The following is a 276,119-nucleotide window of genomic DNA, read 5'->3' as shown; positions in this document are numbered from 1 at the left end:
TCCCATCAGGTGGGTAGAGGACAGTTAGTGAAGGATAATTGCATCTCCCATGTGGTCAAGAGCTGCATCTGTTATCTGGAGAGACACTCAACATGACAGGTAAATCTGTCAAGCGTGCAGGATGTGGAAATTAAAGGAGGACAGCTCCAATCCCAGCCTGACATCATTATTTCGTTTTGATTGGCTTGTTTACTGTTTTCCATTTAGAATAAGCTAAAGCTGAATAAGATGAGGATACTTCAAACTGGTATATTACAGTCCACATGACCAGAGTACATGTACCCTTAACCTGAAGTGAAATTAGTGATTCGATGGTAAGATCATTTATGAGTCACCAGGTAGGTGCAGCAGAACAGGATGCACTGCCTCACCCCTATTTTGACACCTCTACCATGACAACATGGTCAATACATCCTCCCATTCCACACCTTTAACCTCTTAAGATGAGAAACAGAGGATGTGTGTGCATGAGAGAGGAAAAGAGCTGTCATGGTCAGTTAAAAAGTTCTGGCTTGGTGTAAAACAAGTTGGACTGCAACTCCCAATTTTTTTTATTTTTTTCATTTTTTCATTATCCACTGATCTACTTCAGTGTTTCCCATTAATTACCTAGACTGTGGCGGGCTGCCACAGTTCCATGATGCACCGAAAATATTTTTACACTTCTCTTAATAATATTAAAGATATCTAATGTTGTGTTTTGCACCGTTGCTTCAGCGATGTTGAAGCTCGTGGTGCTTGCGATTGCGATTGTTGTCGAGTTTGTGAGTTGTTTATGTGATGTGATAAATGGTAGTTTTAGCTATTAGCAGCTGCTACTACCTATAGGCATGCTAAGCTAACCATCAAGCTCCAAGTTATACAATACGGTCATATTTCACCGGTAAGGAGAGGAGTTACTGAAAGATAGAGCAACAAGTTTATCTCAGTGCTGGCATTACAAGTGCATTTCATTTAATCTGGGAAACAGTTCAATATTGTTTGTTTTCAAGCGTCGGTTTGCAACGCAGGACAACAGCATGACCGATTCTAAATGTTGGAAGTCTTGTCTTAACGCTATCCAAGAGCAAAACTACTTGTATTGGAAACAAATGGCTCGTTTCTGTTTCTGTGCACCGATACTGAGTGCAGCAAAGTCAGCTGGATTGGATTTTGGTGCAGCCTCTTCTGCCACCGCCCGGTGTGGTTGGTTGTTTAGCCACTCACACTGACCACTGACCGGGTATCTGGAGTGACTGACTTCACTGCCTCTGAGCTGATAGCATGTTTAGTGACACCCTGGAAGTCTCACTAAATGAAATTAAACAGCCCTTTTTTTTCATTTTAACCCAACTGATACCTCTGAGCACAGTGGCACAAAACATTAAACCTGCACTAACTGACGTTTTGTCCTGTGAAACAAGCACAGACAAGTAATGAACACAACGCAATGTCAGAAAATACTTGGGGTTGGTTATATTTAATGTGATGTCTTCAAATGTCACATTTTGTCTGAATCCAAATATATTAAGTTTACTGTCATGTATGACACAAAAAAAGTTTAAAATCATCCAGCAAGTTTTGTCATTTTTCCTTAAAATATGATTATTTGTTATCAAAATAGTTACTGATTAATTGTCTAATTGATTAATCCCTGACCACATTTTCAGCAGATGTCTAATCATTAAAATTGTTAGCAATTATTTTTCTTTCAATCGAGTAATAAATTAATCAACTAATCATTTCATCTCTAAAAACAGGTACATAAAACCTTCACTCCCACTACTGCAGCTACACTGACTTAATTAAGTGCATCTGCACAACAATCATTTAGATACAAGAGGGGAGCAAAATTTTAGAAATGAATAAAGTCAAATAAAAAAGTTAGATTATATTGTACAGGTGTATGAAATTAAAAGGTACAGAAACTGAGTGTACTGTATAAGTTATACTGTAAGTATAGTTGCATTAACTCACTCAAACTCAAAAATGTAACCAGAACAGAATTACAATCTCTTTTTCATTTTCTAAATGACTGTGATACAAACTAAAACTGGTATCGCCTGTTATGCTAATTGCTGCTAACTACTAATTTTAGCCTTGTCTGCATTTCTTAATAACCTATCCTGTACTGCATTGCCACAATATGTTGGACTTAGCGTATTGGGAATATAAAATACCAATATAAGGGCCCGTAATTTTATTAATTTTTCAAAGTCGTTTAACATTCTGGACCCGATGCAGTTACATACAAAGTTAGGAGGCGCAAATTGACGCAACCACACAAGTTGAAAATATTTCAACTTAAACGAAAAATGTGTGCGTATCCCTGGGCTTTATGAATCTGCTTTTTAAATGTACAAAGAGAGGAAAAGGGAGAGAGACTGCAGGGACATAACAGAAAGAACTGGAGAGTTTCTGGTGCGTTCTGAGCTCAGTCAGAGGTTGCTAGCTAGCAGTCAAATATATGCAAATGAGCAATGAGTCATAGTGTTTCTATGTCTCCCACAGCTTACTTGTCAGTTATTGTTCTGTGATACGACATTGGATCATCTGTTCTTGTTTGCTAGCAGTAAATGTTTACGTTTTTCATTAACTGGCTGCAGTTGTGTGATTGCTTTAAGTGAAGGTAGAATTTTTCTTGTCAACATAGATTCAACAACTGCTCCGCATATGAGGACACAGGACTAGAACATTTGGTTTATGACAGTGTCACAGCTGGTAACTTTGAGGAGTTTTGTCTGGCATGACAGGTTAAACACCGCCTGGCTCCAATAATAAAGGGTTGCTCAGCTATTATTGTAAAGACAGCTTTCATTATGTGCCCTCAGCCGAGACAATTAGCATATCAAACACAAACAAAGAAGTAGACTTTTCCAGCCTCACCTAAATGATCCATAGCGCAGAGCCGATGGTGCTGGTGTAGAGTAAGCAAGGAGGTTACTGCGGAGACTGTTTGTAGGCCTTGTCATTAAGTCGGTCATGGCGAGCCATAATGAGCTATGATGGGGCTACGTGTGGAACAGCATGCAGGTTCAGATACCTATCAGGACCGCTGTTGGGTGGCCGCATTCATGGCTTTGATCTAAAGTGGGGACGGCTTGATGATGGATGAGTCACTGAGTCAGTGTGTGTTTGTGTGCATGCTTGAATCAATGTCATGTTTATGTACTTGGCGCTGTGTATGTGAGTGTGTTTGCTATGGGATTGCCTGCACGTGGTGTGTATGAGCATTTTTGTGTGTTTGTATGGTTGTGGATGCAGATTAAGTGCTCTTCAGAGTGTTTTCTCTTCATGTCTAGAAGTAAATGGCTGCTTAGATAGCACTTTTATCCAAAGTGCTTTACAATGTTTCTGATGCTCACTCATCTGTTCACACACACACACACACACACTCACAAACCGATGGTAGCAAGCTACTGTGCCACGCAGGGTGATGGCTCAACTACCGAGAACAATTTAGGATTCAGTATCTTGCACAAGGACACTTCGACATATGGACAGGAGGAGCCGGGGATCAAATCACTGACCTTCTGATTAGTGGATGACCCGCTCTACCTCCAAATAAAAGACACCAACACCTCCTCTGCCTTTGACAAAACAGTTTTTTTTTAATAATGACAACTTGTTGGGCCTACTCTTTATACCTAAAATCTTCACTTCAGCTCAGAATTGGCTCCTGTGTGCTTGACGCCTCTCACATTTGTTGTCCCTGAATAGTGCATTCACCACAACTCTTTCATCAATTATTGAAATATCACTATTACTCAAGAATTCCAATTTAAACCTAGAAAAGCATTCATAGAATAACTGCTGATCCCATGCAAGTTTTTGTATAACATACATACACATGCATACTGTACATTCTACATTAATAATTTGTGTAGGTGATTTGAAATGATGATTCATTAATGTGTTAGTATCTCTTATCTCCTATATTGGACAAATCAAGCTCTGCTGTTGACAGCCGTCAGCTGGTAAACTTGACCAAACAATTACAATTTAATGGTCCGTAAAGCATTCACTGCTGTATAATACAGTATATATAGACATCAACACACTGCCCATCTTTCTATGAATATCACATCTGTGGTTATGTCAAATAAACACTGACTCTTACAGTCATGGATAGACTGACCACGGATCCCTCTAGGGATGAACTTTAAGAGGTCCACAACATCCAGTAAGTGTTGGCAGATGCTATAATGTGACCAGCAGACAGCCATGTCATAGCCACAGGCCACATCTGTCAGGCTGGTGGATGGTCTGTGTTATTACAAAACCTTAGGGCCCCATAATTCAGGGAGAAAAAGGAAACCTTTACTTATTGTGCTAATGTCAAAGCGCATATGGTTTATTATGTATCCAACATGTTTTTAATATCAGTAAACAAACTGTCAACCCTTGTATTTCTGCTTTCCAATGCAATATATCAGAAGTAAATATCATGAAATCAAGTAAGCACTTGTGATGCCCTGTGGCCTTGAAGTGTGGTAATTATCACATATTTGGTCCCTGTTATGGTCTGTCCCCCAACCGAGGAAAGAGAAGTCATCATTTCTTGCAAAGTGCCATCTATTAACCAGTAATGAAAATGCAAACCTGTGCTCTACAAGCGGAACATCACTGTGATGATTTAGGCAGAGCAGGCGAAATAACAATGCAATGTGGCAGCCTGGAAATTTACTGCACTGAATGTTCTCAGTGGCATGGTTATCTGGGTCTTTTGAGGCAAATTTGGGTTACATTTACTTGTTGGACTGATTATTAGTGGATTGACCCACTTAGAAAGATCGATTTTAACTCTGAAACTGCGCGTGTGTGCGCGTCTTGTCCGTCCATTTACTGCCAATAAAATAGTCTTACCAAGTCCTCGACAGCCATGACGCGTGTAATTTGGAGCATTAGGCTGTAGTCAGTGATGTTGTCTCTCTTTGTCATGAAAAATGCTATTTCAGGCCATTTTTCCTCTAAACTGGTGTTCAACCTCCCACTTAAGGAGCATTTTTAGACAAGTGTAGAATTCCTTTGGGATTGAGAGGAAAAACACTTTTGACGTGATTTAAAAAATTTGTAACTGAACACAAAATGTCTTTTGTATAGTTTTATTTTGTTCAGCATCACTCAAAATGTCCAAATTAAGCTCACAATAAATTTCTAAAGTAGTTTATATTCTGTTTATTCAGTGTTAGCTTATGTAAAGCATCTTTGAGGACCTTGAAAAGCACTCTATAAATAAAATGTATTATTTTTACTATTATTAGAGTTTGGATCCTGAGTCTGTGCTGCAGAAAATGCATCGTTGAACACATCTATGTGTAGTTGTTACACACACATTGACAAAAATCACTAGCATTCCAGTGTCAAAATGTATTTCAATTCAATCAATCCACTCAATTATGTGATTTAAGGATGGAAAAACTGGTTTCTATGTTCTTAGTCAACTACTACATTTTGCCATCCCGCATTAATTATTTGGGCGTTGTCTGCAGTCAATAACAAGATGTACTGTTTTCTCCTTACAAGGTTCATTTAAAATCAGACTGGTGGTGTAACAGTGACATCCTTTAAAAAAAAGAATCACATGACGGAAACCTGTTGCTGCACAGTTTCTTGTGGGTTAAATTTTCAGTGGTAGAAGAAGAACTCAAATCCATTCTTTATTAAAAATACCAATGCAACAATTGAAAAACTACTTTATACCAAGTGAAAGTCCTGTATTTAAAAATTTATTTCACCAAAAGTAAACAATATTAGTAGTACACTAGTGGTATACTCAAGTAAAAAAGATATTTTAAGTGAAAAATATCAGGCTCTTTAACTAATAAGTGTTGGTCTTAAACAGCTGTTGGCTGCTACTGAAAATTGAGTTAATGAGACTGCACCATGCAGTAAAACCAAACTGAAAAGCTAAAAACTGGAAATACTCAAGTCAAGTACTAGTGCCTGTGTCGTGTTTGTGTAAAATACTTGAGTAAAGGTATTTAGTCAGTCTCCCACCTGGACACTATCATGCATGTTGTGCTTCTGGTGTCACTGAAAGCTGATGGAAGATATAAGCATGACATTGTTGAATAGTCTACTGTATTATGTGTCTCTATATTTTATGTTTCATTTGTCACACACAATTTACATTTTTATCAAAACAATGAGGAAAACCTATTACGTAACACCCACAGGAGATTTGTTTGTGTATGAATGTTTGCTCTTGCACATCAATCTGTGCAGACAAATGGGCCATTTAAAGTCCAATTGAAATTAAACTGCCTCGTTTGTCTACTGCAGTGCACATATCTCCTCTGTAAATCATTTATTTTTTCTGTGTTCTCCTTTGTGGAAAAACCTGAGAACAATCAAAAACCAAAAAGGCAGAAATTTATTATTATTTAAATTATTTGGTTTCACGATGGCGCTCCCTAGTTTTATATGAATTCAATTTAAAAAAAAAAAAAACAGTTCCATCATCTGCTTACATAGCTGGAGTTCTTATTTAGATACAGCAAATCAAATCTTTGCATAAAGCGAAAATGTGGCGTTCGATCATAGACAGAGCGGCCGGTCACACTGAGCCTGATTGCATCCTGCTACACAACAAAAGACCCACATTAGCTTTCCCGCTTAAGTCTCCTTCTTATCTAACGTACAAATACAAATACACATCCTGTCCTGCACCTTAGCTTATTGAATGAGCCAAACAAACATGTGCACCACTAACAACAGTCAGCAGGCTAGCTTACTACCTGCTCAGCTGTAGCACATTAAACAGCATGTAAACCTGAAAATGTCACTTTGGATTCATTAGATGCTGGTATGGTCGTTGCTCTTCAAAATCCCTGTTAGCTGTTATCCCTGTTTGTTTACTATATGGCTAATGTCAATCAAACAAGCCTTCAACATGTCCCATCCAACCAGCTGAGACAAAAAGGAGCATTTCTGATACTTCCCCAAAGACCTTTTCTCTTTATTCTAATAATACAAAATCATTTTTGACAGCAAAGAGAGATGATTAAATGTAATTTCAGATGGATTTTAATCATAGGATTTTAACACATCATAGCAGAAAAAAGCACAGATGCAATTAATAGCATTAATATTAACTGCATTCCAATTATAATAGGTTCAATGGTTTCGGGGCCCTGCTATTGAGCATACTAGCTCACTGGAATGGCATACTTACTGTTGTGTCACTGAGCCAATATTAATGTTATTAGTTCCACCTGTGTTTTCTTAAACATGCTATGACAAGTCAAAATGCCTACAGTGAAAAGGGTCTGTTTGTTTTTATTAAATATATTTTGTCAAGTGAAGACATTATGGCCTGTCGTCACTTCCTCACATGAGCTGTTTGAGGGTTTCGGCTTGGTTGAAGTAGATTTAAGTTAAAGTAGGGTAAAGGTTGGGGTTAAGCATGCGGTTGTACTGGTTAAAGGCTATAAGGGCAAGGGAATACATTCCTCACCAGTACAGATGTTTGTGTGTGTCATAGCTGGTTTTGACATACTGTATAGAGCACATAGTGAACTACGCTGCATCTCCTTGAGGGAAAACATGGCCCACCAGCACAGTGAACACTTGATCCCAGAGGGTCGGCACAGAGCAGCGATGGGAAACATCAGTAACTATGATCTAATGTACATCTCAGTTTTTCAAGAATAAACCCACCTAAACCCCACAATACCATCATTTTATTTTGAAAATAGCATTTTTCCACTTTTCTGTGCCAATTGGCTGCAGGTGTACTGTCCAGTAACAAGCACTGTTTCCATCAACGCTATTACTGTAACCATAGCAAAACCATTGCCATAGCAATCACCATAGCATAATATAACATAAATGTGATGATTTACTTTGCAGTATCCTGATGAAAAAGTGTGCTTGCTTGTTCTTTACCTCTACCTTTGTCATTATTGTCTTTTAACAGCACCCCATCATCCTTTATCACTTACATATTAGTGGTGGTGGTGGTATTAACCTGCTGTCAGTTAACTAGAATACTAAGTATATTATCACCTTTTTGTAGAAAAATAACGCAATATTGTTTTATGTAACATATTTGTGTTTGTAATACTTGTTTGCCTTGATTTATTATATCACAAATAATTATTTGCTTAGGGAAAAGTGAAGCTTACATAAAATATTTATAGTTTTTTTTAATTGGGAGAAGGTGGCAAACAGGAATAGATTCATTTGAGAAGCTATAATGTGTCTTAAAAGTCCTAAAATATTACTTCTGAGTACAGAAACAACCTCCGTAATCCAAGTCACATCTTCATTTACAAGAAAACAAGAATACATATGTTAGAGCAATGGGATTTTGAGTTCAAAACACTTATTGTGCAAAACCAAACTGTGCTGAGAAAAGCAATGATGCCAGACCAGAGTTGAAATGTTTGTGTATTCTTCTTTCTCTTTTAGGTAATTGAAAACAGCAACCCATGTATTTGTGCTGGTAGGCAGCTCCAAATCAGTCCAAAAATATTAATACACTGTTTTCTCGTGTAGCCATCTCTCTTCTTGTATTTCTCTCTTTCTTTAAAAAAACTTTTAACGAAATCCGATCAGTTGTCCAAAAAAAGCCCAGCACCATAAAACAACAAAAAGAAGAGAAATCGAAAACTGTCCAGGTTTTTGAGGTACACTGTGGTGGTTTTTTACAATCTCCCCCTAGAGCAGCGAGACCTGAGACTCGGATGAAATAAACTCTTCCTCAGTCACGACCCTCGAGGTAAAAGCCACAGTCATTCCTCATCTTCCCCTCACCTCAGTCTGTCTCCTGAACTGGTTACAGAACCTCTAAAATGAATCACTGTTGATAAATCAACTCCCAGTTGACGTCAGAAAACTGTCTCAATTCTGCTGCAGATATTCTGATGTGTTAGGTGATGACCTTATATGTGATTGATGATATAAATGCAGAGGAACAGTGTAATATTTGGTGGTGATGCAATAGTTTTGTCTGTATGTGTATATGTACTGTTTCTCTCTTGAGATTGTGACTTTCAGTGTACATAATTGCAGTATTAGATGGTATATCCATTATGTTATCCTATACTCTTTTTCTCTGAGCTTAAAAAATATCTATTTACTAATTCCGGATGGATTCATTTTAAACCAAAAGGACCTCCTTAACTTCCAACTCATACCTCGGACTTGTATAAACAACATATTCATTACCTCTGTATGTGTGAAACCAGGTGTCAGTCGTTGGTTTGGCCTTGTATAACACAGTAGCACCACCTTGTGTCTGATATAAGTCAGACACAAGTAAATTCATGAGAACTGATACAGTATTTCTAGGAACTGAAAGGAACATTTGGCTAATTTTCAATCTCATGTCAACAGTAGGTACTGTACTTGACATAGTTTGTCATGATCACATGTATGCACTGTCATTCATCTGTTTACTCTATTCATTGCCATTCATTGTGGATGTATGTGATGTGCTATTGTGTGCAGCTTTGTGCTTTGTATTATGTGTCCTGTGTGTTTTTTTTGCTTTGTACTGTTTGTTATTATGATGTTATATGTTTTAATTGTGACCTGCTGAAGGGACTGCAGATGAAAATGAACCATAAGCTAACTCTGGTACAGTACATCAAATGGTAAACATTTATGTTTATTTCATTTAGGTTTAACCCTGTACATGGTCCCACTAAATAAATAAATAAAAGATTCTATGCACAACTAATGAGACAGTCACAGACCAAGCAGTAAATTTTCTGAGTTCAATTTTATTCTTTCTTTGTTATTTATCTGGAAAAATAAATAAAGGTATCACTTCCAATTCCCCCTGCCTTTTTTTACTCTGCAGGGCCAATGTGCTATTTTCCCTTTTTAAAACCTATTTGACCAGGTTGTGTCACCCTCACTATGAGTGTGACCCAAAATGACACTCATAATGATATATAATCATTTTCAGAATCTTAATCTGCCAAATAGATGCATTGGAGTAAAAAGTACACAATTTATCTCCAAATGCAGTATAGTAGAAGTATAAAATAGCATTGACTAAATAACTAACACTGCATGTAACTTGGTGCAGGGTAGAGGTGCCCCTTTTACATTTTCACCCTTGCCCCATGCAGAGTCTCTGTGTCTGTGTTTGCATTATCAGAGGGGACTAACATGCTATATTTACAATACTTAGAGAAATCTATATTTTATATGTTTGGCATTCATTTGACAAATAACAATTATTTATCCATCTATGTAGACAATTATCAGTAAGTATAGTATAGTATCAGTATAACAATTAAAAAAACATGTTTACATTATGCAAAAAGGACTAAATTTAATCCAGGTCCCTACAATTCCCTCATCTCACATCTTTCACTGAGCTCAAGTAATGGTCAGTGTCAATACCCTGAAAGTTATTAATGTCCCCCTTTTCATCCCTTTCACACTCTGACCAATAAAAAACAACATATAATAATAATGATAATAATAACAACAACAACAACAACAATAATAATAATAATAATAATAATAATAATAATAATAATAATAATAATAATAATAATAACAAACACAACACTTTGAGTTTTGCGATGCATTTCAGTGACAAATGTCTGCACTTACATGTAAGGTCATTTTAAATTGCTTTAGCTGCTTCACCTCTTGTTTTACACATAGAAGTCACTTTACTAGTCACAGTTTGCACTCCTCAGTCTGCGAAAACAGTTTGATAACGTCCTCTGTGGCTGGAAGAACTTTTATCAACTGAGAAAATAACTCGAGACGATGTCATGGTGATGTCATCAGGCTTGAGCTTGGAGACCACAAAGAGCCTGTTTTACAAACTATGGATGTGGAGATTGAGTTGTATTTTGAGAAGTGTAGGATCCAGAGTATTCAGAGCTTGATCCATACTAAGGGACAAACATTTAGGACATTTTGGCCATTGGTGCTTTAATTTTGACCATTCTTTTTTTTTTTTTAATCTGATTGTTGTAAATCTTCCAACTTTATGTGGCTTTATGCAACACAAAATCACTGGAAACCTTATTTAACTTTCAAGTTTTACCAGATTTGTTTTACTCATCTAAATGTAACCATTGGCTAAGACAACACAGGTTTTTATTTAGTTTGTGATATTCCTCTATAATCAAGCTCATGCTGCAGAAATATGATGTTCACAACATATAATTTGCATTAGACGCATTCACTCTGAGAGAAACACATACCGTTACGACCCCTACGTTTTCCTGCGGGAGGATCTGTGCTTTGCCATCAATTTACAGTGCTTAAAACAAATGTTCTACCAATTCTGTGTCTTATGTAAGTGTGCCTGATAGACGTTGCAACACAGCAACTGCACAAGAAGTATTGATTTTACCCTAGTGAGTCCATGGATTGTTTATTTTGTTATGACAAAGGTCAAATGTTTCACTATCGCTGCTATTGCACCTACAGCAAAAAAAAACAACATCCCCTAACCGACTATTGATCTGTGAAGACCAGAGATTTAAGGAGGCTAAATGGTTTTGGGGACAAAGTTTAAGAATGTGCTGAAGTGTTATCTGTCTCAGGTCATACCCTCTGCTTAAATCTGACTCATTTTATCATTGCAGCCTCCTAAAGACAGTCTGAAGAATTTTATGATATGATAATGATGCTTTAAACAACTCACTTGCAGAACAGTTGATATACTACAAACACTGGTTCATATTCAGTGATATCATTTTTCTAAGAGTTACTCTTGCAATATCTGTACATGGCTACTGAAGCATGATTAAGGTGTGGTTAAAGTTAGCTTGTGGTCACTTTCAGCAAAAGTTACATAGGTGTAACCAAACTCAGTTATTTGAAAGTGAAATTAAAGTTCAGCATCCCCAAAACGTCCGTTCTAATTATTCATTGCTATGCAAAACTGCACATACAGGCAACAAGATATGAAAAGTAGGTTAAAGTTCACACAGGAAGTAGTTTTGCAAATGGATCATTTTGACTTTTTCTTCACTTAAAAATGGGGTATTTTGATAGTTGGATTGAAACAGTCTTTCTGAAAACCATCTGATGTGATGCTGAGTCTAGAGTATTATGTAAAAATATCTACTGTGTAAAATGCTACTGTAATCTTCATTAAGTCTTTGAAAACAGTACTAAGAAGTTGCAATCTTGCAATTGTATAATTAATGCAAATTCAACCAATCTCCACAGTATTTACAGGGGCTTGAAATTTTGCAAAATTCCCACTATTTCTCCACGAGTTGAGATATTATGTGCAATCAAGTCAGATTCACTGAGGTTCTGCTGAAGGCATTACAGCACAAAGTAAGCCTTTCCAAAAAAGACTTGCTCTATCAACAAAAAGAACTCCTCATTAACAGTTAGCAAGGCTCTTCAGCCTCTCCTCTCATCATCAAAACATACACCATGCCAACTGACTGGAAAAAACGGAAAAACAGGAAGTGACAGGGTTTATGGGAAATGTGGTCTTATCATGGTTCCTCAAGTTCAGAAAATAATTTTAAAAAGATGGGAATTAAAATATATCCAGCTGTGCAGTATGCTTATTATCATAGTGAAGTGATTACTCTTTCTTCATTAGGTAGTAGTTGAAAAGAAATCACATTTTTTTCCCTCAACTTGCAATTACCGCAAAAATAAATAAATTTTTGAGAAAAATCAATGCAAAATCAAGCATTTTTGATTGCGACAATCAGAAACAAACAGCAAAATCCCTTTGGGACTAAAATAAAGGCTGATTTATAGCTGTGGGTTAAAGGATAAGGCTTCTGATTTTCTATATTTTTCTTGCAGTGCCAAACTAACATTGAGCAGATCCTACTTACAAGTATTGTGTGTGTATCAAAAGCCTGATATACTTTATTCCTCTGTGCCGTGGACCTCTGTGTTGTCCAAAAACTATTAAAAACACATCATGAGCCACAACGCTGCACTGGGTGACATGTTCCTTCACCCCGAAAAGAGTAGTTATTTTGTCAGTTTGTTTAGAAACAGCTCCAAAGACTAACAGTGATCATGTTTTTAGTCTCCAGAGAGTAGTTCTGTGTAAGGCAGACGCCACTGCGCGTGTATTTCCATTTACACTACTTCACTAGCTTGTTATTCTACAAATCACAACCTCTTGACTTTGTGCTACGTTGTAAATTTCTCAAAGAACTTAAGTATAGAGTCAAGAGGTTGTGATATGTAGCTCAACAAGCTAGCAAAGCTCTGTAAACAGAACCATATTTCACAGTCAGCGGCGTCTGTCTTACAAGAAACTTCTCTCCTGAGACTGAAAATGTGGGTATTAGTCTTTGGAGCCGTTTCTAAACAAACTACAGCAGCCGTTGCCTTCGAGGCAAAGGAGCATATCACCCAGTGGCAACAGTGTGGCTCATTGACGTGTTTTAAAAAGTTTTTGGACAACAACGGAGGTCTACGGCACAGAGGAATATGATATATCGGGCTTTGGATACATACACAATACTTGGATCTGTTCATTGTTGGTTTGGCTCTGCACATGAGATTTGTGTGCAATGAGAAATTATAGAAAATGTAGCTTTTAAGTCTATGTATCTAGCTGAAAGCTCAAAATTAGAACTCCATGTCATGTCTACAACGACTACAGAAATGCACCAATCAGCAGATAGTCTGAGGTCACTACAGCACTATAACATTTCATGATTTACTGTGATATAATCAAGGTATATTTGCTGTCAAAGCATTTAATGGTAACAATGGCTGATAGTCACATGGTAACTGATTGCAGAATGAGCAGTCTGTTTGAATTGACTCAATCACTGAGTTTGATCATTTTGTATCATTCTTCAACTTTTAGATAATGACTACTGTATTATAATATACTGGTTCCCTGAACAAGGATTAAACCTTTGTCTTGGATTAAACTAAATTCAGCACCAGGAGTGGATCAAGTGAGTTCCAGCTCACTGACTGTCCCTATTGATCTGGGAGAAAAGTATGACTGCAGGGCTGATTATCTCTTGACTGATAAGCTCCATTGTGCAAGTCTGCACAGTAGCTGATTGGTTGGCAGACAGATCAACAGATGCAAAATTCCTAGATAAGACGGTGTGTTTTGGGAGTGGGTGGAGGTCAATGGTTATATTTACCTGAGGTGACAGGAAGGGGGGGGGGGGGGTGATTTTGTGACTCTGTGTATGTGGCGGTGGGTGGGCTGTAAGGGTGGGCTTACAGTAAACAGTAGCAGGATATAAAAGGTCATCCTATTCCTCTCTGTGCATCTCTCATACCAATCTGTGTGTGTGTGTGAGAAGGAGTGTGTGTGTGTTTGAGAGAGACAGACGGAGAGTCATCGCAGGCCTTTACCATGAAGTGCTGCGTGCTGTTGTCGATGCTGTTGGCGTTGGGGTGTGTGCATGTCTACGGTGCACCGGTGGAGCAGGATGGCATGGAGCAGGGGTCGTGTACGGATGCCCAAGCATTGGGTGCAGCAGGCCAGGCTATGACCAAGATCAACCAGGACAGGCATGAGGGCTACATCTTCGCCCTGCACCGCCTGTCCGACGTCCACACAACAAAACACGTGAGTCACACCACCTCACTCGGTCTTCTTGATGTTTTATGTGTCTTTTCTTCTTGGGTAGAGCATTAAGGTGGCTAAGGTAGCTGTGTATATGGCATGACAGTGTCAGTTACAGACTAATGACTCTTTTACATTTGTGCTACAGTTAAACTACACTTTGGCATTTATTTTTAATCCGTCATTGCCATTTGTGGCCTCTTTTGGCCACAAGTATACATAGGTATACCTCAACTCAGTTATTTGAAAGTGAAATTTAAGGTCAGAATACCCAAAATGTCAAATCTAATTATTCACAGCATATTAATGCAACGCGATAAGAAAAGTAGGTCAAAGTGCGAACATAAAGTAGCTCTGCTAATAGACATTAAAGGGTCATTTTCAGCCTTTTTTCACTTACAAATGGGAAAAAATGAAAAAATGTCTGATGTGATGCTCTGTGTCTGTAGAACCACTGTGTTCATGTATTTCTAAAATTCTGGTGATAAATAAAATGTTATCAAAACCCAAACAAGGCCCAAACAATGAAAATACAATGGTCATGATTAAATAACCTGGAATTTTAAGATCTTGATGGGACTATAGAGACTCTCTGTTGAAACCAACACTAGTTCCTATTTAGTGATGCAATGCACCAGTTTAACTGTGGTGAATTTCTAGGGTTTGTTTGATATTACAGCAAAAAGTTTACACAGTAAAAAGGTTTTTTCCAGCTTTAGGAAGGACTGTGTAACCGTGTAACGTAAAGCAACACAAGAATAACTCATTGGAGATGATTAATAGAAAGCGACTAAAGGTGGTCTTTCGGGGGGGGGGGATTATAAATACGGATTTAACATCCTATAGTCTGCTCACCTCTTGTTCTCTTGTCCACGATAAAAAAGATAATAAGGATTAATTAATATGTGAATTTGGTTTCAGGATAAAATTTAATTCCAACTTAATTATGAGTGTAATCACTAATCTAATAACGTGAAAGATCAGGAGATACGAAGGATTATTGGAAGGGCAACCGTTGTCATGGTAACATTGGCACCTCGCAGTGCTTTCTATCTGAAAACATCATGATCAGTGATTGCTACAGTCTTTTTCTCCCTATTAAATGATTAGTTGCTCAATAAATACATAACGTGTGAACATATCTGTATGTGTGTGATGTGTGTTACAGGGAGAGACTGGCGTGGTTTTCTACCTGACCATGGATGTTGTGGAGACAAACTGTAGCGTTCTCAGCAAGAAGGCCTGGAAGGAGTGTGAGGCTCGTCCTGACTCCGACACACCGGTTAGAACAGCACATACGCGTACACTCGTGCATACACATACACTATACCCTTAAACATGCTTGTACAATTTTTTTTGTTTGTTTGTATGCAGAGCACTAAAATATTGCATTCGCCTATTCATTGTATTTGTCTTTGCAGGTATATGGACAGTGCAAAGCTGCCATCTACATGAATAGGGTGCACAGAGTGGTGCGTCTCTACAAGTACAGCTGTGCTGTCAGACCAGGTAAAAAAAAACAAACATTGTGACTTATTTGAGTCTTATCTTGAAATGACACATTTCAAAACTTGCTAAAAATCCAGTTGGTATTTTGTGCAGTGTGGAACAATGTTTACGATATGTCCACGTTCAAAAACTCTTTTCTCTCTGCTCAGTTCCTGCAGCCAGAGTGTCTGAGATTTGTCCTGACTGTCCGTCTCATATCGCCTTGGACAACGCAGAGGTTCAGAAGACCGTGTCTAGCTCCCTGGAGAAGTTCAACAAGGAAAGCGGGCTGGCCAATTACTTTGCTGTGCTTAATGTCACCCGTGCTACTTCAGGGGTAAGCTCTACACCCACACCGAGATATCATGTGACATACTGTATCCTCTCTTAAATCTTATATATTTTATATATTCTGTACACACTGCCAGTGCAGAGAATATGGCAGCTGATACAGAATTCTTTTTTTTCCTAAAATCCAATTAAAATATTCTAAACCCTTTGGGAGTTAATACATTCTGGATAAATACAATAATATAATAAGCATTATTTCTCTCCCACGGACACAAAAGAAGAAACAGGCCCCCACTTTCCCAGGAATAACCATTACACATAAAATCCAACATGACTGAATTAAAGAGATAATTTGCCCTAAAACCTTTTGAGTATCAAAAAAAATAATTAGTTTCTGTACTCAGTATGGATTCATGTCAGTTATGGATTCCACATATGACAAATTTCACCATAAACACATCAAACCATCCAGAAAAACTCCTTTGCACATCTGACCTATGCTTTTCAATCTTCCACAAAGCATCTCCATCTCTAGCTCAATTATTAGCCAATCTTTGAAAAAGAACATATGCCATATTGTTATGCCTAGTCCTTTTGTTAACAGTTTTCTTTCTCTTTGTGTGTATCCAGTGGGGAGTAGCGGCGTATTACCACGTAGAGTACACCATCCAGGAGACGACCTGCACCAAGAGCACAGAAGCAGCTGCAGCTGATAAGTGTCCCGTCATGGAGTGCGAGTTCGCTGTAAGTCTTGATGGAAAAGTATTTTATTCAACATCTTATATTGATCAAATAGATTGTTTATTTTTAATTTCCAGGATGTTTTTAGATCTTAAGATAAAGTAATCCTTAATATATCTCAGTAATTCGCTCCATCACATTTATTACTTCTCAAGGCTGTATCCTTTTCATTATGTAGTCATGTCTAACTATGTTTGGCTTTTACTCTTACAGAACCTTTCAAGAAAAACAATACAATTACTATTTAGCTCGCAGCTCTGATCCAGTATGTTTTGGATTGATGTCAGTGAGCAAGTTTATTATAGCAAGCTATTACTCTAAAATAAAGTTAATTTAACTTTTAAACTCCACCACAGGCCATAACCATTCCTCCCCTCTCTCGTCTCTTACTTGTTTTTTTCTTGTGCTTCCCTCCTCAGCACAAGGGCTTCTGTAAGGCCTCCAGCTACGAGTCTCCAGCCGGTGATAGTCAGATCAGTGTAGACTGTGAGCTCTATGAGCCTGAGGTAAGACTCACCAAGCCATGAAAAAAACACTAAATAACCTTTCATTTCATATTTCTGAATGTCCTTCAGTATTAAAGAGACAATGAAAAAACACAAAGATTTCTTTCTTTAAAGATACTATAATTAAATTATAGCAATAATTAAATGTTATTTTTCCAGAGATGTAGACCTAAGAATTGGTAACAAAAACAAGACTTGACTCCATCACTGAAGATTTGACTTTTGACTTGGATAAAGATATATTCTAAAATGAAAGTCTCACGTTTTGATCTTGTAAAATGCTGATTTGATTTGACTCATACTTTTCTTTAAGGATTTTACATTAAAGAATAATTCTTTATTATAACTTGGATCTTTTTGTAGTTTTGAACGTCATTTATATCAATTATGACGACAAATTATTGCCAATATATCTCAGAACATGACAGCATTGCTAAAGTGACTTCCAACAGGGTAAGAAACTTTAAGATGGGGGTTTGTTTGAGACTTGTAGGGTCATCTGACTGTGTTTCTTGCACGTTGGACTTCTTTTTAGTCCATAACCATACCAAACTAAAATTACAGAAATAAGGTTCCAGTTGTAAATAAACCAGATTTGTCCTGTAAGACTTGACTTGGACCCAAAAGATTTTTAAAAAAGCTCCACATTCTTCTTATGCAGTTAATAATATGTCATAAATGTATGTTATAATAATAACCGTGAACTATAGTAGAAGTTACACACTGCTTAGCAGTCACTGATTTTATCTTTGTGTTCTTCAGGCTGGTGAGAGAGAGAAGAAACTTCACCTTCTGGGTGAAGGGACTGACCACAGCCACAGCGACACAGAGTCACACACCCACGACCACGATGGCGCACACGCCGCCGACGCAACACACACACACGACCATGTCCACGATCACACCAAGAGCCACTCTCATCACGATCAAACCCACAAGCACGCTGAGGGCAGCGACCACCACCACTCTCACGACCACGATGCAGGCAGCCCCCACAAGCACGCTCATGACCACTCCCACGACCACGGGCACGGCCACGACCACGTGCACGCTCACCACGCCAAGGCACACGACCACAGCGGCGACTTTCCCAACCATCACCACGACTACAAGCACGCAGATGGCGTGCACACCCACGAGCACGACCACGAGCTAGCTCTGGACCACGACCACAAGCACGCTCACTTGCACGAGCATGAGCACCACCACCATCACCATGAGCACGAGCATGAGACCTCAGTCCACGACCACCCAGAGGGCACTGTGAGGGTGCTGCCCGCCTTGGGCCAGCCCACTACCCTGCCTTCCTTCCCTGACACACCCGCAGGTGGCCAGGGGGTAGCAGTCACCCTGCCCCTCAAGCCCGACCCCCAGATCCCCGGAGAGCACGAACCCACCGTTCTGCCCTTCCCCAGCTCAGTCTCGGCCGAGTGCCCCCCCAAGGCCGCAGCGGAGGGCAGCACCCTGGTGGACAAACTCTTCGCTGAGGACCCCGAGTTCAAATCAGCTGCGTAAGATGGCCCCTGAACATGGAACTGAACTCCAAACTAAAGTGTAACGAAGACAGGAAAACTCCATTTAACATTTCACATTTTCACACTCACATAACATCTGATCCAAACACATTAGTAGTGACGTACCTCAACCTGCTTCCCGTCCAACAAAGTACATAAAAACACTCTTACACGAACATCAGTAGGAATTGGTAATATATCAGAAAATAATAAAACCACTAACCTCCTTCCTACAATCATCAGAGACAACAATAAAAAACATGACAATATGGTCATATAAATTTCAACAGTAAAGATTTTAACATTGTTTAATTCTGTACAATCAAGCCAGGCAAACATGAAAGGTTTCTATGTTTATGTGTCATCTGTGCTTGGTTGTAAAAAAAAATTAATAAATGATACCACAAATACCCATCATGTGTCTTTTTCTATTGACCAAGACGAAGGCGATCATTTTTGTGTTACAACCCTATCAAACATTCTCAGTTGACTCAAGACACTTGTTTAGAGTCACCCTAGTGGACCACCAGTCTCGGGCACATGTCACTGTAACTGCAGCATCCCGGAGGTTGAATCCAAATTTGGGGCGTTTGTCAGACGTCATCTCTCTCTCTGTCTCTCGTTGTTTCCCGTCACTACTGTCTGTTGTGAAATAAACTCAAAACGTCATGAAATTAATCTTTTAAAAAGGACACTTGGTTACGTGACATGCAGCAGATAGATTTTCCAAACAACGCATCATCTTCAGACGAGCGGCTGTGCTATTAATTTGGCGACAGTGTCTGCGGTGCACCAAAATAACACAAATCAAAATATCATTTCCAGCATGTAGACTAGGTGATAACAGTCTTATTATTATTACATATACATATATACACACATGCAGTATATATATATATATATATAAAGAGAGAGAGAGAGTATAATTTCTGTGGTTTAACAGGCTTTTCCTGACAAGATGCATCTATGTGTGAACCTACAGTGCACATTGGACAATATTTTCTCTGATTTAATGATATTTGATGAAGATCTAAAATGATCATTCTGATCATCAAGTGGTTGGTTTTTGCACTGTTGCAGGTCTTGGTCTGCTCTGAAGTTACACTCTGAGCTGACGTCTTTGTGTTGTGACAAATACTCCAGACAAGTCATAAATACTATATATTGTTTGAAAATACAGAATTTCTGTCAAGTACAGCTAAGAGACAAGAGGGATATAAAGCTGATACAAAACCGGCAAATATGATGAACTAGAAAAAGCACTTAGATTTGTTTTTTGTTATTTGAATAATAGAAAAGTTTCTGGATCCAAACTGGAAACCAAATCTGCATCAAAGTACACTAAATGAGACATGAAGCTTTTTAAGAATATCCCGATCCTGGAAAATATAAGCCTTTTGTATGAGGATGAACTCTGCATGTGCATGTGTCAGCTTGTTCCTATTGCACAATGTGTTTGAGAATAATGTCAATAGGACAAAGCCTACAAGAGTTTAGCAACCATCACAGGAAAACATTATGGAATAACGGGGTCACTGTATTATGAAATGGGATTGCAAGAGCATGGCTTATATATAACATTGATGTGTGTTGGATGAGGCATTGCAATCTAAATTATAAATGTCATATTGACATTTTGTGCCCTCCAGTAGTTGGATAAAGACACCAAACTGTTTGGTAATGTTTAGGTAACCTTCATGAGTAAATGAAACCAACATTGAATGATTGTTGGCGGCAGGAACTCGGGAGCATCTACCCATAACCCATGAGGTTTAGTCTGAGAGAAGACAATAATTATTTGCATGACTGAGAGAGGCCACTTAGGTAAAATGTAAACAGATGCTGTCTTAATTAAAAGACTTTTCTAACGAAGGCAGCATCGTTCAGGAGTGAACAAAAATAATCTAAATTTCACACATCAGACACAACAACAGTAGCGCTGTTTCATCAGCACTGTTTAAAGTACACTCGCCCACTCATGTCTAAGGTTAGCTTTCTGCATTTGTCATTCAAAATCAGACTGTCCAATAAAGGTAGGAAGCTAACTGCATTAGTGCTAAAAAAAAAAAAAAAAGAAAGTTATGTGTGTTGCTTTGAAACATGTGTCTGGAAGATACTGAACATATGGACAGGCAGCAGAGAATTGGAGCAGCTGGTGTTTTTCTCTGTGTTTTGATCTTTTTTTTTCCTATTTTGACTCATTGAAATTCATTTGTATCTGCTGTGAATCCAATCTGACTACAACTCATCCTCTGCTAAGAAGCAAGCTACAAACTTTTCAGTTTACTTGATCCTCAAAACAGGTTTACACTGAGATATTCCTTTCAACAGGGCTCTGCAATTTGTTGCAACATTCTCAAAATGATGATCTTCTCACATTCAACAAATTAAATCATATCTTTGCTGAATGAGCTTGTCTTTGATTGGTTAATATCCCCTGTACCACAGTGCACTATGACCCTGCAGTCAGTCTGAGCCAGCCATTGGCCTGCAGAGCAGCAGATAGCAGCTGTTTGTTCATCCTTTGGGAGAGAGGGGAAAGTCCAGCATCAGCCTCACATGTGTCTGTCTAGAAAAACCGGGCTTGCCGGTCTTGCAGCAAGAAATATACAGACCAGGGTGTCATTTTTTAGTCATTTGTTTGGGTTTTTATTGTGACCTCTGTGTGTGTGTGTGTGTGTGTGTTTGTGTTTGATGATGAGTGTGTACCTGCTGATCCTGTGTCTGGCTGTGCTGCAGCAGGGGGGCAGAGCCAGGCCAGACCCTCCAGGCTGCAATAGCCCTGAGGCGGTGAGGGTGGCAGAAGAGGCCCTGGAGCAGATCAACCGGGACCGGACACACGGATACATCCTGAGCCTCAACAGATTGTATGACCTCTCACACGCTTCTGAAAAGGTGAGGGCGAACCCACACACACACACACACACACACACACACGCACATGCACATACAAAAAAAACATGGATTCTTGCCATTTTTAAAGATAAGGAAACAAGCCTTGTTTAAAAAAAATAACAATGATAAGAAAACTAGAACGAGAATTTGTTATTTTAATGTGAAGAAACACTGAATGTGTGTGTGTGTGTGTGTGTGTGTGTGTGTGTGTGTGTGTGTGTGTGTGTGTGTGTGTAGGAGAAAGGTGGGTTGCTCTATAAACTGACCATTGATGTCATGGAGACCAAATGCCACATCACCAGCAGGAAACCATGGAAACAATGTGAAGTCAGGGATATCGGTGATGTTCCAGTAAGTACCACATGCTGGTGTATCTTCACTTTTTTTTTTGCTTCAGTGAACTCAACTCAAAGCCAATGTATATAACTTAAATGCATTTTGAATATGGCTTTAGGTAGATACCAAAAATATGATTTATTTAGATTTTTTTAGATATTAAATCATCTTCTCAAGTCAAAATTTCAGCCGAGGGTACCCCTGTGATTTGTTTGTTTGTTGACCTGGTTAACAGTGTGGTTATACGTGCATGTGTCTATACCTATACCTGTGTGTTTGTGTCCTTCAGGTGTATGGAGAGTGTGAGGTATCTGTCTACGCTGACACTGAAATCAGACTTCAAAGCTATTCCTGCGCACTCCGTGAAGGTAGAAAGATGGGTCATTTAAACGTCATTTGTGTATTTCCCATTTATTTGATGTCACAAAAACACATTTAGACAGTCTGTCTGTCTGATAGGAAGTGTTGCAAGTCCATTTGGATCGCACTTTACTGCTTTGATTCTGTAAATGTTAGTGAGGTGTGAAATTAAAAATCCAAACATTGAATTTCTCTACACAGCAGGTGCTCTGTCCTAAAATGCCTCCCTGAAGCAAATCAAAATGTCATCCCTGAGTGATTTTACAGAAAATGTGACTGAAAAAATAGATTATTATGTTTTATTTTATTGAATTTGATCTAAGGAAGGAAAAGACATCTGGATGGAGTCAGTTGTCAGAGAGGAGACGGGGATACTGGGGGAGATCTGAGGGTTCATGCTGCTATCTGAGTTCATTCTTAAACAAAGAAGGTGTCTTAATTAGCTGGATGATGTTCCATTAACCTTTGACCCCACTGATCTTTGTGTTTAGTTCCCGCCACCGCAGTGGTGGATGTGTGTCCGGACTGTCCCACAGCTGATAACCTGAATGAGCCCGTCGTCAAGGAGACAGCAAACCTCTCCCTGCAGAGGTTCAATGAAGAGAGCCGCCTGGCCAACTACTTCACCCTGGAGAACATTACTAAAGCAAGTTCACAGGTAGATAAATGGATGAATAAAGCAATTAAACAATGACATGGATAACCACCTGAGCAGCGGTGACAGAGCAAAGATTTTGCTTCTCGAAACCAAGGAAATTCATTTTTCCACATATATGAAAAGTCTCCAGTTGCAGCCTGTAGCACTGTCCCATTTCAGTGGCCTTTTCTTTTGAAGTCCACATCTCAAGACCAAATTAAATGTTAAAGAGGACATATCATGCACATTTCCAGGTCTACATTTTTATTCTGGGGCTCCACTGGAATATTTTTGTATGATTTACAGTTCAAAACTCCTTATTTATCTTTTACTGACTCTTTATGCAGCCCCTCAGTTTAGCCTCTTTCTGAAACTCCTCCCCAAGGAGCCCACTCTTTTTCTGATTGTCCAGCTTCCAGAAGCTCTGGAGGCCACATAAACAAACAAAAGTAGTCGGATTTTGGATTGCATGAACAATCTGACATCAGTTTAATGGGGTAGTGGAGCTAACTTTGCAAAGTGAGCGTTCAGTGCACGCTGAAGCCCAGGCTTTTGACTTGAAGGCGACATTTTATACATACATTCACCTCAAGTTTGAGCATATTCAACATAGACATACAACATATAACAGTATACAAATGACAGAAAATCACAAAAAGCATGATATGTCCCCTTTAAATAAAAAGCTGTATACAGCTTCCTGAATTTGGAGGGCACAACCAGTCTGAATCTTTGGTTGGTTGTTATCAGGTTCAGCCTACTAGCCTTGAGTCCTACTGGTTACACCTTTAATAGCCATGTTCTCAAAGGACTGGCCCCTTAAGGGACACATCTTGTGTCTTTCAATTTTGACAAGCAAGAGGAACTGTGTCTTTTAACTTTTAAAAGCTAGAGTGATGAGTTTTAGCTGAGTGAGTCAGGTGAGAGGTTATGATTTGTCCCTCAGTCGTTCCATTTACACTGCTTCTCTGGCTTGTTGTTCTACATATCACAACCTCTTGACTTTGTGCTACATTGCAAATTTCTCAAAGAACTTCAGTACAAAATCGAGAGGCTGTGATATGAAGCACAACAAGCTAGTAGCGTCTGCCTATGTAAATAGATGTTTGTTGGGCAAGGAATCCAGAGTTATTGCAATCCAAATGTCATTTTATCATTTTTGTTGAACACACAAAACTATTTGGTAATGTTTAGGTAACCTTCATGATTAAAAGAAACCAACACTGAATGATTGTGGGCAACATGAACTGGGACCATCTACCCCAACACACAAGGTTTTGTGGAATTTGCCACTGAGAGAAGACAATAATTATTTAAATGACTGCAAAAGGCCACTTAAGTAAAATGTAAACAGAGGTTGTCTTCATCAAATGACTAAGACTATCTCACCCAAACTTTACTTGATCCTCAAAACATAGATATGAGATATTCCTTTAAACAGGGCTCTGGAATTTGTTGCAACATAATCAAAATTATGATATTCTCAAATTTTAAATCATATGTACTTTGCTAAATGAGCTTGTCTTTGATTGGTTAATATCCCCCTGTACCCCAGTGCACTATGACCCTGCAGTGAGTGAGTCAGGTAAGAGATTATGATTTGTCCCTTAATTGCATCTATGAATTGGCTATTTAACCAAATTATTTTATAATTCTTAACTTCAGTAGATTGTTCGCGGCTGTGTCGAACTCTTATAGCATTTGCGTGCCTGTGTATGTGTTTCAGTATGTGCGTGTGTGTGTCTCTTTGTGCTCTGTCAGTGGGTCGCAGGTCCGTCCTACTTTGTGGAGTTCACCATCGTGGAGACTGTTTGTTCAAAGAAAACAGATGCCAGTGAACTGCACAACTGCTCACCTATGGACTGTCAGTTTGCTGTAAGTATAACGCACATACATGATTTACAGTATGATACTTAGAATAAGACCTACAATAGCGACAAGTTCTTCAAGCGGGGCATCCTACGGTCTAAGACTGAGCAAGTGGGTAACAGAATGATTGAGTTGTAGGCAACACATAAACTAATTTCCAGCGGGATTGTCTAAATTTTTCAGGAACTTGAAACAAAATCATATCAAATTTGACACATTGTCGATTGAAGAAACTCTACAGCTCTAAACAAGAAGCCACCAAGCGTTAAATGCAGATCCAACTATTCTCGATTTCTCATCTCTCAGCATCGAGGCTTCTGTTTGGGCTCACACGAGGCTCATGAGGAGCAGTTTGAAATCAGACTCCCTGTCGGAAAGAAGGACAGCTCATTTCGGAAGCCCGTGGAGGTGAAGTGTGAGATCTACGAGCCTCAGGTACAGTGCTGCACCACACCACAGGAGTTAATATAATCTGAAATTAAATGGATGGAAACATCAAATTAGTCCTTCTAATCCATCTGTTATTCTATTCATTGTATCACGGAGAAACTGAGGCTTTTAGTGATGAACACAGAGAGAAATATCACCTAATTCTGCAGCTTTACAGAGCTTCTTTGTCTCTTTACGCTGATTGTTTTGGTTTTATGGTTCAGTCTCACTGCTCTCATCGATGTCTTCCTTTTAAATAGAAGCTGGAATAGTTTGTCAAACTGTCTTTTTCTGTTTTCTCTTCCTCTGTAGGCTGCTGCTGCAGAGGAACAGGCCCATGCAAAGGCAGACAGCGGGCACACCGGGCATCAGCACCACAACCACACACACCTGCACCCACATGAACATGTGCACTCAACCACACCCAGCTCAGACCACACTGTATCCAAGCCCAGGGTCTCCTTAGGGACTGTGGTGGATCAGCCTGCATCTCCCAGATCTGCCCCAGCAGCCGGCTCCTGCCCCGGCCCTCGCAGACACAATCTGGGTTTAGACAGACTCAAGCTCTGATTGGCCAGACCAAATCAGCTGATCTTTGTTTAGGTGCTCGAAAACATCTTTCCTGCATGTTCAAATAAGTTATGAAAGACATGAAATTGTAATTTAGAAGTAAAATGTGTGATGACCATAATAATCCTTGTAAATAATCAGATTAAAGTTATTGTTTGAAAGCTTTTACAGTACACGGATGTTGTTTCATTTCCTTCAAGAGAATGAATTAAGAGGGAATTATTTTGCAGATTGAATCTTTCATTATTATTATCAACTACACATTAATAGAACAATAAAAGCTAACTTACACTATGTATTTTTGAGCAGTACATCAATAGTAACACCACTGGTTTATGTTTTAGTGATTCTTAAAGGAAAATGAATGAACATGTATAGTTCAGGCTATATTCTGTTGTTCACCAGCTGTTGTTCACCAACATTTGTCAGGAAATAATGCTTCAGTGTTTCATAACTGCTTTATTTTAGATCAAAGTTTCTCATGTTTTATCGATTTATTATGAAAGATTTGGAACAGTTTCAGCAAAATCATTTGTGAGCCATAATACCAATTGCTGTAAAGTATTATTATATTATAACAGAGGTAATATGTGTAGAGTTTACAGAAAATGTTTACCTTTATTATACCTTTTGGCAATAACAATATAGTTGTTGTTTTTTTTCTACATTTCATTTCATTTCACAGCCAAAAATCACCTTAAATCTGAAAACAAATTTAACAATTTTTTTTGCAATAATTTGACATTTTGAAACTTAATGTTTGGTCTGCTGCAGCACTTGCACCCTCTAATGGCCAGCTGAAGGTTTTGGTGTAATGGGTCCTTCACCAGATAACTGACAAAATGTCATATAATTTAGTTTCAATCTTAGTCATCTGAAATTAAGTTAGTGAAACTTGAGCAGGACCTTTTTCAAATTGTTACACTCTCACTTACAATGTTATGGCCCCATCCAACAAAGGACAGACAGATGAGAAAACTCAGACAAAAACATATTTTTATAATTTGATTCACATGTTACTGATTAAACATATCAAAAAGAGTAATGCATTATTTTTTTTTACATAAATCATTCATGTGGTATTTTCCCCAAGTGTTGATAATATTTATCCTGTAACCTTTAAAAGACTGGTTTCTATTTTGGTGCCAGCGCACGTGAGTGTGTGACGCAGCTGCGGTTGTTAATGCAGATCAGGTGACACACACACACACAGTGATATTCTGGTACTGGCTTCGGTATGAAACTAGCTTTAATAACATCATGTTATGTCATAATATCAATTATATCTTTTATAACTGCAACATTAAATTCACTCTTGTCTCCCTTTTAGCACCCGGTGCACCTTCGTTACTGCTGGAAGAAAATAACAACAATAAAAGCTGGTTAACGATAAATTAGATGTTGAGTCGAACATTATAAACACCATAATTTAATCTTTAGTCAAAGCATAAAAAACCTTTCTCCCTCTGAAATCACACCTTCAGCCTTGCTGAATATGTCGGAAAACATTCTTCCTGAAAACGAACAGAAAGCAAGATGTAATTAGGCCTGTTTAAGTCTTCTTTTGATATATAGTTGAATACGGCGAGCGATTAATCAGGTCTGATATCATTAATATGGGCTATTTTTTATAGTTAACATGCTATTGGAATAGAATGACTATATTTCATAAAAGGCCATTATATGACACTGACAAATTCCGTCTCATTCACTAACTGATGTAGGTACTGGATCAAGTCCCCAAGCATACTGATCAGTCCTGAGGACAGCTCGCCGTGATCGTATAGTGGTTAGTACTCTGCGTTGTGGCCGCAGCAACCCCGGTTCGAATCCGGGTCACGGCAGACTTTTGAGGATCACTGCGTCTCCTGCACAATGCAGTTATAGTTAAGTATTTGACGTTGTCACAGCGTGCAAAGACCTTAAAACCACGTGTTTAGACAGCAAACGTAGCGAGTGTTCCGTCTGTGGGCCTTTTCTAAAGCAGATCCTCCCCACTTACACTTAGTCACGGAGGGCACTTCTCACAGCTGAATGAAGTTCCCTTCATTAAGATAGAGGGTATAAATACAGCGGCAGGCTTTGGGACGAACCTCAATCTCCGGCGAAAACTTTTCGTCACCATGATTTCCAGTCAGCATCTGTCAGCAGCTGTATATAAATATTTAAAAACTTATATAGTATATAATTAGTTACAGTCAGTGGTCGGGAGCGACAAGGGTTGCCATCATCCGCCAGCTATTGCAAGATGAGAGAAGAAGATCTTCCAGTGGGTATAGACCCCATCAGGACACTCCTTGCATAGTGATCCTTTTGTACAAGTGAGACATTTTTCAGTCGTGCCATTGAAAAGATCTATTTTTAAAGACCACTTGTTCTGCTGCAATTCAAAAAGCTTTTCCCTCTGGCGTCACTATTCACATCAAATATCCCGGGTTATATTGTCATTTGCTAAATCTCACATGTAAATAACAATACAAAGGCACAGTAATACTTCAAGTATTACGAGCCTGTTGTGCATTAATAGAATATATCTGTGGTAATTAGGTCAGGTGAAGATGTTGAGGCTCTGTGGGGTTTGGGGGTCATTGGAGCTGGAATGAGAAGTTCCTGAGGGACCTGGGAGTATGGTGGGGCTTGACATACATGAGGCAATGAGTACAGTAGGAGTTACAGACGGCTTACACCCCATTGCCTCATGCATGTCAAGATAAAATGGCCATATGGAGGGGGTTTCCTCCCCCTGGTCTGTTCCAGACCCAGTAGAAGGTCTTCTTAGTTCCTTGTGCAAACAATGGCATGTTAGAAATGTCACTGCAGCATTTAAGACAAGACATTTACTCTGTGACAACAAATTTACCTTGTATTTCTTTTTAGGTTCTCCCATTTTTTTGCGGCTTATTTAGGTGACAGAACATCCTCAACGTCCAATTCCTTGACAATGAACCTGTTAATCAATATGTCAGAGAGGATAGTGAAGAAAATGTTTAGGTCAGAAACATCATCTCTAATACACAGCACTAATAATAGCCTAACAGTGTGGGCAGTGAGGTGACAGACTCATTACATTCACTCCACAGTAGGCCGAAGCCCACAGAGAAAAATAAATACTAATATTATAAAACTGAAATTACTCCCAAGCGTCTTTGTTTGCATTTCTTTTCTTTATAACCATCTTCTCATTTTGCATTCTTATGTTTATAAGCTGCTTGGTTTTAACAACAGTCTCTGTTAATATACAAGACTTTACAATCAAATGAACACGTCTACCGTTTTCTACAAATACAATATAACCTTTAAGTTTTTAACATCTGCGTGGAAATATTAAATGTCTATGTTAGTTTGAGCAGTTTATGAGTAAATATTTGTACAGGTTGTTGCACGGTGCTCAGTGAGTCAGGAGGCTAATAAACATGACTGTAGTGACGCGCGTAAAACGGAGGAGAATAGACTTGAAGCGTAAGTGAACGCTTCAGGTCGCAGAGACGCGGCTGAGACGCGAGCCTGCGTGCAGACAGCTGCAGCCTATCTGTTGCGTGTGACACGCTTGCTGTCTAGACACGGGGTTAGGCTTTGAAGAAGATGATTCACTTGAGGCTTTGAAGATACTGGTGCTAACAGATAATCACAACACAGCATTAGAGCTGCTTGCCACAAATTGACTTAATAGCCTGCAGCAGCAGCAGCATCCAAGTGAATTATTTTGGGCAACTTTATACTTTTGCTCCAATAGAGAAATAATGTATACATTATATTGCACCACATTCAATGCATCTAGATACGTTAAACAATAAGCACATGAAATCTGAGGCAGACTACTTAACAATATACCTTATAGGCCTGTAGATGTTTTTAAATTTGGCAGCACATTCACATTAATGCACATGAAAGGGACTACTTCTTTGTACTCAGAAATGCAGAACTGACATAGCTGTATTACTTTTGAGTGAATGATTTCAATTCTCCACTTCCAATACTTCCATCACTAAAGAATGAATGTGGTGACTAAAAGCAAGAAAGACCACATGTGAAGTACATCACAATCACAAAGGAATCTGCAGACAAGGTCGTGTGTACAATGTTACAGAAATTTTTAACTCATCAATGCAGAAACTCCAGGAGATATGGATGCATCTTATGCAAAAAAAAAGATTTATTAACAAACACAAACCTGATCGATCAAGGAGACAACAGTTACATATCAAAGTGCCGGTGTTGGCACAGTGAAATGCCACATCAAATCTGAAGGAAAAGAGTTGAACCACTCTCAGACGACCTTGTCCCTAGTCACAACATCGCTATAAAAATGTTTATTTTATAGCACTGTCTCTATGGCAACAATCAAAAAAGCCAGGTTCTCTCGGCAGGGAAGAAGGCAGACAGTTGTCTGTTCCTCACTCTCTGCTGGAGCATTTCATACATGGCACGTATTTAAAAACTGGAGCATTTTCATATATGACACATATATGAAAATTCCTCCACATGTAATACCAGTTGAAAACATTTCTGTTAGTCATGACGTCTACAGCTCTCAAAGGAAAAATAAATAGATCATTGTAATTATAATATAAGAGTTTTATATAAGTGATCTCCAGTTTTCCACTTGCTGCGTCACACCCCCTGGTGAATACACAACAAAAGAAAATAACAGCGATGCATTTCAGATTTTCTGACCCAACAAAATAGTGAGCTGGAGTTATTGTGTGTGTGTGTGTGAAGACATATCTCATCTCATCGTACCTGCATTATATCAGACTGAAAATTCATCACACCTCTTGCCCTTGACAGGTTTACTGCAGCATGTTAGGCTGTTAGGGGAGTCGAGAGGCCCACAACAGAGGAGCATTGCTGTGATTTGTGGTGACAATTTCACAGGCAAGTTATGAACGAAGCATCCAAGTGTGCTCGGTAGACTGTGAGAGAATGTGAAACAGTTCAGGAGAAGAACAAACCTATTGGACTTCAGTATGGTAAACCGGCTGAATACGAATTAATTTAGTCATTTATAAAAGAGTCTCCTGGCTGACAAGCAACAAAGCAACTCATTTGTACTGTTACACAACACAGAGGGATTTCAAGGAAAAGAAAATATAGTAGCTAAGTCTATACTGTATGTAATTAATTTAAGACAGATGTCTCTAATGTGCAAGTAAATGTTTTATTGTCTTTGACGCAATTATATGTATATTTAAAAGCTGTAACATTCACTCTGTAAAAATAAATAACCTAGAGGTCAAGAAAAAGAATAAAACATATGCAATTGTGAATTTCCTAATATTATTAAATTTGAGCTCTGTGTGTTTTAACCGATTCAAATAACATTCAAATGTAATCAACATTATGCAATTATTATATCACAGTCAAGAAAACTGCGTCTTCACTCACTTGTCTCTTTTTAAAAAGTTATTCATACAAAATATGAAACTGATAGAGAAACATATTTTACATTGTTGTGGCCAAATCACATAATTCATTTGCACTTCATAAAGTGTCCACATGGTGTCACCCTTACTTTTGTTTTCACTTTACATCCTCTACAACTAAAGCTCCCTCTGAACAGCATGTTGAAATAATGATGTTTGTTTTCTCCTTGTCATGAAATGTATTGCCTGTTCATTTGTGACGATTTATATGTTCTACCAATGTTTCTTGGCTTTGCTGTTGATGAAGCGGTGCCAGAAACACATATAACACGTGACTTCTTATGTGAGAAAATGTAAAAACTTAAACCCTTTATGTACGGAGGCTGATTCACAACTCAGCTGTATTAATGTGCAACAGAAAGTAATGAGATTCACATTTATTCTAAGGGGAGCCTGATGAACCCTGTGTTGAAATATGTTTTTCGCACAGTTGCACATGTGAATAAATACATAGAAATGTATGAAAAAGACACAAGCCTCTCAATGTGCGACAGCGTGTTTTTGTTTTTTGCCATTGTATGAGTCCTGCTGCTGTCAGGACCTGAGAAGGTACTTTTGTGAATGCATGAAGCAATTTTACTTTTTAAAGAAACTTGTACTTTCTTCTTAAGTACAATAAGTTTGAAAGGAATTAGTGTCTGAGTGTAAAACATAAGTTGGGCTTTATACATTGTGTTTAGTTTCTGATATGTTTTTAATATCATTAGTAGTCAATGTCAGTGGTTCTCAACTGGGAGACCAGGATGTCAGGACCTAACAAGGGGTCCTGATACTCTTGTCACACAGAATAATGCATATTTTTAAAGTCATAAATCACTCTTCAATTGGACTGTACATAACCTGTGATGGGGGGTCACATGTAGAAAATTTTATTTTAAGGTGTCCCATGCCAAAGTGGTTGGGAACCTCTGGGTTATTTAAATTTTATTTCATAGACTGCACTGGTATTCTCAGAGATTGTCACACTTTTCAACAAAACCCTATACTTAACCTAAGAATACTTGGAAAGAAGCGATACTAAAATACAAATTTCACTTTATCATGTTTTCAGACAAGTTCTTTATGACTTTCCATTAGCTTTTGAGGGCTGTTTGGTTTCTTGAAATGACTGTAGACTGCTCCATAAGTTGGTAATGTCTGACTTGCAATGTGAACTGTTCCACCTTGTAACTTTTGAACTGTTCAGCAGGTTGATCCATGTTGTTGGCGTAGTAGTTTTCAGTGATCCAGTTCATTTTCTGATTGATCATAAACCTAACCATTTAAACTGTGCTATAGTCCAAGTCACATGAGTCAGTTGTACCCTTGGTTCTTTTTTATGCTTTTTTTTTACTTAGACGTCATTAGCAAAGCATTAAAAATAGTTGAAGTGATGCAACAACTGAGTTATCACTGAGCCCTGTGAAGTCATTTTAAGACTAATTAAACCAAAAAACACTAAAAAGGGATCCTCTCTTCCTAACATCCAGGCCGTCTTTCTAAATGCTCGGCATTACTTTTGAAAGTATTGAACTGAATCCTTTTCTCAGCTTTCCATTTCAACAAACAAAATGAAGAGTCATTTAACTGTTTAACTGTTCCTTAATTAACGAAGAGTTGAACAAGTCTCGTATGTGCACAGATAATGGATTTTGTTGGCTTTACAAGTCTTTGTAATTGTATCAGAAGCAGATTGTATGTGTGCTAATTCCCAGTTGCGTTCATATTCTGTGTTGTTACACGGCCTCAAGCAACATTAGAAATGTGTTGTTGTCATCGTTTGTCCCGCTGCTTCCTTTCTTATCTGTCTTCTCTGAAATTCTCTGAGGACAGCCAGATACTACCCTCGTAGTGTGCCCCACATTCTTTGAAAATTGCCATTATTAATTCAGCTTAAGAGGATCTCAATATGTGTAAGGCTCTGCATGTGAGTGTGTGCATTGATGTGTGCATATGTGTGCACAGGCACAGTTATTTTTGTGTGTGCTAATTGTTGCTTGAGGCTGAGATAGATGCCAAGGCGAGGGCATCCAAGGTTCAGGGCTTTTTGCTGACACACTGACTGAAATTAGCAATAAAAGAGATTTTAAAACATGAGGCCAACGTATCTGGATTTATCAACTCAGGTCAGCTTTTCTGAAAAGCTCATGAATAAATACTAGCATTTAGCTGGATAAGTGTGGATAAGTGTGACAATAGTCTCTGCTGAGCACAACTCTGCCTGGACTCATGTGAACCAACATGGACCACTGTGGACTCAAAGACACTCTTGGTCCTACTGGAAAAAAACAAAATAAATATGATATCTAGGTAATAACCTCAGTAGAGCCACCCTGATACACAAAAGCTCATATGCTCTCAGCCACCTCAAACAAATTGAAAATGTTTCCTGTGTTCCTTTTTTCCACCATAATTTAAAGGGCACAACCAATATTTTGTATTCACATTCAGTGTTTCTCATTAAAAGCCATTGTGTGTGTCCTTGAGGCCTCATAAATGCGCTGAATACATTTCCTTCCTCATTAAAGCATTTTCAAAACTGAATTTTTTAGTACTTTAAAACCTGCATTGTTTACTTCAGTTAATGGTCTTCTTCTTTCTTGTCCTCCCTTTTCTGTCACCTCAACACTGTAAAAAAAAAAATGGTAAAAAGTCTGGCAGCAAAAGTTGCCAAACACTTACTGTCAAATAACAGTAAAAATCCTTTAGTTATTCTACAGAGATTTATTTTAAAAATACGGATATTTACTTTGGACATTGTCTACATTTTTACAGTCCAACCATTGTAAAATAGGCCAGTCCCCCCTCGAGCCTTCATTATAAAATATTGCTAGAATGTTAAACAAATGTATAAATCTGCACAAAAAATGAAAAACATTGAAGAAATACCTTTAAATTATTAATACCTTTAAAATGACGACGACGATGACGACAAGAAGAAGAAGAAGACGACGACCAGAAGAAGAAGATGACAACAACGACATCAAGAAGAAGAAGAAGAAGAAGAAGAAGACGACAAGAAGAAGACAAAGAAGATGACGACAAGAAGAAGAAATAGAAGAGAAAGAAGAAATAGAAGAAGAAGAAATAGAAGAAGAAGAAACAGAAGAAGTAGAAGAAGAAATAGAAGAAGAAATAGAAGAAGAAATAGAAGAAGAAATGGAAGAAGAAACAGAAGAAGAAGAAAGAAAAGAAGAAAGAAAAAGAAGAAATAGAAGAAATAGAAGAAGAAATAGAAGTCTTGTCGTCATCTTCTTCTTGTCATCTTCTTCTTCTTCTTCTTCTTTTCGTCGTCTTCTTCTTCTTGTCGTCATTGTCTTCTTCTTCTCGTCATCATCGTATTGTTCTTTTTCTTCTTCTCATCATCATCGTCGTCTTCTTCTTCTTCTCGTCGTCATCCTCTTCTCGTCGTCGTCATCTTCTTCTCCTTGTTGTCATCGTCGCTGTCTTCTTCTTCTTCTTCTTGTCATTGACGTCTTCTTCTTCTTCTTCTTCTTCTCGTCGTCGTCTTCTTCTTGTTGTCTTCTTCTTCTTCTTCTTGTCGTCGTCAACGTTGTCAACGTCTTCTTTTTCTTCTTCTTGTCGTCACCATCTTCTTCTTCTTCTTCTTGTCGTCTTCTTCTTCCTCTTGTCGTCTTCTTCTTCTTCTTGTGGTCGTCTTCTTCTTCTTCTTGTCATTGTTGTCTTCTTCTTCTTGTCGTCTTCTTCTTCTTCTAAGCGTTTAGTGTGTTCGTAATGGAAAAGTGACAAAATTGACTTTTGATTGATTTTCGTGTGTGCTATTGATTGCTAATATTCTCCCACAATGCAATGCACAAAACAAATTGAGAGAGCTACAGTTCTCACAGCTGGACAAAATGAAAAGTAATAGTGGATGGTGGTGAGACAGCTCCAGAAGCATCTAAGAAAACAAACAATAACAATTCAATTTTTGAAATAAATACCGTAAAACAATGTTGACATTGTTTTCTTGTATGAAAGCAGTAAACTATAAAGATTAGAAGATACTGTACTATATGCTGTATATAGAATAAACTGCTTCAACCAAGGTCTTTTCTCAATCAATGCACCATATATACAATTACCTCAAATGTCATGCACAGTAGATTGCACAGTCCCAGGCTAAATCAGTCCACTGCATTGTAAAAATGCTCAATTTTCAAGCGCATCAATGTAATTAATTGCACAGTCTGTGTCATTTCATTTCCTTTAAAGTGCAACTGCATGTTTTATCCTATAACACCAGAGGGTCAAAGTGCACAGTGGAACTCAAACATCTAAGTGAAGAAAAAAATATTTAAATTGGATGGGGACTTAATTATAACTTAATCGTGTCTCAAAATCATACAGTCGAGTGTACAAAAGTGTATTTCAGTATATTTGTAATTGCACTAATTATATTAAATCAATAGGTTAAGTACATTGCTAGTATGTTCTGCACGCTTGGTAAATATTGATAAATATTAAATGAGAATTTAATTTAAGTATATGGTAACTTTTAAAACTACCTTTAAAAGTGCGACACTGCTTACACAAGTCTTGATGTGAAATGAAATGAGAAATGAAAAATATCTCTTCATTTCTATATTAGAATGAACAGAAATGAAATATTTCCATGGTAACAAACAGCTCAGTGCTTTTGCATTTCTTTACAGAATTTGAAGTCTCTCTCTTGGGAGGGCGTAGCCTATCCCAGCATGCACTGGGAAATAGGAAGTGCACACGCAAGGCAGGTTACCAACATTGAGATTAACACAGTTCACTTCAAACAGTTTGAGTTTTACCATATCCTGACCTGAGGGCAGACTTGTCTAATACATATGACACACTGTGTCTTATGTAGGATTAGTGGTATTGTGTGGAGATAAAGGCTTCCCTTGACTCCATGGGATGCTAGCAGACTCAGGTGGCCCAAATTGTAAAAAGGCCTCTACAGATAGAGGCTACATTATTACAGCCATTCTTTTCTTTGTGGCTGTGGAGCCTTACTAGTTGCTCTTTGGCTTACAAGTAGAACCCTGCTGTTTTCATGCACTGATCTCCAAAATTTATTCCATCTTGAGAGCATATGCTCTAAAAGCCAGAGCCCTAATAAACAGATCAACATGTATTTGAAGACCTGGCAAGGATTAGGTTGCTGTTTATCCTTTTTAAAGAGCCTTAAGAGCACATGGAGTCTCTAAGAGGGGAACTGGTTGTATTCGACAATAATTCCTCATGCACAGACAGCAGCTGTTCTTGTCTGCCATCTAGCTGTTTTTCTGTCACGAGGGCAAGGTGGCCACGACCTCAGGGAGTTTTAAGGCAAAAAGAAGAATAATATAGCAGTTTTTATGGCGATATCCTTCAAAATACTGCATATAGAGTAAAAACAGGATATAATATGCGTGCTGCGTGGGCCTCAATGTCAACATGTGCTTGCAAACTCGAGGCTTAGTCATTTAAAACTTTGTGCTCATCTCACCGAGTCTGTTCCAAAAGGAAATACATTTTCATGATGTTTATGTTTTTAAAAGGACTGTATACAAGCAAGGCTGCTAATCAAGAGGGCTGAACGGGATGAGACAAAATTTGGTCGCCAGATGCCAGACTTGAACTGACAACATCCAGAGTAAATTATATCCAACATTCATCCTGCGAAGCCCTCAGGACACCATTAGCAGCAGTACTTTATATATTTCAAAAGAGGTGGTGAGAATGTGAATTACTGCTGCCCCACTTCCCCTTCACTCCCCGCCTGGGACCACCTTGAGGGGAGATCTGCATCTTTACTCCCAGGGTGACACAGATGGTCTGTGCATTATACAACATGACAACTGTATTAAACATGAACACGGCTCTGCTGCGTCTACTGACCATGCATCACCAGTGTTTGTGGAAGGATGCTTTAATTCCAGCTGCTTGAGCAAAGCTAGCAACATAAACTGTATGTTTTAACCAGAATGTGTTTGGGATTATGCTGGGTTTTTTTAAATTTTACACTAAAGCCACTTTTGTTGCATTGTTCAGCATTTTAAATGTTGCTCAGACTCCCAACTGCTGTATTTATAAATCAGTATTTTCATTTTAGTCCAGTTTTGATGTTACTGGACTTGCAGACATTTCTCTATGAATCTGCATGCTTGTTTTAATCTATTGGGTTTTTTTGTTATTTTGCTTTACATTAACTGAGGAATAGAAGTCATTGATTTTTATATAAAAGACACTAAAACATTCAACATAAAAGCCACTCTTACAGCCAAAGTGAAGCCTTATAGGTAGTTTATGTTTCACAGTTTGCCCTTGCATTAATTATTATTCATAGGGCCAGTCCACTAATGTTGCAAAAATGGAAAAGGGTAGTAAATTAAGAGATTTAAGTGACTCTGCTTCATCTTAAGAAATGAGCCAATAGGTCTGTTTTAAAAATACTTTTAAAAAGGTGAGATTCTGTACTCCGCCTGGTTTTGTCCATTACATGTTATGAGCTCTAAGTCTTTCCTAGACATTTTGAACAAGACTTTTATTGAAGTCAGTGGGTTCTTTTTATATGCCACAGAAAGAGGAAATGAAAGATATAAATGTTCTAATATTTTTGTCTTTTTTTTAATATCACTATGAAAGTTCCCTTACTTAAAAGTTTTGCACTGAGGAGGGCAGTCCAGGTAAAAGTGCTTGCAGATATGGCCACTAGTTGGTAGCCTTTCCCTTTTTATTTTATTCACAGGCAGAGGATTTTGATATGCATCACCTGTGACGCTATATTAAGATTTCTTACTCTTAGTGGAGCAGATCAGATTAAAGTTCGATTTTTGGGGTGCAAATGACCATTTAATGGCCAGTTTCTTTTAGTAATTTTCTCACAAGTGATGAATAAACCACTTAAATAGAGATTAATTTTGCATTAGCCAACAGGTAATTTCCTTTTCAAAGTTTGCATATTGTGCTAAAATACTGCCAGTTAATAAATCACCTTTGTCTGAGGAAAGCCAAAGTTTACAGAATAGCCATGTGATTATACAGTAGCCACTCCTTTGTTTACATGAGTGACATTCAGGTTGTGCTTGTGTGTGTGTGTGTGTGTGTGTGTGTGTGTTGCGTGTGGAAGGAGAGGGTAGGAGGGGGCAGGTACCAGACTTTGAGTCCCTCCTCCAGAGAACCACGGTGCGCCTCTGTTCCAATGGAAACAGGTGGGATCCCCGGACTCCTCCAATCACACCCTCCCTCCATGCGGGGGTTGGGGAGGTGGGTGGAGAGGAGGGAGGGGGGGGGGGGGGGGGGGGGGGTGCGGACGGTGGGTGGGTGGGTGGTTTGGTGGAGAGAGGGGGGGGGGCGGAGGAGTCCAGCACAGGAGGCAGGACCCAACCAACTTCCACACTCGCCACAGGAAACACATCTGTCCCTGCATGCCGCTGTTTGCGCTGGCTTGAATGTGTTTTTTTTTTAAAGCTGTTACGGTAAATATTAACAGGGCAGCAGTTCACCGGAGCGCTGGTGAGGAAGTTTGCCGCCACTTGGCCGCTGTTGAGGCCGGTTGCAAATGCTGGGACGTTTGGCTGCGATGGAGAACATGCACTGACCGGATTTGGAATTGTTGTTTTTTTTTTTTTTGCTCGGATTACTCGCTATAAACCGACACGGTTTATCTTCCGTTGATATTCTTTTGGTTTTCTCGGCTCGTGTGGAGTAATAAACACTTGAGGGGGGGGAGAAAATAAAAAATGCCTGCAAAAACCAAGTACAACCTCGTTGATGATGGGCATGATTTGAGGATCCCGTTGCATAACGAAGAAGCATTCCAGCATGGGATCAACTTCGAGGCAAAGGTAAATTCAGAGGAAAAAGTGTAGGAAGCTAACGTTAGTCGTTAATGTCTAATTCAAACTATGTTTCCTAACGTTAGTGTTTTTTTTTGCAGTTGTCTTCGTCAGTTGTGCGGCCATAATATTTGGGTCGTTCACGTTTAGTCAACTTGTATCTTAATAACTTACTGCGCTACTCTGTAAATGTTTCCACACTAACTGACAAACATGTTAAGCGTCTATTTACAAAGTTTAACTGAGAGATGTGGCTAGCTAGTAAAGTAAGTTGAAGCTAGTTGAGTGGTTGAAGTTGAGCAGAGTTAATAATTTGCCTCTACTGGACACTTTGGAAAGTAAGAATGGAGAAAAAACTTGAGCTTAAATATTGTTTCATTAATGTCTTCTACCTGTCATATTTTACCTTGTTGACAACAGTACATCGGCAGTCTGGATGTGGCGCGGCCGAGCAGCCGAGTGGAGATCGTGGCTGCGATGAGGAGAATACGTGTAAGTGGAAGACTCACAAAACTCCGTTCAAAATCTGACACTTTCTCACAGTTTACACTGACTTCGCTGTTAAACAGATGTGGTAGAATACAATATGAAGTGTCATAGGGTTAATTATAGTCCAGTGTTATATTCGGCATAGGTATGATTGAATAAACAACAACCGATATGAAGAAAACAGCTTTTTACGGTTGATCTCTGTCCACCGCGGTGCTTGCGGGAAGACGCAGGAAATATGAGCCGAATTGATCCTGTGGATTGATACGTTATCGAGCCGGTTGCGGTTTCTGTTTATGATGCACAGTTGAGGAGATTGCGTAAGTGTAAAAGTAGCCTTTTGCCCACTAACCCTGATAGAACAACTGCTACTGCTATAAAAGGGAAATATAAATATATAAGTGTATGCTAAATGCACGCAACTGATGATTTGGATAATGGGTGCATTACTGAGTGAAAAAAAAAAAAATTTCTGCTCGAGCCACAGCAAATGGCATGGCAAATCAACAAAATGAACCATAGAATAGTGTGAAACTGTTGATTTGACGCTCAGACCTACAGTGATATCATTTGAGATATATGAATATTGGTTATGAAAGCACCTTGCAGTTTAAAATGTGCAGACTCTCGACCCCCGGCTTGCCTGGCGGGTGATTTGCTGTCCCATGTGCTTCACCACTGTTCTGAAGTTTCCTTTGAAGCAATGCACTGGAGTGTGATATCCCCCCACCACCACCACCACCACCGCACCCCCCCCCCCCCCCCCCCTTCCCGCTTTCTGCTGTGTAAACCTGAGATTTACAGCTTTTTCAGCTCCAGAAAGTAGAGTGTGTCTGCCAGCTTGGCAGCAGTTGGCTCAGCAACCTAATATAGGTTGTGCCAGAGGTGTAGAGGTATTTGAGGATTATGTTGATGAACTGGTAGGTATGCTGCGATTTATTGATGACACCTTCAAAACCACACGCACACACACAGTTGCTCAGGCAACACCAGCACACCTTTATGTTCTTTTTTATCACCTAATGAATTTAAAGGACTTTGAGTGCAAAATGTAATCTTAAGGATCAACAACAGACTAAAATGAGGGCTATAAGGAGCTGTCAGTTCATTTTTTTTCCCCCACACATTCGCCAGTGGCTGGCAGAGAAATGTCCGTAATCCTCATCTCGTTCAGCAGGACACCCACACTCAAGATACATGCATGTACGCACAGCCAAGCAAAAAGGTGCAAAATGTTCTGGTTGCCCTTTTCAGAGAAGTGACCCACCACTATAAAGTGGACCTCCCAGTGTGCTGCCATGGCAGCTGTTGTTGTTGGCAGAAAAACAGGCTTTGGTTTGGCTCCTCTAGTGTGAAAATGGTTTGACACTGGCTTGACAACACAATGGAGGGAAACCACAGGTATCTAAGTTGGAAGGGAGGTCACACTGGAAAGCATGGGAGTACTAGAGAAGCACTGACGGCATTTGTTTTACTTGTGTAGCGTTTACGCAAAGCAACCTAAACTAAATGTTGACATTTAATATTTAAAAGGCCTTTTTTTTTTGTGCGAGGACAACTTCTGTCCGCACTTGCATACCCAGGTTGTGTTGGTAGAGACTTCTGCACACATTTAAACACCAGAACAATCCAAAAATGGCTGAATATCTTGATTACACTAGTTTTAATATGGGTTGGACACAATAAAATAAGCTCTCTCTTGGGTATTATGAGTTCAACTACTTTTTCCTAGACGCTCCTTAACCCCTGTTTCCACTGGAGGTGGGTGTCTAACACTATGTCCTTGATTTCTACAGCAAATTCAAAAAGAGCTTTTGGTTAGAGGATTCATTATTTTACTCTCCTGGACTGCTGGAGGCTTTTATACTATGAAGCAGCCATAGAAAGTGCTGGGGAAGTGTTTGCTGACGAAGCATGGCAAAGGCACAGATTAGAGCCTTCTATCCATTGAATGAACAGGAACATTCGTAGGTGTGCATCAAAACAATGAAAGACAGTGACTCCATCATTACACACAGGAAAACATGATTGTTTTCCCAAAATATACGATGAGTTGTTTTAAGTTGCCATATGGAAAAGAGATTTGCAGCATTCTGGAAACCCTTTATGCACTCTGGCGCACATGTCCTGCGGATACAAATGGTGGATGAAAACCATTTAATTCCGAATTTACATAGATGTTCAGTCACTTAGTCTAGCATTCTTGTCTTTTGGCTTTTAAAAATCTTCTTTGCTTTAAAAAGACTCAATCCTGACACTGCTATTGGCTGCCTCAAGCACAGTCTGTGCTTACCATTTTCATAGTACTTCAGGGACAATGAAGCAAGGGCAGACTCGTCTAGCTCTTATTTTGTGCTTTCATGTAGCGAACTTTTGATGGCTCTCGGAGTCTCTGAAAGAAAGTTTTGTAAAACGAGGCTCCCCATAGTGCTCGGTCTTCTCCGAGATTTTTATCAGCCTCTCTTTCTGCAGAGTCAGACGGAGCTATGCCGGTCGCCAGGCAACCAGTTGATGTATGGTGTCATTGTTCATTGTGTGCATGAGTCACCTGTAAGCCGGTAACTGATAACGAACTAATGACACGGCGAAGCAGGAAATAGCCACCTGCAGCGGAGCAATACGTGTAGCGCTGCAGGAGCTGGTGGAGATTTGTTGCAATGTATGAACACACACACACACACACACACACACTCACACTCATGCAGTACATACAGTACAACACACACCTTGTGTTGTGCATGATTGAATGACTAATTACTGCTCCCAGAAGAGAATAGGGAAACAGTTTATCACAGGTGGAAAATCAATTTAAGTTTTACTTGGTGAAACAGCAAAACTATTGCTCAAAAAACTTATGTGTGGGAACTTTTCCTTTTGTTCATGTTCTTTTTGATTAGTCTGTCTTTTACTTTTTTGATTATGCTAATAATCAATTAATTGTTTAGTCTATCACATCTTTAGAAGAATTGTAGAGAAAACTAGAGATGTGTGGGATTTGTTTTTGATAGATGACTTAAAAAGTGATTTGATTTCCTGAATATTTGATTAGTTTTGGGTTGACAAAGTAGATTGATGGGCAACTCATTTCAGCTCTAGCTCTGTTCTCCGTGTTTTTCCCGATGAAAGATTTGAAGATAAATTATGTAGACCATCTAGTGTGGCTTGAAGGAGCTTTAGAGAAGGAAAACCAACCACCATGAAGCCACTTTTCTCCCTGTCAACTGGAGTCAACATTGAAATTGACCTCTGTGCATATAAATTTAATTTACTGTGATTGTCATCTGGCAAAGTCCGGTAGCAGGCTTATCTGGTTAAAAGGAGAAGAGACCTTTACGGTAAATTAGAGGGATAAATTTCTCATTAATCTGTCTTTGCTGGGTTAACTGACTGTAGGAAGATTGAGCGGCATGGGATGAGAAGATTAGATGTCTCTGATGAGACTGAAGGAGCATAACGGCGGCGGTGCGTCGCCGGAGTTGTAAAAAGCGAGAAACGGATATGCTTCATCCGTCCGTCTACCTTACAGGCTGAACAGCTTGGATCAGGACATTTTTGTGTCCACTGGGTAGCTAACAAGCATCTGCTTAACACCAATTAACTGGTGGTAAAAAAAAAAAAAAAAACCACAGTGGAAGTTCATTAGTCTGTGCATCAGCATAAGTGTCCCATGATTGTCATAGTGTTGTGTTGTACGGTGTAGTTTGATACAAAGTGCAGGAACAGACAGGAGGCGGTCTGATCAGGCAGTATATCAGCTGTTTAATGATGCATCACCAGAGAGTAATAACAGGAACAGGAGTAATTGAAGTGGCAGGTTGAGAGCCATGATCTGTACAGCTCTGACCAGCATCGTGTCTTGTGGTGCTCCCGTTATTGCCGTGTGACCCTGACATCTAGTTTATAATTATGGCTCTGGTGATGTATTCTTCTCTACCCCCCAGCAGGACTTAATCTCAGCTATACAACACATATAGCTGAGGAACACGTGGACTTTTCACACTTGTGAAAGACGGTTGAGCATCAGTGTTTCCTCCCAGGTTGATTGCTTTGGGGCGGCGGGACGGGCTTCAGGAGGAGGGCATGGTGCCAACACATTTAATTACAATATTACAGAACATTTGGACCTGGTCAAACAAACAGTCAGAGGAGTCATATTTTACAAGTCTTCATATATTTTATTTTATTTTCTCAGTGATCCACTCAGAACAATTTTTTTTACAAACAAAGTCATGCTAGCTTCTAGCATCCTCACCACTGTTGCCAGATTCAGGTTATGTTTGAATTTTAGGTGTTTGGGGTCATCTGTCCATCTTTTGGGTGGATTACAGTAATAAATCACTCTTGTTGGCTTTTTACTTGCAAAGCTTTTGCACTTAACAGTAACGTTACAAGTGTAGTTGTTGTCAACTCAAGTAACATTATCTTCACTTCACCTGTCTCTCCACTGCCGAAGTGCAGGTGACCTACACTCCATACTGTGCCTGAACGCATCCTGTGTAGACATCGTCTTATACAGGTTCTCACACAAACTTTCTTTTTGCAAGAAGTTTGTTAAATTTCAAATGATTGAATGTCAGTCTTGGAGGGGTCTGCCCCTCCAACAGGACCTCCTGACCCTCCTGAAAGAAACAAAATATGTTCATTTATGTTATTTACCTACATTAGGCCTATGTGCACACGTTACTTTAAGTGCAATAAAAGCTTTGAGAGTAAAAAGCCAACAAGAGTAATTTATTAATGTAATCTACGCAAAAGATGGACAGACAACAATCCCAAACGTCTCAAATTCAGGCCAAAATAGCGAGTATTAGTCTTCCATGAATGTAGCAGTGCAGTGTGTGTACAGTTTAAGTTACTTGTCAGTGAATAAATGCTACAACTCCTCAAGACCCAAAGCCAAGTTCCCGTGTCTCGCTCTTGCCATCTGCTCATTAAAGTGAAGGGGTTTAGCCCTGACTTTAAAAAAGAAAGTAAAAAAAGAAAATGGACTTGCTATTCTCATTTTAGTGACAATCTCAGCTGCTCCTTAACAGAGAACGAAGAAATGTCTGGCTGCTGAGTCTCTGCTGAGCTCAGGCCACCCCCCCCCCCCCCCCCCCCCCTCCCTCCTGCACTGTCAGTGAACAGTGACTAATTCATCCATCTTTCCAAAGCCTGCAGGGATCAATATAGTATCACATTAACATGAACAAGCTTCAGTCATTGTGGTGAGGCACTACCATTACCTGTGGCAGCTTAGCTAGATGACTCAGTGAAGTAATTATATGGTTGTTAGTGCCTGTGACTTAGACTTTGCATATTATGATCTACTGTGTACTCAGGAAAACAAACACATACAGTATTTACACTCATACTGTAGCAGTGGCTGTAATTCTCTGTAACTCTCAGCGTGTATCGAATCATTTTCTTGTGTTATTCGTCTGAAAATTTCAAATGGAATCATCATTTATGAGTAACTTGTGGGTTATGAGCATTAACACATAAAAAGAAGTGGTGATGATGGTGATTGTTACATAAAGTGAAAAATGAATCTGTTGTGTTGTTTATTCTGACCATTTTTCTCGCATATTTCCTTTTATAATTAGTGGCAGTCACAGTTAACACGTCTCAGTTTGATTGACGTTAACAAGATATAGAAGCTCGGCCTCTGTCCAATTAATCCACCCGGATTAATAAATGTGCTTCTCTGCAGAAATATCTGGCATTAAGAAAGAAAAGACTCCCAGGCACTGTTATTTATTACTTCTCTGAGCTGATTCTGAATGCGGTGCTTCTTTTTCTTAACCTCATGTTTATAAATGCACTTCATCAGCACACAGCTCTGTCATACTCGCCAGCCTCTCTATAATTATTCACCACAGCTCGACATTGAAAATAGAGAGAAATCTGTGTTATGGGTATGTTTTAAATAACGGAAATCAATATTAGTGGTGTAATATCGGTGGGATATTTACAAAATTAGATGACATACGGAAAGTTTAGCGGTATAATTCACTCTTAAACGTTTCTTTTTACAGCAGATAAAGTGTCTTTGCAGATGTGGAGTTTACTGTGAAATATACCCGTAGCCACAGCTCATATGGCCAGAAAACCAAACGGGAACTCAGTCAATACTAGTATATTAAGAGCTTGGCAAACTTGGCTGCCATTCTCTATTCATGCCTCTGTTAAGTCCTCGCTCACCACAGCAACAGCGGAGGAACAGGTCTATATCTGTTGAACGCAATCTTGAGTAACAGATGAGACTGAATCGCCCTCCGAGGACTCCACGTCACACCCGACACCGTCAAGTCAGGTCAGAACAAAAGGCACCCATGAGTCAGGTTGTATCTGTACCTGTCATTAGCCTCGTATACTCCTCCTGGTTTACCTTATCACATTATAAACCGTGAGTTAAGAGGAGTTTATAACACGCTAGACTGTTTGCTGATTAGGATGTTTCTATTGCTCGCTTGACATTTGTTTTTTTACCCTCAACTAATGTAGCTCCCTCTAATTTATTTTTAAGTGCATGGTATATTTTGAATGAAGGTGCCCTACAGACAGTAGCAGAGAGGTTATTCATTCTCTGTATTAAATCGTGTTCATTGACCCCAGCCAGAGGTGGTACTGTGTGTCATTTGTCATAGGCTGATAAAAGTTGCTTTTAATAAGAGGGTGTCGCTTTTATTTCGAACTGACATTGATCAGCATCATTCAGGTGAATATTCTCATCAACTAGATATTATACTGATGAAAGATGCATAAGGTTTGTCAACAGAACATGTTGTTTGCTCTCTAACACACTGAATGCTTGACAGACCCCTGATACTAGCTTCCTGTTACTCCCTGAAACTTGATATACTGTTATATTGAAATGTAATTAATGGTTTTGATGTTAGCGGAGGAGTGAGGTTTATTTCAAGCCTCAACTATAATATTCTATAGGAAACCTGACATGGCCTAATACACATTTTTTTATTATATCAAACAAGCTAATAAAAAATAGAAGTTCATAAGAGACTTAGCCGAAGCCTCCACAAGCGAGAAAATCTGTGAGAGAGCTTGACGTGCGATCTGTGTGTACTGTGACAGAAACCGTAAGCAAACGCTGTTGATGCACAGACAGTGGAAAAATGTGAAGGGAGGGTCACCTTGTCATGCAGTATGTTTTTGAGGGAGCCACTTAAAGAGTTTGAAAGAAAATAAAATGGAAATTAATCCTGTCTGTTAAAAAATGCAAGAATTTTTAAGAGATATATAAAAAAAGGGCTATTAGAGTTCAGTTTGGTCACAAAATTAAGTTTGTAGTCTAGTTCTTTGGTTCTTAACTTTTAACAACATGGTGAACAGCAGGCCCATATTAAACTATTTCTCTAGTAAACAGGGTTTTTATTTGTAGTTCTGTCCTTTTGATGGCAGGAGACGTTGCTCCATCTTTCAGAAATTTCACTTGTAGACAAATTCCAAACAGGAATATCAATCTTGCAATGCAGTTCAAAGGAGAACTTAGAGAGCAGGAGCACCTGGTAGTCTACAAAGGTTATGACCACATTTTTCAGACGTGGATGATCACCGGGGCCCTATTTAAAATACTGCAGTCTCAGGCACATCGGCTCATGAAGGGGCCTGCTGGTCTGGCACCTGGGCATAATATGGAAATGTTTTTCAGTCAAATAAAACCATCTTGAAGCTTGAATTTGAGAAATGGCGATAGAGGCGTTTGTCTTGGGGAAGAGTATTTTGTTTGTCCTCCTCACTGCTTTTTAAGCAGGTAAAGACTTGCCAAAGGCTATGATTATGATATGACTACACTTATTTATGAATATCTTTTGAAGAGCATTTTAAAGAATCTTTTTGTGGTCTTCAGGCGCTTTCTTCTTCTTCTTCTCTGTGCTCGCAGATATTGTTCAGAGGCCTTTTCCCAACTTAAGGTCACAGTTGAAAGGTCAAAAAGTGGGCAAATAATGACCCATGCACGCTTCATTACCCTCCCTTCCTTTACTGCTGCTACTCCTCAACTCTTGATTTTCTGCACTGAAGGTGATTGGATTGGTGGATCGATTTAGCATGATAGATAATGTTAATGTGTTATTCAGCAGGCACTTGCTCAATGTCACGTTTCACTTTCTCCTGTACTGGCTGGCTGACGGTGAAGAGCTTAGGAGGCAAGCTGTAAATCCTATATAAGCCAAGTGTATTTAAAAAAAAAAAGTGGCTAATGCTTAACTTGCTTTATTGTTCACTAGATAGTAAATAGGTTACTGTTGATGACACAGATGGAAATAGGGTGAGTCAAACTGGGAAATATCAAACCGTGAGAGTTCATGTCTATTAATAAGCTATATATATACAACCGCTGCCTATTACAGGATGCATAATGCAAGTGGCTTGTAGCTAAAGGCACAAATATGCAAGGCTTAATTAAGAACATTAAGTAACTCAATTATAAACAGAATAATGATTTATTTAACTCGATGCTGCAGAGGCAACCTAACATGCCAGCGGATCTGAACGGCAGCGAGAAGTAACTTCACCGTGACATTAGTGAAGTCAGAATCCACTTCCTCCTGATGTTTATGATGCATTTTTTTTTATCGAGTATTCGGTGTTTGTCAAGTACTAAATAAATCTTGCATCCATTAGAAAATCAGATTGCTATAAGGGGAGAATAGAAACAGTCACATTATTGTTATGAGCTGTTTTTAGGACTTTTTAACTACTGCAACCAGATTATTTGATCATTTAGGTCTTTTACCAAAATGATCAAATAATCCTTTGTCTTGGTCTTTATAATATATATTGTGTTTCTCATATTCGTGCTGCAAATCACTGAGAAGTGAGTTGTGGAAATCTGCAATCATTTTAGTAGTTTTTTTAAGCAAAAATGCCCAAAAATTTGCTGATATCAACTTCTCAAATGTGACGATTTAATGTTTTTCTTTATCATATGTGATAGTGAACTGAATATCTTTTGGGTTTTGGACCATTGGTCAAACAACCTGTGATTCAGGGAAATTGTAACAATACTTTTTCACTATTTTATGACATTATATAGAACAAACGATTAATGGACTGATCAAGAAAACAATCTTCAGATGAATCGACAGTGAAGATAATCATTGGTTGCAGCAACAGGACAATGTGCAATAGGTTAGACTCAGTAGCCCAGATGTCCTTCTTACCAGTCACGTTGTCCAGCATATATTATCCTTCTAGCAAATACTCCCAGAGTGTCTGAAAGTCATCCCATTCAGATGCTCTAATCATCTCAACGGGCTCCTTTTTAACATGAAGGAGCATCTGTTCTACTCTGAGCTCCTTCTCCATGCCCGTGCCCTCAAGTGTACCCAGAGTTCATTGCATGATAGGTGAGGACTGGAAAGTAGAGCGACTGATAAATTTGAGAGGTTCACCTTGAGGCTTCGGTCTTTCTCAAACATTAGAACAACAAGTATTCCCAGTATTGACTGCTGTTTTCAGGACTGTAGATAAACCACTAATAAATTTCCCTCCGGACCCCTCCCTCCACCTATCTCTACCAGCTTTACCTTTTTGACTTCTATGCAAATCCTCTTCTTTGCCTCTTTCTCTCTTCTCTCCAATCTAATCTTTTCTCACCCTTTCGCTCACCTTCTCATTTTTCTTCTTGGTATCGTTCGATGCCACCGCCCCCCCCTTTCTCCCCCCGTCCACCCCTCCCCCTCCCCCCCCCCCCCCGTCCTGTCCTTTTCCCTCTAACAATCTGTTAAAACCGTCACATTGTCCTGCCCTTCATCAGAAGCCGAGTGAAACTTTGGCTGATTCACGGGTTCTTTTCTCAGAAATGGGGGCTTTTGTCAGCTCCTGCTGTAACTAATGGAGACACCGACTTAATTTGATTCCTCCCTCCTTATAATTAACGTCTGCCATGCTACAGAAATATATCTCATCCCACAGAATTTTTATTAACATTTTAATCCCGGGAACATTAAATAACCCGAAGATAAATATCCCAGAACCAGGTCCTCCCATTTGCTCCCGGTTGAAGAAGGAAAGATTGTGATGCTGATGTTGTTGTTGTAGCGAAAAAAAACACTTTATAAATTAAGAAAGGATGTAGTTTCTATTTTCTTTTCATTTATTTCAAGCTTGTGAGGATATGCCACAGATAAATGACAGTAAATCTCAAACATTTCTAGGAGGTTTCACCATTTACAACAGCGTTTAGAAGAGAAAATCTTGTATTACTGTGTGAAAGATATCCAGTTTATTTGCAGCTGGTTTAATTGGGGAATTAATCCTGATTCAGTGACTTTTAGTGTTTGTGCACGATGAAGATATGTGCCTGTTTGAGAGGAACGAGCACACACACACACACACCACCCTCCTCAGCATCCAAGCTGGCAATGACAAACTAGGCAAACGGCCTCAAACTGAGTTGTCAGCAGTATTAACTGCACTCCAATTACATCTGCACCTCCTTTGATCCCTCCATCTCTTAATTTTTTGCTTGTATTTCTCAAATAGTCCAAAAATGTTGCGTTTCAAGACCCAAAACTTTACTTCCTTCCTCATCTTCTTCTTTTCTGACAAGATAATGTAATGTAACAGCACACAGATGCTGCAGGATTCCCTCCCAGCGTTTCATTTAGAAACCCTACCACACACATCGCCCCACGCACTACTTGACTCTCTACCCCCCTCCTGTTAAAGTCAGCGATAGGTTGGGAAACGCTGTCTGGTTTGTGCCCCGAGCCAGCTGGAGAGACGGCAGTGAGTCGGAGGGGGTTGGATGTTGGAGTGCTGAGCGGGTTGCAACTTTGACATGGATGCCCTGCAGCATCAATATGGAACGGCGCTGTGAAAAAGAAGATGCTGTGCCCCGGCAAAGTAAAGAACTTTCAGAAGTAGAGGAAAGGTCAGTTGTAGAGGGAGATCTGTGTTGTCCATCAGCTGTCAAAAGATGATTTGGCTGTGGTGAAAAGTTTCACTTGATAAAAAAAAGTTTCAATCCGTGCATTTTCACACCAACCCTGTCTCCTAGAAATGAGGTTCATATACGACTAAACTGCTTTCCCAATCATGTTGCGTTGGCAAACGTCATCGCTGCCTGGATGTTGATATGTTCACAGGCAAAGTTTTGTGACACATTAATATATCGCACTGAAGGGAGGAGAGAGGAGGTCGGGGTGGATTGTGGGCGAACAAGACACATGACTGACACCACAGACCTAGGTTTGTATTCTGAGTCCTGTAAGTGTTTAGTTTAAGGCAACTAAAGGACTTTGGTTAAAGTTGGTGTAAGATTGTGGTTTTGGTTGAATTTGAATAAACATGTTCAAGTCACTGCAGACTTTTTTCTGTATTAAACCAAGACTATGATCTTTCCCTAACCATGACTGAAGTACTGCCAACGCCTAAACCATAAACTGTATATAAAGATGGACGTAGCGAGATGTGACGTCACCTGTTGGTTTACGTTGGAGCCGGTTTGAAGCCCAGAGTTGCTGCTTACAGTCGGCGCCATCTTTTCCGTTTGGAGCCAGGACCTTCCAATATCAACATTTTTGCAACTTGCCAAAATATGTTAATGAACATTTTCTTATTATGTTGAGGGAAAACATAATTCAGCCAGCATTACGTTTCTAGCAAAACGTATTTGCTGTGCATTGCATTGCTGTGGCAGAGTAGTAATTTCTAGGAGACAGGGTTGCAAGCTGCTCAGGAGAAATATTTTTAAAACAGTTGGTGCACTTTACGACGATGAAGATAACGCCGTGATGCGGGTTCATTCCTGACCGCAGCCAGTAAATAACATGTGATGACATCTTCCCAAGACTTGCCTGAGCCTGCCTTAAACAGCTGCCAAACATGCCATATGTATGACTTCTTATTGGGGCGTTGTAGAGTCCCATAGGGATCGTAATACTGTTGCAGACTGTTGTCACCCAGAAGAAATCTGAAGGAAATATTGAATACTTCACATTTAAAGATTTTAGCACAATATTTCAGCAGCTTCATCCTTCAAAAAGTGAGAGCTCTTTTTCTACCAGAGGCTGCTCTTTACACAGGGTGTCATTTTCATTGTGTAACAAGTGCTTTGCATTTGTGTGTAACTCACTGCAAGCTTTGTTGTTGAATGGTTCAGTTGTTGAAGTGAACTATTCAGCCTGACAGCCAAATGTTACCGCTTTCTCCACTGATCAGTGGAAAGCATTTGATTAACGAGGGAACCAGAAAACTGAAATAAAGTGATGATGTTCCTGTCCGCTGTCAGACATTTTTTTCACTCTGAGCCGTTTCCTGTATATTATCTAGAGTGAAAGTACGCTGCAGGCCCAGTAGTATCAGCAGCAAGTGTCGTGCAAGGTTGCTTGATTAATCCATGAGACGCCTTACAGAAAATGACCTGAAGACATCTTTAATAATGGAAAGTTTTGGTCATTCATCAATCAAAAATCCCAAATTTTGCTGGCTCCAGCTTGCCAAATGTTGCAAGTTGCTACTTTTCTCTACATGTCATGGTAAAGTGAATATCTTTGCACAAGTTGACATGTTCGAAATGCTTGTTTTTCTCCAACCAACAGTCCAAAACCCATTGTTATCGATAATGAAAATAATCTTTGTGTTGTCAGTAACCGTGGTGGTCTGAAGAATCGGTGTGAATCGATACCTGTGTGTGTGTGTGTTGGGCAGGCGTGAGGAGTCTGAGGCGTCCCCGCTGCGGTGCGGAGGTGCAGGCATTTGGCGTCTGGTGTTTAAATGTCGTAACTCCTGCTGTGAATGTCTGGATGAGTGTGTGTTTGTCTTGTGTGTGTGTGTGTCTGTTTGGAGGCGTCAGTCTTCTACTCCTCACTCGCTCTTCTTCGTCTGTCTTTAATGTCACGTTTGAGTCGTGGCTCAGTTTTAAGATTTCGGGTGAACAAGCAGTCAGACGGAGATTACGAGGAGGTTTCGGCACCTCCGGCAACCGTTCTACAGGATTACAAACTTCTCACAGACAGACCACACACATAACTGCTCTAACAAACCGGCCTTCCAGCTCTCAGTGCCCCCCCCCTACGTCCCTCCCAGGCCGGCTCCCCTCTGCTTTCATTGGCCTGTTTATTATCTGCACAGCATCCGCTTTACAGTTGAGAGTGCACTATTTAAGAACGCCTTCAGGAACAGGTGAAGAAACAAGACATCTCAGACGTCCAGAGATGCACTGCTACAAAGTTTTCCCGCCGGCTGCTTCCTCTTCTCCCCACCGTCCTCTTATCTGTTGTTTTTTACCTCCTGTAAGAGATTTATCTTCCCTTTTTCCTCCATCTCTGACTCACTTCCTCTGATTCACATCTTTTTTTGCTTCCCTTCTCCTCCTCCACTACCTTTCATACCTCCTCTTCTCACTCTAATCCCTCTCTGCCCTCCTCCTCCTCCTCCTCCTTCTCTTTCTCTTCTTCACCATCCCCCCTTTACTCCTCCCCTTCTCATTCATCCGGCATCGCCCCTTGTTTCTCTCTCTCTTCTTTTATTCTCCGCACCCTCCTTCATATCTTCATCCTGCCCCTTCTCTTTCTCCTCATTATGCTCCTCCGCCAGCTCCTCCGCTCCTCTCCTCCCTCCACCCCCAACGCGGTTTCGATCATTGTTGGGAGAGCTCGCCTTCCTCGCATACTGCCTGCATACTTAGCATGGTTTTCATAGCTCAGCTCTTAGCAGGAGTGGCTGTTCCCCTCTGTACACACAGGGCCTGTGTTTATTCCCATGTCGACTTCAGGTGCACTAATCAGTTAGCTAGTAGACGTTTAATAATTTAATTAAATTATAGTCATTAATTATGGATATTTTCTAGTGGATAGTAAGCAGTACTGATGAAATAATTATTTTGTTATAGATTCATTCAGCAATTATGGAAGGAAAACCTCATATTTAAGCAGCTGGACCGATTATTTTTTGCATTTTTGCTTGAGTTAAGCAAAGTTAATTGATCTGGTTGCTGCTTTTTTGTGCTGTTGTTAAGAGAAAATCAGTCTTCATCAGTATATCTCAGATTTTAAAAGTATGAAGTCCCACCTTAAAGTGATCATTCTCTTACTACCACTCATTCACATGTAAATGAAAACACCTATGATGTTAATGTCCACACAAGTTAGCAAGTTAGCAGGCCGACAACTTAAAAATACCTAAAAAAAAGGACCTTAAAACTACTACAAACAACTCAAAATAGCCAAATAACTGCATTTTGAGGTCAATAAATGAGTATGTACTGTACCGCATTATCTATTTCCAAAAGTTGAAGCTTGCAGAGAGCACATGAAGGCAACAGTCTCCTCCGTTAACTTGCTGAAGGCTGAGCTGAGTAGAGAAAGGAGGACATACTGTAATTAGATAAATATTAGACTTCTCTACCCACTGAGCTTGGCCTCAGAACACTTGGATTATACTGGATGATGTGTTTGGACTGGAGTCATCTCATTGTCAGGCTTTTTGTTCTGTTTAGAACTGGTTTCCAGTTATGTTTGTTGTTTTGGAGCTGCTCTCACTAATATACTGTAGATCAGTGAGTGAGTTTTTTAAATTTGTTTCTTTTAAGTCGAGGCCTGATTGTTGCTTTGTTAGTATAAAACTGTGGTTGAAAAATGTCTCAGAAACATACAAAAAAAGCATAGTTTTCACATATAAAACTATGCAGATTCATAAACCTGTTCATATACCTGTTCATCCTCACAGACGTGTCTAAATGAAAGCACACACTCAGTGATAATGTTATGCAGTGATCCGCAGCTCCCAGGCTGACCTTGGAGCTGCCCTCATCTGTCAGCTCCGGGCCTCGGGCCTTATCTCGCCACCGCAACCATCCCTCCTCCTATCTCCTGTCTGCGGCTGCGTCTCAGTCCAGAAGCCGGGGCCCTCCCGTCCTTATCTGCTTCCCTCTGCTGTATCTTAACGCTCCCCGCAGCCTATCCAAACACCAAACCTCGGTCGCGTTTCGGATCTCCCCCTCCGTCCTTCGCTAAATCTCAGCGCTCTGACTAACCTCAAGTCAAATCCAGGTCTGCCAAAGAATGACCCCCCCCCCCCCCCCCCCCCCACTTCCATTAATCCTTTTTAAAATGTAACAGATGGTTATGAGCCAGACGTCTCTTTGCCACGGGAGGTTTAGGAAATAAATGGTGTTTGACAGCAAAGTTAATAGCGTTTGAAACTGTCATCGGTCGTATATCCGCGGCATAATAATGATATTAAACGCTACGCCGCAGTCCTGTATTCTTTTCTCGTTCCGTCGCTGTGAAAGTTTCCTCCGGCTGTAACCATCGCCACACAGGCTGTCGTTTTTTTGTTTTTTTTTAATGCACAAAAAAAAAATTGGACTAGCCGAGAGGAGTATGAGAGCACATCTGCCCCAGCGTTGCTTCAAATGATTCTCCTTTTTAGATGCAGTGCAAATGAAAGAGAGTCAAGGAAACGGGATGATAGAGAGATTGTTAGCTCTCCAGAGTTTGTGTGCGACTGTGTGTGTTTGTGTGTGTGTGTGTTTGTGTGTGTGTGTGTGTGTTTGTGTGTGTGTGTTTGTGTGTGTGTGTGTGTTTGTGTGTGAAGGTGGGATGAAATGATGTTGCCCTCCAATATGGTTTTAATGAAACCTTTTCCCCTCCACAGACACTTTCATTAAAGCTGCAGGCTGCTGCTGTCAGCGCTGCTTTACACACAGCCACCATGTGGATGAACTCCCCCCAGAAACCCCCCCGGACCCCCAAACATTCTTCATTCCATTATTATTCTTTCTGTCTTACTTCCTCTCTGCTCTCTCTAAAACTCTATTGCTTGTTTTTTTTTCTTTCTTTGGACTTTCTTTGTCTCCCTCGTGCTTCCTCCCTCTAACAGCTGTTTAATTGTCAGAACAGTAGATCAGGAACAACACAAGCAGAAAAAAAGCCACTTTTTTTTTTAATTTAACATGTTGAGATGATTAAATGATGTCATCCAATGCGTGATAGTGCAAAACAGTTATTTATTATTAAAAAATTGTAGTCAAATTGAATTTTTAAATGTATATACCAGCACTGAGAGGCGATTGTGCAGTTAAAATCTGTTTTTCATCAGGGAGAAGCCTCTAAAATACCATTAAAACCACATAACACTGTGACAAAACTATCTATGCATATCCTCCCATATGTGTGCAATTAATCAGTTCTGTAATAAATAACGCATTTAAACAACTGTATCCTGTCTATTTAGTACTCAAACGATTCGAATTATTAGTCGACAACAGTTTTGATAATTGATTTCCATTTATGGGTCATTTATAAGCCGTTAATCAAATGCCAAAATGTGAAACATTTGCACAAATTTGAGGATTTATGACTTTTCTCCATTTTATATCATTGGAAGTTAAATGTCTTTAATCTTTTAAAACAAGCAATTTGTAAACCTCCCTTTAGTTTGCTTGAGTCTGTCTTTTTTGTAATATCCTCTGATATCTTCTCAGCTAAACTATTAATCAATCAATTAGTCAAAAAAAAGAAAAGAAAAAAGTCAGATTAACCGATAATAAATATAATCATTTCTCGCAGCCTTATCTCCATGGTAACGGTGTCCCACAGTGATTGAACGGTTAATTGTCCGTCTTGGTATCGGCCTCAAATATTGTCCCACTGGTTTATCTCTGTAACGGTGAGTCTGGCTGTTTGCTCTTAACTGTGGTTTTTCATCCCGGCTGACATGCCTGTCATTATTTTCTAATGTACACCGTGTCAGAGGTGGGAGGCGGGAAAAGATGATGTATATCTCGCTGATTGTCTCGCGTCGCTTAATTGATTCTAGTTCAGTCTGGGGGGGTTAAAGTAGCACGGAGGCTATCCATCACTGTCATCGTCATCCATCACTCCCAACGGTACGGGCTCAAAGTTAAGAGGCGAGGAACGTTTATTCGATGTCCCGCCTCTTACATCTTGCTTTTTTCTCTCTCCTCAGCTCCTGAAAGAGTCTACAGAAGTCTCATATACATTTGAGTTGAACATGCAAATCTTACTTTCTTGCTTTCTTGTTTTATGATACTAAGTGGCTACTAATGGATACTAAGTCCATAACGGTTACATGTATCCAAAGAATGATGTCATAAATTTGTGCAGCTTGGTTTAAAGGAGTGATGCTTAGGAGAGGACGAACAGGGAAGATGCAGGATGGAGGATTATAACATGCAAAGAAGTTCTCAACGGTCTCCAAACATTTTGTCAGTTACAAAATTGGTCTCGAGTTGAATTCTAACGGGCAGACACCCTGACTCTGCCTGTTTTTTCTCTCTCGGCTGTATGTCGCAATTAGAACGTGATGAACTAACATCGCTGAGTTTATTCAGCTGATTCTCGGTATTTGTGTCGAGCCCGGTTGCCCACATTTGTTCACTGAAAAATGTCTGCACACCAGAGACACCTGCAGATTCCTCCGCTCTCCTCTGTCAAACATTCCCCCTCTCTCTCCATGTCTTCCTGTGTTGGTGAAGAGTTTGGAAGATCCTGAAAGTCCAATTAAAACTTTCTCCTCACCTTGGCTCGGGTCAGTCTGCTTTCTGTTCATCCAGCCTGGCTGCTGGGTTTTTCCTCTTTCCACCCAAAAATACATTTGGTTCTTATGCTGCGAAATTATTTCATCATTTTTTGAGGTCATGTTTTTTTCTCTGCTGTTTAATCTGGTTTCTTGGTTAATTACTCATAAGTAGCTTCATCATTAATAGGTTGTGCGACACAGAAAGAACATAGGGTATGTGCCGAGCAGCAGCCGGGGACTCATAATAGCCCTACGCTATTATGTGTATATATTACAAAAACATTGACATCTCTCAGGGCACAGGTCCAAATGGAATACATGTATTCAGCAGCATCTTCATTCTCTGTTGTATAGAAATGAGCCGCAGAGAGGGACAGAGTGATGTCAGTGACTGGAGCCTCAGTTATAATGCATGAATCCTACCTGTCACTGCATACTGGTAGCGTTACATTAATGAAATGTTTGCTGTACTTCCACTATGCTACGTTGTATTATGTTAACATTGTGATTTCTGTCAAAGAAAATGATGAGAAGATGATCTGATTAAAACTGCTCGAGTCGGGCTGCTGAATGAGTTCCTCACACTTTTTTCACATCTTTGAAAACAAAACTAATTAACGCAAAAAGTGTGGTGACGAAACTTCTCTGGTGGGCTGCTGAATACATTCAACGCTGCGACAGAAACTTCCCACATGCACCACATGTGTAACTAAAAGAGAGGATGATAAGATTATGTGCTGGTGCATTCGCTGCATATCTTGTGTATTCATGAGGGAAACGGGTTTTCCGTAAACATTAATCACTCCTTAATCGTTTTTTAGATGGAGAATTGATGTTACTACCCTGCGTCATGCATGAACATGTGTATGTTGACAAAGGAATACTTTACTAACACTAGCTGAGCATGAATTAGCATGAATTAGCTTCATTAGTGGCTTAATTATTATTATAATTTATGTGAAAATGTTTCCTGTTTCTGCTGATAAGGAGTGGCGAGGAAATATCTTTAGTTCTCTGTGACAGGAAACTGAATATTTTTGGGTTGTGGACTGTTGGTCGGGACAAAATAAGACCTTGGGCTTTGGGAAACAGTGACCCACATGTTTCACCACTTTATGACATTTTATAGTCCAAATAACTAATTGATTAATCAAGAAAACAACCGATAATGAAAATAATTGTTGCAGTCGTACCTACAATATACCTATACGGTGTGTGCGACCTTCACTTAACTTAGGGTTTCTTCAATATTTTCCTGGTACAGTTGCCCTTATGAACAGCTGTAGGCCACCGATCCCCCTGCACCCCTCACAGAAGAGACGATCAGTTTCATCAGTGTGACTTTTGATGGCAGCACAGTTTGCTGAATATTGTTTCGCTCTAAATGAGTCAATTTGGCTCTTTGACATTTCTGCCGGTGCAGTCTTTCCCGGCCAGCTGCCAGCTTTCATCATCTCACCTTAACGCTCCAAACGAAAGCAAAGTTCTGTTTATGAGCTCAAAGAAATGATGTTTTGGTATGATAATAAAGTTATAGGTCAGGATCCTTGGAGAGGAAACACAGAGCTCATGAATCCTTTTATTGCAATGATTTAATTGGAACCTCCAGCAAAAAAAACCCCAAAACAACAACAACAACAACAAAAAATCAGTTATTGGGAAGCATTGACCTTTTCAAAATAAGAGCCATAAAAGTGATACAGTCCAATTCTGTAATTAATTCTGTAAGCGATTATTCAGGATTGTAATGGGTCATCACCTTCCTCTTGTCCTTTCCCTGATTTTTATTTGTTTTTCTGTCTCCACTTTCATACTTGAATATCCTTTTCTGCTCACTGCAGAGCGCTCATTCTTACACGAGTTCAGGAGGTCAGATTCACTTTCTCTTAACAAGCTCCTCTCCGGCTTCGCGTTGATATTCACGAGTCATCCAGATCGATAATAACAAACCTCCTCACAGTGCCTCATTTGCAGCAGATTTTTAAATATTTCATTTGGAAATACTGCTTTTCATCTCTATCCAGCTCTCCCGGTGTTCCTAAATCACTGCAAACAAAAACATTAGTAATAACTCACCGGGTATCGTTAAGCACAAAACAAACAAAATACAATCAATGCAGGAAATTGTCTCCAAAGTACTTCAAATTAAAACGTTGGAGACGTATGAGCTACTGGAGCTGACGCTGAGAAGAGAAAAGAAGTGAAAGCAAACAGAAACTTTTATGATTGACTTTAAGACTCTTCAACCTGCAGTAAGTTGAGAAAAGGTGTAAACACAAATCCAGCAGCCCCCCCCGCCCCACCCCCTTTACATCCCACAGGTATTTTCGAAAGACGAACTCAGTCTGTATGGAAATAATTCTCTGGGTCTGCTGTCCCAACTCAGACTTGTCACACAAATAGCCTTTGCAAAGCAATATGATGAAATTTCATCAGGGTTTTTCTCTTCTCTCTGTCGTAAAAAAAAACAGAATAACTTCGGGGGCCAGCTTCAGACCCCGACTGCACTCGGTTAACCTCAGTAAAGTTTCCAAAACTGAGTCTAATGAATCAAGTTGGAGCTGTGGATTTGGAGTCATCAGAGGCCAGCTGCTGTGTTGATAAGGCAGCATCAGAGAGCAGATATCGGAGTACACAAGGAACACGCGCGATCAATCATTTAACAGATGTATTGCTGCTGTGTTGCTGTGTCTGATTCGCTTTCAGTGATCAAGGCCGCTTGTTTCAGTGATGTGGGGTTGTGTTTTTTTTTTTTTTTTATCTCATTAGCTCGGCTGTGCAAAATTAGAGCCGTTTAGAGGGCAGATCATGGTTTCACGCCCGCCGCTGAGGAAGAGAAAATCAAAGAAGGAGAAAATGTGAGAAGAGGGAGAAAGGAGGAAAAAAAAACTTATAAAACAGGAACAATTGAACAAATGAGGACAAACCAAAGAACATTTTCTGCTGCTTCTGAGGATTCGACTAGAAGGCCGGTCTTTGAAGATATTCATACTCGTGGGAGAACAAACGGAGTCTTGGAGAGGAATGATACTGAAGCAGTTACCATCATATTGCCATATGTCAGACTTTCAGTTTGTTTTCGCTTAAAAAAAACGTCTATTTTGATTGGTTTAAATAGATAATTACCTTGATTTTATGTTCCAGCTTTGAGTATACAGCGTCCTCACATAGTGTAAATTGTATTTCTTTGCATTATTGTTTGTAACACCTTCTCTGAAACATCATGACATTCATAAACAGGGCAGGAACTGGACTAAACTATAAAAAAATTGATTAATTCATTAGTTTAGTTCATAAAATGCCAGAAAATAGAAAAAAAAAATCCTAGAGCTCATGCTGTTATCTTGAAATGTGGTGGGTTTTTTTCTCTCCTAATATCCAAAACTCAAAAGGAAATTCAATTAAAAGTAATATTAAACAAAAGCAAAGTAGCAAATCCTCGGCTTTTGAGAATGTTTCAGTATTTCTGCTCAATCAATGACTTGAATGATTAATCGAAGCTGGATGTGCACGACGTCTCTCAGGTAGTGTTTATACACTGGAATGTGAAGCAGAGCATCACCAGAAAAGAAAAAAACAACATAATTTAATCAGCCCTCCTCTGGTAGATGAAGGCCACACTTTCAACCCTTTGCACCTTTTTTAAAGCTTAAAAGCATTTTGTGCCCACGCTAATGGAGAACGAAACCACGGAGAGGTTAACAAGGTTCATGTTTACTGCGGTAAGTGATTGTTACTTTACTCTCTTAAGAACCCAACATTAGTGTCTCTCTCATTCGGCGGTGAACTAAACTACAACACGCATTGTTTGTGTTTAGTTTTGTGTCGCGCGTTGTGTCGTATTTACCCCGAGACAAGTCCCATATTAACAGATGAGAGAACAAAAACACGCTGAAAGTAAGAAAGCCAGAATAACAACATGTCAGAATATTACCATAAATCAACAGAGATCAATAGACCTATGTTCGGTTTCTGCGGCATGAATAAAACAAGACGTTTGAAAATTTTGCGCTCGCACGGGGACGTTGAGTATATACCAGCACATGGCAGGACATACTGTACACATAACAAGATCCCGTGGGAATGTGTGTGTGTGTGATTGTTGAGGTGGGTGGGGGGGAGGGGGGGGTCTGTTGTGGGTACAGGTAGACTTGTTTGTATAAAGCTCAGGATGTGTGTAATATCAACATTTCCAATCACCCTCCCTTCTCTGTGAAATTCTGGGATAGCTTTAATATAGTTGGCCAGTAGCTTACTGTGTGTGTGTGTGTGTGTGTGTGTGTGTGTACTGGAAGAATATGTTGGTTCCAGGAAGGAGATTTCATGGAGGGGGGAAATGGGAGAACAATACCTCTTTCCTGACTTTAGCCCGGTCTGGTCAGTTGGTGCTGTGAGTTGCTTCACTGCACTGCAAAAAATGACACGCTGAGCAGAGGGGAATAGTTGTGTTCAGGCTGAAAGCTGCACACACTGAAAAATAAGTTTTTATTGCAACAAGCAAAAAATTTAAAGCTCCAAGAGGCTTTAATGTCCATTACATCATCAAAATATGAAAGTGTTAGATGGAACGAATTTTCATTTTCATAATCTGACAATTATTTTCTTAATTAATCAATTTATAATGTAGTCAATGAAATGTTATGTCAAAAACAATTTCTTAAAGCCCAAGGTGATGTCTTACTGTTGTTTGTTTTGTCCGTCCAACATTACAAAACCCAAATATATTCATCTGTCTATCAAATAAGACAAAGAAATGCAGCAAATCACAGTTGAGAAGCTGTATAAAAGGTAATATGAAGGGGGATTTTGCTTGAAAAAAGACAAACTATGAATGGATTATCGATATTGTTGTTGATTAACTTTCTGCTGACTGACTGATGGTTTTGGCTCTAATGGACAGTACACAGACAGTTTTGCTGGGTCTGAAATTGTGATGTTTTTCTTTACTCTGGCACAGGAGAAAAGGTCACGTAGTCATTAAAACTGAGAGGGTTTATCCCCTTATGGAACCTCTTGTGTGAAAATTGAAAAGTTTGACCTGAAGATAGCGCTTGAAGAAAGGTCATGGAGTATCCAAACAGGAAAGGGTTCATGTTTTGGGTAGAATTAATGCACTTCGTGGAGAATCTGCTTATTTCAGAGATGGACAAACCACCAAACACCAAAACATGCTTTTGTCCAAACAAAGCAAATTCTCCTCACACTTAAACACATCAGGAAAGGTATTTGAGGTTCAGTGTCTCACTCAAAGACACTTGGACATGTGGACAGGAGGAGCTGTGAATCAAACCACCAACCCCGTCTTCAGAAACCCCATCACAGACTTAGAAAAGAACAAAACATTATGTGTCAAAGAAATATGTTTTCCAGTCAGGGTCACAAAAATGAGCATTTCTAGAAGTCAAAAGATTTGGACTTGAGTTTTTATTTAGAGTAACAAGGTGTAAAGCTTGTTATTTTTTGCAGCGCTTCAAGCCCGGTTGCTCTAAATTAAGGAACACGACACAACAACTGATGGACCTTGAAGGAAGAAAGAAAGGAAGCGATGGAGGAAGTCGATGAAGAGCTGAGAGACCAAACATAGTTTAGATACTGAGAGAGATAAGCAGCACAGCCAACGCTGTAGTCTCTCTGAACAATTAGGTAACATTACTTTCTTGAGTGTGTTTTGAAGGTTAAAATTTTTTATTACTTCTGTACTTCACACCTCCTCAGGGACGATTTCTGTACTTTTAAATCCTCTGAAACGCTTCACGGTGCTGCAGAGCTGTCGTTGAAATGAGCTGCTGGAATGCTGTCAGTGGTCGCGGTCTTGATCCTCGGTGCTCCTCGGAGCCGGTCTAATTTGCCATCTCACCAGAGACTCAAGATAATTAGTCCCAATGAGGGATTACCTTCCGGCCACTGCCCATTTCAGATCAGCCAGACAAAATGGCCGCCCCGTGTGACCCTACATGCCGTAGATCTGTGAGTGAACTCTTGACTGGCAGGCAGGGAAGCTGGTTGGTTGACTCTGGCTGACTGCGTTCGATTTGAATCAACTGAAGTGTAGACTTGTTGACTGACTTGCTCGGGATCACAATCACTGAGCTGAAAGTGTTTCTCAAAAATGGACAAAGCTGTTGTGTAAATCATGTAGAGCTGCAGTCAATCGACAGGAAATTAATCAACAACTATTTGGATGACCAATTACTCGTTTTGAATAATTTTTCTCTGATTCCAGCTCCTCAAATGTGAATATTTTCTGGTTTATTTAGTCTTGTATGATAGTGAACCAAATATATTTGGGTTATGGACAAAACAAGACATTTGAGGACATCACCTTGGGCTTTGGGAAACTAATTGTTCACCATTTCATGGACCAAACAACTAATCAATTAATTGAGACAATTATCATCTGATTAACAGATAATGAAAATAGTTGCAGCCCTACTTATTGGTTAAATGTCACAGGCAGTGCGGAGAGCTGAATGTCGGTTTGCTGGCAGACTTGCAGGGCTGAGAGGAACAGAAAGTGCTGACTGACTGATATCTCAGATGTGTTTGGTTCTTTTTATTTAATCCAAACAGATGCAAATAAGAGCCGCGAGTCTGATTGTGCTTTGATACACTAATGTACATTTCCAAAGCGGAAATTAGCAGCTAATGAGATATCGTCCAGAAAACAGCTGCGGCAGAGAACTGCTGGCACTGCAGAGTTATTGACATATTTACATTGTTTAGCATACATTTATCATAAAAAATTTAATCAAGTAAGGAGAACGATGGCTTCCGGGTTTCATGCTGACAGCACTTTCTCCTCAGGTACTTTATTAACGACATCAGCATTAAGTGTGTGACATGAAAAATGGACTCATTTGGAAATTTCTCATCAAACCTTTAACATTTTTAATCAGAATATTTAGTAAAAATAAACAATAATAATTGAGTATGATAAATAACTTGATGATGAGTAAGAATATGAATTGTTGAACTTAACCATTGTCACAGTCTGATTGTCCTGAGTTTGAGTCTTGGCTGTTTTCCTGTCTGATTGGAGTCTTCTTGTTTCCTCTATGCTCATGTTGGTTTCCTGCAGATGCACCGGTTTCCTTCCACAGTCCAAAGACATGGAAGTGAAGTGAAGACAAAACAATAGAATATGTTTGGATTCTCTATTTAGGAGCAGCTGAGATTGACACTTAAATGAGAATAGCTGGTCCACCTTAAAGGTCAGTCCACCTTAAGTGAGCCTGGTCAGGTTAACACATTGTTGCTAACTTTGTGGCTAACAGCAGATGGGGAAACAACAGATGAGACTTTTCTTTGTCTTGAGAAGCTGCAGCATTTATTAACTGACACACTGTAGCCTGTACTGTACATTTACTGCCAGGTTGACAACTTACTGCTAATCTTTTCAGTCACTTTTCTGCCGCTCACTCTCTCACACGCGCTCAACCACACACTCGTTATGCACGCACATTACACACTGCCCTAAAGGAGCTACGCTACTCTTATAACAGTACCTTTCACATAGATGGCCTTTGAAAAATGAGGACAGGGAGGATTCTGGGGTTTGATGCACTAGTCGACACGTTGGGTATGATCGTGCTCGCACAGTGCGAGTGAAAATCATTAGTAGCTCATTAATATTAATGACTGAGCAGTGCTCATTATTCCACAATGAATATAGGGGAAACACTGTTGAATGTTTGTGTTGTATGTACACAGCAGACAACATCTATTTTGGCAAGTTTTCACAGGCAAAATGGCAGCTTGGCAAACCAAAAAAAGCCTAATTTGCTTTTAACTGGTGCAGTATCCATATACTGGCTAGCTAGACATGAAAAGTTGAAATGTTTGTGAACTTCCCAGTTGTGCACACCAGTGTACAAAATTGTATTTTTGTGATGGAACTGTAAAATCCATCAAATTAATAATACATTTAGAAAGCCAGATGTCTCAATCTCATCCCATCTCCCTCGTCTGATGTTAGCTTTGTCACGGATTTCTCTGTTCTTCCCAATTCTGCAGGAGACAGTTTGAGCAATTTATCAAACACTTGTTGAACAAGCAGAACATAAACTTACTGATATGTGACTTCTTTGATCACTCTGCCTGCATTCAACCCTTTTAATCCACAGTCTGTATGTTTTACACTTCCATACAGAGCTTATTATGGTAATAGCAAATTGTTAGAACAAGCTAGAAACAAACACTAATTGTATGAGCCCAATTAGCTATATATCTTAAAATTACTTGAATTCTTGTAGATTTCGAGGTGGAGACCAACCAGCTCCTCCGCTCTGCCAGCGCTACCTGTCAGAGGAGAGGATGAATTATGTCACAGGGCTTTTAGCCAGTTTATTGTAAAAGGATTGCACCCTTTCTATAGAGTGGAGTCCAAAGGCTTTAGGTGAACATTATCCAATTAAACAGTAGACTATCGACTCATGGTTTTTATAGCCTGTGCTTGTCAATAAGAAATAAGGGTCTAGTGTTAATTAGTCAACATGTTAAAAAGAATAAGGTTATTACAAGTTTACAATAAAAGGTTAACAAGTTACATGGTGAAGGCTCTGGTGTTATATTACAAAAATAAACCTGTCAGTATAAAGATATAGCCTTCATTGGCCTCTTCACATTTGTAAAACTGATGTTATCGGATATCGTACGCAGACAGAACAGATTATTATCAGTTGTTGTTATTGGTCCTGAAATTTTATATCTGTGCATTTCTACCTTTAACATCTTACAGTTGGTGTTTATAGTTGCATTAGTCACATTTAATTGCCAGACTTGCACCTCCCCGTCTCAGTTAATTTGGCTGAAGTATATTCATTAAGAGCTCCTACGGCTTTTACAGTTTTGAAGTTTTGATAGAACATCCTCAGAGCTTAACATTGTAACCTGTTACTAAAATATTCATAAGCCCCCATTATTAGAGAGCTTTGAAGTGCGCCGGCACCTGTGGCAGAATTTTCAGTGAAGAAAGAGGCTGCTGTTTGAAGCTTTCTGCATATCCTGCTGCTCCTGTGTGAGACCTAACAATGGCATTTATACTCCCCGAATGTTCCTTGAAAAACCTTTGAGGCGGGAGGGGGGACTGATATCCCTGGCTGATGTCACGGCGCTCTTGAGGGACACTTTTCGATTATGTAACCTGATCCAAAAGATCATGAATAAAGAAGGTTGAAAATTACGTTTGTAGCTTCAATTTAGAGCACAATTGCAGCTTTCTAAATAATAAATGTGGACTTTATGTCAGCATGCTTAACCAACATGACCAACCTGCTTTTTTGTCCACATCTACATCTCTAACTAGCAAAATCTACAACATAATCCCCTCCCTCCTCCTGCTTAACAGGAAAAGGGTCTGAGTCAATTTTTTTTGGAACAATGGTGTGATTGTGACACACCCTCTAAACCATAGAAAACATTACTAGTTCATTTTAGTCCTTCAGTGGACATCGTATCCTTTTGTTCATACATGGTTGGCTAATAGTGGCTCTCTAGCTGAACAGTAGTGAATTATAATATCAGCTTAATGTATGGGAGGACCGTGCTCACAGTTAAGGCCTTTCTACTGCATGCTATACTTCTTCTTTATCCATGCTATGAAACATTGATCGTGTGCTAATAAGGGGGGATGGGATGCAGTCCATTGGCTTCCCCTCCACTGCCCCCCCAATGATGATAAATCGCTCCATGCAGTGAGCAGCGATAGTTTATTCGCATAATTATTCACCCCCGCTCACCTGCATCCTTCCCCTCGTTAATGACAACCAAAGACTTAAAATATAAATTGGGGTCAACTTGAGTTTTCATCCAGCGTTATGCAGGGCAGCCGGTCAAATGTCGGCTAACGTAGTTGGAGTGGGTGTTGGTTTGGTTTTTAGTTTCTTTTGAGACAGTGGCTCCTCAACCTTTCAGTGCTGCTGATAAACAACGTGAAATAGATTCAAGATTTTCATTGCAGAGGGTTGCTGTGATTGATGAAGTCTAGTGTGACACGAGAGGAGCAACACATGCGGAGCTGCAGGTTCAAGGTGCTCACTGCATTAATTATGAGGGGGGATGGTGTGAGTTCATGCTACACACACATCATATATATATATATATATATATATATATATATATATATATATATATATATATATTTTGACATCGAACTATCTTTGGTTCATTTTTTCTCTTTTTATTTTCCTATTTAAGCAAAATGGCAAGTAGGAAAAAAAAATCAAATTTCAATAAAGTCTTAATGAGAATAGGCAATTATATGGCTGCAAAAAAAAAAAAAAAAATCTGCAGCCACCATCAATGTGTATAATCACTGTCTTTTGATTAGGACTTTGGCAAATTACAATGCTGTTAATGTAGCTGTAGATTTGCTCGAATGGGGCTAATGTTCTGGTCCAGTGTTGTACTGATTTGAACGACCCTGTAATTAAGGTTCCTGCTGATGAGCTGGATAATTTTCACAGTTAACATGCTAAGCACGCGCTTCAAATGTTTCACATCGGCAAGACTTTTTTTTTTCATATAGAATATAATACAATAATACTCAATTCTGAATATGAATCACACAACAGAATAGGTCTATTTCCAATGACTCCAAAAATGACCTATATGAGTGTTTTCAATGGGGACGAGATGAACCCACAGGACGTGATGTTTTATGGTGTGATAACACTGTGGTTGAGGTCTGGTTAGACACAAAAACCACCAGATTAGGGTCAGGGAAAGATCATAGTTTGGACACCTGAGCTGCGATGAAACACTCGTGAAATACAGTCCTTTCAGGGAAAAACACATCTGAGCCGTGGAGGTGAACAGTGGTCTCCTGCAGCAAAAGCCACTTTTTGCCTGTTTGCCATCTTGCTAACTATCTAGCCACCCCCCCCACCCGCCCCCTCCTAATAAGGAAGTCACCTTATATTCATCTGAACAGCATCACTTCCCCGGGTCATAATTACAACGGCCGCTAGATGGCATAAACATAACTATAAGTCGTTTTTGTCAGGCTGAATTTTAGACCTATATTGTTGTTCTTCTTGTGAGGACAAGATGGAATCACAAATTTCTAACACGTTATAATTATTCTCACAAGGTGTAAAACCAGTGTTGAATAATGTTGTTTAGATAATAACCATATCATACATGTGTGAGGTAGCCTCACTGGTGGGATTCTCATGCAAGGTGCACACACTCCCAAGGTCTCCATCAGAATGTTCAAAATAATTATTAACTCTTGTAATAAGTGGGTTATGAAGTGAATATCAGCACAGGAAAGCAAACAGCAAACCAAAGAGAAGACAAATAGTTACAGCTGTTAATGCCTCTGAACTGTCGGTGGGATTGCAAACGAGCAGCTCTGATACTCACTCAAGTTTGATTTGGCTGAACATTTCTGTGCATGAATAGATGAGTCATTTTTGCCTCAGTACATCTAAACATCATTAGTGGTGTTTTTTTTAATTAATTACCACATTTCCATTAAACCCTGTTGGCTGGGATGCTTTTTTTCATCTTTCAGTTCCTCAGCTGTCATTGCTGAAAACTTTGAAATCTCCAACTCCGTTTAGTTCAATTAACAGCAGAAAAGCATTTTGAATCAGTTAATTTGATTCTTTTTATTCACCTTTAGAAATGGGCTCTGCCCCAGTGGAAACATTTTAGTAATACTCCACCACCTCACATACCAATGAGCTATGAGAATAAAACCCAAATGTAATTAAAACCGTACAATACTGCATATCACTAAGTTTAAATATGCAACTAGTCATACAGCCTTAATTACATGTGTAGGCTTTACACTGGTGCAGGGTTTCCATCTCTGTTTAGCTTCTTCAGGTTAGGCTAACCCGTCGTTGCTAACTTCGGAGCTAACTCCCTTCACTTTTCCAGCAGTTGGGGAAACAACAGACGTGACTTTTCTTGGTCTTGACAAGCTGCAGCATTCATTAACTGACACACTGTAGTCTATACTGTACATTTAACGTCAGATTGACAACTTACTGCTAATCTTTTCCATCACTTTCTGCCGCTCGCTCTCTCACGTAACCTCTCACTCGCTTACGCACTGCCCTACTCCTTAAAAGGAGCTACGCTACTTAGAGTTTCCTAGTCAACGACACACATGTTGACTCACGTTTTGAAACAGCGCTGCTTTCTGAATGAATGGATATTTGGTGTTATTTTTGTCATTTAAAAAACATATTTTTTGGCCTGGCAGGGGTTCTTGTTGGCCAGAACACCGTGTAACACCAGTAACACCTTTACAAACAGCAACACATTTTGCTCAGCACCAAATTCCCCCACCACCACCCACCAGGCCTACCAACTTTTCTGGCAGAAACCCAGTAGTGGGTAGAAAGTAGCAATATTTTTTTGAAGCTTAGGTGTCTTTTTAAATTAAATGTCAAAACTGAACAAGTCACAGAGCCATGTTCCCACTGTGTCTGGGATTAGCGTAGAGAGCTGTATTTTCACAGAAATAATTTGTCAGTGTTGTGTCCCTCTGTCCTGACCAACAAGGGAGGTAATATTGATTATGACCTCGAGCCAGGAAAGGAAGTTGGTGTGTTTTTGTTCTTTTGTCACCGGCCTGGCAAGTCCAGCAGTCACATTCAGATCCACAATTAAATTCTCCCGGCTGAGGAGCTACTTCTGGCCAGTGAATTCCTGCAAAAAAAACAAACCTTTTATTCCTTTAATGAATGTTTCTGCATGCCTGAAAGCCATATTCAGTTTTAAAATTAAAATTGGATAAAAAACATGCACTACAGTGTTATTATTATTACAAGCTTGGTAAACTTTCATTCTCTACCTTCCTCAAAACATGCTCAAAAAATACTAATGAGATTAGAGTTTTTTGTTTTCTTTGGGTTTTTGATGTACCTCTCTCAAATCAAATATTACTGATTTGATTTGTTATGTCTGGCAGCGCCTGTCCTTACCCATTTCAACTCCAAGTTATCTCCACATGAGACTAAATGAAATCCAGTCGGAGAAATGAAACGTGTGCCGCCTGGGTTGTCTGCTTCCCCAGGCAAGTGTCATGTCGAGCTGATAAACCGCAAGGATACTAACAGCCTCTTGAACACCTGAGCGCTTTATTAGGATGGATTTGTCAAGTCAAACCAGTTGAGTGTCTTGTAAAAGCTTTGTACGATGGAATTACTTGGCAGCTACATCCCTCCATCTCAGTCCAGTCTAACTCTAAACTGTGTCCTGTTGTCTCTCTTTTTGTTTCATTTTCTCTTTCAGCTCTTCTTTTCATGCATCATTTTAGAAATCAAGCTAATACATGTGTAGTTATAAGACAGGAGAAATGAGAAATTTTCACACATCATTTGCAACCTTCCTCCCCCTTCCCTGATTACTTGATACAGCTTCTGATCATGCTAATTAAAGTAGATATCACCATCGATGCTGAAAGAATTAAGAGGTTTTTTTTTTTTAAATGAAATCTGTTTCATCTCTTGGGTTTATCACACCACGGGTAATAGATTGAAGATAAATGTATTTGCATTGCTAATTATTTTAGAGCAAAATGTTAAGTGTCCCCACAGGCTCAGGCCAACTGTGAGAATGAAAGTTTTAGTCGAGCGTCGAGCCTGTGATCGTGAGAGTGGTAATGATTAGATGCCTACAGGTTTGAGAAACGGCAGGTTCCTGGTTCAGATCTTTGGGAAATACGAACCTCTGCGGGAACGGGAAAGAGGCAACACTCAGTTTATGGAAAGAGTCATGACAGCTCCCTTCAATGAAACTTAAATACCCTAATCGCTCTAATTGCTGTGTGGCCAACGGTAGAAGACTGTTGTTATATGACGCCAGATCTTATCTGAGTGTGTTTTGCTGCAAAGAGGCCATCCAAACTTAGCAAAGCAATCCTGAGTAAGACACTTTTTATCTGTTCAGATTGAAGGTGTAATTTGCGTAATGTAATTGAAACCTCGTACGACTTGAAAAACAAGTTCTTCATTTGGGTGTGTGTTCAGCTGTGCTCATTACAAACAGTAGACGTGTAGCTAGATGCGCTGTGCGGATGGTGACCTGATGTTGGGCAACGAGCCAACAGTGTAGTACTAGAAGGAAAACAAAGTTCCTGTGGCTTCATCTTTCCTCAGTTCAAGTTACTTTTAGAGACTTATTTTCATTTCTCCTTTTCATTCATGAAAGATATCTCGATAATACAATAATACAACACAATCACTCTACGTTGTCTACATGTAATTGTGTAATCTGCCTAATCTTTACAGTTCTTTGGATTTGGTGGGAATGCAGTCATGAATGGGCGAAAAAGGACTTTTAGTTCCTTGTAGAGCTGCAACAATTAGTTGATTAATCGATTGGTTGATTGACAGAAAATCAATCAGCAACTATGTTGACATTTTCAGCTTCTCAAATGTGATGCTTTTCTTTGTCAAACATGATGGTAATCTGATTTTATTTGGGTTTTGGAATGTTATTCGAACAAAATGACATTTCACAGACAAAATGATGAATCAATGAACGGAGAAAATAATCGGCAGATTAATTGATAATGAAATTAATTGTTAGTTGCAGCCTCAGTTCCTCGTTTAGTTCCTCTGGTGCCATGGTTCCTGGCATTTGCCTTCAAGCTGTGTACCTAATTCGTAACTCTATAACAGATTTTGTTTCCTGTCAGAACCTAATATGGCAGATGGCACCTTTCACCACAGGATAGGAATTAATGCCCCAAAGCCAGCTTGAAAACCACTCCGACTCTTATTAACACCTGTTTATTACTAACAAGTCTCTCCGTCACATCGCTCAGAGCTCATTTGTTTTTGAACTATACTTTGAACTGTTACCTAATGACAAACTTGTCCACAGCTAATGTAATTTCCCGCCCCCCGTCTCACTGCCAAAATTTCAAGTCAGCCTGAGTCCATCCATCAGGACAGGACTCATCAGGGTGAGCCAGGCAGTCATATCAGAAATAATGTGCTCTTCATAATGGGATGGCCATAATGTTCCTCACAAGTTGGGGTATTAACTGAGTTCATACATCACCCACACTGCAGGGCTTGTTTGACAGGGAAGCACCTCTGGGATGATCGGGAGGTACTCTGCATACTATAGGTAGCTAATGATCAGCATAACTGCAGTGAACTAATGGGAAAAGTAAGGTGAGTGAGTAGGGTTTTCCTCATGGGTGTTAATTAGAGGTCAGGTTGTTTCAAAGTTTTTCTCATAGATACTTAAAATGTATAGTATGCTGTTTATACATGAGGGGAAAGACCCGGAGAATTAAGAGAGAGATGGTAATAGGAAGGAGGTTTAGTTTTGAGTAAATGAGGTTAAATATCGAGGGGAAAGAGAAAGTGAGGGATATGAGTGGTCAGTATCAAACAGGGATAAAGGAAACAGACCCACTGCCCCGAGTAGTGTTCCTTGCTGGGTCGGAAAAGCCCCTGAAACAACATTTGAGGAGCTTCATTCCAAAAACAAGATATCCAATATCTCAAGTAAGCACTGTGTACTTTTTCCACATCGCCAAGCTAGAAAAAACAAGATACTTCGTAGCATAAAGGAAGATGATGCCTGAGTCTGTAGTACACAGCCAGCTGAAATGATAGCTGGGAAATAAAGAGCTTGGTGTCTTCAGTGATTGGGTGATTTCAGGCAGATAATACATCTCAAAGTGTTCGGACTTTCCACTGAGGAGTTCTTACTGTGAAGATTTGGCAAACTTGGGCTGAACATCTTAAAGCTCCATTCGGACAGGATTACAGGGGGGAAGGTGTGGAATAAAATATTCATTGCACCCAAAAACATTTTAGACTTTCTTCATTTTCATACAAAAGTCAAATTTCACGCTGAGCTGATAAAATCCAGTTAGAGGGAAAAGCAGCTCTTCCTAAGGACAAAACTCAGAGATGCATTTTAAGATACAAGAACCTTGTTCCGGATCGGATTTCAATTACAGGAGGACCAGCGAGTTTGCTGAAAAATAGTAGGTAATTGCAGCTTTAATTATTCCTGGGGTGGGCATGAAAAATGGCCTACGTACGCTCTCCAGATTGAATTAAAATCACTGACTAGCGGTACCCCAGGTCACGCCACCTCCCCTAGAGAAATACCTCTAGTCTGAAAGGAGCTTTAGATGTTTGGCTGCACCATTTTAAACTTTATCCCCTTTTATTCTGCTAACATGCATGTTAAGCAGCTGTAATGTCGATCATGTTCACCACCAGCATGAAAACATTTGCTATTTAGCATAGCATGGCTAAAAACTAATAGCTAGATTGACATGTTCATGCCTCCCAAGAGTAAGAAACTTGTTGATTTTTGTGACCATAAAACCTTCTAGTGCCACCATAAATTTCCCCCGACTCATTACTCATTTAGACAAACATTGGGGGGCACACATTCATGCTCCCAAGATCCAGAAACCTGTTGATTTTGGAGACGACCCATGACCTTTCCTGCATTATAACTATTATGCCAACCTTTCAAATATCTCATAAAGGAGTAACATCATGCTAGAATTTGCATGGTGTAAATAAATTGCTGTACTGTGCTGTAAAAGTTAGTTAAACTTCTGACCTTGTTAAGAAGGGTGTGATCAGGCATGGTCTTCTGTACTTGATAACACACCCGGCTTTGTAGTTTTCCACTTTAGTGCACTGTAAATTGCTCTGGTAGCAGGTAATGGAAAGAATATGTGGTCACCACTTGTTAGCAGTACAAGCACGATTATGAACCTGGGTACTGTAACTTTTTTGTATTGAAAGTTTTTTTTTTCTTTAGTTTAGAAAGTTTTTCTCTTGCTCTTTTTGTTATATACTGTCACTTTTTATATTTCGAAAGTTGTTCTTACTTTTGGAGATGGTTGAGTGTTGTCAGTTTATTGTTGTAAAGCCAGCTTTGGTTAGCTCTGAGCAGGTTGTTTTTTAGCTGTCTGATACCTGCAGAGAACTCTGCAGCAGCACTAGGCTATATTGTCTCTGCTGCTGAGTTCTTCATCCTTCTGTTCTTACCCAACAGTACCACTAATACACAGTAACACCTCGTGGATTTTGGCTGACCTCACACCAGCAGTGGCACACAGATATACACTAAGAGAGAAGGCTGAGTAGAAGACAAAAAAGAAGAAAGAAAATAAGGAAACAAGGGACACAATCTTCTGAAAGATTCATCAAAGAGTCTTCAGTTTAGCAGTGAACCAATAAAAGTAGGCCTGTGTGTCTTGTACTTCAGTCAGTCTTCAACAGTTTTAGCCACATAGTTCTCTATAAAATTACACTAAAATGTAAAACACTATAGTGTTTCCCCTATGTTGACTGCTTTGGGGTGGCGGTGGGGGGCACGAGGGTCCACCTTAAAGGTCAGTCTACCTTAAGTGAGCCTGGTCAGGTTAGGCTAACCCATTGTCGCTAAGTTAGGGGCTAACCCCCTTCACTTTTCCAGCAGTTGGGGAAACAACAGACGAGACTTTTATTGGTCTTGACACACTGTTGACTGTTCTGTACATTTACTGCCAGATTGACAACTTACTGCTAACCTTTTCTTCTGCTCTGCTCGCATTCACCGTCACTTTTCTGCTGCTCGCTCAACCACACATTCGCTACGCACACACATTACGCACTAACCTAAAGGAGCTATGCTACTGTTATAACAGTGCCTTTCACGTAGGTGTCCTTTGAAGAATGAGGTGGAAATCATTAGCAGCCTCATTTATATCAACGATCGTGTGAAATGGCCACTTAGTGTGATGTGGCGCTCATCATTTTGCAGCGTCGGTGCATTGTTGCAGAATGGATATACAAGGGAAAGGGACTAGGGAAAGGGAAATATTGCAGTAGCAATTTCCACCAAGGTAAACAGGCGTAAATAGATACGCAACCATTGGAATAGAGTCTATTTACAGTATGTGTAGGATCTAATTCGGGCACAGTCACGTCTGTTTTGTATAAGCTCTATATAGACCAGCATGCCAAGAATTTCCTCATGTAATCCCAGTCTTCTACTAGGTGTCACATGTGATAAATCGTTGGCTCCAAGGAGAGATTTGAGTGACTCTTCTGGTCTGAATTGTTTCCTCGCCACAATTAGTGTGCATACATTCAGTGTTGCCCCTAGGAGATTTTTCAGTAGCTTTCTAAGACCTTTTCTTATAAAGGGAATATCAATCACAATGAGAGGTGCTTGCCTTAATGAAGGAGAAAAGGAAAACACATGCACCTTGGGCCCGTATAGTCTTAACATCTCCAATCTTAGCCTCGAGATTGGAAACACAGGAGTTGGTGTACATTGTTCCTAAAAGCCAAACTATTAACTTGGCTCTGGCTGCCAATAACCCTGGGATACAGTGAGGCGTGAAGCTGGAGGTGGTGAGGGAAAACTTCTGTAGGTCATCTGGGGCAAACACACACAGGCAGGTGCTCACGCCTAGAAGGGGGGGAGAAAAAAAAGTATATCTGTCAGTGATGGTAGTCAGGAGGAGAGGAAAAACTCCTGGGAGTAAACAAGACACACTCACATGCAGAGACACACACACGTTCTCACCTTTCCAGTGACCACGTTTCCATTTTTTTCAATTACTGAGCCTCACATCTGCTGATCATTTTTCAGTCAAGCATGAACCTCAGCCAGCTTGTTCTCGCTCAGCATCAACACCATTCTTCACATTATGCAAATTAGGGTAGGACCAGAAGATTGGGAGAGGTCTCGCAATCTCAGCAACGACAATGGTGGCAATGATGATAATGAGGGTGATGACAGTAAAAGTCCAGTATGGTTGTGGTGGTGGTGTGTTACCATAGTTACCATGCAAAGTCGCTGAAGGGTAACAGCCGGAGCTGTAGGAGAATAGGAAAGATGTAATTGAAGAGAGGGAATGGAGAGAAAGAGGCTGAGGTGAAGATGGAGACAGATGATGAGAAGTATGCACACAAAATAATGGTAACACCCACTAAGTAAAGTGTTTTGGGCTGCAGTTACAGTTCATAGAAAAAAATACTTAATATCCTGCATACACAGAATCCCTGCTGCATGCATTAAATGATGAAATCGTGATCACGTGGAGACATTTATTGAAAAGATGCTATGCTATCTTAAAAGCTTTCAATTTTTAACAAGCACTCTTGTGAAATGATTAAAAACGATCTTCGACTATGATTATACACAACGTCACTTAGAGTCGTAGCTGTTAATTGCAACAATCTGTATATGCAGTCCATCTGTTTCTGAAGCATCTATAAACAGGTGCCCTGACCCAAAATAGCACTGCTCGGATAATTGAAGGGACTGCATTGGTGTGGGTGTGTTGTTACAGGTACCGGCGAGAAGATGAAATCCAATCCAGGAAGGTAGTCTGCACTGAGTTTGTTTGACACCAAAACACTGCAGTGGTTTCTAATACTGTGAGACAACTCTAGGAAGTTTTAATGGCAGTAATCATTTAGTGCTGTCTTGACAGTTGTAAGGTAAATATAAGAGGTGTGCCTGAATACAAATACGTAATTTGGCAAAGCACAAATAGTGGGTTTTTACAATTATTTGTTTCATACAAATATTTTAAAAATTATTTGTTTTGGGAAGAAATTAAACCATGTGGAATACCAGTGTGCAGGTTAGTTGCATGGCTATCTCAGTCTCTCTCCTCTGCTCCCGTTACACCTATCAGCAGGTATTGATGAGGGGAGTCACATCCACCTGCTACATGACGCACATTTCCTAATTTGGACATCACTCCCGGAGTTTGGGGTGTTCCCCAGAGATAAAGCTCAGCTACTGACGCGCGCTTCATGAACACTTATTGTAACACTTTAATTTTCTAATATTAAAAGTGTGATTAAAAAAAAACAACAGGATTTTAAGCCTCTTTCCACTTTTATTCGAATACAGATATAAATACAAATACTGGGCCCTTTGCACATCCCTAGTAAATATGATTATTTTGTTCACATATTAAATAAATCAAACCAAAGCCTCGCTCTACCTTCAATGTGGCTTCATTAAAACAAATGAAAGCTATTTTTTTGACACAGAATAAGGCCTTAGACATAAATCATACTGGTTGGTTGTCTAGAATTACCAGATTAAGCTTGTCAGACACAAGGATAAAGTCACTCATGTGTGCCAAGTTCATGCTTCTAGTCTACCGGGTCAAAGTGATTCTTGTCCTGAAACACACTCATTAAGACATATTAACAGTCCTGTCATGTGGTGACCCACCAGAAGTAGGCTCCTGCCCCTAACATGAAGGGCCCAAATATGAAGATTCAGGAGCATTGGTGTAGATTATAAATAACAGTATTATTTGGCTAGTAATGAACATCTAGGTATCTATGTGTGAGGGTGTGAAGCAGCATTACTTTCAGTCTTCTCAAGAGTTGGGCTTAAACTGGTTTTATGTTACTTTATAGTTCAATATAATGATGATGAACTTAATGCTTCTATTCCATTACATTCAGCTGACAAGCTGGGAAGTGTCCAGCTTTTTACATAAATGCACTTATCTAACAACCTCTTTATGAGATGAACATGAAAAAAGAACATTCCCTTTTAAAGTCCATTAAAGGAAGCATTTTACTTAAACTTAAAGCGAGACATTACAAGAATATGATACCATAGCAGGATCATCTAACTGAATCAGTTTTTTTTTTTTTTAACCGAGTCAGGGTTTTTTGGGGCATTTTTTCCTTAATTTGATAGTGGGCAGTGAAGAGGCAGACAGGAAACAAGGGGAGAGAGAGATTGGTATGACATGCAACAAGAGTCCCTGGCTGGAATCGAACCAGGAATGGACCAATCAGTGTTTATATGACATTTATACTTAAGTAAATGTATATATCAAATACATACACCTTTTACACTGGGGTATTTCAGCTGTTTAACTAGAAAGTGACTGTATCTTTGACAAACTGAGTGTAGCTACCAACTCGCTCTGACTAACTTCAAGTGGTGCTGGAGGTAAAAAAAAAAATTGACTTCAGTGTTCAGTTGGTAGTTGTGTAGCTGAGAGGCGAGAATCGTCCTGTGAGCCCTGCAAAGGGAAATCCAGCAAACGCTGTCACTTTTGATACCATTATTTCGGGAGAAGCTCGGAGGCTTTGAAAGGCACTCCAATTACAGTAACTTCACCTCGCAAAGCCAAAGCCTGTATCACTAGAGTAAGCCTGCCAGCCTGCCCTGTTTTTATAGTCTGAAGAGTTTCGAGAGAGCTGTCTAAGCATGGTTCTACCTGCATGTGTGCATGCATGAATGAAAACGTTGTGTGTCAACAGTACGAGTGAGGCCCCTTTCTGACTTTGGCTGTGTGTCAGAGTGCTTTCTGACAGGGAGGGAGTACTTCTGGGGGGGGGGGGGGGGTCTGAGAGCTGCCGACTCATATCAGCATGCAGAAAGGATGGATGGAAGAGGAGGGAGGTAGCATGGCTTAACCTCTTCCACTCCTCCCCTCCCACCATAGATCCATTTTTATCTTTTTTTTAGTCGTGATAGCAGGTCAACAGTATATGTAGCATTGAAGTGGTATACATCATCTGAAAGCTGGGAACCTGAAGATTATTTTGAGATGTAGCTCATAAATCTGTAACAAACATTGTGTTTTGGTTAGGCGCTTATTCATATTTTGAAAGTTTAGAGTGTATAGGGGTGTAGAACATGATGAAAGTATATGAAGGCCATTCCTGTGCTCCATTATGTCTCATAAGTTGTTGCAGCAAGTTTTGTGTTGATACCATCTGTTACACAGATTTGGTGCAAAATTTAACCATTTTTGACTACTCAAGAATTGATAAAAATGGTCAAAAATCCCTCCAAAATACCACACAAAGACACCAAGACCTTGACAAACACCAGAAAAAATGAAAGCTGTCGGTATCAAAAACTTTTGACATTTGGAGATTTCTGTAAGAATTGCATTTTTCGATGATTGGATGTTGAGCACTTCTGTTCTGGAAATTGCTCAGAAACCTCCTTATTGTCAATATACATAGGAAAGCCAAACATCCCCTGAATGCCATCGGTCTCTAGTTTGTGGTTGTAAAGTTTCATGAGGCTGTGATTAACCTCGAGGTCACAATAGGTCATTTTATACAGTGAGGTCAAGTTTAAAATAAACCCAACGTTGGAGAGCTCTTTAGCCCCTTTCCCGACAAGCTATCATGATTGTTGATGATGATGGTTGATACCGATGGATGCCCAAGGTCTTCTAGTTTCATATGATACCAGAATCATCACTCTAGCTTTAAAACCTGCTACAGCCTCTAAAAGAGAGTAATGTCAGCCGAGGACGCCGGCGTCCTTGGGGAGTTTGAGAGGTTAAAAGAGGACTAGACACAGGCACGCAAAAATGATGAAGAAAGATGTTGATACTGTGACTGTAATAGAAGTGACTTACTCTCTCTCGCTGTTTTGCTGGATCTTAGAATACCTCTGCTACTTCGGATGGCTGGTTGAATCCTTTGCATATGTAGCTATAGTGACATCAGTGCTTTAACTGGTCAATTAATCGATAGGTTTAATGATGAGGTGAGGATTTGTAGCTGCTATGAATCTGATGTTATGAGATAAATACTTTGGGGATTTTTAACTGTTGATCAGGCAAAACAAACAGTTGGATGGTATATTGGGTTTGGAAACTTGTGATGGGCATTTGTCCATGTGCCTTAATATGCAAAAGAGGAGGAGGCATATATTATGCTCAAACCAGTGCACAGTGGAGAAGTGACTCATGCTGCAGAGAAGAATTTTTAAGTTTTGGTAGACGTTTTGATACTACTGTTAAAACTGCTCACTACTAAAATTATTGACACCACTGAACAAGCAGCTGCAGCATCAGTAAGTCATGTGTTGGTGTATTGAGCCCCTAACCCTAGCAGCGTTCTGACTTCCTCTCTGGCGGCGTTCTGCTGCTCCTCTTTGCCGAGGCGCCCAGGTTTTCTCAGTTCTCCGCACTTCACTCCCTGATGATGAAACAAATATCAGGAGCAAAGCAAACTGCCAGTCAGCCAGCCTGCCGGCCTCGGCCTCAGCTTCCCTCGGCTGATTTTTCTGTGATCTGCTGAGTAAACAGTCACCGTGGCTACAGCTGACATTATAAGACTGTGGCAGCATCTGCACTTGAGTCCACATGGACAGAACACAGGAGGAGCTGGTATGAAGGTGCCTCCTCCTTTTCTTTTTAAACATTTATCTATAAAAAGTCCCTCCCCCTTGGCATGTGCACAAATAGGAGGGTTCATTCGCAATTTCCTCTCTTCAAGCTGACAAATGTGACCATTTGGCCTCTACTCACATGGTGTTGTTGTTTAGCTCTTCTGTTGCAGGTCTGACACGTTGCAATACAAACCAAGCTTGAGGTGTGGAAAAATGGGTGGTGCAAAAGTTTGTTTAATTTGATGCAAACAGAGGTTCTGTTTGCAGGGCAATCAACCATTTGATTGGACAAACACAATCGCTGGATGGATTCAAACCTGCAGACTTGCATTCACGAGCCAGTGGCTCGGCTTTAAAGCAGCATCAATGTCTAACTGTTGTTTGTTGGCATCACCAGATGTGAGGGAATTTATTTGAATCCCTCTGATGAAATGGGAGATGTGGAGAGATGTGCTTAAACCCTGGAACCCTCTGGAATAGCTGAGAAAATTTGATTACTTCATTCTCTGCGGAGCAGTTGAATAGCAATGTTGCAGCATTAAAGGAATTTTTAATTTGCACAAAGGCGCTTTGACATTACTCCCTTAATCATTGCCTTTTTTTTATCAGGAGAAGCATCAATGTGGGGAATTTACAATGCCCTTTGCTAATGGAAAAGCCTGTATGGAATGTTTGATGTTTGCTTGTGAGGAAAATGATAATCAGAATGGGTTATTGGGAATATTCTCAAGAAAGCATGACTGAATGAAATCTGAATCAGGTCTTTAAGTTTGAGAATGTGTTTTTTTTTTTTTTTTTTTCCTACAGATGTGATATCATCTTCTCATTGTCTGCACTGGGTTTAACCTTCATTTTCCTATATTGTATGAATCCTGCAGAGAAGCTTATCTAGCTGGATTCTGCTCTATTGGAGGGCATCACAGAGGATCACTATCTCTAATGCAATATTCTCCATTCCATATCTAATATTACCTGTCTGTGAAGAAGAAGAAGAAGAAGAAAGGCGGACCAGAAGAGAGACAGCTGCCTTCTTTCTGTTAGCCTGCTCGAATCTTTCTGATTTTCCCGTCTCAGTCTCCCGCCGCATCAAAATCAAAGCGTTCTTTACGTTGTAGACACAAAAAGAACCACTCTGAAGTTTGTTTTCACTGCTTTTTTTTTCTGTTTCTCTTTCTGCCAATTACCAACCCCAAATCCTCTGATTAAGCCAGCAGAAATTCTCCTTACTTTCCTATCAGCATCACAACTCAAACCTATTTTAGGAATATGACTGCAGAGTGTTGGACTTTTCACATTCAATCTTGTGCTTACCAGTTCGCCCTACCTCTTTTTGCTCTCTTTCCAGCAATCTTGTAATTTTTTTTTTTTTAGACAAAGGATTTCCCTCTTCCCCCATATCTGTTTGAATTCACCACCAAAGTGATGTAAGAGAAATCCAATTTTGGCCATCAACCAATGGAGTGGAAGAACAAAGAGTGGCATTTGCATGGAGTGCAGGGGAAATAGTGTGTTGTGTTGTAGATGAGACCGAGAATTCCCCTGATTGCTTTGCTGATCTGGATGTCGAATAGGTGGAGTAGTTGAATGCAAATGAAACGCTCACAGAAATTGCTCTGAAAAAAAGAGAAATTGGATAAATAAACCAATAAAAAATAAGAAAAGAGAAGATAATTGAATGGCAAAGAATAATGAGCTTGATATTACATAAGTGAAAAAAGGTTCTCAGTATTTTTACAGACCTTTCCAAAGCTTTCAGTACATTAATAGCTGCTTCTCAGTATGAAATTGGCATGGAAGCAAATTGGTGTGTAACTACAGGTCAGGTTTGAAAGCATTTTGAATGCAGAGATGTTCCAGCCCTCTTAATCGTAGGCTGAACACTGGCAAAAATTTCCGTAGTTGATGAAAAGTAGATATTAACAGACATTAATCGCATTCATTGGTCATTCAGAATCTGCTGAATAACCCTAAAGCTTCTCTGATAGTGGAAATACTTGTTGCAGTCGTAAGTCAGTCGTATCTCAGTTCTGACTGAAACCAGAAAAACAAGGCTGTTTATCCATCATGATGGGCATATAGATTGCTATTCAGCAGACCACAAGAAAGGTGTGGGCTGCAGTTGATTCACAAGATAACTGATTGTACTGGAATGCACCACTCGAGACTTCAGATGCTTTACCACAAAGTAGGAAAAATAAATACAAAAAAACATTTTTTGGGAGGCGGCAAATCTGATTTATATATAACTGTATACAAAGTGGTTGAAACTAGCTCCACTTCCAGCAGCTACAACAGTAACATGCTGCTCTAACACTGATGCTTCACTATTAATAATGTAATGATGTCATATATAACAGTATATCAGTCAGAGGGACCAAACCACTAGTTTTACTGCAGTACTGATACAGTTTTCTCCCTCCAAACTGGTTCTTACGATGTAAATCTCTGGGGTAAAGACTGAAAACTGCAAATCTTCTGCTCTGTGAGACCTCAGCTCTCCATCATAGTTAATAAAACATATAATGCCATGCAAATACGATGACTGCACAGAACATTTTCATATTCAATACTGAAACAAAGTGGACCTTTAGTGATGCAGTGGTGCTATCAAAGGGTAAAATATAAATCAAAACCTACGCCATCGATATCCCATGTCAGACTACTGTTAACCCTTTGGGTCAAGCCTAAATCTGGATTAAGGAATGGAGTACAGTAAGATTCAGGGTTATAGCTAGATGTATTGGTCCAAAGATAATCAATTCACAATTATATAAAATTGAGAAGAGAAGGAACCAAATAATGAGAATTTTGGCTTGAAAAATGACTTAAACAATCAAAGTAGTTGCTGATTAATTATCTTTATATCTACTTAATGAATAATCAGCTGTTTTTTTTATCCACTCCAAACTCAGCCATACTAAATACTGTGTCAGGCAGATCTTTGCTGGGGTAAAAAAATGTCTCTCACACAGAACACGTGTTTTGTGTTTACAGTGTGTTGGAGATACAGAAAAAACTGGTTAGTTGGGTTTGCTATCAACAGATCATACAAGGAAAAAAAATGTCAGTACTACCAACACTGACCTACAAACGCTTCAGAGTTACTGTAGAGTAGTGCTGAAACACAGCCAATCAACTAATTAAACAATGCCAACAACAAGTCAAAATCCCAAAGAATGTAAATGAATATTTTCAGTTTTGGACTTAGTCAGACTAAACAAGCACTAAAAATGTCAGAGCTTTGAGAAATAATGATTGATAGTTGATCATGAACATAATTACAGCCCTTATTTAGAATTTGATTGAATTTCAGTTTTAATGTTAGAACTGAGGAACGCATTCTTCTGCTTCTCTACCAAAGGGCCTCCTCTCCTCTGGTTTTTGCCTGCTGGGAAACAAGTGGTGCAGCTGATAAGATTGTCGAACATGAAGCCTCCGGCCATAGCTCACCACAGCTCCAGTAATCACGCAGGTCCTCCTTAACTGCTGTGTTAGATGAAGGCGAGTACAGGCTGTTGGTGCTTCTTATAACAGCAATACCAAGAGATAAGATAGCACAGCAGAACAGAGGAAATCTTCTGCCACTACTGTCTAGAATATCCATAGCGATGCTGAAGAGTTGGTACAGCACATACACTGTGTATGTGTGTGTTTTGTGTTGTGTGTGTGTGTGACAGATAACACAGATCCCATGGCTCTCCGTGAGGTTCCTCCCTTGTCAGGGTGTTTTCAGGCTTTGTTAGGGGTTTCGGGCGGAATAATCTCAATGGAAGAGGAACAACTGCTGGGAAAAAGTGTATCCCGGAGCATCCTTCCTTCTCATGTGTTTGTCTTTTCTGTGAGCAGTGGCATGTCTGTGGAAATCCCAACCTCTTGTTCTTCTTCTAGTTGTGTATATGTGTGTGTGTACTTGTATATAGATGCCTGCAAGCATTCATGAGTATGGGTTTTTTTTTTTTTTTTTTTGCTTACTGCGGGGGTGTGTGTCTCTGTCTGATAAGTGGCAGCAGTGGCAGTCCAAGACAATAAAAAGACAATTTCCTTGACTCTGCAGGGAGCAGGAACGCTGCGGTCATCAGTCTGATGCCCACATTACTGTACGCCTTTTTAACAGGAGCTTTTATTGACGGAGGCGAAGTACTGACTCTGGTATTCGGTTAAGAAATAGCTTTTTTTTCCCCTGCAAGAAAAGTATTTGTGTGCACAGAGAGACATTTTTTCAAGAGAATAAAGTTAGTAAGTAGAGGGGTGTTCTGCAATTTTGGACATACAGCCACTTATTTAAGGCTCTCATCCAAAGTGCTTTACTTTAACCTGATTGAGCCTGGTTTTTAAAAAAAAAAAGCTCCAGTGGGAGAGAGGAACTCTGAACCCTGAAAGCACCGGTGCCTTGGTCTACCCAGTATCCAACAGCACTCCCGGTGAATCATAGCAGATCATACCGCATAGCTTTACGACACGGTAGCGGTGAGGAACAATGATAATCAGTTACATAACAGGCATTTTCACATTTTCAGACTAGCAGACTGGAGGTAAATAATAGCCAGTGTCACATCCAAACAAGTCTAATGGCCGATAATGAGCAACTAGTCATTGCCAGGACAAAACAATTGATGGTTCTGCTCTATTTTCTCTTCCTGTCTTGTTTCCTCAGTAAGTTTGGCGTAACAAGGATTGTGATACAAGCCCAAATACAACAAAAACACATAATTTCTGTTTCTGTCGCACACATGCATCAGGAGGGAAGAGCACTCACATTATTCATTTTTCTGAATATACTCATGTTTGCATCTGTCAGTTGTAAAATATAAGTTTTGTAAACTCATTTCAAAGCCTATATACTAGTGTTGACCTACTGTTATTGATATATTATCGTTAGATATTGGTATACAGTACAGTTTTTATGCATTCTGCCATTCATAGCCACTGCACCAGTCCTCATTGTGTTCTTCTGCTGCTGGGGGTCTGACCATCAAACCACAAGTATAACCCTTGATACTGAATTTCTCTAGTTTCAAAATCTCAAAAACAACAGGCCAGTTTCCTTCAGTGGGGTGCTGGGAAAGATATTTTTCATAGCAGATGTTATGACTTGTCATAGCAGGAAAAACACAGGTGTAAGTGATACATTAACTATGTCTCTGTTCCATTTACGTGACCAGTAAGTCGAGCCAGTGAGCTAGCACGCACAATACGAGAGCCATAAAACCTGCACACGTAAATGGCATGCAGCCATTATTCATGTTATAAATTACACATGTGCCTTTTTCTGGCTATGACATATTAAAACATCTTGAATAGCAGCGGTTTGCGCTCTTGAAACCGAGCTTTTCAAAAGATCGTAGCCAAAAACAACAGCCCAATCTCATAAAAAGATCTTTTTTATCAAATGGGAATTTTAAAATATCTCCCTTGAATAAGGTCTGTTGGTTAGTTGTATTGCTGCAATGCAAGATAGGAGACTAATGTAACCTAGATTCTACTTCCCCCCCCCCAAAAAATTACGCTTAAATAAGCCTGATTGGAACATCCTGACACATAATAGCAGCGGCAGTAAAGGCTCTGAGGTTGGGAAATATGAATCTTTCATAGCGCAGGTATTCAACATTCTAATGCAGAACCTACTGGTGGAAGTGTCATTCTTTATGGGTTAATTTCAGCAGCGGTGACTTGGAGACATGTGAGGAGACGGCTGCTATAATGAATGAAGCCAGGCACAGTCAAAATCCTGTGGAGACCTACTTCAAAATCTAAGTGAACTTAAATTGCAGCAGTAATTTGGCCTGTTCCAACAGGATAATTATGACCTGAACCGTGCATCAACACTGGAATGACTTCAAAAGGTTGAAATCCCTCAAGAACGTGTAAGTGTGTGACTGACTTGAATCATTCGTTGCGTAACGACTTGAAGATATCACCTCATAGACACTCGCAGTTTTGAGTAAATCCTCAAGTAGGAATGTTTGAAAATACCAAAATCCGGACGTGCCGAACTGATGCAGACATCTCAAAACTGGAACTTGGAGCTGTAAACACTCAAGAGACTAAATTATTATCATTACTTATTAAAACACATACTTCCTCTTCATTTCCACTCATTTAAAACATTCATTTGAATTCAGGGTGCAGTTCCTGACAGTGCAGAAAAGGTGTTCCACTAACTTAAGCCATGGTATCTTTTTTAAGAGGTGATGAAGAGTTCAGATTAAATAATTGTGTGTTGAAATTCCTTCTCTGGTTTCTTTATTTACCCCAAGACCTAATGGACTGTTCTTCTTCAGGCTTCCCTTGTTGGCAAGAGCCGCTGTCGATATTTCCCCAACTAAAAACTACCTTTGTAATACTACCCTAATAGTACTTTTTGTCAGCAAAAGGGGAAGCTGACTCTTCCTCAAAAGCAATGGCATCCTGCTAATCCAATGCTAATTGCTCTTGTAAAACACAAGCTTACCGCTATTAATAATGTTGTACTGGTGATACATGACACATTTTATATGATCTACTTTGAGTGATTTAATAAATGCACTGCACTTTGCAGTCCCCTCTAGAAGCAATATTTCACCCTGAGGTGCGTTTGATGTGTACAAATAGGATGTCCGCCTTTAGTGCCCGTCAGGTACATTGTGGGCGACTTCATTAAACTGGCAATTAAAGCTGTGAGAGCTGATAATCCTTTGCAGCGTCTTCAGAAGGGCTTTATCATGACAGTCAGCCAGTTACTGCTCGGCCCACGCTGTAATTTAATTCCAGTCAAGACCAGGTTGTCAAGAGCAGAGATTCCTCCCAGTAATTGGTCGTCTCACGTTGTTACTTTTCCATTTGTGTGTCTGTACATGTGTGTTTCTTACTGAGGCGAGGAGAGTTGCTGTGCGGAGCTTTAGTAACACAACAAAGATTTTTCGAGTGTTTTGTGTGTGCTTTGGGCATTGTTCTCTTGTGTTCTGGAGTGAAAATGGTTCAACGCTTTGGCTGGCTTTTTGTTGAGGTTTCCAGTCCGATGTGTGTTGCGGTGCTGTGATATGGAGGAATGCTAGTAGCAGGGGATGTGCGGCCTGACATCGTGGCTCCACAATAGTGTCAATACAGGATGCCATGACTTTCTGAATCAACAACCCCAAGTCCCAATGGAGTTGGCCAACTTCTAAAACATTTGTTTTCCTGGACACCGTCCTCACCAGTAACCCGAAACATCGGTTGTTGGCTCACAACACAATCTATGAACAATGTCTGATGTTTATGCTTCCCTGACAAGCACACTCTTGTGGTTGGAGACTACTGGTGGTATCCCGGAACCAGTTTCTCCTAACCATAACCACAATGTTTTCCTAAATTTAACAAAGTACACACCAAAGATTAAAGGTGCTAACTTAAATCAAACATGGTTCTTTAGATCCACAAATAACTTTTTAGAAGTTCTTTAAAAGCCCTCAAAGGTGCCTCAAACAAAAAATGGTTCTAAAAGGATGAAAGGTCTTCAGTCAGTAATAGTTATTTTTAGAACCACAAAGCATTTTGGAGAACTATTTAAGTTAACTATTTAACCATTATTTTTCAGTCTATAGTTTGTTTAACCATGACGACAATCTTTGCCTACCTATAACCAAATAGTATTAGTAGTACTATAGTACTATACTATAGTATTAATTTAACTAAAGCTGCAACTAACAAATATGTTTATTATTGATTAATCTGCCGATTTTATCACTTTGTCTATAAAATGTCTGAAAATAGTGAAAACGCCCATTATAATTTCCCAGAGTCAGCCCAGAATCCAAAGATATTCAGTTTACTGTCATGTGTGACAAAGAAAAGCATAAAATCATCACATTTAAGAAGCGTAAAACAGCACATTTATTGGCATATTCGCTTAAAAAATAACTACAACGATTATTTGAGTATCAAAAGAGTTGCAGACTATTTTCTGCAGCTCTACTATGTACTCTGTGTTTACTTTGTTTCGCCTATACACAAAACAGTGGTACTAGAGTTGTACAGAATACTTTAGAGGTTAAACCTTTTGGCAGAAATGCAACAAATAATAAAAGAGAGTGCAGAAGTGTCTTTAAGACCTGTCTCAGTCTGCATCCTTTTGTCTTTGCTCTTTCCATCTCCTTATACTCTCATTGTGCTCGCCTCCTTTTTTTTTTTTTTTTTTTTTACTTAGTCTGCCTATATGATTTATTCAGACTGCAGACAGCGCCTTGAGTCCATCAGAGTTTGAGTAATAAAGGGGCCCAATGCTGGAATAAAAGACTTTTATTAGCTGCACGGTGAAAGGATCAAACCTCCCTGCCATACTGCAGACTTTAATAATAATAAAAAAAAAAACCCGAACGTCTACAGAGAAGAGCAGCCACCCCACATTAACGTAACTGTAGCCTGTCAGTCGGGCTGGGACCACCGATGTGAACACTCACACACACACGTACACATTAAGAATGTCATTGATGTGTCAAGAAAGAGTCTGGGGTATGACTGACTGGCAGCCTTAGACATGGTAATGAGTGTCTCTTTGGACCAGTTCACTTCTTCAGGAACGGTTGGTGTAGATAAAGAGACAGTTTAAATCACCACTGTCTACATAATCGCAGCCTATATTCATACATTTGGCTCAGTGATCATTGGGAGTTGACTGTATTGCCAATGGTTTAACCGAACATGACGATTCATGTTATTAAATCCCATTTAAAACAGTATATATATAAAACAATATATATATATATATATATATATATATATATATATATATATATATATATGCATGGGTTTTGTTATTTGGAATTGCAAACTGCCTCTTCAGCAGAAATAAAGTGAATGAATTGAAAGCTTTTCTTGGCTTTCACTTTATTCCTAACTTTTTAAAGTTGTTGTTGGGAGTGTATTATCATGTGTGGTCCCAAACTGACTCTTTGCTGTCAAGGCCTTGTTTTTGTTGGGACTAATCCATTTCACAGGTACAAAGGAGATAAAGAAACACTGTTGATTTCAAATGTGACATATTTACAGACAGAAATAGCACAGTTAATGAAAGAAATGCATATAGAAGCTGTTTTCCATCCCTCTTGATATCATGCTGCGTATGATTCAAATGAGTAGAGGGAGGGGGGAAAAAAAAAGATTTTCTACATAACCTACTTTATGGCCCTTCAGGGTTTTCATCCTGCTGTGCTTTCTCAACAGGTTGTGTTGATACAAATGTGGGTATTCATGTGCCACCTCGTCCTCCCGATTTAAATTTGTATGGCACTGACATAAAAATAATGTTACCTTATTTTGCGGCTTCAGTTTTTGCTATCGACAGGTAATTTTTCTCCATAATTGAAAGTTCTCTAAGCCCTGCTCCTCTTAGTTACTGTCACCTGTCAAAGTTTCCATTCTTGCACAGCTTGATAAAGCAAATTCTTAGTAATTTTTGAAACAAGGAGTCCTTGATTTCACAGAGAGGTAGACCAAAGCAGGCATCTCATTTATAGCTGGCGGCTGAAATGACAACTGTAACCAGCAGATTTTAGCAGCTGTAGCTAACTAGCTAATAAATGAGAGTTGAGAGTTGTCAAATGTGTAAAGGGTTCTTAAATACGAATTTGATGGCTATCTACATGATATCATGCTAGACTGAGGCTAAATGTTCCTCACCTCATAAATAAAGGAGCAGTATTGTTCTTGTATTAAAGGGTAGAGCTAGTTAGTTCTATTATTATTGTGCGGTATGAGTAGAAAAAATGTACAATCAGACAATCTTTTCATTCTGATATAATCCCTGTTTGGATACTTAGCCGACTATAGAAAAACATACTTGGACATGAGGTTTGATTTTTATTTTACTGTCTGTATTTTCACTTTTATGACAGAAAAGACTTTGAGAACGATGACTAACCAATGAATCTGGCCAACATAAAGCAATTTCATGTAACATTTGCTGGAGTTGCTGGAGTGTAAACTTCTCAAAATCCAATAAAGAGCGGTGCAGAGCCTCTAACATTACCCTAAAATCTGATAGAGCAACTATATGAGGTGGGTGAATACCATACAGTGGCTGTTTCAGACCTGAACAGGGCTTTTTCATATGTAACCTGTAACCCCACAAAATAATGTAACACTGGCTTGTGATACGCTGGAAATAACATTACGTCAAAAACACGTTACGACTGTAGGAAGTAAGCTAGTTAGCTGGAGATGCTTACGTTTGAGCAGATAAACACACAACTCAATCCATGCTCACTCTTTAGCTGTAGTGTTAATAGTTTTGGAAACACGATTATAAAAAGACACCATCGTCCTACTATAGTCTCATGCACAGCGCTTTAATGTGGAGAAATCCAAAGCTGGACGGGTTAGTTACAATTGCTAAGCTATGATTGGACAATTGCTGTTCACGGTAGCGGTTTGGCAAATGGTCAGTTATACTATAATCAGGCAGTAATAAAGGTAATCTTTACCTCACACTTTTTAAATGTTACATGTAGTTTACTAATCGCTACTGTTTCAGGTTTGAATGTGGCTACTTGTACTCCAATTGGCCTTGATCATAGTTGATTTTTAGCCCAATTCTATAAATAATTCCATTAAATTAAATATAGTTGTGCCATCACACCATTACATAGAGATGAGTAGAATAAAATGATGCTCTCGTTTGGACGTAATCACTGGTTCTACTTTCATTTGGCATGAATGAAAGAAAGCTGTAATCTCTCTAACCAATGAGGGCCATTAGCCACTCCAGCTTTTATACAGCAGGGCCCTGAAAATGAAAGTGGGCTGGAAGTGATTTGTCGATACACACCAACTGCCTCTAAATTGAGTTTGTCTCTCTATCCTTTAGGGGAAGAGAGAGATTTTCCCCTCTGACATGGTTCAATAAAAGCAAAGAAAAGCGTCTGTAACTCATCTCCTGCTCTCACGATGAAGGTGGAGGCTGAAATGAGCTTGTATGACCTTAGCACCTTGCTTCATCTATAGTTTTGGTTGTAAAAAAAACTGTTCTCTGAAATCAGTCGTCTTATCAGAAGTTATATTTTCAGTTTCCCACAAACAAGTAGAAGAAAGACTGGTTGAAGAGCTTTTTAATAAGTCCGATCGTCATCTGGTGCCTCAGCAAGGAGGTCAGACAGGTATTGATTGGGTTGACAGGGATCTCTCATTCTCAAGTGAGACACACAGAGAGATCTCCCCGGTTCTTCAGATGTCATGATAAGCATCCGGTGCCTTTTTGAAGCTTATCTGTCTCTATGTACGGATCCCTATAACACGGGCACAGACGTATGACCTCAGAGAGAACAGGCGGAAAGAAAGAAAAGACATCAGTCAGGTGAGAGGCAGAAGACTTCGAAACTAGGAGCCGAGACGGGGAGACAGTGACGGAGTGAGTGAGGAGAGAGTCTTTAACTATGCATTAATGCTGTGACAATTGAGCAAAGTAAATGTCTCTTGTTTCCTACAGGACACAACAGGAAACTGTGCCAACTGTCTTTAAAAATCTCATCTATCAAGCCCGAAGAACTTACTTGTAGAAGGTTTTTTTTTTTCACACTGGATTCACAAATGTCTTAGTAAATGGATGCAGTCATTCAGGTTGTTCTGTTGGTCCACCACATTGTTCCAGACTCAAATAAGTCAATATCTGCTGGGTGGATTGTCATAATATTTTATACACACTTTCTTGCTTCCCAGAGTATGAATCCTACTGACTTTGATTCTGACTTTTCCTCCAGTGGGCTAATGGAAAAACCCTCTAAGTTCCAGAGAAACCAGGTTACGTGGGTTATCGGGAACCTGTTATACATGTAGCAACCATATTTCTTCCCTACCCCTGACCTTATTTTTCGAATCACGGCTGTCTTATTTTAACTGCATTAGTGATAGAAGACGCTGCTTTATGACTTTTTTTTAGCGTCTATCTGTGACTGACAGCACAGTGACAGGAGAGGACGGACAGACACACCAGAGCTTTTCCTCACACTGCGAAAGTGTCTGAATTTGACAAGAAGTCAAATGTTCAGCAGTGGAAACTGATTTATTTATACTCCTCCAGGCTACTTTATGTTAGTTTCTGTTTAAGTCGAACTTTGGATGGAATTACTTTAAATACGAGGACACATCGCTCCGTGTGATGATCCACTCTTTTCCATTCTCAGTGTCAAGTTTCCTCCATCATACTTGTGTGATGGGGTCATACTGGACCACGATTGGCTTCCAAACACATTGTGATGTCGCAAAATCCTGCTCATATGTACAAGCGTTCAACTCGGATTGAATTGAAGGTGAGCACAGAGAAACTTCAGCAGAAAAACAGTCCTTCTAGTGTCAAACTCTTCACATAAGTGACTCTGCACAGTGAAGCTCCAACATTCAAGTGCAGTAACAATGAGTATAAATTATTTTTGAATAGAAGGAGAGTTATTCTTCTATTTTTTTTGCAGCTCTTTGTATGGAGTGACATGCTGAAAAGAGAACTGTTGTACATCAGTTTAATGTAGAAGTTTTCTTGTTAGAAGTTTTATCTACAGACCAGTATGAACTTTTGTGTGGGTGTATGTGTTTGCGCCTAATGTCACAACATATATCAACATTAATTCAATTGCAAACTTTGGCTTTGATTTAAAGGCGCCGCTGCATCGCTGAGATTGATGGAACAGGACGGTCCTTGTAGCGTCTTTAACACAAATGGTTTTGGAAAATGAAATGCCTTTTCATAAACAACATCGCTTGAGATTGAGCGATGTACCGGTCTGTGTAGAAACGGGGAGGGAAGGAGGGGTGGCGGCGGGTGATGTTGAAAGAAAATATAAGGGAGGGAGGGGTGGGGGGGGGGGGAACCGAGAGGAGCAAGAGAGTGTAAATGATAGAAAGAATATGTTAAAGTGAGAGAGAGTGTCTCACAAGGGGTTAGGTGCTCTATCAATATAACCATGGGGAATAAAAAATGACAGTGAGGTAAGAGAGGGGGAAATGAACAGATCCACCGGAACGGCCGGCAGTAAAAGAATAAGATTAAGATGGATAGTTAAAAAGGCGGGAAAAAAAAAAAATTAGGGGGTTGATACAGTATATAGGTGAGAGAAAGTGATGAAGACTTTGTGTTTGACAAGAGAAAGAGATGTAGTGATGTTCGGAGTAAAGAAAGATCAGTGTCTCTGGGGAGCTGACATGGGAACTGTAGTCTAATCAACTGCAGAAGCTCTTCACAGATGAGTGGATGTACAACACTGGCACATTTCTTTAGTCACAGTAAAAACCCCTTGTAATTCCACTTGACCTGTTTTTTTTTTTTTGTTTCGAAGTGGAACCGTGTAAAGTGTCTCGTGAATGTCAAGAATCTCTGATCTGCAGACATGCATCGGCCAGTTTCAGAATCTCTGCGGTTCGAAGAAATTACAGCGTGTTTGTCGATGATAAAAACATACTGGTAGGGTCGCTGCTTCAATCTGACATTTGAACTATAATTTGAACGTCTGTCAGTCTGTTATCGTCCAAAATGATCCGTTCATGTTCAGTATTCTCAGTCTATAATTATAACGGCTTATTTGAATGTTTGTGGTTTGTAAAAGTGAAACTAGCTCACAGTAATGTGAACCTGAAGACAAATGTCAATTCTACAAACGATCATGATATATGGGGCTGTGTTCAAAACAAACTGATTGAATTACATGTTGTTTTTTTTTTCTTCATTTAAGCATGATTTCTTTTTTTTTTTTTTTAAAGTGCCCAATTATACTCGGCAGGTCTTCTGTTTGCTCTGTCATAAATTCAATCTAATTTGAGCTTAATTACTGTGTTTAGTGGGAATACAGGATGAAAAAGATGATGATAATATCAGCCTGTTACCTGGTCTGAACCTGACAGGAGCCAGCGTTATTCACGGCTCAGGGCTGGATCCAGGCTCATTTTTCTGATAAACAGATCATGCACGTTCTCAGTATGTATGTTGCTTTTTACAGTTAATATCTTTGTTTAACTTTGAAAATTGGTGCATACTGTGACAGCACAGGGGACTTGTTGGAAACACCCAGAATAAAACAGAGGACACAGACAAGAAAGAAATCAGACTGTGTCTTTTATAAAAGTTGTATCGAAGCAGGGGGGCAAAAATGAACTAAAGAAGAGTCTGTTTCTCTCTGCAGGAGCGCTTTAGTTTCTTCCTACCGTGAAGAACAGAGAGAGTCTTTTATATTGTAGCTGTGGAAGTCTGGTTCTTCCACTAACAGCTATGATTGTTGGTTTTTCTCCTCCTCCATCAGGATGTCCCTCTGGCTGTCCCCTGGGGGAAGTGTTGAAGGCTGCGTTCAGAGCGAATTTAGCCCGACTGGCCTCATTTATTTGCAGCAAAAAAAGCTGAACCCTTACTCAACCTTTTCCACAACCTGACAAGACACAAAGTTTAGCCAAGTACACATTCCTGGTTTACCTACTGTTTACCTTACCTGAACATAACTTTCAATTTAATCTGCACTCATAATATTGTTACATTCCGCTGAAAAAGGTGATTTTTAATAATTGATAGCATTACTGAGAGCTGAAGTTAGTGTTCAAGAACTCCAGCTCTCATGATTGTTATATTTGATGAGTGCCGATGAAATATTTCCTGTGAAACTGTCCTGCAACTTCTCACTATTGGTCAACTTAAATGCCAGCGTCCATATTTTAGTCATATAAGCCTGTGACGGCTGATATGTGGGCCTGGCACAGAATAGTAGGGATTAGTATCATGTTGTAGGAATACAGAAAGACCAGTGAAAAAATGAAGGCAGCTGAATACTGGAGGTACTGTACGTCAGGAAGCCATATGGGATATAAGTTAGTCACAGTTCATGTACATCTAATGTTGTAAATGGACACACATGACTATCAGCAGACCGTGGACGTTAACATTATTATTCTACTGGATGGAGAGTTAGCTTAGCATGCAATTTGAATTGTAGTGAAAGGAGAGAAAGAACACAGTCTAGCAGTGCACCTGCAGTAAAATGTAATGCAGGAGTGAGAGCAGTAAACTTCATGTGCTCTTTGAAGGTTATTGGAGTTCATCAAGCACCTAACGACAACAGGAAAGTTTGCACATTTAAGAAACCTTGACTTTCAACGATCTGAGCTGTTAATTAAACTTCATATTCTCACTATATCATTGCTTCTCCTTCCCCCCGTCTCTCTCCCTCTCTTCGTCTCCCTTTTTCTCGCCCTTTCTTCTCCCTCTATTATTCTTTACAGCCCTCTTTATCCTCTGCGCCTCTCTAGAGTAGACATGTCATTGAGATGGATCTGTACTCATGATTGGTCGGGGGGGAGAAACCTCGCTGCTCAAAAGGCAGCGGTTCGGAACAAATTGACATGAGGCTTAGTGGAGCTTCTTGGCCCGAGTGTTTTTGTGAGTGTGTGTGTGTGTGAGTGTGTGTGTGTGTGTGTGTGTGTGTGTGTGTGTGTGTGTGTGTGTGCACCCAGACAGGGGGGAAGGCCTGGCTGACTTAGCAGGACTGGACACCACGTCAGCAGAAACGGTGTCCCCCCCCCCTTGTATAAAATATGGACGAGATATAGACAACAAAAACACCATCATCATCATCTCTGAAAGGCTTTTGTCAATAAGCTAAATAAACAGCTTGTCTAACAGCAGACCAGGTAGCTCAGCAAACACACTCTCTCAGCTGCCGTATTGAGATTATTGAACAGTCACGTTGACCTCAGTGCTGTACTGACTGTATGTGTGTGTGTGTGTGTGTGTGTTTGCATGTGGCTGCATGTTTATTTAAAACTTTTATTTTGCCCCTCGCACACTCAGCTCCCCTCAATGAATCGCGGTCATCAACAGAAACGCAGGCTTTCATTGTGCTCTCCGGGCTCCCGATTGATATTACTGTGAGTGAAAATATCACCGCTTGCCGAGGGACGCTATTGTGTCGGCGCGTTGGTGTCTTTGTTGCCAAAATGATGGATTATAGCGGTTTAGAAGGAGGTAAGGACCTGTAGGAAATAACGACCTGTTTATCAGGAAATAGTTGACTGCAAATGTTAGACTGACTTATTTGCATGATGGATGAGCCTATTCTTTGACTTAAGTATTCATTTCATGTCAGTTTGTTTACATGTACGCTTATAACCCGTTCGCTGCAGGGCATACTGAAGTGGTCCATCTCTGAACCGCTGCACGTAAGGAAATCCTGTTTACTGTAGCACATAGCAGCGACACACAGGGAGCACACCCCTGTTCACACGAGACCAGGTTTACCTCAGACAGCTTGTGATTTGGTAGTGAAGTGGTACATTGTGTTCCTAACTGTATGTTTATCAAATGTGGAAATTGCACCATAGGGCTGCCACTCACAGCTCGTTATTTTCAATTAATGGATCAATATCTCTCTCATATTCTTTCTTCTTCTTTTTCAGCCTCATATGAGAAATATTATTCATGTCTCCGCCCAGTTACTGCAGTTACAGTACAGTTAAAGCAGCTGCCCCACACTACAATATTATTACAGTTTACATGAGTCCCATATGTTACCTGTAAGACTCGATAAAAAAGTATGCGTCTTAGTAGTTGTTCAGTTATAAAAACCAAGCGCAGCACGGAGCAGCTTCCCTGCCCGGCTGCTGATAGCGCCGTCAGCCGAAGAGTCGATCGCACTGGACGGTAGAGGAGGAGAACGTAGAGACTCAACGCATGTGTTTTAACAGTAGTTTAGCTGACTTTTCTGCATTTAACACGGGAGCTGAGCACGTCAGAGCCGGAGCAAGGAGCAGTCTGTCCACCGTTTCCATCACACTTATGTATTAAGGCCATTTAGAGACAAGAATCTGTAAAAGTTTACAGCCTGTAATGATGCTACCATGTGTTACTCTGTGTATAATAATGTGGCTAAAAAGTTGTCAGGTGTCCAGCTCAGTGTGATCACTGTAGACCCCCTCGGACCATCCCCCAGGAAACTAGTAACTCCTGGAGAACAATGGCTGCTCGAGTGGGTGTAGCTAAAAATAATCAAGATTGTTTTGGACAAGACAGTTTCAGAGTTGTTCTGTAAACATGTGGTGATAGACATTAGGTCATAGTTACTTTTTTTAGATGAAAACAACAGACCTGATGTGCAAAACCCTTCAATGTGAATCAGCATCTCAAGAATTTCTTTTGTGTTGAGAATTATTGAGGCTGCAGTTGAAACGAGCAGTTTAATAGCGTTTCATGTGTGCGTTCACGAGGCTGATCTAGTGGAGACATTTGGGATTATCCTCAATGACCTAAACTATGTTGTGAGCTGTCATCTGTTCTCATTAAAACACCCTCGACTGGTGCGGGGGGGGGGTGGGTTGCTGCATTCAGGGGGGAAAAAGTCAGACTGAATAAATTGCCAGCGGTGTAAAAGGAATACTTGTGCGGTTCCTCAAGTGCAGCGGGTTTCTCTGGTACAAGTGTTTTAATTACATGCATTCATATTCTCATATTATACAGATAGATGCGGCGGTGATATTATAAATCATATCGCCGCTGCCGTATCTCGGAAGACGAAAGCACCAGGGAGTGTGAGAGCTGAGCGGCGGTTGATGTGGATCCAATGATGGGGCCGTATCAGACAGGAATAGACAGGCTTATTAGAGATAAGTGCTCTCTGTCATATTATGCTGTATATACTTAGCAAGTCAAATCCTGCATAAAATCTGTTAAATTGCTGCTGTAATCATCTCTACGGAGGTCAATCATGCAATCCATCAGGCGTTCCGACGTTTAGCCTAAATATTGCATGTGTGGCACAGTCAACATCACAACAGATTACAACACATCCATAAAACCAACCATAAAACTCTGACGCATAAGCGTTGAGAATTACGACCGCTTAGCGCTTCAGCTTTCTCTGTGTATGTATGAAAATATGTTTTAAAGGATAAGGCTGCAGATTTTCTATATTCTTCTTCTTGTCAACAATTTCAAGTGCAGCCAAACCAACATGAACTCATCCTACCTACAGTTATTGTGTGCCAAAGCCGGATGTATCTTATCTCAAAAACTATTAAAGAACACGTCAACGAGCCTGCAGTGTCACATGTTCCTCTTACGTCTTCTGGCATCTGCTTCACAAGGAGCTTCTTCTTCTTCTCTTCAGGGACGAAGGAACATGTCACCCAGTGCAGCTGTGGGGCTCATTGATGTGTTTTTAATCGTTTTTTTGTACAACAACCAAGGTCAACAGCACAGAGGAATAAGATGTATCAGACTTTGGATACTTGATACATTGTCGGTTTGGCTCTCCACATGAGATTTGTTGAAAATAAGAAAAATATAGAAAATCGCCAGCTTTATCCTGTAAGAGCTGGAGTGTGTATATGTGTGAATTGTCCTTTTGTTGAGGGTATCAACAGGTTGTTGAGTACAGTGATTAGTCAGAGAAAGACGGCTACATTTTCTTCTCTGGAGATTGTGTTGCTGAAGGAGTTTTCATGGCAAACAAACATGATATTCTTTACATTCAGAGTTTCTCATCAGGTTTCCTTTCATGTCATCCATTCAGCTTGTCATTGTGATCATTTTAGCCTATTTCTTGTTGAAAGGAAGGGTTATTTTATTTTGTTATGCCTTACCCATCAGTAGCAAGTTATCGTTTTGTCTCTCCAAGGTCGTTTTGAGTCCACACTGAAGCCAGTAAGGGTTGTTAGCAGAACTTCAGGACGACTGAAAAATGTTTCTGACAATCTACTTTCAACAACATGTACAGCTGCATGGATCTCATCCACGCTTCTCATTATGTTTGTTGATTTTTGGGGTTTTGTTTTCTTTTCTTTTGCTATTTTTCATGGATGTAGCTATATAGCTAGCTACTAAGATAATGATCCTATTCTTAATGCTAGCTAAAAAGCTCTGATTGGTTTATTGTTTCTCCAACTGGGAGAAATAACCATCAGTGGGCTTTTTCTAAATCTCTCAACAAATCAGAAATATGGCTGGTGTGTCCTTAAGGTTCAATACATTTCCTACTTCCATTTTCATGAATGCTCTGTCTCAATGTTTGCAATGGAATTTGTATTATGGTCACAAAAAGGGAAGACAATGAAAGCACACACAGACATCTGCAGATGAACTATATTATGGAAAGGTAACACACACACCAAGGGTTGTAGTGAGGTGCTGATCCAAAATCTCAAATCTGATCTGAGATATACACACACTTTCTCTGTCAGTCAATGAACAATCACATCACAGTCAGTTTAGTTTTTACCCCGATGTTAAGCAGCTGATCGGGTTCCTGGCTGGCTTTGTTAAGTTGCTTTTTGCACAGAGCGATGCTGACAAGGCCCTGAGTTCTACTGCAGCCAACTCATCCACATACTGTCAACACAAGCAGAAGTATGTATGTACCTGATGACACACAGCTGAATATTTCAAATGCTCTAGTTTTTTTATTTCACTCTGAGGGCTGACATGAGTCAAGGCCACATCAAACAGTTATTGTAGATGTTTTATACCGAAAATGTGAATCATTGCAGGTTGTGAATACATGCTGATGAAATTACCTTTATTTTCATTGCTGTGTGGGTGCAGTACAATGAAACAAATCCCAATGTGTTTTCATGTTCTTACCGTAACGGGCAAAATTTGTGCTCGCTGTAATTGTGGAGAGGCCAAAAAATCCCACACACAGTCGATGTCTTTTATTCATATCATTTGGGTCAACGTTACTTTTGTTTCCTGGTTTTTTTGGGGGGAGTTTTTGATCTAATGTCCACCAGACCTTATAGAGTTGTGAAGTGATAAGAGCTCTTTCAGGCGCCTGTTGTTCCAGAGGTAAAAATCTCATTCATTTTTCCCACAGATGTCATTTGACTCACAGTTTGAGCGTTACCGCTGCTCGGATCAGCATGACAGTCTTCAGGTTACATCATCAGTACAAAAGATGAACAGCTGTGTTAGAAAATATACAAGATACAAGACTGTGTACATAAAAAGTTCAGGGTAGAAGTTGGCTACGACTCCCAGGGTGCATTTTAGCAAGAAACAGCCAATCTCAGAGCTTAAAATCTGGTCATTTGTACTGCTAACGGCAGGCGGAAGCTAAAGATTACAGTGTTGAGAAAACTTGACTTTACAATCTGCAGAATGAATCAGTTTACTTTTAATTTCTGGGCCATTTTTAAGTGAATTCAGTAACTACGGCGACGTGTTTTTGTTTACAACTTCAACGATGAAGTGTTTTGAATTCACTACTGCTCTGATTCAAGCCCATGGCCTCTTTTCCATAGCAACGGCGGCTGAGGCTCATGGGTATTATAGTATTCTCAGCCGTCCACCGTGTCAAAATCACAGACGAACCGTGATTTCTCAGAAATGAAGATGAAATAATTGAAACTGGCGCGGTCTGTCAGTATAAACCTTTAGGATCATTACATTATTCGGGAGAGTCCTGGGTTTTCATTTCAGGTTTCTCCCGTTGGGTTTGTATTCTTGATGTCCCCTTTACATAAACAAAGAATATGTTCTGTATGTAAATGTATTCCTGTTCTTCCTCTCATCTCATTACTCGCTCTGAATCTCAACAACTGAAGCATTTGAGAATTTTTCAGAGCTGTTTTAAACATAAGGCGAATGTTTCTCCACTGCTTTCTTTCTTTTCTACAAGTTAGAAGCAGCTAAATTAGAGAAAATTGAGTCAATATCAAGTAAGTCCAGCGCGACATTATAGAGAAGAGAACAAAGGGCAGTCTATTGACAGAGAGGGTTGACTGACAGCTACAATTGCAGGAATATTGATTGACAGGAGTTGCCAGAAAGCAGGTGGGAAACATGACATAAGGTTCAACAAAGTATCCAACTTCTGATTTGATTTAGAGGTGAATTCAATCACCGCAAGTAATAAACACAATCAGACGTTGCCTTTATACCGACAGTGTATGACATTGCAGATTTTTAAAGTGATGCAGGAAACCCCGAGCGACAGCAGAAGGTCACTTTTGAAAGTTTGAAGGACTTCATTAAAACTGCGGGTCAACTAAATGTTTTTCTGTTTAGTGTTTGGTGGAGTTCAGCCATCATCTGAGAGTTCAGTCTGTCTACACAGAGTTCTGTCTCACTGCTGTTTTCTCGCCGTCTTCGGTTTCGATTTCTCACTTCCTCGCACTGAGCTGATTTCCCACGAGTATCAATACCTGAGACGTGAATTCAATTTGAGCAAACAGGATGAATCTTTCAACGTTTTAGTACAGGAGGCGTCGGAACACACAGGCTTACAACACGGTTGCTTTTCTACATAACATCTCCAGCACGGCATCAATGAGCATCCAGGTTCAAAAAGCACAATAATGTATCACCCAGCGAGAAACTCCCAATTAGCCAACTGGGTGCAGAGCGCTGATAGACAGAAATAGACAGACAGTACTTTGAGCAAATATTTCTCCAGGCTACCGTGACTGGTGGTTCCACACAATTCAATTACATCTCACACTCAAAGGATATTATTAACATGCAGGGTATGGCGTTCAGAGCCAGGTAGGCACGTGTGTTTGCATATGTCCCTCCTTGCACATGAATACAAACACAGGATTGCTACATTAATATAAAAACCAGGCAAAAGACACATTTTATGCCTGCTCTGAATTTCATATGCCAACACTTTGCAGTGTGTTTCTATACAGTATTTACTGTGGTTGCCCGCAGCAGTGCTGTTGTTTGACAGCGCTCGCAGGCAGTGGAGTCTATGGAAGCTGTCTCAGCCTGATCTATGGTGTTTAAATTGACTGTGACAGAGGTCTGGAGACCATGCTAGTATGCTCATACACCAGGGCTGTTTGTCATTTTCTGTAACAAATCTGTTCATCATTAGTGTGAAACGTTGGATTGGAGCAGATGGGAATGCCTGCTCCGTATATACAGTTCAGTTTCTAAATGTTTCTGAACATGTACTTGAATGGTGAACCTGGACTGCAGTCACACCTGGACCTGAGTTCACTGTCACAGTTGTCTACAGTTGACCACAAAGTAGTTTCACTCAAGCTCTCAGTCAGGGTTAAGTGCCTCATTCAACAGAATTTAATGGTCATTCAGTTTCTCCTGCAAGCTTTGAATGATCTTTCATCAGTCCGTCTACAGCTGAATACTGAAACTCACTACTTTCTGAAAAGTGACTCAATTGTATCTTAGTACTGATTATCGAAAACAGAAAGTATGAAAGCTGGCCTATAATTCTTGGCATTAGTTATACTACAACATCTTGTATGATGGTCATAGCGTTAAATGCTATGGGAAGAGTTGTGTCATGCATACAGCTGTGTCCATCTTGTATCTTGCACTGTCTGTATTATATTTAGGTAAAGTTCTTATATGGCTGTTTGCATTAAGAGAATGTTAAATATTGATGCATCTGAGAAGTTTAGTCTATTTTGTCAACATAGAAATATTTTGTAATACTGCTCTTTTATTGGCACCAGCACTGAAGTTTTAAATTTACTAAGTTGGGCTGCAACTAACAATTATTTTCATTATCAACTACTACTGTATATAAAGCAGAAAATATTCACATTTGAGAAGCTGGTGTTAGAGATTTTTTCTTTAAAATATGAGTCAAAATGATTAATTGATTATCAAAATAGTTGTCGATTAATTTTCTGTCAATTGGCTTATCGATTAATAGGGTAATTGTGTAATCATCTTATCGTTGCAGCTCTAATACCCCGCCCTAACACCGTGTCTACACAGAACATGTAGCTAGAGCAGCAGCAGCAGCATCCATCTGTGTGTTTATATTGGAGGTGTTCAGGTACAGTGTTGAGCGTAGGTCACACGTGCGCTTCGAAGGTGCTGAGAGAGAATAGACTTGAAGCCTAAAAATACGCTTCAGGTTTCATGACACATGAGCTGTTATGCGGGCTGTGTTGATGAACATAGAGGCGTACTACTCCGTCAGACGTGCGTGAGACACACAACTGTGGCTGAAACAGTTACAGTATTTTTTCAAAGCATCGGTGGTGGACATGGCTCAACAGTTTGGCAGCAAATTTATAAAAACTGCAAATTTTCAGACGGCTCTGTATGCGATGCGTCACATATTTGAGAACTACTGTGATGTAACAGCACACAGACACATAGAAACCCTTTTCAAAATTCATTCAGAAGTCATTTTTCTCCTTTGGTGGTCTGGAAGGTCATCCGTCCTTTGACATTTTCAATCTCAGGCTAGAGCAGTTCTGAATTTCTGACACAATCAAACCTAATGTTCTGATTTCTGCAGCTTCTCACGGGAACAAAAAATCAAAGATCACATTGTCTCTGGTTCATCTGTTAGTTTAAGAAATCCCCCTTGAATGTCATGGCTTTAAACCCAAGTTATCATGGATGTAGAAGACACGTCTGTTGCCTTGTAACTGTGTTTCTTCATATTCTGATCCTGCCCTTTGGTGCAGAATGCTATTTTCTGCCTCCAGACATGACTCATCAGACTGACTTCAAGCTCTGACAAATATTTTTGAGAGGATGTAACAATGTCTCTGTCTACCTTTTATCCCTCAAAATATTAATACATCTCTGTTTGTCTTCTCTCTGCAGTATGAGTTCAAGGTGAAAAACATCAAAAAGAAAAAGGTCAACATCGTGGTATCTGTAGACGGCGTGAAAGTCACCCTGAGGAAAAAGAAAAAAGTGAGTGACCTTTCCTTTGAACTGTTCTTCTCCCTCGCTGCATTTAATGTGTTGTGGTATTGTCATTTCTACCCAAAAACATTTGGTATACGACATAGTTTATGTTATATTCTTATCAAACAACCAAACACTCTTGCTTACAAGAGGAAAAAGAATTATTTCCTGTATCCTGTATGCATCAGGGGGGTCATGATCGATCCTTGTCTTAATTAGACTGCAGACAGGTGAAAATGGAGAGCCTTTAGTGGGATGGAAAAGAGTGAGGGGAGATGTAGAAATAAAAAAAGAGAGACATGTTGAAGAGCAAGGAGAAGAGGGGAACAGACAGAGGGTGTTAAAAAGATGAGAAGAGAGCAGAGAAGACATGAAGAAATAGATGGTGGTGGAGGGGGGAGGGAGAGGGGGAGAGGGGGGTGATGTGCTGAGTCTGGAGACAGGTGGATGTGTGTTTCCAGGTGTGGTGAGGCTGACAGGCTCTAATCCGCAGAGACAGAGCGGAGTCGACCGAGAATCACAGAGAATCTGAAAAGGAGGAAAACCCAGTGGATGGAAAGTTCACTTCATGGTCCTGTCCGTTCTCTTTTACTGGCATTTAATTCCTCATCTCAATTCATTAATCCAAGCTGCTCAGCTGGACAGAGCCCTCTAAAACGTATTTAATATTCAGTATGAAAGTAGAGACCTTCATCTCCTGTTTAAACTACATGGGTGTTGCTATATTCAGACGGAGTATATGTGCCAGACCTGAGGCTCTTATTATTATTATTGGACGTTGGAAGGGAGATATGGTTGCTCACAAATCTGACTGACTGACACCTGATGGCTGTGAAAAGGTCACAACGGCCAGATTTTCTCAGCTGGTTTGCCATCTGCTCAGAAATCAAATTTCCCCGGTTGCTCAGGGCGATAAGGTATGAATGGACGTCCTATGACTTGTTGATCTTGTGTGGGATTAGGATGCAGACTTTAATCCCTTTTGAATTTACTGTACAAAGCTACGACCACAGCAAGGAAATTTGATCAAATTCTAATGAAAATGTCAGATTTACTTCATACTTGAAATATATTTTTATCAAAATCTAATTATAGTGATCCGCTTTAAATGATAACATGTATTGAAAGGTTTGTGCTCATCAAACAGTGAGTACAATCACGACTATCAGCTAATTTGCATGAACTCAAAACTAAAGCGATTATTTTCATTATCAAATAATCAGTCCATTATTTTCTCGATTAGTAGATTTGTCGTTTGGTCTATAAAATGTCAGAAAATGATGAACAGTGTTGATACCTCTTTCCCAAAAGCCCAAAGATACATCCTCAAATGTTTTGTTTCGTCCCAACCAACAATCAACCAGAGTTTACCATCATAGAGGCAAAAAAAAAGCTGAAAATATTCATATTTCAGACACTAAAACAGGGGAATTGGCGCATTTTTTCTTAAAAAAATTACTCAAACTGATGAATTGGTTATTATAATAGTTGGCAATTAATTTTCTGTTGATTGACTAATAAATGAATCAACTAATCATTGCAGCTCTGTTGAACGGATGCCACAAAAGCAGATGTCTTGACCTTGACTTGACTAGATGTACACAGTACATCACAGATAAACATTAGCATCTCATTAAAATGATGGGGCTTAATTGAGTTGTCTAAATGGTCCTCTATGGAGCGGTCTATTCATTACACCAATATAAATACTCAATTTTCTAAGTGCGTGTGGACCTGAAAGCCTGTCTGCATATCGGTGAGGATAGTGTAACATTTGGATATTATGTGGAATATTATTGTAATGATCACATACCATTATAGTGATTTTATTTGGGTAGAAACATTTTGTAAATAACATCCAGACTATAAATCTCTTTGCTAAATCTCAAACAAATGAAACTCTTTTAGGGTTAGTTGCTCCTCAGGGACGCTTGACTCACCACAGTTATTCAACCAACGCTTGCAAAGATTTCATGAATTTTATAAGCTGTTTAATTAAAGATGTTGTCAAAGAGAAACCTGTTTCTTATCAGAATGGGTTGATATTAACATGCTGATAACTGATATTAATTAAAAGATAAGTATCGATTGAATATTTCAAATTATATAGTCACCCGTTGTGAATCCAAGTCAACTCTACTTGTAGAACCAGCAGCTACTCAGGAAAGGTTTTTCCGCTGGTCCATTTCGAATTGGAGACAAAATTTTGAAGCTGTGACGTCCTCTGCTTTGCATGTCTGGAAAGAGAGAAGATATGATGGAAGCGATTTGAATGAATGTCTCATATGTCTCGTGCTAGCCGATGGAGTAAATATTAAAACCATCATCTAAGGCTCAATGTCCAATTAATTGATAGACTGGAACAAGAGGCCGGTCGATAGAAAGATGTTTTTTTGGATAGCTGAAATGTCAAGTGTGATGGTCAGCAATCTATTTACATCTCTGAGAATGGAAGAGGCATTGAAAGACCCAGAGATAGGAGTGATTGAATGATCGCGTCAACAAAGCTCAGTGGAGATAGAAATCAATAGGAATAATTCCTTTGTGCCCACGTGTTGACATTTTGATTGTGACATTAAAGTGGAAGGCAAATGTAATCAAATGGGCAGACGGGTGAAAGGAAAAAGGAAAAATTTAAATAAATGTCCTGAAGACGGGGAGGTTATAATAAAATTTATAACAAAAGACAGAATTTGATGCAGTACTTTCATAATTATGATACAGAAATCTATGTAGAAACCTAGCGGGCATGATAGAAGAAAGAGTAGAAATTCATCCTGGTACAGTTTGTATTTGGCTCATTGAGATTTCATTATTTATTTAACTGTTTTTTACGACTGGCTCTATGTATTAAAACACTTTTGGTGTGAACTAACAGTTTTGTTTTGGTTTGTTTCCACAGAAGAAGGAGTGGACATGGGATGAAAGCAAAATGATGGTGATGCAGGATCCCATTTACAGGTAAGCTGGCCACAAAGTTCTCTGTTTATATATATATATATATATATATATATATATATATATATATATATATATATATATGTATATGTATATGTATATATATATATATATATATATATATATATATATATATATATATATATATATATATATATATATATATATATATATATATATATATATATATATATATATATATATATATATTTATATATATATATATATACATATATATATGTTTTGTTTGTTTGTATGTTCTTACATAACATGTTTCAGCTCAACTTGAAATGCTAATTTCCTATTGTTTCCTATTGTATCGTTTTTAAATCCTATTGTATTGACTTCAGTCCTCATGGCTCATTGGGCCTTTTCCAAATTAATTTTAATCCAAGCATGATTAAATACACTGCGGTGACTCAGGAAATGAGAATCTTTTTATCTCTGTCACGCAACTGTTGACATTTTGGAGAGAGAAGGATATTGTAGCTCATTGATAATAACTTTTATTGACTCCAGAATAGAGCAGCACAAAGATTTCAGAAAGATAGATGAGTTATTAGGATGTGTTGATACATAAATGTTGTATATAGAGGAGTAGAGGACCACTGATAACATGGGATATATAAATGTGACAGTGAAATGTAGGGAGGCAGAGATGGAACTGGCATTCAGTTCATTTCATTACTGCCTTTTGAGAAAAGGAAACAGTTATTTAGCAGAAGCAACAAAATGGACATTTGGGGGAAAAGGGATGTTAATAATGCATGTAATGAATAAGTGAAGCAGTGACAATGAAAACAAATCCAGAAATGTGAAATTGATGAAGTAAATATCACAATATTGACACCCAATTTTCAGTTTTATTACATTCTGCATCTATTTTGCTATATCATCACTTGCAGTGTTTACTGTTGAACTAAACATTCACCGTTTATGTTCATCATTTGATATCTTATTATTATTCTTTGAACCTGAGAACTAGTTAACCACTTATCTCCAACAATAAACCACTACTGTTTTCACACAATGTGTCATTTTTTCTGCAGTTGTAGTTTACTTTTGTTCATAACAATACAGGATCGCAGTGTGGTGTTTTATCCACATCTTACAACAGCCTGAGTAGTTTCATGGTGGCAGCTTGAATTGAAGCACCTCATTTACTCCAGATGGTTTTTGAATTCTGTGGTCGGGAAGGTAGATAGGTATGTGTAGGGGATCTCTGAAAGCTCTGTGATTTGTTTGGGGGGGGGGTAGATTCATTTTCATACACAATCTGTCGTCACCACACAGAAATCAGTCCTTTGAATAGTTTAGGAACTGCCTCTGTCATGGCAATTTTAGATCAAGACTTTGGTTTAGGGCAAGGTTTCTCAATCTTTGGTTTGAGGCCTTAAGCAGGTTTGCAGGATATTAGAAGATTCATGTTATTAATATTCATAAAACTGGGATTAAGAACACAAAAGCCTTAGCTTGGTTTGAAACCTTTGAAACTCTCCCTAAATCTACCATTTTGTCGATGGTAGATTTAGGGTAGATGGTAGGTCAGTTAAATTGTAATATACAGTCAATTAGTTACCTTCAGTCATTTTGATTTTCCATCTCTTTGCTAAGCTAATCACGTCCTGCTCTGTAATGTTCCTTAATGCACAGACATGTTTGATAACATGTTGAACTATTCCTTTAAATTGTGTCCTAGAGAGGTGAGTTTATTAAGCAGTACAGCAATACAGCCTGTCTATATGAATAACATTTGCTTGCTAGCTACATTAGCTAATACGTTAGCTAACTTGTATTAGCAATCCTTCTATTGTCTGAACCCACAACTAATATTTAGTTAAAAGCATTTTTTCCTAGGAGAAAACACTAGTTATAAGAAAACAATTGAGTCACAAAGAGGCAGGACTGTAATCAATCAAAATCAAACTTTATTTGTATTGCACCTTTCATACAGGTTAGTGCAATTCTAAGTGTTTTACAGATGACTGACAAGCTAATAATAGCGATAATAAGACAGAACAAATGTAAATAGTTCAAACAATCTAAGACTAATGCACGCAAGAAAAAGAAAGATAAAAATGTAATAAAACCAATTTTGATAGATTTAAAATAAAATACAATGAGATTTTAGTTGTTAGTACATGAGCCAACTTAGCTAAGCTAGCTTGCAAAAGTTAGCCAGCACGTACCCATCTGCCTGCTAAAAGAATAACACAGTACAGGACAGAGGAAGTTTTCAATAAATATCTTCCTGTGTTTCTGTAGTGAGGCTTTCATTATCTTATTTTGCATTGTGAAACTTTTTGATTCTGTCACATCTATTATTTTTATATCTAGATACTGTGTTGCATGTTTGCAATATTGAATGTCATTCCCTGTGATCTTGTTGAGCAAATGTTGCTGTAGGCTGGCTAAAAAAGCTAACAAGATAGCAATGTCAGACTGAATAATGGAATGCTAACAAAATTACCATTCAGTGTAAATATTCAGCTGCAAAAGGTTGATAAACTGTGGTTTAGGAGTGACAGGGCTTGGGGTAGTTTCAGGAAAAACAGAATGAATTAAATCAATAGAGAGTCCTCGTAAGAATAGAATTACAAGGCGAGGCGAGTTTATTTGTATAGCACATTTCAACAACAAGGCGATTCAAAGTGCATACATGCATAAAAGATATCAAGATGAAATGTAACAGAAACACAGTAGATTATAAAAAGACACATTTAAATACAATTAAAAACAGTTGAATAGAAAAAACAAATAAGCTAAACTGGGATAAGAGATAAAACAGGAGAACAAAAAGTACACTGCAGCTACTGTGTAGTGCAAGATATGAATCAAAAACCAAGGATTCATGTATGTGTTAGTGAGAGTGAGAGTGACATGTCTACACTCTGCTCCATCTCATAGGACTGCAACCATTCATTCAGTCCATTTGCTGCAGGGGTATAATCCTCTGATTTGTACTCTTACCATGCAACACACACACACACACACACACAATGTGGTGAGGTAGTTCATGTGAATTTGGTGGCTCAGACGGATTTGTTGAGAAGTGAGAGGAATAGTTTGAGATGCCTGCAGCATTAATCTCCTTCTCAGACATACACACTCTCATACATGCATTCACACACAAGTTTGGTCCAACCAGTGAGGGGTGTTTTGACTAAAATAGTACAGAAACTTCATATTCTATAGAGGAATAGAAAGCAAACTAAAGACTGATTTCACCACAGACTCATAGAGTTCATATTCTTAAATGGTTCATATTTTATTCTCTCTCTCTCTTTCTTTCTCTCTCTGTCTCTCTCTCTCTTTACCCTTCACACACATGTAGACACACACACACATTCCCAGGCGGGCACAGCTCAGAAGTGCATCCAGGAGCCCGGTTGGGGGGTTTGGGTTTTTGGAAATGATTCTGTCAAAAAGATGGATTTTGCCCCGGCTGTTTGTGTAAGCATCTTTGAGCTCAGAAATGCAGAAAGATTTTCTTTCATTGGAGATGCCCTAGCTTGTCTCGCACATCTGAGCCTTTAATATTGCAGTCACAAAGTTTCCCCGCAGGAAGCTGAGTAGCACGGGTGGGGGGGGGGGGGGCGGAAAGCAAAGTACGATGGGTAAGCATCATCGATCAGTTGCTGTCATCTGCTGAACTGAGTCTGACAGATACTGACGACGTCTCATCTTTTATGTTCAACTTAGTTACTGGATGATGGTCCAAACAGTAGCCTCAGTCGTGAAAAGTATGCTGTTTTCTGTGTAAAATGGCACTAGTGCTCTTTTTACCTGAGGGTTTAAATGTCATGCTGTGTTGTGTTATGACCTCACTAGAGGCTAGGGTTGGGTGTCATTTAGATTTGAACAATTCTGGTTCTTATCAATTCCTGGTTACAAATCTTTGTATATAATTTGAGCAACAAAATGAAGAAAATGTTGAAAATATTCATTCATATTCTGTAATTTCTCCCCTACCATATCGCTACAAAGTACCCACATATTTCCTTCAAGGATCAGGCAACATTTAGAGAAGTAGCAGACTATCCTCCATCTTATTAACTTTCAGTCCACAAAGCCTGCCCCCAAGCGCACCGAGGGAACAGCCTTTACCATGTAGAAAAGTTGCTCGTCGACTGTGAATCACTTTACATATTTTCTGTCAACAATGTTTTGGTGAAGGCCAGCCTGCCAAACTTAGTAGGCCTCTTGAACCAGAAATACCAGTGAGAAGAAAAAGAGACTTTCACCCAGCAGCTAAAACATTTTTGGCAGTTTAGTTTGAGAGCTAGTTAGCTCAGTAGCTAATTTGTATTTTTATACAAAATGTACTGTTGCACTGAAGTGATATTTGGTACTTTGAAAAGCAATCACTTATGTAATGCTTGTTGTTTTGTTGAGAGGTTTTGTGCAGAAGATTACATGTGATGGTTACATGTGGTTCCTTAGCAGAGTAACAACACTGTAATACAAGATGGACAACCTTCACAACCTTTCTGTTTAAACATGCATTCTCCATGATTAGCTGAAGCTAACGTACGTATCTCTCTCTGTTGTGGTTCAGCAAGGAAACACATTAAAAATACCCACTTTTTCAATACTCGACTCGAAAAATCTGGACTTATACTTTTACAAATACCTTGTTTTCATACATCTGTGAATCGATTCCAATGCAGGACGTGTTCTTAATACCCAACCCTTCCTGAAGCAGGTGTTAATGTCGTGAACAGCTGTGTGAAACTCTGAGTCACCAGATGAGAGTAGCAGTCTGTCTCTTGACCTTGTTCCGTCATCAGTCTGGTGGCTTTGACTGATAAAATTAAATTCATATTTTGCCACATTCTCCTCATATGAATGCATGTTATGTTTCTGTTCTTCCGACTTCGAAACAATTCGGACAGTACCGTGATATCTTTGTCCTTGGATTACTTCAAAGTTATGTTAAGTTTTTTTTTTTTGCCATCAATATGCAAGCAGTGCAGTTTTTTTTATCTCTCAGCTTGAGCGTGGTGTATCAGAATTTTATTTGAAAAGCAACCCCATGCAGAGTGCTGTCAAGTTGTAGAGGAGAAGGGAGATTAGTCTGTAAATGTGAGAAAGATTTAGCATTTGCACGAGCCTCGTGTCATCCACATGTAAATCAGAAGGCTTCCCTCGATCAGTTGAAATCCCCATGTGAGTAAACATGGTGCGTATATAACCTCTTGGTTTTAGATTTGAATGAATGTGCTTTATAAGCTAATTTGATACATATTCACATCCATTTTTTTTTCAAATGCAGAGAGAAAAATGCACATCAAAGACCCCTCGACTGTTATAAACGCTCCTATGTGGGGGTTTTTCACATTCACGGTGACTGGACGCCGTGTGTCTAAATCATTTGGGAGGATTTAGCTGAGCACTTTGCATTTCTTCTGTGGATTCCTTTTCATCTTCCACTGCTTTCTAGCTGGAGCTGCTGGCTCTGTGCCACTGAGGCTGTCCAGCACCATGTATGCAACATCAGCGCTGGCAGTAGTGGCCTGGCAGTGATCGCACTCAATCACATTTAAACACATTTACTTGTAAACACGTCTAAGGATACTTGTGATGACCTTACACTGACTACATTAATTTCCCAAATCTTAAATGCAATTCTTCCCCTTTTACAACCTGCAGAATGCCTCCACTGAGCATCTAAAACTCAAAAAGATGCACAAACATATACTGTATGGTCAAAAGTTATTTTCATAAACTTGCACACATGGAGACACACACAACTTCGCACTCATACATATTTATTCAGACAATCACAAGCATGCACACAGACTTGAATGATTTATGCACCATCCTATCAAGCAAGCCGCAGGGACACAGACAAGCTACATATGCTAGAAGCCGGTTAACAAGTTCTTGACAGCACAGTGCAGTCCCATGATGCACTAGAGCAGTAAAAATGAACACTGTCACCTATGTAGGTCTTTCACCACTCCTCCCATATGAAAACCACCACTACTACTAATAATAATGATCAAAATCAAGATAAAAAATCGAAAACTAACAATTACAAAAGACACTGAATTTAAAATAAATAATAAAGCTAGGTGGTCACTCCAAAGTTGAATTCAGTTTTGTTTATTTCGTCTGCACAAAACCTTTCTGCATGGACAAAACATTCAGCTTCTTTGCTCACGCTGTTTGATTACTGATCCCAACATCCCAACACAAAACCCTCAGTTGGTTTTTGTCTATTGATCGCTTCAGTTCAGATTTAATCAAACAAGATCCTCAAATGTTGACAAAAAGAGAAGAGAGGCTGTGTAACTTTGTGAATTCTACTTTGAACGTAAAAGAAGAAGAAAAAGGAATACGGACCCACGCATCCATCTGTTCTGCAGAAAAGATTAATTTTATTTCTATCACAATGGAGTATAATATTAAAACAAGCTAACCATAATTTACAGTGAATCTTTGACAGCAGCCATATGGGAAATCTGATCCCAGAACTCTTCAAACTGCAAGACGGCCGACCAAAATTTATCTGGTCATCCAGCAGTCAAATTAATCAGGCGTTACAACTCCCCTCAAACTGACTGGAAATTTGGCCTGATTCTAAAATTAGTTGGGGATGACCAATTTAGGGTTAAAATTGAGCTTAATCCATACAGTGTCTGTGCAGTTTATGATAAACCATCCAATGAATTAACAGAACGAAAAAGGCAACTTAAGTAAAATCAGCGCAATCTGTCAGATAAAAGTATATTTCAAGAAGAAATTTAAAAGATACTGATGACTCTTTAACACTCTCAACTGGCCTTGAAGTTGCAAACTTGTGTGTTCCTCCTCCAAAAGTGACAAAAGGCTGTTGCCTCCATATTGGTGAGACTCTCTTTTTGGACTAGCAGGCTTCACTATTCATCCTGCATACAATCTGAATTGAGTGTCTTTGTTACCGTGCTGGTCTATTGTCCTCTCTTCACCCACACGGTGCTTCAGCTCACATGAGTGTTTGATTCACAGCTGCTTTCAGCGGTCAGTGACATCCAGCTATTGTATAATCAAATGGACTACTCATATTATGACATTTGTGAAGTGTAGATTATGGTGTTGAAATGGGTCCTGTGATGATTTGTCAGTTTTTCGCACATCTCAAACTGAAAGATTGTGTTCTCCAGGTCTGAAAAGTGTTGTCGAATCTGTGTTATGTCAATACTTAAATAGTTCTGCTGTGTTAGATTATAAGATCATAACTCTCTTGCTCCGTTCCACCAATGAGAATGTCACTTTTGTCAACTTTATGTAGCATAGCAATGAGAAGGACGTAACGCTCTTTGAGCTCTTGCACTCTTGTTGTCTTCAGTGACGCTCAATGCTGCTCTTTCCCTTTAATCATGTGTCCTTCTGATCATGGCTTTGTCTGAATGAACAGGTAATTTAGGTCATTTGTAGACATATAATGGTAAAAAAAGACATGATCTAGCCAGCGGTACATAATTACAGCATCCTGCTACAACAAATGCGGGTGTCCTCAAACAGCTGTAATTTTGAATATTAGTCATAATTTCAAAGGATCATTTTTTTGACCACCATGTTCAGAACTATTTTAAGCTCTAAATTAGGCTTGACAAGTCTCAACTAATGTAGCAGTCGGTCTCAAATTACAGAAATTATTCAGAAGATGATTTGAGACTGGAGGCTGAGCATCTGAGTTTTATTTTTCAGCATCCAGTTTGGTCCGAGATACTTTTTAGTGTAATTTTTGTCTAAAAATGGATGAAGGATAAAAGAGTGTGCAAGAGATAAACAGAAAACAGTAAACTTAAAAGAATCGAGAATTGGACTCTATGCTGATTAGATTCATAAAGCATGTAGATGTGAACGTATGCACATGTAAAGAGTTTTATACAGTATGAGTCACCTGTCTCTGGGAGTCTGTGACTGCTGTTAGTAATCAGCCATAATGTCTAAAACTCAGCAGGTCTCCTACTTTTTATAATTGAACTGCCACAAATTAAACATATTTAGTTGTCATTGCAGTTGTTTCCCACAGAATCAGATTCTATTTGTGGTGCTAGCTGACCGATATTATTACCTATTATGGAAAATCATCACAGAGATATTGTGCAAGAATATGCTGGGGTTTGATTATTATATGGAATTTTGCAATCTATAGCATTGTGTGGGCAATAGGTTTTGCTGTAGTAAAAGAGCAAGAAAGTAATGACAGATGTATGTATTTCAACAAAGGCAAATAAGAAAAAAAAAATAGAAATGTTAAGGTTTAGAACATCCTTCGTGGCCGTTCCAATATAGATTTTTGAGTTTACAAGGTGCACCTGAACGCACCATGCACCAGTCCCTATCGGCGCCTGCACGCTTTACCGTACAAAGCAATGAAGACACGCAATCGATTTTTAAGTTGAGATAGCGTGACCGCGCCTCTCCAAAGTATAGATAGTGTGACTGTAGTCTTCTCTGCGGGGAAAAGCCATCAACAATCCTTCCTCTCCCACGCATGATTGTGTTTTGATTCAGTGTGTGCACGGAGAGGAGGGGCTATTCACAGACGATGTGAGAGAGAGCGAGATAGAGATAGATAGATAGATAGAGTGAGAGAGGAGCAAGGAGGGCTGAGAGAATCAATGCTCATTGCACAGCTCTACCATGAAATAAGATTTTACCCATTTTAAATAGTAAAAGGAAAATCAATACGTTGCGGTCAGTGTTGATATTGTGGCGAGCCGCCACGAGTAAATCAATGTATGGGAAACACTGCATTGGAAATGTCCTGGAAAATTATCTTTTGAAAAAGCCTGACTCACACTCTGTGAGCGTCATGCCGCCCTAGACGATGGAGTAAAGCAAACCTGAAGTGTTCTCTTTGTATATTTTCCATCAGACCGAGCAAAATGATCTCTGAACAATTAAAGACCAAATCTACCATAGAGAAGGTCATCAGGGATGAGATTCAATTAAACATCACAGGAAATGTCTACTTGACTCCTCGGCTGCACACGCACCATCTGTTTCTTATTATTCAGCCATACATCTACAGAAACTGCAAGTCATGAGATACTTGGAAGTGGACGTTTAAATCAAGCTTTGACATCTATTTGTTTTTTTCTTTCATTACGCACAATGATATAACGCGCAGTAGTTTGCGCATCCAGGTGAAACATACTATAAAACCTCGTTCATTTTTTAAACGACTTAAGCAGTGAAATGTTTTATTATTTGGATATAAATAGAAGTAGTTACTGAACTGGTGAGGCGGCGTTTGAGGACATCTGAGCCAGCAGGAGTCATTGAAAAAGGCCCGACGCGGGAATAACCACAGAGAGAGGACGACTGTTGTGCTAAATGAGGTACACATTCAATTAACTGAGCCACAATGTCATCCAAGTACAATGCTCTCCGACGGAACATGAACATTTTCCTGAAACTCTCATGCCCTTGCTGAACGGGACTTTGCTGTATCGCCGAGGGAAGAAAGCGAGTGGGATTTTACTTTAGTCAGGCGGCAGAACAGTAATTATAGTAGAGCCGACTTCTTTGTTGTCATACAGAAACAACCCCGTCTCATAAAAATGATTATAATATTGTCGCTGTAAACACTGGTTACTATACGTACATTACAACAACAGCAGAGGACATCATCCATGATAGGTGGAAAGTTTCAACTGTGGAGGAGAAGTGATGAGGCTTTACTTTTAGTCACTGTTGATGTTGTTAATTTACACTCTAGAGGTGTGTGTCTCTCTGCTCTGACTTCTAACACACATACAAAGTGTGTGTGTGTGTGTGTGTGTGTTTTACATTCCACCTGCCAGAGAGCTGCCGCCTCAGGGCAAAACCGGCAGACCAACTCAGTCAGGAGTGTATCAGAATCCCCTGGATCAAGCACATATACCCACCCACACACATCAAACTGGCAGACTCAACGTCTTTTTTTATTTTTTTATATTTTTATTTTATGTTCACAGACTTGTAGGCAAACACAATCTGCAAAAAAATGCATATATACACACTCAACCAGTTTGACAAATCGCACACTAAAGCTTTTATCTTTTTTTCTGAAGCACACACACACAAGTATATGACTTCAGGCCACCAACCAATTCAGAGCTGGAGCTGCAGGGCTGGGAGTAAAGACCTTGCAGGGGTAAAACAACACTACAGCCATGTCCAGGATGCTAAATAACCTAATACTACATAATTTATAATCCTCACTGACTGGTTCATTTGGAAACTCACTTATTCCTTAAAGTAAGTACAAGAAAGCCGGAGCTGCCAAGACAATTTTTTTTATTCCTGGACTCAAATGTTACTTCGTTGAGAATTGATCTTCCTTATTATTCAGCCTCGTCTCAAGCTGTTGAACTTGTTTATATAAAATGATAATACGGTGTTGAAAAGAAAAAAGATCTTAGAAAAGAGTTATTTCATCCACAAAGAAGGATGGGCTACAAAGCAGCTGTATCAGTGTGTATTTTTGCTTTGAAGAGAGCAGAAGGGGGGGTTTAAAGTAGCTCAGGTGATGAATCTGGGCAGCTTGGTTTTTATTCCAAGAAAAAGTCTACATGTGGACACCAAATGTGCAAAACTACTTTTGTCTGATCTCTTTGCTTTGTAGTAAACACACTCCAGATCCTACTTAACACCCGTTTGCCAAATTCATAGGTAATAAACTTAGGAATGTCCTTCCTTAAAGCTGGCGTGTGGGACTTTTGTTTCTCCCTTTTGGCAGTGAGAGTAATTATAAAAACACTGTCAACACATGCGTACGTCATAGCCTCCACCGTAGCCTGCTCTGTTGCCACTGTTGCAGCTGTAAAACAGTGGATAAATTGTTTTGAGTGTCACTCAACTCCTGTGAAATGACTTGTTTCACTATTAGAATTTGATCCATTCAGTCCGATAACATTTGGAAAGTCTAGAAGAGATGCACGATTGAATTATTTTATCTCCGTTCAAGTTAGCAGAGAGCTAACCGGGTATTAGCTAGCTCAGCCGGCGGATGTCTCTGGTGTGCACGCTCTGCCTGTAGAGCATGTGTAGTATGAATTCATCCAGCCAGCACGGGAATGTCAAACCAGACACCAGATTAAAAACTCAGGTATACTGTGAAATATAGACAGGCGGTGATAGGCTTAATCAGCATTGTGTGAACTTGTTTGGCAAGAGCTTGAATGTAACAGACGTTCATTTCTATGTAAAACTCTGCTGCAGGTTTAAGGTTATAAATGGACCGATTAATAATTTTAAACACATCCTAAGAGTTTTCTTTATGCCAGTCATCATAAGAGATGAGGATGAACATTTCTTAATGGACAAATATTACTAGAAATGTCCACAATCTCCCAGTGTTGCCAGGTTTATCAGCATAGAAGGCTACGTCCCCATCAGACCAAGCACTTTTTAGCAGCCTGTGGCGGCTTTTTGTAATTGTTTTCAATGAAGATTTTTTCCCGCTGCTTTGGCATCGCTGAGCACCTCACATTTTTCCGCTTGGGAACCGTATCTGCAAGAGTCTTGCAGGATTTCTTCTTGGGTGTATATCCGAGAGAAATTGGAAAGGAATGAGAGTTTGCATGTCGGCCGATATTAAGTTATTGCACATGTATCGTATAGGTGTATTTGTTGGCTAATAACAGAATTATAGAAAAGCAATATGGTGATAATTCAGAAACATAAATTGTCACTTAAATGCACTGATAAGTTTATTTTTTAGGTGAAAAAATGCTCATTATCTTAGTCATAACTCTTTTAATAAAACAAATTCAATGGATCCATATTGAACACATCAGATTTTTTTTTTTTTAACCCTCGAATATCAATCACTGTATCGGCCTCAGAAATCCAGCATCAGTCAAGTGTGTATATATATATCTGTCTGGGGTTATAACTCCTCCGGCCTTCATGTGTGGTAATTGCTGTCATCCTCTGAGAAGCAGCCCGCCCTCACTGACCTCCACCTAACTGCTTGTGTTAGCAGCGCTTGGCTCTGCGCCTTCGTTCCCACTTTAAAGCCCTCTAGTGAGAAGTTCACACCCAACCAATTAAAGTCAATCAGTTTGTGTGTTCTAGAAACACCCTCATTATGTCATCTGGAAAAACAAGCTTTGATATGGAACGTATACACGCATATTCTCCACGTTTATACTTTGATATTTCATTGTACTTATGCCATGCTGATTACAATGCACACTCATCCTACACACACAAAGACAAACGCATACACACCCACGCTTGATCCCATAAAGTTTTTCACAACCTCATTCAGTCCTGCACAATCTCTGTCTCAGCAGCATCCTCTTCCTCCGCGCTCTGAGCTAATGGACTGTCCAGTCACATTTGATAGTGTGCTCACTTCCCTGAAGGGGGAAAAACTCATTGGAGAAAAAAAAAAAAAAGAAATGGAAACAATTTCTCCTGTGCAGAAGCTCAAAATATAGCTGATAGCATTTAAAGGGTCAGTTCACTCAAATTACAAAAGAAGTGATCATGGCATTTTGTTTTTATGTGACCAGGCTCTGAGATATCAGTGCACTTGTGCCATAAGTTCACTATAAAGGTGACAGAAATTTTGTTTGTCCCCTCCAAAACAGTAATAATAATCTATAGATAAACATATTAGTATATCCTTACTTTATTATTCTTACCATGAAAAATACAAACATCATTACAGTGGCAGGCTGTATATTTTACACCTAGGCCTCCAGTGATCTTCTCCCGCTATTAACCCGCCTTTGAATAACTTCACCATGACACCTGACACCCAGGCTATAGTCATTGGACGTAACCACCCCCATATTCACAGTGACATTAACCTTTATCAAGTGGAATAAAGTTATTTAACACGACACTCAACACCTATGAGAGTACAAATACACTAACTGCAGAGACACGAATACATGACTGAAACTATCAAGGATGTGCAACTATTACACATTATGACAAGATGCTGCGTCACAAATAGACACTGCATAGCCCAAATCAATGTCACTACCAAAGAAACGAGAACAAAAGCTCACAACAACCAGTCACATTTATGACCACCAAGCATGCAAAAATGCCGAAAAACACAAATAACAGCCAAGCTGCTGGGCCTAAACGCACATACCACCACGCACACTCAGAGGCACAGCCATGCCACCATATCTAAAGTACTACATCTAAAAATCTGAACGTCACTAAAGAAAGAAATAAATCAGATAAAGCTACGCTACATGCTAGCTAGTTTTACTTCAGTTAAGCTGGGCTCAGACTGCAGAAGTGTTGGCTGCAGGATGCTGACTTAGACTCCGGCGTGTCAAAGAATACGCCCAACATGGCGAACTCGAACTCTGATTGGTTAAAGAATATGACAACAACATCATCCCCATTTGCTTCAACAGCAGAGGGATTCACCCGCACACAGCACAGGGGAAAATCTGATTGGATAAAAGCTCTAAATTTATATGAGCTGCACAATGAGGGAGAGAGTAGCAATGAAATAATGTCTCTAGGCCAGCAAAATGGCGAAGGGTAAATGTAGCTCACTGTATTATAAATAGGAAGTGAATTCGACTATTGGTGAAACCAAACAACCTTCTGTAAAAGAAAAAGTCACTAATGTGCTTGATAGACATACAGGAGTCATAGAGATTTGTTATAACAACAGTAAAATACCCCGCCTTTCATGATCTAGTATTTAGTTCCCACTGAAAGCAGGATTTCATTAGTTAATGAAGTCTTTGTAATCTGGCTCCTCCGACTGGAGTCATGAAACCAGCTGTAGGCTCTTAATAGTTACTGTGATGTTCAGGAAAAATAGTTTTGCACAGCCACTCGAGTCTCTTCCCACACTCAGATCAGAGGGAGCCTGTGGTTCTTTGCATTATTACAGTGCCGGGCGCCGTACAAACACTGAGAAAAACAACATGAGCCAGACATAATCATTGATAGTCCCAACATATAACCGTGTCCCCCACAGCTCTGCCAGCCTCTCTTTCCTCCCGGAGTGATTCATAAATGAGAAGTTAAAAAAAGAAGCCCCCCCCCCCCCTCAAATCAAACATGGGTAATGCACCAGATTATGGCTCCGTAGCCATTTTGACATCATGCATTATTCCTCTAACTCCTGATACATTTTTTTTTTAAAGTTTGTTAAACAAACTAGTGAAACATCTACACAGTGAGGCCAACTTTATCATTCCTGTCATGAGCAAACAAATGTCACCTGCTTAAACGACTGGAAACCCGTCGCTTTAATTTCCATAATAATGAAGGTCTTTGGATGTCTGATATCTACGATCTTGTAATTCAAGGTACACGACACCTCCTCAATCCAATCTGTGTCCTAAATCCTACCGACGAAGCTAAACAGAAGCTGCATACAGATGTCGTTGTTGTGCTGTCCGGTGCGTTTTTATGTGCTCTACGTTATAGTTTCAGAACTTTTATAAGTTATGTTTAGTCAGGCGGCTGTTTTGACATCCTGGTGTCTACATTTTTTTCTCTATCGCTACACATGCCTTAGTTTTAGAAGTGCAAAAAAGACACAAATCAATCCACCTGCTCGCCAGTTTAACTGGCAATCACCAAGACATGTAACTGTAACACTAAATTAGTGGTTTGGCAAAGAAGAACGAGGCAGCAGGAGTGCAGGATGTTAGTTCTACGGGGCCATTATTGTGTCTAAAATTACCTTTAACTGTAAATATTTGGCTGTGCAGCTCAGTGAAAACGACACCAACTGGAGAAAATTGCCGCACAGCTGCCGTGTTTATTGGATTTACTTTCCTCTCTGTTCCAAATAAATATCTAGAGAGAAGTGTCGCAGGTTTTCCCATCATTTCTTACTATCTTATTGTACACCTAATAGGCGGATTTCAATTTTAACTTCCTGTTGTTTTTCATGGTTTAAAGCTCATGCAAAGAAGCAATCTGAGTATATTTTGGATTCATGTAGAATATTGATCAGCTCAGTCCTCAGCTGGATTTAAAGGACTCAACGGGTATAGCAGTGTGTTATTACCATTACTGACTCTTAAAGAGATTGTATTTGCTGAGAACATAAGTGCTTCAGTTTGTGTGCCTAAATTTATTTATTTCTTCCACGCAGCTCCGACATCCTTCTGCTGTAGGTGCGGCTATAAACCTTCTCTCAATTGAATGTAAATGAAGATGAAGACGCTTGTTGTTTTCCTTCTTTTTGCCCACTCATTGCTTTCCACAGCCTCTCGGCGTTGTGTCTGTTTGTGTCTGTGTGTGTGTGTGTGTGTGTGTGTGTGTGTGTGTGTACCTGTCGGTGTATTGTATGTTAGGTGTGTAACCGTGACCTTGGTTTGTCGGTCTGTATTAGAAGACATTCTCCTGGGTGGGTGGATATGATGTACATGCTCACACACATATATGCGTGCAAACACACACACACATGGACACTGATCAGTATACAAAACAGGAAATGGTGATTTGTCTTTGGGGAAGTAAGGGATTGCTCTGTTGCTGAGTCAATTCTGCCTCTTTACACAGTTTTTCTGCACCTTTAGACAGAGCTGTACTTGATGTATACTTGAGACTTATTGTTGTTATTTCTTAGCAATTTGTCATTGAAAAATACCTGAGATTTTAAAAATGGTGGGTCAGTTTGAGCAGTTTTTTTCGCAGATTTTATGTTCCCAGGTGCCAGAAGTTGTTCCAGTGCCTGCTGCAAGATTTCTTGCACTTAATTATTGATTTCTTTTGTCCAATATAACCTGTCTTTATTGTACCTTTCAGTATTGCCGTACAGCGTTGGGATATTCTTTTGTTGACCTGTTGTACCAAAGCTTTGTGTCCACATAATACACCCAAAACATTTTAACATTATGAAACATACTGCTGTAGGTTGTAGTGAGACCAATTACTGCAGTCTGTTAGTCATACTGTGTGTGTGTGTGTGTGTGTGTGTGTGTGTGTGTGTGTGTATTTTCACATATTTGTACCGTATGCTTACTCAAGGCGTGTGTGCTACCTCAGCTTGAGGCGCCGAAGGCCGGACTAAAGTTGTAAAGGAATCACCCTCCCTCTCTGCTGAATGTTTAGTCTTATCATAACCAGTCATGACAACTTTAAAAGCCAAACACACACACAAACACACACACACACACAGACACACACACACACACACACACACATTCATATTTACACTTGCATGGACTCAGTGGGATACATGGTAAAACGTAATTGAGATCTGACTTGACATATTTAAAATGTTACTCCCTGCGGTTCATTCATATTAAATGAGAGAATGCGGATTCACTGCATTAAAGCCGTCATGCATATTCATCGATGAGTGTTGACCGAGTGTTAACTAAAACTGAAGCTGTATTTTTTTCTGTTTTTATCAGTGAATCCAATGAGGGTAAAAATATGTATGAAGCTGGTGATTTTCTATATTTTTCTTATTGTCAACAAACCAGCATTGAACTCATCTTACTTCCAAGTGTTGTTCAGGGTTTTCCATGAGTGCATACCTTGTCCAGCTCAGCTTAATTTGATGCAAGGCACCTTACAACAGTAGGGTAAGAAGCAACTTGATATGGAAAAAAAACAGTAAGAAAGTAGTCGGCTGGAAATGTTTTCATGTCCAGCCGACAGCCGGCGCTTATGGAAAAACTCTGGTTGTGTATCCAAAGTCTGATATATCTTATTCCTCTGTGCTATAAACCTCCATTGTTGTCCAAAAACCACTAAAAACATGTCAGTGAGCCACACGGCTGCAGTGCGCGACATGTTCCTCCATCCCAAAGGTAATGGTTGTTCCTGCTTTCTTCTTATTTCATGTAAAGCACTTTGAATTACCCTTTGAATGAAATGTGCTGTATAAATAAAGTTGTCTTACCTCACCTCGCCTTGTACAGCAGACGCTGCTGCCCATGTGTGGATACATAGTTCAGTTTACTACGCTTCCCTCGCTCGCTGTGCTACATAACACATCTTGACTTTGTACTGATATTTTTTTTGAGAGATTTATAATGTAGCACAAAGTCTTTGGAACCGTTTCTAAAAAAAACTAGTGAACTAACAAACCTTTGCCTCAGGGATGAAGGAACATGTTACCCAGTGCAGCGATGTGGCTCATTGATTGTGTCATCATTGTGTTTTTAATAGTGTTTTATAACAATGGAGGTCGACAGCACAGAGGAATAAGACATATCAGACTTTGGATGCGCACGCAATATTTGTAAGTAGGATGAATTCATGTTGGTTTGACTCTGCACGTGAGATTTGTTGACAATAAGAAAAATTAAGAACATCAGCAACCTTTAAAATCTAAATGAAAATAAATAAATCTGCACATCTCAAAGTGTGGAATATATTAGAATTATTTGTATGTAAAGTAATATGAGGCCTGCCGTGACTGAATTAGTTTAACCCACAGCAGATACACTTACATTTATAATGACATTGATGAAGAATCTGTATTTAATGTGGATTGGTCCCATCATGGTCGATACCCAATCCACTTCACAAGGTCAGTATTGGCTTAAGTGTATTGGTAAATATGTATAAGAGCCTTCTATTATGTTTGTGCACATTTACTAGAAACAGATTGCTCTGCTGGTTTATTGTGACCACAGATGCTCTGTATTTATAGTGTTTTTTATTGGTCTACCCCCCCCCGCCCTCCCGTCACAAAGGGTAGTTTTTGGGTGCACAAGCATGAAGGAAGGGAGTAGAACAGAGCAGCAGTGAGGAGCTTGAAATAGGAAAATAGCATTTGGAGTGTTGAATATAAAGGCTGTTAATATATCACTTAAAATTGATATAAAAAGTTAATTATAACCACTTTCTGCTCATGTATCAACACAGTTAGTGCATACGACACACTAATTTGACATATTTCGGTGCTCCTGTTCTTATATATTTTTTTAAAACAAAGATCAGGCCCTCCCCCAGTTGTTCCTGCTGGCATCCTCAGTGCAACGCATGATAGATAATAACATTGATTTAAAAGAGAGTGGGAGAGAGAGAAGTGGAAAGCACCATCGAACGGAGAGGGAGGGATGTTTGGGTGGAGGAGGTGTGGAGAAAAGGAGATGGAGGAGTGTTTGAGCCGAAGTGTGATTAGTTTTGGCGTAAGGTGTGGTGAAGAAGGGAGGATAAGGAGACAAAGTTAATGAGAAAACCTCCAAGTGCAGCTATATAACTACACTATGAGTTTTTAGCTTTCAGATGTTGAATTCTAATAAAAGCTGACAAATACTTTCTGAACAGAGTCTGGCAGTATTTCTCACTTTTGAAGACATTTGTTGTGTCTCATCCTTGACTGACTGAAGTGAGTTGTCATCTAAATATAGAGGAAGGAGTCTCTGTCTGTCTGTCTGTATGTATGTATGTCTCTATGCTCTTCGCTTTTCTCAACAACCGATCTACTTCACACTTGGCAGGTGTATTGCTGAGGACCTGAGGAAGTGCAGTGTCAAGTGAGAGCTCTTGGTACTCATTATAACTGTAGTACTGGTACGGTACTGGTTCAGCAGCCCAGGAAACTCTGACTGATTTCATATGTTGTAAATCATCTCACGTGATGCTACTCAGCCAATGAAATCTCTGAGACGAGATGAGAGACTGTCAGTTGGAGAAATAAGCGAATCACAGAAAAGAAAACAGCTTTTAATCAAGAATGTTCATGTTCATTCCTCCCACAGGCAGTTAAAAACCAGTATGTCTCATATCTTCAGAGACTGTAGTGATTGTGAAGCACAGCTATAAGCCCGATATGATCGATCCACTTTATTTTTAAACGCAGCTCTTATTTTACTTGAAATGAGAAAAGAACATTTATTTACTATTAGAGTACTTTATATATTCATATCATCCGTGTATAATAGAATGTTAGTTACAGTATTGATTTTTTTGTTGAAGCAGCAACACCGGAGGTCGAGCAGTCGGCTCGTTAACAGACACGTGTTGAACAGGCGCTGCAGTAGTTAGTAGTAGCAAAAGGCTGACGGATGTCTCAGGTGTACGAGAGAGTGGCTGCTCGTCTCGGTAATTAATTATAAACGTTAGATAAATTCCAATTTGTACACTCAAACACCAATTAGATGTAGGATCTAGAGATGGGAATTGAAGAGATTTTATTGATACCAATGCCATGTCTGATTCTTTATTGACTCCTGATCAAGCTTTCTGCTGTTTATACGTGATCTTAGTCAGACTGTATGAAGTATAAAAAGTGAGAATTGGGACATTCAAGCAGCAGTGTCAACAGATCTTAATGTCTTTTCATTTCTCTCTCTGTCTCTGATCTCGTGTGTGAGCTTTCTGTCTCTCATTCTTAACTTGGTTCTTTTTTCTTTCTTGTTCTCTGGACACTCAGAAAAGAAACAAAAACAGTTTGCTGGTTCACCTGTGCTGTGTCAATGAAAGCTGTCATCACACACACACACATTTGATCCAATCATTCTCCTTGTAAGATGCCATCAATGCATAAAGTCACATTCTTGTTTCCATGTTGCAGATTGTATTTATGTGTGTAAATGTACGAGCTGTGTTTTTCTCTCCCTCGGTGTTTTTGTTTTCCCTCGATGGTCATGTTTGTGGTTTTGTTAAAATAGTGCAATAAATGGCTTTGGCCTCTACAGAGATGACCAGAGTAAACAACATTTTTAACAAGTGAATAGTAAAAAAAAAACAAAGTAAAAAAATAAGCACAGAGTGAAAAACAGTAGGAATATGGTTGAAGCTAAACAAACAAAGCCGTGGAACGACAGTCCCCTAAGAATTTTAACTTAACAGCAGGGTGACGAACATTTGTTTTGAATTACGATGAATCTAAAACTGTCCAGTGTCGTGAACACCAGGACAGGCGGCCACATGGGTAGCCTTCGAAGCTGTAGTCTATGTAGCGTGGGCTGTTTTCTGTTGCCAGTAGAGATATTAGAGAGCAAAAAACAAAAACAAAACATGCAGCGAGTTTAAAAAAGGCTCAGTTATCTTCAGTTGCAAACATCTACCAAAATAATTTCTACTGCAATCACAGCTCTTTACAGTGAATGAAACGATGTTCATGGAATAATCACTTATTCGCTCATGAAACAAGGCGGACTTCCCGCCATCGCTCGTATCATAAAGTCAATGAAAGACTGTAAACACAGTGACTGTGGGAAATGTAATTAAAGCACAATACAGCACAATCACGTATGATTGTGTCATGAGATCAACAGGTGAAATGTGATGCTGAACTATAAATCAAAACCCAGCAGGTAGTTTAAGTTTTAAGGGTTTGCTACTGGTAATATTGCTTTGAGCCAACATGGGAAATAAATATGAAGTAAGAGCTTTAAGTTCTAATATATTTTTGTTGCTCATATTTTATTCTCTCAGTTTTAAAACCATTAAGGCTCATTTTGTAACTGCCACATGCTTGTTCTGCAACAGTTTTGTCTCAGCATCCTGCAGCTTCAGTGAGAGTTTTATTCAGTTTGTCTCAGCTGAACTCACTTTATTGCCAAGGCATGAGAGATATTGACTTAGTGGCCTCATTTCTCTCATACAAGACCCCAAAAATATGTTCATATACGTGCACAAGCTGGGGCTGCTCGTCTTTTTCAGTAAATCATGCATCATAGAATAAAAATGAGACAGAATTACAAAGTTCTCACCTCGACTTTAACAAGTGCAGAAGGAAATTACCTGTCTGGCTGAATGAGTGTTTTGTTGTGTTACTTTCAGAATTGCAGAGTTCATGCTGTAAAACTTCAGGGGTTTTCTTTATGCGGTCATGTGGAGTTTGAGCTTACACGACAGCTTTTCTGATAATGAAGCTCTTTATCTTTCTCACCCTGCGTTTTATAGTCATATTTAATCAGCGTAATGCCTGGTCAGTGTGCTGTGTGACTAAGTCTGGTTTATCAGGGCGTTGTCAAATCTACGATGTTCTGGGAAAGATTTTAGGTGGCGGATATCGGAAATACATGCCTAGGTTTTAAAAAATAAAATAAAAAAAAACATCTGAAAAATGAACAGGCCTTGTTATTATGAAGCAGAGCAGCGTTCCTCCTACTCAACTGTTAAGTGTTTGTTACTCTATCTAAATAAAATAATATAATTGACATGTCAAAAGGCTGTTCATAACTTACTTTAGTGTTTTTGTGTTTAAAAGGATACCACAGCTGAATTCAGTCATCTGTTGCAGTTATAAGCCAAGAGAGAAGAAGAGAAGCCAAGAATTAACTGTCAGAAGCTCAATAATCATTCATACACTGACTGTAAAAACCATCCAAACAATGAAAAACTGTGAAATTAAAAGACAGTAGACTTTAGAACTACTCCACGAAATTGAAACCATAAAACAAATATATGCATAAGCTGCTAAAATAAACATAATAGACACTACATTTAAATGACTCTCAGTAACTTTCTGTTATTTAATCTAACAGATGTGAAGACCAGCTGAAACCTACAAAGACTGAACAAACCACATAAAACGATTGATTTTCTCCACTTTTTAGTTTTGGCAGCTAGAAAGGATTACATACTTAACCACACAATAAATACAGAGACATGGGTGATAGGTAGACCGTGTGACCGCAACATTCTTGCATGTTAGTGAGCGAGAACAGACACTGACATCTGTTAGAAATATATTTATATATCAAGTTCTAACTCGGTCCGATCATTTGTTATATCCAAAATATATTGATAATCAGCTTAATGTCGTTGAGTTCATCCTCAACATTACATCCATACACAGGAATTCAATAAAAACTCAGAAATATAGAAGAGTCTTCAGGTTGTAAAACATAAGGATACAGTAGTGCACATTCATAAATTAAAATTCATGTATTAAAACTATTTTGGCTCCTATTAAGAAGTTGAGACAATTGTGACCTTTATGCAGTTCCATGCAGAAATAAATAAATAAATAAATAAAGCACCACTACTTGTGGAATCCTGACTCATCTCAGCTCTGTATTTAAGGGTTTAAACACTTCTCACAAATTAGCCTAATGGTCAAGATGTAATTAGCGGTCAGGCGCTCTGTGTTTTATAGGCTGTAACTTTCACATTGTGCAGCAGCTCATTGACACCCAAATTCGGTCTTTTTTTTTTTTTTTTTTTACTAATGGTGCTAATTAGCTTTATTAGGTCAGTCTAATTAAAGATCAGATTTTTAACACCCGGTAAATCAGACTGGGAATCCGTCTCTCCTCACAGCCTGTATTGTTCAATCCAGCATGATGCTGTCATTAAATATGACAGTGTCTCCATAAACCTAATCTACATAGACGATAGAAATGATTTATTCGTGGTGTAGAATATAATTCACTTCAACAAAATATGTGGTACGTGGTGCGTTTGGAGGCTTTTCTGCTTGGTTTTGTGTTGGTATATAAGGGACAGTATACATCAGAGATTAAAAGCACACAGTCAGCAGTCTACTCCACCAGCCAACTGCACATTCTCATGGATCTACACCACGATCCACCCGATCAATGTTTGTGAGGTGCAGCATCCCGTGTGTGTGTGTGTGTGTGTGTGTGTGTGTCAGATTACTGAAGCTGTTACCGGAGCTTTTATAGATGTCCAATAACGGGATGTTAAATGCTGAAAGATGATATTAATGCAGACATGTTTGGCTTTCATTCCTGAACATGACGCTCATACTAAAATCTCTCACTAAAATAGGCACATACACACACACACACATACATATCTAGAGCCTGAGCTGGCACAGGTGCGTCATATTGATCTTCACTAACTGTGTGATTGTCGATGCTGTGTCTGTGTGTGTGTGTGTGTGTGTGTGTGTGTGTGTGTGTGTGTGTGTGTGGTGCATTGCCTCTTACCCTTTGATTTATAGCGGCTGTGTTTCAAAGGCAGCGATTTATCAAAGGGAAAAAAAATGACCATGGCTCTCAGAAACAAGCCCACTTCATTACTCAAACATCACATCACAGCCCCTGCGTGATAGACTCAGCCTGTTAACAAGAAGGGCTTATTAACAAGGTTAGCTGTGAGAGTGTGTGAGGCCTTCGAGAGCCGCAGCGTCATAGCGCCTGTCCAAAGTTAATAAATGCTTTTTATTTGTGTGCATGTAACTCAAAGAACCTGACAGTTTCCCTGGTTTTGTTTCGCCGACGGAGACGAGACCGCGGCAGGTTAAATGCGTTAAACGTGAAGGAACGGGAGTGTTTTCATCAAACTCTTTAACGCACCGCTGAACTTTAAACTCAACACACGAGTCGTGAATCATCTCCGTCGCTCCGCCGTCTCACGAGCTTTTTCAGCTCCTTATTCATGCACAATCTCTGTCTTCTCTCTCTCTCTCTTCTCTCTCTCTCTCTCTCTCTCTCTCTCTCTCTCCATCTAACTATTCACTCACAATCCGTCACACACTCGCTTCCTGCCTCTCTCTCTCTCTGTTCCCCGCGTTTATTTCGAGTTCCCGTCTCTCCATTTCTCACACACACACACACATACACACACTCTACTCTTTGTCTCATCCGTTAAACTCTGCCGTCTCTTCCAGATCATCTCCCGTCATTAACGGTAAAGTGAATCTGATCGCCACACGCCAGTTTCGATGTCTCAGTCGTTCTGATGACTTCTTTTAGAGTTTAATAATCTGATGGAAGGATATTTAAATGCTTTCAGCACCACTTATGGTCACCTCTCAGTAAAATCTCAAAAATGACCTTGACTCTAAAATGGATTTTGCAAGATAAAACGATAAAAAATCCAGTTACATCTATGTAGCAGTGAAACAAAGGACTTCTGTCTGTAATAACAGGAGTCTGACTGTGATGCTTGAGGCAAATATAAAGATGTATAGTAGATGATATTTTATTTAAACTCAAACACCTAAAAAAAAAACATTTGTTGCAAGTTCAACGAGAACGTTTAAAGGTCAACTCGCTAACTTTCTCTGCTTCTTTCAACTGCATCTGACTGTGTTTATCAGTATGTTATGACAGCTGAGCAGGATCCATCTGCTGAGGATGACTAACATGCCCCTGAAAGTGCAACAAAAAGTTAGGAAGTGGACGTTTTTGGCAATGATCCCTCAAATTTAGTCTCTAAAGAGTAGTGATAGAGTAGTAAGGATACTGTACTACTGTTACTGTCAATAAATTCTACAAAAAGACCAAAAAAAGGACTCAAACAGCTGGCCACTGTAGTGCATTTGTTTATTTCAGCTGTGGATTTATACACATTTGGCACACTGGTGAGTCTTTCCAACAGCACTGAGGTGTGTGTGGGATTTAAATGACCTACTGTTCCTGTCTAGATATAGTGGCGATGTGCCTCATATATGTTTTTAATATTTTTTTTTTTTGGACAACAATGGAGCCCTATGGCAGAGAGGAACAAATGTGCTTTCAGGCAGTGAGTGGTTGCCGTCGCTGCTGCCTGGCAACGTCGATGTTCTGCATTTGCTTCTGCTCCAGGCTACCTCTGATCCTACCAGCCTGAGACTGCTGCTATCCACCTACTATAATCTCATCACGCTGCTAAACAGAGCGGGTTGTGGTATCAAATAGAGGAAATAGGCGGCAATGCATAGTAAGTTTTGCTAACTAGTATCATAAATGTTGTTGCCGCTCCTCTGATCTAATCTCTGATCTGTCTGGTGTCTGCTGGTGAAGAGATGAATCATTCAGGACGCTCAGGTTTGACAGATTTGAGACTTGACCTGCATCTCTTCTATTAAATCTTCTCTCTGTATGATTATTGAAAGTTGCTGCAACATGATGACTCTGATGTAAAATCATTCACACTCACTGAAGAGATGTAAAGCTAGATTTTGATTTAATTAAATGTCATGTTTAGATTTGTCTGAGGTTTAACCTTGTCTGAGGTTATTTAGATCATCTAAAATTAAAATTGATTAATATTGATCACCGTGGTTACAGTGGATGGGTAAATATCGGTAAATATAATCTCTTAAACTGCCTTTGGCTCATGTTTGACTCCCTCCTTAAAAATCCATCTTTTCCCTTTGACTGTGCTGTTTATTTACAGTGTCTACTGTATATAAGGATCAGTGTATCTGCTATGTCAATACTGACTGCTTAATTTCTGCCGGCAGATACAACATTCACATCTCAGGCTTTGAGTGATTCAAAAATGAAAAGCATTATAAAGTAAACTGTGCTCTGAAGAAAGCAAAGCATATTTCTACAGTCACTCACCGCTTGGTTGCATTGTTACTGTGTAGTTTCAGTGACAAAGAGCAGAAAAATGACATTCATTCATGTGAAAATATTGTAACTAATGTATTGTAATTAAACAGGAATTGCAACCCACCTGAAATACAATACAAATCTTTTTCTTTTTCCCGTTGGCAGCGTTTGATTTATTTTGCCGTTAACCATCTTCGGCGTCTTTCATGTCGAGCTCGGCTCTCTTTACTCTAAGATCTGATATATCTGACGCATCTTCACCTGGATGTTTGGCAGCTATTTCTGTCAGAGTCACTTGATAGAGATGTATTGGAGCCGTCGTCTCTGCACTGTTTGGGGATTTGTCAGCTAAGCCAGTCAACTAAGCTCAATTTTATTCACTCTCGGCTAAGCTCCTCACTCGTCTGGCGACATGTAACGTTTCTTTTTATCATTGCCCTCAATTTAGGAATAAGATTCGGTTGCCTGTAAGCAACAGTTTAACAGAGCACTGGTCCTTTTCCCATGCTTTAGATTTTGAAGGAAGAAATCTGTTGGGACATTGATTTATATCATAGCGACGGGGCGTTTGGGTGAACAGAAGGCAAAAACAAAGTTGAAACAGCTAAAGAGCAGGCGGATGGGAGCGGTCAGTTAGATGACACGGCTTGATAATAGAAACCCTGCTAGCTCTCTGTTTGTTGACATGGATATGAACAGAAGTGTTTCCACTAACTTCATTAAGCCACGCCTGAATGTTTTCATGCCTCTGCAATCCGCTGGGATGGATATTTTCCAGTTCATCACAGCAGGAGCTCTTTTTTGCTGCTGTAAGCTAGTTGTGATGCTAACTCAAACTCCTGCATGTGCTTCACAATGAATGCATTTGACATATTGACAGGTTAGCTAACTTTACCAAAACAAGACTCAGTACAGTTTTTATTTTGCATGATTAAATGTGGATTTTTCTTGAGTTTTCAAACATGTCGAGTGCATTTCTTTCCTCATAAAATATTAGCAAAGCCATTTTTAAAAATACCTTCAATTGTGCATTGTTTACATTTATATTTGCTTGCCGGCAGTCTTCTTCTTCACTGCCTTTGTTGGTGCAATGCTACATTTCTTGGTTCATGAAACAGCAGGTATATGAGTTGTGTGTTGTGTGTGTGTGTGCATGAGAGAGAGAGAGAGAGAGAGAGAGAGAGAGTATGAGTCACTGCAGATAGCTGCGTCTGGTATTTTGACAGTCTGCTAAGCAGGGTTGACAAAGACACCATCCATACCACAGGACCTCAGTTGAACTGGCTACCAGAGAAAAGGCCAAAACAAATACCACAGAAATGTCACAGAGTGTATAGATGCGACCCCGGATTTCAAGCGCACCAACATACACACACACACACACACACACACACACACAAATACGCACATAAACGAAAACACACTCATATGGACAGAGACAGTAGGAACATTTGCATAATCTTCACCTAATTTCTCGCTTTTGTCTGGATGTCCGTTGTCTCATTGTGATAAATTACTCCAAATATCCTTCCGAGCTCCCTAATATGGCACTAATTGCCCAATTAGGAAACTGTTTTGCTCAGAGTTTCTGGTCCTTCTTTCAGCCAGTTTTCAAGTTCACCGTGTTAAGTAAAACCAACAACCGATGTCATCTACTCATTAACCTTCAAAATCCAGCCGTAGATTGCAGCACTTTCTTTTTGAGCAATTTTGAAAAAAAAAGCACAAAGGTGGCCGGTCGTCATGGTAATGAGGTGACTTATTTTGCTCTAATGAAGGCTTTCAGGTTACTGCCAAAACATGTAGGCTTAGCTTAGCTTAGACGAGGCTATTTTAATCAATGTCAGACAGATTAAAGTTCATTACAGACAGACCAAAGACTGCTTTTGTCTGTCCAGTTTGCTAGAGATGTAAAAATTGTGTTTATTATTGATCTATGTATTGATAATGAGATTTATGATTAATCAGTTAGAATAGTAACAACCAACTAGAGCATAAGGTGTCCAACCAACACTCTAAAAACCCAAAGATATGAATTTTAAAATGATATAAAAGGGTGAAAAGCAGTAAATCCTCACATCAGATCACATGAACAGAAGTTCAATGAACATAATGCAGGTGGCATTTAAATTTCTTACAAAACATAACTGATGCAAGTTAGTTTTAGTTGATATGGAGATTATTTGTAGTTGAGACTTTGCTAAAGTTCTGATATTCAAACAGTTCATGTCAGTCTTTGTGGAATACAGTACTGTCTGTCTGCTCTGAGCGTCTGTCTGTCTGCTCTGAACATCTGTCTGTCTGCTCTGAGCGTCTGTCTGTCTGCTCTGAGCATCTGTCTGTCTGCTCTGAACATCCGTCTGTCTGCTCTGAGCGTCTGTCTGTCTGCTCTGAGTATCTGTCTGTCTGCTCTGAACATCTGTCTGTCTGCTCTGAGCATCTGTCTGTCTGCTCTGAACATCCGTCTGTCTGCTCTGAGCGTCCGTCTGTCTGCTCTGAGCGTCCGTCTGTCTGTCTGCTCTGAGCATCTGTCTGTCTGCTCTGAGCGTCTGTCTGTCTGCTCTGAACATCTGTCTGTCTGCTCTGAGCGTCTGTCTGTCTGCTCTGAGTATCTGTCTGTCTGCTCTGAACATCTGTCTGTCTGCTCTGAGCATCTGTCTGTCTGCTCTGAACATTCGTCTGTCTGCTCTGAGCGTCCGTCTGTCTGCTCTGAGCGTCCGTCTGTCTGTCTGCTCTGAGCATCTGTCTGTCTGTCTGCTCTGAGCGTCTGTCTGTCTGCTCTGAACATCCGCCTGTCTGCTCTGAGCATCTGTCTGTCTGTCTGCTCTGAGCATCTGTCAGTCTGTCTGCTCTGAGCATCTGTCAGTCTGTCTGCTCTGAGCGTCCGTCTGTCTGCTCTGAGCATCTGTCAGTCTGTCTGCTCTGAGCGTCTGTCTGTCTGCTCTGAGCACCTGTCTGTCTGCTCTGAGCGTCCGTCTGTCTGCTCTGAGCACCTGTCTGTCTGCTCTGAGTGTCCGTCTGTCTGCTCTGAGCGTCCGTCTGTCTGCTCTGAGCACCTGTCTGTCTGCTCTGAGTGTCCGTCTGTCTGCTCTGAGCGTCCATCTGTCTGCTCTGAGCGTCCGTCTGTCTGCTCTGAGCATCTGTCAGAACTTTTTCAGCTTCTTGGTCTCAGAGTTGTCATCATAGCGTCGTCTGCAGTGCTCCGGCGGTGTATTTTTGTCATTGTAAACTAGATTTAACATAGAGCTGAACTCACACAGTGCTCTCTCCCTCCTGCAGGTTATTGTTTCTGATCTCTTTTGCTCTCTCCTTTGCTCCCAAACTTATTTCTTCCTGTTTACCTGCTCTGCAGGATATTGTATATCTCTTCACTGTTGGTTGCACACAATCCCTCCATACCAGGAGTATTCTCTTTTTGTCTCAAACTTAGTTCCCCCCTGCATCCTCTTTCACACCGGATCTTTTTTTTTGTTGTAATAGTATTACCTCCTCTGTGTCCTCAGACTGAAATTTATCTATCACTGTTGTCACTTGAAGTTTTTTTCCTACTTGGAATTAAAGTTTACTTTGCTTTTAATGTGTGTCACTGAGCTTCCTGTCCCAAAGAAATGGAAAAATTTAAGAGGAAGTGTCTTGCTTCTGCCAGTTTATTTTATTTAAATAGTATTTTTTTCCCTCCTAATCCAATCACAACTTTCCTTCTTTTTTACAGCTTGAGACCTAAAATTTGGTCTCTTGCCTTCGGATTAAAACAAACATTAAATAGTGTTCATTTCTGTCACATTGAAACCCCAGAGAAACGGGCTCAGTGCCTATTTTGCGTCTTAGGATACATTTAGAAACACTGCCAGGCTCTAATTCGGTTTTGCTTCATTTTTATAACATTTTTGACCTATTTTATTCTCTCTTTCAGGATATTCTATGTGTCTCATGACTCCCAGGATCTGAAAATCTTCAGCTACATCGCCAGAGACGGACAGAGCAACGTCTTCCGTTGCAATGTCTTCAAGTCCAAAAAGAAGGTGAGAGAGAGAGTGCCGTCCTGTTTTAAAGCTGTGCATGAAAGCGATGAAATACGTCAGAAATGTTGCACAAATGCAGAACCTGAATCAAACCCAGGGGCTGTAGCTCATACTGAGTTATCAAGTTAGAGACTTGGCCTGAACTCGTGTTGTTTTTGGATGTAGGCGCTAAGGCCAAACTCCCGAAACTTTGTCTGAAACAGGAAACTCCTGCTGGATTTCCCATAAAGTGTTAATGTATTTGATTGTTATAAATTACTGCTTGAAATAATACAGTTTGTACATTCTGACGTTTGGGCTGAACTTGGAACAGTCACACCAGTTTATAACCAGTGTCGATTAGGACAGGTGCAACCCAACAAACTTATCTTAACTTTTTAATAAGAGACGATGAGGAGCATATCTAACAGTAAATAAGTGTGGAGACAAAAAATCTGATATATAATGTAATATTCCAGCACATATATGGATTTTGAGCTGCCACTGTGTGGCTTCATCAGACATGAGCTCTTTGTTGACATGACGACGGTAACAATACATAAGGAAACATGTTTCTTGGTGTTAGTGACATAGTTTGTATTTTCGCACGAGTTGCAAAAGCCAACTCATCAAACTTTGTTTCCGTATGATGGCAAGAGTGGAAAAAAAGTCAGTCACTACAATATGTGGGTCATTTCCATAGTGTTAAAAGTAAATCCTTCTCTTCTCTTAAATCATATCATTATCTGAGTCCCATTCTGACAACCTCCAATAAAGACACACAGCTGTAGAGCAGCAGTAAGGTCATATTCGGACCAAATCAGGCGTTGCGGTGCACTTCTGCAGGGCCGTGTGAAGGTGTGCGAGGGTGTGGGCGGGTTTATTCGTAACTGCTGTGAAACAATCAGAAAATAACGTTTTATTTCTCTCATTCACCTGCTTTCTTGTTCTCTCTCACTCTCTCTCTGTCACTCTCTCACGCCGGTGCTTTCAGCTCGTTTGCGCTCTCTCTTTCTCTCTTTTCTCTCATTTTTTTCAGGAAGCTGTCAGTAAAGCTTAACTTTACTTTTAACATGATCAAACGAAGAGAAATGTCCTCCCCTAACGTCTGTGTCCTCCCTCATGGCAGAATTGTACAGCTCTGATCAGTTTGATCAGTGATGTCCGGTTTCATTTCTCCAAAAATTGATTCTAGTACAACTTTCTCACTGCTGGACACAGCTGCGACCCAGCGGCCTCCACCCCCCCCGCAGCCTCAATGCACCACTCCCATTCAAATGAATGGCAGAACTGGCGTTTTAGCTGCAATGCCTGATTTAGTGTGAACTGAGCCTAACTCCTCCTGGCACTGTCGGCTTGTTATTGTGGAGGTTTGAGGAACAAGTTCGAAGCCCATTCGGGGAGGAAGTGTTGCTGCAGAGCAGAGCGGACGCAGAGTCACAGCAAAGTCTAGCTGTGTGACATAGTTCATTAGAAAATGTGCTCCCAGTTTTCCACTTTAGCTGCCAATTCGCAGGACTTGCTGGTTGACTCCAGGGGTCAGCTGGGTGAAGCACACACTGCCTTATTATCTCTTACAGACAGACCGACTTTGACACATGAGCGCACACACAACCTGACACACACATTCTGTTTGGAAGACAAAATGGAAAGTGACGCATACCAAAATTCTCCGGGGCAGCTATGGCCCCGAGGCCATTAAGCTGGGAAACACTGTGTGTGTGTGTGTGTGTGTGTATGTGTGTGTGTGTGTGTGTGTGTGTGTGTGTGTGTGTGTGTGTGTGTGTGTGTGCGCTTTACAGCAGGCAGAGCTGGCATAGTATTGATTTTTTTCCTTACAAGTGTTGTGGTAACCGGTAATAATTGCTTCACTCTTGAAAGTGGTCAAAAGTTATTTTCTACAGCAGTTAGCATTTATAAGAAAGCCTGTTTGTCTTTCTGAGCTCCTTATCATCTGTCACAGCAGTATTTGTCAGCTTGACATATTCCGTCTCTGCAGTAGAGACGTCAGAAGACACTTCGGACTCGTTTTCACTCGTCATGAATTTATTTCCTCCGTGGCAGAAAAACACGTTACACGAGAAACACTTCTAGTTCTGACTGACTCTAACATATTCACTATAAACAGACTTTAAGACACTTGCTAGCCTAGCAACATTAAGGCTAAGAACACCCATAATACAACACTCCATGTAGGAGTCGGATTTACACCGCTACTTTATCCATTCAAGAAGAAGAATATCAGATGTTGTGAACATGTAATTGTCTAAACCCCAAATAAAAGACGGTCCCACTTTTTCAGATGTATTTCCACAAAAAAAAGAAAGTCTTATATTCGGCCCAATATGGTTAACTTTTTGAATAGTCTATTCTTTATAGCCTCTATTGTCTAAATGTCTATCTTTATTCCAGTGTTGTCATTAGCGGCCGACTTTGCAGCAGGAATATTGACGTTTGGCGGGAACGTCATTCTTTATGACAAGCCTGAGAGAAAAACTAGAGTCCCATCACTTGAGCTGCTCACTCAGCGGTGAAACAGTGATCAGTAACCACAGCAGCTCTGTGGGCAAGATTGTGTTTTTTTTTTAATGACGATATTATTATGTTTTACAGTTACAACTCATTTATTACTGTCTAGGTCTTGATAATGTGTCTGAACATTTACAAGTTTCTTATAGTTGTTAAAAATGCAGTTCTACAGTAGCAAACCAAGCTTGAAAGTAACTGCTATGGTTACCAACAACAATTTTATAAGCACATGGATTTGACAGTAAAGTTTTTAAGACAGTATGTTTTTAAGAGATTATTTCTAGGTGGGAATGTTTTTTTTTTGGTGTGAGTGTCAGAGGGAAGAGCTCACTGAAAAATATGACTATGAAAACTTGATATTATTGCTGGTGGCTTCTTCTTAATGGAGAACAGTAAACTCTGATTTTTCAAACAAGTTAATTTATTTATTTAAATTTGCATTAATTGTTTGGTTTGTTGCTACGAGTGACCCCTTACACATTACTCGTGGGCATTTGGTGCCCTGGGTGCTCTGGTGGCCTACTAGTTGGGACACAAGCCATGTAGTCATGGTGCCAGAATCCCAGAAATCCCAAAAAATAACCAAAAAAAAGATACATTGACATGATCAAATAACAATATTCAGTTCATAACCAACTGTCATACCACAACAAACCACCGTCAGCAGATAAATACAATTACTATGCTCATGCTCTTACATTTTCAGGCAAGTATGTAACCAATAAACAAATGAACTAAGATCATAAGTCCAGAGCCAGATGGGCACAACATATGATGATGGGTGGAGCCTTCTGCAGTAATTGTAAATCTCATATTACCTAAAATATAGAGTCTACTGTTTATATATAAAGGATGGGCCATAAATTCATGGTTTAGTTCACTAAAGCAGTTTGGTGCATACACCAGTAGAAAGAAATAGAAAAAAGTATCATCCTTTAAACGGCTCTAAAATTCATACATCAGACTACAGACTAAGACTAAGTGAGACAAGAGGAAGTTAAAAAAAACCCAGTAAAAAGGCTTCATGATGAAAGAGGGCAAAGTTACAGAACACTGAGCAAGACAAAAAGAGGATGAAACACTCTCGGTATAATGAAAAATGAACGAGGATACACATATCAAACATGTAATAAAAATGTCATCCAAAGCAGCGTGTGGTTCTGTGTGAGTGTGTTTTGACGTGAGGAAGGTTGTGAGTGTGAGATTAAATAGAAGATTAAGCAGATTTTATTTCCCTCTTAACTACCAGTAGAGAAAGAATCGCTCGGCTTTAAATCACAGCGGCATAAAAAGACTTTAACAGCCTATCAGTTCTAACACAGAGACAGGCTATGTGTCTCTCTCTCTTTCTTATTCTGACTTCTACCCTCTCATCCCTCTCCTTTCTTCCTCCCATCAACACTTTAAGGAAGGCTAATGAATGACCTGGCCTCAATTATGTAAAATTGAAGTGAGAGTGATAGAGCAGGGACCAGGGAGCGTTCATCGGAATACACGATGCTGCCTCATCGGAGAGTTCACAGGGTGTGTGTGTGTGTGTGTGTGTGTGTGCACGTGTTTATGTTGTGTGTATACCTGTAAAATGATTGTATTTTTGTTAGTATTTAGTTTTTTCATGTGACATTTTATCTGATCGTTACAGTCAGTGAAGGATGAGGGCAGAATAGTGACTAGTGTCAGATCTAGAGCCCTACTAGTGGATTCTTTAGGCTGACATTTGAAAATTTACCAGCCGATATTTGTTTGTTTTTTTATATACAATCACATAGAATAAACAAACATTTCTGGCAAGGAACTCTTGGTTATTGTAACAAGTGTTGTAACAAAGATATCTACTGATATGAAATGTTTATTGAGCAATAAACTGTACTTAAATGAATCCACTCAAGTTAAGATGATAGCACCTGAAAACTTAGTACAACTACTTTAGTTAATAACTTACTGTATGTATAAAGTAACTCTATTACACTATCAGCTGATCCTTGTCCCATTCTATAGTGTTAATTAGTTATTTTCTATTATTCTGAGCAGATCCAGTAATTCTGTCCCCCAAAAATCAACAACAACAACGTTCCTTGATGCACCCTGCCCCAGAGCCATGAGGCAATGTACAAATGCTATTTCTACTATTACTACTATAAGCTGGTTGTTTAAAGTGTTGATCAGTGTTTGCAGCAAGTTTACACCTCCCTACCACTCATTCACATCCCCCGTTCTCTCTATTGCCTCTTCTGCCTCTGCTGAAGCCTTGCTAAGCTAGGCTAGCAGTTCAAAGAGCTTTGAACCGCTATGTTGGCCGTCGCTAAAGGTTTCTGGGGTTGTTCCTGGGGTCATGCAAGTGAAATACGAGCCGCTACCAGCGGGTAAAAAGTCAAAAGGAGAGTAGTATTATGTAACTGAAGTTTTTATGAATTCTGGATGATCATCAGATGGCGTTAAAACAGTGGAAAACGGCTGAAACCAAGCTCCCGAGATTAGTGCTGGGATGTGAGGAGTACTGGCCGCACTGTGTGGTATAGTGTCATGTGGCGCACACTGGCCCAAAAAAAATAAAGAGTGGTTCCAAAACTGTGAATACGTTTTATATAATCAGAATTTGATCCATAAAGTCCATCAGGGGGGAGCTCGGAGTAGAGCCGCTGCTCCTTCGCGTCTAAAGGAGCCAGCTGAGGTGGTTTGGACACCTGGGATCTCATTTATAAAACAGTGCACAGTAAAAGTGTATGTGTGCACAAAAGCTGAAAATGATGTGCGCCAAAAAATGTATTTTTCCCCTTATAAATCACAGTAGACCTGGAAATGTGCACATGTGGATCAGCCATCATCTCCAGCTCTTTACATGCCCACATTCAACCATAAATAGTCAATGCAACAGTATTCATGAATATTGATGCACATGTGTTTCTTTCTCTGCACCAGTCAGTCCCTCAGCCTTTAGACGCCCGACCGATCAGTGTGGAGAGTCGGCGTATGTGTCCTTTAGCTCATCACTTGTGCTCAGCAGCTGCAGAGGAAAGACCAAAACAGCCGTGAATGGACTTTTACCGTTTTATTTCCCTGTTCTCGGACTTCCTGAAGTTATGTGTGTAACCCAAAACAACCATATACAACATCAATAAACATTCCTGCGGATCGTAAAGTCAGACATCTCTGGTTAAGTTCTTACCACACTATGAGGTGACCGGAGAAGGCAGAGTGTGTGTGGCGGCCACCGCGGAGTCTCCAGCATGCTCTGTGCGCCTGACAGCAAAGTTTACTGCAGCCATTTTACACACATAAACTATATAGAAACTACAATCATACCTGGTGATATGTGTTAGAAGTGTTAGAAGATATTATTAAGAATCTATCAGCGCTCTGTTCTGTGAAGTTATTTGATGTCATCTCGGAGTTCATCAGTTCGTTAACGTGGTTGAGGTGAAAAGGAATCAGTTTATTCACGCTTAATATCATGGAAAGGTAAACTAGACTTTCCTGAATCCTGCCACCTGCTACATCCTGACATCATCCTGACATCATTCATTTGAGCAGCTGCTACGCTGCTCCTCAGCTGACCCTCTCCTCCGCACTCCGTATGAAAGAGCGCTGATGAAATATTGAGCAGATTTTGACTTGAGATTTGAGTTGGCTTATATCTTCAAAGTAAAAGGTGCTTTTGTGCATATGCAGTGCTTATAAATGAGACCCCTGGTTAGGATACCTCCCTACGGAGATGTTCTAGGCACATCCAACTAGCAGGAGACCCCGGGGTAGACCCAGCACACGCTGGAGGGACTACATATCTGGCCTGGGAACACCTTCGGATCCCCCAGGAGTAGCTGGAGGGCGTTGCCGGGGTGAAGGATGTCTGGATTTCCTGACTCAGTCTGATGCTACTGAAACCAGGTCCCAGATAACTGCAGAAAATGGATGGATGGATGCAAGTCCAATAAAAGTTGAAAACTGCTGGGTCAAGAAAAGTTTAGGACCTAAAATTGGGATACCAGCCAGAAAAAGTTGAAAAACACTTGAGTTTGTGTGTGAAACTAAGCCAGATGATTAATAAATGACAGATATTGATGATTTAACTGTGCACATTTTATATTTATATCTTTTTTTATCCACAGCTGCCTGAAAATGACTCCACATTTTGAAATCAATACGTCGGTCGGTCTGTCTGAGAAACACTTTGATTGAGATCCAGCAATCTTTAAAAACAGTTGAGAATCAATCTCATCCCAAGGTCTGTTTAGTAGCTGTTCTGGAGCTTTCAGTCTTCTTGAAAACCACCAGTCAGACTTGCTGTACTGCAGGTCGTCATGGTCCCCAGGGGATTCATTATAGTGACGCCCTTACTTATCCTAGAGTGCCACCGTCAGGCAGGGTACATACTAAAGCCAGCCCAGCTCTAGACCACAGTATTTGTTCATACGTTACACCCTCCGTCCAATCTTTATCCCTTATCTTCAACAACGAGGCAACAACACATTTAATAAGCCGAGCGTGGTGAGAGACACATGCATGAAGATAAAGACGTTACATCAATGCCGTTACAGTCTTTTAAACCTGATAATGAACAACAACACAAAACATCCCATCATCACTGCTGCTAAATGGAAACCTCGCACCTGGCAGCTGTGCTCTTTGATGTTGTTATTGTTATAATTACACTGATAGGCCACATGATTACTTTTTTTTTTTTTTCCCCCAGTAAGGGAAGTTATGCAAATGCACTTCTCTCACCCGCTCGATTAAAACCATTAACAACATCAAATTATGGGCCGAGGGGTTAAAAACATTTTTTTTGTTTTTTATTTTGGTTTTTATTTACTTACTTGTTTGATTATTTATTTATCTAATGGTTATGATGGATGCAGACTGATCTGCTCGGTGAGACGGAGAGCGAGCTAGGGTTATTGTGTCAAGTGTTAATTGAGTTGTCGCTCTGCGGATGGAAACCCTCCAACCATATGCTGCCATCCACAGACAGATAATGGCTTTAACTTGTTCAGCCTCAGACGCAGACGATGAGTCGAATCTTCTACATTGGAGGATGATTGCAAAACCCAAATAATCATGAAATGTGTTCTGATTTCTTACTGTGTTCAAAGGTAATTACATTGGAAAGCACTAAGTGAGCTATAGCACAAAAAAAAAAACCTGTTTCAAGTAGTATATTAAAGCCTAAATTTATGTCAAGTTTATATTTTAAGTATAAGTGTGGTTAATTTATATCTTAATCAGTGTTTAAATATAGTCAGCCTGGTGAAAACTCCAGATTTCAGAAGAGGATCGGCGGTTTCATCATTGACATTGAAGAGCGCTGATATAAAACGACATAAATCTATTTCCAGACTTATCGATGATAAGGACTCGCATCGTTTCTGACACAGCGTCGGTTAATATAATTGGATTTAACAGCCTTTCGGCGGGTTTTATTGAATATCCATGTCTCCTCTCACTTTCTCTTTCTTACTCTTAATCTAATTTATTTTTACCTCTCTGTCCAGGCTGCAGTGCACTTGCAGCAGAGTTAAATAAGTCAGATTCATACTGTGTGTACTTGCTTCAGACAGAAGCTAATAAGCTGCTCTGTTTTATTGGTCTATGTGTACTTGTTATGAAAAGTACATCACCAGCCTCCCCGTCTTAATCTTCAATGTCTCTAGTCTCTAGTTAAAATGTGTTTGTAACTAGCTGACAGATCCGCCCTCTGTTATGAAACTCGACTGAATCTACTCTTTATATTTACACTTTATCTTATTGGTTCACACACACTCTGTTTGGAGACTCTCTGGCTAACACGGATTGCCCGAATGCACCATCAGTTTTGCTTTCTGTGAGTGTGGACCATCTCGTCTGTAGAGGAGGAGGATGTTCAGTCTGGCATCCTCTGAAGGACATGCCTTCGTCTGTGTCGTTATCTGGCACCTGAACTGGGAGACGGTTTGCCTTCTCTCTGCTCAGTTGTCTGTGAAGTCACAGCTACACCTGAGCCTGATAACGTTAAACAATAACCATCCACCATCATTTTCTATACCTGCTTTACTGGTGCAGGGAAGACTCTGGACTGGTCTGGAGAAGATAAAAACTCCACACAACCAGCTGGTGGATTTAACCTTTCACCAGGACCTTCTGTGTTAACTACAAAACATTTCATGAAAGCAGCAATAATCAGTATTTTTCATGCAGCGATGTATCAGACGACAGCGTGTAATGCGTCGGCTCTTAGTGATGAAGTTACAGAGAGTCATCAGTGATTCTGCAGCTCTCCTGAGCTTTACGGAGCTTTATAGCGAGTTTCATCTCATTACTGAGCTACTTTACTGTTTCGGTTCACTCTCAGCAATCTCTTAGTGTCGTTTTGGGCCGCAGCAGGCAGCTGTTTTCAGACAAAAAAAAGCTCTAAAAACCCAACTGTACACTACCCGCTCAGCACCAAACGGCAAACAGACACAGTTAGGAACTAGCTGGTGAACATGGTGGAGCATTTAGCAGCTAAAGAGGCAGATATATTTCCCTCAGGAGTTGGTAGAGAGCAAAAACGGAGCTAAAAGAGAGTGAATATTGGATTTACATTCACCAGGTGGACAGAAACACGACTCTAAATGAATGATAATGTTGCTCCGTAACTGCTGGATGTAGAAATAACAGTTAATGCAGGTTTAAGTATAATTCCAGTTAGACATTCAACCTACAAGTTGCCCTTTAATCTTGTTTTACAAGAAGTCATAAGAGGCTTTCATACCGAGCGCCGATATAGAGTTTAAATGTGTGAATGTGTGTGTTTGTATGATATACCCTTGCTTTGTGCACAGGCTGGAAAGCGAGCTAATGGTTCAGAAGAGTCACTGATGCGTCATGAGTTTATTTCATCACACTCCACTTGCTCTCACACATAAATACGCTAACACACACACATACACATGCACACACACACACACACACACACACACACACACACACACAAACAAACCTGTCCATTGATTAGTACTTATTTCGGTCTAATAAAATTCGCTTCAGTGCTGTCACACACTCATACTCCCTGCCTAGTGTTATCTCTCCCTGCTGTCCCACGGATCTCCTTGAGGCAATTATCAGAGCAGGCTTTGCCCTAATGATCAGTAGTTAGGTCAGGGAGTCAGCGGTGCAACTCTTTAAATAAAACTCAGTTAATAAGAGGGGAGCAGAATGGATCAGCGGTAGTCTTTTCTATAATCTCTTCTCTTCTAAATTACAAATACCCTGTGTTTACTGAATGACGGATGCGTAAAGATGGGTGAATATGTAAACATAGTTAAAAGACAGAAGACGAATGAATGAACTCATCAACACAGAAAAAAGCAGAAGCAGCTCCCCTGCCATCCTTTCATTGTTTACTTTTTTTTTCCTAGATTACATTATATTCCCTTTTGTCCCTTCTCTTTGCCTGTGCCAAGATTCCCAGGCAGACACAAAAAAAAAAGCACTACTGAACCTCTGTGGCTAATCCGGGATAAATAATGCATCATTCTTTTGACTAGACCCTATCCTTTTAGCCGCCGAGAGAGAGAATACTTTGCTGCAGGGACCTAGCCTCTCTTGACAGCTTGATATATAGAGAAGACAGAGATAGAAAGACACAGAGAGATACATAGAGGGTGCATTTATTCAGTTGAACTGACAGAGAGGAAAATCGATGAGTGAGATAGAGACGGAGAAAGAGAGCTAGACAGAGATGGTGACAGATGTCCAACTTAAGAACTATTTCATGTCTTTACAGCAGGATACAGAGCCTTTTGCATTTGAGTGACAAATCTCTTAGTGGTGTTGTCAGCTGCCACAATCAGGGATTCATTTGAGAATTTTCTCAGGGCAAAACATGTTTAGATAGGACAACTAGTCTGATAAAAAGTGAGTTAACTGAAAAAGATGCATGTATTAAAAGTGAATGTCCGTTCAACAAAGTTATAAATAATGTTGAACACTGACTAAGTACATACGTTGACTACCACCTCCATGGTTAGGTTCAGGCAACTAAAACTATTTTGTTAGGGTGAAGGGAAGGATTGCCATCATGGTTACAAAGAACCAATGTTGACTTGGGATGGAACAGCACGCTTTCTTGACCCAACCTCCAACCTCGACCTCCTTCTTAAGAGGTTTCACAACAGAATAGCAAATTAATTACTGTCAATGCTGCAGGGGGTTGCTTCAAGAGGTCGGGAAAGCATGAACGCAGGTGTTTTTAAATGTTTGGACACATGCTGTCGTTTTTCGGGGTGGGAACTTTCTCACAGTGGATGACCACAGCATCTCTGATGACTGCAGCATCTCTGATGACCACAGCATCCGTTACTGTCTTGAAAATCGCCAAAAATGCGGTCAAGTTCAGTCAGGGCTATGCAGAGGTCTTAGTTATTGTTCCAAAAGGTCAAAAACAGGAATATACACAAAAAAATTGGGGTTTTATCACTGACTCTGATCTCGTGTTCCACTTAAATATGGAACACAACCAAAAAGGCATTCTGTAAATTAAAGACCATTGCAAAGGTCAAAGCTTTTCTTTCTCCCAGTGATATAAAGAAACCTGTTTGTGCTTTTATTACAGTTTGGATTAACTGCTGTTCTCCAGTCTCCCTAAAAAGTCTATAAAACGAGTGCAGCTAACATCGCTGCTGTTCTTACATCCCTGCTCTGGCTATTTTTAGGATAGATTATTAAGATCCTAATGATATAAATATAGTCAGAAACTTGTACTTGACTGTGTAGTTGATATTCTATAAAGACATGTCAATGACCCGTGGAGAGCTCTCAGATTCACAGACGCCCCGCTGCTCACTGTAGCGAAGATTAAAGACTGGAGTCAAGCTTCCTGCTGTTTTGTTTGGATCTGAAGTGTCAAATAAAATTTTACATATAGAACCCGTTGTTACCGCTCAGCCAAAACGTTTTCTGCGATGATTAGTCAGTTGAAGTCATGTTTTAAAAAGAAGCCAGCTTTTCCAACGTGAGGTTTTGCTGCCTTTTCTCTGTTTCCGTATTTTAAACTGGACGTCTTTGGACTGTTGGTCGGACAAAACAAGACATAGACACAAAATCAAACTACAAACAATAGGATGAACCATTGTAAACGCCTCTGAGTGCAGGATTTGTCATATATTTGGCAGATAGATGAGATAAATGGACATTTCACACAAGGGAACAGGATTAAAACTGGGAAAATGTACTTTTACTTTAACTGAGTGTTTAAGGGACCAAACTGAGGAAGAGAGTCGTGTACACTGAGGGAAAGAACGGCACATCGTTGTGTTTGATTATGTGTTTTCCAATCAGTCAGCGTATGAGTCAGGGGAACTCGAGCCTTCGGTGCGTTCGCTATGTGTACAATAACACTAGCATCTGCTCTCATCCCCTGTATCAACCGCCTCTTGAAACATCTTCAAAGGAAAACACGTGTTTACTGTCAGGCTGAAGACCAGCGTGGGGTAAAAAAACATGAATAGGGGGGTCCACAGACGACGAGGAGGAGGAGGAGGAGAGTCGGGGCGAGTGATGGATGAATGGAGGAGATGGGGGTGAAGAGAACTGCACGGCGTGTGGAAACACTGAACAGCAGGTCTGAAGAGTGAGAGCATGAGGAAGAGGTTGCGGTGAGGGACGGGTTGTGCAGAAAACAATGATGATACCTGCATAAGTAGAACACATACTGTATATTCACATGGGGATACATGTGCATTGGAAAACACACCATTCTTACATTTTCTATTGACTTTTTCAGTCTTTCTTTAATAGATAAAGCTGAAAAATGTGCCACTGGGGCGAACATATCTTGATTCTATATTGATTCTATATCTTAATCTATTAGAGATCAAAAATTTAACTATTTTGATAGTCATTTAAATCTTTTTTTCAAGCAAAAATGCCAAAAATATCCTGGTTTCAGCTTCTCAAATGTGACTTTAATGCTTTTCTTTGTCATATAAGGTAGTAAACTGAATACTGTTGATCAAACAGTCACCTGTTAACTATGGGAGACTATGGACTTATAGCTCTCCAGGGTCTTAAACACCTGGGTAATATATTACTTTATCTATTTTTTATACTCTGTCAGTTTGATGTCTTATTCTAACATTTCTTTTCTGTCGGCTGAAGATTGTTTTGATGTTTCTTTTAACACCAGTCTGCCCCGAGGCAATTTTCTCCTCAAGTGACAAAAGTTTATTTTATCTTTTCTCGGTGCTGGTAGAGCGATCTGCCGCATCTGGTCCATGATATGAATACTTGTTTATACAAAATCAGAAATGCACTGTCTGTCTGTATGTGTGGAGTTTGGAGAAATGTGAAAAAGGGGTCAAGTTTTTTGGAGACACCTTCCGTACTCAGATTTCTGTGTTCATGTAACTTGTTTGTTGAGGACATTTTCACATCAAAGCAATAACAAGGCGAAAGGTGAAGGTGCTTTAGTGTGAATGTGTGCAGGTTATCTTGAAGTGGCTGCACAGGTTTGGTGTAGATGGAGGTTATAACACTATCACAACACAAGAACAGCTTTATTAGATGTTTATGCCGTATGTCAACATTTTTAATACTGATATAAACATCACAATACTTTCTATATCATGCGTGGCAACTATGGTATGGTTAAGGTTAGGGAAAGGGTTTGGTTTGGATCAGGTAACTAAGACACCTGGTTATGGTTTGGGAAAGATAGTTACGGTAATAAACTCCAACCTCCACACTTTCTGTACTTATGGTCATATTTTTAACTGTTTTACTCTTGTGAAGCACCTTGGTCTGTGGAAGGTGCTTTACTAAATAAACTTTACTTACTTACTTTCCACCTTGTCACATAAAGGACACACAGCTTCCTGCGCTGGCATTGAACATGAGGTGCAGAAACATCCAATATGAATATAATACCTGAGAAATTATAAGCTGTGAAATGATTCCAGTAGCTTCACTGTTTCCATTAGTGTTTGAGTTGTTCATGAATATAGAATTATTTAGTCTTAAAAAATGTCAAAAAGTAGTGAAAACTGCCGTCACAAGTGATGTGACAGACACAGTGATTTTCTGGGATTGAGCAAAACTCCTCTGAAATACATTAGTGGATTAGTGGATCCTGATTAATTTTCCTTCTAAGATAGTTGTAAAGCTGTCCATACGTATTAATTAACTACCCTGCACAAGTTGCTATATACTGTATATGTATAACCTTCTCAGTTGTCATCCGTTGCTCGAGTCAACTCAGAAATATGTAGTTATTTTCAGCGTTTTGGGAGATTGCTGGTAAATCCTGTCAGACCACCATGTAAAGTTTTAACATTTATGATGTGACGACATGCTGAGATGACTAAAGACACTTACATTAATGTGACGAGTGTAGTTGTCGTCAACTTGAGTGAAAAAGTTTCGTAAAAAGCCAAGAAGTGAAATGTATTAATGTAATCCATGAAAAAGATGGACAGACTCTAAATGATGAAAAATATTGCCATAAGGAGTGTGATTTGCATCACAACGAAATAAACAAGAGCATAATATGAAATGATAGAAGTTTTTCTAACTTCATATCGCGCGGCTCTATGGAGCACATTGGCTCTTATATCAGATCTGGATATAAATTCTTTCTGCTGATATTGGCAGCTGCTGGCTAGACGCTGTGCAAACAACATCAGCACTAAATGAAGCTGAAGCAGCATGTTTTAATTAAAAAATAAAATAATCATCATAATTAATTACACTGTGAGAACACCAAGAAGGCAGCCAAACCTCAGTTCTAAACAGAAAATGAATGATGTCGAGTTTTTCTGACTACAGAATCAAAAAACTTCTCTGAGCCGAGGCCAAAGCCCAGCACCTCTGACACTGCCAAAGCTAACCTCAGTCTTCAATGCAATAAAACACCCAATTGAAAGTATTCAGCCTGATTTGACATAATGTTCTTAGTGGGACGAGACTTCAGAGTCGCTAACCAGGGCAAGAAAGGATTTTGTCCTTTGGCTGAGTCTTGATTTTGCTTTAGGCCGCCACCGCATCTGTTCTGCTCCTCCAGCTGAGGATGAGTGGAGTGGAGGCTAGGCCTCAGTACTTTAAAATGAAATCTTTTCTGCCTCTGCGCCTCCCTACAATGAAACGCCAGACAAGAGAGGGCAGATAGCAGACAGAAGTCAACGAAGTTGTTTTCACTTGACCTGCCTTTTCAGAGCAGGGTGGACAGAGTATGAGGGCAGAAAAGCAGACACATCTAGCTTCACACACCTGAAGACAAAGGTGTAATCCAGCCAAAAGTAGAAATTAGATTTGGATATTCCACTGAGTTTTGATAGTAAACACATAAAAGCCTCTACCTGAGATCTAATTGTGTAATATCAACAGGTGACTGTTGGTCCACGTGACACTGAGGGGCGAATTTACTAAAGGATTGCAAAGCTTTTCCAGCCGCAAAACCTAATGAGATAAAAAGAAACCTTGTAATTCAGAAAGCAAATTGTGCCACCAAGCAAATAGCGTCTCGGTGCTCCTTTGCTATTTGCATGTATGTAAATTAGGGACAAAACAAGGACTTATGCACTCAGGTGCAAAACTTTATGGGCGTGTTTGCTCAGTCATAACACATAGTGCGGTATCTTTTGTGAATCGGACCTCGAGATGGTGAAGATAGCGGTTGCAAATGATGTGCAACGTGCTGTCAGTGGCCGCAATCCGTTCTTTATAAATTCACCCCTGATGCTGCAAACTGCTCTTCCTGCCTGTTGTGTCTGTTTGGTACAAAATGCACATTTCTGGTACAAATCTGTGTCCAGTCTGCAGCTCACACTAATAAAAAAAAAAAAAGGTCAGTACATCTGGCTTCAGTCTTTCCTCTGGCAGAAGAGAAATGAAATGCTTTACCTGCCAGACAAAGACAGAGCTCCACTTACAGAAACTCAGACCTAATCAAGAGAAAACCCAAAGACGGACCAGAACTAAAATGACTACAGCAACAACACAGTAGTGTTCTGAGTATTAAAACTGTGTGTATTTCTTTGTCTTCTTCTCTCCTAGAGTCAGGCCATGCGTATCGTGCGGACTGTCGGCCAGGCGTTCGAGGTTTGTCACAAACTGAGTCTGCAGCACACGCAGCAGAACGCAGACGGACAGGAGGACTGCCACAGCGAGAAGAACAGCAACGATTCCTCCATCAACGGTACAGAAGCTCTCACACAAACACACACACACACACACACAGCGCAACGCACCCGCTACACAGTCAGCATCACACTCTGTTTGTCCTGCCTTGTGTGTAAATGTTTAGTGCTGCTGCTTTGCCCTCAAGGTTTTGTTGAAAATCCCAATATTTGTTCACTTATTTATCACCAGCGCATGTAGCGATCTGTGCTTATCACTTGTTCACGTCTATATTTTAACTTTGAAGAATCAGAGGGTGACATCAGACAGAAGAGAGAGCGCAGGGCTGAACGTTGGGTGTGACAGTCCTGCATTTTTAATAAAGGTTGCTGAAATGGGAACAATACATGTCGCAACCTTGTCGCAGCTCTTTGAAGGCAGCGACAGATTTAAAGAGTGAAGGTTTTGCTTTGAAAAGAGATTTGTCTTCATGTATCCAAAGTCTTGGATTTTCACAGGACACTGATAGATTTCATAGAAGGAGAAAAGGTCAAGGAGTACTTCCGTGGGAAAAGACCAGAAACTGTTTATTTTGTGTACAGCACATTTTCCTTTCTGACGCAAAACACATCAGGTGATTCAACAGAAGTACAAAGAGGAACGTACATGATTACTTTGGAACAAGCGGAACGATACAGGAAATACTTGACGTGTCAGTTGAGTTGATATAAAGGTACGTGAGTCTGTGTGCTGATGATGGAGGAGGTGTATGTTCTGTTCGGTTGTGGCGATATGTCTGAAATTACATAACTAAACAGATTAAAAACAGTTTGCTGGTTGCAAAGCGTAACCGAGCCCGTCTGCTAGTGTGTGAATCTGCTAGCATGTTTACCACCAGTTGACCATCTTTGGCTGTGTGAGCTCTTTTCACAGTGTTATCTTTTTCTTTTTAAGTCTGTTTATTGGATTTTTTAAAGCCACTGGAACCTCAAATCCACAGCCTCGTCCATAGCCTTCTAACTATGTAATTTAAGGGTCTCATGTCCATAATAGTAAACATCTAAGTATAAGCATCATAGTATAAGAAATTAGTTTCAATCCAGATTTGAAATACTGTCATTTAAGTTTTTGTAAACTTTCCTGATATTGGGTTTGAACTGGGCGTGATTATGCTCCCTCCTCCCTTTGTGTTCTCAGCGATGTGTTGTGAAACACAGAGAAAGCAGCTGTCCCTGAACACACGGCTCACAAAACCCAAACTGTTCAGCTGGAATATGAGGAAGTTTGTGACCCGGCCGTTATGTTGAAAACAGATGAGTCAAAACCAAGCACCGCCCGACTCGTAGTACTTGCCTGTAGCTGGCGAGATGTCAATCAAAACAGGATCTGCCACACCTACACAGTCTTGAGAAATGGTCTGAAGAGCAAAATGAGCTGTTGAACTTGTTGTTTGAATCAGGTTTTATAATAGATGTTTGTGGATGCTTAATGAGAGACTCAACTTTGATATCATATATGCATTTTAACTATTTCAAGCCGAATTTCCAGAGGCTGTAAGGACAGGTAGTGTATACATTACATTACAATGGCAGCACTCAAGGTAAAGTAAGGTCCAGTTAAAACAAAGCACAAGCATTGGCAACAACATTGATCCCAAAGATATGTGAATGCAATACACCCTGAATAGGACCTTATCACATCCTGTCAAGCATATGAGGTTTATGAGTCAGTTCACTTCTGCCGGGATGTCGACCGTTTGTGGAGAAACGGTTTCCAGATTTTCAGGAAGACATTTTCCTTACTGGTTTATATCAAAGGCCTTCCATATGAATCACATTCCCAAGTTCACTCAGCCGTTGGTGGAATGTGCGGCTAGACGCAGATTTCCATTGTTGTTGAATGAGGTGTTTCGCTAGCAGGGCGCAGAGTGAAATGGTCTGAGCAATGATTACTACTTAATTTGGATGTAAAATCAAAAGTGAGCTCACCTGTAATGTTGCTAATAGTCCCTCATTGCACAGTAAAACCGTGAGAACTCTCAACTACAATAAATACAGTAGATAAATGTCGAGACAGGAAGTTGGCCTGTAAACTGTGATGGTCAGCAGATAGTTTGGGTAATAATTTTACAGTTCGCCTACATATTCTCTAACTAGTTGGAACTTGAACTTGAACTTAATGTTGCCCAGGAGGAACAAACACACAACACACACAGACTTGAACATAAAAACGTGGAGAACATCCAGCACTAATCATCCAACCAATTCATTAATGTTAAAAAAAAGGATCCTCACCCACCGATATGGAAGACTGATCATCAGCTGACTCATTCTGAGCAGTTTGATGGCATGAGAGATAAAAGAATTCGTCACCCTGTTAGACCTGGGCTTTGTTAGTCCCAATTCCCATCCCAAAGGGAGCAACTCAGACTCTCTGTACAGAGGATGAAGAGGACATTCTCTGAGTTGAGCCTTTGAAATCGCTCTCATGTGGAAGTTTGGTTAACCTGGGGGTTCTTGTACGACCCGTTTGATCGTCTAGCCACTCATGTTTGTTGGATTTTTAGTCATGTCACTGCGTTTCAAGATCTCAACTTGGTGAGTACATTGTTATTAAGTTGTAATAAACAGTAGTTTTCTGTTAAAGAATTTGACCCGGGGGTTAAATGAAAACAGGACAGGAAGGGAGATTGAGTTCCAGGAAGAAGCAGGAAGATCCAACCACCCCCGTGTGCACAGCAGTAGTGCAGATCATGCCCTCCCCCCTTTAGAAAGACATTATAAACAAAGCCAGAGGGAAAGGCATGGAATAAAGCTAAAAAGTCATGCAACTGTATCATCAAGTCCATGGTGGGAACTGTATATAAAGTCTAAAAATAATACAAAAAAGTCTTGTCAACACATATCCCAGCGCGCACAAACACCTACACACTTCTCACAAATTCATAAGTCCTCAGATAGCATAAACAGATTGTACTGCACATCCACATGCACACACATACACACACACACACAGAGAAAGTCGTGCAAACTCCTGCACCATGTCTGCATTGTGCCCAAGTTGGCAAGCAGGAGAGGGTGATGCTGGAGTGAATGTCATGGATGAGTCAACCCAGAGAAAGAAGGCACCACACAACAACACTGGTGGGCTGTGAGCTACTTTTATCTGCTGCCTCGTGCCTGGACAGGATGGACTTCGCTGCAGCCCGGGGACGCTTGGCTCCGAGTGAGGTCTGAGAGTCCAGACATGGAGATTCAGCAGTTGGAAGACACCACGAACAGAGTCCTTTCACACCACCGTTCCAGTCATTACAGCGGCCGGCGTCGGTCACCCTCCCCATACCCGGTCTGAGAGCCGCATTATCTACCGAAACCCCTCCAGCCTTCCAGAAACGAGCTCCCTTTCACATGCTGATGAGCCCAGAGATCACCCACGCTCTGTAACTGTACATCCACACACTGTGATAGGACCCCACATGCATACAAACTCAGGCCTATACACACACGCACTCACTGTCACGGCGTGTTAAGCAACATGAGCCGTCACGCACAGGCAATAAGCTTATCTGGAGAACTACGGTAATTATCACGGCGATGAAAGAAGGAGAAGGAGTAGAAGAGTGGGAGATAGCGGATTAGAGAAACAGAAAGCCGCAAGACGGCGCGGATAGCGGAGGGGAGGAGGAAGAACTAGACGGATATTAGAGGAAAAAGGAACCTCGGGATCACGGAGGGACAAGAGGAGCAAGAAAAGATGAAATGTAGAAATGGATTAGAGAGAAGAGGAGAGGACGCAGATCTGGGTCTAAGCAGCAGGGAGTCAAAGCAAAGAGGACAAAGTTGGGAGCAAGTTTTGTTCTCAGAAGAATGTTTGCGCAGCATTTCCGAACAATCGCGCACATATGGCCACAACATGAAACAATATCATCTCATTAACAAACAAACAGCAATGTAAACAATAGCTTACACATCTGAAACTAATAAAGCCCGCTCAATGGAAAATAATGTTTAATTGGAGCAGTAAGGTCACATTATCATAAGACATAAAAGTGCCGCAGGCATGAAGTTCCATTCAGCACTTCAGTGATCACTGAGTACAACACAGAATTAAAGCCTTCAGGGTATAAAAATTCATATTTCCCACTTCCTTTTCAACTTGTAAGCTAAATCTCAGTGGCGTCTGTGGAATAAAAATACAGAACAAAAAAATGTTTATCAAAACAAACTCTTAAAGGAAAAATTCACCGCATTTGATGATTAAAAGTAGGTCACCTATGTAGTAGAAATGTGCAATTATTTTTTAAATTGGTGCCCTATGACCACTGAGAGAAAGGCTGTAGATTCATCATACCGCTCTTAAGGGAGAATCCTACAACAACACTGCAAAGGTGCAACATCTGTTTGGTCTGAATATGGCCAAAGTCAGACTGCAGCTGTAACGTCACTCTGGTCCGGTGGTTGTCTCCTCCTCCGTACTGTTTCGTCTGATTACACAATAGTGGTGCCGCATCTCTGCTCCGACATTACATCGTAAAGTTAGTTGTTTTTTGTTAAATTCAGCTCTTCTGGAAGAATCACAGGCAATTTTAGCAGCTCAGCTAAGCTTAGCTGAGGCTGTAATGTCACTAGAGTCTGGTTCAGCAGCATGATATTCAGCCTCGTATCATAAAACTAGTTTTCTTCCATTCAATTTTAAAGTATTTAGTAGTATCATATGTTAGTGTCTGCTTTTTCACTGGCGTAACATGGTAGACGGGAGTATTTTGGGAGACCCACGTTTTACCATCCTTGAAGGCACCACTACAGAAATGAGGAAATGTAGTTTGTAGTCTAAGGTGGATCTCCGAAGTCCACCGGATGATGCGTTTTGTGTCACCCAGCAGACTTTTGTCAGCATATGAGCAGCTCTGGGTGCAGATGATATGGAGGGAAGTTAAACATTGTTCATGTGCATATACTACCCACATTGTAATGATACAATGCTGGTTAAAAATCAGCAAAATTTCCCTTTAAGACACGTTCTGTTTGATTTTTAGACTCAGTTTTTCTTTACAAAAGAAATATGCTGCCAAAAGGTGAAATAATTGTTCTAGTTTCCAACACAACTTCACTTGTTTGATTAATTTTCAAAATGTCAGTAACTCAAATAAGGTAGAATAAGGCAGATTGTATAACTTTAGATTCATAAAGACACTTGAGTTTATTAGAAAAACATCTCACAATGAACCACATAGTAAGTTGTACTAATACTCGTATTGAGTACAGTATCAGTCATCTTGTAATTCACTTGAATGAGAACATGCACATCCAAACCAAAGAGGGCAGGTGCTGAGCTGAAAGTGAGCAAATCAATAAACAGCTCGCATACTGCAGGGCTCTAATGTTATAACCTATTTATTGTACCAAGGTGACGTTTCGAGCACTGCTGCTCTTCAACAGACTAAAGTAACAATGCACGACACCATCTTAAATACACATGATACTAGTCACATGAACCAAGTCTCTAATGTGACATAGAAATAGCATAAAATACATAGACAAAACACCTATATATGTATATCCATAAATGCAAACGCACACACATACTGTATGCTAAATGCCTGTATATATGCATACACACAGACATGATAGTGTACATAGCTCTGCCTTCATAAAGTTCAGAATTCAATAGTGTAACACTCAATAAAACAAATCATATACAGTATGTACAAAAATATATTAAGAGGAAGACATTTAATAGGGTGTCCTTAACCACCATCGGCCTTGTAAGCTGTCATCAAGTATTGGAAAACACTAAAGAGGTGCTTCTATTTGTCCTATAAAAAGTGCAAAATTATCAGCTAGAGACCAACAGCACAGAGACCTAAAAGAAAGAGAGAGAAAAGGAACACAGATGATATGCAGAAATGCATGTGAGGTCTGGGAAGAAGTGATGTCGGAGAGGAAGAGGAAGGAAAAACATCAGGGATGTTATGAGTAGTAATGGAGGAAGAGGTGAGGGTAGCGCTGGCAGCACGTTATCAGGGATGTTTTCCGGGGTGATGAAAGGAAGCAGCGTGCCGTTGCCAGATTGTTGGATATGTGGTTTTAAGTGGAAGCGGAGTAAAGCACTAATAGCTGGCTGTACGTGAGTGAGAAGTGAAGTATTAATGGAACAACGGGCAGACGAGGATGAAGGTAAAAATGTTGAGAGGAAGAAGAAAATGCAGCAGGAGAAGCGATAAAAGTGAAAGCAAAAAGAAGAGTAAACAAGAAGAAAACAACAGTAAATATGGGCATGAAATACACTTTGAATCCCTGATTAGATGTCAAGTGTATGAGTTAATCTGAACTGAGGTCTGTTAATCTGCGGCGACGCAAATCAAACACACAAAGCAGTTTAAACATTGGAACTAATTTCCATTTTGCCTCCGAGTGAGGAGCTACAGTCAGGTTTCAGTTTAAAGAAAGATGAGATGATTTCCAGTAATGACCTGGCAGCTTTATACTGAGTATTACCAGGACTGGAGGAAGAGGAAGAGGAGTACTGTGGTGATGAGGGAATAATGTGAGCGCCTCAAGCTTTTCTTTACAGCCAAGCTTGTCACTTCTCTTTATCACCTTTTACCCGCCTCATTTAAACAGCTACTTCTTCCTCCCACCATCTTTTTTTTTATTGAAGACACCTCACCCGAAACACCGATCCTGCTGTGAACTGATAATTCACATTTGAGGTTAAAGCAATTTTTCGACTTTTTTTTTTTTTTTTATAAACACGCTTATTCGCTTTCTTGCTGAGAGCTAAGTGAAAGTTGATACCACTCTCATGCATCAAATATGAAGCGAGAGCCAAGAGGTGATTACTGTAGTTTAGAAGAAACATTTGAATCATCAGGGAAGCAGCCAGCTAGTTCAAAAAGATGCAACACCTCTAAGCTCTCTAGTTAATGTCGTATCTTGTTAGTTTATTTTGTACACAAATAGAAATGTAAAAGCTGCAGTTTGTAGTTTTAAGGGGAGTAAGGCGCTGTACAAGTTTTTAAGCTCACGATTAAGCACGGCCTTGACCTCCCAGAGTCTTGTCTTCATCACGAACTCGACAGGCGAACAGAGGAGACGCTGCACAGAAGTGCTGATCTGACAGATGAAGAAATGAAGATGCACATAACTCCCCTTAAAACCATAACATGTCTGGTCAGAGTTCATCTTTAGCCTAACCTACCATCCAAACAAGATAGACACCAGGATAGCTGAACTGTCTGCAAATAAGAACAAATAACATTTAAAGAGTTACCTACTGTTAATTGCGTAGTATTTTATTTCAAATGTATCTCAGTTTAATAATGATAAAAAGCACGTGTGATACTAACTTAGTATTTGAGGATGTGTAGATGCCTTGACACTTATGTGAAAGGTCCCAGTAGCTCTAAATGCAGTCATGTCAGTAGAACAGAGCGACAACTTCAAATATCTTGGATTCATTATAGACAATAAACTCAACACACCAGTTTTATCCATAGATGAGCTCTGCAGAGCGCTGTCTGTTGCCCTCCACCTCCTGATGTTGCTTCATCCTGTCGTGCTGTTCGACCTGCTTCTTTACTATGTTAACTATCCCCAACGAAAACAATCTTACCAGGATTACACATATTGCCTCCAAAATCGTCTGCCAATCTCTCAGACGTGAACCACAGAGCCATCACGTGTCTCACGCTCATGATAGCAAACGATCATGATCCTCCTCTCAAGCCACACTTCACACTGTTGCTGTCTGGTCGTAGATACGCGACTTTAAAATGGAGAGGAGTTCGGTTTGGAAGAAGTTTTGTCCCTTAGCAGCACATGGTGTATAGATCCAGACTCATCTGTGTGTTTGTGTGTATATAATACATGTGTATGGGTTGTGATACGGGAAGGGGTATGAATGTTATGTGTTTATGTGGAATATGTGCTGTGCTGCGCTGTGAAAACAAACATCCTTGGGACAATATGAGAGAGACTGTCTATCTGTATTTATTTTTAGTTACCAGAAAGGGAATGTAGTTCTGTGTGGTGGGAAGTTGTGGATAACTTCGGAGGTCGTGATACTCTGATAGCAGCTTGAGGAAATGGAGTCAAGGTACCTCGTTTGCCAATAACTTTGACAAACTGTGTGGTAGTTTTGTTTCGCTGAATCACCTGATGAAGGAAATCGAAAGCACTTGAAATGGTAAAATATTCAACAAATATTTGACTCCTGAAGATAAAGAGAATTCTGTTATTTTTGGTTTTTGGCATTCATAGAGGTGAAACTGCAGGTTGTTGACTTTACTGGAATGTTTTCAAATATCAGACAATTTTATTTGAACTTATTTAAATGTATTGATCTGATATAAGTTTTAGCAGCTTCTGACATCTAACAGGTCTTACCGAATCGAATGTGTTGTTTTCCTTCGCCACGGGTATTTTCAAAAAGTTGCATTGAGTCAATAATCATTCTTTACCAAATAAAACAGAGGGAATGTCTTAACACAATTTTGACAAAGAAGTCAAATAAAACTCACTTCCAAAGTTGAAATATAAGTAAACAAGTGTGGAAGCCAGACGATGCTCATCATAAACTGTTTTTTTTTACACTCTGCATTGATTTGTCTCATATATAGACAATGTTGTTGTTCTCCATTGTTAATGATATCTGTTTCAGTGAAAACATGGACTGTATCCCATTTGCACCAATTTGTCCTATTAAGAATGTATTAACAGCATTGAGAATGCTCTTTGAAAACACAAAACAGAAACTCTAGGAAACAGAAGAGACAGGAAGCTGGCAGCTTTGCAGAGTATTACAGCTCTTTTGTGGTAATTTGAAGACTAACTTGACTGTTTCTTTGCCAGGAGTTGTTCTGTTTAACAGCTGAAATGTACAGTCTACACTTTTATTCAAGCATATTTTGTATACTATGTCTGTATGGATAATGTTCTTTACTAAACTGAATGTATGTGTGTCCGCCCATGTGTGCGTGTGTACATGCTCATGCCTACATGTGTGTATGCAGGCGTGCGTGCTTATCCACCTGTATGTGTGTGTACTTTCCTCGGCTCAGCTCGAGAGCTAACGGGCGCTGAGAAGACGCCGATCGTCGCCGAGGAGACGGACATCGATGCCGACGAGGTGAGCCAGTTACCGGCAGCGGAGGAGTTAAACCTCAACCGAGGGGTCACCGATCTGGACGCCACAGCCAAGACACCTGACCTGAACCACTCAGACAACAAGGTAAATCATCCCATATGTGTATATGTGAGGGGTTTTGTCCCTCTGACCAACGGAGGCTTATGTCAAATCTCCTACTGTAGAGATCTTTTTATTGTGTGGTGCCCCTACGGCAGTGCAGTGGACAGATGGCTATTTCCAGATAATATCAACCAGGTTAGAAGGAGATACACTGTAAATGAAAAAATAGAGAGAGAAAGAGAGAAAAATGAGGTAAAACTTAATAGACATGTAAAATAGACAGAAATGATTTCAAAGAGATTGAAGACAGAGTTTAGTTTAGGTTAGAAATGGTTTGTTGTGCTTTCAAAGCAGACAGACCTTGAGTAGACGAGTTTGTGTTAAAGAAAGTTGACAGAAAGTTGGTTTTGTTTGGATTTCATTTCCTTGCATTGGTTCTGATTTGCAAGCCTCTTTTGAATATGTCTATTAATTATTTGGACCATCGCAGTAATTGGGATAAATTGCAAAACATGCAGTACTTGGTTCAACGTCAAGGTCGCCCGCAATGATTTAGTGGATGTCTCGCTTTAAATAAAGAACACCTCCGCTAACGTCATAAGATTTTAAATATTTTTATGAAATATATTAGGCATATTAAGCTTCCATGTGCTTCAACCAGGCACTTGACTTTATTCATGAATATAGGGCTTACTATAGGACTGCTTTTAAAGTGTTGTTTTAATGGGTTGCGGTTGACAGAACATCTTGTATTAAACATCATTCATGGTGCCTGGTTCATGTCCAACAGGTTTGTTGTCATTCCCCATCTCTCGCTCCCCTCTTATTTCCTGTCGTCTCTCTGCCATCAGCTCTCTAATAAAGCCATAAAACGACCAAAAAATGAAACAAAAGACAAAGAAGAATGTGACAAAAAAATTACCTGAATGTCAAAAATGATTGGATTATGGGCTTAGTTAAAGCAAACAAAAAATGTCTTTATTGATTAATATTAGAATAGGCAGTCAGGGTAAAAAAAAAAAAAAGGAAAGAGAGGCCACCAAAGGACAGCTATAAAAATGTGCCTGTGTATCAAAATCTAGAGTCAGGTCTGGTTAAGGTTTGGGAAGCTGGCAGGAAATCAAATGTCTGTTGAGTAGCTCCAGGTCAAGCTGACCCCTGAGTGTAACGGTGGATTTCCAGAGTTTACACAAGCTTTCACATTTCCTATTTTTATTTCCTTGAGGCTTTACTTTGTACAATATTTCCTTGAGGCTTGGAGCAAAGTCTGCTTTATGTTTTCTTTGATTTGGATATTTGTACCTGTATTAACCACCAGTAAAAAAAATCAAGTAAACATCAAGTCTGTGTTCACAGTATGGGATGGCGTGATTAAGTGTAATAACTCTCTGCCTGCCACTGTACTGTTTCTATTCACAAACTGTCAGCAATATGTTTGCAGCTTAGCTCTAAGACTACTATGCCAGTCATGCAGTTTTTGTGTTTGTGTTTGTTTTTGTGTTTGTGCGGCCTCATAGTGTTAGAGATTTGATACAGTCTCTCAGTCAGGTCGTCTGCTCTCTGGCCTGTGGAAACCCGCCACCAGCGGTCTATCTATAACCAGAGACATGCTCTCTGGCCTGTCTGGAGGTGTGTGAGCATGGCTGTCGGGTTCAGCTGTCAGAGTAGCATAGTAGTTGTTGTTTACTGGGATTTACAACAGTATGCAGGGGTGTAATTGTGTTTTTGATGGAAGCAGCGGTGGGAGGACGGCGCTGCATGATGAGGGCAGAGAGGGGGTATAGGGTGTTTATTAAACTAGTCTTCGGCTTGAGACCTTCGGCTCTGCATCGAGTTGGCAACAGTGGTGTATCATAATCATTTTATTATGTTTTTATTTTTTATTATTTCAGCTGCCTGGCTTTGCTGAGTGAGATAGAGCTGTAGTGGACGAAAATTGAGGAATGGCCTGGACTGTCTCCATGTGTTGTTTTGTGCCCTATAAAGCCATCGTTAGCGTTTTGTTAAGATTTTTTTTTTAATGTGTTTATTTAATTGCAGTGTTCCTTCCATTCACAATCCATGTGATGATTGCTTTTCATAGGCCCTATTAACACCTGGCAGTAACATGCGTGTTGGGTGATCCGATCACAAGTGGACAGCTCTAAGTACTAGGGTTGGGTCGGTGTCCAGTTTTGCCAGTCTGGTCCAGTGTAAGAGTTTAAACTGGTTTGGTTTTATGCAGTCTGACTGAACCAGCATTTGTCATTATGAGATGAGATTATTATAAGCGTCTCACATGGAGGCTCCGGCTGCTGTCGTCCACTCAGCCGGACGCCAAAGACAAGCTGGAGGAGGTAGGCTGACCCGGTTTAACGGCGCAGATCTCACCGATAACCAGGATAAGCCTAGCCGGGCTGCTTACAGCTTCCATCAGTCTGAGAGCAGCTTGTGTTTTGTGTGAAGAAAATCCATGAATTCAAATCGATGGGACAGATCATTTTGCCAGCCTGCACGGCAGCTAGCAGCTGATTAGCATGGCTAGCATCGTTAGCATAGCTGTGCCATGCTGTGCACCCTAGCACAAGAAGAAAAGTTAAGTTGAATGGTTGTTGTGAGAAATAAAAACAGTGTGTCACTGTCCTCACTGCAGTGTCGCTACACTCTCATTCATGGGTTCTCATTACATTATCCACTCAGGAGCAGCTGAGTCACATGTGACACCTAGTGGTAAAATTTGGTATTACCGGTCCAGTCCAGTATTTGGCTTAATATCAAACCGGTTTGAAATTTCTTACATCGGCCCAACCCTACTAATGTCAGCTCACACTTGGCATTAGAATGTGTCTCCACATGCGTCTGGAGTGGCCACTTGTGATCGAATCTCACTTCCTCGCTCTATATGCAAATAAACACGTAAATCATTTCCGTTTGCAAAGACCAAATGCAGGTGGGAGGCACCAGTTGCACTTCCTGTGATTAGTCTGCTAGAGAATCCATTTCGCCTGTTATTATGGCCTCTTCTTCTTGTTTCATACTTTAATATGACGCCGTTGGCACACAAATGAGTACGTACTTCCGCTTACACAGAGGACATCAGTTGAGAAGTTGGTCCTTCAATGTGAACATGGCCATTTGTGGCAGTTTCTAGTCTTCTGCAAGCTGGTATTCATAATGTCATTCTATTTCATATATTGTAGCTATATACTGTACTCTCTAAATTTACATTATTCTTATTTATTTACTTTTGAGGATCAAATTTTGGCCTGGAGAAAAGTTGCATAATTTGCCAAACTTGGTTTAGCCAAGCAGTCATCTCAAAGGGCAAATCTGCCAATGCAACCAATAAAATGTCTTAAGCTGTTTCTTTTACTAAACCCATTTAAGAGTTGTATTATTTGTGCTTTCTGCTGGTCAGATGGTCACATGCACTCATTTTCAGTTCTTAATGTTTTTCACCTTGCTGCTAAATGTGTCAAAAATTCCCCTTTGCAGGAAAAGCCCTGATCTATAGTTAGCGCTGGGTAATTACGTGTTTGCTCCAGCAGTCTCAATTAATGGTAAATAATTAAGGAGACAAGCTGTTGGGCAACACTCCAGGTCAAATTTTATTAAACTTTTCATCAGCACCCCAAATGAGAACAATATGTCACCTTAGGTTCCAGGCTCGCTGAAACATACCTGTTAACTCACCACATGGAGACTCACCAGAGCAAGACTTTGAGACCCATCCTGGATCCTAAACCTTAGTTACAAAACCAAACTATTCAGCTGTTGAACAGTCCTTGGGTCTCATTAACGTTAGAGTTATGAGACCTTTCATTACAGCATCTGATTGAAAGCAACACAGCGTGAAATCACTGAAACAATGAGCTCTCAGCAACGACCTCTATTCTCAGGTCATTGGAGAAAGTGTGTGTGATTTTGTGTAGCCGCTCTTGCACATACATGTACGTATTCTTTTCGATTTTTGTCTTCAACACATTTGTCACTCTTAACAGCTTGACAGATTAGATGGGAATGTGCAGGGACAAGTGGGGAAAGGTAGCATTGAATGAGATCTCTGTATGTGTGTGTGCATGTGTCTATGTGTCTTATGTTTGTCCCTATGTGCATGCATTTTTTTTCACATAACTGTGTGTATATGTCCCTGAGCAGAGGGATTTGATTCACTACAGGGTTTCTCTGGAAGCTCATTAAAGAAAAAGCAGCCTGTGAATGTTAAAAGTTCATTCTTCTCCTGTCAGCTCCCGTTAGACTGACAAATCCCTCAGCGCCCTACGTTCAAACGATCCCGTAGGACTCAGAGAGCACACATCAATCCTACCTGGGGCTTTGTGTCCATTGTGTTGAGTCAGGACATTTACTTTTAAAAGGCTTGCCTCCGGGATCAGAAAGAGTATTACTACAAGACAAACTGGAAAGACAAAAGTCACAGATTAAAAACGACAGCATTTTACATATTTGAAGAGGCTGCATTGCTTTTTTGGCAAGAGAGGGACAGCCTCCTAAAAAGTGAGTGCTGTGCAGAAGTACAGAAAAGACCACAAGATCAAACTGAACATAAAAACAATGTCAACATGATCTCCATTGTGTATAGCCTTAAAACAGAACCTCCTTTCTTTTTGCATCTTTCGGATGTTTGAGCTCTCTCTTAAAAATAGATCAGTGCAAGAGTTTAAGAGCTTTTGTTTTCTTTTTATGTGAATTATACAGAGAGAGAAGAGGAGTGTGTGTGTTCACATGAGTATGGCATTTTTAAAGTGAGGCTGTACAACAAACACTTTTATACAGGTTTTGCCTCTGGTCCACTTTCATATGCTGTCATCCAGGTGTAAACACTCTGATCTAGGAGTGTAGCGCTACAGGCAGCACTCCACAGACAAGGTTCTTTATCTCTCTCTTTGCATCTCTTGTCCCATCACTAGTGTGTCTCAGTTGTTCTGGACCTCAAATTAATAGTACAGCATGCATATGGGGCTCATTCGCTGGTCGATAATTCAGTCCTTCCAACAGCTCGATCCATAGTAAATTCATTAGTCTGTTGTTTGGTCTGTCCAAACCAAGTGGTAACTTCCACTTCTTGAGACTAAAGCCAATACAGAAGTACCTTTAAAATACAATGCCACCGACAGCCGCTAGACACTGACTCCAAAAAATTCTGTCTCCAACAGACTGCCATTCAAAAAGCATCAACTTCTCTCTAGAAACACTAAGTCAATCATTTTTTTCAACACGTCATTATGGTCTGAATCTTTAAATTCAGGCCCTCTAATAAGTATACTGGTGGACATTTTGGAAAATAGTGCTCCATTAATAAGATTTGAAGACTTATAGCTTTGATGTCTGCCATATGGGCGTTAATTGACCGTTCAGCTCACCTGCTGTTCTCCCCGGCTCCGGGACTCACACTGAGTCATACTATTGTCTCAATATTTCAGTAAGTTTAATGTTACTTGATTGCAATACCTGCTAAAGAAGCTAACGTCAGCCCAAGCGTGCACCGCTCAGTGTTCCCAGTAACCTAGTGTCGCTTTGGTCAGAGGTAGTGGGGCATGTTTCCAGAGCGTGAAAGGCAACACCACACACTTCTTATATGGAAGGTCCTGGCTCCAAATGTAAAAGATGGCGCTGACCATGAGCTGCAACTCTGGGCTTCAAACTGGCTTCAATGCAAAACAATGGGTGACGTCACAACTCCCTACGAATTTTTGTATTAATTTCTTAAAATTTATAATGAAAGTACTCGTACATTTCATGTTTTTAATCGTCAATAACTGCTGAAAACAAGTAGGAATTCTATGTATTAATCTTGACATGATGGTATGAACATTAACTCCTCTTATCTAAATTACTTTTTACCAGGTTTCGCAAATGTTGCTACTGTGGATGTTTTTATTGATTGTAATACATTCAATCATTGTCAGTTGTTTTTTTTTTTTAAGTAAACAGTGTATCTCATTAACATGAATGGTACTAATATTTGAACTATTTATATGCAAACAGTAAACATGACATTTCCACATGAGACTCTTGGGATGCACTGCATCACTGCAAAACACCCCCGAAACATGAGCACACTGTAATCCAGGGTGTACATAACAAAAATATGAATGTGTATTCCTCTGTTTTAAAGCCTAGGTAGCCATTTCATTTATCCAGTGAGACTGTGAAAACCACAATAACACCATCAGTGCCATTTTCACAAGTACGATTACTCACCTGGCTTCAGTACAATATAGAACAATGAAGACTTTAGTGTAAGGAGGGTGCTTGGTTAGTTGTGAAATGGTAGAAATCACAATATTCCTGCCTGTGTGAGTTGGAAATTTATGCACATCATGCAGCCATTGATCTAGAAAAGATGCTGCAGTGCCAGGAAGATTAAGGAATTAGGCATGGGACAACTTCCTAATATGCAATCAATATGTTTTTGCAGTTAGCTCACACAAAACAGACAACCTGAATGTGACTGTGGGTTGAGGAAATGAGGTCAAGGAAGGAATACGTTCTATGCCTAAAAGCATGATTCTTGCCTGCAAAAGGATATCACTGAGTTTACTCTGTAAAAAAGGTATCAATAATGAATTTACAGGGATACAATATCAATAATAAATTCTGGTTACAGGGCCCAAAATAAATGCAGAAAACTGTCCACTTATTACTTTGTCATCATTCCAAATACATGATGATGACTCAGGATATTCTTGAAAAAACACAATGGCAGACAAATTCGGAGGGTTTGAAGCAAGAGTATTGACATTTTTATAATATTGACTTTGCCCATTAAAGAGATAAAGAAATAGACATCATTTTAAAATGATTTTATGTCCTGTATTATAAAAGGCAGATAGTTAATGTTATAAGTATCTTCAGAATTACTCAATAGAAAAACAACATATTATGTAACTCAAATTTATATATTTTTTTTTCTATCTTCAGGTTTGTTAATGTGTATTATTTCTGCTATTAATCAGTATCAAGTCCCGAAAGCAATCAAACATCTCTAAAATTAATTGCAAAAATTAAATTGAATACCTTACATCATATGAATAACAATAAGTGTCATCTGCATATAATGAAACTTAATGATGATTATTTGGACACTTAAATGTAAAAATATGAAATGTCAAAATGTTGGCTATTATTTTATACATCACGATGAAATACAAACTTTGTTTTTTGTTTTTTTCCAAAGCAGTTTTAACTTTAACTTTCTTGGTAACGCTGTTTAAACTGTCTATAAGACTATTGGCTGTTTTGCTGTCTTTCATGTGCTTTATCCTCATTATATTATAGAAATCAGAATATTGAAATCAATGCATTTTTTTTCTTCAGAGAAACCAAAGTAAAGCATACGGTTTCATAACATTTACTTCATAAACACAGAATATCAGCACTCTAATTACTTAATGTAGGAAGTTGCATGCAATAAATAGGATTCATCCAAATTCAGCTGATTAGGCTACTTCATGAAAAGCACAATATTTCTGCAAGTTTTAAACTCACGATCTTTGTGGCACATACACATAAACATCCCCATGACCCTTCTTTCTGTCTCCTGACTCCTCAGCAGCCTTACAGGACTGAGACTTAAGTTTTCACTACTCTTCACACACAAGCAGGTAATGAAAATGCAGCCTCTTGACTTTACACTGATTGTAAACTCAGTGGGTTTGTGTGAGAGTATCACTCAACCCATCTATATTGGGCAGATGGGGCTCAAGTTTTTCCCTGCGGGGGTTGTTTTTCTTGATAGCCTTGCAGTCTGATTGAATGATTTGTGATTTGGTTTCTTAAAAAGTGTATCTGCGTGTGTGTGTGTGTGTGTGTTGACTTGTGAAGTTGTGATACAACTTCAAGCTGCCCACCGGCAAGGAGTCACAAAGCCAGCAGCAGATCCTGTCTTTACACAGATCTTTGCATTTTAGCCTTACTCATACTTACCTCCTGTGTTTCTATCCATATCTGCTTTCATACATGCATACATGTATACATGTATACATACATATATATCATACATATCTAGGAATGTTGTGACCTGGTTTCATCCCGTGTAGGAGGTAGTTCACCCTGAGCCTTGCACATGGAAATTTAAGTTTGAGTTATTAGCTGATAACAAACCACAAGAAATGTTACCCAATCAGAAGTGTAAAGCAGTAACCTTTTGATCCGACAGAGTTGAGTCAGTCCAGGACTGGATTCAGGATTTTTGCTGTTGCAGCCGGATGACTGTTTTCATGAAAGTAAACCCAAATATTTCTTGGGCTGCCTTATTTGAGTTATCCACCGGCCCAAATGAGCAGACAGACTTTAACTTCCACACAATGGCTTTGTGTCTTTCCTCTCTCTTTCTCTCTCTGTGCATCTATCACTAGACTTTCCACATCATTAGGCTGTATTTTGTGCTGACATTCAATATCTTTTTTTCCAGACTGGATTGTGTTCATGCCAGAAATGTAAAAGTATTCACTGCAGAGGTCTCTCACTTAAGATGTAGAGCAGTATAAGCCGCTGCCATGTGCTCATCTTTCCAATGAAATCAAGAGTTATGAAAATCTTTTGAGATTTGACCCCAAAAAAATCTGGTCATACATGGCAGCCTTTAAAGATGCCATGAAAATAGACACTTCCTGGAAAACCATGAATCTTTTATGGTAACTTAATGATCACCAATTGTGAATCTAAAACCTAACCAATCAGGCAGTGTCTCCTTTCGTAACTGATATTCCAGGGTTTTTTAGTACAACTAAACGCTGAACAAGACTTTTTTAGGCGACCAAAATGTAAGAATTAATTTTCATTAACTGAAAAAACACTGAAATAGCGACAGCTATTACTACGCCTACTCTGTGAATCTGGGGTTATGCCATGGTTACGTTACCTAACCAACATTGTTGCTGTGGTAGCGACTATCCACACCCTAAAGCATACCCTGCTTTATCATCTATTTTATTATTTTTAATTTACAAAATGTATATCATGATGTATTGAAGAAGACTTGAAACTAGTGATTGAGAGCATAAACTCATTAGGAAAGTGTTTATTGAGGTAATAAATCAAGTGAGAGGCAGGGTCCTTTTCTCATGGACTTCCATACAATCGGACTTCTTTTTGGAGCCAGTGGAGTCGCCCCCTGCTGGCCATTAGAGAGATTGCAGGTTTAAGTCACTTCCACATTGGCTTCACTTTTCAGACCTGGAACTACCTGCTTGTTTTGAATGACACCTCTTGGTTTTGTCCCATATCAACAACCAGTTACCACAGTAATTACACCGTGTTAAGGAAGTAAAATTTCAAATGTGATGTCATCGTGTCTTTAAACTGACTTCAATTGATATTTTTATCATGCTGCATATATAAATATGCTACTGTTTGCTAACAAGTTCAACACATCAACTTAAAGGTTGATAATATGTCAGTGTTGTGCTCATAACCTGCTTCTGCTTCTCCCACATGGCCAAAAAATCAAGTTAATGCAGAATTAAAATAAAGACTTGGGAAAACACACTTAATTTTTTTCCAGGTTCCATAACAAACACACAGAAGTTAATACAATATGAACACACAGTAGTGTGTAGTGTGTAGTTATAGTAGGGTGGGTACTCTGGCCCAGCTTCTCCATTCCTAACAGATTTGGCAACTACATGCTGCTGAATGCCAAGAGTCAGCAGGTTTTCTTTATCATTAACTACTATAATAAAACCAATCAATTCAGTTATGGATCTTACTCTTTAAAGTTGATAGTTGCGTTTACCTATGTCTAAACTAGAGGTTTGATTAAACCCCCAAATCAAAGCTTGACACAAGCCTGAGTAGTTCCACTCGTCCCCAGACCAAGCTCAAGCTTGATGTATCACAGTCCCTCTCCACAGGAGACAGAGCCCTGCTGTTTTTATATTCTAGCAGATAGTTAATTGCATTCACCTGGCTTCCCTGGTCCTAATCAATTCCTGATTAGACAGCTAGAATCAAAATCAACAGGACTTAGGGAACTGAGGAAATCCACTGAGAACCACTGCCTTAATTATGAGGACATGCAGATGAATGTCAGCAACTGTGTGACTGTATGTCATCATTAAAAATTAATGAGGAAACCATTAGTTATGGAAACAAGAAATGGCATTTAGAACAACTTGAACAACAACAACAACGCCTGTTGTGAAAGAGCAGCAAAGCGGATAAGGTAATATGAGGACAAAAAAAAAAAAAAAATGTTATTTGTGCAGATATTCTCCAACAATCTCTGTGAGTCTGCTCTCCAGATGATGCATTTTCAAAAAAAAAGCAACCACCTGATGTTATTGTTAAGATGGAAAATAACAATGAAATGGTAGAAGAAATGGAAAGCCTAATCTAAAAGGTGACTCATCCATTTCACAGCTTCTTAGTCACTGTGGCCTGGTGTGTTGAAAATATTACTTAGTTTGACCAGGAAGCCTGTTCACGCTGGGAAGTTCAAGGCCAATAAGATGCTTTATTTTTCTGTGAACATAACTTTTTTTGTCCGTAAGACCTTGCCAAGATTTCTGAAAGTGATGGGAATGCTTTTTAATATCTGAAAATGCTTAAACAGTAACCTGAGGGCTAGGTTACCACTAAAAGTATTGTCAAGAGAGAGAAGACATTTTGCGTTCTACACATGAAGGGCGCACAGCTCTTCAGTTTTGCTCAAGCGGAAAATCTTTGTCCTTGTGTCAACCCTGTGGTCTGGGGTTTTTCAAAAGAAAGTCTGAGAAGTGTAAGAGTTCACTCACTAAAGTTGGACTGAAAAAATACATTATTATAATCTATTACTTTAGCTCCCTGACTGGTTAACATAGTAGGCACTTTTCAAAGCACAGTGCTGTTCGCTGGAAAGAAAATAGTTAAAAGGTTTATTGGTCAGTTGAAATCGTTTGGACACATTTGATCAGAGACCAATCCTCATGAAGATAAAACTACATTTATCTTCTGATAATTCCCCTCTTAATCTAATTATATGAACCCGCAGGCCTCTTGGGGACAGCAGAAACAAGTTTTGAATGCATCACAGATTTTATCATCTTTTGAGTTAATATGGCACACTTGTTAGAGGATGTTGCCTCCTAACACATTCAGAAGATACAGATCAACATCACCATTAATTTGGAGTCATGTGTCTCCCTACCTGCCAAATGAACATCCAGTACTTTCTCTCCTTCTCGCTCTGGTTTGGTGTCCACTAACTGCTCAGGGAAATATTTGCCTCTTAAAATGCAAAATGCTCCATTATGTTTAAAGCCTGGTCACTATCTTTATCTGTCTGCCATTTGGTGCTGGGCAGGTAGCGGATTTTTAGAGCTTTTTTGCTGAAACCAGCTCCAAGCTGTAGCCGAAAACAACGCTATGAACCACAACAGTGAAGCTATGGGCAAGACAACCAAAACAATAAGCTGAAAGACGCTGTAAAGCTCCGTACAACCATGCAATAGGAACAACAGACTCTGTGGGTTCATCACTACTAACAACCCCTTTCACATAGAAGTAGTCAAGTAGTAATTTGATTCATTGTAAAAAAAATATTCTGTGAAATGATTTATTCATAGATACAGGAAAAATTAACCAAAGCTTCATGTGAACACCCTTCACCTGAATAAGACTCTCTCTACTACTCGTGCTACTGAATAATGACTGTTAGAGCTGATGGTATGATCTGATATCACAGGCAAAGCCACAGTAGAGTTATCCCCCAAGGCTTTTCTCAAGAGCTCTTGATAAAGATGTAAATCTGGAGTTGAGGCTGTCAGCTGTGAAGGAAGCCAGACCATGTCTAACCTCTTGGTGTTTTATTGCCTGAGTGTATGTGTGTGTGTGTGTGTGTGTGTGTGTGTGTGTGTGTGTGTGTGTGTGTGTGTGTGTGTGTGTGTGTGTGTGTGTGTGTGTGTGTGTGTGTGTGTGTGGGTGTGTGTGGGAGGGGACAGACTGTTTGACAGACAGAGAGCAGCTAGTGTAATCACAGCTGGAGGAGGAGAAATAAAGACTTCCTTTATCCTATGTCATCTATCTTTAGTTTCCTTTCTGTCTCACTTTCTCCTTTCTTTTTCTGCCTCCCTGGTTTCTCCCGCACCATTTTCCATCCCTCAAAGAGTATAACGAAGAGACAAAAAGATAAAGGAAGACTCCAGCTGCCTGCTAAGAACCTGTATTAGCATGTGTATGTGTGGGAATTAGATGTTAATAGCAGAGTTCCCCTCTGGCAGACCAGACTCAAGCAGTTATCATGAGGAATTTCATTGGTAGGCCGTTTTTCTCTCCCCCCCCTTATTCAACTCCCTCGCTCAGTTTGAATATTCTGCTCTGCTGTCTTCTGTAATTGGCTGTGATTATGGTAAACAAGTTCAGGATCCAGTGTGCAGGCAAGGATCGTTTCTCATTCTGTACAGTAAACACAGCACAGAGAGGCTAAAACAGTGTTTGAATATGCAGGTCTTTGTTCAACAAACTTAGAGGGGACTGCTTGTGTGCCGTACATTAGCATTCATATTGGATTCAATGCATGTCCTCAGCTTTTGTCTCTCAAAATTAAAATTGATCATTGAGTATAATTTTCATCCACCCATCCATCATCCAAGTTAATTTACTCAGTCAACCGACCCACATGAAATCTCAAAGATAACTAACTTTGAAAAATGATGGATCTCATCATTACACTAACATTTTCTATCAATAGATTTTTTATTGCCCAGTACCCATAAACAGAAGGTTTACAAATGTGGTAAACTTCATCCAGTGATCGCCTCAAACACCCATATTTTCCTGCCCTATTAAACATTCTTTATGGCATTTTTTTTCTTTCATCCGCCGCAACCCTTCCTTGCTCGGTCATTCGTTTTTGAAGAGGCACTCCAGGCATCATCCAGTCCCTGAGAATAATTTGCCATCCAATCTTCCTTGCTGTTTAGGCCCGCTTTGCTATGGCATTTTTAAAATTATAGGGACAAAGCAAGGTGACATATTTCAGTGAAAAATGTGTTTAGCCCTGAAGGAGAAAATGTTCACTGCTGACTGGTTGTTTAACACCTGACAAATCTAAGTCAAATATTCACTTTCCTTTTAGCTCTGGCTTCTGGTTTATGGTCCCAGGACTCTGTATTGCCGCCCACATGTCTGGTTTGTTAAGGGATCAAAATGAGTAAAGCGAAACAAAATGATAATTCTGACAGTCTGATTATCAGGCTAAGTTTTACACCACTGCTAAGATTCAGGCCTTTTTTTCCCTTTGGCTCTCTGCAGTTTGATGCTGGGCAAGTAGTATATACTTTTCTTGCTTTAGTTTTAAACTTAAAAGAGCTGTATGTAGGTGGAGATGAGCTTTGAGACTCATCAATACAGTCTATGTACAAAAGTAATCTCTATATAAAGCAAGGAATCTCTGTCTGTATGTATGCATGTATGTCCTTCACATATCTTGAAAACCGTTCATCTGATCTACTTCATACCTGGCAGATGTATTGCTGGGGACCCAAGAAAGTGCAGTGTCGAGTGTGAAGTTGTTTGGATGAGGAGCTCTTGAGAAATATATAAAAATACCTCATAAACAACAATGATTTGATTCTTCTTCTTCCTGTGTAGTCAACAAACAGAAATACTGACAGCGCCACTCTGCCGTTGCAACCCACATTGTGGTCAGAGATGGGATTACATCCGTACTGATAAGAACTAGCATATAGATTTAATTGAAAAGGTTTAGAGAGTTGGACCTCTATTCACGTTCCTCACACACAAGAACTTTGTATGTATGTTCAAGATATAGTGCAGGATGTCTCATGCAAGTTTTGAACGGGCATTACAGTTCATCCGACCAACTGCAGCTCAAAATTGTAGTCTTCAGATATTCAATGTGTGAGGCGTTTAGGGAGCATTGGTAAATTGTAGCATCTATCAATGAGACCTCTGCATGTGAGGTTTATTGAGAAATCGGCCCATTTTGAACGGGCGCATTTTGAACAGGCACTACACTAGTAGGCTAAAAGGGGCAAAAAGCAGTGTAGAGCTGCTAGGTTCAGTGTTGACTCTCAGTGGCTTTGGTACTGTGGGTGACCCTTTTATATTACAAGCAGCCATTTGCTTTAATGTTTTCAGTGTTTCTTTCAAATATTGCTTAATGGAGTTATTTTTCTCCTTCATCTTTGGTGCTAAATGCTAACTGTACTACCCAGAAATCAAAGAGCCACCCTGTTAGAGGTACTAATGCCTTTCTACCTGGATATTACTACTGAAGGTGAAGCTGGATGTTGTGTTTGCAATAGCAGTTGTACTTTTATTGAATGTTTTAGGTTAAATCAGTAATCGGTTGTATTAAATAGTGAAGCAGACGTGTTTTTTATGGAACAATGTTGGATATTACTACTCAAATGTATTTTATGGTGGGATGGATTTCTTTTCCATCTGTGTTGTATCTCACTCTGCTGCTGCTGACAGTCTATTTATGTCTGTCTTCTTTTTCCATTTCTCTATAATTGAGAATATTTCCTGTGTCGACAGTGCTTGAATGAAAAGCACGCCATCCTTTCTCCTCTCGGTTTGAGTGCTGAATCATCTTATTCACATTTCTAGTTACTGAACCTGCACTGTTTGCCTGACAAGGCTCGCAGTTTCAAAGCGACCTCAGCAGTCCTGTTTAGCATCCTACTTGCTAAACAGGACAGGCTGAGTGTCATTTCAGGTGTTTGTGAGTTGCTCCAATGGAAAAAAATGTTGAATAATGTGTCTATTTTAAACATGCACTTCAAGAGAAAGTGAGTCTGTTGTATGAGGTCTTACATGTTTTTCAGGAGTATCTGCCAACAAATTCTCTCTCGCTCTTTTATATTCACACATACACACTCACACATGCTCTTTCCCTCTCACACAGACAAACACACAGCTACTAGAGACTTCTGCCTTGCCATTCATTACGTGAAGGCACCAAACAACCTGTCAACTCGGATAATTTCCTCTCATTAACCTAAAAGATCCCGCTCAGACAGGCCATCAATCATACGTCCCTCTCATGGAGAGTGTCGCTGGGTCTGCCTGTGTGCACACATCACTGTCTGCGTGTCACCAGAAGGCGCTTAAGGAGAGACAGATGGTGAAGTGTGCTGGCGTGGATTCCTTAAGGCGGGTTCAGGTTCAATTTAATCAGGTGTCGACTTGTTTGCCGACCCCTTCCTGCATCGCAGCTACAGTCACTTTGAAGCGCCTTCCCCTGTTATTTATGTAACATAGTTTGGATTCAGTCAGCGACTTAATTGTTCACTTGGCAGCCATGCGACGGTTTTCAGGCGTGCTTGATATCCAGCAACCGGTCGCCGTGGATCTGACTGATGTAAGATAGAGGAAACAGAAAAGCAGAGATGACAGCAGAAACCGAGAAGCTCAGACCGCATAGGCAATGATGTATATCATGACTTGTTAAATTAATTAGCTGTATACAATCTATATTAATAACCAGCTAGCTCTCTGTCTTTCCTGTTGTTGCATCAACTGAGACGGCGCTTGTCAGATTGCTTTGATATTAATCTTGCATCACAAGGTAAACTCTGTTTCACATGCATGATAGAATAGCAAACAAACAAAAAAAAACACATTATTTTATTCAACTTTATTCCATCCACATTCAATGTCTGACATACACTGCATACAGAGCTGCACAGATCTTACATGCAGCATGTTGCTCCAGATAATGCATTCTCGGATTCAACAATATGACAGATTTAGGAATGAAAGGATTCTGTAATCTATGAAGTCTTACCCGAGCGCCTCTTCTAAATGTGGGCAGGTGCAACATGACCCGAGAGATGATCTCAACTTGCGTCAGTCACTTGCTAGACGGCATTTGGGAAAAACATGTTTTAGAGATTCACACTATCCCCCCAAGTCCCACCCCTTTCCTTTCTAGCGCCCTGACAGTAAACAAGCATGATCCCTCACTGGCTTCTCAACATTGAACACTGCCAAATGTATTTCATAGGATTCTTGACAAAGGGATGCACTGCTGGCAGGTATTGAATTTAGGTCTCAGCGCTGCTAGCAGAGTGTTTTTTTGTTCTCTACACCAGCTGTGCACCTTGCAGAAAGAGGCAGTAGGTTCAGTTTGGTTGAGGCGGGGGGATGAGGGTTAAAGGGGGATAGAAGAGGAGAAACCTGGAGAGTTACAGGCAGGAAGACACTCAGCTTCTCTTTCTTGAGATCTAACGCATGCTGGGAACAGCTTTCGAGCATATCCTAGGGAAAACAGGCAAACTTTCCTTCCAAACATGCTCCGGGGATCAAGCACACTTCCTCAGCCCAGGACTGTTCAGGGTGATCCAGGAAAATCCAGCCAATTCTTTTTTACTACTGCTAATCTCTTTAGGTTAGGTAGTTTGTCCAGAAACTGGATTAAGTTTAATTACTTCCTCCTTTTCACTGTCACTCCTCTCTGCTCTTCTCCATGCTGCTTTTGTCAGTTTTTCCCTTTCTCCCCTCGGCTCACAGGTGTGTGTATCATTTATCTCCTCTCCTACACCACTACTCCCCTCCCTTTCCTTCCAGGACGTAAAGGGCTATGCTGCTCTTTTTTCCTCATCACCTTTCTGCCACAACGATCCAGACATATGCTAGTCTAGTCTTGTTTTATAGGCCAGTTAAAGTGCACTCACTGTATTCTTGTCGGCACAGAACAATGGCAGGAAGAAGAAGATAAAAACATTTGATTGTCCGCTTTGGAACTACTGAAATATTTTAGTTCTACTTCTTCAGATGTCGCTAGATTGGATCTCCTCATTACCATCAAATACCAAGCGGTGCTGATGTGTCGTAGCCTAATTGTGAGTAAGGTGCTATATCTGCGTAACAATGAAATATTCTTGACTGGTTGAACGGCGGAGAGTGCACGATGTGTGACTGGCTGCCAAAGCCTTGAAACAATTAGGATGCTTGATGGCGTTAGATAGAGGAGAGATGAGTCCCAAACCTCATTATTGTTGGATCGGAGCATTGCAATGCAGTGTTGATCTGCATTCATAGCACATGCTTATTCCACGCTGCTGCAACTAATCAACAAATCCACATTTCAAATTCAGATTCTTGTTTTGATGATGACTTGTTCTCTAAGGCATTTTATTGATGCTATTGCTTGTCCTGATTATATTTATTCATTCAACATGTAATTTCTTTTGGGGTTGTTTTCTATGTATTTGCATTTGAACTTTTGCAAATTGATATAGTAGTTTCCAGTAGTTGTTTTTATAAGTTTTACTTAAACTCAGATGTACGGTTGATCAATTTCATCTTCCTTTAATATGATAGATTATATTGTATTGTGCTTAAGTATTTAATTCAAGGCAGTGATAAACTTGCCAAACCTCGTAATGTTTTACATAATGGTCCAAAATACTGATTTGCAGGCTTTAACACCCTGATATGAATTGATAATTAACAGACAAATCTTCTTTATTTCTCTATCCTGTTGGAGACATTTTCTGGCTACTTGGCAAGCATATGTCTTAATTGTTTTAGACCACTTAAATATCAACTTCATCTCTCTCTCTCTCTCTCTCTATCTTTCTGGTATCAGGCTTCAGAGGAGGCCTCCCTGCTGATGTCCAGCCCCAAGATGCTGCTCCCTGCATCGGGCACGCTCCCTCCAGGCGCCCCGCTGTCTGTCCACCATCAGATCCAACTGCTCCAGCAGCAGCTTCAGCAGCAACAGCAGCAGACACAAGTAGCTGTGGCACAGGTGAGTTTAACTAACACGCACAAATGTAACTTTATTTGAAACTTTTCATCCAAAGACAGCCGGTTAGAAAACACTTGAGGATTAGGGAACGCTACGTGATACCGGATATGTCCGCTGTCTTAAGTGTATTAACCAAGAAATGGCTAAGGGTATAGATTTAAGTTTAAACCATTAATTATAGTACCCTGGCGGCAGAGAATACATTGTTCAGATTAACGCACAGCTCTCAGTTAGTGATCTCATGATTGTGTAATTTAATAGCTAGAATGTAATGTTGCTGTAGGTGTTGCTCGGCCACAGCTGCTCCTAGATGTTGGGAGTAAGTAACTCAATAATCGATAAACACAAACTGTCCATTTAAAATGCATTGCCCTTAATTATATATGAACAGTCCTTCGATTGCTGGCCTTTGGCCATAATACAAGCAGGGTATTCCACTCTGAACCATGCAGTTTCAAAATATAGCACACTCTACAGAGGCAAACCCCATCTGCATTATTTTCCATTAACATCAAGGCTTGTCATGGATTCTCCCTCACATGACTGAGATCCACTATTGTGTGAGTAATGGAACATGTTCTGTAGTGATAAAACTGCCTGCGTGTATTACATACTTTGCACATTCCATCTTTTTAATGAGACCGCAATCCGATACTTTCATTCAGCGTGATAGTCATTACTGTAACAAGCAATGCTTTAACCTTAAGTATTTATCGTCTTTGGAATTCGAGCTGCAACAATTTGTTGATTAATCATGAAACAGAAAATGAATCCCTCAACTATTTTGTCACTGTAAACAGAGGATCTTTGGGTTTTGGACTGTTGGTCGGACAAAACAAGACATTTGAAGACATCATCTAATTGATGACGAAAATAATTGTTAGTTATGTGGAACTGTTGCAGTGGCTGTAATTACATGGCTGTCCTGTATGTTCTGCAGACAAAATGTCCTGAAGTCCGTTATGGCAACCGTTTTTGGCAATATTTGCAGGCATCTCTAAAAATGTATAAAGTCAGAAAGCTGGCGAACTCAGGGATAATCACAGACCGAAGTTCCATCAATGAATCAATACAGATTAGTATTAATTTGATTTATCCCCATCTGATTTACCCTTACTTTAACTGAATAATCTATACACTGATGGTAACATATTCAATATGTAATATGTAATAAAGAAATCAATCTCATCTTAATTAGAACTGAAAATGAGCTACATACAGGGACCAAACACTGTCAGTAACAGACTCTAGACTCTGACTTTATAAATTATACTAGCTGTCATTGAGATGTTTTCTACTCCAACTTTAAAAATTACAACATGAGATTCAAAGACAAAGCAGAAAAACAAATGATGCTCTTGGCTCATCCCAAATATTCCAGTGATACCAGATGTGTGATCATCCCTGTGAACAACATGCACAAGCTGTTGCAGCAACTCAGAAAACTATAATATAAGTGGGTGATCACTTATAGATTTTCCTTTTGTGTCTTTTAAAAATTACATATAGAAACAGTCCATTAAAAATACGCAGACATTTCAGGCTCTGGCCTCCTCAGTGTGATCTGTAACATGAATTTTCTCTTGTCAACACAAAAAATTGAAATTCCTTGAACAGTGTGTGGCATAAAAAAATCCAAATCCATGCTCTCAAGTAGATGGTTAGGAATAAAAATAAATATTTGCTGATACATTATGAAAATACACAACACTGATTAGCACACTCGCTTCTCTCAGGATGTCTTGAAATCAACAATCAGTCCAATTCCACACAAATATGTTAAAGTGAACACAGTACATGCAAACACATATTTACTGAATATTAAAATTTTAAAAATCCATCCATCTGTCATCTGTACCCACTTATACAAGGTACATTGGTGGCTGGAGCCTACCCCAACAGAAAACAAACAAACAAACATTGTTATCTTTATTAAATGACATAATTAGCCATTGATGACCACACCTTCCAGGAAAAAAACAAAAAAAAAGGAGATCATCGCCCACCTGCAATCCAATCTGGATTTGGAAAAAAAGCAGTTAGTACCGAGTGAACCCAGAATCAGACGTCAATCATCCAGCTTGAGTGGCTGCAATGTGAGAAATGACAAGCAACAGCAGTGGCTTCCAGTTTATGATCAACACATTCACATACACACACACACACGCATGCGCTTTGTCAGCCTATTTGCAAAAGGCCTAGAGACTTAAAACTGCAATTTCACATCCAAACACGCCCTCTTTCTCTTGCACACTCACACACACACTCCTGACCCAGAAGTGTCCCAGACGGTTACATACTGATGTTTCATGGCTTCCTGAGATGGACACAGGGGTCCTGATTAAACCGCCTGTTCTCACTGAACTCAGCCCTTCCCCTTTCTTGACCTGAGCGACGTCAGACAGACTGCTGCTACAACTTGACAGCTCACACATTCAGACTGAGCGTGCCCAGAAATAAACGCTATTAATTATACCTCGATGAAGCCAGAGGTCAGTGCCCGCTGGCGCAGACTCTGGTGTAGATTTTTAAATGAGTCAGAACTGCTTTGCCACATGAAAGCAGTTTTTTCCACCTAATATGTGATATTTCAAATGAGTACGAGCTACCGTGAAGTGGTTTTGTTTGACCTTGGCTCTGATGCCATTTACTGTTGCAAGGTTTTCCCAGTGGTCATCTCTGAGCTGCTGTAACAGTTACCCGCCACACAGCATCTAAATTAGTTCCCACTGAAGCTTCAGTTTGTTTCCTTTTCAGGCTTATTTGTCTACAGTGAGTCTGACTGTGTGTATGGCTGTTATTGTCGTCTTCCATCTTGGTCCGTAATAGTAGATTATTATTTAAAGTAAATCTGTCTGTGGCTCCCAACCACCGAGGCCACAAGATAAATCTAAAGCTTTAAAAGAATAATAGAATAATGTAAATGGAAAAAAGAAAATCACTTAAATCTTACTTTTACTTAAAGTTAATATTTAAAGTAGAGATATCACTTAAATCTTTACTTTTTTTATGTGAAATGCTGCATAGCTCTACCTCTGCAGGCCTCTGACAGTTATTCAAATGAGAAGTTTAGAGCTCAAACTTAAAGCAGTGGTTTAAAGCTGGTGTGCGGGACATTTGTCTCCCCCTTCTGGCAGTGAGAGTAATTACAAAAACACTGTTTACATGTGCTTACACCATAAGCTCCACTGTAGCCTGCTCTGTCACTACTGTTGCGGTTGGAAAACCGTGGATACATTGTTTTGAGCGTCAGACAACCATGAAATGACTCGTTTCGCTATCATAATTTGATCCATTCGGTCCGATAATACTTGGAAAGTCTAGAAGAGATGCACGATTAAATTCAAGTTAGCAGAGAGCTAACAGGAAGTTAGCTGCTCGGCCAGCAGAAGTCTCTAGTGTGCATGTTCAGCCTATAGAGCATGTGCAGTATACATTCATTCATTATTTGGCAAGAGCTTGAATGTAACAGACATTCATTTATATGTAAAAGTTCCACACTGCAGGTTTAAGTCCAGTTTATCAAGCAAAAATACAAAAGTTCATTGGTTCTTGCCTTTAAAAATGTGGAGTTGCTGCACTTCTTTGTCGTGTATCATTGTAACTGAAACGTCTTTGGGTGCTGATCTGACAAAACAAAATATTTGAAGATGTCACTTGAGGCTCTGAGAACTTCTGATGTGCTTTTTCCACAATTTAATTGACAAAATCAATAACAAAAATAATAATAACAGTAAGCATAAATAATAATCAATGATATTTTTGTGTTGTTTTTATGTTTTTATTTTCCAAATCAAGTCACATTGGAATTGAATCAAACTAGAATGAATTTAAGGCACTTTATTTAATTTACAGCAGCTGCAGTTTGAACTGAGACCCTTCTCTTCACCGTTCACACACACACACACACACACACACACACAGGCATCCAAACTTGAACAATTTTTATGCTGCAGGGTATTTTCAGCACCGAACTCACATCACATGTGCTGAATCTCAATAGTATCTCCCATCTTAATAGACCGATTGTTCATTCAAACGTTTTTGGCCGTTTGTGCACATAAAATATCTACGGTCAGACAAACTCCCTCTACAGGTAAGACTAAACCTGCCTGAGGCTACTTCTAACCAGCATTAATGAGGGAGAGATAAATCCACCACTGAAGGTCAAACAGTAGAAAGTAATAAGCTGAGTAGTTCTGCCCAGATAACACACAAAAGAAGAGAGGGATTACTCGGCTCACATACCGGTATAATGTACAAAAACGCGTGTGTGTGAACATCTTTATTTATGTGTGTTTTTTTTATGTTATGAAGAATTCCACAACTTGTTTCCCCATTCAAAACAAAAAGGCTTCCCCCGGTGCTCTCGCCTCAGTTTCACACCAGAAGATGAAGTAGCAGTGATTTGTTTTCTTTTTGCTGGTTGAAAAGATTTCAGGAGCACAAAGTAACCTACTTAGTCATGTTGAAGGTAGAGATACTTCTTGTTTTGTGATTTGATTGTCTTAAACAACAGTCCCCAAAAGATTTTAGTCGTCAGGCTTCGGTGCATCTCCCCCATGATAATGTGGTCAGACAATAACAAAACAACAACAAAACTGTGAACAACTGTGATTAACAAAACATAAAACCAGGGATGTTTTTTAAGGAATATAAATTCTGGCTCAGCAGCAGCAATATTCATCTGTCTTGACTTAAAACGTCGGTTCACATAAATTACAAATAAATAAATAAATAAATCAAATCTACTGTTGAACAGGAGGCTCTGAAACGTGCTTTTATTTAATGGGACTACACACAGCGAAGAGCTTTTTAGAAAGAAAACACTTTTTTTTTGTAGTAACCTTAGTGGTATCTGTTTATGCAGGTTTTACTCGGCCGGGGTTTGGAGATATTTATCTGTAAGAAAATAGGTTTTTGTTTTGCAACTACTACTATTAATCTGCAATGAAAATAATCGTCAGTTACAGCCGTGTTTTTCTTCGGCAGCTGCTTTTGCAAAGCGATGACAGAAGTAACATGGTAACGTTTTTGTTGTTCCAACGTATTATGGAAGAAGGAATTACTTAAAGATATGAAGTAAAGATTATTTTCACTTGTTGTTCAGTCAAATCAGGCAACTGTAAAAAATATTCTTTATTCTTACAGAGCCTGAGCAGAGGTCACAGTAAATGGAGGGGAAATTAGTGAGCTGGCCAGAGCTAATCACTGCTCACTTAGGGATGAGTGGAAGTGGAGATGTTTAATGAAGTCGGGGGAAGTGAGGGAGCACACATCGACTGATCTGTTTCGAGACGGAGCTCAATCTGCAGATGCCGCTCCGTCGCCGCTTAATGAAATTTGACCTCTCTCTCTACGTCCTCCGCGTTCCTCGCTCGGTTTTCCTGCTTTCCCCTCCTTATGTCTCCTGCTTTTGTTTAGCCCGAACTTCCTTCTTTTCCTTTCTCCCTTCCTCCTTTCATCCTGTTTTTGTTCCTCACAGTTTCCTCTCTTCAACCCTCCTTTCTTTATTCCCTTCCTCCTACCACCTACGCTTTCCTACTTCTTTTTTTTTTCCCCCCCTTTTTGATTCATCAGTTTGTCCATTTTCCCTCACAGTTTTCACACTTCATTGCTCTCTTCACTCTCCCTTTTTTGTGGTTCCCTCTCGTTTCATCAAGCGCTCTCTCGCCGTCTCACCCACGTTACATGTGTTAAGTACATTTCTAATGGTTTCCTTATCATTGCGCCAGCAAAATCATCACTTCCCCTTTTCGTCTCTTTCCCTCACGAAAAAACGAGATAAAAACAGAGACGAACCAGTGTCGGAGGGGTTTCAAATACTTCCACATCAAAGGGACGTGGCGTGGGCAGGCTGCATAGTAATCCTGTGTGAAGAGTACATCCTCAACAACCAACCCTGTGGAGTCACAGCGAACAACCAACAGACCTAATCCCCTTACACCACCGATGGGAGAGTCACTGTTTTTCAATCTTGTCTGAAAAGGAAAAAGAGGTATCATTCAAACAGCCTTATCTTCCAGTTTCTACAGTTCTACATTTTTATAAGATTAGAAGGTAATCCACAAGGTCTTGGTGTTTTTTTTTATGTTTGGCACTTCCAATTGCTTTTTGCTGTAGTGGTTTTGCAGAGTACTATCCAGTGATAACAGGTTACAGTGTCATCCTTTTTCTGGATTCTGTAAGTGCTGGTTTTCATCGCTCATTCTAACTATGTAGTTCCCTTTTAGTTTTTCTGTATTGCAAACAAACTGAACATCCAAACCCAGATTTTGAAAGCGAAACTTTACTAAATACAGGGCTGAAATGTGTAAAACTTCAAAGAAATGGTCGTTAAGGGGACGCATCATGCACATTTCCAGGTCTGTATTTTTATTCTGGGGCTCTACTGGAATATCTTTGCATGATTTACAGTTCAAAAAAACTCACATATTTATCTTATACTGGCTCTTTATGCAGCCTCTCAGTTCTTCAGCCTCCGTCTGAAACTTTGACTTATGCATGAGTCCAAAAATTCTTAGTAAAAAGTAGGATTTAAAGCTTTGCATAAAGAAGCTAAAAGTAATGTTTAGCAAAGTGTGATTCTTTGGTGCAGACTGCAGTGACTTGTAAGTATTGTAAAATAAACACTAAACTACACTGAATCAATCAATAGCAGGCACCTTGTCATGATTGGCTGTGCTTCATTTGGGCACGACTTGTTATATAGCAGCAACAAGTGGTGGAGATGCTGTTGTAAACTTTAATTTCATCATTTTACGGCATGTACACAGAAAAGTACTAAATACTATTTTGATTCAGCCACTACAAACTGTGTGAAATATGTTTTTTATTGCATCATTTACGATGCTGCTGGTGCTCGTGTTTCGTAAGACTACCGTCATTCATTGTATCCAAGGAAAGGTAATAAGATATCGGATTCGTATTGTAAAGAACTGAAAGGTGGGAGGAAACTAGGTGGCAAAATGTCAAACTGTTGTGAGAGAAGTAGTTTGGAAAATGAAATGTGTCCCTGGGCACCGCTCTGTTCCAGGGGAAGAGTTTTGAACAAAGAAAGCAATAAAAAAGGCAGAGAAATGCTGCAGCCTAATTAGAGCTTTAAGGAGTCATTTCAGTCGCTTGAAGCTCCTTCAATATTGTGACGCTGTGATAAGGAGAAGAAACAGCAGGTTTTCTACCAAGGGACCAACACAGTAAAACACAAGTCGTGCACCTTTTAATTGGCTCATTGTCTCGGTTCCGCTTTTAAGGAAGAGGCTGTCGTTTCTCACTTTAAGGAATATCGAAGTCATTGTTTCCAAACTGTGGCCTGAAAGTGGACTGTCTGGCAGTCGGGGATTATTATTCTGGACTTTCTTCCTTTACCTGCTGTAATCTGACACATTTTGAAGAGTTATTAGTTCATCTATTGATCCATTTCAGCTGAGACCTGTCTTTAAACCTGTGCTACAACCAGCCCTCGAGAAAGATGCTGCTGATGGGACGAGAACCTGTTTTTCTGTCAGCATGTGTATTATTATAAAGCCAAGTTTTTTTCGACTGGATTACGTTGCAACTGCATAAATCTGTTTATTAGGTCTAAAAATCTGTGATATAGAGGAAAGAAATGATGTTCATCTCAATACAAATCTGTCGGCGCTGATTTACAACTCCATAGAAAATGAACCAGACAACGTGACGAATGGAATTTGTAATGAATCAGCATCAAAGGGGGTCTTCAGGGCATTGAGCGACATTTTTACATCAGAATTAACTACCACAGAAATCGAGCAATGGGAGAAATAATACTTTCATTAATATATTATGTATTGCAATATGTTCTCAATACCCTGTTGAAACCAAAATACTGCAATACGTTATTTCAGATGTATAGTAATCATTTACCAGACAGTTTATGGCAGTTTATGGCTCAGACATATGTTCACTTTATTAAATTGTTATGCATACTTTTTGCAGGACTGATGATACTTCATAATACATTGAACAAATATAGTTTAAAGTTAGTTATTAGTAGTTAGATTATCTCCCCACCCTGTTCAGTTACAGATATTCTAATGCATAACAGAGGGTTGTCTTGTTAAATATCAAGTACCACAGATTCTCCTGGACTGTGGTATCATCATTATCATAGACAATGTGTCATTATGATATTATATCTTCAGTTTCCTTGTTACTCTGCAAACACAGGTCCAATTATTTGACAGATGAGCCGGATCAGGAGATATTAAATGTTGCTTTCTGCGTGTAAATACTACCTCACAAAGGGAAATGGTCAACTGGTTCAGTATAATTTTCACTGACCTAAAAGACAGTGACAGTAATATCGCTAACAGCAATTATGGATCAAAATGTTGAATCATAATCATTTCAGGTAAGGGCTTCCCACACACAACCAGTAATTAATCAAAACAAAAAGAACAATTGAATGTTGTGTTTATTTGTGTATTAAGTGATTTTCCAGTTCAAGATTGGACGACAGGAATAAAATGAGATCAGGCCGCCAGACAAACATACATATTAGTGGGTGAATGGAAATAGCCGGCGAGATCTCGCTGTAATAATTTAGAGCTTATCATTTCTCATCTTATCAATTTTTCATCCCGTTTTTTAACATTTTATCTGCAGGACCGGGCTCTTGTTTCCACAGAAACCGGGTTTGGTCATTTGCAGAATAAAAACCAAATTGAACCTTTTGTGGCTGCATCAGAACAAGACGTGCTGTTTTTTTTTTTTTTTATCAGATATGCACACGACAAAGCTGAGGTCTGACTTTTATTTATAAAAATAAATAAATAAATAAAAGTTTTCAATCTTACCCTGCCTGTATTGCTTTGTTCACCGTCTCTGCACAGAATTATTCAGTGTCCTTTTATCAGCCGCTGCAGCAGCTCAGTGAGACATTTAACACGGACATCTCCGGGACAAATGTGGCACTTGCTCCCAAGGCCTCAGTATAAACCAGGCAGGAGTGGCTGATGCACTATTAGAGTTGTCAGCAGGGCAGCATATGTCAGAGTCCAGCTCCACTCTTTTCATAGCTTAAGACCCGGTTCTGTCAGCTGTAAATTACACCACCAAAGTCATCATCAGGTGTCAGTCTTTACAAATGAGGTCTGAAGAGGCAGCTCGGCCCAAACACGCCGCGGAATCACCTCTATTTGTTGCTAAGCGAGAGGATAATGGAAGTAGATGACTTCTTCCTTCCTGTCTTCTTCGGCACTCTGGGGAGAGGTGGAGGAGGAGGAGGAGGAGGAGGAGGAGGAGGAGGAGGAGGAGGGGTTATTGAGGCCTTGGGACAGAGGATGTGAATTGTGACTCCATCTTGTGTCCCTCCGTCCCGCTGGCTCCTTGTTGAGAGTAGAGAGGGAGTGATGAGGTTTCATCATAGAAAACGCTGACAAGAGGAAGGGAGGAGAAAGAGAGATGGAAGAAGCTGAGATTAGAAAAGAGAGACTGTAGATTGTCGACAGGTCGTAGAACAGTTGCTTTTAATTTAAAAAAAAATAGAAAACACATGAAGAGTATTTTCAATTCTGAGCCATGAGGATACTGAGATTTAGATTTAAAGGTTTAGAGAGCAATTTTAGCTGAAAGTGATAGTCAATTAATCAATCTGTTGACAGAAAATGTATTTAATAATCAATTAAGTCATTTGGAAAGTATAAAAAAGGCAAAAAAAAAAAGACACTTTTCCAGTTGTTAATATGTGTGGATTTGCTGTTTTTCACTTTTTTATACAGTTGTAAATTGCATATCTCTAAACTTTGTGCTGTTGTTTGGACAAAACAAGGTTTTAGAAGACGTCAATTTAGTCTTATTATTAAAAAATAAAATATACTCAAAAAATATAGAGAAAAAATCGAGTAGAGAAGTCTGTCAATATGAGGACATTATTTTGTTATTTGTATTTATTACTGTTGTCTAGGCAATGACTAAAATATAATAATACAACACTAGACCAAGTATGGTCTGAGTGAAATTGTGGCCAGTTTGTTACAGTTATAGTGTCTGTAATGTGAATTCCTGGTTATTAAATGTTCATCTGCAATTTTTCTGTACTGGTCCCAGTAATATTTGCTGGTAAAGTGTACTGAAGTAGCATCACATGACACGGTTAAGCAACGTTTGAGTCAAAAAAAAAAAAAAAAAAGGGTATAAATGCACTTGCAAGAACAATACTTTCTATTCATGTCTTGGGATGATGATTTGAAAAAGAACTTACTTTAATTCTAATTATAACTGTTCTAATTATCCGTTAACTCCCTCTGCTCTTTCATCTGTTTCACTCTACGTCTCGCGTTTTTCACTCTGTACTCAGTGTTTTTGTTCTTTAGCCGTGCGCTCTCCCTCATTCCTCTGTGTGCCTTTTTTTTTTTCTGCCTCTTTCGATGATCACAGAGGCTGCGGTGGAAATTGTGAATGAAAGTTCTGACGACATTTTGGGTGCAAATTCAGGAGGCTTAACTCCGCCCGGTTACCGCAGTTACAGTCAAATCAAGTGCACCTGCAGAGCAGCCGCCCCACACTAAAGTCGCATGTTTTACCTGCAAGACTTGTGTTTTAATGCTGTTGTTCATCATTTGTGATGTGAAAACGCACCGTGGAGCGTTTCTCCTGCCGGCCTCGGATCAGACTGGGCAGTCTAGAGGAGGAGACGTAGAGATGCTGGTATGTAAACAGGAGTTTAGCCGACTTAACTGCATTTAACACCAGAGCTGAGGGCGTCAGAGCTCGGAGCAGGAAACACAGTCACTCTGCGTCATGCTGCTGTCCTTCACCCCCATCATGTAACGCTGAGTCACTTTGAAAGAGAAACAGGGAAACAAAAACTTCAAGGACTTTGTGGAGAGTTTTCTGCAGTGTATAGCAGTATTTTAGTAAGTTTAAGTGTCCTTGGCATATTCTTCCACCACCAATTACAACTTGTTTGGTAGTTTTTCCTTCTTCCTTTATTTTTTTCTTTTGTGTCACTATTGACGTCAACAGCCCAAAGAGCCAAGAGCCTTCATGCTACCACGGTAACGAGTTCTGTGTTACCACATCAAGCTGAAACGAGAAACCAGAGAGTCATTACGAGTTTCAATTACTTTTACCTCCACATGAGGTACCGTGATTCACAGCGCTGTTAAAATACGCCGCTGCCTTTATCACACCCACTGCTTTCTTAGAAATTTTATTAGCCTCTGTTCAGATGTACTCTAGTATTTATTAAGCAATTTATATGAACAGCGCTTTAAGAAACAGGTACAACATGGTTAACTGACAAGAAGTTGTCAGAAAAAGCAGCAGGAAGCTCTTCTTGATAGTTACTAATATGCAGAACTGTGTCCACTATGTGCGGCAGTAGCTCTTTATCTATCATACAGCTGACATTTGAAGTCCCTGCTGGACCATGATCAAGCTCCAGGGTTAAGCTTCATCAAATTATCGAGAGCCACGCCACCTCTCCTGTCAGAAAATCATTTGTAAGTGGGCTCCGTCGACACACCGGACTTCCTCTGAACCGTTCTTGTGATTTGAAACCTTGAGAATTTCTCCTTTTGAAATAGTTGAAAGCAATTATGCTCTCAGTAGGGGAGATGGCTGGAAAAAGGGGTGGGAGGTGGGGCCACTAACATTTGATATGGAGAGTACTTTGAAGTTAAAACGGGGAGTCATTGCTGCTACAAAGCTGCGGATGTGTGTGTGTATGTATGTGTACATGTGTGCGCTGAGCGAACGGTGTGTCTACTGTTCCCTTCCTTCTTCTCTCATATAAATGATTCAAAGTGTTATAGACGTTTTAGCCTTTCAGTCTTAAATTGAAATAGAGTCTCTGCTTTAATCTTGCAGACCACAGCAGACTGTGGCATTAAGTTTACATGAGGATCAGAGCTGCCAATGGAGCTCAGCTGGTCCTCTAATAAAAATATAATAGAGGAATATTATTTGTTTTTACCGGACGGGTGTGTTTGCATATTTGTGAGTATACATATTGAAGAGAATATAGAGTTAAAATATGTTTTTCTTTATAAATATATCTTTTCTTGCATTTTTATTAGACATCTCTCAGTATAGACACATAGGAAGCGAGAGAGGGGATTGACATACAACTAATGTACCCTAACTGGTATCGATCCAGTTTGCAGCTACAAGCAAAACCCCAAAATATGTTTTTCCACTGACATATTTAGTTTCAATGATCTCGCACATGAAGCAATAAATGGTCTCGCATTCAACTCACAAACAAAACAAAATCTCTCTCTCTCAGTTAAATCAAATTATTTAATTAAATTATCAATCAATGTACAAAGACATCTCTCGATATCCACGATATCCGACACAGAATAAATGGATCACTGTAAATCACTTGTACTCATTCAATGAATGAGTTTCATAGAGTCAGTCTGTCGATATCTAACTTTATAACTAACTTCATTTCATGCTTTACATAAAATGTTTCTCCTTCAAACTATCGCCGAACGAGACAAAAATCCCTTACAGTATTGTCACACTTTATTAATGCTCAGAGCATTGTACACAGCATACCATCACACCTTTTATACCTTGTAACTCTTCTGTTGTGTCAAGGCTGTTTCTTCCAGTAAACATTCTTATCTGGTTTTGTTCCCGTCTAAGGTACTACGGCAGACTCGCTACCTCCTGATGTGTCGTTTTAGCCTCGGCCTTTATCTAAACAGTCAACACTTAGTAAATTCTTTGCTCACACTCCCAAAGACCAAAGATATGTCACACACATTCCATGAACCCTTTCTGAGGGTACTTCGTTCTCTCGGTTAAAGGTTACATTGTTACATTCAGAATGATCAAACATAATGGAAATTAAACATGATTACATGTGTTTAAACATGTAGTACGTTTAATTTCCTTCATACTATCTTCAGCCTGTGTTTTCCTCACACGTCCCTGCCGGATTGTTTCTAATTGATCCGTTTTGTCTCCGACTGGAAAAACACTCAGAAGGTTTTTTTGTTTTTTCCATTTGATGAATTACCGCACATTGTGATTGATCAATCACTGCCATCTGTTGCTGCTGCGTCAGCCAGATCCTGAAGCATCTCATCTCGTGATCAATTTAATTAGTAGGTGAAGGCTTAAACAATAGCTACACTCATTAGAGATATGGCTTTTGATGTGTGCAATTGCACTTTTGTACTTCGCAACAACATTCGTTTACTACGAGAAAACTTTCCAGATGTTTCTCCCGTTCGTGACGCTGTTGTTGCCAATTCTCAGAAGCAACTTTGACTCAATGGTAATGAATCCACCTTCAGCTCAGAAACTCTTTCTTTCCTTTTCCCTCATTACAGTAAAAAATGTGACAAAATCTACTGCCCCAACCAGTAAAAAGTGTTTGGACTCACTCTAACACCTTACATTTGGATTTTATTTGCTTTAAAAAACAAACTGTCTGAAACTGAAACCAACCAACCAAATTATTTACCTTGTATCTTGAAGTTATAACAGCCTTTGTAATATTTACACCATCATACAAATGTAAAAGAATATGAATGAGCAAAGATGCAGTATACTGGAAATGTGGGGGAGGTTGACAGAGTGGGGTTGTTGAGTTCTTTTGCTTTTTCTTTATTCTTTTCTTCTCAGTTTGTTTTGTTATTACTGATTCTGATCTGTTCACTTACTGACTGAATGTCAAGTAGATACTTGAAAAAAAACACATTTGTTGGCTTTGTAATTGTTAAACGGAGCAACATCTGATTCATTGTTATCTGTGTATGAACCAAACAGCTCAATAAAAACATAATTATACCAAAAATTAGTGTACTGATTTTTCATTAGTGGAGGCGAAGCAGTCCAACTCCAGTAAAAAGCTCTGCAGGGAAACCTGATGTAGCGTCCTCAGAAAGATCCCATATTGAAACGAAAAATGTTTTTTACTCAAAATCCTTTCCTGCAAGGCTTCACACTAGGTCTTCATATTAAAAGATATGCAACAGTAGAACACCTTAGTTAGTGTTGGTTCAAAATGTTGAATCATAAGAAATATCCATGTATCATGCAGGAAAAATGATTAAATGAATAAAGGAGTTATTTCACACACAGACCAAACAAAACTGAGCATCTGTCTCTCTCCCTCTCTGTTTTCTTCTTCTCTGGCCGTCTATCTATCTCTTAACCCTCCCTTCTTCCTGTGTAGGTTCACCTGTTGAAGGACCAGCTGAGTGCGGAGGCCACGGCTCGGCTGGAGGCCCAGGCTCGAGTCCACCAGCTGCTCCTGCAGAACAAAGACCTGCTGCAGCACATCTCCCTGCTGGTTAAACAGATCCAGGAGCTGGAGACCAGGATGTCTGGACCAAACTCCAGTGAGTGGCTTCATATGCATGAACACACACTTGACACACACATTTATGGGCAGAACACAAAGCTGTGGAAAACTCTTTTTAATATGTAAATTTTGTAGTTTGTGACCAACAGTATATCAGCCTTTACTGGTAGCTATTAGGACATTTAACAAGATCAACAGGAATCTATCAGAGCTCCACAACCTGCTCATCTCTTCCACCTCCCACCTCGTTATTTATTTTATACCATAAATAGACGGAAAATCTTAACTTAATGCAGAAAAATTGAGGCTATAAAGAATCATCTAATTATGTAATTACAACTATTGAAAATGTGGTCAAGAACTCCCTGATAGACAATCACAGGATGCATCTTTTTTTAAATGATAAAATTTAATAGTTAATCGACAGAAAAGCTGCTCAAAATGTTACAGAGTCATTCAACTACTGGATACACATCAAGCAATCACTTCTCTCTTGTCCCAGCGGATAATTAGTGAAAATCTTTTGTACTGCAGATATTTTACTAACAATGAAACAAACAACAGATGATTTACAGTATGTGATACTAAAAAAGGCTTTTTCATCATACACAACATAAAACACAATGCACTTGTTATGTAAGACCAATTCTCAAGTTCCACTGACTTTTATGCATCAAATAAAAAATGATTAAAGAGAAAAACAAAAGGACAAGACACAGAGTCGTGCAGAGTTAGAGAGACATAATGTATCAGACGTGTCCCGTATATAACGTGTTTAGTTTATCTGGCACCATCAACCTTTAGACGCTCACAGAAGACAAACTCTGGAGAAACAATTTTGAAGAAACCTTGATTGAGTTGGCAGTAAGAGGATATCCAATAAGGTGCCAGGAAAGAAAACAATAAAAAGAAGGACAATGACAATGAGATGAGATGAGATGAGAGAGGGAAAGAAAGTTGAACAGAGACAGCCACACACACACACACACACACACACACACACACACACACACACACACAGCCATACAAAACATGACCTACACACCGAGAGAGAGAGAGAGAGCAGACATTCAGCTCAGTACAGACAGCAGACAGACCTAGGCGGGCTTCTAAATGGAAATCCCTACATTAAAAACGTCTGAGTATCAGTATGACTTTACGTTGTCGTTCTGTTTATCATGCTCCACACATGCTCTGTCGCTGTTCTTTCATCCACGACCCCCCCCCCCCCTCCTCCCCCGTGCGTCCTCTTCTTCTCTCCTCGCAGCCTCGTTTATTTTTAAGACTGTTCATCACTATTCAGACAAGCAATCTTCTCGGCGCTATCGCAAGTCCAGCCTGCCCTCCGATTGTCACCCCGCGGGAAACAATCTTATCTTATCAGCCAACATTTCTGAAATTCATATTTTTCTCATCGCCGCCTCTGCAATGTTGGACATTTTAAATTTTAATATGCACCTCGTTCGTGCGCAAAGTCAGTCAAACTTTTCTGTGGAAACACTTGGATACAAAGTATAACTCTACAACAATAGACCTGACACATTTGTCAAACAGAAGTAGAACTAATAACATTAATAAATGGCCGTATCCAATATTTTTTAGCGTGTCAGATTCGCGCCTAAATGGAGCAAAGCCGTCGCTAATGTTATCAGTTACACCTGTTCTTTTCCCTGCAATCACAAGTCACAATGACCCTCATGAGAAAGGCCTATTTCACAGCTGTTTTTTTTTTTTTTTTACAGCATTTTAGAGCGTGAAACATTATTGTCTGGCTATAGATGAGAAGAAGTGTGGACTCCATGCAGAGGCTATCGGTCCAGTTCACTTCAAAATCACTAGAAAAGCTCTTAAAGGAATACTTCACTGAAAATTTGTCTTTTGAGTATCGCGTACTCACCTCCCGTCGGCTTGAAAGGTGGCTCTGAAAAGTTTGTAGGAGTGGTTTGAGAGGTTGGATGTTATTCAAATCAGTTGTAACTGCTGTGAAGCTTGACTACAGCTGCTCTCCTCTGCAAAATATGAAGCAACAAACTTTTCAGAGCCACATTTCTTGTTTACTGTGGGTAAGTATTTAACGCTGAAAAGATGAGGTATTCCTTTAATGTATCTTTCTCTCAGTATTTGAGCTGCAGGTCTGCACTCTGTTCCCATAAAGAAAGAAGCAAAACACGCTTCACTGAGCAGCCCAGATGATGATGAAATGCTTTGAAATATGTTTTTTTTTTTTTTTTTTTTTTCTTTTTGCTTACCCGATACAAAAATGCATTGATTTATTGCTAACCGAGTGATTGATTTTGTAAGAATTTTTCAAGGAGCAGTAATCTGCTCCCCCCACAATTCACAGATACCTATATCACATACTGTACATTATTCTTCTGCTCGGTCCAACAGCAGAGAGGTGATAGCAGAGGAATTTAAATCAAGGCACTGTCAGGTTGTGATCCAGTAGAAGTGGAAGCAAATAAATAAAAGTTAGAAAATATAATTCTCTTTCTTTCAATTTCTCCATTTTTCACTGTCTCTCTCTTTCTCTCTCACTTGTTTGCTTCTTTTCCTTCTTTTAAACCTCTTTACCTTTTTTTTCCCAGTGGGATCCCAGGACAGTTTGTTGGAGATCACCTTCCGGTCCACGGTTCCCCCGGTGATCTGCGACCCCACAACGCCTAAACCCGAGGTGTCCACCCTGAACCTTCCCCAGCTGGGCGCCAGCGACGGGACCAGCAACATCTTCTCATCATCCAACGGGACTCTGGGAAGCCCCCTAGGTAGGGACCAGTGTCTTCTCAAACTGGAGTGTTTCCGTTTCCTCCCAGGACCTCCGGGGCCTCCGCCGCCTCGACTCCCCTCGCCTCCCCCGCCGCTCAAGGCCAACAGCCCAGAGAGCAAAGGTCAAGAGGTGTCCGAGAGCACAAACAAAACAAAGTTTTCGGCCCACGACGTCAAATCTCTGAGCTGCCTGGACTTTGCCAGGTTTCGCGAGTCGGGTATCGCCTCGGAGTACGAGTCGAACACAGACGACAGCGATGACAGGGAGGACGAGGACGAGGGGGAGGACGAGGATGACGAGGAGGAGATGGAAATCTTTGGCTGGGGGACAGACGAGGAGACGCTGAGGCTACTAAATGTTCTCAACAAACAGGGAACTCCCGACTGTCTGGGAGACGAAATAGCGGTGTAACACACTAACCTGCTCCCCTGAAGAACACTACTGCGGAGATTAAACACAATAGCCTTTACCCGTCCATTCACTTCAGAGTACTCTGTAGGAACAACATGTAGCACACTAACCTCTGTCTAACATGCACAGTGATATGTACAAGGCTTACATCAGTATATCAGTTCGCCAGTATACCAGATAGATATTGAACCCTTATTATTAAATAACATCCAGTCAGCGCTGTCCACCTCATACAGTGTGATGGACATCTTTAATTTTTTCTTTTAATTTAAAAGCAGCTTTCCTTACTGGCACAAAGTATCAGCTTTTTATCAGGATTGTTACTCTGGAGGTGTGTTCAGACTGAAGTGAATTTTAGAGGCTCTAAAGAGAAGAGACATAAAAAAAAAAAAAAAAAAGCTCAGTTCAGTGTAGGCGGCAATAACTGAGGTTAAGATGCAACCACTTAGTGATTCCCAGCTGTGTATGTACAGTATCACAGTCCTGGATTAAATCCAAGAAGATTGTTGGAAATATGAGCTCACTGCAGGCAAGACAGTTTTCTTAGTGACTATTCAGATGGAAAAATATCAATATCAAGTGGATATAAAATTACAAAAAAAACATGACTTACCCCGATGGAAGAGGGATGATTTCTGTAAAAGTCAATACAAACCACGTTAAATCGAAGACGGCTCACAATTTCTACTTTGCTCACCGACTGGAGTGCCTTGATGCCACTTGTAATGTAATTTTAACATTCTTCCAGTTACAATTTTTTTATTATTTTTCAAATGATTTATTGTTTATTTATCATAATCACAGCTTCAATTAAGTTACATGTATATCTCAACTTGAGCTAAAAATTCACCTTGAATCAGAAGGATTCTTGAGTGCAGAGAGATGAAAGAGGCAAACATGAGTTTTATACTCATTATACTCATTTTAATACTACAGAAGATGTCTGTATGGTCATGAACACATGCAGCCAAATGCATGTGAATACAGCAAGATGAAAATTAGTTTCACGTTCAGTCTGAGCACACCTTAAAGTTACTACAAGGAACTTTCATATTGTATTGATTTTAGTGGCCCCTGTGGACAAAAGCGGTAGTGTTTTCCCGAAAGATCGTAAAGATCTTGATCTGTCTAGCGCGCGTTTGTTTTGGAAGCGAGTGAAAGAAAAACGCTATGCATCCTGCAAACACAGCTGTTTGCAGGATGCATAGAGATGAGGTAATGTATCTATGTGTGGCTATGTAAGATTAATAATTGCAATATGACGATGATGAAACAAAGTAAACACCTACGTTACATGTAAGGCTGCATTCACACCAAATCCGTCAATGGGACACCTTCCCACAGGGTTGTGCAGAGGTGTGGGTGTGTTTATTTGAGCTTTAGAACGTAACAGCTGTGAAACGATCAGAAAATTACGCTTTCACGGCTTTGCTCTTGCTACTGTCGCTCCCTCTATTCATTCAGTCTCTAGCTCACCCGACAACAAGTCTAACTTTACCGTTATCAAACAAAGACAAATGTCCTCCCGTTGTCCTAGTAACGCCTTTGTACTCCCTCATGCTACAACGCTACATGTAATGTAAAGATAGGCTCTTCCGGTCTGCATGCCAGTAAATCGTTTTGTCTGATTTCACAGGGAATCCGACCCGGTGGCAGACATTTAGAATAACTGTATAGAAATAGCCGGTCTTCTCGCTGATGATCTTGTTTGCTTATGTAGATCATGTAGAGCCATCAGTATTAAACTGAGACTGTTTCATAACCAGTTAAAAATTCCTTGTAGTGGCTTTAAGAATATTAGTATCACCTTAAGTATCCCCTATTGGTCACACTTCGAGTCTCAAGAGTCTCAAGAGACAAATATTTGAATCTAATGAGAAATCTATATGCCTATTCATGCATATACTCCTTTAAATCTGTTGCTCTTGTTTCCTCCCTTTTCCGCCTTTTTTCTCAATTACACACACAGACCTCTTATTCGTATATATATCACACACTCTCACTTACACACTCTTGAAATCTCCTCTAAGCTCACAGTTGCTGAATTTCAAACAGGATTCAGGAGCAGCTCTGTAACACAATCAGGGAGTCCTCCTTTCCTTGTTTCAGCAGAGTGAACTTCCAAACGTCAGTCTGTGCGAGCCCTCGTCTTCAACACGAAATCACACCAAAAGCTAACAAAGTGTTCTGGTTAAAAAAAAAAAAGATGTACAAATACAACACAGTATCTCCTTAAGGTTAGTTCAGGGGCGAGCTTTCAATTTGTCAGGATTGGGAGCGTAGCTGTCAGTCATCCTGGCAGGAACAAAATGATTTTGAGTTTTGGACTGGACAGACTGATGAGCTCTTGTCCTTGCTGGAGTGAATGATTCCTGTGACGTCGCAAGTGGGAGTAAAGAGTGACTCTTGAGTCAAAGGAACTTTGTTACTGTCCCTATGTTTGGAGAGCTCATATTTAATCAAAGACTATTTTTAGACCAATATCTGTATGTATGAACCTGGTTTTTCTACGTCATTCCACAGAACTGTCGGAACTGCTCCGTCCTTGACTTCTGCAGGCAGCCCTCTTTTTTGTCTCCTCACAATTTGTTGACTTGGTAGTCAGAGCATGTTTGCACTCTTCTCACTTGTCCGCACATTTCTCCGCTTTTTAATTTATGTAAATCCGGGATTAGTTGGACCTCGAGGAACACTGTTTGTTTCTTTTTATTCATCTCGTAAACAAAAACTCTTCCCTCGTGCCAGAACAGCGGCTCGCAGATGACAGCCAAATAGTGGTTTCGTTTGTCAAAACCCAGCTCTGTGTATGGCCTCCGGGCACAATGCAGTATTAAAGTATTCATTTTGTTTCACGAGGAAAGCCACAGAGTTTTCTTTCTACGTATTGTTGCCTCAGTTAATCGGAACAATCAATGCACGCAGTCTGATATTTGGCAAAGATAGATGCTGCAGAGATTTAAAGGAAAGTCGGGCCAATTTTCAATGTGTTCACTATCTTTTTGCAAAGAGCTTTAGCCTGATAGGATCAAACCAATCTAGGGAGTGTCCAGTAAACTAACTCCCAGTCAACCATTGGCTTTCAGAAGGTGTTTGTATTAAAGGATAACAGAGATTCTAACTGAGATGTTATTTCTAGAAAGTTAGTTTAGAAACTTGTGCCGAGTTATGGGAAATAACACGAGAACTAATGTGTGTGTGTACTAAACAAATATAATACTAAAAAATACTAAACCAGGCAGATAGTAACACCTCTTGTCAATCAAAACATCATCTATGAAGCAGTTCCATTCACAAATTTGTCTTTCTTGCCTACCTGTGCGGGAAACAATGAAACAACAAGACAGCCACGCATTGAAATAAGCACAATGCTCCTGAATCAATCCTTTTATTACTCATCAAAAACTGGAACGGACGAGCCCCCGGTATGTTGTGACCCAGCTCAAGAAGGGAGACACACACAGTTGTACTGGGAAAAATCAGTTATTTTTAAGAAATTGCAACAAAATATATCAGTCAAATAGATGGATTGGTCTGTGTGTGTGTGTGTTTTAGTGTTACTCTGTAAAGTTTGTCCATGTCAGCAGTTTTCAGAATTATTTCAGCACAAACAAGTGCCATGGATCAACTTTTAGTTGCAGAAAAAGGTCTGCACAATCTGACGTGGGCTCAAATAGATTCATGGAAAACCTGTCTGAACCCATCATGAGGAAATGTACAGACCCAATTCTAAAGGGACCCGAGAGGCCAGACATAGTTTGAAGTAGTTTGAAATAGTTTGATAATTGACCCGATCCGCGATGTGGTGGACTCAGAACAGACACAGACAGACAGAACACCGACAGAAATATAATGCTCCACCAATTAAGAAGCAGCCGTGGTTGAAAAGAATAGAAATACATGTCATTTAACACTTCATACCCTCCATCTTTCCTTAAAACACAAAAGTTTCACTTTGAGTCCAACCTGACTCAGGTCCTGGACTGAGTCTTACTTATTAGGAACAGAGCTGCAAAGACCCCTAATCCCAGCTACCTTTACTGGAAGATTTTACTTGTTGATTTAGGATTAAATTGAATATAATTCCACATTTTACATGGTTGTAATAAGAGTGAATCCTCAAATTCGTGATAGTTATCACATTTTCCACTTGGGATGTTTGGTTTTTATTTGAAGGCTCTGCACAACCACATGCAGGGCCTTCTGCTAAGGTTGAAGGGAGGCCTAAGTATGGAATAAATTTTAACAAATGCAGCAAAAACTAACAGAAGAGTGAGTGAGCTATCAATCAAACAGTCTGCACACAGTCCAGAGAAGAGGTCTATTCAGGCACAGTAAGTGGAAATAGTGTTGTGTACCACTTAACTAAACATCAAAGATACTCAAAAGTTCCCGACCCCACATTTAGAGCCACTTTGCTTTTAGCTTTCATTCTTTCTGTGGCCCTCAGTAAGCGTTTTTTTTTAGTTTCCCTGAAGTGCTGGCTTTTCTTTTAATCAGTTTGACCCAGACAGCAGGAAATAGACAGATCAGACATGAGTGTGTCAAACCAATAACAGTTTGAAGGATGTCCATTACACCACACAAGTCTTATCTTCCCTTTATCGCCTCCCTTCTGCCGTCTCCTAGTTTCTTCTATTACTTTTTAAAAATGAGATCAACACTATTTCAGCACTCTCAAAATTTCAAGGGACATGTGTGATGGACAGCCTACCATCAAGGCAGAAGATAAGAAAGGAGCTCACAACTTTAAAATATTAATAATAACTACAAAATGAAACTTAAAGTCGTGTTTCAGAAGCTGATGCAATCAGCGTCAGATAATGTGATGATAAAAAAAAAAATGTAATGAAAGAGCCCTTGAAATTAGCCAAAAAATATATTCAGACCTGTTGCAATAAATCGCCAGTCAAACACATCTCCACACTGATGTTGTAATAATTCAAAAAGGTGACCCCATCTCATGATTCAATAACTGCGTTTAATCAGAGAATTTATTACATTGTCATGAAAGAAATTACTTTGGTATCAAGCTCGATCACATTTTTGACTGATGTGGCGAGAGGTTACCTGCAAGCTAGGAGACATGAGTGTGTGTGTGGAGAGCAGGCGTTATGAGAGTGAGAATGTGAAGACAATATCACTGAAATATTGTAATTTTAGTTATTTATAACTTCACTCCTTCTTGTGACCTTGACAGAGAAAGTTTTGTGGTGTCTGACAGACCAGTGGTTAAATGTCATTGGTCCTACAAAACACTCGTTCATCTTGATGATTTGTCATCTTGCCTAAAGCTGAGATGGTTGATGTAAAGAAGCCTTTCAAGGCACACATCACAAAACACTGCTGGAAATATGTCTCAGATGTTTCAGAAACGTCAGAAAGATATTTATTACATCTTTTAACTGTTTGCACTTGCTGTCTAATAGTTATGGTGTGAATCTTTGTGTTTCTGTTGCTTCTTGCACACAGACGACAGCGTCTTCCAACTATTCCTTCATAAGTTTTACCCATAGACTGTATAAAAATATGGACGTAGTTACCGTGACGTCACCCGTTGGTTTCTGAGGAGCGGTTTTAAAGCTCAAAGCGAGCCGCTCCGGCCGTCGCCATCTTGGCAGTGGATGACTCTGCCTAACTCCCAGCCAAATAAAAATGGGCAAAGAGGCGGGGCCGAATGGCTGAAACAAGCCACTTAGCGGCTGGCGGACCTGTCACTCAAAGCAGCCATGTCCTTCATTATAGATAATTTTACGGCTTAATAAAACTTAAACGGGTTGTCATGAAAGGGGAAATTAGCTTTAGAGACCAAAACCGTTTTTTCTACCAGGCTGTAAACATGTTCATTTCTGCTGTAAAGTTGGGCATTTTAACATGGGGGTCTATGGGGATTGACTCGCTTTTGGAGCCTCAATTGGCCATTCAAGGAACTGCAGTTTTTGGCACTTGCACCGCATTGGCTTCATTTTACAGCCCCAGAGGTTGCCGCTTGGTTTTACCATCCGAAATGTGTTTGACCAATTAAAGGTGTGTCAGTATGAATGACATTACAAGATTGAGATTTGGGGCAAGATCACAAGATGGAGGCCTGCATTATCCACATTGTATTTAGTGAATTATCTCACCTCAAACAACAAAAGCCACCAGATGAAGCTTAACGACAAACAGGCATTATTTAGATTTAGTGGCCTTGTTAACAAATACAAATACCATGATCTTACCTCTAACATGTTGCCAGTGGATGAACTCACCGTCCTCTCGTAGCTTTGCCAATATCAGATGAACCAAAACTTTCCTTTGTTAAGAAGTTGTTAAGAAGTTTGAGAAGCAAAATATCATCAGTGCTGCAAGAGCTCGGACGCTTGCTAGCCAGCCGTGCAAAAAGGAAAACAAACTAGAAGACTTATCCAGTATCATCTTAGACTTGTGTCCATTATTCCAGTGCAAAATTTCTGCTCCCACATTTCATTTCAGACCTGTGTTTGCAATGGATTTGAGTTCTTACCCTGCAGTAGTCCTCTAAAGATGTGAAGACCAGTTAAATTTTTCTCACTTCATAGAATTTACCAAATTTTTTCTGTTCCAGTGAAGACATTATCATAAATATAGAGCAACAAAAAGTACACACACAGGCATGAAACTGTGTTGTCTCTATTGCTGTGTCCTTATTTGTATTCCTCTATTCTCCATGTTTATTCCTCATTCTTCTGTGTTTCTAACAGCCTGTCTTGACACTTTTCTCGCCTCTGGGATAAATAGTTCTCTCTTCTCCTTTTCTTTCATATCATATATATTTCTCTCACATGTGCTTGGCCTTAACCTTATTCTCCTGTCATCTCCTGAACCCAGCTCTCCTTCCAACCTCTCCAAAATGCCAGAAATACTGTACGTCTGCTACAGTCTCTTGTTGTTGATTTATCTATTAGTGATTCATGTGGTCACAAAAATAAGTACAGCCCTCTGCCTTTTTACCTTGACAGAGATGATGTAGGTCAGTAATCCCCACGCGAAGGAGAAGCAGCTTTATAGAAAATGTTGACTAATATTATCTGCCCACTCTGGGGTTTGTCGTGAATCAAACGCAGGAGCAGAGAAGAGATTACTTTCTTTTTGTGAGTTATTTGTGTGGCAGCTTCAGTAAAGTTTGAAAGTTTGAACTCATTCCCACGTTCTTAACTAGTTATTGATTCGGTCTCTAATGAATTTATGGGATACAGTCGAATTCTGGCAAAAAGAAAGTGTGTGTGTGTGTGTGTGTGTGTGTACGGTTGCTGATGTCTGAGTGTGCAAATGTTTGAGGATGAGGTCAATCATGGTCATCCACCATATTCCGGTGTCAGCTGACAGCTGGTATAATTGGCCGACGCCGTAATGGGCTTTCAGCATCCAAGACAGACACTTAAGTAGACGTAGTTGTAACAGCAAGAAAGCTAGATAGCTACTGTAACCTTGGAAACTAAATGAGTTTCCTCAAAGTTGGTTCATTAGCATATTTCCGAAGTTGTTTGTCCATACGGCAAGACAAATGTCTATCTACTTCTGTACTAGATAGTAAAACATTAACACTTTCTATGTCATTTATGATGTAACTGTAAAGACTCAAATTTACAAAGCTTCTGGTAGCACAACTTTTCTCTCAGAGGACTTGGACTGACAGTCTGTCTGAAGGTCCATAAAAAGTTTCAAAATGTTGGCTTCCTGTCGGCCTCGTGGTAAAGACAGTCTACAGTTTAGATCCCAGCCAGGGACCACGTCTTTCTCCGACAGGTTTTAGCTGTTGAATAAAGGCAAAATATAAAAAAAATAAATAATCAATATTTTTCAGAATGTTCACTTTTGCAAATATAAGACCTTAAAACTCATCAAATCATTGTAAAAGTGAGATATTGTTTCAGCAAGGACTTACAGTCGTTTTGTGTCCTGTTTGTCTGAATTGATCCCTCCTGTAAATAAATCCAATTTCTTATGTAGCGTACTTGCTGAGAGAAATCAAAAACAAATCCCTGTACCCCCGTGACTCAGGGTTTAAGAGGCTGGTTTGAACCATCCAAATAGCTTTTGTTGCATCTCTCCTTCACTGTCATCTCTCTAATAAAGGTATAAAATGCCCCAAAAATAATAACAATAAAAGCAAAAAGTGCCATGATGTCGACTTGATACTTAAAGCAGCAGTTTTATCATATTTGCTCCCCAGATCAGCACATTCTGTCAACTACATCTTAAGTACTTGTATGAAGTGTTTGGTTTATGCTACGAGCATCATTGGATCGTGTTTAATGACTTTAGACAACATGACGCTTTGTAGCACAGCTGGTTTGTGTGTGTGTGTGTGTGTGTGTGTGTGTGTGTGCGCACTTAAACCTTAAATTGTCTCCCATCAACAAATTAAAGCCTCTCCAGACAGCATCACTTTAACAAATGATCCTGGAAGTGTCCCTACTTGCGGCACCTGTCGACTGAAACCTGTATGATTTGTTCATAAAGTGATCTTATAAATGAGCTTCGAGATGAATTATAAATAATTAAATTGAACTCAGTGGTATCTGCAGACATTATGCTTTAAACTGCTGAAGTGTTAATATTCAGCTTGCTGAGTCTACACTGATCTTAAATCTTTATCTTTGTCTCAGTTTGTCTCTCCCACACTCCCTGAAGTTTCCTCCCCCCCCTCCTCTCAGCATTAATTAATTGTTCGGTGAGGGTTTGACGTCGCCGTCTGAAGGCCACGTCGCCAACCAGTCCGACGAAGAAGCAGAGCGAGGTTTGGTGGCTTCTATCGATTTCTCCGTCACAGGCATGTGTTGTTTGAAACTGGGGTTAACTACTGGGACAGCGAAGGAGCAACGAGGATCAATACGCTTCTTTACAAGCTCAGTCTGTCACCTTCAGGGACACACTTAAATACATACATAGATTCATGGATACCCAGCTTAGACTCAAGCATAACACACACCAACATACTGTTCAGTCTGCAAGAAGCAGCACAGGGACACATTTCTCATTAGTTAGACTCTGTACATTTATTGAGGTATTGAGGTTTTTATGTCCATAATGGTTAACACTTCAGGACTTGTCGTCCTTTTTATACACAGCGCCCCTACACATACAGACAAAGCAACCAAGGACCATCACTGAAGACAACACTAAAGGCAAAAATCATCCAAAATAAGCAAGTTAAGCTGGCTGCAGGTTGATTTTAGACAGCCAACTTGAGAGAATTTGACAGAAAATACTAAATATATTGATAATATTTAAGTTTTCCAATGCATTTCGGCCTCAGGACAAAATGTAAAAGGGTTACAACTCTTCTGCTGTTCAGCTGATCTGGGTGTAAACATCATGCAAGTAAAACCGACAGTCATAACTTTAATCTCCTCTGCAGTACTGGAGTACAGCTGTTAGAACAAAACATTTATTATGTGGACAAAAGTCTTCTGGACCTTCTTGCCTCTAACTGCAAGCTGCAAGGCCTTATTGATCAACAGCAGTGCATGACCTCACTCTCGCTCTTGAGACTGAATGGAAGCAAAACTTTGCAGCCGGGTTTCAAAGTCTTGTGGAAAGTCTGAAAGCAGAAGAAGTGGAGGTTGTTATAGCAGCGGATCATTTGTCCGTGATCTCAGAAAGAGAAGTTTGAACATAACACCCATTCAGCCCATACAGTATGAGTGTTATGTTCAAGTGCTAACAGACTTTTGTGGTGTACATTCTGACTGCACTGTACATCTTAGGTTACCCAAGGTTGTACCTGTAAGTACAGCTGAAATGAAAAACCAACAAAACATCGTACAAAAAATAAACTGGAGTGTAATAAACAACCTCATAGTATTAATTAAGTGCAACCTGCGCTTGCAAGGAGTGAACTGAGGTTGTTTTCTTCGTGTGAAGTAGTGCTGACAGACACATGTACAGTTGGTGGGTCACTTTTAAACAAACACACCACAAAACCAGCACAGTGTTCAAATTAATGACCATGTCTGGAGCAGAAGAGCTGGGGGGGGGGGTGAAAGACTTTAAAAGCCCAGCAATTAATCCACTGACCTCAGCGTTAATGACTCCACCAAACAGACAAGATTCACACTAAGAATCTAGCAAACTTTATCTCTTTAGATTGGAGACTCGTAGACTGTCCAACTGTGACACTGGACTATATTTGTGTACATGTGTCTTTATATTTGTCTATGTGAGTAGCATCTTACTGTGTATCAAACAAATATATAATATACAACAAACATTTAATGGTTGCAGCCTCCCAAATATGACAATTTGCTGCTTTTCTCTGTTTTATATCATCATAAATTGCATATCGTTGAGCTTTTGACTGTTGGTCAGACAAAAGAAGTTATCTTTTAGAAAAGTCTAAAATAAATTGTCTCTTAGAATCTCTACTTTACTTAAACTTTGTGTCTGTGCACCCGTAGTCGTAGTCTGCTACTGTTTACACTGCTGGCTGCTGCCCTCTTCAGCATTACAATCACAATCTCTGGTCGCATGTTACCCACTGGGTTCACGGATTGGAACTGGCGACCTTCCACTCGCTTCTCTAACCTCCTGGCAGCCAAGTGCACGGTCAGATTAGACTTGCTTTTGGAGGCGTTTTTTGCCTCACCATTCACACAAATATGCATACACATTTGGAGGCAGCAGGGACTTTAGCAAAGCCCCTCTCATGTTCTGACTAAATTTCTGTTGCGCCTTGACATCTGGATTTGGTGGCAATCTGCTTTGATGTACCCGTGTTGAAAAGCTAGAGGCCATGCTGAGCAGCGGCTCGGCCTGGTACATAATCTGGAACATGTGGAACTCCAGATGTAAACGGCTAAAAGAGCAAAAGGATCTTGAATCACAGTGAAGCTTGAAGGCCCGTCTCCGCCACACATCTGTCTGTCAGCCCGTCCGTCTTGTCCCGTTTCTTCCCTTTTTTTCTGCAGCATCCTTTTGTGTTTCTTCACAGAGCGGCTGACAAAAGCAAGCTGTCAAATGTAACACGCACACATGCTAAATATAAAATGGAGGTGAAAGTCAGCATCAACCTCAAAGAAAACATCTCCCAGTGAGGCGAACGGAAACTGAAGGCGAACGCCGGGAGACACCTTTTGATCGTTTTTTTTTTTTTGCTTTTAGTCAGTAATACTGAAACTTTTTTTAGTGTTTGATGTGTCATATTAAAAGTCAAGACATTCTGAGACATGTAAAGGTGTCTCTTCGTTCACTTTTTATTATGAAGAATGAACTCAGATTGCCAAATAGTGTTGAACAAACAAAAAAAACACAGTTTGTCTTGCTTATGAGGCCTGTCATGCCTTCAGTCTCACTACTATATGGCCAAAAGTGTGTGGACACTTACTTTTGTATACTCATGTTTGGTCTGTTGCTGTTTTTCATGGTTTCGGCTCAGGCGAATCTTAATCCTACAGCGTGCAATGATGTATGAGCCGTCCAATTTTTTTCAAAATATCCTTTCAGGGATGGAAATTTAAGTCCAAACACACACAAATAGACTCAGTAAGAGAGAAAGAAGTGCAAAAGTAACCAAATGCTCAGAACAAACAGATGCTTTTTTTTTTTTTTCCTGCTGCCTCATTTCCCTTGCTCCTTCATTCATGGCTACACTTTACTTTTGTCTCTCACACGCTCACATACTCCCAAGGGAGCGGAGGAAGCGGGGGAGGGGGGGGGGGGGGGGTGTCAGACAGACAGTGATGTGGCAAATAGGTGAATGAATTATTGATCTGATGACTTTGATACAGAGGAGACTGAAGGCTCCCAAACATGTCTGGCTACAACCTGCAGTCCTGTAGTCTGCTCTCTTTATACCACGCTATTTCTCTTCCCAGTCTTTTCCTCTACTTGTCAGAGTGGAAAATGCAACTTAAATTTTAGATTTTACATTATTTTAATGTTAGTTTTATGTTGTAACAATCTGTGACTGAAGAGTACCCTACAGTGTTTCCGCTCACTTGTAATGTTTAATGTATTTCAAGAATTTGTGATAGTGCTAGTTTAGTGATTTACAGCCTCGACTGCTCCTAGTTCGGTCAGTATTTTCCCAGAATCTTTGTGAACAAGTGCCAGCAAGTGGAGTGAACTCTTTCCATGCGGCTGTGGGTTTGACAAGCATGTGTGAGAGAGTAAACATGATATTACTGGAATAGTGTAGTAAAGTAAGTAAAAGACAGCAGGCTTTCCTTTCCCAGCTGAGAAAAAAAAACTTTAATTTGCTCCCTTTAATTAAAACATAACATGTGACGTGGCTGCATTGTGGTCTGTTGAGGCAGCTGTCAGTAGAAACACAGAAAGTCTGAAAAGATTGTCAACAAAACTAACATTTACTGTTGATGCTTTTTTTTTTGCTCTAAGACTCTTTATTTTATCTGCACAGGAAATGTGTAGATATAATACCATATTGCGGGCAGAAAATGTAAAACCGCAGAGAAAATAGATTCAAAAATGCAAAATACATCATTATTTTTTATAGGGAGGATTTTTCTCTTGAAGTAATTTGACAATTAGCCATGCTAGCAATGTAGCTCCAGGGATGGCGATGACAGGCAGTTGATCTGTCCATCACTTAGGTCCAGAATGAAATATCTCAACACCTTTTGGATGGATTACCTTGAAATTTGTTACAGATGTCCATGGTGGCCAGAGGGTGAACCCTACTGACTGTGGTGATCCCCTGACTTCCAGTACCAGGTCAAAGTTTTCATTTATCATTTAAAATATCTCAAAATCTACCAGATGGATCGGCCACCTGGCTTTTCATCTCGCTTCACCATGAAGTTATAATTTGTGGTTTTAAGTGAAATCTCTCAACAACTATTGGATGGCTTGCCATTAAATGTGGTACAGACATTCATGTTCCCTTCAGGATGAGTTATAATAACTTTGTTGATCCATCTAGAGGCGTCATCTGGTCAAACTTTGACTTAGCGTTTAGTGCTAATTAGCTAATCTTAGCATGCTAACACGTTAAACTAACATGACTTAACATGTTAGCATGTGCCAAAGTACAAAGTACAACTGCTAGCATGCCTGTTGACCCTTAGTCTTAATAATTTATAACTAACTTTTCAAGCGTTTTGGTAATAGTCATCTTTTTAAAGGGAAAACCATATTCAACAGTCAGCAGCTGTTACTCGTTGGCCTGCGACTGTTGACTTTAGTTTAATTGAACCCCTCAGTGTCTCAGAAGTTTCATGTTTCCGGTAAAAAAAAAAATGCGTCTTACCTGCATGTCTTCACCAAATAATGAACTAACTTGATGACGATGAGTCTGTAGAATACGTTCACACATTAGTCTTTCTTTATTAGATTAACATAGATTTCCACCCGCAATCACCGCTCCCATTGATTTTCTTTCTCATCTCAGACTTCTCTTCCTGTGTCCTTTCCTGCCAATGTCGTCCACGTTCTGCTCCGTCCTTATCTGACTCGTCCTCCGGCTTTTCCATTCAGACATGACACAATAGTACAAGCGTCCATGTTAATGTCATTGAGGGACATTTTAGTCATCCACAGTAATACTCTAGATGCAGTTTGTAGAGAACAGCATTATAATTAAATCACATATTTATAAACACGGGGAGGGCATCTTAGGTATCTAATGGGGTCATTAGAAGATAAGAAAATACTACATTTAACCATAACATTAGACTGCTAAAGTGAACCAGGCAGTGGACGTTTTAAGATTTTAATCAGGTTTTCCGATCCGTTTGGGAGCTGGATCAGGTAACAAACAAGGGCTCTATGTGGGCCAATTGGAGGAAGCACAGCAGCAGATGAGCATGTTAAGGGTTAGAGTTAGAAATATGGGAATATGGATCATAAAACTCACGGTTTGGATAGTATTAACGTTTAGAGTCACAGATCGGATCATTCTCTGGATCAGCAAAAAAAAAAAAGACAAATTCTGTAAAACACTTAAAACAGGGAACTTTTGCCCATCGTCTTAAATAAAAACAACATTAAAGATGATTAAAATATATATACGTAATATATAAATATATGATACCGTCTTCCTTTAAACATAGTAGTGAATGAAACAACAGCCTTGGTCCACATCAGAAAACTTGATGATAACTTACAAACATGAACACATATCTTGTCCTGCAGCCATCAAACAAAGATTTACCAGGGAAAAGTGCACTGCTAACGTCAGCTAGCAGCTAGTAGCTAATTAGCTGCTCACCTGAAGCACATTAAACAGCAGGTAAACATACCTGTAAATGTCACTTCAGACCCATTAGATGCTGGTTTGGTTCTTACTCTTCAAAATCCCTGTCAGCAACACGCTGTCTGTCCATGATTTGTAGCTACAGCAGTTTGTTTACTTTGTCTCCAACGAGACATTAAATTTTGCAATTAATCTGCGGTTCACATGCGTGCAGAACTGTGGGGGGCGATCCGTATGGATCACGAATCAACTACGTTCCGTTACATCTCTAGTTAGGAATTGAAGTATTTGCACAGTCAGAGTTTCATTAGTATGAATTTCACTTTACAGTTTTGGTACCATTTAGCCTAAATGCTGCTTCTCCCAATAATACAAATATCCCCAGGGGTAAACGGTTTTGTGTGAGGAGGTTACTTCAGGTAGGAGAAGAGGAGAAGGAGGAGACAGGTCAGTTTTCTTAATGGGGCTTCTGTTTTCTCCTGGGACTGAAGGTCAGGCTGGGAGGCTCAAGCTGTCATGACAAGATAGATGCTGGTAGACTGATGTTCTGGGGATGGAATTCAAAGTTTGCTGCCCTGCAGTGTGTACGATTTTTTTACTGTTGTTTTTGCTAACAAAAGTCCCAAAGTTACACTGGAAATAACATGCTTATCGATCACTGGGAGCAGTAAATACACTTTGAGCAGCTACTCTGTTAAAAATACAACAAAAGAGGAGCAACTCATGTTATTGTTCACATTGATCTGTTATTATAAGTTTTATTTATGGATTACATTTTAAAAAATCCAAGGGGTAACATGTTTAATTGAAAACACTTCACACTTAAGCTTATTTCCAACATGGTCCCAAGTGATGCTAAAAGACAAAAAACATAAAAAACACAAGACATACAACATAAAACTAAACAATAAATACATTGCTTCATACCTTCTTTATGAATATATTTGTATCGAAGCAAATATGATTCTTCTTCAAAATGTTCTGCCTTTCTGGATTTTGTCATCACATATGTATGTATACATAAAGGGCACATTACTTGCAATGTGCACATGCGCCGTCTTTTTGTCTTCTAAATTTCGTCCTGTACATGCCTGCGTCGTTTTCTGTGAATCTCTTGTGCATGGCATTTCCAGCCAAGTGACATCAGCCATAAAAACAACACTGAAAAAAAAACCCAGTAACAATGTCCAGACATACAACACTGTACAGGCAAGATTAACACATAATTAACTCCATCCTACCTGCAGGTCATCAGTGCCCTCAGTGCAGGAATGGCAGACCACCAGTATAATGCAAACCACTATATATACAGTACCAGTCACACTGGACGCACTTTCCCTGGAATGAAGTGTGTCCAAACGTGTGACTGGTAGTAACACATTTAATGTCTGCAGAATAAATGGCACCCATAAATAGTATTAAAATGGGTTTGATATGATGAAAATCTTGGATTATATCTTTCACCATAAAGGTGACAGATGATGAAATGCTAATGTAAATAATTTAAGTATGACAACTTGTTAAAAACATAGACTTGAAAAAGAATACAGTATCCTCTGGATAAGAAAGAATATTATAATTCATGTGTGTTTTCAGTTCTTTCTCCCATATCAACCCTTCTGAAATATTTAAATACCCATAAACTTACATACATGCACATACTACTAAATATATACATATATAACTTATGCATATGTACAGTTATCTTTCCTTATAAAGTCTTGAAATGGTTTATTTAGTCTTTATTTATTCAGGCAGTCTCATTAGGATTAATATTTCTTTTCTTTTCATATCAGAATCATAAAAAACATCAGATAATAAAGCTTTAAAATTTCCAAGGGGGATGTAAGACTCAAGTTTCAGGGCAATTATCTTATCCCTAAAATAAGTGTCTTAAAATATAATGTATATTATCTTACCTCAATGTCCTAAATACCAAGAGAAAGTATTTTTATGAATATTCTCAGTATTAGGATTTTGATGTTTCCTGCTGTAAACTGAAAGTCAGGAATGTTACGTTTGATCTTCCATAAAACTGGAAGTGAAATCCAGACAGAGCCCATATTTCAAGTAGAAAACGACTGAAAGCAGACAGTGATGATGGGAAAGGTAACGTGTCAGTCAGAGTTCAGTCTGAAAATAAATCAGAAACTTCTACCATTAATCCCGTATAGTCCCCCCCCCCCCACCCCCCATAAAGATGTAAAATAAAATTTGTCAGCGTGAGCCAGACTCCCACCAGTACCCGCCCACTTGAATCATTCATGTTATAATGAACGCAGGTAAAAAATTGATGAGCGGCTCTACCTATCGTCTGTGTCTGTGAAAGAGAGAATAAAGTCAAGAAAAAGAGAGAGAGGTATTTTTCTTCCCTGCTTTCAAACCTCTCTGATTGGCCTCTCTTACACACACACACACACACACACACATCAAGGCACACATGCATATCTTTAATGTCGCCAAGTGAGGAGTTCTAATTTAATACATGAGTGATAATGACCCTGTCTGGCCAGAGGATTAGTGTGTTTGTGTGTTGGGAGTGAGTGTGATTCAGGTCATCCTCTCAGCCCCGCCGCTCGTCTCTCACATCTCCTCACAGCTCAGTCTCGCGCTGATGCAGCTCCGCCTCGATCTGTTGCACCAGAGCATCATCGCACACTCTCTCTCGGCTTTTCTGACCAACATGCAGGAGATTTCTTTAAGGAACATGTGAAACTTAAATAACGGTAGATCAGCAGCAGAATCTGAATTTTTTTTCTCTTCGCTTTCTGGATGTGGAAGCACGTTGTCCTCCCGAAAAAGGAAACAGAGCAGCATTTTATGGTCTCAGCATCTGTGTTAATCTTCTGATGAGTCCTTAAGGCTCGTTCATCATAAAACAAGTTAAAGTCCTACTAGTGGGAGTTGAAGAAGTAAACATCTAATATGATTTTTCTGAACAACATTACAACTTAAATTGTGATTATTTCTTACAAAATTAAACTAGAGGCTTGTATCTGTGGTCTGCAGTGTATTAAATGAGATATGATTATACTGAACATAATGAATAGAATCAGATTAAATAAGACGTTAGCTTGATGTCGACGTCCTTCATGGGTTATTTACTTTAAACCAGTCAGTCTGAGGATTTTCAACAAATCTCACGAGCAGAGCCGAACTAACAAAGAATTGATCTACTTACAAGTATTGTGTACTGAAGTTATTTACAGTGTAGTCCAAAGTCAAGAGGTTGTGTTATGTAGCTAGAGAAGCTCTGTAGAGGGAAGCGTGTATGCTCAGTGGCGTCTGCTTTACACTGAACTGCTCTCCAGAGACTGAAAACGTGATCGCTGTTGTTAGTCTTTGGAGCCGTTTCTAAGCAAACTACAAATGCCGTGATCTTTGGATACACTCATAATACTTGTTAGTACATCAATTCATTGTTGGTTTGGAGCTGCACATGAGATTTGTTGACAATAAGAACATTATAGAGGAAAGTCAAAAACCCAAAATCCATCTGAAAGTCAGGAGAAATTCAACAAATGTATAAAAAATCTTCAAAACTGTTTAAAAAATAGACTTATCTATACGCTACGGTTCAGTGAAGAGAAGAAGAAGGTCTCTGTGTGTGTGTGTGTGTGTGTGTGTGTGTGTGTGTGTGTGTGTGTGTGTGTGTGCTCAGTGTGTGTTCCCCCGTCTCGGTGACAGAAGTGGGTTACCCTCAGCTAAGAACAAAGTTAAGGGTTCGGCGCTTTGATCGGCGATGCCAAAGCGGAGCCGAGCTAATTACAACCTCACGCTGGTGTCGGAGTCACACACACGCGCTCCCTTGAAGGGCGGTGGGAGCTGATCTGGCCAATTACCAGTTCCACATAATGAAACTATAATCTGTTGTGGGGTTATTAAAGCAGTGGCTACTGGCCGGTTTACCACCAAAAATAACACGTTTCCCCTCCTGAAACTGAGACATACACAACCTTTGCTCATCTAAAGTTCAGCAGTGGCTCACACAACCCCGTAGTGTCACTGTAATTAGTTGTTATTCCTGAAAATGTTAAAATGTTAAAAAAAAAAAAAAAAAACAGTTGATTTGTTATTTAAGGCAGTTATTTTATACAAGATGTTGAAAAAGTTGTGCATAGTGCATAGTTAGTTATGTGTTTCCAGTCAAAAGCATGTATTGATATAAATTAGCTTAGCTTAGCTTAGCTTATTCAACAAACTGCTGTAAAAAGGGAAAAAGTGTTGGAAGTTACATAGATGAACAAATCAACTACAAGTTCAATGAATGTTTGAATTTCTTCATATAAAAAAAAAACTTAAGTAATGATAAAAGCCTCTCATGTATAATAAATAATAAGAATAATGATTTATTTATGTAGCCTCTCACGTTAAGACCCAGTAAAATCCTTGAAAAGACATGAACAGACAAAGCCACAAAACCTGAATATTGATGTATTCTGCATCTGAATATAAAAACGCTATTAATACGGCTCTGAAAGGAAAATGTTCACACGGTGTCATGGTAACGGTCAGCGTTCAGACACCTGAGACGCTTACGGTTTGATCTGCAGTTCGATCACAAAGACTCGGCTTGATTTTGAGCTGCCGTTAAAACACTTAAATTAAAGCTCTGAAGCACAGCAGGTGTCACAGCACAGGTAGTACTGCTGGAGTATGTTCTTGTTAGGATTGACTTGCTTTCTGTGATCTCTCCGCTCGCCCATCAAATGGAAGAACAGAAAGAAAGTCCTTGAATTTAACAAAGCTGAAACAAGACAGTGTTTGGACTGATATATCACTTAAAATTTGATTTAGCTTCAATTTTGTTGAAGATAAAACAGTTAGAAATGCAACAGGAAACACAGATTTACCAGCACAGACCACGTCCCATGTTATTCTACTTTTAATGTATACAGTTCAGTAGATATTACTCTGAAATCTCATTTACACCCAAACTACTTTTAATTCTTTGTACTTTTGAGGCCAAAATAATCCTCCCAGGTTCAGTCAGAGTGTCGAGACTGTTGCTGGAGATTCTCTGGACTTTTTGTTCTCCTGAGACGAGACTCCTTCAAACACAGACCGGGGCAGATTTTTCCGACTTCGTTAGTGTTGCAGAAGATTGCATTATCATTTCAGTTGATTCAGTCTCCAGCCGCCTGATGCTGGTACATAAGTGGGAGTTAAAGTTCTCCGGTTCAGTTTTGTTGACCGCTTCTGTTTTGTGCTCGATAAATGTCTCCTTTTCACTGCTCTGTGTCTCTTCCTGCTGTCTTAACTGATTATTTTGGAGGGTGTACGAGTGACTGATTACAGGAGATGAAATCAGTGAAGTTTGATAACATATTAGGAGGTTTTGGGGGCTTTTTACTGTACACAGCGACGCAGCGTGAAGATCGTGTCTCTGTATCTGTTTCTAATCTGGCTGTTGTTGTTTGAATAATGCCGTTAATCCGCAGCTGCTCCTGAAGGATGAAAGAAAGAAATCCTTATTTCAGTGTTAATGAGAGATAATTATTACAGATGAAATCCTTCAGGCATGTTCGTAATTAAACATAGAAATAACACACACACACACACACACAGTAATCTGCCAGCGGTACACACTTCCTCCACAACTAAACAAACAGGCTGCAGGAGTTCTCCAGAGTGAAATTCTCTTCAGATTACAACTTTTTTCAGATGATTATTCCCCCAATAACTAAACTCTTCACCTCTGTCTGACTACTGCAGTGTATTTAATACCACAAATACTATGTTGGCAGTTATTATACTCAGACTTATTGTGTTGTACACATGAGAGATGAAGTTGAACCCTCTGACATCTGACTTCTGACTTCGTAAAGCTGTATCCACTTTCATGATTAACATGTTGTTTTATTCCTCATTTTGGGAGCTGCCGTTGAAGCTGATCACCCTAAAATCTCTGAAGTTTAGATATTTAGAGCTGCAACAAGAAGTCTATTAATACATCAGTCAATCCACAGAAAATGAATCAGCAACTATTTTGATAATCAAATCATCTTTTAAGTCATTTTTTTGAGGCAAAAATGCCAAAAAAAATTTGCAAAAAAATGTGAGGATTTAATGTTTTCTATGTCGTACGTGACAGTAAGCTGAATATCTTTGGATAAATCGGGACATCTGAAGAGGTCAACTATGACTCTGAGAAATTATAACATCATCAATTAATTGAGAAAATAATCAGCAGATTAATTGATAATGAAAATAATCTTTAGTTGCATCCTTAGGAAGATTAATATCTAGTATGCAACTGGGACACAGTGCTTCATTAGATCGATTCTTTCATTCACATTGATATCTTAGTTAAAAACTTAATGTGTGATGATGATGATGATGTCGAACAGTCTTCACTGAACTACTTGCTGCTGCTGCAGTTGCAGTGTGCAGCGATTTGACAATTACTCTAATTTTACTGCTTCACTAGACAAGATTTGTCAAAAAAAAAAAAAAAATCCACCTGTTTCATCAGCCTAGATCACAGCGCGGCGGCTGCACGTCTCCACTAATTGGAAGGACATAGATTCGCTGTTTGCCCAAATGAAATTCTCAGTCGAGAGGTGCAGATGCTGATGGGAAATCTCAGCAGAGGAAGTGACAAATTGAACAGACCGTCTCTTAAACTGCGATGAACGAGCGTCCTGTCAGGAGGAAACGGGACTCGCTAACATTAGACCTCTCAATTTGTGGATATTGAAATGGCGTTATCTCTAGAGAGAAGTGGCAGAGCCATCGTTTATGATTCAACCCGCTGAGAAAGAGAGAGAGAGACGGCGTGATAGACTGAGGAGCTTTGCACACAGTGGCTGCAAACTGGAACGCTTCCCTGAGTCTGCTGGTCTTACTGGTCAGCACATGAGGAAGAGAGAGAGAGAGAGAGAGAGTAAAGCTGATAATGCAAATGTAATTGCACCCAGGATCGCCACAGTTTGCAAAGGCCTGCAGTCAGAACTTATGACACAGTTTCATTCACCTCTGTCTGATTTACTGTTATCAGTTTGTTAGTAACATTACCTGATTGTTCAAGCTTTTTACATGTGGGATTGTTTATCTGTTCTTTATTTTCGTCGATCCATCCTATGATATACGCTAGAAGAGAAGTAGTTCATACAATGTGCTGTCAGAGCTCGTCAGGAATCTAAAGTGTTTATACTTGCAGCGTCGCACTCGGCGACATCAATAGTTGTGTAAAGAATGGAAAAAAAAGGAGCTTGAGAAAGAAGTTCAAACCCTGCTTACTGTCTCATCTCTGCACATCACAATGTGAGGTGGGTGTGAATGTCGGGTTGTCGGTTTCAAAAAGTTGTCAGACACAGCCCCCCCTCCCCCAATCTGATGTCAGGAAGATGAAGGGAGAGGCGCTTTCCTTAAATAACAACTGTACATTAGCTATAAGCTAGCTAACAACAGATGTACCGACCGTGTCTGTGAGATGCATCCTCGTGTCACTTGTGCCACCCAGGCGAATTAGCATCTAATGGTGTCTTTGCATTGACTTTGTATGTAACTGCATCGCTTTTGCTGTCTGAACACACGGTTAAGACTCCCCACATATGATCCGTGAGCTGTTTGCTGCAGCGTGAGACATAGTTTTCTTATAGAGAGAGCAAAGACACTTGCCGTTTCATTTTAAGTTCAGTCAGTTTTCAAAGTTAAACTTGTATCTCGGTAACCTCGAAGTGCACCAATAACGAAGCCGGTCGTCCATGTAATCTGAGAGCAGAACATGACAGACAAAAAGCTTTTGATTGCAGGATGACATTTATCCACCCAGATCCTGATTGTTGGGTTCTTACCCGTCTTCTTTTCCGAGAAAGGATAAATACCACTGTTTTCTTTTGTGTGCAGCCCCTTTATTCCACAGCCTTTCAAGAAACACAAAATTAGCATTTGTTTAGAATATACCAGAGCCGTAATAGTGATGAGTTTCAGAGACATAGACAATGACTGTACACAGGCACCTGGGCTCATTTCCAGACAGCAATGTGGGTTTCTAGAAGACATGTGTAGAGAAAAGCAGCAAAACATTAAATGTTTCAAACTTACACATATATTTTACAGAGCACATGTTAGCGTTATAAACTTCTCTCCTTTCTAGTGCCCTTCACAAACCCCTCCAAGGGGCTTACCGCATTACAAAGTCCATCCATTACCTCCCCATTAGGAGTTAAAGTGATAGGAATATGTGGCCCAGTTGCCTGGTCGGATCAATAAGGATGTTTTATAGACCGTGCAATGTGACACGATCGATCCCTAGATCACTCGATGACCTTGATGTACAGTCAGCACACACATGGACGACCTTGGTAGACAGACAGAACATTAAACAGAGACTTAAAGCATGTAAATTAAGTGCATTTTTATCATAGTAAGTGGCAAGTAGATATTTACAAAGGCCTTATGCTGTCCTTGTGATGAGCCTTGTTGTTCCCAAATGAAAACAAGCTAATTCTGAATATTTAATGAAGTTTCATCCCTTTAAAACTGCAAACACAAACCAGAATCAAACATCACAGTGACACACATGTAAGACATGTAAGCTTACCTACAAACTGCTGAGTCATGTGTAAAGAAATGCTCACAAAAGCTAGCTAAAAGTTATGCTAGCGAACCAGTAAGAGAATTTACAGCAAAATAAAAATGAAGACTGCAGTTAACAATTATTAGATTGATCAGTTCGGTCTATAAAACACCAGAAAATGTATGAAAAATGCCAATTTCAATCTCGAACAGCCCAAGTAGCTAATGTCTTCTATTAGCTAGTTTTTGACCAACAGGCCAAAACCCAAAGAAATTCACTTAAGTACAATACGACACAAGGAAAAGCGGCAAATCCTCTCATTTGAGAAGCTGAAACCATCAAATGTTTGACCTAAGAAATCACTTTACCAGTTAGTTTCTGTCTTCTACTTACAAAGACAACATGAGGTATGTTAGGGTCTAGCCTTTCTTAGCCTTTAAGTAATTACATTTATTTCGTGTCTCTCCTGTGGTGATTTGCAGTCTGATGACTTCTATAAATAAGTTCCTGCATGCTGTAAAGTTAATGTCTCTCCATCTTTCTCTCTGTTCTTCTTTTGTTTCTCTCTCTCTCCGTCTCCTTGAACTCACTCTAAACCTCCTCTGTATCCTGTTGATTCATAATATCGGATCACATTTCCTCTGGCTGATGTGCTTTTGTAGATCTCTTGATTGGGACGGTTAATAAAATGCTCTTTCCTGCCAAGTGAAGTCAAGGTTACTTGTTCTTCCTGATTTTGACGCTCCATCTCCATCCAAATGGCGATTTATCTGACCAAGACAATGTATCTCTCAGATATGCAGCTCCAGGCTTCACTCTTCCCTGACTCGTCCCCCTCATAGATCATGATTCAGCAGTATTTTTATGACTGAGCAAATTCAGCTCAATGATCTGCTTCTTTAGTGGTAAAAATGATCTGAAATCTGATACCTTGTGTCTCATTAAATGCCTTCCGAGAAACATTTCTCTCCACGAGGTAAGATCTGCCGTCTTTGTTCTCTCCTCTTTTGTCGTTTCTGATCCTGCGTTTTGGTCCATTTCTGTTTCATTTTCATTGGTGTTATTACCATTTCTGTGCATGTATCATGACCATTGCTTTAAATTTTCTTTTATATATTATTGCTTGATTATTACATACAGTGTTTTGCTTTGTTGTACTGTATGAATTCTCATTAAATCCATTTATATTACCCTGATGATGCAAAGCTGCAGAGGGACACAGATGTTCACCCTTCAGGCTCTGAAAAGTTAGTCGCTCGCTTCTTTGTGGAGAACGACAGCTGTAATCAGCTCGGATTCGCAGCAGTTAGGATTGTACTACTATTTAAAAGTTCAAAGACACCTTTAAAACCCACTTCTGCAGCATTATCCTCTTCTCCGCCGTTATTCAATATGCTTAGTATGCTCCAAATAATCGTTTTCTTCACCAAAAAAACGCTGAATACGCTTCTTCCAGAAAAGCTTCAGCGTAATAATGAGGTGATAAGAAATCACAGAAGTAGTTTATTTAGCAACGTGCTGAATATAACAGTCTACAGTGTTCCCTCATTTCAGTGGAGTATTCCCTTCATTTCCCCTCAAAAATGGAGGTTGTGCATCTAATCCCCAGAGTAAACATCCCATTTGTATTGTCTTATGCTCGAAGCAAAGTCTGCAGCTTTGCAACATGTGCTGTTAAAAGCAGCTTTTTGTCCACATCCTCAGTTAAATCCCTCAGCGTATTCACCTTTCTCTCTCGTTCTCCTCTCTTCTCTCTTTTTTTCTCCCAGTTGATCAAAGTATGTTTGAGAACTCCGTCGCCCAGCAGCAGAGTCCCCAGACCTCCAGGTTGGGTCAGTCCTCAACCAGACGATCCCAAACATCATCTAACCCCAACCTGGGCTCAAACTCCGTCGACTCTCCGTCCTCCGGAGGCCAGCAGAGGCTGAAAAACGCCATTAACCTCGGCAAGGCCGTCGGGGCGAAGGTTAGCGTTACCGGAGCAGAAACATAGTATAAAATGTATTCTGTTAACCTTTGATATACGGCGATAGAGTATGACTGTGTGGGCAGAAGCAGGACTGAGTTAACTGTCACATCAGTGGACTTGAAAGTGTTTCTATCCGTCTGTCTTCCTTCCTTCCTGTTTAGGTCAATGACCTGCTGAGAAGAAAGGAGCCCAGCCACCACGGGGACATCGGGGTCACTGAGGTCAACAAGAACGTCGGCGCTGTGTGGAGTTGCATGGACCAAATCAACCAGACCACTGCAAACAGGTACACACACACACACACACACACACACACGTCCAGTCCCCTCCAAACGTATTGGAACAGCAAGGCAAAAGATGAGTATGAGACAAGAGTTCAGAATGTCAGCTTTTATTTCCTGGTATTGGTGTTAAACAACTTAGGATATATCACCGTTTGTATTACACCACAGCATTTTTAGGTGAGCAAAAGTAAAGGAACAAATAATCTTAAAGTAAATAACAATTAATATTTGGTCGACCCATCGGCATCACCAAACTATTGCATTCTTCATTTGTGATGCTATTCCAGGCTTTTACTGCAGCTTCTTTCAGTTCTTGTTTGTTTCAGGGGCGTTTCTCCCTTCAGTCTCCTCTTTAGGAGGTGAAATGCATGCTCTATTGGGTTAAGGTCAGGTGATTGACTTTGCCAGTCTAAAACTGTTTCTTTTTTCCCTTGATGAAGTCCTTTTGTTTTGTTGGCAGTGTGCTTTGGGTCTGTAAATTGGTAGACAAAATGTTTCTGAACACTTCAGAATTAATTCTGCTGCTACCATCATCAGTTACATCATCAATAAATGTTAATGAGCCTGTTCCAGAAGCGGCTATGCACGCCCCCAAAGCCATGACATTACCTCCACCGTGCTTCACAGATGAGCTTGTATGCTTCGGATCATAAGCAGTTCCTTTCTTTCTCCACACTTTGGCCTTTCCATCACTTTGGTCGAGATTAATCTTGGTCTCATCAGTCCATAAGATTGTGTCTGTACTTCTTTGCAAATTTCAATCTGGCCTTCCGATTCTTACTGCTGATGAGTGGTTTGCATCTATATCTCTGCTCTCTGAGTCTTCCTCGAACAGTGGATTGTGATACCTTCACCCCTTGCACTGTGGAGGTCGTTGGTGATGTGACTTACTGATGTTTTGGGGTTTTTTCTTGGCAGCTCTCACAATATTTCTGTCATCAACTACTGTTGTTTTCCTTGGCCGACCTGTTCGACGTCTGTTGCTCAGTACACCAGTAGTTTCCTTCTTTTTCAGGACGTTCCAAATTGTTGTGCTTGCTATTCCCGATGTTTGTCCAATGGCTCTGATTGATTTTCCTTCTTTTCTCAGCGTGCTTTTCTCCCATAGACAGCTCTCTGGTCTTCATGTTGGTTTATCCTCTTTAACAAGAAATGCAGTCTTTATAGGTTTAAACCCAGGCCAAAAAGTAGACCAGTCATGCAGAACTATTAAACCTTAAAGGCAACACCTGGTCAACAAGAAACACCTGTCAGTCACATGTCCCAATAGTTTTGCTCACTTGAAAAGTGGGCGGGTTCAAACAAAGGGTGGTATGTTGTGAGTTGTTTAACACATCTAGATACCAGGAAATAAAAGCTCTGAACTCTTGTCTCATCTTTTGATCTTCAACCCAAATGTCTTCAGTGAACAACAAAAACAAGTGAATTTGCCTTGCTGTTCCAATAAATTTTGAGGGGGACTGTATTTCTTCTGTATCCGTGTGGAAATGACTTCCATATACACAGTTTAAACTTAGCCTCATTTACCAAATTAATTAGCAGACTCAACGGTTGCTGGTTTGTCTCTGCACTCTGGCTCTGTGCGTTCGGTTTTCATTTGACCTCTCTAACTGAGTGAATCCATCTCCGACTTAATTCAACTTAATGATAAATCCACTGAAAGACATAAAATATAGAACCACCTGAGCTGAAAGATCACTGTAAATTATCCACTGGTTCAGAAAAGTTGAATAATTTAAGATTTTTCCAGTGAAATGTGGTTTTAAATTAATAACGACACATCAGAGACCCACTCGTGAGACACCTGAAATTGAATAAGACAGATTTTGTTGCTTCTTATCCAAGTCAAAATGGAAATGCCTTTTTAAGTGTCTGTTCATCGCTTGCTTACAAACACGTACACAGATAAAGACACACTCATACTCTTTACGGGTTGTGTATGTGTGTGTCTGTATTTGAGGATTTGTTCCAGAAGCATTGATCTGTTGTCTCTCTTTGCTTGAAGATCAGTCAAGCAAAAGTCATTTTTCAGCAGCTCTGCTTCTCATTTGTCTCCATTTACTGGACTGTGGATAAATTTATTTTAATTTACCAGCTATGATCTGTAAAGATTTTTGCCGGACCACCGACCGATTCGGATGGACGGAGCTGAAGGTCTTTCGTGTAATAACTGACTGATTCTCACTTCTGTTGAGACCTGGATGCAGAGATGAGGCGTCTAGCAGACACGAGGAGCATGACCTCATTGATCAGACATCTAATAAAGTTTTATTCTTGTATTTTGAGTATAAATGACGATATCTATAGACACATCAGCATACTGTTTGTATAGATGAAGCCAGAAAAGTCAACTCACCCCAAAATACTTCATAGTTTTCCTGTGAAACACACTAGTGCCTTCAAATGAGGTCATGTTTGTGACTTCACTCGGAGCTATGACACAGCTGATGTTTTCAAAAAGTCAGAGTGCATGAAAGTTAACTGTCTGATGTTTTTTTTTATTGATTTGTTGTGTTGTGTGAAATGCAGAAAACACACAAAATTATTCATCATTTTTGGAAAGGGACTAAAGTTTTCTTTATCTGTCTCTTGTTTCCACCTCCTTTCTCCTCCTCTCCTCCAGTCACATCTCCTCCTTCGACTCCTTCCCTCGGCTGGACCCGCCACCCCCGTCGGGAAAGAAGCGCCTCCCTCGGGCGTTGAAGACCACCCAGGACATGATGATCTCCTCTGACCCGGTGGTCTCCTCTCCGGAAGCCGCAGACTCTTCCTCCTTCCTCTCCTCCCCGGACAAGACACCCCTCATCGTCAAGGAGGAGCCGAGGAACGACGAGGAGCAGCAGCAGCAGCAGCAGCAGCAGCCGGGCGGCGAGAGGGAGGAAGACGATCTGGACAACAGGTTGACGGATATCACCGCACAGAGAGAGAAGGAAGTCACCGCCGATTCGGAGACGACGGGGAGCAACGGCAAGGTGGACGGCGTGATCGGCGGAGGAGAGGAAGACGATGTGAAAGATAAATGCATAGAAGGAGGCGCGGAGGAACATCAGCATCAGCTCCAGCTCTCCGTGCCAGACCTCATCAACAAAGATCCCCCACAGGTGGAGCCCAGAGCCAAACCCTGCGACGTCTGGCAGAAGGCTTCGGGGCCGGACTCCAGGCTGGCCTCCACCCCCTGCTCGGGGAAAACTCCCTGTCGCATCAGCCTGGGTGAGGAGGCCCTGCTGGGGAACGGCGCCCCTAAAGGCAACGGAGTGAGCGTTGAAGACGCGGAGCCCCACCCGGACCTGCTGTCGTTCGAGTAACGAGCAGATACCACTTCAGTATGATTCGAAAAAAAGTTTGGAACTTTTTCTTTTAATTTCCACTCAAAAGGCTGCAAAAATCAACCGGGGGGTAATTCAAACAGACTGCAGTAAGCACTGCGGATCAAATATTCACTGCCACTTTTAAATATATAACTCGCCCTGCTCTAGGCTTTACTTTAGGAAAAGGGAATAAGTGCTTTCAGAAACCAGGGCAGAGGCCAGATCTGTTGCTTTTTAAACTTTTTAGCAGCTTCTTAGATGTGCGGACGAGTTTAAAAGGTCATGATGTTAAAATACGACCCCTTCAAACACGGCTGATCAAGGGTCAGTCGGACGCTACCGGCTCCTTCCTAATGATATGACAACAAAGCTGACCGGCACTGGATGATAAATGAGTTTTCAAGAAGGTAAAATGGGTTGAAAAGGAGGGAACATTACTGCACAGAGAGAATCTGAATTTTAACATTTTAAGCAGAGAACACACAGCTATCGAGAATCATAATTTTATCAGAATGTACTTAACACGTTTTAGTTTTTACGACAGCTTTATGAAACGTCTTGTCTGCTTTAGTAACGCGATAACTACCAGATAATGCAACACTGAATGTAACAAGTGTAATGAAATAATGTAAAATCCTGTTAATGAATCACTGGGGAGTAAAAACAACTTCATGCTGATGTAATTTTCTCCTGAAAATGCAAATTATTATTACTTAACATCAAAAAACATATATGTTATATCAATTCAATATCAGTATGAACTTATTATAATAATTGTGATCAATTAATGACATGTATGATCCATTTAAAGAGATATTTTTGTTACATGTTGATCATAAATTCATATTCTACAAAAGCTGCTGCAATAAAGCCAATTAGAAACCGCAGCTAATATGAGGATAGTTAGTTTTCATCAGTGTAGTCACATTTCCAGCGTAGATTTCTTGAAAACTGAATGCAGACTCAGAAGAAGAAGAAGAAGAAGGAAACGAGTGAGAGAAGCTGAACGAATGTGGATGTGTTATATAGACGGCGAGGGTTTGGAGGAAGTTCACTTTCAGTTCAGCCGCTACAAAATGTCAAGTAGCTGCCAGGCAGTTTCTTTACAGAGATGACAGGCTTAAGAGTTTGATCATAACCGGAAGCCTTTTAACCCCTGACTTCATCCATATTAAAACCCTTTTTTTGGTCCAGTAGGAGTTGTAGAAGTCGCCACTACTGCAGCGGACTTTGGCGTGGATCGTGATTGAATCTCAGCAAGGAAGAATATTGATCATTTACCCCGATCAATAGGTGTCTTTTTAGACTAAAAAAAGAAAACTGGGGTGATCATGGTGATTTATTTTAAATACTAGAAAACATAATAATCTGTGATGATAAATGATGAAATGTAAATGGTGCAAAATTCAGGTGTAAACCGGATTATAAAGTTGTTTTTTGGTACTTTGTGGGAGTCCAGCATGAACAGCAGCTGTTTAGCGTTTTCGCCTGAATCCACCACTTTTTAGTGTAAAACGATGGCAGCAAGAAGCAGAGTGCAAAGCCATAAAATCCATGTGAAAAGCAGATATTTTGCTCTGCTCATCATAGAAAATGTCCGTATTTTTTGGTAAATGTCAAAAAATGTCATCATCAAAAACAACAAAGCTTTACCTTTTAGACACACATCAAATGAATTTTCTAGCCCTGTGCACTGAGGTCGTCAAAAGTACCGATACTTAGATACTTTTCGATACCACATGTTTAAAACGATACGATCTCCGTTAATTATACATTTGTTAGTATAGAAAGTACCAAAGCTATAAAAAAAAAAAACAGATCTACAGTCAGATTTTCAACCAAAGGCTGCACACATGAAACAACGAGGAAGAAAATCAAATTGTCCTCAACTTGTGGCATTTTCTCCAGTAACGAACCCTCCATGTGACTGGTGGGTGACGTAGAGTTAGCTATGAGACTTTATTCTCTATTTGTCGTGGTATCGAAAGAGATATTCAGTGTTGAAGTGTAAAATTCTGGTATCGTGACAACCTTACTGTGCACTATAAAAAAAAATGTCTTTAATTAGCAAAATACAAGTAAAAGCACAATTTAGCAATTTAATATGCGGGACAGTATTCAGGTTATTTACATGACTGTATCTCACGTTAGATAATCACTTCCAGGTGTTTGCTGCTGACAAAAATCATTTTTCCTGAACTGGCTGAGCTGAAAGTGAATTCTTATGAAACCTGATAGAGAGCTGGGATGGATGGATGGATGGATGGATGGATGGATGGATAGATGGATAGATGGATTTATTTGCGGCATGTGGAGGGCAGGCTTGTGAAAAGTTGTTTTTTTGAGAGAAACAGAGGCAAGATAATGAGCTGTCAACAGAAAGAGATGAAAGAGATGTATTTTATTCAAGCAGATTATTAAGTGACAGACCAAAGACATTAATTAGCATCTCAGTCAGACAGGTTGCTTTTGTCATATTGTTCTTAGCAAGCTGTTTGAGTGAAAAGAGAAGCAATAATTCATGCAGAAGAGACTTTTTTCCTCCTTTATTTTAACTTAATCTGCTAATGAAGAGGCATAAATCAAAGTAAAAGCATTTAAAACATTGAAAATTTAGTAGCAATTCACCAGAGAGTCAGGAGTGTTGGTGAGCTGACGTTAATGGAAAGCATCCATATTGATGTATCACCAGTAGAAGGAGACGGTTGTTTTAGCACAAGATCTTTAGACACAGATCCCCCTCAACCCTAAAATGACCCTTTTTTTTTCCTGTGAGGTCCTTCATTGGCCTCTAGAAGTGACCGCTGTGTCCTTGCAGGGATTTCCTGACCTCAGAAACCAGCAGAAATTCCCAGAAGCTGCAGACAGACAGACAGACAGACAGACAGACGGGACGGACATAGAGCCAGCTGTAGTTGTTGTTGTGATCAGGTCGTGTCCGGCAGAATGAGAGGGATTGTGGAGCTGTTAGAGAAAAGAAGCTTTGTCTCAGTCTGTCTCTGTCTCTCCCGTGTGTCTCTCTCTGTCTTTGTCTCACACACTAGAGTACAAATGTCTCCAAACATCCCCCTTTTTTTTATTTTAAAGCTGTACAGCAGATGTCCCCCAAGAGCCAAACCATTAAAGGGTCAGTTCATGCAAAGTACAAAAATCAATTTCACCATAACTGTATGGAACCCCAGAGAGAGCTAAAGGTTTGTACGCTGAAGATTTGAGATTATTTTTTGCATGTGTGGATCTCTCAGTTACTCCACAGACATTAAGGTGCCAGTATACTTAACCAAACAGTGTCTATGGCACACAACACCCCTCCATCCGATCATTTCTGGTGGGTTAACATTTAGATTATCCGACTGTGTGAACGTGAGACAGTAAGCAGCATTTGAACGTCTCTCTCAGGCTCCTTTTGTTCATTCAACAAGTGCAACAACCTGAATGTCAAGAGGAGAGATTGTCTGGAAATTGTACGCTGTTATCCTCTTATTAAAATTATTATCTCTCTCTAGTATCTCCTCCTCTCTATGAAGGCCGGCGTTTCACCCCGCCTCGGAGCATGGCTGATCAGAACAGATATAAACACTTTTTCCCCCCCCGACGAGGTCGTACAAGCTAGTTCTCATCAAGCATACCTTTACTGTGAAGGCTTTTAGCATGAAATACTTTATCAAATGTCTGCGTGGTTCGATACGTCAGCATTCAGGTGAACTGACCCTTTTAAAATGCAGAACATCAGGTAGCAAGAGTGAAAAAGCTGTTATGAAAACGAATGTGCTAAAACAACCAGAGGTAGAAATATGACTTTCAATGACTTTTAACAGTTTGGATGTTTAAAACTTTTATCAATCCATCACAAAATCTCATATTTTTAATGTTTTAAATGTTTGAACTTCATTTTGATTTATCTCACTGAGGAGAGCGCTGACGTCGACATCAACCTGTCCTCAAATTGTGAAATATATTTTAGGTGACACTGACTTTTTTTTTAGGTGCTTGTCACTCAGCACAGAAGTAACTCCAACACCTGGATGATCCAGGTATGAGAGGTTTTGACCTGACTGAACAAAAGCAAACACACACAAACACACAATCAGTCAGCAGCTGCTTGTATTTAATGAAAAGGTAAATGCAATAAGACGCTGTTAGACTGTAAGAAATGTTTCATTTCTTACAGCGGAATCACCACTGAAGAGAAGAAAGCTAATAGAATATTCAAGACTCATAACTTTTACTTTATAAAAACCACTAACGTAGATATCTTTTGTATTTTCTGATGAAGGAACGGTGGTGTACATTTTTTTTTTTTTTACAATATCTGTGAATATGCAAATTGGTTCTTGCTGTAAGAAATGAAGGAAAGTGATTTATTTTGATATTTAGACATAGAATCTAGTTCTGCAATCTGTTTTATTTAGCTGCGTCTGATTTCGATAAGAGAAAAAAATGATCTTGCTTTCTATTTTTCTTGTTGTTGAATTTTGTTTTTGTAAAGCCGGTCGACATAATTTCAGTAATTATGATGACTGAAGGAAGATAAATGCTGCGCATGAAGGATTTTTTTGAGGCACAAACGGACTGCTAGAAGCAAACCTGGGACTGTTTTTTTATCAATTTTATCTTCAAGCTATTGCAAATTAAATGAATTCTTTAATTTTTTTCTATGTAATGAAAATATGCTACAAAAATCAAAATGATTGATGATTTTGTTGTCTTTTTTTTTTTTTTAAAGTGGAGATGTGATAACTCCTGTAATGACTGTAATCTATAAAAAAAAAAAAAATCTGGAAATAGAGCTAATCATGACCATCTTGTGTTGTGTTGTGACTTTTTAAAAGACTTAACATGAGCCTCTTCCTCTCCTCTCTTCATTTCTTCCAAGCATATCCTGTCTTTCATGTCTTCATTCAGCCTCCCACTCAGCCCTGCCAGAAAACTTCCTGTTTTGATGAAGCTGATGTCCTTGTCAGTTTTACCATTTTTTTTCCTCTGAATCTGTGTCAATCTTCAGCACAGACGGGTTCTTGTGTGTCCTTCCCTCCGTTTGATAGATCGTCTCTTTTTTAGAGAACCAAACATGGAGAGACGGCGGTGGCAGAAACTCAGGAGCCAGAATCTGCTCTGATGTTTAATTCATCCGTGTTTGTCCTAATTCAGGGAAATCTCGCTCTTCCTCTCGGCGTCTCCATGTGTCGCCGACCTCGTGTTCGTTACTGCGTCGAGATGAGTCAAAACCCCCGTCTGAGGAGGACTCCTAAGATTGTATGATGAGCTGGTTTATTTACCTAACTTCCACACTGTTGGTGTAAACAACCAATCAGCTCAGATATACAGGTCTTGTCACAGTTTAATTATTTAAACATGATGCATTTATTCATTCTCTACATTGGAAATCTAGGACTCCATGCATAATGAATCAGCGAGTGTGGGGGACAGTTAGCAGGCTGCATGCATGTCTATACAGCCAAACAACATGAAAAGAGAAAGTCTTGATCAATATGCTCATGTCAGTAATAACAGTAAGTAAGTCAGAGTAAGTTTCTTAACTTTCAACAAGTTACTCAAATTCAGCAAATCTCATATGAGATGTTCTGTATCTGACGAAGCTTTGGCATAAAACTGAAGTGGGATATCAGTGGGATACCCTGTGGCGTTTTCGTGTAAACAAACAGTTCTCATCAGAAAGCATTACGCCTTTTTTTTTTTGAGGTCTAACGAATGTGTTGAATGCACTTCCTTCCTCTTAAAACAATTTTCTGTTTGATGTTTGAGCTTCACTGTGCAGAATGAATGTATGTGCAGAGTTTGTTTTCACATTAAGTTCATCAAAAGTCCAAGTTAAAGGCGTCTACAAGCAGGATTTGTGACATCACAGCTAGTTCTTAGCCAATCGCGGTGCAGTAGGGAACTTAAACTAATTTAATGTGGTAAAGTTTGGACTTTTCAGTGAAGATCTTGTGACCACTAGTTAAACTTTTGAAAGGAAAAAATATTTGCATGTTCATAGATTCTGTTTTTTTCAATGAGGAAGAAGAAGGAGGAAGAAGAAGGAGATGTAATTTTAAGAGAGTTCTTAATGAGGTAAATGAACTTTTTTTGGTGGGAAAAAAAAAAAAAAAACACGTCCAACACAATTTATTATTTAAAGCAGAGGATTTTTTATGTCTGGAGGGGATCTTTAAACTTGCATAGTTTTCATCTGTGTTACTAATCTTAACTTTATTTGAACATATTTCATTGCATTTAAATGTCTATTTTCAGTTTTTAAAAAACAGCATATCATCGTCATTGGGGGGTTGTGACAGGAAGTGATGAAGAAGAATACAACACAAACACACTGTGTCAAGTTAATTACTGCTATAAAGTTATATAATTGTTTTTCAGGGTTTTCTTACTGAATCATAGTGTTTGAACGCGGTGCAGAACAGATGTTCATTCTTATTTAAGCTCCACAATACGTCGTTACTTGTGTAACAGTGTTATTAGTATGTGCACCGAGCAGAGAGAGCAATCAGCCTTCAGAGTGAAGGAAGCCGCTACAGATGAGCTCCTCAGAGCTTTGTGAAAATGAATAATTAGATGTTCTTAGTGATTGTGGAAGGAAAAGGCCCCATACTGAGTACAAGGTCTTTGCTGAGATGGTAATATCTATGCAATGTATATTTAATACATCCTATTATTTGAGGAGGCAGGCCTGTATTGTAGCGTCAACCTTCCTCCCTGCACACACACGAGCTCCTTGCAGCCCCGACAGAGCAGAGGATTAGTAAAGTAGTTTGCTCTCTGAGGTGGAACGCGGTGATTCACCAGATGAGAAGGTGAATGTCAAACAGAAAAGATTTGAATAGCAGAGTAATGATTGATTTTTTTAAATGCCATCAGACAAAAAAGATGTTGGATAGATAAACCAACTGTGACCTTCTCATTGTGCAGATCACCTTTCTGTCTGTATATTTTTATAATAAGGTCCTTCTTTTAATCCTCCGTTTGCCGAGACTAAGAAGAGGCTGCAGCTCCTGACGGCTCCAGCTAACATGATGATGTTTTGTTGGTCATTTTCACCATCTTAGTTTAGCCTGTTTTCATGCTAACATTTGCTAATCATCACTAAACAACAAAGTACAGCTGAGGCTGATGGGAAGATTGTTACTTCTGCAGGTATTTGGTCAGAAAGTTCAGTATTGACCAGCTGGTTGAAGGAGTCATTAAATTCATCCTCTTGGTAGAAAATTTCACAGCAATCAATCCATTAGTTGTTGAGAAATTTAAAGGACGAGTTCACTACAACAGTCAGGAGTCCAAATGAACATTGAAACATGTTTTTCTTGCTGTAATCATCCCTCCTGTTCATACTGACCATTAGAAGATCCCTTCATTATGCATTTACAATGTAAGTGATGGGGGACAAAATCCACAGTCCTCCTTCTGTGTAGGAGCTGTTTATTAGTTTAGGAGCTATTACAGTCGTTTTGTTTTGTTAATAATTATTAATATTTGTTTTGAATGTTTGATTTCTGTAGATACTTGCTTTGTTAATTGGATTTTGAACATATTTTCTTTTGCTAGTTTTGCTAGTCTATTGCTTTGTTCCGCATCACATCCTTCTACTTTTTACTTTTAGTCCGTACTGCAGCTGCCCTTACAAAGTACATACTGTTGCATGCTGTATGCATACAGTTGAGACATAGTACTTCATCTGTTATTGCTGCATCTGTCATCACGCTGTCATTGGTCTGTGCTCTCTCGGCGACTCAGTCGATTTTTCATATCTTCTGCTGTGCAGAGGATTGTGGGTCATAATAGCCAGAAAAGCAGGCTGGTCTGCATACTGCAAAATACAACCAGATGTAGTAGAACATCCTGGTGCGTTTGGAATACAGTATTTGTCATACTATGTATCGCGACATACTAAATCTCTTTCTGGCTTACTAAATAGTATGGTAGTATGGGTATAACAGAGCAAGAGAGGCAGCAGGAGCCATGATTGTTTCCTTTTGTTTGCTTGCTTGCAATAGATAAATAAACCTCAAAATAAAAACACAAAGACTTCATATCGACAGTGGACTCCTTCTGCCTGTGTAACCTGAACATGAAGTCTCGAACTCTTTTGAGAGTTTGATAATAATAACTCTTATTGTATAGTTTTAATTTCAGTATTGATACTTGTAGGTTGAACAAGTCAAATGATTATGCACAGTATGCATAAGACTGAAAGGGCAGAGTCCACCTGACACATTTCTCTTTTGTTTTATAATTTCTGCATTATAACAGTACCACCATCACCCAGAACAACACACACACACACACACAGATCCATGGTTTGTGGCGTTCCCCTCTCTCTCTCTCTCTCTCTCTCTCTCTCTCTCTCTCTCTCTCTCTCTCTCTCTCTCTCTCTCTCTCTCTCTCTCTCTCTCTCTCTCTCTCTCTCTCAGATCACAGCCTGACCCTCAGGAGAAGCCGTCTGTCTGCCGGAGCATTAGTCACTGCCAGCTGCCAGGATGGAGTTCTTATCAGGTTTATTGATCAGCATGGGGAATGATTACAGCTCTGTGTTTGTGTGTGTGTGTGTGTGTGTGTGTGTGTGTGTGTGTGTGAAAGAGAGACAGCCTTAGAGGACTCTGTTCTCAGTTCTGACCCAATCTAGACTCACAAAGCTCCAAAACCGCATCACCCACACAGCAAAACTCAAATCTGATCATTAAAGCTGCTGCAAGTCGACAACAACAACAACTACAGTGTTGTAGCAAAGCTTTCAAGAGTTTCTAGTGATGGAAGGTTATGGAAGGATGGATGGATGGAATAATCTGTCAACACATTCAGCAAATCAAACCTGCAGGAGCTTTATCCTCTTAGTGAAATAAGTTATTTGATTTATTGAAATGTGTTATTTCCATGACCCTGGACTGGATGTAAAATCCACTTCAGATTGTAAGTCAGTGGTTTTTCTTTTTTTACTGTCTCTGCACGCTTTGGAAGCAGAAAAACATCCTTTAAAATTTAATTTCTATCAACAAACTAACAATATTGGGGAAATGAATATCAAAATGTCATGTCTGCTTGATGAGCATCATTTTTCACATCTGTAAAAACTCTTCTTGTCTTCTTGTACTAAACATTTATTTTTGCTGTTTGAAACTGAATCCCGGGTTGCCTCTGTGCTGCACCATGAAAAACACACACAATATGTTTATTGTTTCAACATGAAAAACATTAATTTAACATAAGCTAAACTCCACATTTTTCCCCTCAGTTGTGCATGCGACCTCCTGCGATGCCCTTCGTGCGTGCGTGCGGGACCCGCCTGCCCCGCAGTTTCACAAACGCCGGAGGACAAACATCAACTGCACAGTTTGGTCGGCAGATGTTCATTAAAATCAACATAAAACAGGCAAAAAAAAAAAACAACCTCAGAGGATCAGGTCAACCCATCAGCCAAGGTGCTAAATCAGTGCGCAAGGTATGTAATGTAAAGTGAGGGTAACCATAGCAACAATACTTTTTTGATGCTGCATTTGACAGATACTAACTCCGAGGTGTCCAGATGTATAAAATAAGAAACTAGAATATGTTTTATGTATCCGTCTTGTTTATTTTCTTATATCAGGACACTTCTCTGCATGTTATCCTTCACTTATATATATTAAGACAAACTGAAGTCAAACTTTTACCATTATTTTGTTGTTTTTTTTATATACCTTTAAATAAATATCAATAAAATCAGAATTTGAGGCAAGAAACAGGTTATACAGTTATTTCTGTAACAGTTAGTTGATGTAATTGGCAGGTTTGGAGAGACATTGAATGACATCATCATTAAGACACCTGCTGACAGGCTTTTCAACAGCGTCTTTGAATCCTGCAGTGAGACATTTCATCTGTAGACGTTTTGTTTGAGGAGGTGCAAATTGGACAAAGAACTTGTTTTAGTTTAAAGCAAATTTACATTTTCTTATTTCTTTATTATTTAAGGTATCAGCTTCTTACACGCGTCCCCTTAAAGAGAAAGAGCTCGAGAAAGAAAGTTACAGACTTTTTTTTATTGTTATATTTTTATTTTTGTGTCGCTGCCTTTCATCTCCCTCTGCTCGGATCCAAAGGAAGTGCAGGAGTCCCTTTTGTTTTCCTTCCTTTCCTTTATTCTTCTTCTTCCTGCTCCTCTCTCTCTCTCTCTCTCTCTCTCTCTCTCTCTCTCTCTATCTCTCGGGGGGGTGGATGACGTCTCAGACAGTAATTGCTCCCGTCTCTCACAGCTCAAGTGTCTGTTCCTGCCTGCCCCCCCTCAAACTTTGACTTTTGTTTTTTTGTTCACTCATGACTGACTAAAAGACAGGAGCACGCCATACACATCTACTTCACTGCTACTGCTCCTTCTGTACATCATCCAAACATCCATCTGTGTCATCCGAGAGGCTACTGCAGCGCCTCAAAGCCCAGACAGAGCCTCTCTTTATGGGAGGAAGCTGTCAAAGGAAGCCCTGTAAAAATGATGGGAGTGGTGGGACGAACAGACAGACAGACAAGCTGTTAACTGAGGCAACAAAAGTGTGTCTGCACAGTGAAACAGGCCACGAGGGCTTTACTGCAAAAACTGTTGTTATGTTTTTAGGCGTTTTTAGCTTTGTTGGGCAGTGAAGAGCCAGACTTGAAACGAGGGGAGAGAGAGAGAGATGACATGTGACAAGGGTCCCTGCTGGAATTGACTTTGCAATAATGTGGCATGCAAAGAAACCATTCGGATAACAGGGAGCTTCCAAAAAACTGCTATTTTAACAAGCCATTAAATGCAGTATTGAGTCTTTAAAGCTTATTTTTCTTCAGGGAAGCAGAAATTTGTCAGTGAGGTATAATAGTTTCATTTGTTTCTAATGCAAATCAACTTTTGTTTGGAGTTGAAGTTCCCACTGGAGGGAAAAATGATTTTTTTGTGACTTGTTTTGAAAAAAAAAAAAGGCAAAATATGAAGACTGAATTAGACTTAAAATGTTCTTTTTTTTTTCATCTCCAGTATACCGGGGTTCCCTCAGGAAGAGAGTAAAAATAATCAAGTACCTACACACACAAAACAACAACAACAACAGTCAGTTAATAAATTCACACACCTCTAGAGCAGCTTTCACAGAGCAGAGTGCACTTTTTTTATTTTGTACGTGGAGGAAATCAGATGTTAAACACAGCAGGACCTGTTTAACTTGTCTGCCCTTCGTTGAGAAAGTCAACATACAGCAACAAACAATTCTCTGATCTTTATGATCCCACAGATGTTCAACAACCATCCAAACTTACCCAACAACCTTTAACCTTCAACCAAACCACCCACATTCTTAAAGGACACATTCTTAAAACAATAGGTGCTCAAATTAACAGCGAAGTACGTTTTGCTTGCTGCAATCGTTCCTCCTGTTCATACTGAACATCAGGAGATTCATTTTAAACGTGCTGCGATGGGGACGAAATCCTCGTTTTGAGCAAAAATGTGTTTAAAAGTTTATCTGAAGATAATACGAGGCTTCAGCGGGCTGAGTTATCTTCCATCTTCTTCCACTCGTTCACAGTTACAGTCTTTTTAGAATAAAACTCTCTCTTTGTGTCCTGACAGACAGTGTTTTCCTGTTCAGCTGCAGTGGAAATATCATAACAATAAGAAGGAATTTGGCACTAAAAAGACTGTAACATTGAAAGATAATGACTCGATTTTACTCATTTGGACGCTGAAGCTTCATATTCACTTCAAATAAACTCTTAAATACATTTTTGCACAGAAAGAGGACTGTGGATCCCATCATTGTACCCCATCACTTACATTGTAAGTACATTAAGAAGGGATCTTCTAATGGTCAGTATGAACAGGAAGAACGATACTGGTTTGAAAAACATGTGTCAATGTTCATTTGGGTACCTGATTATTGTTTTAAGACACACTTGAAAAACTGTGAACGTATCCTTTAGATGCAGTTGAAACGTTAACTAGTTTACTGAATATGTTGCTCTCTCTGCTCAACTCTGGAGCAACTTCTTGCATGTTAAAGTTCACTTCTTTTCTTTGGCTTTTTGTTGATTTTATATATTTATATTTTGTAGTGTGTACACTTTTCACTGTGCCTCTTGGGTCAGTCCAATACATTGCTACAGACTAAAATATCTCCACAACTATTTGATAGATTGCCGTTAAGGTTTGTACATCTATTTATGGTTTCCAGAGAATAAACACTTATCCAGTGAAATATCTCAGTGTTTACAAGATGGATTGACACAAAGTTTGATGCAGATGTTCACAGTTCCCAGATGATGCACCCTCCTGACTTCAATGCCCTTATTAATTCTTTATTAAGCCCCACCGTTTGTGGTTTTGAGTGAAATATTTCAACAACTATTGGATAGATTGCCATGAAATTTGTTACAGACATTCACGTTCCGTCTTAGGATGAACTGAAATAGGTTTGGTGATCCCCTGACCCTTCATCTCATACCATCATCAGATCAAAAACCACTGATATTTCCATCAGCCTCAGTCGTACTTTATGTTTAGTGATCATTAGCATTAGCAGAATTTTGCATTCTAATGTGCTAAACTAAAATGCTGCACATGGCAAATACTATACCTGCCAACCATCTGCGTGTTAGCATTGTAAATGTGAGCATGTTAGCATGCTAACGTTAACATTTAGCTCAAAGGACCATTGTTTCCTCTATCTATCTCTGTTTCTATTTATCACTTTTATGGTCTGTTTTCCTTTGCAACTACCATATAAAGTTACTCACTCACTTAAATATCTACATGTGTAGCTCAGAATATATAGTCGTAAGTATATCAGAAAGAAAAACATTTCATGCTAGACGGAACAATCAAACTGTGGTCTAAATGTAACTTCCATATGGTCACGGTAGAGTGAACTGCTGGTCTGAGGCCACAATGAAATCCTGAACATGATCAATCATGCAGTATAGTGTAGCTGTTTATCTTGATCAGACAGTTGAGACGCAGCTAGTGTATTTAATGTTTTTCACTGGATTCCAGGGAAAGAGGTGTGTTTGGTTCTTCCTTGTGTACAGCCCTCACTGTCAGCCCTCTCTTACAATGGACACTGCTTCCTAGAGTGATGTAAAATAAAGGGAAGTTATGAGATGTTTGGTGCTTTTTGCTTGTTGATCTAACTCTGCAATTGTTCAGAAGAAGCACATTTCACCAGAGTAACTTTATGGAAAACATTTGCTGCTCAGCCTGGTTCATCTGAGCAGGTAAACAGTAACAGTTCCATCTAGTGGACAATTGAAATCAACACATCTTAGAGTTGCACACTAACCCAGAATACAATTTAAAATGAGCACTAATCATCAACATTTGTGTGATAAATAATCAATAAGTGTGTTCTATAATTCCTTCTCATGCAAAAGTCAATCAGAGCTTTACAAACTAGGCATTAATCATCATTACTGGAGCTCGAAGCCTCACAAATGACCACAGAGTTGAGTCAGCTACTGAATGGACCTCGAGGTGAGAAAGTGTTTTGTCAGCTGCTGTTTCCAAACTCAAGAGTGAACTTTGAATCTTAATTTTTAAGCCAATATGGATGAAAAATCTTCAAAGTCCTCATAAAAAATTAAAAATTGATTGTCTACAATTATGACAACTAAGCAAACTTCTTGATCAGTCGATGAAGATCATGTGTAGAGCTGCAATGGCTAGTTGACTACTAAATGATGATTAATCAGCAACTATATAGATAATCTAATAATCGTTTTAGACAATGTCTTTGGTTTTGGACTTTTGTTCTGAAGATGTTTAAAAATGTAAACTTCGACTCTGGCAAATGATTACAGACATTTTCATTATTTTCAAACATTTTATGGACAAAATGATGATTAAAAACTCCAAAACAGCTTAAAGAGACCTTGCTTGTTGTTGCTTTTGTCAACAACATCTTTTAAACACAGTCTCAACAAAAATTTAATATTATAAGCTTCACAAAAAACCACAGTCTATATTTATTTTTAGATTGCATTACAATGTACGGGTTATTTTTCTGGTAATTCAGTGTATAATAACATCAGACATGCAGCACACTGCTGTTTGCTACAAAGTGTTTTCTACAGTCAAACCCAAACATCTCTCCTCCTTTCACATTTTCCTCTCTGGAAACTGAATGAAAGAAAATGTCGTCTTTGTTAAAGCTTAATAACGGATTTGAAACCCTGAGCTCCAACTGTCTGTCTGCGGCTGTAACTGCTGACTGAGACTGTGAAGGTTAATCAAGGATACAATGTTGAATGAGGACTCTTCTTCTTCTGCAGAAAATCAATTTGTTTCTCTGGTCAACTTTGATTTTGTATGTTTCTGATTCTTATTTTTTAACACATTTCCAAAGTTCTTTTGGTGAACCATCATTTCTCCATTTGTTTTCTTTCTCTTCTATAATGGCATATATGACTTTGTGATGCTGCATATGTTCCCGACAACAGCAATGATCTTCAGGATGAGCGGCACCAATCTGAAACTCAAAACAGCAGCTTTACCAGTTCTTCCTCTGACACATGAATCCACCTGTGTGTTATTTTCTTCTGTAGACAGGGAGCTTTTTGCTGATTGAAGGGGAACCATGTGGAGACAACTACAGTCTTAATCAAACCACTCTGATTGGTCTGACAGCTGGGACCAGGCGCTGTGCCACGAGGGTCAACAGGAACAGTTACTGGGTGGCTGAGTGGGAAGGCGTCAGAGGAAAGGTGGTGTTCTACAATGATTTGCTGGTCAATCTGAGAAATAAGGTGTTTGATTGGGATTAAAACCTCACTTTGACTCACTTTATTTACAATCAAATGTTTCTGTTATCAGGAAGAGAAAAGCTTCTTCTCAGTAGACTATGAACAGGAGAAAAACAACCATAATTCTCCTCCAGAGCTTGAACTCTTCAGAATATGTGGTTGTGTTTATGAGACACTCAAATATACAGTATGGTTTTGGTCTGTAACTATTTTCATCATTGATTAATCTGTCAATTATTTTCTCAATTAATTAATTCATAATTGTTTGTTCTATAAAACGTCTGTCAGCTTCCCAGAGTCCAAGGTGACGCCTTAAAACATCTTATTTCTGACCAGCGTCCTCAAACTAAAGATTCAGTTTACTGTCAAAGAACAAGACCAGAGAATATTCACATTTAGCTGGAAACTGAGAATTTCAACATTTTGTCTTAAAACAATGATACAAAACGATGAATCGATTATCAAAATAGTAATTTTGCAGTTCTAATATGGTCAAATAATTACTGATTTGGTGTTTGACTTCTAAAACGCAAGCGTTAAAAACTATTATTTTTAAATAGTAGCAGGTTTAGTGTTTTACTGTCGACTCAAATGTCGACTTTGGAAAGTTAAAGGACCAGTGTGTAGAATTTAGTGTCATCTAGTGGTGAAGTTGCAGATTGCAACCAACTGAATAATCCTCCCCTTCCCATCCCTACAGTCACCGTGAAACTTGTGAAAAAAGGTGAAAGGCCCTCTAGGTAGATATAAAGGGCTCATTCTAAGGTAATGAAAACACAATCCTTATTTTCAGGTGATTATACACTAATTAAAACATACTTAAGTCTGTTCCACTAAACGCCACTAAATTCTATACGCTGCAACTTTAAATGACTCCCTGGATGTTTATATTTCTCTCCACAGATCAAATTATTAATCTACAAATCAATGATGTTTTCAGAGGTCGTCCAGTTAGTGCAGACTTCACTGCTGCACCTCGTCCTCACGTTCATCCACAGAAACGATGTAGTGATGATTCCCTCCTGCTCGCTGTCCTGCAGGATCAGGGTGTTTCCTGGACCACAATGCAGGACTGCTCTGCTTCTACGCAGTGACACCCAGAGGAGTCCACCTCCTGCAGAGGGTGAAGCTTGAACGGCCATCAAATCATCCAGACTTATTTAGGTCAGTAAATATGTAACTTAATGTTGTTAAACGGCTCAGGTCCCAACTGAGTCAACTGTACCTGTGTCAGTGTTTTTGGAAAGATGTTGCTGTTGAATTTCTTCAAATATGGTTTAAATTTTGTGAACAGTACAAACAAAATTCCTTTTTATCTCTGTTGTGCTGCAAACAAATTGAAAGTATCTTCAAATCCAGACAAATAAAACCAAAATATGTGTGTGATTTCATATCACAAGGAGGTGAATAAGAAACTGCTTTGTCATTTGGATGAACTTAGCTCACAGAGCCTGAGGCTAGAGCACTAAATCCGCCCATCTGTTTCCCTCAACCACCGATATTCATGAGACAGAAGCTTCAGTGCAAGAGTTTCTTTTTATTATCATTATTATTATTATTAACCGTTGACACAATCAGCAGAGAAACAAGGCGTGACGACAGACAGGAACAGACGTACTGGAATCAGATCTTATTGAAAGCCGCTACGTCGACACTCTGAATCTGAAACAGAAACAAAAAAGGAGAAAATTTAATGAGTTACAGAAACCTAACTTGCAAATATAACAGTGTCACACCTGAAAAACTTAAGTATACCTGCTAAAAAGGAAATTTCTCTTGCAAAATGAACTTTCATGTTACTGTATGTACTGTAATCTTCTCATTTAGGCCACATGATGGCAGCGAGGTGCTTTAACCTTTGGCTGGGTAGAGTCTGAAACAACAGCCCTCTAATTAATGATTGTTATAATGTTCAGTTATGTTGATTCAATTTAACGGTAATTTTGGAGGCTTTAGTTTGCAGTGCTGTTGATTTTTATTACATTATACTGATGGAAGATTGAGTTTGTCCATCTAATTTATATCATTGAGGACAGACTAATGACTGTACAGCTGAATCAACACTTTTCAAACAGTTTTCAAACAAAAAAAATGAACATTATAACCATCATGACGGTAGGATTTACTGCATGGATGTTGAATTAGAAAGCATTAATTTGAACTAGATGTACCTAATAAACTAACAACTGTGTCTGTCAATATTGTGTTTGTGAGTTAAAACCTACAAGAATGTGCACAGTCTCTGCTTTAGGGCAAAATTTTGAAGATGCAACTTTTTTCACATTCAAATAAATATGTTTAAAGAGTAAAAAAAATAAATGAAAACATCAACCACATCATGCATTAAGCTGTAGAAGAGAAATAATGGTTTTGTGTACTTATTTGAATGTGTAAAACAAATTGTAGGCTACTGAAAAACTGTTAAAGGTTTTTTTTTAAGTTTTCTTTAAACTGAAGTTTAAAATTGAATGTTTCAGTTGCTGCAATAACTACAGTACATCACCAATAGAAAACTCTGTGATCTGCATAAACTCAAACTGCATTTTCACCTGAATTGATGTGTTTCTACTTAAATCATAAACAGATCTAGATTACAGTAATTCCAGATGTTCAGGAAGTGTCTGCGGCTCAGCTGTGTGTGTGTGTGTGTGTGTGTGTGTGTGTGTGTGTGTGTGTGTGTGCGCCCACTTAGTGTATTAAACTGTACTCACATAGTCTTCAAACTTGGTGATCTCCTCCTCCAGCATGTCTGTTCCCACCTTGTCGTCTTCCACCACACACGCGATCTGGAGCTTCTTGATGCCGTAACCAACGGGAACCAGTTTGGACGTCCCCCATAACAGTCCGTCAGCCTGCACCGAGCGCACGCACTCCTCCAGCTTCACCATGTCTGTTTCATCATCCCACTAAAAAAAGGAGAGAGAGAGGAGATAAAACAGAAGATGAGCAGGGAACAAAGTGTTTTTTCATGATGATGATGATGATGATGATCCAGCACCGACTTACAGGTTTCACATCCAGTAAGATCGAGGACTTGGCGATGACACCGGGTTTCTTGGCCTTCTTCTCCGCGTACTCTTTCAACCTCTGCTCTTTGAGTTTCTCCGCCTCTTCGTCTTCATCGCTGCCGAACAGGTCGATATCATCGTCGTCGTCCTCTTCCTCTTCAGCCGGGTTGATGGTCTTCTGCTGGACGGTGGTGCCCTGAACAGAATGAACATAAATCACTCCTTATAGACAGGTATTTTTTTTGCTATTTTCTGCAGTTAAAACTAAAAGAGAAGAAGAGTGATGTGATAAAAGTCGTGTGAAGAATCTTACGTTTGTGTAGGGGACTGAAGGAGCGGGAGCCGGAGTTACAGCTGCGGGGGATTTCTCCAGAACCGCTACCCGACATTCCAGTTTGGATAACGCAGCCCTCAAGTCCTCCACCACTGAAGAAGAAAGAACAAATAGATCCTTTTTGAACGATGTGTACTAAAAAAACACCAGCTCCTACAGAGAGTTATGCATTATGGGTTGTTTGTAGCTTTAATGTTGCTAAGCTAGCGAGCGTCTTCACGTCTGTTTATAAGTCCATTAGATTCAGTCGAGTGTTTTGTTAGCTGAAGGAGCTTCTGACGGCTCGTTTAATGTGTTTTTCCCGCCGTGGAGGATATAAATTCATGACGAGTGAAAACGAGTTTATAGTGTTTACGTCTTTAAACGTCTTTACTGCCGACTCGTCTGTCGAGCGGCCGAGAATTACTGCAGTCACAGATGATGAGGAGATTAAATATACAGGCTGGAAAATTGTTATCTGCCAGAGAAAATCATCTGGACGGTTCCAGCTGCCAGAGACATGAAATTTACTGTTTCTGTTTTAATGTTTATTATTTCACTTTTATGAGAGAGAGAAGACTTCCAGGATGAGGACTCTCTTCTCCTGGGATAAACAGGATCTTAATGAAACTTCAGTAAGTATTTTTCCCAAAAAACAGCTGTTGATGGGGTTTTATATTCAGGCCAATATGGTAAATACATAAATCATCAAGTATTCTAGATAACAGGAGACACCGAGATAAAAAAAAATGTTTCCTGGTTAAAGCCTCTCAAATGTGACGATTCACTTTTTACCTTTTTGTATAATGTAAAATCAAATATGTTTGTTATTCTAAAAGGTCATATAAAATCAGCGATTTCTAGAGGTTGAGCTCTGCTACCTTCTGATCATTTGTTATTCTTTATATGTCTTGAAAATGTGTTAATTGATTCCCTGAAAAAAAGAAATTATTTAATAAGGGCTCTAATTATGTAACAGAAGTTTCCATTAAGTGTACCTAATCTGTAACATCACAGAAACTGAGGATTAATGCAGACACATATGGCATCTTACCTCTGCTTATTCTGTCTAAACAAGTTAAGACAAACAAAATGTTTTCTATTTATAACCATGAAACAAATTGCAGAAGCTGTAATCAACAAATATGTGTCATTTTGAGTTTTTTTTCTTTTAGTCAAGCTAATCATGTAAACATCATCCTTCTGCAGCTCTAATAATATCCACAAAGTGACCAGAAATACCAAAGAAGCCTCCAACAAACCCACCTTTGTGTAAGCTGTGGTTCTCCAGCTCCAGGCTCTTGATGCGACAGATGATTTCTCCTTGATCAGCTGGGCTGCTGCTGCTGCTGCTCTGCACAGTGAACACACACACACACACACACACACACACACACACACACACACACACACACACACACACACACACACACACACACACACACACACACACACACACACAGAGGAAACAAGTCAACACAGTGCAGAGAGAACAACAGACCGTTAGTTCCTTCATCAAACCCAGGCCTGTTAAAAAAAAAAAGCAAAAAGCTCATATGTGAACACACAGCACACAGCCAGTGTCCATCTCCACAGCCTCTACAGCCAGACTGAAGCTGTAAACGGACCCGGAATGCAAATATTAAAACAAAAAAAGGGTGACAAGCAGCTATTAAGGTGGAGTCTGCGTCTAAAAACACTGCACACATCTATAACCCGAGGTAGGGTTCATATCAGCTGAGCGTGGATGTCACTGACGGAGCGTTTTGGCTTCAGAGTTGCTTCACACGAGACAGGACGGCACTTACGAGCTGTGACTGTTGGCTCGGGGAAGGTTGACCAGACCCTCTGTTACACAGTGTAGTCTTCAGCTGGGAGGAGGAGGAGGAGGAGGAGGAGGAGGAGGAGGAGGAGGGGATTTCAGGCATGGAAAAAAAGGAAAACCAGGGGGGAAAAGGGAGGGAAGGAGGAATGAAAGAAGTGCTACTGAGGAGAGTAGAAGAGAAAGCAAACAGAGCAGCCGAGGAAACACTGTAGAGCTGATGGAAGAGATCACTGAAAGCAGATGTTTGCACACTAAAAAAAAAAAAAATCACATTCATGTCTCCATACAGGAAGGCTTATTTGGTGCTGAGCATCCAACTTCTACTTCAATTTAAAGAAAATCTGTATGCAAAGCTAAATATTTTAACATATCAGCAACAAGACAGCATTCATAAAACAAATCTGTCAAACAACTTTTAAAAAGGTTCAGTCTGTCAAATCCCATGAAAAGACCAAAACCAACAATGAATTTGTGCGTGTAGTCATAGATATCTTCTTCCTCTGAGTCCACAAAGTAATAAAAACACACCAGTGAGTCACACGGTTGCACTGTGAGAGCCGGTTTTAAACATTTATATCTGTAGTAGCAGCTGATGGGTATAAAGTGTGTTAGGAAGGTCTTCACGTGGGATTTCTGGACAGTGACGAGACGTTCGCACGTACGGGCTGAAGAACTGGGACAGCGACGGCTGCTGTTCATTATGAATGAGACCTGACTCTCCAGCCCAGTGACCCCAACTGAACTAGAAGAATCTTTCACACATAGTTCCTGGTAAATTACTGGGATAATCTTTCACTATTCACACATGCAGCTACATTCGGGAACATTTCCGCCTTTTCACACATGCCATGGCGATGCTGGAGTAGACGGGGCGATGGGACAGTCCAGCAGATGGAGGTCATGCAACACTTATGGATGCCAACCACCACAAAACTCAACAGAAGAAGACTGTACGTGTACACGGCAAGGAGACGTTTTTGTCCGGTGCCAATATCCTTGTGATGTATTTTATATTCTACAAGTTTGTGAGACAAATAACCCACGAATGCGTTGGCAAGGCAACCGTAATCAAGTCACAGATTCAAATATGTCATCAGGCAGACATAACTCTTTACGTGCTTGTTGTCCCCGCAATGTTACTGCTTTCATTCACAACACAGCCGTACTGGCATTTCCCCCGAAATGTTACCAAGTCTTGAGGTGGGAAACTAGTGGTACAGATTTCCCTGAATATGGATCCCTGCTCTCGTTCACACATGACTCCACGCAGGAAACGTTCCTGAACATTTCAGGGATAAACTGCATGTGTGAGCAAGTCAATCACAGTCATTTTGATTGCTGAAGAATAAAAGCTGATCATCATCATGGTCTCCGGTTTCTCTCTGACGCAACATCGCCGACAACGTACATAATGTGCTTAACGCAACACATACACACACACAGTACAGTACTTACTCACTTCATACGTTCGTTCTCTCTCTGTTAGGCCACTAAGCACCTGCAAAGCTTTGTGCCACTTGTCAGGTGGAACAGAGTGTTGAGGTACTTATTCTCAACGGCTTCTCCTTGATCTACTGTAGCTGGGATTGTACCTCATTTGTACATCTCTTTGGACAAAAAGTGTCTGCCGAATGAATGAACGTAATCGAGTGTAAATGTGTGAAAAAACATAGAATCACTCCAACTTTAACCTTCAAGCACCAACAGATCACCTGCTCAATACGCTGTAACACAAATGTTCTTATCTGCAACAGCTATGAAAGGTCTCAACAGGATGTCCCAATGACCCGCTGCAATAAAAGCCATTTATTGGCCTCAGAGTGCCAAGAGGAGTCTGCACGTCTCCAAGTGTGGTTTACTTCCAGGATTTAACTGAGCAGGACGTTATACACATCAGCAAAGCACAAGTAACGTTGGCCAATCAGGACAGTTTGCCTCTCATAGCAGGTTTCAGATTTCAAGGCCGTACAAAAAGGTAAACACCAGCAAGACAAACATATGCAGCAGCAGGGATGTTTGTAAGTGGCTTTTTTACAACGGTACAAACACTAATAAATGTTTCTATAGTGTGGAGATTCACATTAACATCACCACATGTACAGTTAGTGTTACCCTCATTTTGGCAGCAGAGACTGAGATTATAATCCCCAATCATGAAGCGGACTAAACCCTGTACGGACTTTTTAAAGCAGTGTGTGAAACGTGACATTGATGGCTCAGGCTTCTTGTTCTTGAGTGGAAGCGGAAAATGTAGAGATCAAAAAAATGCAGATACAACACATTCAATGATACTTACTCCTGCTAGGGACTTCTGGATGTTCTCCCTGGCTCGAGCGATGTCTTGCAGAATGGTGTTGGCTCCGACATCCTTAGAGAAGATGAACGGAGGTGAATGTTTGAGGATAGTATATCTGGAACGTACCACGTCCAAGGGGGACTGGGCAGGCTCAGATTTCGTTTCAAGAATCTAAAGCCTGTTGCCTTTGAGTCTAAGGGCACTTTTCACATAGAGCAGGTCTAGAGTGTACTCTTTAATTTACAGAGACCCAGTAATTCCCCCCATGAGCAAGAACTTGGTGACAGCGGTGAGGAAAAACTCCCCTTTAACGGGTAGAAACCTCAAGCAGAACCGGGCTCTTGGTGGGAGGCCGTCTGCTTTGGAGAATACGTTTGGTACTTTCAGAGGTTATTCACATACAGTAGAACTTTACAGACTATTATTAACAACGTGGAAAAGCTAAACCGAACCCCTTCCGGGCCAGCGTACGTACCTGCGTCGTTTGTGAGGGGCCGTTCACGCGCTCGTAGAAGCGTCTCTCCGCCTCGTCGTAGCGAGGTTTCTCAAACCAGATCTTCTCCTGGGCCAGGAAGTCGACGGCGCTCATGGTTCTACAGAGGAGAGAAGCAAGGAAGGACAAGAGAGGGATGTATGAACAGGACACGGGAGGTCAGGGAGAAAGAAAAAAAAAAACAATCTGTATTACTAATACTATTTATTATAATGATACTTAAAGTCGACCAACAGGTAATCTCACAATGTTCCATATATTAGCTGTAAAATCTTATCTACTCTTCCCACAAACAGACCATCCCAACACAACTATACAAAAGACTTAAACTTACTAACTTAAATGAAATTTGGCAAAACGCAACGATGGTCCATACAAACAGTCATTCAGGAAAATTAAAATCAGACCACAAGAAATAAGAAATGAACCGAGATAAATGAAAAGAAAAACGAGATGAAGAAGGGAGGGGGGAAACGTTCACACCTTCAAATCAAAAAAGGATAAAAAAAAAAAAACATGATGATGTAATAAAAGACAAACAATGAAAGAGGAACTGAAACTGAAGCGGCTCCGTTCTCCGGGTTTGGTCATACTTGTCCCTCAGTGGGGCGGTGGAGGCGACCGGTGAGGCGACCGGTGAGGCGTCCGCTTCCGGCCTCCGACCCTTCTTCGCCACCACAGCTTCACCCCCACTGTGACCATGGAAACGGCTCTCCGCAGCATCGTATCGCCACTTGTCCAGCCACACCCGCTCGCTGTCCGGATGCAGGAAGTAGCAGAATCCCAGCCCCGACGCGTCTTCTTTCTCGGGGATCTCGGCCGGTTCCTCCTCCTCCTGGATCGGGTGCAGAGCGTGGAAGGCTTCTCCTTTACCCTGCGGGGCTGCTTTTTTTTCCTCCGCCGCCGCTTCCTCTTCTTCCTCCTCCTCCTCCTCCTCGGCCTCCTCCTCCTCCTCCTCTTCTTCTACAAGGCTTTGAGGGTGGTGGTCGCTACCTCTGGAGGTGGAGGCGCTGCTGGATCGCTTGGAGGAATTGTTGCCGTACAGGTTTTGGTAGAAGGCCGCTTCGGCGCGATCGTACAGCGGTTTCTCCAACCACACGTCTCTTAGCAGCTCCACCGGGATGCGGGGCAGCCCGTTAATCGACTGCCGATTGGTCGGCGTGGCGGCTGCTTGCTGGATGACGGGAGTCACGGGGGTCGGGGTGAGAGACTGGTATCCTTCGTCGGGCGTCGTGGGTGCGTTGGAGCGGTTGGACGGGGATGGGAGGTCCAAAGAGTTCGGAATGGACAGATGCATGGATTCTTCGACGAAGCGGTGTTCTGCCTGGTCAAAGGTCATCTTGTTCACCCACACGTCTTGTACGATATGATGGCAAGCCACCTGATTGCCGTGGTGACATGTCAGTCCTGAAGAAGACGGGGGCGCGGCGGATGGAGAGTTTGAGTGTTTCCCCGGGGCTGGAGGTGACCCGTTCAGCTTGGCGGTCCCGTTGGAGGAGTTCGCCAACCAGCGCTGGTAGAGGCTCTCCGCTCGCTCGTAGACGTTGCGCTCGAACCACACATTAGCGCACTCGGACTGCAGGCCGATCAGCGCGGCTCGGGGGTCAGGCGGTTGGCTCGTCGTTTTGTTTGGTTTCTCTTCGTTCTTGGACTTATTATCGACCTTCCCCTCGGGGCGACTCTCGGGATTGGATGAACGTTTCCTGCGGCGGCGGCGGCTTTTCCCGGTAGGCTTTCCGTCTCCGTTCAAGCTTCCGCTCTCCGGGGAGGACGAGGCGGTCTCTCCGTTTCTCTGGTCCGAGTTGGCCTTGTTTCTACACCCCGCCGCTACATTGGTTGAACAATCCACCTGACAGTGGTTGGACGGCTGATCATGTTCTGACTGATCCGCAGCAGACATCATCTTTGATCCGTTGCAGGAAAAAAAAAAAAAAAAAAAAGAGAATAACAGGTACAGGCTTTTGGATTAGTTAGAGAGAGGTACGAAGGTTTAGAGACACAGAAGGATTGATCTATTAAGACTTTGGCTTTGTTAGACAACTTCATGTATGCAGAATACAGTCTACAAATCAGTCCCAGAGCAACACAAGTAGCATGCAGGAAACTGGAAGACGCCCATGCAGGGAAATGTTAAGTGAATGGAATCTGCTTGTTTGTTATTGGCAGTGACTGTAGATAAATATGGACGACACATTTCCACTTCCTGCCGCTAAACAAAAGTGAAGCCAAAATGTCTCCTTTCCGGGAGCAGCCACCCTGCTTGTGCGATGTCATTTGGAGCCAGAGTCTGCAGGCTGCCGGCCCCCCTCAGCTATCCCGCCTCCTGACAGAGGTTTGAGAGTGGCTGTCACAGCTGTCAATCATGACATCACACCCCCTTCTTTATATCGTCAAATAACTAATTAAAAACCTTATCAGAACACTTGGACAAACATCAGCAAAAGACAAACTTTCTTTGGAGAAAAAAAAATTTATTTTTGACGTGTGCTTTTATTTTTTTAGTTTGGCTTATGTCCAATCAGCTAACAGGAAGGGGGCGGGACTTATGAGCTATACTACAGCCAGCCACCAGGGGGCAATCCAGATGTTTTGCCTTCACTTTTGGGGAGCTGTCGTGACGTCCATCTTTATAAAAACAGTCAATGGTTATTTGTCAAGTCACAGTAAGCATTTAATAAACCCTGAACGAGGAGTATCCACTGCTGAACTCACATGATGCACTTTAATTCTACGTAATAATGCCAGTCGGCCCCCCGAGTGAAGCCAAAATATAAAACACCAGTTCACTTCCCTGCTCTATCATTTCTATAATTGCCTGTAACCACATTTTTTTAGCAAGCTATCATTAAATTCTACTGTAATATTTATGAACCAGAAAAAAATCTTGCATTTTTGTTTTTTTATGTGACACAGCCTTTAAAGTCAAAACAGCATGCGTAGTTTTGACAATCAAGATACCTTTTTTTTTTAGCCTGGATTATTTACAACACACTGCAGCAGTCAGATTACGGACAGATTACAGTGTTGTAAAGGGTTCTTAGTAAAAACTTTCCATTTCAAACCTGAAAAATGACTCATAATAACTTGACAAATGTGAACAACATGAGCATGCAAAGAAAGAAAAGGGTGTGAAGAATCTAAGTCTTCTAAATATGAAGAGACAATGACACGCTGACAAGCTCATGCAAGCAAACTAATTGATAAAACAGATATCGAGGTTTCGCTCCGTTAACAAATCAATCACACATCAAGCAAGCCATGCTGACATTTTAGTATTTTATTTCAGTACAGGAAATGCATTCCCTTCATGTTTCACCGTGTGGAGGTTAGTCATATTGATCAAACGCTAACACACCACCGAAACGGATCTCAGAGACTCTTTTTTTTTTTTTTGGGAAGTCATTTCCTGCTGTCAAGGAGAAACTCATATTTCAAGCTCTTAACTCACCTTCCTTTGTTAAAGGTGTAAAACTCAAAAAGGAGCGTAAAAGTCAAATTCTCAGCGCGTTTCTTTTCATCCAGTTAACCGCAAGCCATTGAAAAAAAGAAATTGAACAATCACCACCTTGCAAAAAAAATAAACCAAAACAAATATGTACAAAAAAGCAGCTCAAAACCCAAAAGTACATGTTCACTGTCATCAGCGATACTCACTTGCCAAATTCTGAATGCGAGACGAGAGGAAAGAGTGTTAAAAATACCCTCTAGTAGTTTTTGGATGATGATGAATATAGGAAATAATTTCACTATTAATTGCTAAAGGCTGTAAGATTACGTAAGAACATGAAGCCACGACTTGGATGCATCTGAAAGCTTTTTTTTTTTCCCCCTCCATCTGCTTTGCTCTCCTCCTCAAACGGAAGACGCTGGGGAGAGTTTATTTGACATTTTCTGTTACAGTAGCCCCGTCAAAAACTTCAATCCAATTAGCCAGTCGAGCAAATGTTACAACGGTAGCAAATAGTCCCGCCGTGCTGGCAGTTATAGACGTGTTTATGTGCTGAATTACTCTGCCACATTTTATCAATTTCTTCTCGTCTCACCAGGAGAGAGTTCAGGAGTTGTTGCCAAGTGTGGTGGTTTGTCTAACTGACATGTTTTTAATAGTTTTTGGACAAAAAAACGGAGCTCTACGGGACAGAGGAAGAAATTAGATTAGACTTTGGCTACACAGGCAATATTAGTAGAATCAATTTCCTAATGAAATAAAAAAAAATATCACCAACTTTCTCCTTGTGCTGATCAGAGATTATCTCCATATCATCATCATCAGCTCGTTGTATATAACCTACAATAAAGCGTCCACAATCTTATTTAGCGTATTTGCTGGCTGATGCAATCAAATACCATTTACTTTACTAATATCGTTTAATCGCACTGATGCCTGTGTGACAGTTTTCCTGCTTCACAAGGAAATTATCTAAAGGTTCAGATAAAGTGCAGCATTGGCAGGAAAGCAGTGGCTTGTGGGCCAAATCCGGCCCTCTAACAAAAACATCTGGCCCCTTAATGGCAACTTTCCCTTTTAAACATTACAGTAAATCTTTTACATGATGCTTTATAACAATGTTAACATAAGGGTCATGTACATTCCACTAGATATGAACTGGTAATGTCTTATAAAACGTATGAGATGAATAAAACAGGCACACGGCATAATTTGCTGCAGTGTTTATATCTCTAGTCTGTTCTACTTTTAGTTATTCTATTTATTTTTTATATTTGAGTTGGTCTGTTCAGTTATTGTATATAATTCAGCCTTTAATTGTATTTGTTTCTTTCACCTACCTGCTGCTGCAACACTTTAATTTCCCTTTGGGGCTAATAAACTGCTCTATCCATCGATCGATCGATCGATCTATTCTGCTGATCTAACCAGAACAGATCTGTGTCAATGACAGCACTTTGCTTCAACTATAAATGAAGCAGGCTGCTGTTTATTGTGTGTGGAAAAGATATCTTGAAGTGTAACACAGAAGATACGTTCATGTTTATGAGTCTTAATGTGCTGCTTTCACTCCGTTTGGGAATTATGACAGTTGCCTTCAGATGAGGGCTGGGCGATACGGACAAAATCAAATGTCACGATATTTTTGACCAAATACCTCAATATCGATATTGTGACGATATCGTAAGAATGACGATTGGTGCTTTCACAAAATATGTACACAATGAGATTTTTGATAAATAATCATCAGTAATGTGGATGTAATGATTAAGTGGGTAAAGGCAGTCTGGTAAGTACAGAAAATGACATCACTTTACTGTGATGCAGCCTTTAAAACCAGGAAAAGATACTTATGCCACATCACCATATTACGATACCCAAAATCTTAGACAATACCTAGTCTCATATCATGATAGATATCATATCGATATAGTGCTCTGCCCTACTTCAGATACAACTGTAAAACTGCTCTATAAACCAATTTTATTATCTAATAAATTAAAAGAAATAAACAAACATGTTGCTTGTACAACGTTGCCCCCCAATAAACAGTACTAAAAAAAACCTGGCCCATAGTTGAATGTAATTACTGACCCCTGCAGTACAGGAAGGGTGGGGTGCAGTGATTTGCTCAAGGGCACTTCAGCAAGGAATATACCACTGATACACTTTTTTTTTTTTTTTTACTTGTAGTTGTATATTCCCATTTTCTAATATCACATAAAACGCCTCTTAACAGCATCACACCACCAAAGATCAATAGCCCAGATTCACTGAGATAACACGTCATGTTTAAAGGACTTCACACTAGAGAGCAACACACACTTTCACCAGTGTGGTGACACGTGTGTACTGTCATCAAGAATAAGCCTGTTAATACAAGATATAATACAGGAAAGGGAAAAGCAAATAAAAGCTGTCATCACCTTAATCAAAGGTGCGCCCGGTTAACCTTAACATTAGCCATCTTTCATCATGTAGAAACGGATGAAATAATGTCTCGTTTAGCATTTAAAAGGAGACACTGAAGTAACTGTGGTTGCTTTAAAACGTGACACTAAAGCAGTCGTTTTTAATTCTGTCATTAATATGAAATGTCACCGTAAGACAGCCGGCCATTGATGCCGGTGTCTGGCCGGGCTGCCGACTGCCGCTCCGGGCAGTTAGCACTAGCAAGCTGCCGCTCTCAGCTAGCCGCTTGCTAGCCTCGGCTAACACAAGCCGTAAACCTCTAAATATTCATTCATTTCCCAAAATGTCTCATAAACGATAATCCCCGGACTGAAAGCTCAGACTGTCAGTCAGCGTTAGCGTTACTTACTGCTGTGATTTTTGTCTTGTCGGATCTGGTTCAGGCCGGTGGATACAACGCGTGTTTCAGCAGCCGGGAGTGACAACGGGAAGGAGGAAGAAGAGGGAGGAGGAAGGAGCAGCGGTGACTGTGTGATCTTTGAGGGTGGGGGAGGGGGAGTTATGAATGAATAATGCTGCCGGACGCCACGTTAAATATCAAATAAAATGCTGACAAATCAGTAAACTGTGGCCTACCAGGTTCATTTATAGCAGCGCTCTTTAAATATATATTTATGTACATAAAACGGTCTAAATAGCTTCACTTCCAGCATTTTCAACCTTTGTTCCAAAGCATGACGAGCATTTACTGTTTATGACATATTACACTAGTCAGTATGTTGTAATACTTTACTCATTTCCGCAAATCCCTGAAGATCAGGTTCACAATTTTCCAATATGTCTTAAAACAGGGCTCCCGTATGAACACTGGAAGAGTCATTTTGTGCAAAAATGTATTTAGAAGTTTATCTGAAGCAGTCTGAGTTAGTCATATAATGTGGATATCGGCCACATTTACAGTCTTTTTAGCATCAAATTCCCTCTGTTTCCTTGGAAAGTGTTTCTGTTGAGCTGTGGTGAAGTATAGTAACAAAAAGAGAGACTTTGGCACTAAAAAGACACTTGATTTGACTCATTTGAAGCTTCATATTAGCTTCAGATAAACCTTTAAACACATTTTAGCACAGGAGGAGGACTGTGGATTTTGTAGTTTTCCTGGAGCTTTCAATCATATGATTAGGTGAGATCGTTTTCTCAACTGCTTTATCCTAAATCAAGAATCATTAATTCAGATATGTAAGTTGCACATTCTACCGACACAAATGCGATCACACACCTCTGCAGTCTTCTGCTGTCATTTATTGTGGATTTTACATAATCTCCACATTTGATCTGCGTGCCTTAATATTGCTCGTACTGGACTCGCTGAGATTCGAGCTTCCAAAAGCCAGTTCATGCCTGATTCAAGTCCTCGAATGAAATGAACTTGAGCTCAAACAGAAATAAGGCGACGCACAGAGAGCCAGTTCACATTAGACTTTATGAAAACCAATTCTACACACTTGGCATCGTAGATCATAAATATTTTTTTTTGAAAACTTGTGTTAAAACACAAAGGCAGCAACTAGATGGAAACTACACCTGCGACAGAAACTATCATTAGAATGGAGCTGTACAACCGTGATCATTCATCATTCCAAATTAAAGTTTTCATTTGGCCAATATTAAATATTATATATTAATACAATTAAATACATCAGCATATTTAAAGTAATAATCTCGAAGATTTTCATTTAAATAAATATCTATCGCCGAATGAGGTAACACAGTGGTGATCGAGCCTATGACCCGCTGATGAAGCCCTTGCAGACATATTAACAGTCCTAGAATTACAACAGCTTTTAGCCAGGCTCACAATCCCCACCGTGCTGCTGTTTGTCATTTCAGAAATGACTGGTTGTAGTGGGACACAGTAGACGAGGTAGACTGGTCATATGCATACTGGAGATTTTTGCCAAATCAGTAGGACATCTGGGTATTTTTGGCATACAGCAGATCTTGCTTCTGTTTGGATTCTGCATACTACATGTTATATTTTGGCCAAATCAGTGCATACTGATGCGTTTTCCATCACCCAGCAATGGTTGGTGCGCCAGAGAGGGGAGGCGGAGCTAATGCTAGTGTCTCTGCTAGCGTTGCAAGTAAACAGTTAGTGTGGCCTAACAAAGAGAAGATTGATTCCTACAGACTGGCGTCACACATGCGACACTCTTTGGATCTCTGGGAAATGAGGTCCAAAGACACACCTGCAATTACCGCTTATCACCAAAGGTGTCGCCAAAGACAATGAAAGAGATCTTCGAGATTGTTACTTTAAGCTCCATCATAATAACTCAATCACAGCCAGTAAGGCTTTGCTTCCATTAAGATGTTTATATGGTTTGTATTACTGCCTTAATCCAAAACAACTGGAATACTAGTTTGCATGTATAATACATTCACACGCACTGGTGTGAATATAAATGTAGTCATTCTCTCAAAAAAATGTAAATCACAGTCAGGATCAAATAATTTACTTGTCAGTCTCAATAAGTTTAAGGTGATATCAGCTTTTTTTGCTCACATCAAATTCTTCTGGTCAGACGTGTGAAACAGAAGAAGTATAAACTGCACTTGTTTGTTTGTGGGGGGAAAAAAAGGGAGAAATAAAGAGAGCGATTAGTCCTGTTGTATCTTTATGTTCCATGATGACGTTGAGCGAAAAAAAAAAAGTCTATTTGCTGTCGGCTTTTCTTAAATTAAAGTCCAGTGAGCAGTTATTAAAAAGGCAACTAAGCGGCCGTCATTTCTTGCTTCCCGCCACCGCTGACTTTCGGCCGAGCTCTCTGGCTCTCTCGGTGGCAGATTCTACAGCACTCATGGTCGAAGCCCTCACGCCTCCCTGTTCCAGGGTGTGAAGCCCGTAGATGGTTGTTCCGCCCGGGGTGCAGACCTCAGAGCGCAGCTGAGCTGGATGCTTCCCAGAGTCACGTAACAATCGGCCGGCGCCCTGTAACAGATGGTGAGATCAAACATTGTGCTTACGTACATAAAACGTGAATGAAAAAACAGCAAGTATATTTTTAGCAACACTAAAATTGCTGATTTTGCTGCAGTTAAATAAAAGCACAAACAGAAGAACTGACCAGAACAGTCTGAGACGCGATGCTGTGGGCCAAAGCGCTCGGCATGCCCATTTTAACAGCTCCTTCTGCCAGCGCCTCCGCAAACAGATACACCTGCAGAGACAGAAGCAAAGGTGAATAAAGTCCATTTCTTGCAGTCGGTTTTGTTCAGTAGAAGAAGAGTGAACTATTTCTAAATGATCAGTGTTTATCGTACCGTAGCAGAGAGAGAGACGGTTTTCTTTTATTTTTATTTCAGAGACTAGAACCTTACTCTGGACAAAAATGAATCACAGGGAATATAATTGTTAGAGCCGTTCATACAAAGGAGAAATATCCCTGAAGATTTGATTTTCAGGTGATTTGCATCCAGCCAGGAACTTTTGTTGCCTTCCCAACCTCTTAGTCCTCTCATTTACTGTCATCTCTCTACTACCTGCTCATCTAATAAAAGGCACTAAATGCCCCAAAACATAAAAACAGACATTACATTTTCTTTTAAGAGTCAATATTTTGTATTTTTTGGTAACCTGATGTCGACTGGCTGTGAATTTCCATTATGAAGCAACAGCCAAAGCAATGACTTCTTGCTTTTGATTGTTAGTATTTAGAACAAGTATGTTAAGTGCTTGTACATTTATAATGTTTATCAAGTTTTTATTTGTTTTTACTGAGACTTGTACTTAATACAAAGAACTGTCTTTGGGGTTTTATTGAAGAAAATGTCAACTATATGAATGGATTCAAAAGCTTAATGCATGTTTGATAGAAAGCTGCATTAATATTATGTGGTAAAGTCTTTTTTATAATGTGTTACCACTCAACAGTACTGTCACTTTAACTTCAAGAGCAGATGTGATGTTCCTTGTATGAGTTTATGAAATGTGAGAAAGTTTCCTGTCTCTGCAAGTTGATTTTCATACTGAAGTGAAATTAATTGAAACCGCAGACTGTCTGGACGGGATGAAAATACTTTTAAGAACACGTAGACGAAAATGTTATACATTGTGTGGTTTGTGGTAAATGCCTAAAGCATGCCTCAACACTGTTATGGGCAATTAAAGTTTAGTTTATATAAATTAATAGTTTCACCAATTTAATCATGAGAATTTAAATCTCAAGACTTGAATCTCATCATCAGTTGTGTGTCATCTTTGTTTTGAGGAGCTCCTGTTTAATAATCTACAAGCACTGACAAAAACATCCTACTTAATGAACCAGTTCTCTGGTTCCTGAGACACTCACAAAAGCAACTCCGCTCCCGCTCAGTCCAGTGTGGATGTCAATCCAGGCCTCAGGTCCTTCTTCTACCAAACCACAGCGATGCAACAAGGAGCGCAGCAGAGCTCCGTCCTCCTGTTTTGCATGAGATCCTCGTGCAAACAGTAGAGCACCTTCCTGAACTAAACACGGGAGGTTCGGCATCAGCCGGATGACGACCGAATTCTCTGGCAGGAGCTTTGAATTCAAAATACACAAGATTAAAACTCAACGTCAGTGAATCAGCGCTTGGTTTTAAAGGCCGTTAGATGCGGGCGGGGACACTCACCTCTTCTAATGTTGCCAGCGTTACTCCTGCTGCAACAGACACCATTATGTGTCTGTCAGTGACGTGTTGCGAGACCTCGTTGAGAACAAGTGGAACCAGGTGAGGTTTGACTGCCACAAAGACCACATCTGAACCACAGACCACCTCTACGTTGGAGTGAGTGACGGAAATCCCCAGTTCCTGAAGGCAGGTGGACGAGATATTACTGACCGTCACATACACTCCCATGTAGAAACACCCACTCACAATGAATCCACACAAACTTTACAAAGGGGACAACCAGGGGTACATTTTTCATAATTTATGCTCTCAAATTAGCATTAATAATCAAAAAGGTTGTTGTGGCTTTTCCGGTCAGTCAAGGAAAAACACTCAGTCTGCTAACGGTAAGCTAGCAGCTGTGTTGTGGTGTTGAAATGCTTACAACTAAAATACTAGTCAGATTTGACTGCTTGCAGCTTGGCTGCAGTTAGGGGAACATATCTTGTGTAATTCAGTGCAAAACAAACAGTGAGAGCTGTCAGGCTGTGGACAATTTAGTCTCAGTGGCATTTAGTTTAGAGCTGAAATAACAAAAACATAATCAGCAACTATTTTGATAATAGATTTAGATTAGCTAAGTACTCAGTATTGTGAAAATTTGCAACTTTTCTTTGTTTTATGTCATTGTAAACTAAATATATTTGTATTTTTGACTGTTCATCTGGTTATTTGAAGCTATTAGAAGACGTCTTTGGGCTTCAGGAAATTGTAATGGGCATGTTTTACTGTTTTCTGACATTTTATAGATACATGCTGCACTAATGTAAAGATATATACTCAGATATATGAGGGAGATGATTGTTAGTCCTAATGTGGGTTAATAAAGAACAGTTTGACTTTGAGATATCTGGTTATACTTTTAGCCAGTTAAGAACAATGTTGTATTAACTTTGACATCCCTTAAATATTTTATTGTTTAATATTATGTTCTATTAACTCATACACACAGCTTTTTACTTTCTAACCCCCTAAAACAGGAATGACTAAACTGCTATATTATGTGCTCACGTTTTTTTTTTTAACTTGACACCCGCAGGTCTCTTTTGCAACAGAGCGAGGTCAGCATGACATTGGATCGGTTTGCAGTACAGACATCCAATCACAATGAAGCTGATCTGACACAGTGTAACCATGATCCTGATCATACTGTACCTGCTCACTACCCTGCAAACCAATCATTCTTATTGATGATTGACAGAGAAGTAAAGGTATTAAAACAAAGTACCTGAAAGCGTCCCAGGTTCCTGGAGGACGGTGCGCTCACTTTGACGTTTAGAGGCAGAACATTTCCTAGAATGACGACACACAATAAGATCATTAACAACTCCTTCACTTAAACCCTCCCTGCTCTGTTTCACGTCTTTACCGACTCACCGGACAAGATGCCCTTTGCGATGCCGAACGCCATGTTCCCCGCGCCGATGAAACCGATCTTCAGCTGCGAGTCCATCTCGGGGTCCATTTTGATCTGAAAGCGAGGAAGAGTCCAGATCAACATCGACAATATACAACGTCAGCGTTTGACATTTACCTAAAAACTAGGGGGTGTGAATCACAAGACAATCTACCACACAGTACTATCATGACACGTTTCCGACGGTAACAATGGTCACACATTATTACAGTGTTATCGTATATCACAATTCATGATATACAATAGAAAATAAATCATTTATGATCACGATACTTCTGTAACTGAAGATGAAAGCATCCCACAGAGATGGTAATGCTTTAATAGTGTATCATTTTAGTAAAAAAATGACAAGAGACCATGTAGGAATATTGGCGCCAATGCAACCCAACCAATCAACAGCGCATGGCAACAGAAGAAGGTATTGTGATATCGACAGAAGAAACCTGATTACTGAGAGAAATCAGATAACATGTTAAACCCCGGGTGACGGTTGGCTGGTAATCAGATTTCTTCCCCTCCCCCCATAACTGCTGCTGCTGCTACAGCCCAGTTATGCTTTCCTGAGATTTTGTCACGTATCTGCATCCTTAACCTTGTAAAGGCCAAGAGAGCAGGTTTCTGAGACGCCTGTAAATCAGATTCCTCCTTCGCTCCTTTGACCTGATGATGTCTGAAAGCAGTTAACGCCTACAACAAGGGATAATCAGATCACTGATATGCATTTAATCTGTAGAAAAAGAACGTATCATGATATCTCTGCCAGTTGATGGGCAGGAAATAAATCACAAACCGTTTTGATGATAATCTAAGAATTTCTCATGCTAAATTCCAATGAATTTGCCGGCTCAAGCTTTCCTCTAGATCGCTGCAAATGAATATCATACGTTGTGGACTGTCGGATGGACAAATCAAGCAATTTGAAGACGTCACGCGAGAAAATCTATTTAGATTTTTGTACAAGTGGAATGAATGAAGTGAGTTGATGAAGTGATTATTTGTCAGCAGTGCCAACCCTTCTCCAGACCAATAAATCCTACTTTTCTCTGTTTATAATGACCAGTTTGGTTTTTTTAAACTGATTTGGAGCGGTGCTGATTCAATTTCACTGTAATTTTGGAAGCTGCTGTTTTGGATCTGTATTGAGTTAAATGTATTTTGTCCTGTTGGCCAAAACAAAAAGGACAGAAAAACCCTTTGATACCGTCTGTTCACCTCTCAACTGGACTCTGCAAGCAAAAGAGACAAATACTGATAAATACCCATCATCCAGGATCTAAATTTTGTATGGATTATGATTTTAATACTCATTTCTACATTGTTTTCATATCAGGCCTTTACATTCTTTCAGTTTTTATCGTTTGTTTTTGTTTCACTGCTGTACAACCAACTGCCCTTTGGGGACAAATGAAGTGATTGATTGCTCGGTGATTGTAATATTCAGTTGACCCTCTGCGGTGTACACAGAATATTAACCACCATACAATTTAACAGCACCAAACACTACAGCCTCCTTGAATAAACATCTCTCTAAATCAGTGTCAACAAAAACTGAACATTATAACCTCCATGAGGGATTTATTGCAGGTGCAACGATTAGTCAATCGACAGCTTCTTAAACGTGAATATTTCCTGGTTTCTTTAGTTGTCTATGATAGTAAACTCTTTGGGTTATGGACTGTTGATCGAGACAGAACAAGACATCTGAGGGTTTTGGGAAACGGAGATCGACACTACTTTCTGACATTTTATAGACCAAACAACTAATCGATGAATCGAGAAAATGATCGACAGATTAATCGATAATAAAATAACTGTTGGTTGCAGCACCAATTGCACGGCTGTATTTGACGGCATTAAAGGACGGGTTCACAATTTTTCAAGTCTGTCTTAAAACACCAGTCAGGAGCCCAAATGAACACTGAAATAGGTTTTTCTTGCCAGAATCATTCCTCCTGTTCATACTAACAATTAGATGTTCCCTTCATAATGCACTAACAATTCAAGTCAAAATCCACAGTCCTCCTTCTGTGCAAAAATGTATTTAAAAGTTTATCTGAAGCTAATATGAAGCTTCAGCATCCAAATGATTTAAATCAAGTAGATATCTTTCAACATTACAGTCTTTTTAGTGCCAAAGTTCCTCTTTTTGTTACTATATTTCCACCGCAGCTCAACAGGGAAACACTGTCTGAGGAAACACAAAGAGGGAATTTGATGCTAAAAAAGACTGTAAATGTGTCAGATATCCACTTGATATGACTAACTCAGACTGCCGAAGACTCGTAAGTTTAAGATAAACTTTTAAATGCAATTTTTGCACAAAATAACTGTGTGGACACACTGTAGATTTTGGCCTCCATCACTTACATTGAAGGCGCATTTGTAGCAGATCTTTTAATATCCAGTATGAACAGGAGGAATGATTACAGCGAGGTAAATCTCTTTCACTGTTCATGTGGACACCCGACTGTTGTTTTAAAGGACCAGTGTGTAGAATTTGGTGGCATCTAGCAGAACGGACCTAGCAGAAATGGAATATAATATTCATAAGTATGTTTCAATTAATGTATTATCACCTGAAAATACTAATCGTTGTTGAGCTCTTTATATCTATATAGGGAGCAGATCCTCTTCCACGGAGGCTGCCATGTTGCGCCGCCATGTTTATACAGTAACCATTTGCATTTTTCGTGAGTTTCATGGCCACCGTAGGTTCTCTTACACACTTGGAAGGGGAGGGGAAGGGTATTCAGTCGGTTGCAATCTGCAACCTCACCACTAGATGCCACTAAATCCAACACACTGGTCCTTTAAATCAGATTTGAAAAATGGTGAACCTATCCTTTAATTTCGGCCAGATGCACCTAACAAACTGGTAACTGGGTGTTGGAGGGATATTCACAACAGGCACACAGTCGGCCAATGAATGCATGCATCTACACAACACATGGACGAAATGAAACCACACTTATGATCTACTTATGACAAACTACGCTGTATCCACGCTCATCACCCCTACAATTAAATCCAGGTTCTGGGTGGTATTGTCCGGGCAGGGCTGGGGCCAGTGCAGCATCGATGCGTCTCCATCCGAGTCTTCTGTCACTTCATCGTTCCTGTCAGAGTTGACCCCAGCACCGACCAGGGGATGTCTGGACTCCATGATAGCGATCATTGTGTTTTCGTACCGCCACCAGCCCTGTATTTTGATCGGGGCCGGGGAGTCGGGCTCCCGTTTGCACTTATAATACGCACTTTTGAGAAGTTTCCAGCGAAACTTTAACTGGTCCACCGATCTGTGATAACCGGCCGCTGTCATCCTCCTGTGTGCCACCTTGAAGAGTTTGTTATTCCTCACTTTCCTCCCGTCCAGACATTTCTTCATGTCCAGCTCTTTGAGGATTTCGAGAAATAACTCAGTCTCCTTCACGTCCCAGTTCTGCTTCTTGATGCCGGAGTCGTCCATTGTTGTGGCAACCTAGCCCGGCTAGCTCGGCGGCGGCTAGTAAACGTTAGCTTAACGGTTGCAACGGTTATAACGGCAGCTTGAACCGTACCCGTATTTAACCTACAGCTCGTGAAAACGGCGCCAATTAAATAATAAATCCCTGCTATTTAAAAGCAAACGGTAGCAGAAATGTAGCTGCTGCTTCTGCTGCGTCTAGCTAGAAAATAATCCAGGACAGATTAGATTAGAAACACAACGCACATGCTTCTTGTTGACGGGACAACCATAAAGTACCGCGGAGTGACACACACACGATGCCAAGCGACGCTGTGAATAACACCGGCTAACGTTGGTTCTAGGAGATTTATTCACCTGGTGTGTTTCAGATTTGCTGGTGTCCATCGTAAAGTTGTAAATCTCAAACTGCAGTTTAATTTCAACTGTCTTGTCAGGTCAACTACACCCCCGGAGCATCCACGAAACTAACCAGCTGTGCGATGCGTGAACTATCGGTTGGTTCGTTTTTGACCGCTTCACCGCTGCAGTCGGGTGGGGCGGCAACTGCAGCATACTACACGGACGCATTCCGCACGTTTTTAGACGCCGTGCCGTTCCGTGTCAGCCCGGATAAAGAAGCGAACACACCTTACGTCCGCCCCTTAAAAATGCGAGGACTTCCATTGGCTGCGACCTCGTCATATAGTGCGGAGAGGTGGTGGACAAAAAAATCGGCTGTCATTCCAATCAGCTGTGTGAGGAGAGACCGAGATGAGCGTTTTCTGCATCCTGCAAATTTAAACAACAGGTACATGTTTTTTAAAAAAAAGATATTAAACTTTTGCATTTAACCAGACGTGCAGAGATTGGTGAGTTAAATCTTTTACTTATATATTGCTGCACAAGTTGTCGCTGAATGTTTTAAATATCTTGAAATTAGCTAAATTTAACCTTTAATTGGGTTTCTGTGTTTCCTACGTTTTTACACGCAGTGAAGAGGTCACAGTCAAAACTTTCAGCAGCCGCTTGTGCTTAAGAATAAACTAGAAAAAAAACAATCTTCATGACATTCTTACTGATTTGAATGTTCTTGAGTCCCATTAATGTTACTAATGCGTTTTTTCTATTTTAATGCCGTTTAAAGTGTATGTTTTCAATAGTGCGTAAACGGTGCGTTCATGGTCCTCACTGCAGCGCTGGTGCAGCAGATAGCAGACATGCCTGGGCAAAGCCACATGCCTCTGGACCCCATTCAAACATATTGGCTCAGTTTATGTCGTGACATCCTTCAAATAAAACACTTTCTCCTGCAACTTAGTCGTTTTTTTATTCATTAATTTCATTGAAATCCTGAAAGTTAACGCTGAATTTTGGTAATGGAATTTGATATTGAGATCTCAGATAATGGTTGGCGAGACATCTATAGGTTTCTGAAAATCTTAATTCATCTATTTTTCTTTTATTATTTATTTATTTTTACAACACACCCAAAATTAAAAGTAAGCCTTACCCATATGTTGTGGCGAGTGTGGATCATTTGATATAGATCACTTGTTTTTTGGAAATGTTAGAAAATAAGGGTTTTAGAAAATGGTATGTAAAGTGCTACAAGTACTAGGATAAGTTGTATCGTATTTTGTCTCTTTTATTGCTCTCAAGCAATCATTTTTATTGTTTATTAATGTGACATTTACATGTTTGATTCATTGTCTGGTCTATGAAATGAAAACAATGAAAAATGTGTTATCAGATGTCTTGTTTGGTCCATCCAACAGTCCAAAACCCAAAGATATAAAATGAACTAAATGGAACAGGGACAAAGAAAAATGTGTTGCATTTTTGCATGAAAAATGACAAACGATTAATCAATTATCAAAATAGTTGCAGATCAACTTTGACTATTTGAACTGATTAGTAGTTGTGGCTCTAACAGGAAGTGACATATTTGGTTATTACTATTAATAGCCAGTAAAACTTGAATTTTTGCTTCTATATGCACTCTTATTGTGCTTTTCTCCAGACATGGGACATCTCCTGCTCCACCACCTGTATTTCCTGCTGATCAGCATGCTGGCCTGCCAGTGTCCTGCAGTCAGCGGGCTGTTTGAGTGGCTGAGGCAGACAGACAATCCTCCTCCTCCAGCAGCAGCAGCAGCAGCACCTCCTTCCCCTGCAGCAGCTCCGGCATTTCTTGCTAAGGATGCTCAGTTTGAAATAACCACTGCTGATGAGAAGTTTTTGGCTGAGGCAAAACAACTGGAGCTCAGCCCTTTGGACAGCTGTCATCACAGGGTAAATGGACCTCTGAGCTTTAAATTTATGGTCGCTCACCCTTGAACTCAGGCTTCACTTTGGGTCACCCATGCAGACACGGTCACAGGATGTAGATGTACAGTACCGGTCAAAAGTTTGGACACACTTTCTCTTTCAAGTGGTACTGTCTATGTTGATATTTGTGCATTGACTCCATCTTAAAACAATAGTTTGACATATTTTTTTACATAAACCATTTGCAGTAGCCTCAAACCTCAAATCACACTACAACCTGACATCTTTGAGGTTTTTTTTTAGGACTAAAAAATGCAGTTACAGTCCCAGACAGCTTGAGGAATGCTGCTGTAAACCGTCTTTGCTATCAAATTGGATCTGGTAGCATTCCTTACAAATTTGTCTAAAGTAGTTGTCCTCAATGTAGGGTCACAGTAGCAGTTGTACACTTTCACTGGCTTGTCAATCACATTTGAATAAAGCTTTGTGCTCCGTCGTAGGTGGTTGCCAGACTGAAGGCGAGCTGTGAAAGCCTCTCAGAGGAGCAGCTTGCGAAGCTCGGAGTCGTTCTGTTTAACTGTCAGGCAGAGATCGAAGGGCGCCGGACCTACCCCTGCACGGAGGAAATGGTAAACTTAATATTTCAGAGTGATAAAAAGAGAACAATAAAAGGAGATTGATAAGAAAAAGAGATTTCAATCAAATGATATGGGATTTTGGCCTTCATGGAGATTTTGTTTACCTCATTTTCAGAGTTTAAAAGAGTGTACGGCAGACATGGATTCAGACACATGGAACGCGTACCACATAGTGAGCAACAGAGCGCGCTCTGTGTGCTATGCGACTCGCCAGCAGCTCTTCCGTCGCAGAGCAGAGCACACCGTCAACGCTCTCATCTCCACAGCCACCAGCCAGCTAGATGCAATGAAAGACCTGAAGGTAGAGTTGAGTTTTCTTTTGCCTTCTTATCTCCATGCGCACAGCATGTGATTTAGATCAGGCTCAGATCCTCTTTTGATTGCATTACAGGAAGGCCAGTTGGAGCTGAGGGAACTGACTGCAGCCTCGCTGGACAAGGTGCTTGAGGGCCACAGTGCCCTGCAGGCTCAACAGGGGAAGCTGCATGAGGGCCAGGAGCAAATGGAGAGTTCACTGAAGGACAACCTGATGCGACTGAGCCAGGAGAAGGCCCTCATCGCCTCTGGACAGGAGCTGGTAGCCCAGCTCATTCACGGCATTACAAGGAGAATGGGTGAGACTTTCATGTATTTTGTTAAAATATCACATAGTGAAATAATCAGCCTTTTGCATATTTTGCTCCATTTTGGTGTTATGTGACATAACAAAACATGTGCTAACATTTGTGCATTGTAAAGCCAACAGAGAGCATGTACCACCAACAAGGATGAACAAAGCTTCTTATTTAAATAATAGACAGCGTTTCTAAATTATTCATGTGTATCAAAATATGCACACTGATACATGAGAGAGAGAATACATGTGCCAGATGTTTTTCATTCAAGTAAATGTAGTAGTTCATGAGAAAACATGTTAAAAGATGCCCAAGCTGCCATGGATGAACTTTCCATTGTCCAAACTTTCAATTGAGAGATTGAAGTAATTAGACCTGTTTTACAACTTTCTGTCATGACAAGTATTATCTGATTATCAACCAGTGGTTAGCATGATGGAGTAAAGAGTTAAGTAGCCTGACGGCCTGCAGGGGGCGCTTTTGGACAGGCTTGTGCTTCTGGCCCAGATGTTGCTGAAACGTCAGTCAGACGGCAGTGAGTTGAACGGTCTGTTGGAGGGGTGAGAGGACTCTTTAACGCTGTTGGTGGCCCTGCTGGTGCAGCATTTTTTGTTACATTTCAACATGAGTCTTCTTGTTTACATGTTCTACAGCCAGTAAACACAAATAAGAGCTCTGATTATGTGCAAAGACCAAATCCATCTCTTTTTTTGACAACGTTTGTGCTCCAGCAGTTATTAGTTAAGTTAAAGGATGATTCTGTTTGATTCCTATTTCACAAATAAATGATTGCAAAGAGCCTTAACGAGACAGTTTCATCTACTAAATGAATCTTGAAATCTTCTTCATACGTCTTTCAGATTAGAGTAAAATATTCTCTAGAACATCTGGGTTAGTATATTATGGAGATGTTTACATGTGTAAGTTCTGACTGAGCTGTATTCTGATAAATTATTGGAAAGGCTTCATGTAAATGTTACTACAGACACTGTCACTTCCTGTCTGTCTTCTTTTTAGAGAATGTCAGTGAGAATTTGCAGATTCAAGGCTTGGAGGTGCAGGACAGCCACAAGGCGATTGTTAAAGACCTGGCAGATGTCAGACATCAAGCTCAGGACATCTACCAAAAAATTGGTAAATGAGTGATAGTGTCATGAATCAAAATTCATCACAGCATTATTGAATTTATAGTTCACATCAGTGCTATCATGTTTACTTTTGTTTCTTCTTCCCTCTGTGGCTGATCAGACCACAGTATGTTAGAGTTTCTGCAGTACCAGGACCAGACCTCCCAGTACTACACTGACCTGATGAACAAACTGGAGCGTATGAACAGCACGCTGGGAGTCATGCTGCACTACCTGGATAACATGCAGAGCCGCATAGAGGAAAGACTGCACATGATCCAGGGCTACCTTGGCTGGGCAGGTGAGACTAGCACAAAGTTTGTACAACCATTATATACCTTTTTTGACTTTTCTCTCTCAAAAGAATTAAAAAAAATATTATTCATAAAACATGTTTTACTTTTAGTATAATAGCAACAATTGTAAAGATTTAAGACAGTTTTTGAGAAGTTTTGAAAAATGTAGGAACTCAACTTTTAAAAAATGTATTTAGAAAAACTGTTTAATTGCACTTAAACCCTCCAGAGCTCGTTGTGTTGTGGTGATTGACTCAATCAGTCTGAGTTGTTATGACAATCAGGTCAATATCTTCCCCCTCAGTCAGTGAGAAAACCTTAAACCTCTAAATATGACAGATTTATTTGTCAGCCCGGCTTAATGAGTTTCCCTTGTGCTTCTTGTGATTACAGGTTTGAGCCTGACAGCCTTGTGGACATGTATCGCACATACAGGCTATCTCGTCCTGTGCGCTGTCATGCTGACGTTCCTGCGATGTCCGGGTTTCTCTCGTGCGATGCTGCTGTTCACCGTGCCCATGAACGCACTAGCTGAGATCAACCAGCAGCCGGCGCTGGATCTCACCAGCCTCAGCCTGCTGCTCCTCACTCTTTCTCTGGGTACAGACCTAAAGCTGCTTACCACACAGATACAACGTCTCATATGATCAGCTCTCTCATGTTTGTGTCACAATGATGTCCACAGCTCACTGGTGTGTGAATCAGCTGTGGGCGTGTTTCCAGCTCAGAGGAAAGCCGGCTGTCCCGCTGTCACTGGCCTCCTGTGAAATAGTGGAGCCACAGAAGCCGGTTTCATCCGGCCATTCATATCCACCATCCTCTACACCGCAGAGGTGAGTCTTCAGACCTCGTCATATACAGGCTATGCTGCAGACATCTAAACTGGGTCGAAGAATTTCAGTAGTTGATGCGGCAGAAAATTCAGTGCGGTTAAGACAAGTGCCAAGAGACGAGATTAATTTGGTTGAAGCTTTGGATCCAGAGATTTTTATTTCTTAACGATTGTTTGCGTATTTTAATGCAGATCTGGATCAAAATTAAAAACTTGCTATTAAAAGAATTGTACAACCATGCAAGGGTGTATGCATTCTAAATGCTTTCTCTTTAATTTAATATAACTTGTCTTTATTGTGTCCTCAGAGATGAGAGGAACGGCTTCATCCAAGACGACCTGCTGAATCAGGACAGCTTCATATCAGGTGTTAATTATAAACCGTTACAGTGAAATATTTCAGAAATAGTCAAAGGATACCTTGTGTTTTACTAACCTCAGTCATTCATGCTTGTTCTCATTCATGTCTTGTATACAGGTGATCTTGGCATGTCAGTCATGTCTCCCTCTCACAGGAAACCGATACCAGAGTCCAGATTTATGCCGATAATCGGCACACCGAGTCACTCCACTCCCAGACTGATACCACAAGCCGTTCTGTCAGCGGTGAGCACTGAGTGAATATCACTGGAGATATAACTGAAGCTGTTTGTTTTTTGGGGGGGGGGGGTTAGCACTTAATGATTAATAAGAATGTTTCATTTTTATTTTTTAGGCTCTGATTGATGATATCCCCCTGAGGAACCACGGATGTGTTTTTGATGCTGTGAACGACTCGCATGATTTTGTGAATGACTCACGAAGTGCGAGTCCTACTCCGTCACTAGTCAGCAACAGGTCAGTGCTTTACACTTTATCAACATATAAACTCATGTAAAGTGTGTCATGACTTTTTTTTTTAAAAATTGGAACTGGTCTTTTTACAGCTCTCTGTCGGGTCGTCAGCTGTGCAACGGCGTCACAAAAACAGGGAAGGCTTGTAAGAAGAGAGCTGTACCGGGACAAGAATACTGCCGAGTCCATGAAGGGGGTCACAGCTCCTACCTTCACTCCTGAAATGCACAACTTCCCCTCTTAGCTTAAGTTTTCTTTGGTAGAGGTCTTCCTCTGCAAAAAAAAGTGAATTGTTGTTGTCGTCACTTTAAGTTCTGCTTGCTTTGCTTGAAGTTTGCTAAAACAGACACTACACTGGCAGGATTTATAAATGTGTTTTTTAAAGATTTTTATTGACATTTTAACGGTTCATTTTTAAGTTAATAAATTATTTCTCTACCCATAAACCCGTCTGATTCTGTATTGAGGTTGTTTTTACAGCACATCATCAGATTAGTGCAATCAGAAATCAATTCAGACTCCAAACTGTACAAAACGCAGCAGCCATATGACTCCTCTTTTAATGTCCTACACTGACTGCCAGTTGGTTTTAGAATTGATTTTATGATCCTACTCATTATATTTAATGCACTTCATGGCCTGGTCCCAGACTACATCTCTGAGTTAATCTCCCTTTATCAACCTGAACACAGTTTGAGGTCCTCAGGAGGAAGGAGACAGAGTTTTTTTTTCTGTCAGGGCACCACTATTATGGAATGACCTGCCTGAGAATCTCAGACTTGCAAATTCATTATCTTCTTTTAAGTCACTTCATAAAACTCACTTTTATCATAAGACTTTCTTATAATCTTTATATTTGTCTTTAATGATGTATATGTGGGAATGTGTGTATCTATATTCTATCCTTTGTTGTTTTTATGTCTGACTTGCAAAGCACTTTGTAATTGCTCGTTTTGATAAGTGCTATATGAATAAACTTTATTACATTTGAGAATTATGAAAACCTACAAATATCCTTTTATAATCATGAAACATGATCAGAAATCTCAGCCTGTCTCAAAGCCTGAAAAGATTCAGACGTTTAACATATTACAGGTATGAAACATTTATTTACTCAGGGCCCATAAATTTGAATTTGTTTATTAAATAAAGTGAATCTATAGGAGGTTATTTAAAGGTCCCACATGAAGCAGGTCTAGGTGCTGTATAAATACTGTGAAAGTATCAAAAGGCTCTTATTCTGAAACTGCCTTTAAACGGGCCGTTTGGACTTCCGTGAGGTTGTGATGTCACAACTATACGCTCAGTGTTTGCCTCGGAGGGGAGGGAACAAAAACAAAATGTTTATTTGTTATTTACCTAATTTATGTGCACATCATTTCATTTCAGCTCAGTGTGAGTCTCTACTGCTGTCATCTATGTTCATGCTAGTTTCTCTCCTCTGTGTCTCTAAAGCCTTCAACAATGAAGGGAATTCAGTAATGTAATTTTGAACAGCTGAAAATGATTAATACACAGAAAATTACTGAAATTATAAAAATGTGCCAGCACCTGGATTCCAAGATTGAAGCAACCAAACTGATCAACACTAGCATAGTGAATAAAAATTTGAAAAACCTACATACAGGTGGTAGAAAATAATGTTAACAGTTACACAAGTATTGTTCCTAAAGAGAAAAGTCTACAACATAATTCAGAACCTGATACAGTATAATGTTGCAGACGTGAATTCAAAGTGAGACATTCAGTCCAGCTCACTAAGTGCACAGACGGGAGTGACAGACAGGATCTTCTTCACTACAGGCCTTCTGCCCGTGCAGATGTTGTTTTCCACCAGTTGTTTCCGTTTCCGCCGACATCATCATCTCTATTCTCCTTCCCTGTCAACAGAACGGGTCGTGGATCGACAGACTTTGTGCCCACTTGTTTCGGGAGAGTTTTCACTTGCGAGCTGTGTCATAGTTGGCAACGAACCAATCACAGGTTTCCTTCAAAGCTGTGAGAGAGAAGAAGAAGAATCAGTGAAGACAGACAACTGATGCAGTCATCATATGGACTGTGTGTTTCTGTAGTTTCTCAGACTGTTCTCTAAAGAAATGAATGAGCTGATTCTTCAGGTTTTAGTTGTTTTAACCTTTAGTTACACTCAAATGTTGAAAGATAAACCTAATAACATTCCATAAGTGGATTCTATACTGGATTTCAATGACATAAAATGTTACTGAACCCCATAACTACACACACACACACACACACATATAATTCAATAAGTCAGTCCCACCTTGTTTAAACGGTGTGAAGGTGAAGTCTGGCAGATACTGGTGCAGCTTTGCATTACTGGCCGTCTTTTTGAACTGGCCGTCTGCTTTACTGGTATCATACTACAGGGTGAAGGTCAAGGAAACCACACACAACTGATCAGACCATCGGCAATATTTTTAGTAACCACTAGACTAATCATGTTCATGGTTTTGCAAAGATCACTTGAAGTGTATTTTATAACAGTGCTGGCTGTTTTTCCGACAAGAATTCCAAGTCTCTAGATCTTAAAATAGCCTTCAATTTTAGTTATTTTTGATACTTAATGAGAATAAACTTGCAGACTTGGAGAGATAAAAGGTTTTCCATCCGAGTGAACAACTCACATATTTTAGCTTTTTTGCCCAAGTTCCCTTATTTTCTAAGAGAACATAATACCAAATTACCCAGATTACCAACAGACAGTTGCCTCAGATAGGATTACTACAACTATCAACCATCCTTCAGTGGCAGTTGGCTGTGTTACTCAACTTACTAACTTTTAGTTTCATCCTTCATGTAACTTACCCCCGAGACAGAATTTTAACACAACAAAATATACATGTTCCAGAGTTAACAGCTCTAAACATCAGCTGTGACGTCATCAGTTAACTTCAACATTAATTTAAGGATACCACCACTTCGCCTTTAAAGCCCAGCGCTTGCACAACTGCATCTGCTGCTTCTTTGATGGACACTTCATCTTCCTCGCCGACTGGAACCGACAGACACGACATAGAAATTACACTTTACTTTGAGTTGCAAAAAAAAAAAATCAGCTTTCACTATCAATATACGACATGTATGAGGGACTCACCAGAGAGGATGATCGGATCAACCTCCGGATATTCCCTCAGAACCCACAGGAAGAGACGAGCCAAGTCCAACGAGTAGATGAACTGCCTTCTGGGAGTGCCGGAGCCCCAGACCACCAAGGGCTTCCCCTCCTCTGACCAACAAAACAGATATGATCCAGATAAAATACCATCTAGAATATAACTGAAATTTGCACAAGCCTTAAAAGAATATTGGTGTATGAAAGAGATTTCTTGTAGATATAAAGTTATGTGTGTTTACAGCCTCATGTAAACAAAGCAGACAGATTTTAAATTAAAAAGGAGTCGGATCAGTGTTCAGTATCAACCGAAACCTTTAATTTAGGTCTCATAGTGGAAGAGAAAGTGCTTATGTGTTAAAAATGTGACTTACTTTGAGCGGTGTAAGCTTTGTGGATGAGGCCTGGCAGCACATGACCATCCTCAATGCTGAAGTTGTCATGAGGACCGAACACATTAGTGGGGATTACAGCTGTATAGCAGCGGCCGTGCTGCTGGAAATACGCCCTGTGCAACATCAACACACTTTACCAGACAATTCTAAAATCATAAGACTGTGCACACACAGCACACTGCGTCACATACTATACAACACCAGCAACTGAGTGAGTTTGGTTTGGTTTTATTCTGTCATAAAAATATATATATATACATATTCACCAGGAAAACTAACAAAAGCACAAAGATTCAAACTATAAACATATAAGATGGACATGCAGAAACACTAAATAAACTCAGCATGACACAGGAAAAAAACACTAAAGATTAACTAACCTGTTGTGAACGTCAATCATTCTCTTTGCATAGGCATAGCCAAAGTTTGACTCGTGGGGTGGACCGTTATGGATCTGGTGCAGAGAGGTAAAAGAAAGTTAGTCGCCATTTTCAAAAACGATACAGACAAACACATGCGGCACAAACAGAAAGGCCTCTTACCATCGTCTCATCAATGGGATAGGTGGTCTTATCTGGAAAGATGCAGGTAGATAGGCAGGAAACGACCTTGACGGCGCCCACTTCATGTGCCGCCTGCAGCACGTTGTCATTGATGTAGACGTTGTTCCTCTGAAGGAGAGAGACACATCAGTAGCCCACAGTCACAAATCTGAAAATAATCGTCAGAAAACTAGATAAGGATAACATTCTGTTATCAAACAAAGTCGACTTTCCTGTAGGGCTGCAACTAACGTTTGTTTTCATTATCAATTTATCTGAAGACTATTTTCTTGATTAATTGATGTCTATAAAATGTCAGAAAATAGGGAAAAGGGCCCATAATAATTTCTTAAAGCCCAAGATGATGTCATCAAATGTTTCTTTTTGTCCGATCAACAGTCCAAAATCCAAAGATTTCAGTTTACTGTTATGTATAACACATAAAAGCATCAAATCCTCACATTTGAGAGGCTGAAACCAGCAAATGTTTGGAATTTACCCTTAAAAAATGACAATTATAGAATAGTTGACAATTAATTTTCTGTCGATTAATTAATTGATTAATCAACCAGTCGTTGCAGCTCTACTTTCCAGTAAATGCAACTTTTGCAAATATCTTAATGATAACAGTGGAAGTAGAACTTCCTTTATACCCAAAAGTCCAGGTTATACTTCATGTTCTTGAAAAGCCCTCCCACCATAGCAGCCAGGTGGATGACATGAGTGGGTCGATGTTTCTTAAACACCGCCCGTGTCTCCTCCATGTTCCTGAAGAGAGGCCACACAAACACATACGAGTGAAGAAAGTGCAGAGAGTTATTCAGTACCAAAAAGTCTATTTGCATATTAGTAGCAGCTCGTTGACATTCATTCTCACATGAGGTTGGCATCTTTTGAGGAGAGGAATACCCATTCTTCCCCCTCCTTGCCTCCTCCTTCCTCTTTGACTATATGCTGTATGGCCCTCCCAACCAGGCCGGACCCTCCTGTCACCAGCACCCTCATTGGGCCGGTGTGATCCCCCTGACAGTTCATCTGGACAAAGAAAGAGAAAGACAGAGGTTACACCATGGATCCATTGTACAGCACACATGATTAAATATGATAGTAAGGCTAATATCATTAGACAAAAGAGCAGTTAAAGGATGGGTTCACAGTCTTTTAGTCTGTCTTAAAACAATAGTAAGATGCCTAAATGAACACTGAAATAGGTTTTTCTTAATCATTCCTCCTGTTCATACTGGCCATTAGAGGATCCCTTCATAATGCACTTACAATGTAAGTGATGGAGACCAAAATGCACAAGCCTCCTTCTGTACAAAAATGTATTTAAAGTTTATTTGAAGCTAATATGAAGCTTCATCCGTCCAAACAAGTCAAAGTCCACAGGGAAACACTGTCCGCGAAATGAACTAATGAATGACTGCCACGTCATTCATCGGTTTATTTTGTAGTTTATAACCTACAGTACTTTTTACGTGTCGAGCGACACTTTTTACTGTCGAAAAAGCGACTCTTGTCAAAGGGTCGAGCGACAGAAAACGTATTAGAAAACAAGTGTCGCTCGACACTTTTCTTTCATGTCGCGCACCTGGAGAGTTTTGTTATGTCGCGGACACCGTCATATTTTGTCGCGCAATGTGATTGGTTAGTGTTATTAACGTCGCCATTGAGATTGTAGTTTTCACTGAATTTCCTGGTTAATATTTGGGTCTGTAACTTTAAATAACGTGTAACATCCTTGTTTAATTAGTCCCGGTCAGGATGACATACAGAACCTAAACAAGCCGGCTGGAGGACAGCCTCTGGTTACCATGGAGACGACTGCAACCCTTCGCCGAAGCATAATTGAAAGCATCGCGTGGCTCTTTAATTTCTGCTGAGCGACACATATCAAAAGTGTCAAGCGACCTACCATAAACACGCTATAACGCCATCTAACTAACTTGTAGCCAATAAGCTAACTTATATTTTCAGACAAATGTATGACAACATCTCAAAGCCAACTTGTTAGTTATTACCGGCTTGTCAGCTCGACCAGCTAACGTTACTTTAGCTGAAGTTGATGTTAGCTAGCAGCTGCTCGCTGTTACATTCATCCGTTTCAACGACTGTTTAGTGATGTGGCAAAGCTAAACATGAATAGCTTTGCGTAAATAATACATCAGGTATATAAATCTTGCTATATTTCTGCCGACATTACTCTGCTACAGTCAAAAAACTCTGAGCTAACAAAATATATAAAGTAGTCTTACCGGTTAGTTGTAACCAAACACGGCAGGAAAGGGTTTTACCGACCTGTCGTCAAGCTAGATAATATATAGCACTGCATTTCCGTTTTATACCTTCAAAATACAGCTTTACTGACGAACAGCTTCCTACGAAAACTAAACATATTCAAGTTAGTCTCAAGCAGCGGTGGAATAAGTATTCAGGGCCTTTACTAATATAAAAGTACTAATACAGCAATGTACAAATACTCCATTCCAAGTAAAAGTCCTGCAGGAACACTTCTACTAAAGTAAAAGCACATGAGTATTATGAGCTTGATGTAGTTAAAGTATTGCAGTACAAGTAATGGTTTTGTCCCTCTGACTGATAAATTATTATATATGACACTATTAAATTATTAATACTGAAGCATCAGTGTTAGAGCAGCATGTTACTGTTGTAGCTGCTGGAGGTGGAGCTAGTTTCAACTACTTTATATACAGTTAGCTAGTTTAGTCCAGTGGTTTCAAACCTAGGGGTCGGGCCCCTCCAAAGGGTCACCAGGTAAATCTGAGGGGTCGTGAGATGATTAATGGGAGAGGAAAGAAGAAAAAACAAAGTTCTGAAACACAAATCTGTTTTCAGTTTTTGGACTTTTTCTCTAATCTTTGATTTTTGGTGAAATATTGGATCATTTGAACATTTATTGAAATGAAACAATGTGAGATGTTTAGAGGGAAAAATCACTATTTGGTGGAGCTGTTAACAACTCATAGACATGTGAAATGTGACCC

The 276,119-nt window shown here is 39.9% G+C and overlaps 8 protein-coding genes and 1 non-coding gene across 15 annotated transcripts; 5 read left to right on the top strand and 4 right to left on the bottom strand.

Moving 5' to 3' along the window:
• Nucleotides 1–14,184: 14,184 nt before the first annotated feature.
• Nucleotides 14,185–19,441, top strand: fetub (fetuin B). Its single transcript, XM_044361681.1, has 7 exons — nucleotides 14,185–14,494; nucleotides 15,660–15,773; nucleotides 15,913–16,000; nucleotides 16,150–16,316; nucleotides 16,901–17,014; nucleotides 17,431–17,517; nucleotides 18,280–19,441. The coding sequence occupies exons 1-7, from the start codon at nucleotides 14,279–14,281 to the stop codon at nucleotides 19,030–19,032; spliced, it is 1,539 nt and encodes a 512-aa protein (XP_044217616.1). The 5' UTR covers nucleotides 14,185–14,278; the 3' UTR covers nucleotides 19,033–19,441.
• A 2,148-nt stretch (nucleotides 19,442–21,589) lies between these two features.
• si:ch211-284e20.8 (uncharacterized protein LOC563738 homolog) lies at nucleotides 21,590–26,300 on the top strand. Its single transcript, XM_044362299.1, has 7 exons — nucleotides 21,590–21,926; nucleotides 22,164–22,277; nucleotides 22,552–22,630; nucleotides 23,114–23,280; nucleotides 25,021–25,134; nucleotides 25,435–25,563; nucleotides 25,870–26,300. Exons 1-7 carry the CDS (start codon nucleotides 21,726–21,728, stop codon nucleotides 26,125–26,127), a joined length of 1,062 nt encoding a protein of 353 aa, XP_044218234.1. The 5' UTR covers nucleotides 21,590–21,725; the 3' UTR covers nucleotides 26,128–26,300.
• Nucleotides 26,301–27,899: 1,599 nt separating this feature from the next.
• On the top strand, nucleotides 27,900–27,971 carry trnah-gug. The gene has a single exon. It is a non-coding gene; the product is annotated as a tRNA-His (tRNA).
• Nucleotides 27,972–38,851: 10,880 nt separating this feature from the next.
• LOC122988757 (carboxyl-terminal PDZ ligand of neuronal nitric oxide synthase protein-like) lies at nucleotides 38,852–229,135 on the top strand. 2 transcript variants are annotated; one of them, XM_044361348.1, is made up of 13 exons: nucleotides 38,852–39,334; nucleotides 39,746–39,817; nucleotides 103,938–104,030; nucleotides 106,927–106,985; nucleotides 136,029–136,137; nucleotides 151,651–151,792; nucleotides 160,775–160,944; nucleotides 178,445–178,606; nucleotides 192,768–192,933; nucleotides 195,485–195,661; nucleotides 220,541–220,737; nucleotides 220,902–221,026; nucleotides 223,648–229,135. In XM_044361348.1, the coding sequence occupies exons 1-13, from the start codon at nucleotides 39,230–39,232 to the stop codon at nucleotides 224,327–224,329; spliced, it is 2,259 nt and encodes a 752-aa protein (XP_044217283.1). In that variant the 5' UTR covers nucleotides 38,852–39,229; the 3' UTR covers nucleotides 224,330–229,135. The 2 variants fall into 2 exon arrangements, with proteins under 2 accessions (XP_044217283.1, XP_044217284.1); XM_044361349.1 differs by lacking the exons at nucleotides 38,852–39,334; nucleotides 39,746–39,817 and having other exon boundaries at nucleotides 103,943–104,034.
• An 11,468-nt stretch (nucleotides 229,136–240,603) lies between these two features.
• LOC122989236 (elongation factor 1-delta-like) lies at nucleotides 240,604–253,419 on the bottom strand. 3 transcript variants are annotated; one of them, XM_044361991.1, is made up of 9 exons: nucleotides 253,291–253,419; nucleotides 247,004–247,121; nucleotides 246,529–246,600; nucleotides 244,216–244,278; nucleotides 243,674–243,761; nucleotides 242,408–242,520; nucleotides 242,093–242,290; nucleotides 241,798–241,992; nucleotides 240,604–240,748 (listed from the first exon to the last, which is right to left on the bottom strand). In XM_044361991.1, the coding sequence occupies exons 2-9, from the start codon at nucleotides 247,115–247,117 to the stop codon at nucleotides 240,710–240,712; spliced, it is 882 nt and encodes a 293-aa protein (XP_044217926.1). In that variant the 5' UTR covers nucleotides 247,118–247,121; nucleotides 253,291–253,419; the 3' UTR covers nucleotides 240,604–240,709. The 3 variants fall into 3 exon arrangements, with proteins under 3 accessions (XP_044217926.1, XP_044217927.1, XP_044217928.1); XM_044361992.1 differs by having other exon boundaries at nucleotides 244,253–244,255; XM_044361993.1 differs by lacking the exon at nucleotides 244,216–244,278.
• On the bottom strand, nucleotides 247,134–253,284 carry LOC122989235. Of its 2 annotated transcripts, XM_044361990.1 has the most exons (3): nucleotides 250,676–253,284; nucleotides 250,470–250,531; nucleotides 247,134–248,924 (listed from the first exon to the last, which is right to left on the bottom strand). In XM_044361990.1, exon 3 carries the CDS (start codon nucleotides 248,922–248,924, stop codon nucleotides 247,512–247,514), a length of 1,413 nt encoding a protein of 470 aa, XP_044217925.1. In that variant the 5' UTR covers nucleotides 250,470–250,531; nucleotides 250,676–253,284; the 3' UTR covers nucleotides 247,134–247,511. The 2 variants fall into 2 exon arrangements, with proteins under 2 accessions (XP_044217925.1, XP_044217923.1); XM_044361988.1 differs by having other exon boundaries at nucleotides 250,470–253,284.
• Nucleotides 253,420–254,342: 923 nt separating the features above from the next.
• Nucleotides 254,343–263,015, bottom strand: pycr3 (pyrroline-5-carboxylate reductase 3). 2 transcript variants are annotated; one of them, XM_044361035.1, is made up of 7 exons: nucleotides 262,811–263,015; nucleotides 258,951–259,044; nucleotides 258,802–258,866; nucleotides 257,535–257,714; nucleotides 257,231–257,443; nucleotides 256,007–256,099; nucleotides 254,343–255,870 (listed from the first exon to the last, which is right to left on the bottom strand). In XM_044361035.1, the coding sequence occupies exons 1-7, from the start codon at nucleotides 262,838–262,840 to the stop codon at nucleotides 255,664–255,666; spliced, it is 882 nt and encodes a 293-aa protein (XP_044216970.1). In that variant the 5' UTR covers nucleotides 262,841–263,015; the 3' UTR covers nucleotides 254,343–255,663. The 2 variants fall into 2 exon arrangements, with proteins under 2 accessions (XP_044216970.1, XP_044216969.1); XM_044361034.1 differs by lacking the exon at nucleotides 262,811–263,015 and adding an exon at nucleotides 262,010–262,795.
• Nucleotides 263,016–263,149: 134 nt separating this feature from the next.
• bmb (brambleberry) lies at nucleotides 263,150–269,372 on the top strand. The gene is made up of 13 exons (XM_044361032.1): nucleotides 263,150–263,243; nucleotides 264,456–264,727; nucleotides 265,204–265,332; nucleotides 265,457–265,642; nucleotides 265,733–265,955; nucleotides 266,973–267,089; nucleotides 267,204–267,383; nucleotides 267,772–267,978; nucleotides 268,064–268,211; nucleotides 268,519–268,577; nucleotides 268,689–268,816; nucleotides 268,926–269,047; nucleotides 269,137–269,372. The coding sequence occupies exons 2-13, from the start codon at nucleotides 264,458–264,460 to the stop codon at nucleotides 269,264–269,266; spliced, it is 1,899 nt and encodes a 632-aa protein (XP_044216967.1). The 5' UTR covers nucleotides 263,150–263,243; nucleotides 264,456–264,457; the 3' UTR covers nucleotides 269,267–269,372.
• A 796-nt stretch (nucleotides 269,373–270,168) lies between these two features.
• Nucleotides 270,169–275,457, bottom strand: LOC122988601 (GDP-L-fucose synthase-like). 2 transcript variants are annotated; one of them, XM_044361036.1, is made up of 10 exons: nucleotides 275,370–275,457; nucleotides 273,992–274,149; nucleotides 273,768–273,882; nucleotides 273,115–273,243; nucleotides 272,953–273,026; nucleotides 272,552–272,685; nucleotides 272,160–272,291; nucleotides 271,978–272,057; nucleotides 271,326–271,425; nucleotides 270,169–271,040 (listed from the first exon to the last, which is right to left on the bottom strand). In XM_044361036.1, the coding sequence occupies exons 2-10, from the start codon at nucleotides 274,147–274,149 to the stop codon at nucleotides 270,985–270,987; spliced, it is 978 nt and encodes a 325-aa protein (XP_044216971.1). In that variant the 5' UTR covers nucleotides 275,370–275,457; the 3' UTR covers nucleotides 270,169–270,984. The 2 variants fall into 2 exon arrangements, with proteins under 2 accessions (XP_044216971.1, XP_044216972.1); XM_044361037.1 differs by lacking the exon at nucleotides 275,370–275,457 and adding an exon at nucleotides 275,136–275,219.
• Between the last annotated feature and the right edge of the window lie 662 nt (nucleotides 275,458–276,119).

This window comes from Thunnus albacares, chromosome 9 (assembly GCF_914725855.1).
Source record: "Thunnus albacares chromosome 9, fThuAlb1.1, whole genome shotgun sequence".
In the NCBI taxonomy this organism is placed as follows: domain Eukaryota; kingdom Metazoa; phylum Chordata; class Actinopteri; order Scombriformes; family Scombridae; genus Thunnus; species Thunnus albacares.
This window is presented reverse-complemented; position numbering and strand designations above follow the sequence as displayed.

Bases quoted from the DNA above. Each gene is read 5' to 3' on its own strand.
- fetub (XM_044361681.1), top strand. From the start codon at position 14,279: ATGAAGTGCTGCGTGCTGTTGTCGATGCTGTTGGCGTTGGGGTGTGTG. The intron at 15,774-15,912 runs GTTAGAACAGCA...TTGTCTTTGCAG, and splicing joins GTCCTGACTCCGACACACCG to GTATATGGACAGTGCAAAGC. The intron at 17,518-18,279 runs GTAAGACTCACC...TGTGTTCTTCAG, and splicing joins GTGAGCTCTATGAGCCTGAG to GCTGGTGAGAGAGAGAAGAA.
- si:ch211-284e20.8 (XM_044362299.1), top strand. From the start codon at position 21,726: ATGATGAGTGTGTACCTGCTGATCCTGTGTCTGGCTGTGCTGCAGCAG. The intron at 21,927-22,163 runs GTGAGGGCGAAC...GTGTGTGTGTAG, and splicing joins TCTCACACGCTTCTGAAAAG to GAGAAAGGTGGGTTGCTCTA. The intron at 25,564-25,869 runs GTACAGTGCTGC...CTTCCTCTGTAG, and splicing joins GTGAGATCTACGAGCCTCAG to GCTGCTGCTGCAGAGGAACA.
- LOC122988757 (XM_044361348.1), top strand. From the start codon at position 39,230: ATGCCTGCAAAAACCAAGTACAACCTCGTTGATGATGGGCATGATTTG. The intron at 39,818-103,937 runs GTAAGTGGAAGA...TTCTCTCTGCAG, and splicing joins CTGCGATGAGGAGAATACGT to TATGAGTTCAAGGTGAAAAA. The intron at 192,934-195,484 runs GTGAGTGGCTTC...TTTTTTTCCCAG, and splicing joins GATGTCTGGACCAAACTCCA to TGGGATCCCAGGACAGTTTG.
- LOC122989236 (XM_044361991.1), bottom strand. From the start codon at position 247,117: ATGAGCGCCGTCGACTTCCTGGCCCAGGAGAAGATCTGGTTTGAGAAA. The intron at 242,521-243,673 runs GTGGGTTTGTTG...TTTCTTCTTCAG, and splicing joins GAACCACAGCTTACACAAAG to TGGTGGAGGACTTGAGGGCT. The intron at 241,993-242,092 runs GTAAGTCGGTGC...TCCTTTTTTTAG, and splicing joins TCTTACTGGATGTGAAACCT to TGGGATGATGAAACAGACAT.
- LOC122989235 (XM_044361988.1), bottom strand. From the start codon at position 248,924: ATGATGTCTGCTGCGGATCAGTCAGAACATGATCAGCCGTCCAACCAC.
- pycr3 (XM_044361034.1), bottom strand. From the start codon at position 262,456: ATGGACGACTCCGGCATCAAGAAGCAGAACTGGGACGTGAAGGAGACT. The intron at 258,867-258,950 runs GTGAGTCGGTAA...TCGTCATTCTAG, and splicing joins CGCAAAGGGCATCTTGTCCG to GAAATGTTCTGCCTCTAAAC. The intron at 255,871-256,006 runs GTCAGTTCTTCT...CATCTGTTACAG, and splicing joins TCGCGTCTCAGACTGTTCTG to GGCGCCGGCCGATTGTTACG.
- bmb (XM_044361032.1), top strand. From the start codon at position 264,458: ATGGGACATCTCCTGCTCCACCACCTGTATTTCCTGCTGATCAGCATG. The intron at 267,384-267,771 runs GTGAGACTAGCA...TTGTGATTACAG, and splicing joins GGGCTACCTTGGCTGGGCAG to GTTTGAGCCTGACAGCCTTG. The intron at 268,817-268,925 runs GTGAGCACTGAG...TTTATTTTTTAG, and splicing joins CACAAGCCGTTCTGTCAGCG to GCTCTGATTGATGATATCCC.
- LOC122988601 (XM_044361036.1), bottom strand. From the start codon at position 274,149: ATGAACTGTCAGGGGGATCACACCGGCCCAATGAGGGTGCTGGTGACA. The intron at 273,244-273,767 runs GTATAAAGGAAG...TCTCTCCTTCAG, and splicing joins AGTATAACCTGGACTTTTGG to AGGAACAACGTCTACATCAA. The intron at 271,041-271,325 runs GTGGGACTGACT...TCTCTCTCACAG, and splicing joins CTTCACACCGTTTAAACAAG to CTTTGAAGGAAACCTGTGAT.